Source organism: Lissotriton vulgaris, chromosome 12 (genome assembly GCF_964263255.1).
Source record: "Lissotriton vulgaris chromosome 12, aLisVul1.2, whole genome shotgun sequence".
In the NCBI taxonomy this organism is placed as follows: Eukaryota; Metazoa; Chordata; class Amphibia; order Caudata; family Salamandridae; genus Lissotriton; species Lissotriton vulgaris.
Genome location: NC_141700.1, coordinates 747,803,087 through 748,086,617, shown reverse-complemented (window position 1 = coordinate 748,086,617; position 283,531 = coordinate 747,803,087). Strand labels below are relative to the sequence as shown.

At 42.6% G+C, this 283,531-nt stretch overlaps 2 protein-coding genes across 2 annotated transcripts; one reads left to right on the top strand and one right to left on the bottom strand.

The window, feature by feature from the left end:
* Window positions 1-28,156: 28,156 nt before the first annotated feature.
* On the bottom strand, window positions 28,157-79,445 carry LOC147678562 (vomeronasal type-2 receptor 26-like). The gene is made up of 4 exons (XM_086946600.1): window positions 79,188-79,445; window positions 34,381-34,605; window positions 29,142-29,265; window positions 28,157-29,049 (listed from the first exon to the last, which is right to left on the bottom strand). Exons 1-4 carry the CDS (start codon window positions 79,443-79,445, stop codon window positions 28,157-28,159), a joined length of 1,500 nt encoding a protein of 499 aa, XP_086802726.1.
* A 49,232-nt stretch (window positions 79,446-128,677) lies between these two features.
* LOC147678561 (extracellular calcium-sensing receptor-like) lies at window positions 128,678-254,871 on the top strand. The gene is made up of 7 exons (XM_086945693.1): window positions 128,678-128,713; window positions 149,258-149,577; window positions 179,460-179,751; window positions 180,316-181,146; window positions 181,649-181,879; window positions 237,036-237,159; window positions 253,970-254,871. Exons 1-7 carry the CDS (start codon window positions 128,678-128,680, stop codon window positions 254,869-254,871), a joined length of 2,736 nt encoding a protein of 911 aa, XP_086801819.1.
* The last annotated feature ends 28,660 nt before the right edge of the window (window positions 254,872-283,531 follow it).

The following is a 283,531-nucleotide window of genomic DNA, read 5'->3' as shown; positions in this document are numbered from 1 at the left end:
CATCCGATAACCCACCTGCTCACACATTTACTAGGAAGAATATAAAAAGCCATTTAGACTATATAATGATCTCAATTGAGTTTTGGTCAATGGCCCTTTACTTTGAAGTTGAAACAAGAGTAGAGAGTGACCATTACCCACTATGCTTGTCATTGTCAGCCCACCTTTTTAACCCTGCTACCCTATCAAGAAGGGAAATTGGCAGTGGAAACATAGATCCAATTGTAAGTAACAACAGGAGAGCTTTAAAATGGCCTTCGATAGAGAATAATCCAGCGGCTATTAAACAGTTCTATGAAGCTTTAGTAGACAGTGCCACCCCGTATGTAGATTGTCCTGTACTAGAAATTCCTATTATGGAGATTCACCACAATCTAGTTAAGGACTTGGGACCTATACCAAGTAAAATCCCGAAGGGAGCTAATAACGCTATTAGGGCGGCGGCTGAGTTAAAAAAAACATGGTATAACAAAGCTTGCCATACTGTAAAAAATGAGCTTATTATGGCTTATAAAACCAAAACATAGTGGCCCTAAGGGAAAAAAGGTTAGAGTACAAACAAATGTTAACCTCAGCAAAGAAAGAGTGGGAGGCGAATATTTTGGATGAATTACTAGTAGCAGCGAAAAAGGATCAAGTTGGCTTTTGGCGACTAATCTCAAAGGGCAATAAAAAAGGTAGATGTAGTAAGGACCTTTTTTTAGATCCCGAAACTTGGGTAGCACATTTTTCCAATCTCTACTCTTCTTCTCTAAATGATATTGATTATTGCCGGATGAGATATGAAAGCACTACAAATGCCGAACCTCTAGTTTTTAGCTTGCAGGAAACTCTCAGGAAAGGCGCTTGGCCCTGATAAAATACCGGGTGATCTGTTGAAGCAAGATAAAGGTGTGTGGGGCCCTTACAATAACTTGTTGTGTAACTTTCTTGCATCAGGTGCACCTTTACCCGAAACTTGGAAAGGGGCAGAGATCACGACTATTTTTAAGAAGGGCGATCGACATAACCCATCAAATTATCGACTAATTAGTCTCATCGATGTTCTCCAAAAGGTATATGCTAGGCAAATTTTAAATAGAATGATTGAATGGATCGAGGAACATAACATTTTATCACAGTACCAGGCAGGTTTTAGAGTGAAGACTGGCACGGTTGACCAGATTTTTAGATTCCTCTGTGTAGCTTGGAAATATATAACATTCAGGAAGGGGCATTTGTATATAGCCTTTGTGGATCTAAAAGCAGCTTTCGACCTTGTCCCTAGAAATCTCCTGTGGAAGTCCTTAAAGGACCAAGGGTTCTTGGGGGAAATTCTTCTACAGACTATAAGATTACACGAAGATGATTGGGCAAAGGTCAGATGGGGTCCACGAGGTGAATTAACTGAACCAACTGAGCCACCGACGACATCAGGTTCCTGCTCGACAACGGAGAAACTGCAGCCCTCATTCTCCTGGACCTCTCAGAAGCCTTTGACACCGCATGCCACCGCACCCTGATACAGCGCCTCAGCAACACCGGAATCCAAGGAGCGGCCCTGGAGTGGACCATCTCGTTCCTTGACGGAAGAACTTAGAGAGTCCGCCTCCCCCCGTTCCGCTCCTCAGCCACCGAAGTCATCTGCGGCATTCCGCAAGGATCCTCACTCAGCCCCACCCTCTTCAACGTCTACATGAGCCCTCTCGCAGCCATCGCACGCCAGAACAACCTCAATATCATCTCCTACGCCAACGACACCCAGCTGATCCTCTCCCTCACCAACGACCCCGCCTACGCCTCCGCCAAAGCCAACCTCCAGGAGGGAATGAAAGATGTCGCCGAATGGATGAAGATCAGCCGTCTGAAACTGAACTCAGACAAGACGGAAGTCCTCATCCTCGTACTGTCTCCCTCCGCCTGGGACGACTCCTGGTGGCCCGCTGCCCTGGGCACCGCACCCAAGCCAACTGACCACGCACGCAACCTGGGCTTCATCCTGGACTCCTCCCTCACGATGACCAAGCAAGTCAACGCCGTCTCGACATCCTGCTTCAACACCCTGCGCATGCTCCGAAAGATCTTCCGATGGATCCCCACAGAGACCAGAAAGACGATCACCCAAGCCCTTATCACCAGCTGTCTGGACTACGAGAACACCCTCTACGCCGGAACCAAAGCCAAACTCCAGAAAAGACTCCAGCGCATCCAGAACGCCTCAGCACGACTCATCCTGGACATCCCTCGCCACAGCCACATCTCTGCACACCTGAAGGACCTGCACTGGCTCCCCGTCAACAAGAGGATCACTTTCAGACTCCTCACCCACACACACAAGGCTCTCCACGACACGGGCCCGAAGTACCTCAACAGCCGACTCACATTCTACACATCCAGCCGCCAGCTCCGTTCCGCCAGCCTCGCCCTCGCCTCCGTCCCACGAATCCGCAAATCCACCGTCGGAGGGAGATCCTTTTCCTACCTGGCAGCCAAGACATGAAACTCCCTCCCCACCCACTTATGGCTGACCCTGGACCATCTCTCCTTCAGGAAACAACTCAAGACCTGGCTGTTCGAGCAGTAGCGACCCCCCCCCCCCCCCCTCAGCGCCTTGAGACCCTAACGGGTGAGTAGCGCGCTATACAAATTCTTTGATTGATTGATTGATTGAACCAATCGAGGAAAGGAGGGGCGTAAGGCAGGGGTGCATTTTTTGCACCAACTTTATTTTCTTTATATGTTAGAGACATCCCTGATCATCTGTTGGGATGCGATCATGACTCTCCTAGGTTAGGGGGTTACCTGTGCCGGCACTCCTCTTTGCCGATGATACGATTTTAATCTCCCAAACACCGAAGGGGTTACAAAATGTAATAACTCCTTCGGAGAATATTGTAAAGCCAAGGGGTTAGAATTACACCCCAGAAAAACAAAATATATGTCAATTAACCCACATAAAACCTTCAGGAAAAATGTACCTGTGGATAACCAGATAATTGAGTTTGTGCATGATTTCAATTATTTGGGTATTACCTTGGATGCCCCAACTAAAGAGAAGCAGAACTATACTCCTCCAGAATACATTTCCATTAATAAGGAAAATCGAAAGTAGTACATCCACAGCAAATACACCAGCTCTTGAAGTGTATAAATATAAAGCACAGTCGGCTTCATTGTATGGGGCAGAGCTGTGGGGCCCGTTGTAAATGAAACATTCAAGCTGGGTGAAAATAAGTTTCTTAGGAAAATATTAAGATTGCCCACACAGACACCATTGATTCCTGTACTGATGGATTTAAATTTTAAACGGATGGACGACCAGGCTAACCTTAGACCGTTGTTGTTCCGGGTTCGCCTATGGAGTACAGAAGAGCTTATCCACTACAGGGAAGGTTTTAAGAACATTTGGGGTTAAATGAAGGAGTGGGGCTGCCTTGGCTAAAACATATTCATGATTAGTTTTTTAAATTGGGATTAAGGCATTACTGGTATGAGCCGTTCGATCTGACATTGGCCTCAAAAAAGCTTTGAAAGTAAAATTATTGGTCTTTTATACATGATTCCATGTCCCATTCTTCTAGGGCCGGGTCTTTTACCATACGATTCCTTAAAACGAAAATAGATTGGAATTTTGAGGCCTTAATAAATGAAATACAGCCACAATTGGCTAAGTCTCAATATAGCTCAAATATTGCTATGGTATCCTACAAATAAAGTCAAATACAGCGAAATGGGCGTTGGGCAATGATAAGGAGGATAGATGTGCTTTGTGTGATCAAGGTGTAATGGAGAGCGAGGCACATCTGATGTTCTTTTGTCCGGCCTGTGCGCATTGTTGGAAGAAATGGATAAATCCTATTTGCAGTCTGCTTGGTACTAGATCCTGCCTTGAAGCAGAAAGACTATTACGCTCTGATACCAGGCAGTCCGTGGTTTTTAGTGTTAGTCGATATTTGTTTGGCGTGAGCCTGATAAGAAAACGGGTAGGTCTGAAACTCTAGGTTAAAAAAACGAATGGGGAGACATTTGAATTTGGCACGTGCACTTACTGGGATAATATAAATATAAATATATATTTATTTGTATACTATGCAAAAAATCTGTTTATGAGAATTCTTGTTCTAAAAATGTATTTTATTGGTATTATTTTCATGTATAGATACTCCCTTTTTTTTAGAGTGGTTGGAAAGTGCTGTTCCTCAAATCTGTTTTTATTAACACTTTTAATTATTTAATATTTAGGTAACTTGTAATACCGCAAGACCATCGTAAAGTTGGTCGGTTTTTGATCTAGGTTTGCTTCAAAATGAATATTGCAGTATTGTGTTTTCATTTTTATGGATGTACTGTGGGATAATTGTATTACTTTAAGTAATCTTTTATGGGTATTTTAACCGAAATAAAGAATATATGAAAATCAAAATGTCTCTGTTTTTGCAGGTTTAGTGCCTCTGTGCACTTTCTCACTGCTGTTCAGTGTTAAAGTGCAAGTGCTCCTTTTGTAAATTGTGTTATGGATTGGTGTTTCTATGATTATCATATTACGATTTACTGGTAAGTCCCTAGTAAAGTGCACGGAGAGTGCCAGGGCCTATAAATCAAATGCTGCTGGTAGGCCTTCAGCGCTGATTGTGCCACCCGAATGGAGCAGCCTTTCAAAGGGTTCTCAGACCTGCCACTGCAGTATTTGTGTGCAGTTTCTGCCCTGTCGACTTGGCAAGTGTACCCACTTGCCAAGCACTAACCTTTCATTTTATTACAGATGAGTCACCCCTAAGGTAGGCCAAAGGTACCCTTGTGGGCAGGGTGCAGTGTATCTGAAAGGTAGGACATCTAGTAATGTGTGGGACATGTCCTGATAGTGAAATACATTACAATTCGCTTTTTTACTGTTGAAAGGCTATCTGTTCCATAGGATAGAATGGGGAATACTTTGTAAGTATTTCACAAGTATATATTCCCATTGGGACAAGATAGAGAAATAGAGTTTAGTATGCCTGAACTCAGAATGTAGAAATGCATCTTTTAGTAAAGATGATTTTTATTTTCTGTGTTTGAAAATACCACTTTTAGAAAGTAGGTATTTTCTTGCTTAACCAACAGGGGCACCTCTGCTAGGTTGTGACTTGACTGTCAAGCTGTGGAGTGACAGGGGTGGGGATGTGCATTCTCTTCAGACAGCCATGGGGGGTGGTCGAAGTGTATCCTGCCTTTCCTGGATGAGTCAGGGCTGGGATGAATAGACCTGGGCTGCATTTAGAGTAGTGGGAGGTGAGTTCCATCCACCTGAACGGGCCTGGTCTGCCTTGGACAAAGATGTTTCCACTTCCTTCTGGGAAGCTGGACCAGATAGGACCAAATTGGTTTGGATTGAGCACAGACACTCTCTGCCCGAGAGAACAAAAAGAAAAATAGGTATAAATATTGGGGCCAGGCCAAAGAACCTTAAAATTTGCTTGGATCAGGGAACCTGCAGAGGAGAAGAACTGTAAGAACTGTAAGGAGGAGTACTGCCTCTTTGCTGTGCTGTTGATTAATTCCCGTTAGTTGCTAAGAACAACAAACAAACAACAGTACAAAAATGTTTGAACGACATGAGCCTTGACTGCTTCAAACCTAAACATTCACTAAATCCTAAGTCAGTTGGATTCACCCTGTACACCCACTTCATCCTCAAGGAACACGTTGCCAAAAAACAGAGATGGTATGGTACGAGCTCGCTCTTCTAATGAAAGCTAACCATTTCTTCAAGAAAACAACTTCAGAAATGCTCCTCAAACCCTTGTACTTTTGGTAACATCCTCCTTTATGGCCCTCCAGGCTCCGCACTTGTATCCCTTAGGGGCAGCCTAATCGCCACAACATGTCTCATCCAGGTCCTGAAGATATTTGATTACATCACCCCCATCCTAAGGAAAGTTCATTTCTTCCCCTTGCCGGCCCACACCGTCTTCAATACCACATGCATAATTTGCAAAATCATTACAAGCAGCAGCCCTGCTTATCTTGCAGACAAGTGTTCTTTCTCTGGTGGTTCTCAGCACACCCGTAACCAGGACACCATTAGACTGCAGATTATGAAGTGCATAAAACCAAAAAACAAGACACAAAGCCTTTTGCATCTTTGCACCCAGGAACTGAAACAACTATCTTGTATCTATCAGGACTGCCCCAAAGTAGCTTCCATTCGAGAAAGAGTTAAGACTCACTTCTATGAGAAACCTCTCCATCGCAACGTATCCGTCTTCCATATCCCGGCTACCTCCCCTACCGCTTGTTGCCTTTTTGCTTGTTTTTGGCCACGTACAGTGTTCTGTTGCCTTTTGGCTAAGTTTGAACAATAGAAATACCATACACATACATTCATACATACATACATAAGTTTTGTATCTAATTGAGTGGGACATTCTCTTAAAGATGCTCATTCTTTCCATGTCTGATTACAACCAATTTTTTTCATAATTTTACAGCATGATATTGCATTAGTTAATGTAGAGCGCATGGCTGTCCCGGAAAATAAAATGTCTTCTACCGGAAAAGAAATAAATCACATGCAAACAGTATAATCTCATGTGCAATGCTGAAGTCTAATCCTAAATGCATTCACACATCTCCAATCACCTTCTTCACATCTCCCTCTACAGCACTTTGTTTCCCTGTCTAGTCTTGTTCCTGCTTTGTCCTCCTATTTAAATGACATATATTTACCTATTCATCAAATTCCATTAGTGATCATCTTTTAGTTCTTTACAACAAAACCCCCTACACAAACCCATATGATGGGCCAAGAGCCCTTAGGTTATCTCTAAGCCAGAAAATAGTACCTCTCAATCCTGTAGCAGTAGTAAAACCGTCAATGAGCTAAGACAACAAATATGAAATTTAGCAAATTGGGGTGGGATGAGTTGGGCTGGGGATAGCTGCAAGTGTGGATGGGGCCAAGTCAAAGACACCCAGCAGCTGCTAGGTAAGTAAGTAAGTAAGTAATTTTACTTAGCATAGTTAATGAAAACCATTGCAATACAAAGCAGAATACAAGAAGATTTTTTTAAAAGACAACATACTTGATAAAACCAATAAAACACAATCACAGTTTCTCGATTCATTTTAGACACAAAATGTCATCCTGTTAGATTAGTCTTTTGAAATTTGATTCAGTTTTGTTTTATGATATATTGTTTCTTTCCCGGTGCCTTCATTTTTCTCTTTAAGTCAGCCATGACGATAGATGCTGTTTTGTTTTATCAGGCTGTATCGAAACCTTTAGGGATTCGTTTTTGGCATCTTCTTTTCCACTGCCTTCATAAATTTCACAAAACTGCAGTTCAGCTGGGGGTCCTGAGAAGCAAAGCAGGCAAGAACTGTATTCCTTCGTGTCCGTATCCTTCGTTAATTAAAGTGATGTTTCAGCAGATATTTCCGTTCATCCAGCAGTTTCTCGCAGGAGCATAGCAAATGCAGCATGTCCTCTTGCACTAGGCCGCATAACCGACAGAGGGAGCCTGCTTTGTCTTTTAGGCATTGTGGAAAGTTTTGAGTGCAAGGAAGCAGGCCCAGCCTATACTTTAAGAAACACATTTTGACAGATTTGGCATAACCCAAACCAAAGTAGCTCTGTGGTGCTTTTGTTGAGTAAGAGTTCAGGGTCATCCAGCCATGCATTCTTTTTGAAAGGGCTGCCTTATCTTGAACCCACGATAGTTGTTTGATAGATTTCTTGACCAGATTTTTAAATGTTGTGTGATTTGCTGAGGTGTCCCAAAGCTGCTTTAATCCCGTATTTACCAGGCTGCTCGTAAGGTACGTAGCTGCTGTTGAGGATGGATGTTGCTCTAACTCCGTCCATAGGTGCTCGTTTAGAGTTCCTTAGATTTCCTCACTTTGTCCCAGGCAGAAATATAGGCCCCCTGTCTTGCCAGGAGCTGTTGTTTATATGCCGATCTCTAGCCTGATTTGTGCTGGTGAAGTTCGCTTGCTCAGGCTAAAAATGATTCTGTGTGCAGCTATGATTGTATTGTCAAGGATCTTAGCGTCTCTGCCTCTATGTACCTCGCTCCCGTAGGTAATTGTTGGCAGAAGTTTTGCACGATTTACTTGTGCCAGAGGTAAAAGAGTGGGTCCAGAGAGTTTGCTGTTTAATGTTTTTAAAGAGATTGCCAAAGCAAGCCCTTTTCCTCTGATGCTCGTTCTCTGAGCGATAAACTGCCCACTGTTATCAATCTTTACTCCTAGATATTTGTACATCAGCGTATCTTCAATTTGTGTGTTGTTCCAGAACCACGATATAGATTTTCTTTTGTTCTTACTGATGGTCATCGACTGAGTTTTCTCCAGATTTATTGTCAGTTCGTTTACTTTTGAATAACTGTGTGTTGTATTCACAAGATATTGAAGCACTACCTTTGTGTGGCTTATTTTTATTTTATTTTTATTTTATTTTATATTCTTCTATAGCGCCTGAATAGACCCCCAAAGGGGTATCTCCGCGCTTTGCCAGTGAGAATATAGCCTCAGATGGTTAGTGGTCAGATGAAATGGTACATATTAACAGGGGGGGATCAGTTACTGGAAAATAGATATGTTTTTAAGATCTTTCGGAAGGTCAGATGACTGGTGAGTGATCTCATCTCGAGGGGTAAAGAATTCCAGAGCTTAGGTCCTAGATGGGCTAGTGCTCGCCCTCCTTGTCTGGACTTTTTTATTCTAGGCACCTGCAGAAGCTGCTGGTTGCCTGAGCGCAGGGTTCGCCCAGGGGCATATGGCTGGAAGATTTTGGCTAGATATTTTGGACCTTCGCCTATCGCACTTTTGTGAATAGTGCACAAGGTCTTAAACTGCACTCGTTTCTTTACTGGTAACCAGTGGAGCCTAGTCAGCAGCGGGAGAGAGGGAGACCTGGGGGGAGCATTGAGGATTGCCCTAGCTGCCGTGTTTTGGATCACCTGTAATTTTTTATACTGCCCTTCATTTGCTCCTAGTAGAAGGCCGTTACAGTAATCCACTCTGCTGATGACTAATGCCTGCACAAGTGTTTTCCTGTGGCAGTCTGGCAGATAGGGAAACACTCTCCTTAGCATCCCAATGGCCCGAAAGCAGGTACTAGCCACCTGATTTACGTGGTCCTTGAAAGGGAGTGTCTGATCTAGTAACACTCCAAGATTTTTTACCGTGCTTTTAGGGCTGGGGACAGGACCTAATTCTAAGGGCCACCATTCAGGTGACCAGTGTGCTGCTGCTTGTCCAAACAGCATGACCTCCGTTTTCCCTATGTTGCATTGGAGACAATTTGATGACATCCATGCAGATATTGCTCTCATGCCCTCTGCAAAAGATATTTTTATTGCAGGTGTCAGATCTTTAAAGGGAAAGAGAAGTTGGGTGTCGTCGGCGTACGACACCGGAGTAAACCCAAATGATCTTGCTAGGTTGGCTAAGGGAGCCACATACACGTTAAATAGTGTCGGGCTTAAGCAGGAGCCCTGTGGCACTCCCTTGTTGAGCTCCCTATAGATAGATTTGTGGGAGCCCAGCCTAACCTCTTGGGAGCGGCCAGACAGAAAGCTTTCCATCCATGACAGAGCCACTCCTTCCAGTCCTACGTCCTTTAATCGCTGAAGAAGCACCTTGTGAGACACCGTATCAAAAGCGGCGGAGAGGTCTATACTATATCGTCTGCATATAGAAGACAGGGTAGTTGGAGCCGTCCTAATTTGGGAGCGTGGGAATTGCAGCTGTTTAGGATCGGTACAAGGTCACCTAAAAACAGGTTGAAGAGAGTGACGGGCCAAGACGCAGCCCGGTTTGAGGCCCTTGTTGTTCTGTATACGCCTTGACAGAACTGATCCATCCCCCACCTTTATCTGTACCCTGGTCTCTGTTTGAAGGTTGATCAGCAGATCCAGCAGAGGTCTCGGTATCCCCCAGCCATTCAGTATCAACCATAAAATATTCCGATTTATGTGATCAAAGGCAGCCTTATAGTCTATGAAACAAAAGTGGATGGGCATTTTGTTTGATTCTGCCTTATCTATGAGCATACCCATAGTTAAAAATATTGGTCATTGTGCCTACTGATTTGGCAAAGCCTGTCTGGTTGACCGGAATTAGGGATTTCTATGTGGCCCATGCCAACAATTCCTCCAGAATTAAGCATGCAAAATACTTTGCCTCATTATCGATTAGGACCACCAATCGATAGTTTTGAGGGGAAGCCTTGTCCCCTGCCTTGAAAATTGGAGAGATGATAGAGCCCTTCCAGGAGCCTGGCAGAATGTTGTAATGTCTTATCTCAAAAAAAGGGGTTCAAAAGCTGCTGCCCAGCCGTTCACGTCTTGTTTGTAGAGGATTGGCGGGATTCCATTTGGTCCTGGAGCTCCTTCTCTTCTTCCTTTCATGATTTGGCGCTTAATAGTGCTATATAAATTCGACAAAACATCATTTGAAGTTGATTTCTGACCATCTTGGATGCTAATTTGCATTTGGGGTGATTGTGCTTTGAATTTTTTAAGAGTATCCATCTCACGGTCTGGTATTAACGCCTTGGTGTTTCCAGCGGCCTGATTAAAATGGGTTCCAAGATAACTTGCCCATGTACCTTCTGTGATATTGGATGAAACCCCGTTGTGCATAGGTCTTATGAGGGAGTTTATGGTTTTCCAAAACCTTGCCCCCATCGTTCCGTTTGGTATCAGAGTGAAGTCTTGCCCACAAGTTGTCCTCCCTGGATATATTGGCTTCCCATTTTAATTTTTTCAATATTTCTTTTAGTTTCCGTAAGTGGTCATCATTCACTATATCCATGGGTTTCTGCTGAAGTTCTCTCATCGTGCGGTAAATTGATGTTTTTATGCCTCTAGTTTTTACTTCATACTCTCGAGTAAATTTTCTTGTACTGCCGCAGCCTGGTTTTGCGTGTGACTTAGGTCTTGTAGCGTGGATAGGCATGGTTTTTGTAAATTGTTCCCATTTAGCAACTTCACTTGATCCAGTGCGAGCCCCAAAGTGCTGTTTTGCCTTTTCTATTAGCGTTTCATCGGTTGATGCAGAGTATTTGATTTTTTTTAAATTAACGGTATGGACCGACTCTTTTGGTCCGTTGGATAGCTCGAATTTAGGCTTCATGGTTTCTAGAGTGATTTCTTGAGGGCAGCTGCAAGGTGGAATACTATCACACACATATGCACATGCATACACACACTCTGTATCTCTCATTTATTAACACTACCAATTCAACACCCATCACTTCCCTATACAAATAGCACACCTCAGCTGTCTGCAAAACATTAATCTCCTATGTGAGCATAATAGCTCTACACCTGCACAAAACATAAACATATAAAACAAACTCAACACAACCATTAAAACACATATCTGGGTTCAATCCAGATTTTTCTGCAGGGCTGTATGTCCTAGCCTTCCACCTTGGCAGGGCACTGCAAGTGGGAACATAGGTCGACCCTTCCAGGCTAGCCACTCTCAGTTCTTGAGGACAAACATAAGGGATGTGTTAATTTCCATGCTTTTGTGTTTCCTCTGGCAGCACACCCGGGTCACAGACATCTTGACTCCCAGATAGCCTACTCTGTGAGGGGTATCCCTTGGATTCTTCTTGAAAAATTGCAAATTTCTCCTTGTAGTGGTCATGTGAGCTCCTTTCTGGTCTATTACTATAAAAGAGCTGTCTTGTTTGACTCAAAACCAAAGGGGATGATGGGTGGAGTGTTGAACATTGCAAGCACTCACCCCCAGTCAACATATCTGGGTTTAATCCATCATCAATCTTTAGCTCACTCCGCCATACCAGTTCAGACATGGCCATATGTAAATCAGTCTGACCCTGTGCCTCATGGGAACAGTCCAGCCCGACCTGCCAAGCCATGTCTTCCTGGACAGGAAACAAGCATCCTGGGACCGGTTTCTGGCTAATCAGCCGTCATCAGCCCGGCTAGCTTGAATCCAGTGGCAAAGTGAGCAAGGGACCCACGTCCAAGGCACACTACTAATCGGATGTTAAGGCAGCGGCGGTTTGTGTCTAAGGGCGCCGGGACTCCGCCCTCTTTACATTAAAAGTAAACTTTCAACCATTGCAATGCTAAATCTACTTTAATTTAAAAAAGAAATACACATTTGGAAGTTGCTAGAATTGGGAACACTGTCTGCCTCACTCACCACATTATTGCTGTAATTGATAACGACACACACACGTGATTCACAGTGATTACATTGCTCCTACATTGCCGTGCTGATAATCTCTCAGCCCTGAGGCCTGTGAGGTCCTCAGCTCGGCAAAGGCTGAGGGTCAAGGCCTATTCTCTGCCCCCTGATGCCCTGAGCATTTCGGGTGCAAGCCCTGTAAAGCTAACTTTCCATGTCAATCAGGGAGTGGATAACATTGTAACCCCACCCTTTCCCAGCATGTCACAGGGTGGGGTGGGACCACCCTGTGAGGAGTTGGGAAAGGGTGTGATAGACTGATTCCAGGCAGGAAGGCAATCAAATTAATCTGCGCAAACTCGACTTGTGTGGTGAGAGAGACTGCTTCCCTTATAGTTGGAGGCCATTTTAGCTCCAGTGTGTGTCTCAGTGTTTAGACACATGATTTACTGCAGTCTGCTAACAGTGCCGGCAGCGTCCTTGTACACAGCACTGCAGGTTGGTGTGGTGACTGACTCGGAAAGGTAACGCAGGTAGAGCCAAGGGTGGTCTACTGTTATTTTTCTCTTTGGACCTCAAAGGCTCTTATAAACAACTGGACACAGGTAGTCAGAACTGCCTTGCAGTAGAATTCGCTGGGTCTAACACACTTAAGCTGTTATTTATAAATGTTTATAATACTGCTGAAACAGATAATAATTTTGATCTGTTAGACCAATTTATTAACAGTTATAGTAGAAAGTCAAATTCTTTTGAGATTTTGTTTATGGGGGACCTAAATATTCACCCCTGTAGGAGCCAGTGTGGGAGTGAGGATTATGAGGGCCCTCAGTTCTCTGCATTATCCCACTTTGAACACACTAAAGAAGGGGAAAATCTGGAATGCTTCCTAGCTAACTGGAATCTTTATGAATCAAGTTGCGGGCAGGGTGAAATTAGGATCCCCACTTTTAAGGGTAAGGACAGGGGTACAATTATTGATTATGTTTTTGTTACATCTCATTTGTTACGCTTTGTGTTATACTATAATGTGGAGGTTTCAATCTTTAGCGACCACAATCCTGTGCTATTGGAGTTGGCAACCGGAGAATCACTGGCATTTAGGGACTCACAACATAGAGTTCAAAATGATGTTGCCACCAGAGATCAGGGGAGAAGATTAAAATGGACGAAAGTAGTACCTGATATCTTTATAGCGGACATGATGGTTGCAACCAGGGCAGAGATAACAATATGTTCAAACAATGAGGCAGATGGAAGTGACATTGTTAATGCCTATAATGTGATCTGTTTGCACGTAAAAGACAACCTAATTACCAAGGGGAAATCTAAAACTGGGCCAGGTGAGAGGTGGTTCAATAAAAAATGCTCAGATGCACATGTGGCCCTACTTAAAGCACTTAAAGCTACCCCTAGGGATAAGGACTTAGTAACTAAATGCAGACGGGCATATAAGTTGTTGATGAACGAAAGAAAGCGGGAATTAAGGGATGAAGCATGGCAGAAACTGTTGACACCGGATGTTCTGAGAGATAGCAGTAAATTTTGGGCCACAGTCAACCAACCTGTCTTCGCAAACTCGGATAATGGCCCCATGGACTGTAACATCACAGATGAGGCCTGGATTGCACATTTTGAGGAGATTTATAGTCTGCCCCTAAACTGCCAAAATTCTGAGGTTCCATTCCCTGAAAACACCCTTTCAAGGTTGACCTTTGAAACCGCGGAGGTGACGAAGGCCATAGAGGAAATGTCCAAAAATAAGGCACCTGGACCAGACGGAGTTCCAGCTGACCTATTTAAAGCTGCCCCAAGTTTGTGGTCTAAAATTTTAGTAAACGTTTTTAATTCTATTACAAAAGATAGTATCCCACAATCATGGTTAACGTCAACCATCATCCCGGTTTATAAAAAAGGATCTAGGCAGGACCCCTCCTGCTACAGACCAATTTCTTTGATAGATTCCTCTGTTAAGGTTCTCGGAAGGGTGATCCTGCATAGATTAAATGATTGGCTGACGGAAAAAGGGATCCTTTCCAATATGCAATATGGTTTTAGGTCAAATAGAGGAACCATTGACCAATGCTTAAATCTGCATTTATTGGTTAGCAAGTATACTGCGGCTAAAGAGGGCAATCTATATTTGGGTTTTATGGACCTATCCTCTGCATTCGACCTAGTTTAATAGGTCGAAGCTCTGGATGGGTCTTCTTGAGCTAGGTCTGGACCCTCCCCTAGTGCACTTTATGGCAAATCTCCATACAAACTTATCTGCCAAAGTAAGAGTGAGTATGGATGGACGATGTACAAGGCCATTTAGTTCCAAAAGAGGGGTAAGACAGGGGTGCATCTTGGCACCTCTGTTGTTTACACTCTATATTAATGCCCTGGAGGCTGAGCTGGGGGAGGTCTCTCAGGATATTCCGCGTATAGGGGAGCAGGTAATACCAGTTCTCCTGTATGCGGATGATGCCGTACTTATGGCCCGCACCGGGGTGAGCCTCCAAAAACTGTTGAACGCCTTTGGCACCTTTATGAGTATCCTTGATCTCAAGGTCAATGCAAAAAAATCTCAGGTTTTAATCGCAGGGAAGGGCAGAAATAAGGGGAAATTAAAAAATTTCTATTGTAATAATGAAGTGGTTTGTAGGGTGTCTTCCTTTCCCTATTTGGGGGTACTGTTCGATGAAAAGGGCACCTGGGCTCCACAAAATACAAGTCGTAGTATGCTTTTTTGTAGAAGTGTTTCGGGCCTTATGAGCTTTGCTAAAAAACTGGGAGGCAGACCGGTTGAAGCCATCATTAAGGTCTACAAAGCTAAATGTTTGGCAGTGGCCTCCTATGGATGCCAAATATGGGGTTGCACCGTACCCAAAAAAATACAACTAGTAGAAAATAAATTTCTGAGGGGGCTTCTTTCAGTCCCCCAGTCTACGCCCACATTTACAACACATACGGAAGTGGGGATCGGATATATCTCAGACCATATCCAAATAGCACCCCTTCTGTATTGGCTAAAAATCTGGCTTAATAAAGAAATTACTTTAAACCACTCCATTATTAAAGACTGCCTTCATCTAGAGAGGGCTGATAAAATTGTATGGCTGAATTATATCAAAAATGGTCTGCTAAAAATAGGTCGCTCAGACATGTACTATTCTCCCGAATTAATAACCAAAAAGGATATTTTGCCAACAAAAAAGGCCCTAGAGGACCTTTTTAAATTAGATCGGGAGGAGACGGAGCTGAGAAAGCCTCTTGTTAGACAAAATTATGGACTGGTTAGCTGCCCAGGACCGGAACCATATTTAATAGTGGTGAATAATCGACACCACAGATTTCTTCTGACAAGATTCCGCCTAAACCTGATTCATTACTCCTTAGGAGTATTCCGCACTTGGTGCGCACCTGACAAGGCGGACCCCTGCACTTGTGATTGCTTCTCATTACAAGACACACTCCATTTTGTCATGTTTTGCACTCACTATGAAGTATGTAGACGGAAATATCTGTTACCACTCCTGAAGAAGGCGGGCTTTATTCAGGTGAGGCCCGCTCTAATATACCTAATGCAATTGGGTAACCCTTATATTATGTTCTGTGTGGCCAGTTTTTTGACGGCAGCCACTCGCATAAGGAAAAATACTATCAGCCTTCCGCAGATCCAAAGCTGTTTTGAGTAATGTTTCTCTTGTGTAAATACGTATTCCATTTTACTAAGGCAGTAGTACTGACAGTTTTTAAATGGTATATATTTTCTTTTTTAAAAACTTTTAATATTTGAAATTTCTCTTTTTAATATGTATTGTATTTTTTAACATTGATGGAAAAAATGTACTGTATTGAAATTTGTTAGATTGTAACTTTTTGTATAATTGTACCTTGTCTTTTATGATATTAATTTTATCGAATAAAGAATATTTGACTGACTGACTCGTGGATGTCTTATGTGGCTTTGAATGAGTCAGCAGAGTAAGGTAACAAAATTTGCCCAGACCCAATTTGTTTTGTTGTAATTGGGTTGTTTCATGCCAAGGTCTACTGTTTGGTCATCTGTAAGATCCCAGAGGGCAGCTGCAATGGTGGCAGGGCTGGTGTAAAACAGCCCAGTTTGAGACTGCATGGGGCAGCAAGATGTACCCAGACCAGGAGACTAACAGATAGGCTGGCCTGGTTAACTGTTGATGCGCAGACACGGAGAAGGGGGCACGCCTCATCTGGGCCCTGCTGCCCGGGATTTTGAAGAGCCCTGCCTATATATATCCTGGCATTGTGGGCTGTCATGGAATGTTTTTGCTGTGCAAAGTAAAGTTTTACTTTCTGAATATTGTATTGCTTTGCTTTAAATACATGCGTCAACTGGAGCATGAATGATTATGACTTTGTCACCACACAGCAACATTGTGTAGCATAGCAGAGATTTTCTTTCTTACCAACAGGAATGTTCCAACAGGGTTAGCTTCTTTTCAACCACAACAAATTTGCCCCGCGGCATCAAGAATATAGTCATGCAGAGGAATTATAATAAAATATTCCTTGCTGTTACTAAGTACATCTTAATATTATTCTGTGTTAAAAAGATATCCTTTAAGATAAATAGTAGAAGCTATTTACTATTTGCCAAGCAGCTTTCAAAATAGGAGAGAAACTTCCCTATTTACCTGATCGCTGGCAAAATAATAGAGATTCTGCACTATGCAACTGGCAGCCGTGCAGAGAGCAGAAAAACGTCATTATGTACTAGGTCGCTGGCTAAGTAGTAAAGATTCTGCACTGCTTGACCAACAGCCTTGCAGATAGCAGAAACACTTCACTATTTACTTGGCCCCAGCTAAATAGTAGAGATTCTGCAAAGTTTGGCTTGTGGCTGTGTAAATAGCAGAAAAACATCACTATCTACCCCGCCTCTGACTAAATACTAGAGATCCTGCACAGTTTAGTCATTAGCCCTGTAGATAGCAGAAAAAACTGCACTATGTACCTAGCTTCTGGCTGAATAGTAGAGATTCTGCACAGTTTAGCTGAAGACTGAGCCAATAGTGGAAAGTCATCACTGTTTACCTGGCGGCTGTCTAAATAGTAGAGATTCTGCACTGTTCAGCTAGTCAAGCTCTTAGCGGAAAAACAGCTTCCAGTGGCGTAACGAAAGTCGTAGGGGCCCCCTGCAAAGGTGCACAGAGGGGCCCGCTCTAGATTTATTCCGGAGCTCTCTGGCATGAGTACAGTGCTAAGGGGGCCCCCTGCAGCCCCTGGGCCCCCTGCACTGCGGGGGATGCGGGGACCTGTGTTACGCCCCTGCCGGGCGCTGAATAAATAGTAGAGATTCTGCAATGTTTGGCAAGCAGCCATGCAAATAACAGGGAAACTTCACTATTTACCTTGTCACTAGTTAACGTCACTCATTACCTATCTGCTGGCAAAACAGCAGACCTGTGTAGTTAGGCCAGCAGGCATGTAAATAGCAAATAAACGTAACTATTTATGTCGCTGCTGGTAAAATAGCAGACATTTAAATGTTTTTGACCAGTAGCTTAGCAATTGGAAAAAATTTCAATATTTATCTGCCAGCTGGTTATATAGCAGAAATTATGTACTGTATTGTCAGTGGCCTTGAAAATACCTTTAAAATAAACTTAATTATTCACCTGGTGGCTGGCTTACTAGAAGCAGGATGCACAACTTGGTCAGGATCCATGCAAATAGTAGAGGAACATCACTGTTTATCCAGCTTTCGTTGAATTAGCTTACATTTTGTTTTATTATGCCTTATTCAAATTTCAACTGGTACTGACACCAGGTAGAACTAAAAATAAGGAGTAATAGCAATTGGCATCCATCTCCTTATGAAAGTTAGGGTCCTACTGTATTATTTCATTCGCTAGAAGTGGTTGAAAAATCCGCACATAAGTTTTGCAAATGGAATAGTATTTTACAAACCTGCATATGTACTGTTCAGTTGGTTTACAAAATACTGAATTGCAGAGGGTTGGAGAATGACATACCTAATTATGATTCATAAGGCAGGTGCCAATTTGCGACCCTCTGGGATTGGCTGTAATCACGGAGAGGATGGCCTTCAATAGGACAGCACACCATCATCTCTATGACTGCATTCCAAAATGTAAAACCGCTTGGTTTTCCTTTTTTAATTTTGCTGCAGAGTTGCGGTGGATTCCCAAATCTACAGCAACATTTTAAAAAAAAGATATGCAGTCTCACGCCCGTCTTTTTTTAAAGCACCCGGGTGGGCCAAATCCCAGAGGCATGAAGGAGGTGGGCTCATGGGGCCCCCCTCTTAGGCTTATCAGAAGCGCCGGGGACACCACCTCCCTGGGGACCACTGTATTTTGTTTTAATGCAGGTGAGGCCCTATGGTCTCCCACACTTCCTCGGGGATCGCCACCTCCCTGGAGAACACTATTTTTTTTAATGTGGGGGAGGCCCTATGGCCACCACCTCTGACCCGTGGACCGCCACCTCCCCTGGGTAAAAACACTAATTCATTTAAAACAAATTGCAGGGGAGGCCCTATAGCCCTCCCACGCAGCCCCACGGACCACCACCACTCTGGGGCTACCTTCACATTGGGGAGGGGGCCCATTCTAGGATACTTGCAGGTCTCTCAGGACCATCACCCCCAGTGATGGCTCCAGTAATGTCGAAGGGTGCCCACCACCAGGACATTGCAGTTTGCTATGGTATGGTGGAAGGATTTTTGCTTTACAAATCATTGTTTTCAGGTGTTTTAGTCTGATTTGTTCAATTGAACTGAACCGGAAATAATAATTGCAGAAAGCATTGATTTGCTGCTGAAAATGACGTGCTCCTATAAACTGGATCCCCTAAGTAATCCTATATCTGGCCTTGGTATGTTCCCATAGCTTTGTAAGTAAGAGTAAGTATACAGCTTCATAAGAGTGAACAGCTTTAACTACTCTTACAAAGGTTCTAATCATCTTCATCATAAGACACCTCTATAGGTAAACATAAAGGAATGGGAGCATTTGAGATGTCATCAGTGATGTCATAAGTAATCTCACTGACCATATCATGAGTGATGTAATATGCGAGGCCATAAGCAGTGCATTGTATGGTTGGAAGTTAAAGTTAGCTCAGGTAACTATGAGGGGGTTGGGAGCAAATCACTTCACCTTCCAGGAAAGTTCACCACTTAGTATTATGGTAAATGCAGGTCATGGTAAATGCTTACTTGAAACTTTACTGGAATATTTAACCCAAGTTGGAGCAGGTTAGTGCTGTAAATCTCTAGACACATGTTTCTGGATATCTTACATCATCAGTAGAAATACAAATGAATTTAAATCAGGGGTTACAGAGAAGGCTGCCACAATCCTCTCAGGTCTCAGTACCTCTCACTGGCGTGCAGGTGCATCACCAAAAGCTCATCAGCTCAATGACTCATGGGAGTCTTTTCAAAATAAAGGAGGTTGGGAGCACACCCCTTCACCTCCCAACACAGTTCACCCATTAGCATTATGGTAAATGCAGTTCATGGTAAATGCTCTCTAATACTTTTGCTCTCTACTGATGAAGGGCTCAACCCAGAAACACATGTCTTGAGATATACACCAATGTCTGCACTAATGTTGGTGAAAAATTCCAGCTAACTATGAAGTAAGCATGAACTATGTACCGTATTTACCAGGATGCAAAGGGGCGAACTGTGCTGGGATGTGTGGCAGTTTGCTCCCAACCCCCATTCTGGTTACAAGGCTCCCTTGAGCCAGCAAGCTGATGTTGGAGATACACATGTGTGCCTGTGAGTGGTATTGTGACCTGAGAGGAACTTGGCAGCATTTCCAGCAACCCCAGAAGATTTATGTGTGCTCTCTAATACTGCTGCTCTCTACTGATAAAGGGCTGAACCCAGAAACACGTGTCTAGAGATATACAGCAACATCTGCACCAACGTTGGTGAAAAACTCCAGCTAATTTAGAATTAAGCATGAACTGTGTACTGCATATACCAGGATGCAAAGGGGCGAACTGTGCTGGGATTTTAGGCAGTGTGCTCCCAACCCCCATTCTGTTTAAAAGGCTCCCTTGAGCCAGCAAGCTGATGAGCTTTGGAGATGCACCTGTGTGCCTGTGAGTGGTACTGTGACCTGAGAGGAACTTGGCAGCATTTCCAAAAACCCCAGATGATTTTTTTTTTGCTCTCTAATACTGCTGCTCCCTACTGAAGAAGGGCTGAACCCAGAAACACGTGTCTAGAGATATACAGCAACATCTGCACCAACTTTGGTGAAAACCTACAGCTAAATTGTATGTAAGCACTAATTTTGTACTGCATTTGCCAGGATGCAAAGGGGCGAACTGTGGTGGGATGTGAAGCAGTGTGCTCCCAACTCCCTTTCTGTTCAAAAGTCTCCCTTAACCCAACAAGCTGACAAGCTTTGGAGATACACCTGTTTGCCTGTGAGTGGTACTGTGACATGAGAGGAATTTGGCAGCATTTCCAGCAACCCCAGATGATTTTTCTGTTGCTTTCTACTACTGCTTCTCTCTACTGAAGAAGGGCTGAACCCAGAAACACGTGTCTAGGGATATACAGCAACGTCTGCATCATTTTGGGGAAAACCTACAGCTAAATTTCAAGTAAGCACTTATTTTGTACAGCATTTACCAGGATGCAAAGGGGCGAACTGTACTGGGATGTGAGGCAGTGTGCTCCCAAACCCCTCTCTACATTGCCAGGAACTGCTGTCATAGCAGTTCCTGTCAATGGACCAAATGTTAGAAAAGACAGTAGAGGCAAAAAGGATGCCCGTCACCAAACTTTAAAAAGAAAATAGTTTTTCAAAAGCAGATCCCCAAAGTGAGAGTTTGTTTTTGAAAAACAAAAAAAGAAAGGGTACCACATGCTGGGAGTTTCTTCCCAAGGTGACATGTTCATAATTTTTTTCCTGCCTCTTAAGCCAGGCTTAAAGTAGACAGTATAAAGTCCTTCCTTTAACTGGCCCTACTCTGTTGGGCCATCAGTGGATGTATTCCATTGAGGAGCTGCAAGCAAAGGAATGGGACCATAATAAATTAAACTGAATGCCATTGAAATATAAGTGAATTTTGCCAGGAAATCATAGAAAGACAGATAGAAAATAAATTCACATAGATTTCTATTTAATGAATTTATTACAATTATTGTAAGGAATAAGACAATAAACAAACAGAGACATTTTTCTACCTCCATTATTGTGACCTACGGATAGATCATTTCACAGTTCCACTTTTATAATAATTTTCAAGACAGGGGATGTGAATCCACTACTGCTGTTTCAGAACTTATTTGGGGCGATTCCTTTTCAAATATAATTTTATGTAGATCAGACAAACCCTTTGTGTAAGTTGATGGCTCTCACAGCAGTAACAATAGCGCGTGGTCCAAGCAGACGTATCCAAAATAGGGAGACAATGAAACATGCAATCTCAGCACCTGGGTTGGCATCAGCCTTCCTGAGCAGTCATCAGGCACATATAAAATGGCAGCTCTTCTTAGAAACTTAGAAACCTATAACAAAAGAACCCTAAAACCTACCTCTTAATCGTACCATCTATACTATGAAGTCACTTAGGAAGAACTAATCAGCAGCCTTTCTCTAAAAGGGACCCCACACAACTTCTTTGGGTATCCTTTTCTCCATTCACTTTCATTTTAGTTCTGGGTCTTCAACCTCCATCCACAGGGATGCAGTTAATGTATGGCCACTGTATAGTGAAGCTGTATCTACTCTCCATCATGCCATGCAAAATGTATCCCATAGGTACATGCACCTATCCTATCATTATAGAAGGAGTTTTACTAATATGCACTTGCTACACATCCACCATGCATACACACACATGTAATATCAGTGCAAACACCTGGAAGTCACATAGAATCCCTCTTTGGGCCATCAGAGATTAACTATATAGAGCCTCCATTACTCCCTCTCTTGCTCATCAGAGCTTTCTTATGTTCCTGAGCTCCCAAGTCCTGTTTGCTATAGCTAGTTGACCCCTTTGTTAGCCATGAACTATTTTTCGTAACTTCAGCCAATGAGTTTCTCAAACCCTTTCTGCTATCCTTCACAGACAACACTCATGTTTACCCATCCACCTTTTAACTCCTCTGCCAAGTTTCAGTCCCTCTACCCTCAGATCTCCCCTTAAAACCTTATGCCAGTATCAGAGAGCGTCTTCTGTCAATCAGTGGTCAGAGTGTAACAGTTCCGGCTTTAAATTCACTTTGCATGCTCTGATTTTTCAGCAAATACTTGCCAGTTCTATATGTGGGCTTAAGAGGTGAGTGCTGCTAGGGGTTGGCAGCATAAAAAGAATGATTAAGAACTAATTGCAAAAGGGGTGGACTAGACTCACTTTTGTGTCCTCCTGCTCTCGGTCTTCTTCCTTCTCTTCCAGGTCCTTTTGTACCCATAGGCACTGGTCCTTAAACCAGTCCTATTCCAAGTCGTCATTGTCTTGGCTGCTTTGGCCTTCCTGATTCTCATCATTGCCCTAGTCTAATCAGTTCTGGAGATAGTGGTCCTGGTTTCTTGAATCTGATAGTCCTTCCTGACCCTACTCATCATTGCATTAGCCTTTCCTGGACCTCATGATCCTAGAGCTTTCTGATCCTCACTCTGATCCTGCTAGTCTGCTGGGTCTCTGTCAACCTAGCCCTCTTGTCCTGGGACTCATAGGGCTGTAGGGTTGGCACTCCTACTACTCTTGGTTTGGGCCATCCTGATTCTTCTTTTCCTTGTCGTGGTCCACCTGGGACTGCGTTCACTGGTCCTGGTCCTGCCTATTAGGCTCTCTTGGGCTGGGCCTGGTCTAGTCCCATTGGACCTTGTGGCTCTGGTTTGCCTGATCCTCGCCAGCCTGGTCCAAATACCCCCTTTTCTATTCTTCCTGCTCTACTTGGAACTTCAATTCCTGGTCCCTTGGTTCTGGCCTCGCTGGCCTTCCTGGGCCTGTTACTGCTTATTCTGATCCATATAGTTCACCTAATCCTTCTACATCTGGTCCATGGTCTTAATCGCCCTAGTCTACCTGCTCCTGACCTGACTAGTTCTCTGTGTCCTCCTTCAGCATGTCATGATTGATACACTTGGCCCTAATCATCATGCTCATTGGTCCCTTGGACTAATATTGCCCCTTTGCCCTGATCCTCCTTGTTCAGGTCATTCTGTTCTTGGCCACCCAGCTTTGTCATCATGGCTCCTGTCATCCTGGCCTTCCTTGTCCTGGTATTCCTTTTTTCCTTGTCCTGGTAAGCCAGTCCAGATACTCCTGGGTCTCGGTGATTTGAGCTTTCTTTTTTCCTTGGCTGAGGTTCGACTGGCCCTCCTTGCCCTGGTCCTCTTAGCTCTTGTTGTGCTAACTCTGGTTGCCTGGCCATCTTCTCATGATTCTTCAGGAATTATTGTCCTGGTCATCCTCACACTCACTTTGGTTTGCCTAGCAATGGTATTTCTATTCTAGGTCCTCAAAGTCCGAGTTCTCTTCATAGTTTTATGCCCACTATACTTGAACTGCTTGGTTCTGGTCCTCCTGACTGCCCTGGTCCTTTCAGCCCCCCCTTTTTGCTCTTCCTTTTCTTTCCTGAGTCTTTTGACTGTCATCCATTTGACCTGCTCTTAATAATCCTTCTTACTCTGCTCATATGATGCCTGGTACTTCAGTTCCTGGTCCTGCGATTCCCCTTGTTGTACCTGGCTTTGTGTGTCCTGCCACTGTTACGCCTTCCCCTCTTAGCTCTTGTCTTCCTAGTTTGGATCACCCTTGTCTGCCTAGCTCTGTGCCTTGTCCTCATGGCTCTTCTGCCAGTGCATGCAATGATCTGTGTTCTCTTGGTCCTGGTTCTCTTTGTATGTGTCCTTCTGAGCCTCATCATTTTGGTCCTGGTCCTCCAGGGCATCTAGATTCAGTTTCCTTAGTGTTCATAGGCTCTAACTGTTCTGGTCCTCCTGATCTTTGCCACCCTGAGCTTGCTACATCCAGGATCTGTGGTTCTAGTCTTTCTGCTTCATATTGTACTCTGGACCCCGGACCTGTTTCCATGGTCCACCTGGCACTCATTGGTCAGTTCCAAATCCTCTTAGTGATCATCCTTCTAATTCTAGTCCTACTAATATTCTTGGTACTGGTCCCTCATCTTTCTTGCTTAATCTGGTCCTTTGGTCCTTTTGACCATAGTCCTATTGTTCCCAATATTCCTAGTCTTCTAGGATCTGGTCCTGATCCTCCTGATCTTTGTTCTAATGCTTCTACACAAAATTGATCATGGACCACCTTACTGTGGTCATCTTGGTACTGGCCATCCTGTTCCTCATCTACCTGGCCATCAATTTCCTAGCCCTGTGGCATGGACCTCCAGGGCGTGGACACCATGTTCCTCATCTCCCTGGTCCTAATCCTCATTTTCCTCCTCACCCTCATCCTCCTGGTACTAAAGGTCTTGACCCTCCTTGACCTGGTCATCCTGATATCATAGTTATTTGCTTTATGGTGCTCTATGGACATTTCCTTCTGGTTTCCTATGTCCCTGGTCTCACCTCCCTGGAATACCTGGCCATAGCAGGCCATTCTTGTTCTTCATAGTCCTTGTCCTTCTCAAGATTACGTGTCAATTGGTCCTGATCTTCTTGGCCTTGTCCTTATATTTGGTTTAATCTGAGCTTAGTTCTCATAGACCCGGACCACCAATCATCCTAACCTTGGTCTCCATTGTCCTTGTCATACTGGTCATTCTTGTCCTATTGTGTGTGTTTGCACAAACCTTGCCTTTTGACCTTCCTGTCTCTTCTTGTTTCCCCCAGTCTATGTTCCTTTCTGGTCCTCTTGACCCTAGTTACTGTGGGATAGTTTCTCTCACCCTGACCCTCCTAACCCTGGTACCACAGTTCTTGTGCATATGACCTCTTGTGTCCTGCTCCTCTTAGTCTTTGTCCTGTTGGTTTGGGTGATCATCGTTCTCCAGGATCATTTCCATGGCCTTTTCCTAGGTTTATCTGTTCATGTGGTTTTCCTGGTCCTAGACCTTCTGTTCCTGGTTCTCCTGGTTCAAGTCATCCTAGGCTTAGTTTAGTACTGTTTGGTCCTCATGTATCAGCTCTTCTGGTTCCAATGACCTGGGTTTCCCTACCCCTTTGAGCCTCCCAGTCCGCCGGCCCCATCCTAGCCCTACTAGTTCTCTTGGTTTTCTTGTTCTACCTTGTTATTGTCAATTTGACCATGATCCCCTCTTTTCTGGTCCTCTTAGTATTTGTCCACCTAGGGCTGATGTTTCTCATCCCAAGAGCACTGGTTCTCGAATTTCTCATGTTGCGGATCACCCAGGTACACATAGTCCTTGTCAGGCTGGTTTAGGATTACCCTGAGACAGAACCTAATGGACCTTCTGAGCCTGTCCCACTGGGCCAAGACGTCCTGCTCCTTGGTATTGTTGTTCTAATCTAGGGTAAATATTTTGATAAAATCTTCAAATTTCACAAATTATGTGGAAATGCAGTTATTATTACTATGCAATAAAGGCTTCTGCCACAGAATTGCCTAAATCCTCTGACCCTCACTATCACCCATTTTTATTGACAGTCTCTTCAGGAAAGGCAAACAAAACCTAAACATTCTAACACCAGCCAGTGATCATTGCTAGGTACTCTTTGAAGAAAATAGTTTTTCAAGCTTACGGCTACAAAATAAATATGTAATATGAAAATACACAAAGGCCTTCACACTGGTTCTTGATTGATAATGACACCTAAGCCCCTCAATGGTAATATATATATGGCGCATTCTGGGAAATTGAGGAATACGGACTACAGAATCATTAAGCAGTCCTCCTTTAAATCTGGTCACCTGACATCAGTGATTGCTCACCAATGATTAAGGCTGCTATGAAGCAGAAACGCGTCTGGATGAAATACTGCCAATTGTTGTTCATTAAAGCACTTTGATCCTAGAAGTTGGGCCTCAGCTGTTTTCATGTTTGCTGTTGGAAATTCAGCAGGACGCTCTGTTTCTATGGTCCTGAGGCTGCCCGGAGTGTTGAAGGATGTACGTATTTCAGAGGTGAGCAAGGATGCAAGAGGGGTATTCACACCGCCTATTGCTGACTTCGGAGAGACGCGCTTTTTAAATAATTTTTTTTGTGTGGCAGCAAATAGGCAAAGCACGTCAGAAGAACATTAGTATATTGAAATGATAAACTGTAAACATGTGCACTGCAATTCTACAAATGATTGACATTTCCTTCCATGGTGCATTCTGGGAAATTGAGGAATACGGACTAAAGAATCATTAACTTCTTCGGTGCTCAGGACGGCCCCAGCCGGCCAACATCACGGTGGGCGTGTGCTAAGGTCGGCCGGGGACCGTCCGAATCCCGCCCACTCATTAATTGTCCTGAACAGTGGGAGAATTTGCGCAGCACCGAATGGGTTAAGCAATCAAGCTTTAAATCTGGTCACCTAACATCAGTGATTGCTCACCAATGGTTAAGGATGATATAAAGCTGAAACACGTCTGGATAGCTATATTTTTTATAATCCTAATATCTCAAAAGCTACTGAACAGATTTACATCAAATCACAAAAAGTACAATCTGCCTCCTGCCGAACTTTGTGCAATTCCATAGCCTTGCCTATAGAATTCTACAGAAAATTCAGGGGGATTTTGTGGTTTGTGAGCCCCTTTTTTATCTTTTTTTCATGGATCACCCTAAAACCTTCCATGCACAAACTAGTGAAAACGTAGCACCTTGTTAGAAGGTTTGTTGGAGATTTGTCAAACAGTGCCAAAATTATTAGCAACACAACAAATGCTTTTCATATGGAACAGCTGCCCTAACGATAACTACCCAGTGGTGATGCAATTGAGTTGTTCTGGCGACTTTCACAAACCATTGGACCACAGGCTGAGTAGTTTATACATGTCACATGAACCTCATGCTGGCAAAGTAGGGCTCTATTACATAATTTAACTTGTAATGTACTTTTTATATTGCATGATTTATTCATTGATTTTAGCACTATTTAGAAAGATTTAGAATATGTGATCTTTTTAATATTCATTCTTTACCTGAGACTGCAGATATTTCAATGAAAAATGTGGCCATTTGCGTGGTATAATGTGCAAATATTTAAAATGTGTTTAATTCAACAAAGTGTGTTATTAAGACTCAAATTTTAAATACGAAGCACCTTGCTGAAAGCGTTAACAATGTTTATTGCCACATACTCAGGTGGATTAATTGATAGATGCTTGCATCATGGACCGGTCTACATTGGGAAAGTGTGTGAGAGGTGCTGATTAATGGCCAAAGAGCACTAGTATCATTGTGAAAAAGTTTTTTTCACCACTGAAAGAAAAACGAAATGTTGTGTTTAATTGTTTTTATCTGTTTAAAGTAGCTAATTATCTTGAAAATCAGTTTAGCACTGATTTGCAGGAAATAATTCACAGCTAGACCTCTTTTCTGTCAAGTACCACAGTTGAAACCCCTGGCAAGCAGTTACTATGAAGGTTTACCCATGTATACGAGCTGTAGGAACTCGACAGGATGAGTGAACAAGTGATAACATTTATATACCTTGAACTATGGGCCAAGCCGCCTCGTTGTGGCATTTGAATACAAAGCAGAAAAACAAATCGAAAAGACAACAAAAAAGGTAAATTTATGTAACAAACACGGGGACACAGAAACAAACAGGTATTTTATTTCACCTCATTAAAAGGACCCAACTGAATTTCGGGCTCTCAGTTTTGCTTTAATGTTCTGGGTTGGTAGAAAAACACAATTTTGAAACCAAGACCCTATGCCAAATAACCAAAGAAGAAAGTGAACCAAGGTGAAAGCTCTCAACTTTCCTGATGCTTGTCTTGCCCATGCCACCTCACATAAATTCAAAGCTTCATTTTTGGCCCATAAGTATTTTAAAATGATTCCTTTAAAAACGAAATTAATAAGCAATGTAAACACTTTCCTCTTATATCCCCTTAGCTTTATAGTTCGTCCTGCCCCTTACCCCATCAGGCGACTTTTTGTGTTCCTCTCAGATCTAAACAAGATGATATAACATTTGGGAAAAAATATACAGGAAACTAAGGAAGTACTAGAAGACAAGATGGCAAAAATCTCCATGGCAACCATGTATTTGCCCTTGGTACTAAGGTAGGCAGGAATAAATGACAGCCAGACACTGAGGAAGGCGAGCATGCTGAAGGTGATGAACTGAGCTTCGTTGAAGCTGTCGGGCAGTTTTCTGGCCAGGAAGGCGACTATGAAGCTGAACGATGCCAGAAACCCCAGATATCCCAGCATGCACCAAAATGCAATGGTAGATCCCTCGTTACATTGCAATAGGATAATTCCAGGATGAATTTTAATGTCATATTCTGAAAATGGGGGAACCACAGCCAACCAGAAGACACAGAGCACAATCTGGATTAGTGTACCAACACTGATGACCGTATAAGACAGTTGAGGCCCAACCCATCTCCTGAGGTCACTGTTGGGTTTGGTGGCATTGAAAGCGACGACCACCATGATGGTTCTGGCCAAGATGCAAGAGACACAAAGAGCAAATGTGATGCCAAAGGCAGCCTGACGAAGGAGACATTTTTCTGATATTGGATAACCAATAAATGCCAAAGAACAAAGAAAGCACAAAGTGAGTGACAGAAGCAGAACATAACTGAGTTTAGAATTGCTTGCTTTGATGATGGGGGTATTCCTATAATGAATGAAGAGCGCTAGAATGACAATGGGTATCACTGATAATGAAATGCTGGATGTTGCTAGGACAGCACCAAAAGGTTCCTCATAAGCCAGAAAATCTGTTATCTTTGGGATACATATGTTCAGTTTATCGTTGGGCCACTGATCCCAGGGACAGGCAAAGCATTCATTAGAATCTGAAAGACAAAAATACAAGAATTACAAAAGAGCTTTCTCCTAATAACAGGAAGAGCACAGATGAAATGCACTGCTGTGCTGGCTCTCTTACCTGTTAGGTTAGAAATTTCACCAGTGAGGCATTGGACACACTGAAAGCAACACGTGGGCTTTCCTCGTATGATGGCTTTTCTGAAACCATTGGGGCAACTGGGACTGCATACAGAGATAGGAATCTGGGGAGAGAGTGAGAGAGAGAGAGAGAAAACCTATGGGATTAGATCCATTATGAATACTTAATGGTCGGTGAACAAATATTAATATTGCAAATTGAAAAATGATAACTGGTGATAACTTCTAGGCGTTACACTGGGGCAAAAATGGAAACTATAGTAGTGATCTGCACTTCTGATGGTGAGATGAGTTGCCAGAATTGTCAAAACAACAAAGATATCAGCACATTCCAACTAATTTAGTCGTTCCTCAGCTAGACTTGGGTTGACTCCATTCAATAAGTATGAAAATACATTAACTCCTAGGCCAGGAAACGAAGATAGATGTCATGGCAGGATGCAATGTCTGCATCTTCAAGAACTAAGGAATGGATGCTTAGGAGTGAAATTTGAATTGGCCTTCATGTTTTGTCTGTTGACTCTTATGCTGCTTGAACAACGTCAATAGCATAAAGTGGTATGCTAAAGTAACACAAATGCCAGCTATGTACGTCTGGGAGTCCATCAAAACTATCTTTGTTTCACCACCCACTTTAGTTACAGGTTGTGGTGCCCTAATCACTGATGTAGGGCACAGTTGAACTGCTGCATTACCACAAATATAGTGCATGTGTCATGTTACAGTATTGTTTGTGGTAGAACCATTTCTGCCACATATATCAAAGCAATACATCCATGCCTCTGACCGTATTTCTGTATAATTGTCAGTTCTATTTGGCACGTTGCCATATTTGCAGAATTCGTTAATTGAAAAGCAGAATCTGTGCCACATTATTACCAAAATTGCAAAAATATTGTCAAATGGCTTAATAACAGATGAAATGTTATTTGAAATGGATACCATGATGTACAAAATCCCACTGGAGGGGGGAATGAAATGCCGGTTGGTATGCACATGGCAATGTAATTTTAGAGGCCACTGAAAAATGCAAGTAATCAAACTATAAAGTACGATAGTTTGGTGGTTTAAAATTCTGTTATTTGCTAAAGAAACTACATGTACCAAAATGCCTAGGTTTTTAGAGGCAGGAAATCATGTCATTATAATAAAAAATTATATATATATATGTCGGGTAAACGCTTTGCTAACTATCCGTGATATATATATATATATATATATATATATATATATATATATATGTATGTGTGTATGTGTTTGTGTGTATACATATTTTATTTGTCAGAATGTTTGAATTGGGAAAAGTTAATCTGAGATTTCCAAAGTTAAACATGTTCTCTACTGTTGCTTACAGAGAAGTAGGAATAGTGGTTGTGACCCCACCAAAGTCTGACAATTTTCTACTGTTGCTTATGTAGGAATGGGAATAGAAAACCTGACCATCCCCCCCAAGGTCCAACGCTTTTCATACTGTTGCTCTGGCTGCAGCAGAAACTGTGAATCTGACTCCTCTAAAGCCTAAAGCTTTCTCAACTGGATCTTGGTTGGTAGTGGGAATAGCAAATCTGAGTCGTCCAAAGTCCAACACTGCCCCTACTGTTGCTTACTTCAGAGTGAGTATAGTAAAAATACCCCCAAACAGCCCAACTCTTGCCTAAAGCCTTCAAACTCCAACACTTTTGCCACTATTTCACAGCTTGGATTGAGGATAGTAAAAACCAGCCCCTCCAAAGTCAAGTATGTTTCATAGTGTTGATTACATTGGAGTGGGAATAGTAAATCTAATCCCTTCAAGATCCAACATTTTCTCTACTGTTCCTCGCTTTGGAGTGAGAATAGTAACGCTGCCCCCCAAAGTCCACACGTTCCAGACTGATGCTCGCATTGTTATGGGAAAAGTAATTTGGACGTAATCAAAGTCCACACTTTCACATCCAATTCTGATTTTTCATTTTAACTGAATTGTTTAACACATATTTAATATGTGTATATTTTAATTTAACTTCAAAAGTTATTTTAATGTAAATTGTTTATTATATACTTTCTGTAGTAAAATATTTATATTATTATTTTTTAAAATCTTGTTTTACATACTTTTGATGTTTTAATATGTTTGTCATTATAATGAATTATTATCAGTATGAATTCTTAATATTTATGCTTAAATATTAATTGTATGTGTTTCCTTATTATGTACATTTTTGCAATCATTTTAATGAATAGTTTTTGCTTTTCATTAATATTATGTTGGTTTATAGGTTTTTGATATTATGGGCATATTTTGTTAACACTGTAATATTATTGTACAAAATATATATTTAACAATGCTATAATGTATAATAGTTCAAACTTGATATACATAACAATTGTATGACAATTCTTTTGTTGTCACTATTTTTACTTCTCATATAAAGTATACAAAGTTAATATTCCTTTTGTTGAAATGTTTAGGTTGATATTTTTGTTGCTTATATTTATGTCAACCATATTTTATCATACAACTGTATAAAATGCACACCAGCTCAATGTATTTTCCATACAGTTTCTAAAATCAAGGAGAGAACGTTCGGGGTGCAGCACATGCAGCCATGGTACACTTCTAGATTTGCCATTTCTTCAAGACATTTTCTATTCAAACATGACTCCTGTGATAAAAATCCATGTCATCAGTTCAATTGTATACAATGGAATACACATAGCACAAGCTGTGATTACTCTTACATAAAAGAAGCACTTGCATATGTGTGGATCTCCGATGTCACACTACATTGATCATCTGAAATGGCAAGAAGCCAGAAGATTTAGAGGATGAACTGGAGCTCAGCCGAATCCAGAAGTTTGAAGTGATGAAAGAGCCAAATTACAACACTAGCCTCTGGCCCTAATTTCCGCAAAGAATCTAAGTGCCATTTACTATAATACAATGAAGTTACATTTTTAAAGTGTCTTAAGTGTGTGCAGGACATTAAAGTACATTTACTAAAAATATTCACAAAATGTTTTATTGAGCCTTGTCAACTATTGTTCCCCATTGCAATGAGGGCCATACTACCAATCTGGGCAGAAACTAATTTCTATGAGGCCCACACCCATTATCTCATTATGCAGTATACTGCATTGATTAATGGGAGGAGATCCTATAGGTCAAATTAGGGGGGATTGTTTGCCCAGAAAAAAATGTCTAGCATTACAAATAAATTTCAGTGGCACAAATTTCTTCATGTTATTCCCCCTTATACTCGAGTGCATACACACTTGATATTGCTCAATTATACTTCGACCAGAAATTACCGGTGTCACATGACTTGTGATGGAGCACTTCTCTTTATTTGCACAAAAAGTTTGAATGACTCGCTCTGAGACTTAAAATTGAGCCTTTTGTTCCACTCATTGTAAATAATGTTGCCGTATGGTGGGTGATGATAGGTGAGACCAGCACCACCTAGACAATTTTTTAATAAGGCGAGTTTCCTTTTGGGAGAACAGCCATCTTCCTCTACCACATCTACATAGGCTAAAAAGGTTGGGTACCAAAGATCCCATTCCACTTTGGGATCACCAGCAGAGGGTAAGAAATGTGCTGGTGAAATAATGTTATTGGACATTTTTAAAATAGTACCAAGAAAGTAATAAAAAGAAGAAAATAAAAATAATAGTCACAGTTGTTTGGTTGAATCAGTTGTCAATAACGTAGTTGTTCCATAACAGCATTGAAGAAAGTCTGGAAGCAGAGGAGAGTAGAACAATTTCTCTGTGATTAGAGATGCACCATACGATTTCCTTGTAATAGGATGCAACCTGGATTTAAATCAAGGAACAAAATAGGCTAGAGTACATGAATAACTGTGGCAATTATGAATATAAATAGGTTAAATCACATAAATAACTGTGGCGCTAGAGAGAACTTGAAGCGGGACTCGGATCGGAAACTGTTGTCATGGTGATCCAAGATGGTTGCTGGAACGCAGCGCTGTGCGTGAGAAGACGCTGCCAAGTGACGTAGGCACACGCAGGAGCGGAGTGCGCGAAGGAATGACGCGTCGAATCCAAGAGCGTAGTGAGGAGCTTCTGGCAGCAGATAGAGCGCACGCGAACAGAAGGTAAGGCAAAAGTCTTGTGTGCTTTTTTTAAAAGATGCCTTCTCTCAGCGAAGTCACAGGGAAAGCAGGAACGCCACAAAAACACCAGCTGGGCAGGAGTTTCACACGGAGGGAAACGGAGCACACATAGAGTGAAATTCAACAAGTGGTGGGCGAGCGACAACACTAGAATTCCCAAGTGTAAGGGAAAAATGCACAACAACACAGGAAAACGGCCGCGGGTGCAATCAAGGCACGTAGGATAGAAAATACTGCCGCTGGTGTTATGATTTAACACATATAGAATTTAAAAGTACCTTAAATGAATCCACACTGCAAACGGTGAACGCTGTCTCCGAACTGGATTTTTTCTTTAAAAAAAATTGTAGGAGGAAAATAGACGGGTCCTGTTTAAGCTTCAGGCTTAGTATCCCATCCTCGTCGCCAGATTATGTAGTAATTAGGAAGAGACTTGTAGGTAGTTGAATCCAGTTTAATCTCAGGAGACAGCTTACACAACCACCACGAACAGATGTACAGCTGTAACTGAACCTAGTAGAACATTACTCTCCCAAGGATCCCTAAGAATCCCCAGGCAGAAAGAACCAAAACAATTCTAAATGGAACATGGGAAAGGAGGAAAGAGATACATGGGGAATAAAGCATGAAATGGAATACTACAAGCAGCAGGACATAAATGATACATACTGAATTCCATGGTGTCTAGTGTATTAATGTGTATGTCATCTCTCTGATTTGTGCTCATAAGTTCATGCTGTATCCCAGTGTAGGGAGTTCCATGTTCACATGCATGGGAAGTATGCTAACCATTTTCCATGGCATATGGAGGATGATGGATAGGGTAGTATGTGTAATTATTTCAATGTGCCTCTAATGTACACAAGACAGTGTACTAGACAGATATCTACCATGCAGATTAAGCACTTTCTGAACTTCTATACTAAAGATGTTATAGTCTTGTTTAATTTTATGTATTTTGATGGTCTAAAGTTGACAGATCCTTTGTCCAATCCAAAATAACCATTTGTGTATGACATGCACATCCTTTCACATATCTGGTTTTGAATAGGTACTTAAAACAAATGTGATAACTTGCAATCTGAAAGGTGCGCCCCCTACCTCTGTGATGCCTGCTGCCCATTGGATGCTGCTGGCATTGATGATGAGGGTCTTCCCTGCAGGGGCACTGGAGTCGAAGCTGCCCACCTTCGCAAACCTGATGATGGACTCAGGATCCCGCTGCCAGTTCACAATGTCATAACGTGCTGTGGGGTTGCCATATTCATCAAAGAATGTCTCAGTGGTGTCCCTCCGCAACTGTACCTTCTTGATGTAGTGAAGGAGCTAGAGACAGAGAGATGTTGGAGAACATTTAGGGTACTTTATGCACTAATTGTTGTGCAAAAGTGCCTTTAATTTTGCATAGTCATCCCTTATTGGGTAATGTTGCTAGTTTTTTTTTTTAACTTTGTGCACTTGGGTACTTCTGTCAAAACACTTGTGTATGTGCTCTAGTCCTTAATACATGGTATAGTGGGCTAATGCCCAAAGGGCATATTTAAACATGCGCAGCTTGCCCCAAACTTGTGTTCCACACCCCTCTTTCCTTCCATAAATATTATAACACTGACTTGTGTTGTACACACTGCCATTGGACCCCTAACATTTCAATTTGAAATAAATCTACCACTTATACCCAAAATATTTGGTCAGTTTCGGGAGAGATCTTAGCAGTTCTTCTGAATGTCCGCTCTTTTCAGAAGCATTAAATGCATATTTTGAGCTACTAGATGATGAAAAACCTGATTTTCAATTTTTAACAGAAATGTGGCTCACATAATTTTCAAATCCCACCTCAGCCATAGCCATTCCTTTGGGATATAAAATCCTTAGGAAGGTCCGCCTTAAGGACAGAGGCAGAGGGGTGGCTATAATCTATAATACTTAGTACGATTGTGTTCCTATCTCCCTGGGGGTAGTTGATGGAGCCGAAAGCCTGGGCTTTTGTTAGACTCTGTCTTCTCAGCAGTCTGTGGAAGGGGTTTTGATTTACACACCCCCTGGTCATGCAAGCCCTATCCCGCGATCACTAAATAACATCCTGGCTCCTTGGTCCTTTAAATATGCTAAATGTTTAGTGCTTCATGATTTCAAACTCCATATGGACACACCTTTAAACTCAGAGGGATCCTCCTTCATGGATATTCTGTCCTCCCTTGATCTTGCCCAACAGATGTTCAAACTCACTCTGCAGGCCGGACATATCTTAAACCAAATCTTCTCTAATGTAAAGACTGTGCCGTTTGAACCTTTACCATTAGTTTGGTCTGATCACCATCTAATTTGGTTAAAAAAAATCTATTCGCAATCAGCTTCCCTCCGAAGAAATTAGGACCATGACTAGAGTTCGACACGGTATCATATGCCGACGATACCCAGATCCTAATCACTCTTGGCCCTAATCCCATAGACACTAAACACAGATTTCAACAGTGGATGATGTCAGTTAAAGAATGGATGACAAATAACTACCTCATGCTAAATGCCGGAAAAACTGAAATCATCTTATTTGGTATGGCAAACAAAATCTGGACAGATGAATGGTGGCCCACGTCTCTAGGTTCTTGGCCGGCACCAAAAAACACCATTAGAAACCTAGGTATAACCATCGACCATAAACTGTCCATGGCCTGCCATATAAATAAAACAGTGCATACAAGCATTGGACTGATGCGCAGCCTTAGAAAGGTCTTCAAATGGATACCGCAGGCATCACGCACACCCCTTGTCCAGGGGCTCATAATCAGTCGCTTGGATTATGGTAATTCATTAATTGGCGGATGTTAATGAAAGCTCCTTAACCAAGCTTCAGACTCTTCAGAATGCGGCGGCCAGGCTGACCCTTGATCTTCCACCCCGCACTACTTCAGCCCCATGCCTGAAAAAACTACACTGACTGCCAATCAGAAAACATATTAAATTTAAAGTCTGCTGCCTGATCCACAAATCTTTGTATGGACAAGGTCCACAGTACCTGATGCAAAAGCTCCAAGGTTATTGTCCAGGAAGAACTCTTAGATCATCCAATACACATCTTTTAAAAATCCCTAAGGTCCGTACAGTCAGAAATGGAGACAGAAGTTTCTCTAAAATCGGCCCGCCACTTGGAACACACTTCCTCTATCCATCAGATGTGATCCGAATCATAAATCATTTAGGAAAAACCTGAAAACTTGGCTATTCTGACCAAGATGTTCCACACCTCTCTTCCTCCTCTCTATCTGATCTCTCTGCAGCGCTATGAGACCTACAGGTGATTTATGCGCTATACAAAACCAATTACATACATACATACATACATACATGGAGTCTTGTGTAAAGTTCTTCTGTTAGACCTTTGCAAAGTCTTGGAAGAAAATCCACCCTCTTTGTCTGGGGATCCTGAATTAGATGCCAAGTGCATGGATAATTGGATTTCTAACAACATTAATGACCTACCTCCACTCTATCCACTACAATCCCTCAAGTCTAAACAGTTACAGGCACATGCATCAAAGCATTTTGCGATCGCAAACGGTGCAAATCGCAAAAATCGTCCGTTTGCGATCGCAAAAATTGCATTTGGAATGCATGAAACAAGAAGCCCCTCGCAATTTAAGAAATAGCTAAATTTGCGATTTCTTAAATTGCGATTGCATTTAAGGAATCGCAATTTGCGATTCCTTAAATGCAATGCAAGAAAGTAAAAAGATTTGTGATTTTGCAATTAAGAATCGCAATTTACCATCACATGTAAGGTGATGGTAAATTGTTATTTTCTTGAAAAAAGCATCAAAGTGCATTTTTCAAAGTCCCATGTTACGCACACATATGCCCCTAGGGCATGTATGTGCGTAACATGGGTGCACATATCAATTTCAGGGGTGCAACAGGGTGTCCTTTGGACACCCCTGCACCCTTGAAATCGCATTCTCCATCTGCGAATCGCTAATTGCGATTCGCAAAATGAGAATGTTTTCCCATTCATTCCTATGGGCCTCCAGGCCCATAGGAATGAATGAAGAGGGATTCCTTAATTGCGACTCACAATTTGCGAGTCGCAATTAAGGAATGTTTAGAAATCGCAAATTTTTCAGCGATTTCTACATGCATAGGCATTTGCAATTTCTTAATTGTGATTCCTTAAAAATCGCAATTAAGAAATCGCAAATGACTACAATGATGCATGTACCTGTTAGTCCCTTGGTTTAATGAGAATCCTAGGATTTGTAAAAAAAACATAGTAAACACCTTGAGAGGAAACGGCGGAAAAACTATAACATGGCTGACAAATGCACCTATAGGGCTGCTCTAAAAGACTATTACTGTCAGGTCAATTCAGTGAAAAAATCTTTCTTTGAGAGGAAAATTGAAGAATCAGATAAAAAATGTAAAGACATTTTAAAAGTTGCTAAACCATTTCTGAATTCAGATGCTGCTACCAGATGCCAACAATCTTCTGCTGACTGGTGTGACCAGTTGGCAGTGTACTTTCATGATAAAATAACCACTATCCAAGCAAGCCTCTTGAGAATTACCAGGCTGCTGATATTTCCTGTGAGGTGCCTTACTCCAACATGATCACCACTGCGTCACTCACTTTTTAACCTTTTCCGACCATTTCTATGCATGAATCCTTCATGGTCATCTAATGTCTTAAGTCAGGATCCCGGTATGATACTTGCACACCCAGCTTACTTGCCAAAGTGGCTCAGGCAATTAACCCCATTGTTAATAGTGTTTTGAATGCATCATTGTATTTTAGAATGGTGCCTACCAGATGGAAGCATGCCAACATTTTACCTCTACATAAAAAGCCCATGGCTGATCCCAAAGCACAAGCCAATTACAGGCTGATTTCCCTTCATGCAGCATGTTAATTCTCATATTTCAGGTTACCTCAAAAGCAACAATCTTTTTCATTCTAGTCAATTGGGTTTCAGAGCCAACTGTAGAAGGGAAACAACTTTGTTAGAAGTGGATTATTACATTAAAAGCATGCTAGATAAGGGGCGCAAGGCCGCCTGTTCTTGTTGGAGTTATCGTGAGCTTCAATATGGTCCCCCATGAAAGATTGTTAGCTCAACTACAAACTATTGGTATTGGAGGGTTGGTCTGGAAGTGTTGACAGAAGTCAAGAAGTGTGGATTTCCCCATTTTCTTCCCCACTCTGTGAGTTGGCAGTTACAGTACCGGAGGGCTCAGCACTAGGCCTCTCCTTATTTAATGCCTATCTTACACCTCTGGTCATCCTAGATGATGCACTGGTGCCAAAAGTAATATCATCTGCTGATTAGGGGTGGGCGGAAATTCCGTTCCGCTTACGGAATTTACGAAATGTTGGCAATTCAGCGTTCCGCACAGCCCGCGTAATTGCTGAAAGTTTTGCGAATCGCAACGGAACGGAATTTGTGGGTGAGTACAGTAGAGGTGTTTCACAAAACGGTGGCATCTTCTTGGATAAATAGTGACGCTGGGCAGGATTCATTGTGCTCCTGTCGCAAAAATTTAAACTCAACAGAAAACACTTACAGATATAAATAAAGCTGCTGCTGAGATCGTGCTCTGAGTGACCTTTTATAACGAGGAGGCATTTTATGGTGCCCTAAAGTCACCCGCTGCTGCATATCTCGCTGTAGCCTCAACTCCTTCCCGTCGGCTCTGGTGCACGAAGACCCACTCAGTTCCAGTGTCACCAAGTCCGTCCTCTGCTCAGCTGCAAGTGTGATGTGCAGAAATCTCACTCAGACGCACTCTCACCGCACCATGGAGCTATTCTGACGAGAAGTTGCTGTGCCCTGAAGTTCTCAAAAGTGAAACTTTCAGCTACCCTGAAGCCCTTCTGAGCTGCACTCTCATTCTGGCATGTGCCCTGAAGCCACTGAGCTGCTCTCTCACCGCACTGTGAAGCCTTTCAAAACAGCACTTAATCTACCCTGGAGAGGCTCTGCTCAGCTACACCTCTCGCCCATGAGGCTTTCTCAGCTGCCCTCTCAGTGTGACCCAATCCTGCTCACCTGCACTTGTGATGATGTCTTATTAAGCAGCACTTCTTCAATGCCCTGAACTCCTGCTCAGCTGCACTGTCATCGTGCTGATGTCTTGCCTCAGCTGCACGTGTCGTTACCTTAAATCATTCTGGGATGCAGTGTCAGCTTTCCCTTAGGTCCTGCTCAGCTGCACTCGAAGTGCCCTGAAGCCAGTTTGACCTGCATGCTCAGGGTGCCCCGAAAACCTGTGACCTGCCCGGGTAAAGCTCTTCAGGGTACAGTTCCATTTTTACACTGCCAGGAGGCCCCCGAGGCTCCAGGGCACCGCACCTGGTCACTGCCCTGGAATTCTCTTAGGAGCGAATTCCTTAGATACGCCAAAAGAAGCCGGTGCTGCCGGGCACACCTTGCGCACCTGTGCCATGTGCTTGCAGGCACTCTATGGCTGAGGCTGGCAGTCCCACCAGGAGTTCATTCTCATCCGGGACAGCATGCCGCAGGGGATCCCCGTATCCCAGGCCATCTACATTGCCATTGAGGTACTCATCGCCATGGTGTATGTGCTGGGCAATGTGCTGGTCATCTGGGCAGGGACTGTGAACCAAGCCCGTCGTGACACCACTTTTTGCTTTATCGTGTCACTGGCTGTGGCGGACATCGCCGTGGGAGAGCTGGTTATCCCTCTGGCCATCATCATCAACTTCGGCCTCCAGACGGGCTTCTACAGCTGCCTGATGGTGGCCTGCATCTGCCTCATCCTCACCCAGAACTCCATCCTGGCCCTGCTGGCCATTGCCGTGGATCGGTACCTGTGAGTCAAGATCCCCACCAGGTGAGCCGAACGCCCTGCCATTGAGCCCGGGAGTGGGGCGGGAGCACGGGGTGCAGTGAGGTAAAACAGGGCCCAGGAGACAGAGAGCACTAGATAGAACTTGGGAGCGGAGACAAATATTCTGGTCCTTTATGCAGCTGCAGTGTAGGAAAGGCACTATACATTTACACAACGAGGTAGCACTTACTGATCAGCCAGTAGAAAGTATTCCAGTTGAGTAGAGGTATTACACAAAATGGAGGCATCTTCTTGAATAAAAATGCAAGGCAGGATTCATTCTGGCAAGATGCTCCTCCTGTCACCAATTTTGGAAAAGGTGATGGACAGAGTTTCTGAATGATGTAGAATACTCCTACCCAGTCAAGAGATCAGGGCTTGATCCATCACCGTTTTTTAGCTCACTGCACCATCCCAGCTCAGAACCTGGCTATATGCAAATTAGTCTGTTCCTGTCCCAGTGCATGATGGGAACAGGGCAAACCAAACTACCAAGCCAATTCTTATACTGGGAAGGAGACAAGCTACCGGGGACCGGTTTCTGGCATTTCAGCCGTCATCGGCCCGGCTTGCTTGAATCCTGATGGTGCAATGAGCTAGGGACTCACGTCTGAGTATACCCTCCCACACTTAGTGTGGATAAAATCAATTTTGGAAAAGGTGATGGACAGAGTTTCTGAATGATGCAGAATACTCCTACCCAGTGAAGAGATCAGGGCTTGATCCATCACCGTTTTTTAGCTCACTGCACCATCCCAGCTCAGAACCTGGCTATATGCAAATTAGTCTGTTCCTGTCCCAGTGCATGATGGGAACAGGGCAAACCAAACTACCAAGCCAATTCTTATACTGGGAAGGAGACAAGCTACCGGGGACCGGTTTCTGGCATTTCAGCCGTCATCGGCCCGGCTTGCTTGAATCCTGATGGTGCAATGAGCTAGGGACTCACGTCTGAGTATACCCTCCCACACTTAGTGTGGATAAAATCAATTTTGGAAAAGGTGATGGAAAGAGTTTCTGAATGATGCAGAATACTCCTACCCAGTCAAGAGATCAGGGCTTGATCCATCACCGTTTTTTAGCTCACTGCACCATCCCAGCTCAGAACCTGGCTATATGCAAATTAGTCTGTTCCTGTCCCAGTGCATGATGGGAACAGGGCAAACCAAACTACCAAGCCAATTCTTATACTGGGAAGGAGACAAGCTACCGGGGACCGGTTTCTGGCATTTCAGCCTCAACGGGCAGAACAAGAAATTACACGAGCACGTGAAATTCCGCGTGTTCGTGAAGATTTTTTTGCAGTTTCGCAGAATTATGCATAGGGCAACACTGTAAATTCTGCCCACCCCTAATGCTGATGACACTCAGTTGCTTTTTACTTGTGAAAAAGTGGCAGAATTTGATCGAGAAGTTATTAAAGCCTGCCTCACCAATGTGTTCAAATTTTTGTCTACCAACCAATTAAATTGCAATGCTGACAAAACCAAGATTGTGTTTTTGACTCCACCCCACTTGATTTTGGAGGACTTGTTGGCCCCAGGGCATTTCTCCCCCAGGCACTCATCAGACGTCGGTAAAAACTTGAGAGTTTAAATTGACAGTGCCTTGTCCTTTCAACCTGAAATTCAGGCTCTTGTTTTAGGCTGCAACACGCTCTGAAAATCTTTTTACCTCTACTATCTCTTGAAACTAAGAAAATGTATTAAAGAGATATATAACCCAGTGCTTATGCTCTTCACCTCTGTGCCCTGATTCATAAATGTGACACCAGCACTGCTCATTATCAGGCCCTGCTATCTGTAGCCTGAAGACATTAATGTAAAATAAACACAGTCTTCATTTAACTTTCAAAGAAAACAGTGACCTAGTGCTTTTTCAAAAGTTAACTTAAGTCTGTGCAGTACTCTGAAGGTGTCAACAAGCTACTGGTAGCTCATGATCAGCTGGTTGGAGGCACCTGCTTTATACCAATGGCAGTGAAAGTTATATGTCACCTGTGGTTTGCAGCGTATATTGTGCCACATTGTCAAATGAACTTTCTCCTGTCCCCAATGCCACTTCACATGCTCTCTCTCCCCTCATACCCCAGCACCTCAGTCTCCAAGAACTACCGGCCCTACAACTCTGATTTCACCCTCCTCCACCAGTTGCATGCTCTGTTTCAACAAATATTCCATCCTTTTTTCTTAAAAATGCATCCTTAACATTACCCGCTTTCTAGCCAAACATACTTTGGAAGTGCGGAATCCATTTGTTTCAAATACCCCAGACTTGCTATTTCCAAAACAAACCTCTGCCATGGACATAACAATTGTGATCTCTCCTGCCTACAACATAACCACACAGGATAGAAATCCTAACTTTGGAGGTGGAGAGGCTATATTTTACCTCTCAACCATCAATTGTTCCATTATCTCTTCAGAGTTCACTGACTGAAATGAGTTCCTCACTTTCAAAATTTGGTCTCCCAATTCCCTGGCCTTTGGAAAACTTTGGTGTATCATCCCCCCATACTCAGTAATCACTTTGGTTTCAGGTTTGTGAGGATCATTATACCTCTTGCTCTGACTTTTCAATAATTTGTGATCCCTCGGGAAGTCAGTTTTTATGTGGAAGATACTTCTGACCCTGAGTCAATCAATGTCTTAAACGTCGTAAAAGTATTAGGTCTCTCCCAACACATTGAAACAGTCTCAAATATCGCAGGCCACGTACTTGTCCATCTTTACCAACTTGTGTCATCCACATTAGGGGAGAGAGGCCCCTATCCATATATGAAAAACTTTAACACCTGACGTGAAAATGCTCAAATACCATTGCACTATTAATAACAAAATCCCCACAATGACATACCCCCACTCTGGTTTGTATACAGAAAAGAACTCAGCCTAAATGCAATTGCAAACTAACTAGGTGGGTGTAGCGGGTCAATAAACTCGAGGGCTAGACCAGGTCTGTGTAATGAGAGCTTTATTTTACTGTACACCTTGCTCCTTTGGGAAGTCAGTCTTTCAATGGGGATTTGGGCATAATGACTTTTTTTCCACGACTCGTATGGGGTCCCGGGATCTCTGCACCTTCCTCTTCAGGTAATGTTCAGGATTCCCCAGGTCCGATAATCCATGATATTTGTCATAAAAAGAAAGAGGGGAGAGGATATAAGTGTGATGAACGAAAGAGAAAAGAGGGAGGGAATTGAGGGTTCACCCAACCAATGATCTAGTGAGTTTGGAGGTAACAGTGATGTATGGTTGGACTTTGATGGTGAAAGAGAACACTTCCTTCAATTGAACAATGATTTAGAAGATGTGTCATGTGGGGGAAATTGTGCAGCTGATGAGGCACCAGTTTCCTCAGACACTTCTACTGCTAATATTAATGGTCAAGGAGGTAGTCTTTGTGTATCCTGTGGGTTGGATAATCCTGCTGATAGCTAAGACCATACTAGTAGATTTGGTGGATCCATATTCAAGCCAAAGATGTATGATAACTATATTATAGATGAATAGTTCTAAATGTGTATACTTCTTTTGTTTTATTGTATATCTGAGTGATGCTGTTTCAAGAAAAACAAGAAGAATATATGGGAAACTTTTCTGAATGGGATCTATTAAAAAGGGTTACGGATGTGACAACTGTAAGATAGTGGTAACATTGCACCATTTGCGGAGATGATAACAAGATGTCTACTAAAGGAAATATTTATTGTGTGTTCATAAGGAGGTTTGATAGGAAACAGATTAAGTCCAAACTCTGTTCCTTGTTGCTATATCAGGCACCTTTTGCTGTACACATAATATATGGGGAATAATTTGCCTTTGTGTGGTATGCTTATATTTTTTTCATATTGGTTTTATTACTATTATGAGTGTATACTATATCAAAGTGTAAAAATGAGTGATTTGAACTAAAGAGATAATTGTTTAAAAATAGAAAGGCAAACTTCATCTATTACACATAGGGGCCGATTCCGATCCTGGAAAAAAATTGTCCGTACGATTGTCTTCCGGAGCCATCGCCGTACGATTCGTATCCGTCCGTCTGAGTCGCGTAGTACGATCCGTATTCCGTCAATCCATCCGAATTGCAAGGCTGAAACAGTGATTCGTACGTATTGCAAGGCTGAAACAGTGAACCGTACGACTCGTACACATGGCGCACGACCCGACGAGTAGGATCCGGACTGGGGTATGAGGACGCGATTTGTACGGTCCCTGTCAGGTAAGGGCGATTCGTACAGAAAAGCACACAATCACTTACACACCGTACGGTGCCTACACCCCATGATCGCAGGGGTACGGTGCGTACCCCTGCAATCTTGGGGTGTACGCACCGTACCCCGCGATCGCAGGGTGTACGCACTGTACGCCCAGCGAACATGGGGTACGGTGCGTACACCCCAAGATCACGGGGTACGGTGCGTACACCCCATGATCGCAGGGGTACGCACCGTACCCGGGGGGGGCCGTTCCGTACCTGTTTCGGGGCGTACTCTGTTTTTATGGCTGTTTACAGCTCCTGTAGAAAAAGGGTCGTACGGTGCGTACCTGACATGAATCGTACTTGCCGGGTCGGAAAAAGCAGCCGCGAACCATACAGATGTCGCGTACAGTGGGTTCCGAGGGAGAATCGTGCGGTGATTTGAGTTGTGCGGTCTTTGTACGATTTGTACGGAGTCCTGCTCCTGGTACAAATCGTACTTCGTCGTGCGTACGGGGGACCTCGCAGGGTACGATTCGTACGGGAAAAACGCTCCGAACGGCTATTCGGAGCGTTTTTTCCCGAATCGGAATCAACCTCATAGTTTTCTGCATATCATTATGGAACAAGTAAATCTAATTCATCGGAAAGATTGCATAATGCCTAATGAAGTCAAGAGAGTTTTGATTTCTCTTTTATATTGATACTTACTGCTGGTCTTGTCCCTCTCTGCATAGTAAAATTTGTATACATCCAATTGGCACATTTAATTTACTACAGGTACATATGACATGTGAATTAAATCCTACTATTGACTTTGCAGCACTTATTGTGCTACTCTCTTAGGTAGCCTTTTTGTAAATTTCTACGTTCTGCTATTGCAGTCTGTGTGTGCTGTTTAAACTGCCATTTTGGCGTGACAAAATAACTCTTTGGCCATGCCTAAACCTTCCTTTTGAATACATCTAAGCCACTCCTAGGGTAGGCCCTAAACAGCCAATTGAGCAGGGTACGGTGCATTTAAAAAGCTAGACATGTACTTTTAAGTTTTACATGTCCTGGTAGAGAAACACTTTCAAATGTGTTTTTTACTTTCATAAGACCTACACATACATTGGGTTAAGTTTTTACATTTAATAACTGAACACTTATTTTGGGAGCAGGTGGAATTATCATGTTTGGTATCCTAAGAATTGTAATTTAAAAACATCTTTAAAGGTAAGTCATATCTTAATTCATAATTTAGAAAATATCACTTTCAGAAAGTTAGCATTTTCATGGGAAGGACTGCCCTGCTGCCAGAGTACTACCCTGAGGGTTAAGTCCTGCCCTATTGTCTGAGCAGGAAGATTGGACCTGCACCCTTCATCCAAGGCTTAAGTGACTCCAACAGTCAGCTGACTGACCTCTTTTTCTGTTGACATTTCTAAGGTAACTCCCTCATATATATCTATCAATCCAGCTGCTGCCAGCCACTCTTATAATCTTAAAGGAACAGTAATAATATGTCCCTCATCAGCAATCACCTTTGTTTACGCATATATACTGCTGTAATAGCCAGCTTCATAATGCAAGTGCTGTGAACTAATTTCTTGGCCCTTTGGGTTCACTGCTCAGTCATTACAACATTGCCCGACTCCTAGCACCTCAATAAAGAAAAGGATGGGGCTTTCTGCAGAACACAAGTCCCTGCCAAAGGAAGCCCTTTGAATCCCAGGACCAAAAATGTGCTGTTGCTTCTTTCCCATCCATTCACTGTTACTCCGATGAGGTGCTTGGGGGCTTGCCAGCATTAACAACCTCACCCTGGGTTTATAGATTAGCTGGTGTGCATCCTGATTGCCGGTGCTGCATAGAAGAGGCAATACCACAAATGTCTAATTTTAAAGGCACAAACTTTTCTCCCCATTAACAAAAAGCCTGCACTCCAATCCTTCAGGAATTTCCATTTTATCCATAGACAGCACTTGCAACTAGGATCGCATTTCGGCTGATCATACAGCCTTTGACATCCTAAAGAGTATGCCATTTCACTTCACATTTAAACCCTCACAACAGGTGATGCTACTTGCATAAACATAAACAAATTACTTTCATTTTACTGTTTCTCTTGAAATTTCACAATGCTTCAGTTTAGCAGTCACTTGTTGAAATAAAATTGAGTACAATTATCAGCGCAATGAACAGTTCCTGCAGTGTATATATCCTCGGTGTGAAGATGGTTATTACCAATTTAATCATAACATGAGCACTGCACATTTCATTCTTTGAATAATTGTAATACTATCACATTCTGTGCAGCCCTTCACACCTGGCTGCTTCCCAAAACTGGCAGGTCTTGTGTTGTCTCTTCGATTCCACATGTTTTAAAGAAAACTCTGACTCTCTGTCTGATAGTCTGACTGCTGCCAGCCACCTTTAATAATCTAAAAGGAACTGTGAGGAATATATCACATCTGCACTCACTGTGAACAGTTCTTACAATTTAAATATCCACAGTGGAAAGATAATTGCTTCCAGTTTAATCGTTTAACGCAAGTGCTGCACATTTCATAATTGGTCTTCATAATATTACAATCTGTTCAGCCCTTCACACATGGCTGCTTCCGGAAGCTGTTACAACAAACAATTGATGGACGGAATGCTGACAATGCAAACATTCTCCCCCAGTAAAAAGATCTGGGTTAAATCCATCATTCTTTTGCCCAGTATGCCACCCCAGTTTGGACCCCGCATATGCTAATCAGTCTTGACCCTGTGCCCCATGGGAACAGTCCTGACCGAACTGCCAGGCCAGGTTCTCCTTGGACCGGAAACAAGCCTCCTGGGACCGGTTTCAGGATATGTCACCATTCTTCAGCCAGGCTAGCTTGAATCCAGGGGCACAGTGAGCAAGGGACCCACGTCTGGGCATACCCATCCCACTTAGGGCGAAAAGTGTTGCAACAAACAAATGATGGACAGAATGCTGACAATGCAAACATTCTCCTCCAGTTTGGACCACGCCATATGCAAATCAGTCTTGACCCTGTGCCCCATGGGAACAGTCCAGACCAAACTGCCAGGCCACTTCAAGGTAACTCCCCACACTATATCTATTAATCCGACGGCTGCCAGACATTTTTATGATCATAAAGCAACAGTAACAACAAGATACATATTATTACTGTTCTTTTAAGATAATAAGAGTGGCTGGCAGCAGTCAGATTAATAGATATAGAGTGGGGCGTTACCTTGACAATTAGTATAATCAGTGGCGGCACCTCCACCAAGGCAGAGGAGCATCGCCCCACTGTTTTCAACAGTGGAAATAAAGGAAATATAAAAAGATAATACCCTGTTGTTATAATTTTATTTGTTCCTTCTGTGGGCATCTTTTTCGGGTGGGGCAGGTCTACTCTCAGAGCAGGAGGTAGGAGGGGTGGGTATACTGTAAGTGTGCAATGGCTTAGTAGCCAACCCTCTTGGGCCAGCGAGACAGACATGCATACTTTGGATGCATTACAGCCTGGGTGGAGAACATGCCCAGGCTCCCATTCCATGGCTGAGCACCGAACCACGGTGCTCAAACCAATCACAATGGCACTTAAAAGCATTGTGATTGGTCAGTGGAGCCTGGATGTGCTTTCTGTTCCTGGCTGGGAAGACGGAGAAGAGAGGCAGTGACGACAGAGAGACGCGGCGAAGAGGTATGTTTTCGTTTTTCCTTATTTTTGACAACCCTCTCCAGGGAGACTCATATTAATATACAGAGACTAGAATATGTCAAAATGTTTTTATCTAAACTAGGTTACTTGGAATATTATAGTGACCCGCACACTATGTGCAATCTGTCCAGGAAAGAACTCAAAGCTCATAGTGTGCACCTTTTGACTGACATTAGAACCATAACTGAAATGAAAAAATCATCGGCCCAAGCACATCGCATTACTTTGGTGATCTCAACTATACACCCAAATAGCCTGCTAAATACTGAGGATTTTTACAGATTTCTGCTAACACGTTTTAGACTGAACATTTCACATAGATCCTTAAGTTTCCCTGAACAAAATGACTGGTCGAGAGTTTTAATAAATGTCTGTGCGATGATGTCTCTGTACAGTTGACCATACATATATTGCTTTTTTGTAAACTTTATTGTATCGCAAGAAGGAGATGGATTATTCCTCTACTAAAAAACACTTCGACGGAGACAATGTCGCCCCGCTTTTCTGGTACTTTAACTCTTAGAAAATTAAATTACCATTGTTTCTGTTACTGCTTTTTAAAAAAAAAATTACACCGTACCACGGAGGCTATATTTAAAACCATGCATCAAGCAACTGAACTTTGCACAAATCAAACCAGCACTTTACTACCTTCAACTTTTAAGCTGTGATTGTACTTTATTTGAATGCAGCTTTTTAAAATTAGCACTTAAATTCAGGAAAAGCATGGAGGGGTAATTGTGTTGCTGATAGATGTATTTTTAATTAATATAACTTATATCTTTTAATGTATATTCTGCTTGTGACTTTTTATTAGATGCTGCTTTTAACAATGTTTGGATTTTATGTGTTAATGTATGTTTATGAAATGCACTTTTATGGTTGTTACTACGAATAACTGAATAAAGTTATTTGACTTGACTTGGTACTTTAACTCTTAGAAAATTAAATTACCATCGTTTCTGTTACTGCTTTTTAAAAAAACATTTTTAAATGTCATAAAACCATCATGATGTGATTTTGACAATATTGTATTTGTTTATTTTTTTATTGGTGTTTTAACTGTTTGGGATATGCACTGTGCCTTTATGGTTAACTTTTATAGTTACTGAATAAAGAACTTTTGATTTATTGATTGATTGATATACAGAGACAAAAATAGACAATATTATTGCTCTATTTGTGGTAGGGTAGGCTAGCTGTTAGGCTTAGTTATCAGAGGGTAGTGCTAAGCAGTTGTTCTAGTCACAGAGGCAATAAATGAGATATACTCTCAAGAATAAATCGGAGTCCAGTTTACAAAAATAACACAAATTAATATGTTATTTTTCAGATCAAGAACTTTGTTCTACAATAAGCACTTTAAAGATATCAATTTTCAAAGTTTACAAAATGAATGACTTCTCTGCGCAATTACACACCATTGAAGTCAATGGGAGAATATAGAAAAGTGCATATAAAATCAAACATTTGGATTTCAAGGGTCACCTTCGGGATTTAGGTAAGTAGCAAGGGTAAGACCAATGTTCCACTAGCAGATATTCTGCAGCATCCCAGATTCGTCCGGGAGCAGGGTGCTGAATTTGTTAGTAGCTGGTGTGCTTTGAAGAAGGGGACCACTTGAAAATGCACTGCACAAAGAGACTTAAATTAAGTCCAAGGGGTCCCACTTGAGGGAGCATGTTGCAAGGGGCCTCAGGACCATGGAAGAATAGCTGGACCATCATTACCAAGGCCGGCGGGCCAGGTGCAGAGCAGATAGGTCAGCTGGGCGGTACGCGTCAATATGTCCTTGCTGTCAGGAGGAGGCAGCTTGGACACTCACAAAGTGGGTCTCATGAGTTTTAATATCCCTCAACAGTTGCTTGCTTCATGGGTAGTTGGATTCTGGATTGGACTCTTCGTCTCTGTGAAGTCTGCAGAGGGTTCGGTACCCCAGGTATTGATGCAGCATGGCTCCAGTAGACCCTGGTATCTCCACATTTGGAGGGGAGACAGGTTTGATTCTCTGGAGCTCATGTATCACTTTAGATTTTGGTGCTGCATTGCAGTTGTTACGGAGCAGCAAGTTGGTAAAACCAGATTCCGCTGTTCAGTGCAAACAGCTGCAGGTGAGTAGTGCCTTGACTAAAAGGAAATTATTTTGTGTTATGTAGAAGACTGGAGGAGCTCTGGGGTGCTTGGAGGCCTCATAATTGCAGGACAAGACAGCACAGCCTGATTGTCGAGTCCTTAAGGCAACAGAAAGGGTTTAGCACCATTTGTTTGCAGCAGGGCTTCAGTCCTCGGGTCAGCAGCTCTTTTGTGTCCTTTTCTTCTCTGTGTCATCTAATCTAAGTTTAAGCTCCATGAATTCCTTCTAAATACTACATTTAGGAGTGCTAAATGGGATGACAGGTAGTAGCCAATGGGCTACCTACCTCTATGGTGTCTACATACTCTACTCTTTGAAGCTTTCTGCCATGGAAGTCCATTCTGCTCTAGAAGAAGTGTGAAGCACCTCCGCCCAAAGCAGGTTTTTCCCTGGCCTCTGAGAGCACTGTCTCTCACCCCATGAGATCCGAAACATGTCTGGTGGTGGCAGGCTGGCTAAGACTAGTCAAATACCATACCTGTGCTTGGTAGCTTTTCTGGGAACCCACTAGAGGGTCTCCTGTGCATTTATAAATAAATCCAACACTGGAATCAATGAGGATTTATTAAGACAAGATGGTTGGTACCAAATATTTTAAGGTACTGTGAAACCATAATGTAGCAAGGAAACCTGTAATGCAAGTATCCAGCCCATGTACTCTCTATGGCTTGCCTGTGCATTTACAATATCCATGAATGGACTTGATATTGTAGGGTCATACCTGCTCATGCAAATATGTCAACAGATGGGATCTAATGCACCCTGCTTAGGGCTGTAAGGTCTGCAGTAGAGGTGACTTACCTAAACCTCATGCAGGTTAGGTGGGCATTCTCATTTTTCTCTGCACCAAGACATGCAGCTTGCAATTGCAGTTTTCTTGGTCTTGGTGAAACATCTCTGGGGTGGTACACTTTGTGCTACAACCCCAGAGGATTCTCTTCAGTACCAATGCCCTAGGTACCAGGGACACCATTTACTAGGGACTTACAAGAGTTGCTAATGTTGTGCCAATCGAAGTTACAGTTTTAGGAAAGAGCTCTGGCACTGGGAACCTGGTTGGAAGGGACACAGTGCACTTTGAATTCAAAATCACATCATACACCAGGCAAAAAGTGGGGGCTAACCATGTCAAAAGAGGCACTTACCTACATGACCCCCCCCGCAGCAAATGAGAATGAGGCTAACCTTTACCTAGAGAATCTCTATCTTCTAAGTGAAAGAACCTAGAAAGGACATCTGCATTGGCATGGTCAGTCCCAGGTCTGTGTTCCACTGTAAAGTCTATTCCATGTAGAGATTTGGACCACCTTAACGGTTTGGGATTTTCAATTTACATTTGGATTAGCCATCTGAAGGGTCTGTGGTCAGTTTGGACAAGGAAGTGAGAACCAAACAAGTATGGTATCAGCTTCTTCAGGGACCAGACCACAGCAAGGGCTTCCCTCTCAATGCCACTCTATTGCTGCTCTCTGGGGAGAAGCCTCCTGCTATTGAAAGCAACAAGTTGGTCAGGGTCATCATCATCATTGGTCTGGGATTGGACCACTCCTATCCCATGTTCAGTGGTATCTATAAGCACTATGAACTGCTTTGTATAATCTGAATCTTTTAGAATGGGTGCTGATCACATTGCTTCCTTCAGGGTGTCAAAAGCCTTTTGACAACTAACTACCCAGTTAAACCTTTTAGGCCTTTTCGTGGTGGTCGGTCTGTGAGGGGGAACACAATGGACTCATTTCCCTTCGCATGCCTAATGTAGTACCCAGTCAAGCCAAGGAATGCCCTGACTTGAGTCTGGGTGAATGGAGCTACCCAATCCACAATAGTCTGGATTGTGGGTTGCCCAAGTAAACTACTATGCCCTGCCCTTTCTGGCACTTGCTTGCATTGATAGTGAGGCCTGCATTATGCAGAGCCTTCAGGACCTCTCCAAGGTGTATCAGGTGATCCTGCCTGGTGGAACTAAAGACTGCAATGTTATCAAGATTTGCCGCTCTAAAGGACTCCAGCCCAGCAAGGACTTTATCCATCAGCCTTGGAAGGTGGCAGGGGCATTCCTTAGTCAAATGGGCATTCCATCATACACCAGGCAAAAAGGGGGGCTAACCATGTCAAAAGAGACACTTTCCTTCATTCATATATATATATATATATATATATATATATATATATATATATATATATATATATATATATATATATATATATATATATATATATATATATATATCCGCAATACCTCGCAGATCAGCTTCGCTTCAGCGCGAAATCACGAGCGTGGAACCAGTTTGTAGTAGCATTATTTTTTTTCCCTTTTCAAAAAGTCAAGGCGCGTTTCGGCCGTCCCAGCGGCCTTGATCACAACGTATATATATATATGATCAAGGCCTCGTTGGAGGCTGAAACCTGCTTTGCACAGAATCTGGGTCTGCTTTTCCATCCTTTGTGTGGTTGGCATGGCGAGAATCATATATATATTACCTACTGGCGGTCGCCAGTAGGTATATATAGTTAGGACCTAGTTTCCATAGGAAATTTGCAACATTCTATTGGGAATAACTTTGGCGTCGGTTAATGAATGTACGCGAATTTCTCAAAGAATATGACCCTTTACGCTCCACTCCTTCCCTGAAAGTCTCGGGGGGATTCGTCAAGCGGGGGGCAGAGAAAAAAAGGAGGTCCCAAAACGTGTTTTCCCCCATGCAATTTTCCATAGGACGATTAGACACGGCTACAGCCCGAACCGTTGAACGGAATTACACCAAACTTGGCAGAATGGTAGGGAATGGTACGCAGTACCCGTTTTTGTTTAAATGGTGTAAATCCATCCAGTAGTTTTTTTGAAAATCGAATTAGAAAAATATATATATCTATAGGCGTGGCACCGTGCGCGCACCCGTGCACACACCGTGCGAGCACCGTGTGAGCACCCCGCGAGCACCCCGTGATTTTTTTGAAAATCAAATTAGAAAAATATATATATCTATAGGCGTGGCACCGTGCGCGCACCCGTGCGCGCACCCGTGCACACACCGTGCGAGCACCGTGTGAGCACCCCGTGATTTTTTTTTTAAAAAACAAACATTTTTTGGGGTCTTGGGGGTCCTTGTGGGACCCCCTGAGCAGGCTTAGAGGGTCAGGGTGCTTCTATCCTGCCCCCTTTTTGAGTTCTACACGTTTGTTTTTCTGCTTTCCTGTGCCTCAGTCTACCGAGGCACAAGATGGCTGCCAACAATTTCTGTTTTGGAGTGTTGACAGACAGTGTCAGCCAATCAGCATGCCTTCCCGAGAAAGCTGCATGCTCATTGGCTTTCAACACTTCAAACCAGGAAGTGCTGGCAGCCATCTTGTGCTCAGTAGTCGGAGGCACAAGAAAGCAGAAAAACAAACATGCAAAAGACAAAAAGTGGCACAGGGTAGAAATACCCTGACCCCCTAGGCCTGCCCAGGTGGTCCCACAAGAACCTGCAAGGCCCAATTTTTTTTTGTTAAAACCCCGTTTTTTTATTTTTTCAAATTACCCCCGGGGGGACAAAATCGCGGGGGCATAGTGATAAAGAAGTGTGGGGGGGCCCCAATCCCCCCTACACTGCCCCGGGGACCGCCGCCCCCCAGGGAAAAGCAACGCAGCCCCCTGGCGCATAATGGAGGCTCATGGAGGGCTAGTTGGCCCCCAGGGACCCCAGTGTGCAAGGGAACTTAATCCCCCAATTTAGAACACTCTACAGGGCACGTTGACACAGTTTAAGTTGGGGAATTAATTCCTTTTCAATCCAGAGGTCCCTTAGAGGGAACTAGTCCAACAGGTATCTCCAGTAAGCGCCATGGAGCTGCGCTGCACAGTGTTGTAAAAAGGGGGCGTGCCCTCTGAACACCTGCCTGCAAAAATGTAGTAAATCAGTATAAAAAAAATAACAATTAATACATTTAAAAATTGTCATTTAAAAACCTTCGAAATTCAATGTAAAAACCATAGGTTTCAGGCCTGATATAGTTAGGAATTAGCATTTAAAAAACCTTGCAAATTCACTGAAAAAACCATAGGTTTCAGGCCTTATATAGTTAGGAATTAGCATTTAAAAAACCTTTCAAATTCACTGAAAAAACCATAGGTTTCAGGCCTTATAAAATTAGGAATACGCATTTAAAAAACCTTTGAAATTCACTCAAAAAACTATATGTTTTAGGGGTGTTATAGTTAGCTGGACATTTCACTCATACAAAACCATTGAAATTGCTCCTATATAGTTAGTTGTACTAACTATATTTCGCGCACCCGCAATCCACTGCTGATGATGTCACATATTACATCATTCATGACATGGTCAGTGACATCACTGATGACATCTCAAATGACATCACTGAAGACAACACTGATCAAAAACAAAAAACAAAAAATTATATATATATATATATACCACACACAAATGTTATTGGAAATGGCTGAGTGGTGTCTGACAAACAACATCTTCATTTTTGACAGACTCCATTATAAACAACTCCAGGGATCAGCCATGGGTACTTGCTTCTCCCCCAGCTATGCGAATCTGCACATGGGCTGGTGGGAGGAGCAGGTTCTGAGAGTTCAGCATAAAGATACCATGCAAAACAATGTGGTAATGTACAAAAGGTACATTGATGACATTTTTATCTTATGGCAGGGCAGTGTCGAAGAAGCAGAAAGATTTGTGTTGGCTCTTAATGAAAATGTTTTGAACCTAAAATTTACATGTAACACTAATGATGCCAATATCCAATTCCTTGACTTAGAATTGTATGTACAAGATAACAAAATACAGACACGTACATATAGAAAGCCTACCGCAGGAAATGCCCTTCTGCACTCACACAGCTTCCACCCCACACCACTTAAACAATCGATTCCCTATGCTGAGTGCCTTAGAATGACACGTAATTGTAGTACGGATGAAGGACTATCCAATGCCAAACAAGAGTTGTTTGAAAGACTCAGGAAGAGAGGGTATACTAGCAGTAGTTGCAAAAGAGCCAAGGAAAAATGTAAAGGAAAAAACAGGAAAGATCTGATTTTCCCAGTGACTACAACTAAAAACACAACAGATTCCAACAGTAATGACCCTCCCAGATTAATAACGGGCTACAACAGATATCATAGTAACCTACGAAAAAGCCTGAGAAGACACTGGCCCTTAGTCCGAGGAGACTCAAGCATAGGTGAATTGGTGGGCACTAGTCCTTTAATAACATTCAGAAAGGCAAAATCTATGAGAGAAGAATTGGTCTGCAATGCGCCAACACTTAAAAAGACCAAAAACTGGTTAGATTCCCAAAGGGGCTTCAAAAAGTGTTCAAAATGTAAAGCCTGCACCTATGGTCTGAACACTATGAAAGTCCAAGTCCCTTTCAGGATTAAACCTTACATTCTGAGGGATGCATTCACTTGCAAGACTGATTTCGCAGTATATGTGCTAGCATGTTCTTGCGGTAAAAGATATGTAGGCTCCACCATTCATCCAGCTCACGTACGGATCCTACAGCATTTGCGAGCAATTTCTAATAATGATCCTACGTACCCCGTAGCGAGACACATTCATGAAACCCACAATGGCAATGCTAAAAATATTAAATATTTTGTGATTGATAGCATTTCCAAAAACGTGAGGGGAGGCAATCGCCCATTGGCGCTGTGCCGACTAGAGTCAAGGTACATCATACTACTGAACTCAAAGATCCCTTTCGGCCTGAATGCGGACAAAGCCTTAAGTGTCCACCTATAATAAGGAGATGAGAATGCACCCACTGCGTTTCCTTTCCCCTGAGTACCATTCGATTAACATCTGTAGTTCATCTACCACACGCTTCACGGGGTACACATGGGCACCTAAGAGCACTTTTCAGACATAAGATTATGTCTGAACACACAGCACTTATCACCGTTATTTAATTTTTACACCTTATTGCACAATTAGATACTATTTGCGCTGTATATCCCGTAATCATTAACTCTACCGAGAGTATGACTATTCATATGCTTATGTCCTAGTAGGTATACGTGGTAACATAACACAAAGTTAACTCTGTTATGCCATACTCTGTATAACGTAGAGATTCACATGATGTCCATTTACCTACGTTAGTTTGTGCGACTGCCACACACGACTAGGCAAGCCGTCAAGCCCACTTGGGCAGCACCACAATAACTCCAAACGCGAGCAAGCGCGAGTTACATTGTTAGGCAGTCAAACACAAGAACTGCCTTCTGGGTCTGCGGCGAGAATACGAAAGCAGCAATTTCAGTCATTTAAACACAAACATTGGCAGACGCGCAGTAGTACTTACATACTGATATTTTTTGGTCTACGGCATAACGTGGCTCACGGAAAATGATCCGGTCTGTCTCCACACATAAACGCCGACATGGTTGACACGCCGACATGTTTGGGACACATGGGAGACTGGGAGGCACAGGCAAACCAGATGGCCTACCAAGAGAGGACCCTATATAGGGCACATCTATGGCAAGCACTCGGGGTAAACAGCGGCAATAAGTGCTAACTTATAATTTATACACTGGAATGGCAGCAAATGTTTTTAAGTTACCTTTTTTGTCAGCTGTGAATATAAACATGCTACTTGATGAAAAGGTTGTCAATATCGTTTGTAACACTTGTTTAGGTGATTTAAGCATTTTAAAATCTGTTTGCAAAAATATTTCTGTAATGAATACTCGTAAAAATGGTAAAAACGGAGAAAAGACTCTTTTAAACATGCAAGTTTACCACAATGTAACCATGGTAACATCTGGATTTAACCTGTGTGTTAATTGTCAGACACGCCCATAGCTCTTCAGTATAAATGTATGAACCCATTTTGAATGCAGATGTAGTGAACAAGGCGGCAACGCCAAAACGCGTCTAAGCAGATACTGATTGAATAAATCGAGTTTGGATTCAGATTCATGGTGTCAGCGCCTTCTTCTTATCGGATATGTTTGGCAAGACTTGATATATATATATATATATATATATATATATATATATATATATATATATATATATATATATATATATATATATATATATATATATATATATATATATATATATATATATATATATATACCTTTCCACTGTCCTTGTATTACGACCGGGACTCTTTCGGCGTCGGTGCAATCCAGGACACAAGGTCGCCCTGCACATTCGTCCCCACCTCGCACTTCTCCAGTACGTGATGCACTCTCCACAATAATTACCGCCAGCCAGAGATATAGCTTGGAAGACTTTATTTCACATCAAGCTAAACTTTCAAAACCCAACGCGTTTCTGCGACACAATCGCCTTGGTCACGGGTAATTGTTTGTTTGTCAAGCCGACATTAAATAAAGATAGAAAAAGTGCTCAAACAATGTGTAGTGTATAAACATCAACATTGGACTATACAACACAGTAGTATATGTCGGCCATCTTTGCATGGTAAATGTGGAATATTGTGTATAACGTTTTTTGCACACAATCAAAGATCCTTCTCTTTGAGCATTATCTTATTCCACCATTATTATTTACAACCTTAATACGTTTCATATTCCTTCAAATTACGGTGAATATTATCGTTATTAAAGTCTGGATATAAACATTCAATATCATGTTTATATATAATCAGAAAGACCTTTTTACAAAAACAGTAGTATTCAATCCCCAGTGGGTACTTTCACCAAAAGGTGAACATTGAATAACCTGTTAGAGTTTAATTTAACCACAAAAGGCACCTAGAGGATAGTGTCCAGTCCCAAGTGGGTAATTATACACAATAGTTCATAAATGGAACCGAAAGAGACCAAAAACATTTTTTCATCAATATCTATAGATCTCAAAAATTCATTCTCAAATGGGTAAACAGTTTAGAAGATTGAATTTGTAATCATTGTCTCTGTTTGTTCATTATGGACAAATGGATCTGACTTCTAGGAGTATTTACTGAATACCATAGCTTCCTGACACATTTTGCTGTTCTTGTGTCCGCATCTGAAAGAAAATCGAAACGTACATTGGTGGCTCATCCTATGTTGTAAGATTCCCAGTTGACGATATTTATTCAGTGAATTAAAAAATAAAAATTAAAATTATAGGAAGCAAAACGAAGGAAGCAAAGAGACATACAATTAAACTACGTCACTCTACATTGCAATCCCCTGCATAAGTTTGACAGTAATGACATTTTCTTGGCCACATGGTTACATCACTCTCCACACAGATTTGCTACATATTCAATTCATTGCTCTCCCAGGAACCAGTTCATCTCCTCTTCGGAGTTCAACCCTCCAGGAATCTTAGTATCGAGCTCCAAGATGAGCTTAGATTCCATTTGTCGCAACTTGCGGATTCTATCCCCACCCCTGCTGGACTGGGGGACCCTGTCAATCACAAAGAAGCGTAATAAGTTGCGATCGCCATTATGCAACTCCTCAAAATGACGGGCTATTGGAGACAATTTGTCTTTATTGGCAATCGCACGCATGTGCTCCAATATTCTTTTCTTTGCCGGGAACATTGTGCTCCCAACATACTTCTTTTCACAGGGAATGTGAATAAAAGCATGTTTTCATCCCAACTGATATTGTCCATAATACGGAGAAAATCCTGTGTATCTCTCACGTATGACGGTAAATCTTTCACAATGGGAGCAAGATACCAGTCTATGAAACGAGATGTATTTTCCAAAAGACTCCCAAGTGAAGATACAATTGGGCGCCCTGGTGGTCTTTTGGCGTGCTTGTGGATCTTGGGGAGGTGATAAAAAGTGGGCAGGATCGGTGATTCACAATGTAGAAAAGCGAACTCATCAGCATTGAGCATGCCTTCCTCCTTCCATTCGATTAGCATTCCATGGAAGTCACTGATACTCTTTACATACTCTGTTCTTTGAATGATGATGCAGCACTCTTTGTCTTTCAATTGTCTGTGTGCTTCTTGTTCGTAATGTTCTTTATTGAAGATCACAATATTGCTGCCATTGTCAGAGGGCTTTCTTTCGATGGTTTTGTCCTCCTTCAATGACCTTATTGCTTGCCACTCTTATCTCGTGATGTTAGATGATTTCAAGTCCATTTTATCTCTTGATATTTTTTCCAAGTCCGCCAATACCGCTTTGTTGAAGACGTCTATAGCATCATAGGGTGCCATGGGTAGCTTTTTTGATTTTTTCTTCATATTACTTGGGTCTCGTGTTTGTGATATAGATACATCGCCACCTTTTATGTTATTGGATTCGCTTTCTAAAATCTCTTGAGTTGGGGTCAATAAGAGATTTGCCAAGATGCTAGGATGTTCTTCTGTAGTTTCTTCTATTTCATTGTCAGTGTTAATTTCCACCGCCACCTTCTGTGGATGAAGAAGAAAGATTGTTTTGAATTTAAGCTTTCTGATGTATCTAAATAGATCGATTCTTGTATCCACCAGATTGAATTCACTCTCAGGGCAAAAGCTTAAACCTTTTTTGAGGACGCTTAATTCCTCCACTGTCAGTTCTCTTTTCGACAGGTTGATGACATTATTTTCTTCAGTTGTTATTGTTTTTTCTTTTTGTTGCGATTTGAGGTACTCCGGGTCACTCTTGGTGAGGCAGTTAGTTGCATATCTCCTATTACCCCTTTTGCCCCGCCTTGTCCTCCTTTTTGGCTTGGTTGTTGGGGGGTTCCTTCTTTATTGTGGCCTCTGGCGTGTTTCCTTTATAACTTGGAATTTGTCCAAAAAAGGTGTTGCGCTTCTGTTCTCTTTTGTTTCAGGAGCACTATTTTGTTCACCTTCAGATAATTCAGATTCTTCTGTATCCGTATTGTTTGTGCTTTTTGCAACTTGTGCCAATCGTTTTCTGGTAGCATCAAACTTACGAGCGAAAGCCGATTTTCTGCCCGATAGATAGTCTTGCTCGTCTCTTTGGAATTTAGTTTGCTTGCGCTTACGAATACCCAGTTCATATTCCTTGATTCTTTTATTCCTAGCGCTCCTCAGATCTTCGATAGCCTTTAGTTCATGTTCTTTTGAGATTAGGTCTTCCACAAGTGTGATTTCTTTTTTGCATTTTTCGTGGTCACTCCATGCATATTTGATTAACATGCGTACCATTCCTTTCGAAGATTCGGCAGTATATTCCGCCCAGTCCTTTATTAGAGTGGGATCCGGATTTTCATAGGATGGGATCGTAAAGATTCGAAGCCTCCTAGGCACACTATCACATTCTAAATACCGCTGTAGAGAGGTGGCTTCCCACCATTTTCGAACCACTCTCTCTGATAGTATTTCTAATTTCAGAAATAGTGTTTTTAAATTGTCACACACTGTTGGTATTGTGTCCGCTTTGGGTGTTCGATCTGTGGCAGACCTAAACATAAAAAAATAAATATATATATATATATATATATATATATTATATTATATATATATATATATATATATATATATATATATATATTATATTATATATATATATATATATATATATATATATAATATAATATTACCTACTGGCAGTCGCCAGTAGGTATATATAGTTAGGATTTTTTTGAATAGGGATTTCTGAAAATTCTATGTTGAATAACTTTGGCGTTGATGGACAGAGTTGGCTGAAATTTTCAGGAAAATGGCACATTTTGTTTCTGAGCGTCCCCTATAAGTTTGGGGGGGTTTCGTCAAGCGGGGCCGAGAAAAAAGGGGGGTCCCAAAACGTGTTTTTAACATTGAGTTTTCCATAGGGCGGTTGGACTCACTTTTAGCTCGAACGGCTGAATGGATTTCCACAAAACTTGGCAAAATTGTAGGGACTGGTAGCCCGATGTGCCTTTGCTATGTCTCAAGATATATGCTCCAGTGGTTTTTACGAAAATTAACTTTGAAAAATATATATTGGGCTACATTGGGCTATATATATGTTAGAGCCCAAATGTAGCCCAATGTAGCCCAAAGATGGCCACCAGAGACAAAAAAAAACAAATGTAGCCCAAATATCAGCCAGATGTAGCCCAACTATGGCCCAGTGACAGAATGTCCCAGAGTGTTCTAAAGAACAACTAGAGCGCTAACAGTCTTACTTATGACAAAAGTATGGCACACCTGAAGTCATCTTGATTGGAATAAAGTGTTAACACTTAAAACATTTAATTTGTAAAGGAACAAAATGAGGGGTTTCATTTTGCCATAGAAATGTTATATATTACCTACTGGCGGTCGCCAGTAGGTATCTACAGTTAGGACTTTTTTGATTAGGGATTTCTGAAAATTCTATGTTGAATAACTTTGGCGTTGATGGACGGAATTGGCTGAAATTTTCAGGAAAATGGCACATTTTGTTTCTGAGCGTCCCCTGAAAGTTTGGGGGGGTGTTTCGTCAAGCGGGGGCCGAGAAAAAAGGGGGGTCCCAAAACGTGTTTTTAACATTGAGTTTTCCATAGGGCGGTTGGACTCACTTTTAGCTCGAACGGCTGAATGGATTTCTATGAAACTTGGCAAAATTGTAGAGACTGTTTGCCCGATGTGCCTTTGCTAGGTCTCAAGATATGTGCTCCAGTGGATTTTGAGAAATTAACTTTCAAAAAAATATATATATCTGTGACAGCGTCCCGGTTAGCGCCCCGGTTCGCGTACCAGACGCGTAACGGAACTTCGCGAGGAGAAGCGGATTGGCTCCCCGGTGACTCTCAACATTCTAAACAGTCCAGAGCGGCCGCCATCTTGTTTCTCGGTAGGATCGAGAGACAAGAGGTGGAAATAAACGAAGGGGGAAATGAATGAAAGGGGCAAGGTAGACCCCTCCTGACCCCCTAGGATTGATGTGGGGGCTATTAAAGGGCCCGCGGGGCAAAAAAATAAAATATTTTTTTTTCGATTTTTCGCGGTGGAAGCGCTACCCGGTACGCGAACCGGGTAGCTCACCAGTAGCGTAACGGGAGTCCGCCATCTTGTGTTTCAGAAGAATTTAGTCACAAGATGGAGGATAAACAATGTTGGGAATGGGTATAAGGGGGCACGGGAGACATATCCTGACCCCCTAGGTTTTCTGAGGGTGGCTGAGGAGGCCCATATATGTAAAAAAAAACACCTTTTTTTTTTCAAATTTTCGCACGGTTAGCACCAGGTCCGCGCCCGGGTAGCATTCCGGAAAGCGTAACAAGGGGAAAACCAAGGGAAAAAGTAAAATAATATTTTAGAGTGCTTTGAGGTAGGGTAGCTCTGAATAGAGCTGTTGTGTTGTGTGGGTGATGTAAGTACCAACATGTAGGTACCAATGAAGAGTCTAAAATTCAATGTACACCGTCTCCTCTGTAGCTATTTTGTATGTTCTAATATGGGTTATTTAAATGTAAATGTGTGGAAAAGCACTTCAAGCTTTAAAGCAATTGTATTTTTGAACTGATTGTTCTTTCCTCCTAGTCCTCCTCTTTGTTTTTTTTCCCCACACTCTTCTTCAGCATGATAGTTGATAAATTCATTCCCTTAAAAAATTTATATACATAAAAAAATTATATTAAATACATATACAATATATTTTTCCTTTAAAAGAAGAATACATTTGACAGCTTTTGATATTTGCTATTAAAAAACCATTGAAATTCACTGAAAAAACCATAGGTTATAGACCATATATAGTTAGGAATTAGCATTTACAAAACCTTGAAAATTCACTGAAAAAACCATAGGTTATAGACCATATATAGTTAGGAATTAGCATTTACAAAACCTTATTTTACTCACACAAAACCATTGAAATTCGCATATATAGTTAGTTGCACTAACTATATATCGCGCACCCGCAATCCACTGCTGATCATGTCACATATTACATCATTCATGACATGGTCAGTGACATCACTGATGACATCTCAAATGACATCACTGATGACAACATCCAGTGACTGTATGTTTCTGTAAAGTTAAAATATGTCTTACATATTGAAAAATGAGTGGATGTATAAGTGTCTGGATGAAGGATTTAGTAGGTGCATGACTGACTGTATGAGTGAGTGATTATATGTGTCTCACTGAGTGCATGGGTTAGTGACTTAACTGTCTTAATTTGTGCATCATTATGTCTGTTGTTCTGTAAACTGCTGCATGTGTTGATCAGTAGCTATATGAGTAACTATATGGGTTATTGATTGGTTACCCAAGTATTTGTATGGGAGACTGAGTGTGTGTGTGGGTGGCTGGGAGGTGTATGACTCTGTGCATAGATGTGTGAGCAGTTGATTCACTAGATGTATGGGTTCAAAGGTGCATGTGGAAACAGCTGTATGGGCGGTTGACTGTGTGCATGAGTGTATTGGTGAGTGAATGGATATCTCAAGGCTACATGTCAAAGTAAGTACATATGTAAAACACAGTACATGTGAGAGTTGACATATATAAATAACTGTGCATAAGAGCCAGTGAATGTGTGAGTGGCTGTATGGATCATTGTGAACTTGTATCAGGGATTGTATAAGAGAGTAAATATGTGTTAGTATATGTTTGAATAAGTAAGGTGTGTATAACTATATAGTTGAGGAAATGGAGGTGTGATTGTTTCTTTGCATGACTGACTAGGTGTGTGAGTAACTCCATGGATGAGTGACAGTCTGTGAGTGTCTGTTTACACTGAGTGTATCTAAGGTTATATTAGAGTCTGAAGAGGTTCATCGTATTATCACATGAATGATGTCATCAGTGATGTGATCAGTAATGTCAAATGAGATGTCATCAGTGATGTCATCAGTGATGTAATTTGAGATGTCATCAGTGATGTCATCAGTGATGTCATTTGAGATGTCATCAGTGATGTCATTTGAGATGTCATCAGTGATGTCATCAGTGATGTCCCTGACCATGTCATGAATGATGTAATATGTGACATGATCAGCAGTGGATTGCGGGTGCGCGATATATAGTTAGTGCAACCAACTATATATGCGAATTTCAATGGTTTTGTGTGAGTAAAATAAGGTTTTGTAAATGCTAATTCCTAACTATATATGGTCTATAACCTATGGTTTTTTCAGTGAATTTTCAAGGTTTTGTAAATGCTAATTCCTAACTATATATGGTCTATAACCTATGGTTTTTTCAGTGAATATATATATATATGAAGGAAAGTGTGTATATATACTACCCTAATGGTGTTAACAATTATGACCTAAGTACAACCCAATCCCCATTTGGACGACCAGCTGAAGCATCATTAGCTTCGGGAATGATCACTAGCCAGCTACCATCTAATAATAATATCAAGCTGGTTTCTTGGAACATTGCGGGTCTACAAAAAAATATGGAAAACCCTGATTGGAACAATCTGATTGATACGTTTGAGATCTGTATGTTCCAGGAAACTTGGAGCTTGATCCCCCTGTACAAAAATGGATATTCTACCTTCTTTGCCCCAGCAATTAGCGCAGGGAGAACAGTGTGGATTAGTGTGGCCCTGAACTGGTCACTCAGGGTGAATAACCAACACACTGGTGACATTTTGCATATCTCCATAAAAGACAATAAGAATGGGAGTTCGCTGGAATTGTTCAATGTGTATGCCAGAGGTACCCCAGGAGGCCAAATTTCACCCATTATATCATCACTTGAGGCAGCACTAGCAGGACTTACCCCCTTGTCTAGTGTTATTATAGGGGGTGATTTCAACTGTACCTATGAACCTTTAAGTGAAGAAGATCTACTGGGCTGTAATGAAGAGGATTCGAGGCAGTGTATACCGACCCTTACTCTTGCCCCAATTAGGAAATGGACTCCCAGAGTGATCCAACTAAACTTGTTAACTTTAGAACATAACTTACGCGCTCTGAATGGCAGGTCTACCTCTGATCCAAATGGTGCAATGACTTACAACAGACTGAGCTGCCCCTCTCGCATTGATTATATTTTACTGGACACTAGATCTTGGAGCAGTCTAGTAGATATGGAAATCAGCCAGACGCAGGACAGTGACCATAACCCGCTTTGTATGAAAATAAGATGGGGAAGTGGGAAGGTCTTATCTAAAGGCCCTTTATTACTTACAAAGGAGGTAGTTCCATCCAACTGTAACCGTAAATTAAAATGGAACAGGGTGAAGTGCCAAGAAGATAAGCTAACTAGTATTAAAGAACTAGTTGAAATTTAGACCAATAAGCTTTCATCCTTGATTTCTTTGCAAGGCACTGGAAAATGCTCCATATTTACAGATTCCTATAAAACCCTAATAGAGAAAATCGGCTCACATTTCATCATTAAGGATATCAAAGGGTATAGGAAGACCCCTAACATTAATATCAAAACGGGGTCATTATGGTTTACACCAGAATGCAGGAGTAAGAGAAGGGCAATATCAACCTGCATCAGACGTAAGGATGCGCCAGCAGTCAGGGCAGCCAGGAAGGAACATACCATCTGTATTAGACGGGCTAAGAAGGAGTGGGAGGAAGAGCATTGGCAACAACTTAAAAAGGCTGCCTGCCTGAAAGACTCGACCCTGTTCTGGAAATTGATCCACAAACTTGAGAGAAGAGGAGCTGAGCCCCTCCCAAACCACATAACTGCTGAACAATGGCACTCCCATTTCTCTAAACTATATTGTGAAGAGATAGGCCCTGGACAAACCTTCTGGTCATCAATTGATGTAATTACCACTGAGCACGTATCTGTTGATCCCTTTGAACCATGCGAAGTTTACCAGGCTATTACAAGTATAGTTCCTTCTAAAGCACCAGGCCCGGATGGTCTACTCCTATTGATCCTAAGCTATGGACTGACCTTATCGCCCTGCTAATGAATTTAATTCTCTGTGGATATCCTGTCCCAGATTCTTGGAAGGGCGCGGAAGTGGTCACCATATATAAGAAAGGCAATAGGGAGGACCCTGCCAACTACAGACCGATTAGTTTAATCGACGTTGTTCAGAAAGTAGTTGGCAGGGTCATTGTCAACAGAATAGGCATCTGGCTTGAGGAAGGGAACGTGTTGTCTCATTTCCAGGCAGGCTTCTGCCAAAACGTGGGAACAATGGATCAGGTCTTCAGGTTCTGTGCTATATATTGGAAGTCTGTTATCATCATGAAGGGAACCTTATATCTGGCTTTCATAGACCTGAAGAGCGCCTTCGATCTGGTCCCCCGCGATAGGCTGTGGAGGGTGCTGCTGGACATGGGGTTCCCCCTGTATCTTCTGGAGTTTATTGCCAAACTCCATCAGGACAACTACGCTAGAATTAGATGGGGGAACCAGGGACAACTCACTGAGAGGGTGCCTGTGAACAGGGGGGTGCGCCAGGGCTGTGTGATGGCCCCAACATTGTTCTCTCTCTTTATAAATGGGGTGGTGGACCATTTGAGGGAGGACGATGCTGATGCCCCAGTCCTGGCAGGGGAAAATACACCTACCCCCCTCTTCGCAGATGACACCCTCCTGATGTCTAAAACCCCGTCTGGTCTCCAGAAACTGATAAACAGATTCACTCTGTTTTGTGATGAACACGGCCTGATAATTAACACTTCTAAAACAAAACTGATGGTAATGCCTCCTTCCACAAAAGCTAAAAGAAGTAATATCAGTCTTAATAGGTCACCGCTAGAGGTAGTGGAGGAATTTGACTACCTGGGAGTAAGGATTAACAGCAAAATGAAATGGGACTCCCATGTCGCCAAAATGCTCCTAAACCTAAAAAGAACATCTGGAGCTATTCTAAGGAACCAGCGTTTGTCTATCAGCAGGCCTATAGCTCCAGCTCTTGCTGTTTATGACGGAAAAGTATTGGCTTCTGCAATATATGGCTCTGGGGAAGTGAGAAAGTGGATGATCTAATCAGAGCCAAGAACAAGTTTGTAAGAGATTTAGTTTCCCTCCCCACTTCGACCCCATTGAAGCCACTTTTCCTTGACATGGGCAAACGTTCGATTTCGGATATAGTCTGCCTCCGCCCTTTGCTATTCTGGGTGCGCCTGAGAAGGACACCAGAATTGGCAAATTATGCTTTGGTGCTGGATGAACTGATCTCCTTGAATGGTACTAATAAAATACAGTGTCTTACTAAATTGAGGAAGCTGGTTATGGATTTGGGGCTGGCTGAATTCTGGTCCTCACAGTCTCCACCCCCTAAGGGCGCTGTTAAGAAAATCTATTGGGAGTGGGTTCTTGCTGAGGACCTCAAGAGCACAAAGTAGGGAGTCCTAACTACCAAATTCTTGGAATACAAGCCCATGAGGAAGTTGGAACCATTTCTGGACTTTATTCAAGTCCCAAAAGATAGATCTCTTTTTCTGGAAATGAGGTATGGGACACTTCCTCTTAACACATTTATGGAGGGCTTGAAAGGAACACGAGATTTTCTCCCTACTTGCCCAAATTGTCCTTGTGTGCCCGAATCCCTACCCCACTTCTTGTTTGCCTGCAATGCATACCACAGCCCAAGAACAAGATGGCTTAAACCAGTATGCAGGGAATTGGGAGTCAGGGACTCTAGAGTTGCCCTACGTATTCTTTCTTCAGACACAACATCTCTGTTTATTGTTTGTGGGGTTGCAAAATACTTATCAAGTGCTTGGTTGATTCGCAGCAGGCTGATAGATTCAAACAAAGTTGTAAATTTGCCTGTTTAGAAATCCCATATGTACTATATGCACTTTATCTCCTGCTACCAGGGTTTTTATACAGTAAATATTGTGTATATAGGTTTTCTATTAACGATTTTAAAGTTTTTAGACTGGACAGATTTTTAAAAAAAATATTTGTATGTCTTTTTATGTGTGGTATGTTTACGTACTTTTATGATATGCAAATATCGAATAAAGTAAAGAAATAAATAAATAAATATTACCTACTGGCAGCAACCAGTAGGTAGTTATATTTAGAATGTAGGTTCCATAGGAAAAACGTTTTTTGATTTGCCTTTATATTTGGCGTTGTTCGATGAATCTTCACAAAATTTTCCCCCAAAAAGTGCACAGCTGGTACCAGTTCTCCATGGAAAGTTTAAAGGTGATCGGTCAAGCAGGCAGAGAAAAAGGGAGGTTATTAAAAGTGCATTTTCCAAGTTAATTCCCATAGGGATTTTAGAAATTACTACAGCTCAAATCGAATTAAATTACACAAAATTTGAAGAAAGTTAGATCTTGGTCCAAAAAGTGTGCTTTTGAGGATTTGGTGTAAATCCATTCAGTACTTTTTGAGATATTCAAGAAAATCCAAATATCTATATCTAGGGACTCGACCCCTCTGCGAATCCTCATGATCTCATGCAAAGATCTTATTGGCGGCCAACACTCCAACCAGTAAGTGTTGGCAGCCATCTTGAGACTGAGACTCAGCCTAGTCCCAAAGAAAAATGTAAAAAAAGAGAAGTGGGCAGTGTAGGAATTCCTTGATGCCTTAGCCCTGGTGTTCGGTTCCCTTAGGGACTCTGCCAGGGCCAAAACGTATTTTGTTAAACTTTTTACAGCAAAAACCACAACAAATTTGTGTAAAAGTAGGAAGGCACATGGGCCTCCACCATGGGCTCTTATGAGTGGTGGGGACCACCTCTTCCCGGAGACTTGAAATCTGATATGGAAGGGGGCCATGTGGAACTCCTCCTGTGGCTCTTTAGAGGCCCGGGGACCACCACCTCCCTGTTGTCAGCAATTAAAATAGAATTGGGAGGGGGTCTGCGTGCCCCCCCACCTGGAGCCAATTATGGCCCTGTGGACCGCTACCCCCAAGGGCTGGTTTCTGCTATCTCCATAGGTCCCCACACTCAGGAGATAGCGGTTTGCTTTCACTTGGTGGGAGCTTTCACATTTCTGGCCAAGCAACAGCAAACTGTATCTCTGCTCCCAGTTGACAGGAGGATGAATACTGCTCCTGATCGCTGGGAGAGGACTTTTCATCGGTTTTCCTGCCTGTTGTTAAGCAGGCATGAAAACAGATGAAAGGATTGCTCCTACATGCAGGGGGAAGAATTGTTGTTGCTCCCTACATGTGTGAGCAATGCTGGCTCCTGCTGGAGGCGGGGAGCCATCAGGGACCACTTGGGCATTGAAGCTCCTCCCCGTGGTCCTCAAAGTTGCACACTGGGTATACTGGGTAGGCTCCAGGGCACCCAGCATAAAGTATCTGAGCCCTCGGGGATGGGGTCGTTGGGAACAAAGTCAGCTGAGGGAGCAGGGCTGCGCAGTCCCCGTCCAACTTTAAGTTTTGGCCTGGCCCTGGGGGATGGTGTCCCTGGGTCTAACATCAGCCCGGGAAAAGGGGCGCACTGCCCCCCACTCTCATTAGGTTTGGGCCAGGCTGTTCTGGCCCTAATGTTCATTTCACTCAAATTCAACCTCAACGGGAGGCACTTACAAATATAAACATAGCAAGTGCCCCAGTTGAAGCTCCACTTCTTGGGCTTTGAAAAGGTAAATATTCCATGTTAAAAACAATATGAAATCCTTAATGGAGGTGAATGCATCATTGATCTATTTGAGAGTAATCTTATGTGTGGTGACCGTGAAGAGTGTTTTTTTTTCTTGTCATCTCCTGGTGAGAGCGGAGTCCATGGTTCTCCCTTTAAATGACTACCAGTATTCAAATGAGCAGAATTTGAGGAATTTTCCAGCAAACAAAGAAGCACTTGCTTCAGATAGCCAAGAGGAAGCACCCTTGTTTGGTCAAGATTCACCTCTTTGTAGTTTTGTTGTCTTCTTGTTAGGAGGAATCATATAATCACAGATTTCTAGAAGAAGATGCACAAGGAAAAGTTGCATTGCTAGAATGCACAAAAGGTTGAGGGAGGCTTTTCCTTGTGGTCCATTATACAGCTGTAGTGTGGAATATGCACTAGACATTTATCCAATGAGGTAGCACTTAATAATTAACCAGTAGAATGTACTCCAGTTGGATAGACAGTTTGTGCAAAGCTGTGAACTCTTGTTGGTAAAGCAGCAGGAGAGGTCCCGTTCTGGCTCAGTCACTCAAACAGCTACTGATATACCAATACAGACACTCAGACACTAACTCACACACCCATTCTGCCACGATCAAATTTACTTTCAGACCCAAACAATCACTCACACACTAACTCACCTATACAGCCTCTCACACATCCACTCAAACACCCACAAACCACTCATATATCCACTCACCAACCCATACAGCCATTGATACACCCACACACAGAGCCACATAACTACTCACATACCCACTTACCGACCTATACAGGCACTCACACACCCACTCTCAAAGGTTACAGTTTAAAGTTAGGAAATAACATTTTTTATAACCTTGGAACATTCAGTAAAAAATCCAAAGGTTACAGAGTTTGTTGTAGTTAGGAAATAACATTTAGAAAAACATAGAAATGTGCTTAAAAAACAAAGGGTACAGGGGCGTTATAGTTAGGTTCAGGTTTCTCCTGAAGAAAAACCAGTGAAATTCAGCAGTTATAGTTACCTGCACTAACTATAAATTATGTCTCCACAATGCACTGCTTATGACCTTACATATTACATCACTCATGACATGGTCAGTGACACCACTGATGACATCACTGATGACATCTAAAATTAAATCGACCTGTCTATGGGGCCTGTGTGCCCCCTCTCCCTTCTAACCTACGGGCAGTCCATTTGGGATGGGTCCCAGGGGCAGAAATTGGCCGAGGAGGAGGGCCACATGCCCTCTTCCCAATTATTTATGAGGCCTGGCCCTTGGGGATGGGCTGAAAAAGGGAGCAGTGTCTCGGCACTGCCTGACTGCTGGATGCAATTTACTTCCTGAAAATGGCTGGACGGCTGATCCAAAGACCTTGAACACTCAACCTCACCATAGGTTAAGCAACTCTCAAGCTACGATGTATAGAAATCCATTTCTTACAATTGTACTCCAGATGACAATTGTAAGACCGCATGCGCGCTAGCGGGTTTTCCCGCTGCGCGCTGAAGATTCGAAATTCGCGGGTTACGTGACAAAGCCAGCTCGTCATGCGCGCAGCGCAGGTAACGCCCATGATGAGCTGGCTTTGTCATCCGCATCGAAGGGGTTAAGGCGCTATTTGCCCACATTGGCCTGTAATGCCTTTTTATCTAATTCTGCCATGAGAAAGCCTGTGATAAGGCTAAACACGTTGACTGCACTTGTTTGCATATTCTTAATAAGAACACAAATAAAAGACAAATATAAACAAGCAAACCTAGTCTTGTCTCCATTGCTTCTTGTACAAACTTTCTTTGGATACACTCTGTTTTGTTGCCTCTCAGTTTTGCTGAAATATCTCTAATGTTTTGCCAATTGGAACCTGGTCTTTAGAGGTGGGCAACTAGTGCCTGGAGCACAATGATTACCTCAGGTGGGGTTAGCTGCTAGAATATGTATAAGAAAGGGTATGTCTTTTTTCCTAAAAATCACCATTCTCCAAGCTTTCAGAAACAAATAGAGGTGAATAACAAAAATATATAATTTATACCACCTTTTGTGCTACCAACCTACTTCCAGTTTGTGTATTTGTACACCTCTGAATTGGGATTACCCATGCTATCATGTGATTCAGAAGGCATTTTGCAAAAAGACTTCTTTATTGCAAACTGTCGCATATTTGAAAGCCACAAATGTAGAGAAATCAAATTGGTAATAACAAATGTTCCACTATTTTGTGTTCCTACAAGTCTTCCAATAAAAACAGTACCTCTCTTGTATGGCTGGGCAAACCCAGGCCTTTTTGAAACATAGACACCAGGGCAGGCATTTCTGAAACATAGACACCAGGGCTGTCTGGGGTTTTGTGACTTGAGTGGCTCTCACCAGATTTTCCTACCCAGGAGCCTTTGCAAACTTCAACTTTGGCTTAAAACACACATTTTCCTCATATTTCCGGGAAGGAAAGTCCTGGCATATGTGGGGAGCCACAAATATTTACCCAATGTTTCCCCACGTCTTATGATAAAAATGTTGCTTCATATCTATTGGTGGCCCTAGTGTCAGTGACAGAGAAGGGCCCAAACCACAACATGGACAGATCAAATTGTCCTTTCAAAACGAACACTTTTTTACAATTTGAGTAGCAGTAGATATTGGGACCTCACTTAGCAAGCACCTAGGGAAACCTACCATTCCCCCACATTTCTGAAAACCAAATGCCCAGGGGAGTCTAGGTTGGGGTGACTTGAGTAGCTCTCACCAGGTTTTCCTACCCAGAAGCCCTCGCAAACCTAAAAATGTGTCAGTCAAAATATCTTTATTCGGCTTATTTAAAAACCATACAAAGAGACAAGGAATAAAATACACTTCATGTATGAATTTCCATAATAACACACCATTTCTTTACATTGCTGTAAGAGAAAGTTCTGGACTCTTCAGGGAGCCATAAACTTCCTACTACCCAGCTTTCTTCCATGTCTCCCAAAACAAATGGTACTTCACTTGTGTGGGTGACCCTAATATCCGTGACAGGAAACGCCCAATGCGCAATATGATCAAATCTAATTTGTCATTTAAAAACTGACCTATTTTTCCAAATTGAGTAGCTGTGGATTTTGGGCTTTAATTCAGCAGGCACATAGGGAAAACTACCAAACCAACACATTTCTGACAGCTAGACACTCAGAGGAGTCTAGGGTGTGGTGACGTTTGTGGCTCTCATCATATTCTCCTACCCAGAAGTAGTTTGCAAACCTCCAGCGTTGGCTAAACAAACACATTTTTCTCACATGTTATGAGGGAATGTTCTAGATTCAAATTTCCTTTTACTAGGCGTTCCCCCACAGCTCAAGATAAAAATGGTGCCTAACTTGTGTGGGTCAGTCTAGCCTCTACAATATGATAAAGGCCCAAAATGCAACATTTTCTGTCTAACAAATTACCTGATTAGGCAATGGGGATAGCTGTGTTAACTGGGCCCAGGCTCAGCTGCCACATAAGCAAACTAGCAAACCCAGAGATTTCTGAAAACTAAACACCCAGGGAAGTCCAAGGTGGTGTGCCTTGCCTGGATCCCAAAACATTTTCTCACCCACAATTGCCTACAAACCTCAAACTTTGCATAAGACCACAAATGTAATGTTGCCTTTCTACTAGGTAAACTTATGGAATCAACACGGATCCCGCAAATACCACCCATGGTTCAGTCACTTGTCCCAATAAAAATGCCACCCCGCTTGTGTGGCTGGACCTAGTGCCCACATCAGGAATGGATCAAACCAAAGGCAATCGGAGTCCCACTGCGGGGACTCCCATTGACCCTTGGAAAAAAGAATCCCTCTGGAGCAGGCACCAGAGGGTCCTTTTAAATCCCCCCATGTTGCCCAATGGCTGACAGATGAACCAGGGAGGTAATGCAGGCATCTGCGGTGGCCGGCGCCTGCACTGAAAGGGTTAATCTGTCATGGCTCATAGCTCAGCTGCCCAGCTGTATAGAGATTTAGTCAGTTCAAGAAAATGTGTGGTCTGGTTGTATGTCAAAAATATTGTTTGACATAAATAGTGTGCCTAAATATTATTTACAAAAATACCACTTCTTTAGGTGTAGATTTTCTACTAACTCCAATGGGTAGATATTTTTGTTTACAATAATTGGGAGATAATATTTTTGGCATACGATATTTAGCCCCTTCGGTGCTCATGAGGGCTCCATGCAGTCATGAGTCATGGTAGGCATGTGCTCATGACGGGTGGAGCAGTCATGCTGCTGCCGCTCCTCCCAGGTGGCACTAATTTGCCCGCCTGTGCAGGTGAATTGATGAGTGGGTGGGGTTGTGATGCCATCATGAGCACACCCCACCCGTGCGGCATGACAGCGTGGAGCCGGCATGAGCACTGAAGCGCCACGCACACCCCTTAGCTCCCCCCCCGCACCGCAGCAGAATACGCTGCGCAGGGAAGGGGTTAGGCTACCACTGCTTGTGGTCCGTTCTAAACCCAACCTGCCCCATGTGCTCCTGAGGAGTTGCTCCTTGTGTCTCTCATGACACCCTGAGGTTAGTTAGCCACCACAATACCCATTTGTACTCACACTAACTTTGAGACAAGTCCACTTGCCTTACAAGTATTCTTAAGACTTTCACTGTTGCTGCTTTGGTGTTTGTTCTAGTAATTTAGATAATTGTGAACCTTAAGGATCTCGTACCATAAAAATAAGAAAACATTGAAATTAATCCATAATGATTGTAAGATTGTGTTTTATCTCCATGTTTACATCATTGCTCCAAGCTATTGTGAAGAGTAGCGCTTTAGCTGTATTTTACATTCGATCTTTGTCTCCCCCTTCCAGGTATGTTATGGCTTGGTGAACAGTACAGAACAATAGAGGTTTGCAAACATAGAAGCGTGCATGTACAGTACATCTTGTTTTGTATTTGCCTCTTGCATAATAAGGGCATTGTGTTATGTATTTGCTCTAACTGCTGCCAGGTAAAGCCACATTTGATTATCATTCGCTCGGTGAGAGGCCTTACTCATCGTACAATGATGAGTGTGATATCGGTGTATTGTCTGTTCCATTGTGTAGTGTGATTTGCTTTCCTTCAGATATTGCTCACACTGTAAACATACATTATATGTCATAGTTATTAATAAGGTGTGTGTAATCATAACCCTTTGCTGCTATCCATAGTGTATTCAAATTGTGATAACCATTTTACACTATATGTAGACTCACTCAACTCCTCCTTGGAGTACACACTAGACTGGTCACCCATATCTACCCAGAGAATTAGGTTTTTTATTGACAACCAGTTTCAGCTGTGGACTAGGGGCCATATGTATCAAGCCTTTTGTGAATCGCAAAGGCCGAAATTCGCAGAATTTCGGCCTTTGCGAATCGCAAACGGCCTTTTTGCATGTTTTAGGATGTATGAAACATTCACAAAATAAGGAATAGCAAAGTTTTGTGATTCCTTATTTTGCCATAGCATTTAAGGAATCGCAATTTTGCGATTCCTTAAATGCTATGTATGTAGCATTTTAGTGTTGCGAATTATGGTTAAGAATTTGCAAATTCCCGCCAACTTGTAGTTGATGGTAACCTGCGAATTCTTCAAAAAATGCACAATTTGGCATTTTTGAAGGTGGCATGTGATGCACACACATGCCCATAGGGCATGTATGTGCACCGTATGCACACACATGTACATTTAAGGGGTGAACAGGGTGTCTTTGAGACACCCCTGCACCCTTGAAATAAATCTCAAATTGCGATTAGCGAATTGCGAATTCGCAATTTGAGAATTATTTCGCAATCATTCCTATGGGCCTCCTGGCCCATAGGAATGCATTGGGAATGATTCCTCAATTGGGAATTCGCAAAATGCAAACTCGCAAATAAGAAAGATTAAGGAATCGCTAAATAATAGCGATTTTCTTCATACATACCATTTTGCGATTCCTAAATAGAGATCTAAGATCCTCAGATTGAGGACTTTAGGGTTTTAATATATCCATTATTTGTGTTTCCCATTTAGCTTGAGGAGCAAAATACTCACAGCGCACCAAAGTTTACAAAAGGAAGGATAGTTTCTATATGATAACTCATACCATCAAATCATTTAGCAAACATGTTATCCCTTTTGATCAACACTCATTTTTGGAGTTGCTGGGCGTTAGATTTGCTATAGGGTTGCTTGTCATTTTAAGCCATTCTCATTTACAGAGAGGTTGACTTAGGTGCCAATGGAAGGAATGCGCAAAACCTCTACGTTTTTCCTCTAAAACGTTTATGATTTTTTTAAAAACAAAACACGTTTTTAAAACTTGGCGATGGTTGACGAGTTTTATAGAAAAAAAATCTTGCAAAATTGGAATTTGGGGGGATAAACTGTCAGCAAAATGCCTCTTTAAATTACTTATGTTGTGGAAAGTGTCTGGAAAAGAAAATTCTTCCTTAAAATGTTTTCTCGTATTTGAGGTTGTTAATCAAAGGTCCTAAACGAGCCCTCCAGTTAATGATGACAGCCTACGTCTCAAAACCTCAGCCGACATCATCAAACAAAGCAGCATCCCAGAATATCTATCTTTGGTTATTAATGCAAATGCAGGACTAGAAAAATGGATTGCCCCTTGAAATGGTACTTAGCTTTGCAGAAATATGCAACTTTTGTGTACTTAATGGCTCATGGTGAGGTTGAAATGAGAATAAAAACTACAACCTTTAGGAAAATGTTTTAGAATTGTTTACAGTGCGAGAAAAAAAGACAATCCCCTCAGAACAAGAGTTAAGAGCAATTTGAAGCACTGTATTTTCTTTAGTTTCTCCTGCAACCTTTATGTGTCTCAATTAAATGCACTTTAATAAGATATGTTGCTAATTGGCTTTCAGTTCATTTTGTAGGTCTGTGTGGCGATTTTGAGTGTTTGTGCCTGAAATATTTTATGCTTTCTGGGATTTCCAATCTGATGCCAAATGCATAAAAGCTTGATAAAGTAAATAAATCTAGTGTGTAACGTTAACATAATTTGGTTCTTTCTCCCATGTATGTAATTCACCTCAGATTGCCTAATCCCAGCATCGAAAGGTCAATCAGATCGCCTTTTTTGGAGAGTTTCATTTCTGTACCAATATGTGCACTACGGGACACAGCGAAGTAACTCACACTAAAGACATGTTGCATGCTACTTTATAGTCATATGGGTTACCAGGGATAGAAAATGCCACCAAGGCTGTCTGCACTATGGTGTATCTTAGTGCTTGCCAATTTGAGCTCGCATGTTTGGGCTACAGACAGTTGTCCCTTTCCTAGCTTAACTTTCACACTGTGAATGTTGAAAATTCGTCAGAAAGGTCATTTACCTGCCATGGGTGGAAAGCTGAGATATTTGCACAAGTCTCTTGATGAGAAGACACTCCAGCTTTCAAGCAGTTCCTCAGATCATCCAGCGCTACTGCGGTGGCATAAACAGCATTGTAGATGTTGGAAGTGATTCTAAAGTCCATGATACTGTTGAGCGGCAGTCTGTCCAGTTTTTCAGCTCCAGTGCATTTCTTGGTTTTGTTGTCCCTGGTCAGGGGATTTTCCCAGTCCAGCCACTGACAACTAAAAGCGCCTTCCCAGAACCTTCTCACAAAAGTATCCTCTGGAGATGTTGAAGGGTGGATGCTTGTGAAATATTCTTGAAAGCGCACCATCTCACCACTGTGAAATGCAAAACCAATGGTGCTGGATAGGATTTCAGAGTATTTCTCAAAAGGGATGATGAAAGAGGTTGACCAGCCTTCGCTGGCAATCCACGTTTTCCCAGTTACATTCTGTCTCACCATCTCATCCAGAAGAGGTGGCAGGTAAGCGACAGAAGAAATTACGACAATGGCTGTAGCTGTTGAGCTTTTGATAACTTGAGCGATATGAAGGGCATTCTTGTCTGCTCGGCTTAGGAGAATGTTCTCGTTGAAGGCTAAACAAGCCCCAGCCTTGATAAGCTCTCGCTGAACTACTTGACTGCACTGCTGTCCATAATCATCATCGGAGGCCAGAATTCCTACCCAAGTCCATCCAAAGTGTATCACTAATTGGCCCAGCCCAAGAGATTGGAAGTCATCACTGGGGACAGTACGGAAAAAGGACGGGAACAGGTTTCGGTCTCCCAGGAGTGGACTTGTTGCAGCATAGCTTATCTTTTGTGAAATAAAAACATACACTTGTTAATCAAAAGGCAGTATTGCTTGGAATTGTATGTTCAAATGGTGAGTTGCATTCTCTGTGGTCACAGTGCCTTTCTCCAAATTTGGCTTTGGATTCGTGTCAAATTTTTTGCTCAACTTATTGTTGCAGCATTCATACATAAGTTACTTTAAATAGACGTAGGTAACACTATATTGAGATTTTAAAAAAATGCAAAAGCATGTAAAATCTATCATCTGAATGATTACAAATTAAACAATCATATTCTTTTAAATTACTGATTGTATGGAACATTCAATGAAAACTAAAGATACCCATTGCTCAAAAAAATGTAAGCAGTGGACAACCCTGTCTGGAGACTTTGGGGAAAGCAGTCTGGAGAGATACACTATTATGAACTTGTATTCTGGGAGTGGCATCTGTGTGTTAGCCAATGTTAATTAGACAAAGAATAATGAAATAGCAGTGGCTAAAGCTTGTCCACTAACCCTGAGTCAATGCAGTCAAGGGACTTTTTTGGCATCCAGAATGATGATCAAGAGGAATGTATTTGTCCTCTTTGCTGTTTCAAATATAGTGTCCTCCCTCCTGATGATATTACAGGTGTGGCAGTCTCTAAAAGTTCAGACTGTTCTGGGTAGTTAAAAATAAGTTATGAATTTGAGTGGGAGCATTTATTTTGATGTCGGTGTCATCGTTCATTAAGAAAGTGGGATTGCTGCAGGCCCAGGACACCAGTCCTTGACTGTTGTACTCATTAAGGTAACTAAATACTCAGACACTGAGCTCGTGACCCAATAAGTGTGCAAAAAATACTCAATCACCTTTATCCCAGCAAATGCCATAATATTCGAGGAGCTGTTTGGCCGTGTAGCTTTATCGCTGCTAAACACTTGGATGGCTGAAATAACTCTCTCCTCTTTAGTCAAGCACTCTGGGGTGTCTCTCTTGTCTTCGGACAGTTTTATCAGGTGTATTCTAATCAGACACACCTGCTGCACAGAATGATTCTTCTACTTTGCCCTAAACAGTAAATCGAACACTTGAACACTTGAGGAAGACGAAGGCCCCCCCCCCCCCCTCTCTCTTCTTTTTCTTCCTCACCCTCTCTCTCTAAGGGAAAGAGACAACAAATGTACTATGAACAACTGCCTATGTATATGTATATTCAACTTTTATTTTTCAATACAAATCTTTTAAATCAAAAAAAAAATAACATGTCATGTCAGCAGTACTTTGTCTAGAGTAAACAGACTACCATCAGCTGGTATCCCTTGTTCAGGTCCCTTAAAGACTTCATGGACACATTCTCTGACCTCTATATGCCCTATATTTCATACCTGACAGTCTCCTCAAAACTGCTATAGGGCATCAGACAAACAACTTTAGTAGCCCCTGCTGCACTTTAATTGAAACACCCCATCTTCCTCCATTAGTTTGATCCTGTCTGACTTACCTCTCAGTCTCACCTTACCTGGGGGTATCTATATAGGCCCAGGATGAGCGCAAGCACAATGGAGCGTGTGGATCCAGAGTCGCCTATGACGGCGGCTGGGGGTGAAGCTCTGTTACATCGGTAGTTGGGCGTGGACACCTCTTGTCCTGAAAGCATCTGCAGAGTCCCCTGGAGGGAGCGCTGAAACATTCTGCAGGAGTCGTAGATCTCAAATCCCAGGGTGATGTTGGGCAAAAGTGTTGGGTTGTTGTTAATTTCTTCAATTGCGAACACCATGGCCTGGACCCACTGGTAATTCTGCAACGTAAACCTGGAATTTACAGAGTCAATCACAAGTCAGACATAGGCTACATGCAAATATAATATGCTCTGTAAAAAATATTTGTTATTTTTTATATAATTTTTTACTGCTATTTATACATGTATTGTATGGGCTGGTGTGTCTGATTATTTAATTAGCCATGCTTGTTTTTACAGAAAACCTTTTTATTCTGTACTGGTATGATTTTCTTTAAAAATCGAATAAAAGTTTATTGACTCGACAAAAGTGTGTTTATTGCATTTTATTAAAGGTTAGCCAATGAGACATTCCCAGAGAAAGGGGCATCTATTCCTAATGAACTGGGTTCGTTAATGGAGCACTGCGTCCAAATATTAGTGAATAAGTTAGCGATGATGGTGGATATTTCCAAACCAGAGCTGTGTTCACAAGGATTCCTCATCTTTCTGTAAAATGCATGGATCAAGAAGCATTTGGTAAACAGCATCAGAGCAAATATCTTCAAAATATAAAGGCACTTCTACAGTTTTACTTGCAAATCAGAGGTTAGAAATACCCATTCACAAGAGACTTTTTGTGTATGTTTTACCCAAGAGGAAGCATAGGTAGTGTTGAGTAAGGACCCCGAGACTGAACATCCCCCAAATAATTCTTCACTTAAGATTTCTGTAGTCAACTGTTCACAAGTCTGAAGGGGTGAAATTAAAATGCAACTGTTTTATAGCAATATTATAAAAGATTACTATAGGTAACATTTTTATAAAAGGAAGGCAGCCCTTGTAAAGAGAATTTTGGGGCCCCAAAGAGTCCTGCTTTTTAACTGTGACACTTAATAAGTGCTTATCTCCCCAACGTCCGGACTTTCATCATACCCATGAGGAACTTGGGCAAGCCTGCGGTGCTGGGGAAGAGGCCCTGGGGAAGAGGACTCTGGATTTATTTCCCGCCAGCCAAATCAGCATTGAAAGTGACTGAGAAGTGTAACACTCTACTTAGAAGGCCACGTTCACTGCGGCACCGAGCCCCTGCCAGTGAACTCAGGCAGTTTGCTGAACTTACTCAAACTTCTGGAAAGGATCTGGAAGGGTGACCAAACCTTCACTGGATCATAAACTCTCTTGTTGGCTGGTCCCGTCCGTTCCTGCAGAGAGTGGTCTCTGGGGAGAAGGTGTGTGAGGATCAAGCAGACAGGAGCACTCTCATCTCCTGGAGTGAAGGCTCAGAGAGCTACTGCGCCTGCTGGAGTCATCCAGGCCTCCCCACATGCTGCTGCCCATGTCACTGAGGAGTGCACTCGGGGATAGAGTGTATGTTTCTCCACGAAGCAATGCCCTCTTTGCGTGTGAAACTAAGCGACCACTGATTCCACACAGTACTGTGCCATCTGCCCTTGAGGCATCTCAGCCGAAGCCTGAGGCTGCGACCTAGTGAAAAAGCAAAACAAATGCTCCAAGGGAGAGTCCAAGGTGAGCCCTGGAAAAGCGAGGACTGGCCATCCACCTGGTGCCATTCTTTCAAATTTCAAATTCTTGCTTGTTGTTTCCAAGTTCATAGGCCTGTTACTCTGCAGCACCCCATGATGATTCCTGGAGTCCCAGGTCCTAGAATGCCCTTTGCTCTCACGCCCAGGTTGTTTCTGCCCCCTGTACCATCTCAGGCTCCTCCTGGGTGATTCTTTCTTCTGCCCTGTGTGCAACCTTCTGAGTCCTTTGCTGGTTCCATTGCCCACACATTGCTCCATTCCTCACCACTTCAGTAGGGCTTGCTTGACCTAACGCCTGAACTATCTCTTGACCCTGGATCTTGGAGGCTGCGCGTTCTTTCTTGGGCTGTGGACCCGCCTTCTCTTTCCACCCCTCGATTGCTTATGATGACTTTCCCACTGCTCCTGATGCCAAACTGTACAACCTACTTCAGAGGTATCCCAAATTCAGGAATTCTCTTTTACTGGCGCTTGACGCCACACGTAGAGAGAACGTCCTATTTCTTTGTTGCAAGCGTGCTTTCTCCATTTAGTTTTTCCAAAATGACAATCATTTAGTTGCAGCCCGACTAGTGCCTCTCTCTACAGGAACATTATCCCTGGCAGTGAGGCACTTACCCATCACCAGAGAGGAGAACCCTTCACGGATGACCCAGGAGACCTTATTCTGTACATTCTTTCCTCAAGGGTCAGAGTGCTTATCAATGCTGAGCCCAGGCTATTTTCACGAGAACAGCAAGTGGAGTCCCGTTTGCCGCCCCAACCCCTAGAAACCTGCAAGTCCCACTGCAGCGAGCAGCTGTGACGTGGTCCTGCATTCTCCGCCAAGTGGCGAGTCAGTGGTGGTTTATAAAGTGCTGTCTCTATCGGCAGACACACGCTATAGGATATCGGTATTAACAGCTACTCTAGAAACAACACATTTGTTGAACTAGGGCGCACCGCCTCGGTCTGCACCCGGTGGGTTGCGGTGCAGAACTGGGACCGTCCGCCCTATGCCTAAGGTCGCCTGATTGCTATAATTATAGGACAAAGGATACTCCTTAAAGGAGGCATTTTCACACCAACACATGCACCGGAATCTGCCAGCAGTTATACAAGTTTGCTGATAATAATCAGATTTTTCAACAAAATGTTAAATGCTACGCGGGTATGGCCACTGGCCACCAATATCAAAACCATACCACTTACAACAGAGTAGTGAATACTGGAAACCTACTCTGACACCTTTCTTGCAAGAGGGTCCGACATGTATGTGAACAGCGGCCATGAAGTACTTGACGAAAAGTACCATTTCAAGAAGGACTATTTAATTCAGAGAAATAAAGCAGTCAATCAAAGGGGGTATACATTGCTTTGGTGAATATCGGTGTGCCACGCCACACACGTAGGCAGTGTGGCATGGCGCACTCCTTCATGGACACAATACCATGCGTCAAGTACTTGCGATCCTCAAATCTCTCTCTTTGTGTAAATTCTCGCGAGAGGAGTTTGCTTACGTCTGGCACGTGGCCGGCACCGGCTTCACGCGGAAGGTGACCTCTTTCTGCAGCGCTGAAGCGTAGACCCACATGATCCCTCCGATCAAGATGTCACCATCTTTCGAGAATCCGCCCATATTGTCCCTAGTGAGCTGGCGCCCTGGCACCGTGTCCTGGGCAAGAATCACTGGCATCAAGCAACAGAAGAGCAGGCGCGCGGCAGCCCCCTTGTGCGCGCGTGCTTTTGACGCCTTACTGCCAGTAGCGCGGACACCCGATTCTTTCATTGCACCTGCGACCGCTGGTGGGCGCGCGAGGGGCGTCAGAGGCGGGCGCCCCTGCTTTTATATCCTGATGTGGCCCGTGTCTGACCTTACTCTGGAAATGGATGGAGAAGCAAAGCTGTGAATACGCAAGTTGACAGGGCTGCACAGCACTGAGTACGACAAATGTTCAAATCAACCATAATAACGCCCAGTTGTTCTGTTGTAAAAGATTCAGGGCGTCAGAGCACTCGGATGTGACTGGCTAATGTCTCTGTACGTGTCTGCCTCGTGCCTTTTATATTACGGGAGAGGGATGGGAGAGGGTGCAGAGGGTGGGTCTAATTGCGTTTATTCCCCTGCTAAATGGAAATTACTCAGGCAGCTAGAGACATTCGGCGAACACAGCACGCAGCAATTGACGCTTTATTTTAAGCAAGAAACCGCCATGCAGAACTTGTTTTAAGGTGGTCTATTTCTTCTGTAGTAGTGAAGTAGTGTATTCTACCAGCAGTCACACTAGGCCTGACTGTAAGGTTGACAGAATCCCGGTCTGTACGATCACAAGTGGGTCTGTCTTTGCGCATCTTTTTTCCTGAGCTTAAGATAACTTGAACCGATTTTACTGGACCAGAAGAAGGGCGATACAATGACGAGGCTTTGGTTGCACATAAACACACATGTTATTTGCAGAGAAAACGTGCATTTAAGCTTAGATTGACCATAGCTAATGCAGGCCTGCATTTTAACATGGTCTGCCATCCGCCCCGCCTTTATCTCTTCTGAGATAAAAATCTATGCCCCTGCAAGGGAATTGCGATAATCCTCCCAACACCTGTTGACTGTTCCCCGGTTTCGCCGAAAAAAATGGGGAGGTTCCAAATTCTCTACCATTGCCCCCATCTTCTGGAATTCACTCCCGCTTCACCTCAGGTCCCTCACCCAATATTCTCTGTTTCGAAAAGCATTAAAAACCTTTCTTTTTTCACAGGCCTTCCCCCAATGATTTTCTTCCTGTCCCCTGGTCCCCCCTGCTAATTGAGGCTCAGTGAACCACAGCGCCATGAAACCGCCAGGTGTACGTGCGCTTTAGAAGTGATTTAAACTCAAACTCAAACTCAATCTTGCTTTATGACATGTGAACATTTTATTTCAAGGTGAAACTGGAGTTCTCACTGTCAAATGTGTAGTGCCCTAGCACAAGTCAGCATTCTGGTGCTGAGCATGTATCTACACTTAACACCCACCCACCACTGATGTCACTGGTCAGGTGATACAGGATTAATAAAAGAGACCGAGCCCACGTGCTCTGGGCCAGTTGCACCATACCTCCAGTGTGTCCTGTGTCTGCGTGTGACTGAGAGCGAGCATGAGGGCCTAGGGCCCATCCACATCCAGACTTTACAAAATGCAATGTTCTTTTGGTTTTTTTTCCCATGTGAAGAAATGTCTTCTTTTCTTTATGATAATCATGGAATGTTTAAATGAGTGGCACGTCCTTGAAGACACCTGCTGAGTACAGGCTGGTCTCTGTATCTCATTCTTTTAGAGATAATATTTCTTGAAAGGATGCTAAGAGAAGTTGTATTGTGAGTAGTACAGAGTACCTATCAAGCACATATTTGTATCATCTTGCTTTTTAAACTAATAGGATAGTTTCTTGAGAACCACGTGTAAGTCTGTGAAATGTTCGAATTGTGTGCTTTACAGTATGCAGAGCTGTATTGAGTAGATTTAGAGTTAAAATAGAACAAACTAACTTTCCTTTGCCTTTCCCCTTGAGGCATCTCCATGAGTGTGCATCCTCTGATATATAAGCTCTTGATTTCTTTTTTTAGATACTCAATTTTATTGGATTTTTTACAAAATGTACACTGTCATCACATGAACTTGTAGCATCTTTGCCGCATAAGTCGTTTTTAACGGTTTCTTTTACATTACAATATGTCATAGACAATCCTCCATATCTAGGCCTTTCTGGTACACCCTTAGCCCGACAGACCCAGCCCTTTTCCCCAAACCTTCTTATGCTTATCCGGACAACCCCGGGCTTCATATACTGGATGTTACTTGTGCAGCGCACCAGTCCAATCCCTTACGCCATTGGAGATCGTAGGTGGACAGGGGTTCTTCCATGTAGCGGCAATGTCTCTCTTTGCTACCATACTGGCCACCCCCAGGAAGGCCTCGTCTACCCTTGTTCCTCCCATGCCCTCCATCACCCCCAGGAGTAAGGCTCAGGGCGTAAGGGGGACCTCCCACCCCAGTACCTCAGTCAATTTCTCAACCATTCGTCCCAGTATCTTGCTATCAAATTTCATGACCATGCCAAATGATAAAAGTCTGTGGTTGTATCTGCGCAGTGCAGGCAGTCGGGACTCTGTACGTGCCCAGCTTGATGAAGCTACTGGGAGTGAGGGATGCACATTGAAGATAGTGAAACTGGATTAGGCACCATCTCCCTGAGATGGTAATTACTCGGGGCCATAAGGGCATCCCACCAATCTTCGTCTATCAGGTGAAGGACTGGGTTTTTCTAAGACCCAGCGGTGCCAGGGGACAACACCTGAAACCTTCGTGGGTAACCTGTTCCGGCGTACAAATGACAGAGACACGGGACACTTCCTTCGGCGTCAAAGATTCGAGGTTTATTTACTGCAGGGAACACAGAAGTCACAGGAAGTACAGCGTGTGTATGTTCGAGGAGACTGCTTCAAATTGCTACTGTAGGTCGCTCCTTTTATACACATTTCTGTCATACGTTAACATGGTACACAAAGGTTTACAACTTGGCTCCCAACATTATCCCCGAGAGGGGTCGCTTTGATGTATTCAGGGTCCGGAACATAAGTACGGAAACATTTGGTGGTTCCCAACTGTAAAAACCCATCTTCCCACCATTAGTACATTCCAATCAGCAATAAACAGATCGAAGAAGGAACAAGGACAGGTGCAGAGGAAGACGGGACAGTGGGGAGATAGGAAAGGGTGTAAAAGGGGGTGGCCTCGGGAAACACGAGCTACAGGCATCAAAGGGACGCGCCTAATGAGATGCACGGCTAAGACAATAGACCGGCACGGCAAGATGAGCCTCGAGCGGGGCCATCTGCCTTACAGTATCATTCCCCTCATCATAAAGACACTTTCAAAGGAACATGTGTCTTCCGCAAGAGTCTTGAGAATCCCAGGGTCGCGAAGCGGACAGCGTCCGTTCGCTGGCTACTTGAGGGCAAGAGACAAAATGGATGCCGTATCTAAGATGGAACCCGTGGGCTCGGATGAAGAAACCCACGAAATGAACGGTTTAGGTTAGCACAGCGAAACTGCGCACACTTACTAAACTCGTCATTTGCGGTTCATAGATACCAAACTCGACCATGTTCGTACGAGTCGAAAACACCACTTACAATTGTCACGGAACCTCAGACGCTCCTTTTGCCCTCATGTAGGCAAGCACTAGTCGGAATCATATTCGATATTCATCAGACCGTCTAGATGTTGCTGCAACATAATTCTATCCAACTGAGCAGCTTTGGTAACAGGCGGCTGTCTTATACACGTCGTAGCACAGAGGCCACATAAGGCAGGTCCACACTGCACACAAAGGCAGCACGTGAACAGAAACGCTGCAACAACTCCGATGATCATCAGAATCTTCCGATTTAGAAAAGGGGGTGGTGATGAACAGAGTGTCTGAGTTAAACAGACCACTCTTACCCAGTCCAAAGATCAGGGCTTGATCCATCACCGTTATTTATCTCACTGCCCCATCCCAGCTCAGAACCTGGCTATATGCAAATCAGTCTGTCCCTGGCCCAGTGCATCATGGGAACAGGGCAGACTAAACTACCAAGCCAATTCTTCACCAGAAAGGAAACAAGCTACCGGGGACCGGTTTCTGGCATTTCAGCCTTCTTCGGCCCGGCTTGCTTGAATCCTGATGGAGCAGTGAGAAAGGGACTCATGTCTGAGTATACCCTGCCACACCTATAGTGGCCAAAAACGATTTAGAAAAGGGGGTGGTGATGAACAGAGTGTCTGAGTTAAACAGACCACTCTTACCCAGTCCAAAGATCAGGGCTTGATCCATCACCGTTATTTATCTCACTGCCCCATCCCAGCTCAGAACCTGGCTATATGCAAATCAGTCTGTCCCTGGCCCAGTGCATCATGGGAACAGGGCAGACTAAACTACCAAGCCAATTCTTCACCAGAAAGGAAACAAGCTACCGGGGACCGGTTTCTGGCATTCCAGCCTTCTTCGGCCCGGCTTGCTTGAATCCTGATGGAGCAGTGAGAAAGGGACTCATGTCTGAGTATACCCTGCCACACCTATAGTGGCCAAAAACGATTTAGAAAAGGGGGTGGTGATGAACAGAGTGTCTGAGTTAAACAGACCACTCTTACCCAGTCCAAAGATCAGGGCTTGATCCATCACCGTTATTTATCTCACTGCCCCATCCCAGCTCAGAACCTGGCTATATGCAAATCAGTCTGTCCCTGGCCCAGTGCATCATGGGAACAGGGCAGACTAAACTACCAAGCCAATTCTTCACCAGAAAGGAAACTAGCTACCGGGGACCGGTTTCTGGCATTTCAGCCTTCTTCGGCCCGGCTTGCTTGAATCCTGATGGAGCAGTGAGAAAGGGACTCATGTCTGAGTATACCCTGCCACACCTATAGTGGCCAAAAACGATTTAGAAAAGGGGGTGGTGATGAACAGAGTGTCTGAGTTAAACAGACCACTCTTACCCAGTCCAAAGATCAGGGCTTGATCCATCACCGTTATTTATCTCACTGCCCCATCCCAGCTCAGAACCTGGCTATATGCAAATCAGTCTGTCCCTGGCCCAGTGCATCATGGGAACAGGGCAGACTAAACTACCAAGCCAATTCTTCACCAGAAAGGAAACAAGCTACCGGGGACCGGTTTCTGGCATTTCAGCCTTCTTCGGCCCGGCTTGCTTGAATCCTGATGGAGCAGTGAGAAAGGGACTCATGTCTGAGTATACCCTGCCACACCTATAGTGGCCAAAAACGATTTAGAAAAGGGGGTGGTGATGAACAGAGTGTCTGAGTTAAACAGACCACTCTTACTCAGAATCTTCCAACCCCAAGTCGACATCAGGCCCCAAAACCACCCAAGTAGCGTCCAATCCCCTACGTCCACGTGTATGGACTCAGAGATCTTATGCAACTTTGAGATGGCTTGATAGACAGTCGGAGCGTTATCTGGAATGAAAATACAGCAGCTCAAATGGATCACCTTACATACTCCACCTCGATCTGCTAAAACAACATCTAAAACCATACGGTTTTGTAACGTCATGAGTCTATCCGCCTGAAGTTCTGTGGTGATATTACCAAGGGCACTGGCAGTGATATTAGCTGTCGATTCCACCACTCGAGTCAATTGTCCCAGGTTCCTACTATTAACCATAGGTCCCCAAAACGGAAAGAAACCCTTGAAAAAGTCTCCTGCCTCTTGACCGGCAGTGTCCTCTTCGCTAATCACGCCTCTCACAACTCTAGTCTTGTGATAATCTGCATCAACAGTGAACGTCGGGGGCAATAGATTTGCGATATAACATGAGCCCACAAAGTCAGAAGGCAACCATGTATATGCACGATCATGGCAGACAAAGTATGTACCCTTGGCAGCCAGAAACACAGGGGAAGAGAGCATCGGCAGAACATAAAACTCGGAGCAAGCACTCTCTCCAAGACGAACTCTTGCTCTTCGACCACGACCCATTAAGCAAAGATTACCAAGGTGGGGTACGACCCATATCGGGGGCGAGCTTCTAAGCTGTTTTTCACTCACGAGCGCACTATACTCAACCTTACTCAGGACCCTATAGGCTTGTACCTCTTCCTCTGGGATGAGCGACGGGTCATAGATATCCCTATCTAAATCCTCTATCGCGGTAGCCAAAGGCTTGTGGTACGAGCCAGGACCGGAGTAGGAAGAACGTGGCTCTCGATTGGGGTAGGAATCTAGTGCACTTCGAAACATTGTTTGAAATGCTCGAGCTGAACCCTGGGAACTATAAGGAAGGACCAGATACGGAATTCCCTTATCCGTTGTATGTGGCATTAACCCACACACCCAACAATTAGTAGTGTTAACCACTAACTGGTGCTGATGAAGGAGCTGAATAAAGGAATTATTTCGGAATTCTGCACGTCTAGCCTGTTCGTGTTCGGGTAAGATATGGAAGGAATGAGGGGATACAGTGGAGGTACGTTTAGGTTCAGAAGTAGGAGTAGGTATGGCAGAAGGTAAGAAGTACGACATCATGTAGTACACCCCACCCGCCAATAACAAGGAAACAATTAGAAACAGGAGGAACACCTTAAACATAAAGCATTTGGTACAGGTAATTTGTTGCAGTTTGAATCTTTGCGCCTGAGCTTTTTCCAAATCCACGATTTTTGAGAACGCCATCCCCTAAAACCGTCCGCAACGTTTCTTGACGCACTTCGTTCTGTGTAGTAGTAGTCAATCCCTAGGAGTTCCTAGGAACCGATGGCCTTCGACCTAGTGTCAAGACCTACTAACCAGAAGGAAGTACATGCACGGCCCTACGGTTCACCTGGATGTAAGGTATTTTATATACAAGTATGTACAAAAGTCTCTCAGCTGTGGAAGCAAAAACGCATGTGGAAAAAACTCAATATTTACAAAAATCACAACAGTACGTGTGTTTAGACTGATCGTGGCAAAGGGGGTAACGTAGATGTCAAAAGGATAGAAACAAATCTTTTATTAGTCTTTAGGATTGGATCGCAAAAAGTATCGCCTCTTTCCAGGACGTGTCTGTTCGTCAAACAAGGGACCCGATGAGGGAACAGAGTTCTGTCGATCAGTCGATTGTTCCGATCTTGAGTCGTGTAATGATGAGCGTTCAACAATGTCTTTCTGCTGCACTGAGGATTCTCCAACAGGCTGTGTGTCGCTAAAAGGTACAAAGGTCTGCAGTCCTTCGGTTTCAGATGAAGCAATGCCCTTCCTCACCCACGAGTCCGCCGGTAAAGGTATAGGTACCTTTTTGGTGTGGGTGGCATGCACCCAGTTTTTGCGTCCCTCCAAGCGGACAGCAGTTCTCGTGGCAAGGAGGACCTGGAAGGGTCCAGTGAAGCGAGGTTCCAGATTCTCCTTGCGAGCGAAGTTTCTGGTAACCACCCAGTCTCCCGGTTGGAGCTGGTGGCCTGGACCCTCCGTCTGCGTCGGCAATGCTTCAAAAACCTGTTGATGAATTAACCTCAGTTTAGCAGTCAGATCATGAAGATAATCAATCAACATTGGGTACTCAAGATTAGAAAACACACTTGGTCTAGGGACCCCCCAAACATTCGCAGGACGACCGAACACTATTTCATAGGGGCTAAGCCCTACTCGGGAGTGTACAGTCGCCCTTGTTGACAACAAAGCTAAAGGCAAAGCGTCAGGCCAAGAAAGACCAGTCGTGGCCTGAATCTTCGCTAGTTTGAGTTTAAGGGTACCATTATACCCTTCAACCAAACCTGCTGACTGGGGATGATTGGCACTATGGAACTTCTGAGTAATTCCAAGGCCCTTACACACACTCTTCATTACACTTCCTACAAACTCACTTCCGTTATCTGACCATACAGTTTGCGGCATTCCATACAGAGGAAAGTATTCCTTCAGTAGGATTTTCGCAGTGGACATAGCAGTGTTGTCTTTAAAAGGGTAGGCTTCAATCCATCGGGAGAATGCGCAAACCACAACTAAAACGTACTTCAGGTTATTGCATCGCTCCATATGGATGAAGTCTAGCTGGATCACTTCAAAGGGACATGAAGGGGGTGCAAAATGACCAGCGGGTGTAGGGGTTCCCTTACCAGGGTTGTACATCATACATATCATACAATTCTTCACCAATCTTTCAGCACACTTCGTAATACCATCATTCTTCCACACGGGGGACAACAACTTACAAATACCTTTCACACTAATATGTTCTAACCCATGTGCCATTGTCACGACAGCTGGCACATATGCGTCTGGCAGCATCCACCTCTTGTGCTCCGACAAATCAATCCAACAACCATTCACATCCAACTTTCCCGTACTTTCTTTCCACTTCGCCTTTTCAGTCTCGGTGGCCTCATTCTGTATCGCTTTCACACTCTCGATGGTATTCTCACACATACTTGTTTCTGTAGGCCACCTTACCGAACTCGTCACATACATTCTAGTGCTAAGGTTCCAGGCAGTCTCCTTAGCAGTCTCATCCGCAAATGCATTACCACGACCAACGTCATCCGCCACCTTACGATGCGCACTACATTTAACAATCGCTACCTGCTTAGGCAAAGTAAGTGCATCCAAAAGGTCATTCACAAGTTGTCCATGCTGAATCTTCGTACCATGCGACGTCATAAAACCTCTCTCTCGCCACAATCGTCCAAAGCTATGCGCAACGCCAAATGCGTATTGACTATCAGTAAACACATTCACCCGTTTCCCTTTCGACAACACACACGCTCTAGTCAGAGCTATCAGCTCCGCAGCCTGAGCAGAATTCTGATTCAATCTCGCAGCTTCCACAACAGTGTTCAAAGTTACCACAGCATACGCAGTCGTGACATCACCATTCGGTAATTTAAAACATGAACCATCCACATACAAAGTCCCATCGGGATCATCCAAAGGAGTGTTTTTAAGGTCCACGCGACCTTTCGTTTCTTCCTCAGTCCTTAAATAACAGTCATGAGCTGTTACTTCGTCTGACTCTGTACTAATTGGCAATAAAGTCGCCGGGTTTAGGACATTACAGCGTTTTACCTGGATGTGACTTGCCAAAAGCGTCAACTCGTACCAAGACAACCTTGCACTCGTCAAGTGCTAAGTTTTCGTACGATTTAAGAGAGTGTCAACTGCATGCGGAACCATCACCGTAAGCATATTATCCATGACCAATCCTGCTGATTGTCGGATGGACACCGCAGCTGCCGCTGTTGCTCTCAAACAACTCGGCAATGCTCTAGCTACCGGGTCCAAGGTCGAGGAAAAATATGCACATGGACGTTGCTTGCCACCAAAAGGTTGCGTCAAGACACTCAACGCACAACCTTCTCTCTCGTGCACGTATAATGTGAACGGCTTACTGTAGTCAGGGGTACCTAACACAGGGGCCGAACACAACGCGTCACGTAACTCAGAAAAACTTTTCTGACATTCTTCCGTCCATGGTAAAGGAGTTGGAACGTCCTTACACGTAAGAGCCACCAATGGTTTCGCTAACAGTGAAAAATTTGGGATCCACTGTCTGCAGTATGACGTGATGCCCAAAAAGGCACGTACATCTCTCTGAGTTGTTGGCACAGTCATCCGGGCAATCGCAGCAATTCTCTCTGGGGTCAACCTTCTTCCCTCCTTTGACAATAAGTGACCTAGATAGGTTACTTCTTGACAACAATATTGAAGTTTAGAAGGAGACACCTTGTGATGTAAATCACAGAGATGTTGCAATAACGATACCGTAGCAATTTTACAAATGTCCTGAGTGTCTGCAGCAACCAATAAGTCGTCAACATATTGGATCAAGGCTGCACCAGCCGGCAACATAAACGCATCTAGTTGGCCCTTCAAGGCTTGACTGTATATCGATGGACTTTCACAGTAGCCCTGAGGAGCATGCTTGAACCGGAAGCTGCGTCCACCAAGAGAGAAACCGAAAAGGTCTCTACTTTCCTCAGCAATCGGAATACTGAAGAACGCATTCTTCAGATCGATCACCGAAAACCAAGATGCCGATGCTGGAATTAGAGTCAGTAGCGCCGTGATGTCGGGCACAACAGGGAACTGAGGAATCACAATTTTATTTACCTCCCGTAAATCGATAACAAAATGATAGACAGGTGGTTTCGAAGGATCAGTACGTTTCAGAATAGGCAACACAGGACTGTTGCGCACGTTTCCCCGAGTCTCCTCAATAACGTCTTTCTCAATCAAATCATAGATGATCGCCAACAATGCTCGTTCACCATCAAGAGAGATACGATACTGGGGAATACGTGGCAACCGCACATTAGATTTCAAATGGATTTCACATTAGATTTCAAAGTCTCCTCGGCCTCCCTTCATCCTTTTGGTTTTAGCGCCGGGAAACCTACGGGTAGCTGAGCGCTCTACAAATTTAATTATAATAATTATAATAATAATGGACAACATAAGGGGAGATGTCAAGCAGGCCCACGTCATTGGGACCTGTTGCCCACAAAGATGCAGGAAGAGAACTCAATTCCGGTGGAAGCTTATCGAGAGACAAGTACATTGGAGAGATAACTCTCTCACCCAAAGTAAGCTTCACTCCCGCAGGAGAACAATACAAAGTCGCATACAGACGTTTTAGCAAATCCAGGCCCAAAAGATTTTTACCACAACCAGTGGTTAGAATCAACGGAGCTTTGAGCTCACGAGGCCCAATTGTAAGAGACAAAGGGCGTGAAACTGGTTTGCTAATAGGGGCGCCAGAGAATCCAACGGAAACATTTGTTAAGCCAGACAAAGGTGCGCCAGGGAGTTTCGAATGCATGATGGAACTTTTCGCTGCACCAGTGTCCAACAGAAAAGGCTCAACGATGCCCGAGGTGGCATCTGCGACGTAAGGCCCTCTCTGATCAACCGGAACTGATACCACTCCCTCTCCATGTCTAAGGCTGTCCTAGTAATTACCGTCGTCAGTTCCCTGATCGACGTAATAATCATCTACATTGTACTGAGCAGATCGCCCTTGCGACGATCCACGCTGATCAAAACAATTGTTGGAGTCAGAAGTGTTAGTGGAACGATCGTTCTGAACACCGCGACCCCTACCACGTGATGTCTGTTGAGAACCACCACGACCTCCTCTAGATGTGTTACCACCATAACGCTCATTCAGAACGGGACAGTTGAATTTTATATGACCCTCCTGTCTACAATAGGCACACTGATTGTACCCTAACGACGATCTTTGTGAGGAGGAATCATTTCGTGGTTGTGACCTATTTGATTGAGACTGCGATCTATTACGTTGCTGTGAATCATTCTGATTCGAACGCGGAGGATATGCCTGTTGCAACAACACTTTAGTTTTGAGTTCTTTCGTCTTTTTGTCAACACGATCATTCTCCTCTTTCTCCCTATTCTCATAATATTGGGCCGTAGCCAATATCTGAGCAGAAGTAGAAACAGCCCACGCACTTTCGGAATTTTTTAATTTGTTGCTCAAATCAGGCAATAAATTGGAAACAAATTTGTCCACAAACAACCTCTGACCACCTTCGGTACCCATATCTTGACCGCTGTGATCGATGAAAGCCTCCTCGAATCTCGTGAAGAAATCCGAGACACTCTCATCCTTCTTCAGTTTGTCCCAATTTACCCTCATAGCTGGCATAAGCGTTTTCATTAGGGTAATTATTCTCTGAGGGAGAGCAGCAATCAACTGGTCAGGTTTTGCACCACCAACTTGCAAACCATCAGCTGCTATAAGCGCAGCCCAATCGCCGCCTAATTCGTTCGCATGATTTTCCTGACGAATCTTAGCCCATACCGGTTGCGGTACGACATTGCCAAACAGCATATCGATATCGGCAAGATTCATTATCGTAGCATCTACGAGCTGCGACAATTCCTTATAGTACCCTTCAGGATTTTTGCGAGGGTCAGGCAAAGATTGCTTAACCTGTAACACTTCTGATCGTTTCCATGGGAGGTGTATCCACACTCTCTGGAAATGTGGCAGGATCGGCGGAGCAGCGCCAGGGTTTCCTGGCATCCACACTGGAGGAACCTCCCGCATGGGGAACTGACCAGGTACATCTAACGGTCCCTCAATGTCCTCTACAAACAACGCTCGAGGCATCATAGAAGGACGAAGGGACAGTAATTGCTCGACTGCACGTCGAACATTGGTACCTATGATCATTCCGCTTGAGAACTGAAGCTGTAGATTAGTCAAGGCAGTCATTACATCATCGGATGCGTCAGCCGATATTAGGTCACGTAAAGCCTTGCACATTTCTTCAAAAACAAATCTTTGTGTCGGTATATTGAATTGCTCAAACGTTTTCAATACCGCACGTGGAGCATTCCTAGCAGGACATCTCACCCAACCCATAGCCATATTACAAAATGAGTCGCGCTCCCTACCACCAGGAAGCTGACTACGTCTTTGAGGACCGTCCGTACCAGCGGACTCAAGAATAGGACCAAGAGAAGTAAAGAAGTTAGCAGCTACAGAAGGAGTACGACGTCGAACAGACGGAGACAAAGAATAGCCCAGAGGGGTAACAAGAGAAGTACCAGGAACAGAAGGAACGGCAGGGGAAACCAGAACAGTAGAGGCAGCGGGAGCAGGAGTATGAGGAAGTACAAGTGGAGGAGCAGTAGGGACAAAAGCAGGTAGAGGAGCAGGGACAGCGGGAAGTGCAGGGACAGGAGCTGGTTGAGGAACAGGTACAGGAGGAACCACAGGAACTGTGGTATCCTGTGCGTACGGAGGTGGTGACTTCATGAGATAAGACATTAAGGGGTCCTCGATACCTTCCTCCTTTTTGCCCGTATCCGCCGGTAAAGCAGGATAGCACTTATCGACAGACATACGTTGTAATCTATCAAAGACTTCCTTTTCCTTTTCCTCCTTATCTCGCTGAAACTGCTCTGCTTTCTTTACAATGGTAGCAACGCCGTCTCTCTGACTACGTTTTAACAGTCTGATTTCTCTCTGTTTGACTTCTTTACGCCACAACCGAAAGGCATCAAACATGGCCGGCCTTGACTTTTTCTTAAACAATTTAGTCTCGAGGTTATCTAAGATCGGGGTCTCGAAACTGCCATGAGGTGGCCAACTAAGGACACCATCTTTTTTGGTATAGCGGATCCAATATTCATTAAAAGTAATCGGACCTAGTCCGTGCTTGCTGTAGAGCTCATATGTTGGAGTTCCAACCGGAGGTATCGGACATGAGTCCTCCAGTCGGGAATCCGTACCACAACGGCGTAAACAACTGAACAAAGTACTACAACTAGGCATCTTGCACACTAGCTGAGTTTCACAAACTTCAAGGGTTACGGGATTTACCAAGTCCCAGCAATGAACAAAACCCTCGGTTTTTGGCGTCTGCAGGCGTCAAATATTACAACAAAGAACCAAGTACTAAGAACCACAAATGCAATGGAACCATGCAACAACTAAGCAGCCACAACTAAGGACTCTGGGAGCGACCCACAAATACTTAACTCAAAGATCGATGGCGTCACCAGGAAGGCCCGTCAATCATCTCGCTGTACAAAGGTCTACGCCAGGCGCCAAAACAGGTCTACAGTCAGGGCAGCAGTCCGTCGCAGCCGTCAGGAGGCGGGAATCTTCGCGGGAAAAGTCGTCGGGCCACTTATTTCGACAACAGGATCGATGAAGCGGGGTGCACCTTCCCTCGGAGATTTCACACGAAGTTCCTCACGATCGTCGGGCTTGGACCGGTACCACTGATGTAGCTCCACGTTGGGCGCCAACTGAAGGACTGGGTTTTTCTAAGACCCAGCGGTGCCAGGGGACAACACCTGAAACCTTCGTGGGTAACCTGTTCCGGCGTACAAATGACAGAGACACAGGACACTTCCTTCGGCATCAAAGATTCGAGGTTTATTTACTGCAGGGAACACAGAAGTCACAGGAAGTACAGCGTGTGTATGTTCGAGGAGACTGCTTCAAATTGCTACTGTAGGTCGCTCCTTTTATACACATTTCTGTCATACGTTAACATGGTACACAAAGGTTTACAACTTGGTTCCCAACATTATCCCCGAGAGGGGTCGCTTTGATGTATTCAGGGTCCGGAACATAAGTACGGAAACATTTGGTGGTTCCCAACTGTAAAAACCCATCTTCCCACCATTAGTACATTCCAATCAGCAATAAACAGATCGAAGAAGGAACAAGGACAGGTGCAGAGGAAGACGGGACAGTGGGGAGATCGGAAAGGGTGTAAAAGGGGGTGGCCTCGGGAAACACGAGCTACAGGCATCAAAGGGACGCGCCTAATGAGATGCACGGCTAAGACAATAGACCGGCACGGCAAGATGAGCCTCGAGCGGGGCCATCTGCCTTACAGTATCATTCCCCTCATCATAAAGACACTTTCAAAGGAACATGTGTCTTCCGCAAGAGTCTTGAGAATCCCAGGGTCGCGAAGCGGACAGCGTCCGTTCGCTGGCTACTTGAGGGCAAGAGACAAAATGGATGCCGTATCTAAGATGGAACCCGTGGGCTCGGATGAAGAAACCCACGAAACAAACGAACGGTTTAGGTTAGCACAGCGAAACTGCGCACACTTACTAAACTCGTCATTTGCGGTTCATAGATACCAAACTCGACCATATTCGTACGAGTCGAAAACACCACTTACAATTGTCACGGAACCTCACAGGGGGTCGGTAATCAGACATAATATCGAAAAAATAATATCGACAAGACATAATATCGAACTTTTTATATCGAAGGTGGATAATATCGAAATCTAAAAATATCGATTACAAAAATATCGTAATCAGTAAGTATAATAATATATCGAAAGTAAGTATATCGAGAATCAAAATACCGACTATAAAAAATATCGTTTATAGTAAAAAAAAAAAGAAATAATAATGTAGGAAAAAAGTAATGAGAATTTTAATAAGTAATATCAAAAAATGTTAAAAAAATTATTAAATATAAAAATAGTCATTAAAATAATTATAAAAATAACATATATAGTTTTCGGAGTGGGTTATTGGGTTTATAGGGGATAAGGGTGAGGAGTGTTTTAAAATATATGAAAAAAAAATACCAAATATTTTACAAATATGTAAATTATTTTAATATTTATTGGTTAGAAATTAAATACAAATATTATTTAATTATTTAAAAATTATTAATAATAAATAATATTTTAAAAAATAATATTTAATAAAATAACATATTTATTATTAGGAGCAGGTTATTGGGTTTATAGGGGATAAGGGTGGGGAGTGTTTTTAAATATATGTAAAAAATAAAAAAAAATATTTATATAATTTTGATATTTGTTGGTTAGAAATTAAATAAAAATATTATTCATTGATTAAAAAAAAGATTAATAAATAATATATTAAAAAATAATATTTAATACAATTACATAACTATTATTAGGAGCGGGTTATTGGGTTTATAGGGGATAAGGGTGGGGAGTGTTTTAAATATATGTAAAAAATTAAAAATAATTTAAAAAATATTTAAATTATTTTAATATTTATTGGTTATAAATTTTATAAAATTATTATTTATTGATTAAAATAACATTATTAATAAATAATATTTTAAAACATAATATTTAATAAAATACTTCAATTTAATGTAGATTGGAGTTGGAATAGTAATTAATAATTATTTAGTGTCCAGCACCTACTCCAATTTAATGTAGACTGGAGTTGGAATAGTAATTAATAATTAATTAGTGTCCAGCACCTACTTCAATTTAATGTAGACTGGAGTTGGAATAGTAATTAATAATTAATTAGTGTCCAGCACCTACTTCAATTTAATGTAGACTGGAGTTGGAATAGTAATTAATAATTAATTAGTGTCCATCACCTACTTCAATCTAATGTAGACTGGAGTTGGAATAGTAATTAATAATTAATTAGTGTCCAGCACCTACTTCAATTTAATGTAGACTGGAGTTGGAATAGTAATTAATAATTATTTAGTGACCAGCATCTACTTCAATTTAAAGTAGACTGGAGTTGGAATAGTAATTAATAATTAATTAGTGTCCAGCACCTACTTCAATTTAATGTAGACTGGAGTTGGAATAGTAAATTATATTAAATTAGTGTCCAGCACCTACTTCAATTTAATGTAGACTGGAGTTGGAATAGTAATTAATAATAAATTAGTGTCCAGCACCTACTTCAATTTAATGTAGACTGGAGTTGGAATAGTAATTAATAATTAATTAGTGTCCAGCACCTACTTATATTTAATGTAGCCTGGAGTTGGAATAGTAATTATTAATTAATTAGTGTCCAGAACCTACTTCAATTTAATGTAGACTGGAGTTGGAATAGTAATTAATAATTAATTAGTGTCCATCACCTACTTCAATTTAATGTAGACTTAAGTTGGAATAGTAATTAATAATTAATTAGTGTCAATCACCTACTTATATTTAATGTAGACTGGAGTTGGAATAGTAATTAATAATTAATTAGTGTCCAGCACCTACTTTAATTTAAAGTAGACTGGAGTTGGAATAGTAATTAATAATTAATTAGTGTCCAGCACCTACTTCAATTTAATTTAGACTGGAGTTGGAATAGTAATTAATAATTAATTAGTGTCCAGCACCTACTTCAATTTAATGTACACTGGAGTTGGAATAGTAATTAATAATTAATTAGTGTCCAGCACCTACTTCAATTTAATGTAGACTGGAGTTGGAATAGTAATTAATAATAAATTAGTGTCCAGCACCTACTTTAATTTAATGTAGACTGGAGTTGGAATAGAAATTAATAATAAATTAGTGTCCATCACCTACTTCAATTTAATGTAGACTGGAGTTGGAATAGTAATTAATAATTAATTAGTGTCCAGCACCTACTTCAATTTAATGTAGACTGGAGTTGGAATAGTAATTAATAATTATTAGTGTCCAGCACCTACTTCAATTTAATGTAGATTGGAGTTGGAATAGTAATTAATAATTAATTAGGGTCCAGCACCTACTTCAATTTAATGTAGACTGGAGTTGGAATAGTAATTAATAATTAATTAGTGTCCAGCGCCTACTTCAATTTAATGTAGACTGGAGTTGGAATAGTAATTAATAATTAATTAGTGTCTAGCACCTACTTCAATTTAATGTAGACTGGAGTTGGAATAGTAATTAATAATTAATTAGCGTCCAGCACCTACTTCAATTTAATGTAGACTGGAGTTGGAATAGTAAATAATAATTATTTAGTGTCCAGCACCTACTTCAATTCAATGTAGACTGGAGTTGGAATAGTAATTTAAATCCCACTAGAAGTGACAAATGCAAAAACAACAGTTGATGGACAGAATGCAGAACAATGTCATACATTCACCCCAGTACAGAGATCTGGGCCTAAATCCATTGTTCTTTTGCAGTCAACACTACCCCAGTTCAGACATGGCCATGTGCAAATCAGCCTTGACCCTGTGCCTCATGGGAACAGTCCAGCCTGAACTGCCAAGCCATGTCTTTCCTTGATCGTAATCAAGCATCCTAGGACCGGTTTCTGGCTATCAGCCGTCTTCAGCCAGGATAGCTTGACTCCAGTGGTGTGGAGAGCATGGGACTCATGTCTGAGCATACCCATCCCACTTGGGGCAACAAATGCAAAAACATCAGTTGATGGACAGACTGCAGAACAATGTCATACATTCATGCAGGTACAGAGATCTGGGCCTAAATCCACCGTTTTTTTGCACTCCACACCACCCCAGTTCAGACATGGCCATATGCAAATCCGCCTTGACCCTGTGCCTCATGGGAACAATTGTTGTTTGCCTGAGGTGCAGAGGCAGGGAGCTCCAGGTCTTCTCAGCGAGGTAGGAGAAGGATCTTTCTCCAGCCATGGTCTTGCGGATCCATGGGATGGTGACCAGGGCCAGTTGGGCGGAGCAGAGATGTCTGGTGGGAGTGTGGAAGGAGATGCAGTGGTTGAGGTATGCCAACCTGTCATTGTGGAGGGCTTTGTAAGCATGCGTCAGGAGCGTGAAGATGATTCTTTTGTTGACAGGTAGCCTGTATATGTCTCTCAGGGGAAAAGTGATGTGGCTGTGGTATGGGATGTTCAGGATGAGCCTGGTGGAGGCATTCTGGAGGTTTTGCAGTTTTTTTTATGGGTGGTGGTGGTTTTGAGTAGGATGCTGTAGTCGAGTCTACTGTTGAAAAGCTCATGGATGACCATTTTCCTGGACTCTGCAGAGATCCACTTAAAGATCTTATGAAGTAGTGGTATCATTAGGATGAAACAATGTTGATTTGGGGGGTTCGTTGGCAGTGAGGATTCCAGAAGGTTGCTGAGGTTTGTTGCATGGTCTGTGGGTGTGGGGAGTGTTTCGAGTGCTGCGAGCCCAGGATGACAAGTAGGGTTTTAGATAAAGGATCATGAGCTTGACTCTCACCTTTGCAATGTCACGGCCGCGCTTTTGCTGACTCCATCCTTTGTGGCCGGAAGAGGAAGAGGTGGGCAACAAGTAGATGCTTTTTAAGCACACTAGTAGAGTTAACATGATAGAAATACTATTGTTGGGATCTGTCTTTGAGAAAAGGAATCATTTATAAAATTAATAGAATAAATCTAAATATTTAAAAAAATCAATAATTAACTCATGAGATTTGCAAAATGAAATTAAATTAATTAAATTGTGGTTATCAAAAGGAATATGACGATCAAAAGAATTCCTTAAGTATTCTCCATGTTGTCTATTTTTGTATTTATTTGTAGCCCATAAGGTTCTGAGATTATTATAAGGAGGCGTTTGGTTGCTGTGCGTATTGCGTATTGTATTGTGTATTGTATCGTATTATGTGTGAATTTGAGTTTATTGTGGGACTTGTTGTGTTGAAAGCGATCCCCTAGGGTTCTGGTGTGTAGTGAGTTTTCAGTTCAGTTCAATTTAAGTTCTTCAATTGTAATGAAGTCAGGAATTTCTGAGTTTAGCATATCTTTACTGTGTTGTTTTTTAGAAGGCAGAGATAACCCCTCTTTTTACACACAGTATCTAGAACTGCGATGTTAGTGTCTTGAGTTTAGTTTACAGATTTTTCAATTTATGATCGAGAGCAAAGGTTTGTTGTAATTTAATCCTTGGTCGTATGTCTTCAGATGATACACCCACAGTTGTTCCTTCTCAAAAAGGATAAGTTCTGCATTTTTGCCTTTCATGCCTAAAGTTTTAAAGTTAACACAGGGGATGACTTCGGTAGTATGTTTAAAATTTAAAAAATTGTTATGCATTCTGGTGGTGGATTTCCGCATTTAATGGTACGGCGGTGTTTGCAAATTCTTTTTATAGCTTCGCAGCAGGTCATTCTGATATATTTTAAACTGCACGGACAGGTGATCACGTAAATGACATGGGTAGTGTTGCAATTTGTGTGTTGTCTCAGAGTCCATTCGAAATTTTTGGTTAGCTGTAGACTCTTAGTTGTTTTTGTGAGTGTACATAAAGAGCAGGATGTGCATGGATAATGGCCGGTGATGGGTGTCATGTTCCATGAGTTTAATACTGTCCCACTTGGGGCCCTTTTAAATGGTGGTCTAGTGTGAAGTAGTAGAATGTTTTTGGTTCTTTTATTGGCAAATCTGGGTTTTGGCTATTTGAGGGTTCCAAATGTCAAGATAGGACAATGCTTGTTGTTTTTTTTTCACTATGTTGGTGGCTGTGCTGTATGTTGTTACGCAGGTCAGCACATCTGGGTTCTTCTCTCTGCTTTTGCTTTCCAAGAGGTTACCCCAGTTTTGGTTCCTGTCTGTTTTTTGGCATTTTCAGATCATTTTGTCAGGGCAATCTCTTTTTTTAACTTATTGCTCAGATCTTTGGCTTATTCTTTTCAGTCCTTTATCTTGTCGCAGTTCCGTCATGTGTAATAATTGGTGTATGGAAAGTTTTCTCTCAGAGGACCGGGTGGAAAAAATTGAATGATAGTAGACTGTTTTTTGCGGTTGGTTTCTAGAACGTTTTGGTATGGATGTTATTGTTCTCTACGTAGATGGTGATGTTGAAGAAGTCCAGTTTCTTCTCATTTGATGTGTAGGTGAACTTCAGAAATTCATCTCATGTGTTTATCCATTCATGAAATTCTGGAAGAGTGTCTGGTGTTCCTTTCCAAATCATCAGCATGTCGTCTATATAACGTTTCCAGAGTAGGATGTTAGTTCTGAATGGATTGGTGTAGTTTAGCATGTGTTTTTCTTTGAAAGTGCTGGCAAAGAGGCCTACTAGGCTAAGGGTGAAAGTGCTTCCCATTGTTGGCCATATGTTTGTATATATGTATTTTGCCTTCGTATTCAAAAAAGTTCTCTGTTAAGGCTAAATGGCAACATTTCAAGATGAAATGTCTTGGGGTGTTTTGTGGCCATTGTTGTTTGAAAAGGACATCTTCAATGGTTTGTAAGGTAGCTTCCTGGGGTAGGCTCATGTAGAGACTTGTCAAGTCCCACCATGCATGTAGTCCCTCCTTGGTAAATTTGACCCTTTAGCTAATTCAGAAGATCTCAAGTATCATTTAGATATGTCGGCGTGTTTGAACCAATGGTCCCGGGTAATGGTCCATGAACTGAGAAAGGGGTTCTAGTATAGAGCCTATTACGGAGACGATAGGGCATCCTGGAGGTGGTATCTTAAGAAGTTTGCTTCATTTTTTGATATCCAGAAATTTGTTTTGGCATCCTCTACCATTATTTCTATGGTTTGTTTCAGTCTCAGTGTTGGGTTTCGAGTGAGAATGTTATAGTACCTTTCATCAGATAGGAGGTCTGAACATTGTATGTGGTAGTTTTCAATTGCAGCAGGAGAATTCCTCTTCCTTTGTCGGCTTGTTTCATTAGCAATTCAGTCTTGTTTTCTTAGTTCATCAGGGGGTCGTTGTTCCTTTTTAGTCATGTTCATGTATGGTTATTTGTTCTTTCTTTCAGAGATTCTACCAGTATTGAATTGTTCGGTGGACAAAAGGTAGATTTTTTTCTTAGGTATGTGTGTCCATCTTTGGTGTGGTTATCTTTGTCTTTGAAAAAGCCTTTCCTTTATTTTGCAGCAGGACTCCGCTATTTTGTAGTGGAGTTTGAATTGGTCAAATGATGGACTGAGTACAAACCCTAGTCCTTTATTAAGAACTCAGTTGGTCAGTGGTGAGTGCAAGATTTTTTAGGTTTACTATTAACGATTTGTTGTACTGGGTCCTGGTCTTTTGACATACTCTGTGTTGGAACTTGTCAGTCTGGTTTGTTCCAGCTCACTCCTTTCCTTCCTCCCCAGCCCTGGTTCGGGCCTCTTCCTAAAAAAAGTAGTCTTGTCTGGAAAGTGGGGGAACGTGGTGCTTGGTGCATAAAAGGGTTCATCCATCCTGTAAATTGTGGTGCGAATGGTTGGAACCTTGGTGGCTGATGTTCTCGAAAATGTGGTGTTCTTCAGTTTGTTTGCCAATTTTGTGTAGGGCATTTGTATTGTCCTCTCTTACAGCGTTGGTATTGTGCTTCATCGCTGCTCCATTCAGTGTTACCTGAGGAATTACAGACTGAAGATGCATTGTCGCTAGGTATCTCTGATGTGATGTAATCCTCCTTGATGTAAGGGTACATTTTCTCTTGAGAGAATTGTTTTAGGTCTTTCCCTAATTTTTGTATCTTGCTTTGTGTAATATAGTCCTTCATTTCCATGTTGATTTCATCCTGTCTTTTTTGAAGACTGAGATGTGTACTGTTGTATTTAATTTGGCATCACTGACTTGTATCTCTCGTGTACTTCCAGGATATGGCTGCCCAGTGTTTTCTAAATATGAGATCTTGTAGGAAAATCCTGGGGTCATTGTGAACCCACAGACCTTTTGGTGCATGCTCGGAGATAATCCATAGCTATGAGGCCATATATAGCGGTTTGACTTGTTTTTTCTTACTCTTTAAGATCTTCCCATTCGTTAGTTTGACCTAGAGGCTGGGTGATTTTGCTTTCTTGTAATAGAGACATACCTGAGAGGATTGCATTGATCTCTTCTTCTGTGGAGCTAAGTCCTTGGTTACCCTCCATGCTGATAGCCGTATCCTTAGTGCTGTTTGTGTTTATAAACGTGCAGAGGGAGACGTGTCCTTGATGGTTGATGTGGTGACTATATTCCAGTAAAAAAGTATTCTGAAATATAAGAATGCGTCAGTCTAGTAACTATAGTCCAGCAGAAATGAATTCCAGAGTTTGTAGGTGTAGTTTACCCCATGTGGCGATATTTTCTCTTTTCATAAGGGTACTGGAAATTTCCTAAGGCTCCCACAGCTGTTCATCAATAATGGAAACCGAATGGATCTCTGCTTCTCCCTCCCTCTTTTGAATCAATGGAAAGACAGAAGGCCCACAAAAAGTCCCTCCCATTACCTAATTCTGCAATCCCCTTCACACTGGTAATTTCTACTGACTATGAACCAGAATGAATAACCCACAAAGCTGCCACTGCTAACTCTGGAAACTGGTGTGAGCAAGAACTCATACTATGAGGCACAAAATTATTTGAAAGAGGAAGCCTTACAACCAGGGCAGAAGTCATTTTGCACTGCCCGTTCATGAAAAGAGAAAAAGGAAAGAGCCAATGAAGATGAACACAGGACTCAGAGGGGAGGAGACGGAAAGAGTGACAGACAAAAACACCAAGCAATGATGGACCTAGGGGGAAAGCAGGGTGAGGTGGGGGTTAGCGTCAAGCAGTGCAGCGGGAGAGGGCTAGGGTTGGGGAACGGAACAGGCATCCTAGGAAAACTATCTCTAACATTTGATCTTGGTCTTTGAATGCATAGCAAATGTCACCAGATAAGTACAAGATTTACAGGCCTGGTTACAGAAACAGCACTCAGAGACAGTGAAAACATGAGTGCTCATGTGAAGAGCTGAACTTCAGATAAAAAAGTAGTTCCTAAAACAGTTGATAAAATGGGAGCAGTGTATGGATATCAGTAATTGGTCCATGCTCTTGGTGTTATGTTATGCTATGTTATGGGGGTATTTGTATAGCGACGGATACTCCGAAGAGTTTCCCGGCGCTGATGCACCCAAAAAAGCCCCACTGAGAGAAAAAGAAGAGAAAGGACTGCACTGAAAAACTGCGATTATTGATTGAACAACCAGGTTTTTAATTGGCACCTGAAATTAAGAAGCTCCTGCTCTTGTCTAAGACTGAGAGGAAGGGAATTCCATAATTTCCCCACTACCACCTGAAAGGATCTACCGCCCTTTCTGACCAGAGAAAAATGTTGTATCACCAGCAGATGTTTTGTCGATAATCTCAACGTCGTTGCCGGAAAATAAGGTATGACCCTCTGTCGAATGTACTGTGCCCCACTATTATGTAGGGCCTTAAAGGCCAGCACAAGGGCCTTAAAGAATATCCTATTTTTCATTGGGAGCCAGTGGAGAGTTTTCATATGGCTCGTCATGGGTGTTATAGATCCTACCAGCATAATAGCTCTCGGGCTGCATGTTGGACAACCTGAAGACGGTTTAGTAGGTAATTAGGGATTCCCAAATACAAAACATTTGCATAGTCCAGCCTAGATAAAATGAGGGCTTGGACCACGGTTTGCCTATGGGACTGAGGGAGCAAAGGAAGGAAATTTCGTATAATCTTCAGTAGTCCGAAACACGTACATACCACAGATTGCACCTGCGCTTTCATGGACAAAGATGGGAGGGAGGGATAAACACAGGAAGAGATATGACTCATGCATGCCATTGACAAATGGGGAGAAAGAATAGAAGAGCGTTGATAGAGCCAGCAAATGAGAAGCCTTTGGGAGGGCTGAAGCCAACAAAGTATATGCAACATGTTTCTTCAAGATAGCTCATGCACTATCTAGCTGAGACCTAAAAGGGAACTAAGGCTGTCAGCCCACTATAAGGAATCAGACTTAAATAGTATGCTGGCAGATTATCAGGCCCTCATTGCTTGCCACAGTTTCATATTACTGAATATTTAGGGAATTATTGCAATACCCTGGAAAACGGTTAGTTGATTAACAGAGATATTAAAATAGTCTGTGCTAGTTTCAACACCAGTGTTGTATAGATGGAAAATAAATTCTACCCATTGAGTTTCAGTTACCGAGGCCCCTACTTGAGGGAGATAATAAAAGTTCACTTTTTACTAATCGCCAGAAGAATTTGCAGTTATTTTTTGAATTTGCGTAATATTCCAGTTGTATTAATGAAAAGTCGTCTTTTTATTGCCCAGAAAGGGTTGGCACATATTCTGCAGAGCTTAAATTCCAAACTCACATTTTTATCCCCACCTTTACCGGCTCTACAATATGGTTACATTATGGTCTGAGAGCTTCTGTATTTCTTTACACACCTTTTTCTACCTTTCCTACAGGGAGCCACCATTCCTGACACATCCTCAAGAGTTTACCTCATGATTCACTTTCAGGAGAGGCATTGCTCTCTCAGTCAGCTTGTCATACCACTCAATAACGATCTGGGCCTTATCAGATGGATTAGTTTCAGTTTTGGTCTTAAAGACTTTTTGCAGAGTTTAATCAGTAATCAAGACACTCATTCTATGATTATAGTTTAAGCATAGATCGAGCTTCGCCTCTGAGCTTTTAAAATGCTTTCCTCTAAGTGCAATATCCAGAATCAGATGTTCAATTACTCTTTTGTCAATCACCTCAAAATTATCAACAGACCCAAAGGTTGTGGATTACTTGATTGGAATGCCTGAGCTCTCTGCCCTGTTATAACGTGGTGGCCACATGCCTGACAATCTTTAAATGCCCGTTTAGCTGAATCAAATTATGTTGTATTAGGGTTACTAAAATCTGGTTGCCTCCAACAGATCAATGTTCAATCGATATGTGCAGCATTTGGTATCTCATATCTTCTCATTTTCTCTTCTAAGAAGCCATTCAAGCAACATTTTTAAATTGAATTCACCAGCTGTTATAAACAGGGCTGAAGGAAAGCGACAGCGCAGATTCAATCAATCAATCATGACATTTGTATAGCGCGCTACTAACCCGGAAGAGTCTCAAGGTGCTGGGGGGGTGGAATATGATACTGCATGAACAGCCTGGTCTTGAGTTGCTTCCTGAAGAAAAGATGGTCCTGGGTCAGTCGAAGGTGGATGGGGAGGGAGTTCCAGGTCTTGGCTGCCAGGTAGGAGAAGGATCTTCCTCCGGCGGTGGCTCTACGGATGCGTGGTACGGCGGCGAGGTCGAGGTTGGTTGATCGTAGCTGGCGGATGGGTGTGTAGAAGGTCAGGCGGTCGTTGAGGTACTTGGGGCCCAGGTCGTGGAGAGCCTTGTGTGCGTGGGTGAGGAGCCTGAACGTGATTCTCTTGCTGACGGGGAGCCAGTGCAGGTCTCTCAGGTGGCCGGAGATGTGGTTGTGTTGGGGGATGTCCAGGATGAGTCGTGCGGAGGCGTGCTGGATGCGTTGGAGTCTTTTCTGTAGTTTGGCTGTGGTTCCGGCGTAGAGGGTGTTCCCGTAGTATAGTCGGCTGGTGACGAGTGCCTGGGTGACTGTCTTCCTGGTCTCGGTGGGGATCCAGCGGAAGATCTTACGGAGCATGCGCAGGGTGCTGAAGCACGACGAGGAGACGGCGTTGACTTGTCTGGGCATCGAGAGGGAGGAGTCCAGGATGAAGCCCAGGTTGCGTGCGTGGTCCGTTGGCTTTGGGGGTGGTGCCCAGGGCAGGGGGCCACCAGGAATCGTCCCAGGCAGAGGGCGATGGTCCTAGGATGAGGACTTCCGTCTTTTCTGAGTTAAGTTTCAGGCGGCTGTTTTTCATCCATTCGGCGACGTCTTTCATCCCTTCGTGTAGGCTGGTTCTGGCGGTGGCGGGGTCGTTGGTGAGGGAGAGGATCAGCTGCGTGTCATCGGCGTAGGAGATGATGTTGAGGTTGTGTTGGCGTGCAATGGCTGCGAGAGGGCTCATGTAGACGTTGAAGAGGGTTGGGCTGAGTGATGATCCTTGTGCTACGCCGCAGGTGACTTCGGTGGCCGCGGATCTGAACGGGGGGAGACGGACTCTCTGGGTTCTTCCGGCGAGGAGTGAGATGATCCACTCCAGTGCGTTCTCTTGGATTCCGATGTTGCTGAGGCGCTGTACTAGGGTGCGGTGGAAGACAATATTGAACGCTGCAGAGAGGTCCAGGAGGATGAGGGCTGCTGTTTCCCGGTTGTCGAGCAGGGATCTGATGTCATCGGTGGCTGCGATCAGGGCGGTCTCGGTGCTGTGTTTGGCTCGGAAGCCGGACTGCGAGGGGTCAAGGGATCCATTCGTTTCAAGGAAGGCGGCGAGCTGTCTGTTCACGGTCTTCTCGATGACTTTGGCAGGAAAAGGGAGGAGCGAGATGGGGCGGAAGTTCTTGAGGTCGGTGGGGCCCGCTGTTGGTTTCTTCAGGAGGGTGCTGAGCTCGGCGTGCTTCCAGCTCTCCGGGAAGGTGGTGGTGTGGAAGGAGGTGTTGATGATGTCCCGTAGATAGGGTGCGATGATGGAGTCGGCCTTGTTGAAGATGTGGTGGGGGCAAGGGTCGGTAGGTGATCCGGAGTGGATGGTGTTCATTGTGCGGGTGGTGTCTTCGGTGCTGACCGGGGTCCAGTTGCAGAGGGTGGTGGTGGAGGGCGTTGGTTCGATGGTTGGTTGCGTGGTTGGTGCGCCGAAGCTGTTGTGTATGTCGGCGATCATGCGGTGGAAGAACGAGGCGAGTGAGTCACAGAGGTCTTGCAAAGGAGTGATGTTGTTGTTTCCAATGCTGGGGTTGGAGAGCTCTTTGACGATGCTGAAGAGTTCCTTGCTGTCGTGGGCGTTGTTGTCCAGTCGTTCTTTGAATGCTGTCTTCTTGGTGGTGCAGATCAGCTGGTGGTGCTTGCGGGTGGCGTGCTTGAGGGCGGTCACGTTGTCTGTGGTCTGGTCGTGGCGCCAGGCTTTCTCGAGGGTGCGGCAAATCTTCTTAGAGTCCTTGAGTTCGTCGGTGAACCAGGGGGTTTTCTTGCTGCCGGGTCTGTTGGGAGGGTTCTTTAGTGGTGCGAGGTCGTCGGCGCAGGCGGTCAGCCACTGTGTGGGGTTGCTGGCTGCTTCATTGGGGTCCGTTGTGCTGGAGGGCGGGTTCTGGCAGAGGGAGGGGGTGAGCTGCTCGGCGGTGATCTTGCTCCAGCTCCGGCGAGGCGCCAGTTGTGGGTGGTGGAGGGTCGGGTTTCTCCTGAAGCTGAAGTGGACGCAGCTGTGATCGGTCTAGTGAAGTCCGGTGGAGTGGCTGAAGGAGATGTGATAACAACTTTAAATTTGGTGTGCCAGTGGTGACTGGCCTGGCAGAGACAGGACCTCCACCACCACAGCCTTACATGGCCCCCTACCAAAACTAAAATCAGGGACTGTGACTCTTCTCTCACATGGGGTGCACCCACACTGAGTACTTGTCTTAAATTACTGGTTGAGTTCATATATGGCACGTTCATTGCATCCACTTTGGGTTTACACTTGCAGGATGTTTTTTTACCAAAACAATTGCATGTTCCCGAATATTGCGTTTTTAAAAATGTTGCATCTGATTCACTATATACCTTCATGAAAAGCTTTTGTTGGGTCTGAAGCAGACCACTATTATTGCATTATATTCCAGTGCAGTGCCAGTCTCTATGGTTGGTTTGTGCTTTGAAAGGGCATTTCTAACACTGAATAATCGCTTTGAACTGTACATGCACTAATCCCATGCAGGATGCATTCCCTGATGGATTCAAGTAATCAAGTCTATCTGCAATTAGCACTTAGATAAGTGATTCACCAAATGAAGGCAGATGGTTACTACTTCTTGCCTGCCCCCTCCCTGCACTATGAGAGCTGAGGATATATTAAGGCAACCTCGATTCATTCCCTTGTTAGTGGCCACAATGACACCTCAACGAAACTAAAGAAAAAACATTGCACCAGGCCTCTTTGTTGTTAATTCTGTTTCTCTGTGTTGTTAGACATTGCTGATTTTTTTAAAGGAATATAAGGTCATTTCATTTCTTAACTGCAGGTCTATATTGCATAATTAAGCCAGTTTCTGTGATTTAGGAAAGAGTAGAGTAACAGGCCTGTCCATCACCCTGTCGACATCCAGCATTACAGAGCAGATGCTAGTGTGACTCAATTTTACTAAGGATCTGGATAAAAAGAAATTATATATGCTATTCCATTAGGAATCCTGCTTAAATTCATCTGACTCAAGCTGCCATGTGGCTTAATGTCTTGATTTTAGCAGTGAAAATGTGACTCCACAAATCTATTTCTGATTTCGCCAGGTGACATTGAGAAATTGTGAAAAAAATATATATTTTTTCATGTGGCACAGACATATTATCTGCCCAAACAGAGAGGCCTATAGTTAGCAGGCCATTGTAATCTGTGCTTTTACTGGAATTTTTCCTTTCTGAATTTAGAGTTTTATCGCTGGCTAGGGATCCACCCTTCTCTGCTTTAATGGTCAAAGTCTATTCTCAACAATGGAGAGAAGGGAGCAGAGAGAAGACCCCAACCTCTTCATCCATTTGAAAGTTCTTCTCTACCTGCTGATGCATTGCATGATTGACATGTGTGGCACTCAGATAATGGAGTCAGGGTGTCACCTTCCAGCTCATGGGGTGACCGGTCTCTTCAGTGACGGAGATGTCATTCTTGGTGGAATCTTCCCATTTTACCCTGACGCAGAATTTGAGAAGATCACTTTCACAGTAGAACCTGCTCCAATCAACTGCCGGAGGTATGTAAAATAATGTGATGATTTGCTTTACTGGAGTCTTAGGAAATCTATATATGTGCCTCCTAGGCAAAAAGATCTATGGAAGTAATTGAGCAGCATTTTATTTCAAATATATTGATCACCGGTGAGTCCATTGTGTTTTATCACTTACATCCATCTTTTTAAAACTTTCACAAAAATGGTTATCCTCTTAATTTGTTGCTTACTTTTTTACCTTTTACACATTATTGTCCTTTTTATGACTACAGTGATCTGACAGACTGCCGTAGCCACGGTGGTGATGCGGGTACCGGCGCACTGCTGTCAGACCGCCCATTACTACTTGGGCAGTCAGACCTCATTGGCACTACTGCAACTTCTAGGGATCAGACATCCCTGGCGGTGTTGTGGCAGTCTTGAGGTCGCAATATGCTTGGCGGGCAGCTGCAGCCCTGCCTAGCATATTACGAGCTTCCTCTCCACCATGCAATTCGAAGTTAGGACTGCCGAACCCTCCTTGTAAATAAGGCCTAATAAGCACGTTCCATTGCAGTCTTGGGTGTTTCCCACACCACACTAACCGCTTTAGTTAGGACTGCAGCTGCTTAAAAGAATATGTTCCCGGGTGGAACGGAATATTCCTAAACAAGTAAAGCAGTTGAGGCAGTATCATCATTTTAATCAGTGAGACTCTCCCCGCCATGGACAGGGGGAGTGCTTTCCAATGCAAAACATTGTCTGTTATACGCACCATATTGGTCCCATAATTAAGACGCATCAGTCCATCCCTATCTCTTGTTATGCGGATGCCCAAATACTTCAATTCGTGCTCGCACCATTCCATCGGATAATCCTATGGGAAACAAGTCGTCGCATCAGTGAGGGGGAATATACAAGACTTACCCCAGTTTATCTGGACCCCCGAGAGCTTCCCGAACACTATGAATTCCCTCAGGATGGGATTTAAGTTTTGTTGTGGGTCACATATATAGAGCGTGATATCATCGGCATACTGAGAGACCATTATCTGCATCATATTACATCGTAACACTCTATCCCGATGATGCTGTCTCAGTTTTGCCGCCAGCGGCTCAACTGCTATTGCAAAAAGTAAGGGCGATAAGGGGCAGCCCTGCCAATTGCCCCTTGTGACTGAGAAACTCTGGGAGACTCTTCCGTTAATGATCACCTTGTCCACTGGTGAACAGTAGAGCAATCGTATCCATGAAAGAAAAAGAGGGGGAACCCCATGAGCGTCATTACTCCAAAGACGTAGTACCACTCTATTGAATGAAAAGCCTTTGTGGCGTCTAAGAAGACAGCTGCCAAAGGCAATTCCGATGATACATTATTCAATACTGTAAGAAGGGTCCTCAAGTTATGGGACGTCGCCCTGCCAGGGACAAAACCCAACAGATCCGGTAGAATTACATTTTCCATGAGTAGACAGAGACGAGTGTCAATGAGCTTAGCGAGTATTTTTACATCGCAATTCAGTAGCGACAGGGGTCTGTAGGAATCACTCTTCTGTGGTGGTTTCCCCGGCTTTAAAAGGGATGCAATAAGGGCCTCTCTCATAGAGGGAGGAAGGTGCCCCACTTCCAACGCATCTTCATAGACTTCCCGTAATATGGGGGCCATCAGATCTATGTAGGTTTTATAAAACTCTATGGGGATGCCATCTGTTACTGTGGCTTTCCCAGATTGCATATGCATGATTGCCTCCCTTACCTCATCAAGTTCAAAGGAAGCACAGAGAAATTGCTGCTGCACATCACTCAGCCACCCCAGGGTCACATCCCCCAAATAAGCATCTAAGTCTAGTGTATCCGCCCGTGTCGTAGTGTAGAGTGTTGTATAGTGTGCAATTCTTTGTTTTGAAAAAAATAAAGAAATTACTGCCTTATCTTCCTCCCTCAGCTGGGAAGACTATGGTCTCCACCTTAGTCTTCTCAAAAATAGATTATGGGAACGCTCTCTTTCTTCACACCCAGAAGCGTGTCATAACTAAGCTGCAATCCATTCAGAATGCGGCTGCCAGGATTCTTTTAAACATTCCTCGCCGCAAATCTACTACTCATGGCATTCGTCAGCTCCACTGGCTGAGAGTTGAGAGCCGTAAAAAATTTAAGGCCCTCTGTATTGCATATAAGGCAGTACATGGCATAGGACCCAGGTTCCTGACTGAAGCCTTTCAGCTTTATGTCCCCAGAAGGCAATTAAGATCGGCTAACATCAGTCTCCTCTCTGTGCCATGTACAAGAACGGCCACTTGGGGAGACAGGCGTTTTCTTGTAGCCACACCAAAACTTTGGAATCTTTTGCCACTTGCCATCAAAACTGCCCCGAATCTGATGAGCTTTCGCAGGCTCTTAAAAACATGGTTGTTTAACCAGTAAGAGGATAGCTGAATTTAGTAGCTCCACAGCGCCGAGACACCTCAGGGTATTTGTTGCGCTATAAAAGTTGCGTAAATAAATAAATAAATAAATATAGTGTGCAATGAAAGTATTCAGCATGCTCGCAGTATCTCTGTACACAATTCCATCCAATCCCCCCAGCTCCAGGACAACATTGGAACCTCGCACCCCCCCCTATTGATTCTGCCAATGCACTGCCCGGTCTCTCCCCCTCTCCATAACGGCGGGCCACCCAATACTTCCCTCTAAAGTGTGATTCCCTATGCGCCGCATCCATATACTCTGTAAGCTTTTCCCTGATCTTCGATTGTGTAATACCATCTGGTGTTGTGGAAATTGTCGCCTCTAGTGTTTTAAGTTTGGTCTCAAGTTTACGTAGCGGGTTCATAATGTCCTTGAGCATGCCAACCCCTTTCGCAATACAAAACCCCCTCAGTGTGACCTTGAACGCTTCCCAGACCGTTTCCACGCTGTCAACAGAGTCTTTGTTACGCACAAAAAAATCCTGTACCTCCTCTCGGAGCTCCTCTTGGAATACTATGTCTAATAGGATATTAGGTTGCAACCTCCAACTACCTCTCGGCGGACTATAGTCTGCCGCAGACAGGGAGAGCCTGACAGGCGCATGATCGGAATAGGTACGAGCCAAATGCTGCCCCTGTGAGATTGTCGGGCCGAGCTCCTCAAAAAGGAATATATAATCTAGGCGCGTCCAGGATGTCGCCTGCGCGGTGAAGTGAGTACCTTCCAGTCTATTGGGATGCACATATCTCCAGGCATCTATCAAGTGGTACTCAGTAAGTGTGGCATCGAGAAAGCCATCAACAGCCAACTCGCCACATTCATTGAAGAACACAACATCCTCGACTCCTCCTAATCCGGTTTCAGAAAAAAACACAGTACGGAAACCGCCCTCCTCGACACAACAGACGACATCCGCACCTTACTGGACAAAGGAGAAACAGTAGCCCTCATCCTCCTCGACCTATCAGCGGCGTTCGACACAGTCTCCCACCGCACCCTAATACGCAGACACTACGATGCAGGAATCCAGGACAAGGCCCTCAACTGGATCTGCTCCTTCCTCTCCTGCAGGACGCAGCGGGTCAGACTCCCCCCTTTCCTCCCGGACCCCACACCTACCACCTGCTGAGTCCCCCAGGGCTCCTCCCTCAGCCCGACGCTCTTCAATGTCTACATGGCTCCACTTGCCCCCATCGTCAGAACCTACGGACTCAACATCGTGTCATATGCAGACGACATATCTGTATTGTGGAGTGAGTGCACAACCTGTGTATGACACTGTTCGTTCCTTTTTGGGTGCTCCGTGGGTGGCAGCCAACGTCCCTGGGCGCCTGATAGACAAAATAGCACGTTGTGTCTCTAGTGAAGCACTAGAGACATCCCCTTGGGCACTCCTTTATCTCCTCCCTTGTAGTCAGAGGATTCCACACATTTTGTATTTCCTTACTTTGATATTTTATTGGATATTTTCAGTATTTTATATTGAATTCATTCATTCATTAGTTTCTCATTATTTCAACATCAGTGACAAATAATTCTTAATGTTCCAATGCATTTCGGGCGGTATCACCACGCCCTTCATCAGGGAATCAATACTATAGAAAAAACAAAAAATATGAAAAAACGTCACTAACTAAATAAATGTGATGGGTCTTGTCAAAACAGAGCATAATTATTAAAAAAGCATAACTGTGCATTCCTACATAAGAGAATGAAACGTCTACATTTAGGTACAGCTTAGTAAAAAACTATAGTCCTTATCTAAGTAGCATGCATACACTCACGTGTCACTGTTCTTCTCTTAGGAGGGTATGTCTGAAAAAATATGGTAAAATGACGGGTATGAGCTTAATGTTCTAACTGCGCTATTTTAAAATCTCAATACAGTCATGACCGATAGTTCTTAGGACACACTGACCTCGTTATCACAATCTCAGCGTTTAGTTCAGCAAACTCTTCGACTCCATTATCAAACGGTTGTCAAGGATACGAACAAGCTGAAATACTATTAGATGCTGCTCCGCTCACGTGACACGGAGCGTCATCTCAAACGCGGAGCTCAATGTCGGCTCGGGAACATCCTCTAAACTATGCTTAAACGTGAAGATCATGCTTAAGTCCTAGTTAGTGCTGTGTGTGATTCAATAGTCATTAAACTTACCCATATTAGACATAGATCGAAAAAAATCATAAGTATCCCTACTGGGATTCGAACCTCTATACCCAGCAAAACAAATCTAATCTAACCTCGATCGCGGTGTGCTATCGTGGATCACGATTACAGTGAAAGAAAAAGACAGAAAAGTGGTGAAGAGGTAGATATGCACTGAATAATCAGTCAGTAAGCAGTAAACTATAACAAAATGAACATCATAGTATATATTATCACAGGTGTCCTGTCCCGGGTGAGGAAGAGCATGCATACAATGATGCACGTTCAATTAGAGGTAACATGACAGTTCGCTCCGTTCATTGAGCCCATTCGGGCTTTGCGTGCACAGTTTATGTATCCAAAAATTCTCTCGCTGTAGTAGGTGTTTAGTGTTGTCTCTTCCTTCTATTTTTTCTGCTACTTCCAACACCATGTATTGTAATTGCGAGATGTTATGTTTTGCCTCAGTGAAGTGTGCAGCTACGGTGGATTTTACGCTTTTGAGCCTGATGTTCGATTTATGTTCCGTCAGTCGTGTTCTTATGCTTCTTTCCGTTTTTCCCACATATAGTTTTCCGCACGGACATTTCAGTGCGTAAATGACATTTTTGGTATTGCATGTAGCATTGACATTGACTTTGATATTGTATCCCTTCATCGGATGATTAATGGTGTTGCCTTTAATGATATGAGGATTTCCCCCATGTTTTGATATTCGCACACACAAGAGCTCAAAACATGGGGGAAATCCTCAAGCAGCGCAAACCCCAAACCAAATCATTCAAAGGAACTAAACCTTGTCTAAGTTGTGGAAGCTGCAACAATATCATTAAAGGCAACACCATATGTGGGAAAAACGGAAAGAAGCATAAGAACACGACTGACGGAACATAAATCGAACATCAGGCTCAAAAGCGTAAAATCCACCGTAGCTGCACACTTCACTGAGGCAAAACATAACATCTCGCAATTACAATACATGGTGTTGGAAGTAGCAGAAAAAATAGAAGGAAGAGACAACACTAAACACCTACTACAACGAGAGAATTTTTGGATACATAAACTGTGCACGCAAAGCCCGAATGGGCTCAATGAACGGAGCGAACTGTCATGTTACCTCTAATTGAACGTGCATCATTGTATGCATGCTCTTCCTCACCCGGGACAGGACACCTGTGATAATATATACTATGATGTTCATTTTGTTATAGTTTACTGCTTACTGACTGATTATTCAGTGCATATCTACCTCTTCACCACTTTTCTGTCTTTTTCTTTCACTGTAATCGTGATCCACGATAGCACACCGCGATCGAGGTTAGATTAGATTTGTTTTGCTGGGTATAGAGGTTCGAATCCCAGTAGGGATACTTATGATTTTTTTCGATCTATGTCTAATATGGGTAAGTTTAATGACTATTGAATCACACACAGCACTAACTAGGACTTAAGCATGGTCTTCACGTTTAAGCATAGTTTAGAGGATGTTCCCGAGCCGACATTGAGCTCCGCGTTTGAGATGACGCTCCGTGTCACGTGAGCGGAGCAGCATCTAATAGTATTTCAGCTTGTTCGTATCCTTGACAACCGTTTGATAATGGAGTCGAAGAGTTTGCTGAACTAAACGCTGAGATTGTGATAACGAGGTCAGTGTGTCCTAAGAACTATCGGTCATGACTGTATTGAGATTTTAAAATAGCGCAGTTAGAACATTAAGCTTATACCCGTCATTTTACCATATTTTTTCAGACATACCCTCCTAAGAGAAGAACAGTGACACGTGAGTGTATGCATGCTACTTAGATAAGGACTATAGTTTTTTACTAAGCTGTACCTAAATGTAGACGTTTCATTCTCTTATGTAGGAATGCACAGTTATGCTTTTTTAATAATTATGCTCTGTTTTGACAAGACCCATCACATTTATTTAGTTAGTGACGTTTTTTCATATTTTTTGTTTTTTCTATAGTATTGATTCCCTGATGAAGGGCGTGGTGATACCGCCCGAAATGCATTGGAACATTAAGAATTATTTGTCACTGATGTTGAAATAATGAGAAACTAATGAATGAATGAATTCAATATAAAATACTGAAAATATCCAATAAAATATCAAAGTAAGGAAATACAAAATGTGTGGAATCCTCTGACTACAAGGGAGGAGATAAAGGAGTGCCCAAGGGGATGTCTCTAGTGCTTCACTAGAGACACAACGTGCTATATGCAGACGACACCCAGCTCATCCTCTCCCTATCCAACGAGCCCAACACCGCCAGACGCACCTTTCGAGAAGGCATGGAAGCCGTCGCCAAATGGATAAAAAACAGCTGCCTACAACTAAACACCAACAAAACAGAAGTACTCATCATGGGCCCAAACCCCGATGCCTGGAGCGACACCTGGTGGCCCACCGCCCTTAGAAACCCGCCAACCCCCACAGACCACGCACGCAACCTGGGAATCATCCTGGACTCCGAGCTCAAAATGGACCGTCAGATCAACTCTGTCTCATCTTCCTGCTTCCACACACTCCGCCTCCTTCGTAAGACCTTCAAATGGATACCCCTCAAACACCGAAAGACAGACTGGTCCTCAACCTGCCAAAACACTGCCACATCTCCCAGCACCTGCGCACACTCCACTGGCTCCCCGTTGAGTCGAGAATCACCTTTAAGATGCTCACCCACGCACAGAAGGCCCTCCACGGCACCGGACCAGCATACCTGAACAGCCGACTCAAATTCCACGCACCCCAAAGGACCCTACGATCAGCCCAGCTTTCCTACGCTGTGGTCCCCCACACCAGAAAGACCAGATCGGGAGGCCGCTCCTTCTCCTTCTTCGCGGCCAAAGCATGGAAAGCCCTTCCGCTCCACCTCAGACAGACAACATCGCTCCCCATCTTCGCAAGAAACCTCAAAACCTGGCTCTTCGACAGACCTCCTCCTTGATGGAATGGAACCTGCACCCCCCCCCATCCACCCCACCCCTAGCGCCTTGAGACCCTTACGGGTGAGTAGTCGCGCTTTAACAATCTCCTGATTGATTGATTGATTGATTGCATGTAGTACCGCACGTGCCTTGGTGTAGTGCTGGGGGGCGGGTGAGATCTGTCAATGTTTGACGCGCGAGAGATGTTAAAATCTCCTCCCCATATAATGTGGTTGGAACCAATGTCTAACTCTTCGCCCACAAGTCCGTATAAAGCTGCGGATCATCTGTATTCGGCCCATAACAGCAAGCTAGAGTGACTGAATCTGGTCCCAATCTAACCCCGGCTAGGTAGTACCTCCCTTGTGTATCCCAAGCGGCTACAGATAGCGTGAATGGTGTGCGCTTTTTTATAAGGATAGCTACGCCTCTCGCATACGAAGAATAAGAGGAGAAGATTCTGTGCTCTGCCCATTTGCATGCAAATGTACTGGAGTGTTATAGGGTAAGGTGCGTCTTCTGCAACATTGCTACATGCACCTGATGTCTATCAAGATATGCTAATATCTGGTGCTTTTTATGTGGATCTCCCAGCCCCCGTACATTCCACATGATAACATTCAGCCTATCAACGTCAGTAGGAGTCACGAGCTCGGAAAGGTACCATCCATGCAGTTATAGGCTCAGTATCGCAGGTCAGACCCCAGTATAGCTCCTGGCGGACCCTCGGCTCTAGTACTGACTGGGAAACAGCGAACCCACTCAACACGCTGACTACTCCCCGCAACATACAATCCTTTATGTTAATGACCATGTGCATCTTACAACTTGTCCTCCTCCCTCCCTCCCCCCACCACCCACTGAAGCAGCCCCTACTTGCCAGAAATTGTCACCCGCCCCCCTCCCAACCAAAAAGAAAAACAACCAAAGAGAAAAATTAGGTCCATCATGCGTTTGCCCCGCAGTGGTCAGTAACCAGCATCCAATCCTCATGTTCACTAACTCACAAGAATATATATGTAACAACGAAAGAGTGACTATTAGTGCAACCAAAGATTGAACTAAACAGCAAAAGGCAAACAAATGCAGTATTTGTAAAAGAACCCTCACTCACCGACCTGGTCGGTGACATGCTTCATCATAGGGTTCCACCAGAGAAGCCTAATGCCTCCCTGGTGTGTTCTACGCCTGGTTTACAGCGGAGCAGGATGTTCAAAAGCGTGTGTGCAAAGGTGATGAAAGTGAAAAAGTGAGTTTAAAAGGTACTAGCCTATCAACTATTTTATTACAGGTTGACCAAAGACCATTAAAATAAAGTGAAACAATCCCGTCATTAGGAGTCCTCATCCACGTCCTCCAATAGGCCTGCCACGGCGCTTCCTGTTCTCCATTTCTACGCTGGGTACTTTATATGTGTTTGAGGAACTCTTCCACCTACTGTGGTTAGGTGAAAAACCGTTGTTTCTCCTGATGTGTGACTCTGAGGCGCGCTGGATAGAACAGAGCATAATCAATTTTGGCCGCCCTCAGCTTGACGTCCATAAATTTCCGCCGCTCTTCGTGGACCACCGGGGTAAAATCAGGGTATATAGAGAAGTTATTCCCATCAAATGTTAGGTGTTGCTTGCTCCTTGCTATGCGTAATGTCACATCTCGGTCCCTGTAATTAAACAGCCAAGCTATTATTGGTCGCGGTATGGTGCCAGGGGGAGGCCGCGGCCCCAAGGAGCGATGGGCCTGTTCCACTATAAATTCCGCCCCTATCGAGGTCAATAACAGTTGCTCTACGTACTCCTCCATCCTGCCAGTTTTGGTTGATTCCATAATGCCAATTATGCGTATGTTATTGCACCTACTGCACACTTCCAAGTCCTCATTTTTAGCAGCAATCAGTCTTAGGAGCTTGTCCATGAGGGCGATTTGCTCTGTAGCCCTGGCAGTCATATCCTCGCTGTCAGCTATGCGTTGTTCGGCTTCTTTTAGACGGCTGTCGTGCCCTTCCAGTTTGTGTGCTATGGCATCCATTCTTGAAGACATCTTGTCAACTTTGTCTGCAACAGTAGCGAATCCATGGCGCACTTCCTGCAGGATGCTTTGAAATTCTGTCGCCTGGTCTGCCTTCCCTCGCTGTGCCTCATCTCCTTTTTCATCCTCTCGAGTCTCCTACGTACCACGTGGGCCTCTTTTTGCCGTTTCGAAGTTTAGTTTAGGCTGCATGGTGTCTGGTTTGCCCATCACTGCTCGGTAACGCGCATGTCCCCAGTGACTGCGCAGCTAGAAATATATAACAGTGGAGGATCTCTGCAGTTCTTTAAGCGTTGTGGGCAATTACACCAGCTATTACCTCATGGGAGGTAACCAAGACACTACTGTGGAGCTCAGCTGTCCGCTAATTTCGAATGGCGATGCTCGTAGGTCCCAAATATGTGAGCTTCCAACAATCTGCAGGCCCCAGTTTTAAATTGCTAACACCAGTATTACCTGTTACAGAAAGGCACGTCTATTGGGGGGTTTCTAGCCAGTGTCGCAAAGGAGTGCGTGCCCATTGCAATACCCGTTCACTGCTCTTCTGCAACACTCCCTGGCAGTGCAGCTAAATATGGTCAGCTCAGTTACATTGGCCCTGGCCACTCCCTCGCAGGATTCTCCACCCCCACGTCAGGCCACAAAGCACCCCTCGACTTTCGTAGGCAGCCAGGGGCTCCCTATTTCCTCCACATGTACCACTGCGTGGATTGCAAGAAGTGCCCCGCTGTGCAATCGCCTCTCCCCTGGACGCACTGGCAATAGTGATGGCACCCTGAGATGTGAGGCTATGGACCGATGCACCGAGGGCTCGGTCTCGTTCTGCAGTAGGGCAGCGGGGTGGCGGGGAGCAAAGGATGGTTCCACAGGTGTATCCACGGGGCCGCTATATCAGGGGGGCCCTCCACCGATCTCAGTATAATGGGTGCCGCCACAGAGAACCAGCCATTGTGCACGGACGCCCCAGCCCCAATATGGGCCTGCTTCCCGCACTTACTGCCTTGAGGGGGGGACACAGCTGTGTCGCAGGCAGGATCCGCTCTCTCCAGTCATTCAAGGGGCGTAAAGAGTGTCCTCAGGCCACACATCCAACACACGACAGCAGGGGGCCCGTCGCCGAAGCTGGCACAATGGCGGACACCACAGAGAGCAGGCCACGACCTGCACCGGTGCCTCGTCCTTGTTATGAATCTGCGAGCAGCTCGCCAGTCTCTAGTCCCCCTGTTCGCGCGGCAGCCACCACATGAAATACGTCACTCCCCACGGACGTCACGCCTCCGGCACAGGTCTGGAGATATCTCAGCAGTTTCTAATGTCCACTCGCCACAGGTTATGCTACTCTTCCACTGTCGTCCGGGGGGGTCGTCACGCCGAAGGCACGTTCCACTCACTGCAGTCGCCCGGAGGGGACAAGTCTCTGGGCCTATCCGCCTTGTGGCCAGCATTGGACTCGCGTAAGCCACTGCGCTGGTCTTGTCGCCCAGTAGCTCCACACTCCACACTCCTCCTCGGCAAATCCTCTCAGCGCCACAGTAAGAGCAAGGCACAGACTTAAAGGCTGAAACTCTCACCAGAGCTTCGGTGAGCAGGATGAATAACGGATTAATGAGCCAGGCTGCAGGAGCCTCACAGAGGTGCGGACATGCTGCTCAAGCGCCACTAAGCGCCCCCGGTATCATAGGAAGTGTGCTTTATTTTTTGATATCCAGAAATTTGTTTGGCATTCCTCTACCATTATTTATATAGTCTGTTTCAGTCTCAGTGTTGGGTCTTGAGTGAGAATGGTATAGTACCTTTCATCAGCTAGGACGTCTGAACATTGTGTATGGTAGTTTTCAATTGTCAGTAGGACAATTCCTCCTCCTTTGTCGGCTGGTTTTTATTATGAAGCAACCTTCCTTGTTGTCTTAGTTGAACTGGGGCTTGTTGTTCATTTTTAGTCCTGGTAATGTATGGTTTATTGTTCTTTCTTTCAGAGATTCTACCAGTATTGAGTTGTTCGGTGGGCAAAAGGTGGATTTTTTCTTAGGTATGTGTGTCCATCTGTGGTGTGGTTATCTTTGTCTCTGAAAAAAGCCTTTCCTTTAGTTTGTGGCAGAACTCTGCTAGTTTGTAGTGGAGTTTGAATTGGTGAAATGATGGAGTGGGTACAATCCTAGTCCTTTATTAAGAAATCTCTGTTGGTCAGTGGTGAGTGTAAGATTTGTGAGTTTTACTATTAACGAATTGTTGTGTTGGGTCCTGGTCTTTTGAGAAACTCTGTGTTACATTGTTCCAGCTCACTCCTTTCATTCCTTCCTTAAAAAGGCAGTCATGTTGTCTGGAAAGTGGGGGGAGGTGGTGCTTGTTGCATTTGATGGTTCACCCATCCTCTAAATAGTGGTGCGAATGGTTGGAACCTTGGTGATTGATGTTCCCCAAAATGTGGTGTTCTCCAGTTTGTTTGCCATCTTTGTGTAGGGTGTTTGTTTTGTCCTCTATTATAGCGTTGGTATTGTACTTCATCGCTGCTCCATTCAGTGTTGTCTAAGGATTTACAGACTGAAGATTCATTGTCGCTAGGTACCTCTGATGCAATGTAATCCTCCTTGATGTAAGGGTACATTTTCTCTTGAGAGAATAGTTTTAGGTCTTTCCCTAATTTTTGCATCTTTTTTTGTGTCCTTCATTTCATTATTGATTTCATCCAGTCTTTTTTTGAAGAGTGAGATGTGTACTGTTGTATTTAATTTGGCATCACTGACTTGCATTTAAATAGTCAGTGCCTTTGATAACCTGGTAGCAGTTTTTATGATTAGTAGTCTCTCGTGCACTTCCAGGATCTGACTGCCCAGTCTTTTCTAAATATGAGATCTTGTAGGAAAATCCTGGAGTCATTGTGAACTCACAGACCTTTTGGTGCTGCTCGGAGATCATCCATCATTATGATAAAAGCTCACAATTCTGGTTTAGTAGAAAGAGCAGGTTTATTGATCCAACCATCAACAGTAGTCCTCAGCAACTGACACAGTATAGGAAAGTCAACAATCCATCAATGATGTAGAACAGGCAGTGTTCCATTAAAGAGACAGTAACCATAACACATCCCCTTACAAATATAAAAGAAAAGATGAATAAAATCACGAACAACAAGAAATTACAACAAAAGGAAAATAGCTAAAACGGACGAATGAAAACTACAGACAAGAGACTGTACCAGGAAACTAATACAGTGTATAATCCTTAAATTTCCTGGGAACTTGTCTTGTCCTAGGAGTCACTCTTGAATTATCAAGAGCACTATCTAGACCTTGGCTAGGAGAAGTGCAGGAATGGCTGGAATTATCAATAGGCACAGAACCACTATTAGAGTGACTATTAAACTTGGAAAACTTGGTTAATCTAGACATGTTCCAAGTGCAACCATTGTCTAAAGTCACAACATTTTTCCTAATAGCAGTAATGATGAAAGGACCACTGAAATTGGAAGTACCCTTGTGCCCAAACTTTGGCTTCTTCACAGGGACACAATCACCAACATTCCATTTCCTATATTTGACAGCCATCCTTTCATCATAATGTTGTTTATACTTCAGTTGATACTCAACCAACGCATCTCTCCTTCTTAATTCACTCTCAACACTATCATCACAAACTTTCTCCAGAAGCCAAGCTGGAGTGAGTTTGGAATTAGCTAATCTCCCCCTCAATGCCTCAAAAGAAGACTTTTGCATGATAGCATTGGGAACAGTGCGATGCGCCCACCAGGTCTCCCTCAACACACTACTGAAAGAAACTTTAGATTGTAAAGCCCTCTGCGCACAACTTTTGACAACCCTATTCATTCGCTCACTAAGTCCATTCGCCTGAGGCGAATAAAGAGCTTTTTCTGGTGAACAATACCAAGATCTTTAAGAAAACAGTCCATTTCATTGAAGGTAAATTGTACCCCATTGTCAGTAAGAAGATATTTAGGCACACCCTCTGAGACAAACCCATCCTTAAGAAACTCAATGATAGCCCTGGAATTCACCATTCCCATACATTTCGAGATCACCCACTTTGAAGTGTAGTCTACCAGAAGTACTACAAACCTCTCGTGTGAAGGCATGAGCTCAAAAGGAGCGGCTATATCCAACCCCACCTTTGTCCAAACTGTGGTAGGAACATCTACCGGAGAAAGAGGAGCATGACTAGTAGTATGTGATTTGTCATTGGCAGCACACAAATGGCAATCTTCCACAACAGCTTCTACCATACGATCCATACTGGGCCACCAGTATCTCTCTCTGATGCGAGCCTTGGTAAGGTTCCTCCCAAGATGGCCTTCATGAGCCAGATGGACAACTTTATCACGTAAATCATTTGGAGGCACAAGTCTTTCACCTCTTAACAAATTACCCTGACAAAATGTCAAGTCATTCCTGACAGTCCAATAGGGCTTCAACTCATTATCCAGTTGATCATATCTAGGCCACCCTACTCTAATGATATCTCTCAAAGACCTAAAAACAATGTCATTATCAATACTACTTGACCACTCATCTCTGGACAAGGAAGATTCCAGCACCCAATTTATGCACTCAATATTACCAGAAAGGCAATCCCTATCAATCGGCAACCTTGATAAACAGTCTGCAGGCTTGTTGTTCTGACCAGGAATATACTGTACCGAAAAATTAAATTCTTGTAGTCCTTCGCTCCACCTCTTCAATCTAGGTGTCATATGATCAGTTTGATGACAAGAAAATATCTGGACAAGAGGCCGATGGTCTGATCTCACAATAAACGGAATGCCCCATAAAAAGAACTTAAAATGGTGTATTGACCAAAATCCAGCCAATGCCTCTCTTTCAATGCAAGAGTAATTCAATTCTGCATCCTTCAAAGCTCTCGATGCAAAAGCTACCACAACCTCTTCTCCATTCACGATTTGAGAAAGAACAGCCCCAACCCCTTTAAGACTGGCATCAGTGGTGACAATGGTTTTCAATTTGGCATAAAAATGACCCAGTGTGGGCATTTTGCCAATTTCACTCTTTATCAATTGAAATGCATGCTCACAATCACTAGACCAAGTGAAACGTACCCCCTTTTTCACAAGGGATCTTTTTGGCTCAAGAATGCTAGCAAAACCTTTGACAAATTTGGAATAAAATTCCACCATGCCCGAGAAAGACTTGGCCTGATCCTTATCCTCAGGAGCTGGTGCTTTAACAATACTCTCAGCCAATTCCAGTTTGGGTTGTATTCCTTTTCCAGAGATTACATGTCCAAGGTAAGTAACTTAATCTAAACCAATTCTGCATTTCTCTTTTTTAACAGTGAGTCCCCTGTCAGAAAGTCTACTTAACAATGATCTCAAAACAGTATCATGTTCCCTGGCATCCACACCATACATCAAAATATCATCTTGAAAGAACATTACATTACGTAGATCTCCAAGAACCATCTTCACAACCCTTTGAAAGCAGGCAGCAACCAAAGGGCATTCTCAAGAACCGTTAAGCACCAAGGGGTGTGACAAAGGATGTTAAATGTCTAGATTCTTGATGTACAACAATTTGGTGGTACGCAGAAGAGAGATCAAGAACACTAAATATGTCCGCACCCTTCAAAATACTAATAGATTCAGAAATATTTGGTAAAGGTTGTCGATCAACCCAAATGCACTCATTTAATCCACGTAAATCCACACACATTCTTACAGCTTTTCCACCATCCTTAGGTGCCAAAACTATAGGACTTAACCATTCTGAAGACTCAATTTCTTCAATCACACCTAATTTTAGCAGTTTCTCAATCTCCAATCTCAAAGGCCCAACCATCATATTCGGGACTTTCCGAACCTTGTGTACACACGGTTTAGCAGATTTCTTAAGGATGATTTTGTGTTCAAATCCCTTTATAAACATCCCAATGTGTCAGAAAAACCTTTAGGGAATTCACAAAAAATGCTATTAGAATCAGACAGTGTTAATTTCATGGGAAAGAGGAGAAGGAACCAAGTCTTCCATAAAAATGACTTGATTATGAGGATATTTGGTACAAGGATTAAGAATGATACCAAAATCATGTTGATGTCTCCACCCAAGAAGATAGTCTCCTCTCACAGCCACATAAACCTTCCCAGTGATCACTTTACCTCTAAATGAGACTTTTGCAACTGTGTATCCCAAGATATCAATCCTTGAACGACCATAACTCAAAGGAGCAATATCTGGAGGCAACAGTGGAATATTTTCTAAACTAACCACTTCGTCCCAAATTTTGTTACCAATTAACGTGTAAGGAGATCCTGAATCAGCCATAAGTTTAAACATATACTTATCAATACCTATATCACAAAAAGGCATTATAATTTTTTCAGAATCCACATTTTCTTCAATTACATTTGAAACCACTACAGTGCGAACAATGTCAGAAACATTTTCATTAGCCTCTTTCTTCTTATTAGATTTGCAAACACAGGCATAGTGACCTTTACCCCCACAATTGTTACAGATACTATCCCTTGCAAAACAGTATGGTTAATTAGAAGTGTGAGAAAAACTACAACATCTGAAACAACGCAACCTTTGATTAGGGAATGAGCGTAGTTGGCGAAAATCACGTTCTTTGGACAAAGAAGTCTCTCTATTAAACACAGGGTGAGTATCTTGAGAACTTTTCTGAGATGAGTTCTTTTGAGGCAATTTGTTTCTCGTATTAGTTGAAATTTTCGCAATAGAATCATGGGATTCTTCAAGAAATTCATCATCTTGTAGTCTATGCACAATATCTTCACTTTTCTTTTTAACTTCGGTAGAAGTGTGATTAGTTTCTTCTTTATTTTTTCTAATTTCTTTAACCCAAGTAGAAGTATTCTCCATACCTTCTACAATGGCCATAGCCTCTTTCAGAGTAGGATTCTTAGATAAAAGTTTTTCTTGAACTCTAGCACTATTGGTACATCTTACAAGCTGATCTCTCACTAGCGATTCAGCTAAATCCCCAAAATCACACGTGCGTGCAAGAGTTTTTAAAACAGCTACAAATGTACCCACACGCTCAACAGGACCCTGTACTCGAGTGAAAAATCTGTGACGTTCTAAAGTAACATTAATTCTAGGACCAAAATAACTTTCCAACATGGACATAGACATTTCAAAAATATCAGAAGGTTCACCATCAGCACCACCTACAGGTATAGTGTCCATACTATCATATGTGTGTCTACCTTCAACCCCCAGATTATGTAACAAAATTGCCTGTTTTCTAGCAGCTGAAAACTTTTCCCCACCAATTGCTACAAGATAAGAATCAAAAAGATTCCGCCATCTCTTCCATGGAAGAATAAGTTCTCCCTCTTCAGAAAGGAAAGGGGGAGGTTGAGACATACTGGAAGTAGTGGCCATCGTGTGGTTAAATATTCAATACCAAAAAAAATAAAAAAAAATAAAAGAGTTGATGTTACTGACTAATAAAACATATTTCTTCAACACAAGAAAAATAATAAAGCAAATCTGCTAAGAATGTGTAATCTACTTTCATGTCTTAAACCTTCAGGTGACACGATTATTGACTAATAAGTCCAATCACTCGACTTTACTTTTAAGTCAATGTGCTGTCGTGCACATCGACGATTTTAAAGTAAATTGACCAACAAAATAACTTACTATCAAAGGATCATAAAGAATGAATGTGCTGTCGTGCACATTGACGTTGAAATCAAGTAAATTAATGTGCAGAAACTATCGTTGCTGTGCGCATCAGCGTGGTTGCCAAGGTTACTGAAATGCGCTACCGAGCGCATCGGTGTGAGGAAATATACAAAAGAATAAAAATGGCAGCTGCGTGGTGAAGCTATACGTTTAAGGCGTCAAGGTCAAAGTTCAGTAGTACGTTTGTTCGTGCGTACGTTCTGGTGTCACGTCTTGGAGTCGAAGCTGGAGTTCTGAAGCTGACGAGAGGGAAAGTGAGCGCGCAGACACACGCGATGTCGGAACTGGTTCCAAATCCGACGAAAGAGAAGGTGAGCGTGCAGATACACGCGATGTCACCTGCTGCCGTAGTCGCTGATGTAACTCTGTTTGAGCAAAAACAAATCCTGATTGTAACTGCCCAGAGATAAATAAGCCAAGAGAAAGTAAATTAGTTCATGGAAGTCCGTTCATGGCTATTGGCACCGCAGACAATACAGCAGCATAATCCATAAACACAGCAAAAGATGATAAAAGGTCAATTTTAAACAATTTAAACGATTCAAATCAGGTGAAAAATGGTAGAAAATCCAAATAAAGTAGAAATGAGACTGGATTTCGAAATTTGAGAAGAAAAAAATGAAATCCAGGGTTTAAAGCCAATATTAGTCCAATGAGAGGGTTATTCGATATGTAGGTTTCTTTAAACCTAGTCCAAAGTCCAAAGTCCAAATCCGAGTCTTAGTCCAAATCCAAATGATGTTCCAATTGAAGGGGAGTTGATGGTTGTAGATGCTTGTCCCCAATCAAGCCTTCACCTCATCGCCAGTGATAAAAGCTCACAATTCTGGTTTAGTAGAAAGAGCAGGTTTATTGATCCAACCATCAACAGTAATCCTCAGCAACTGACACAGTATAGGAAAGTCAACACTCCATCAATGATGTAGAACAGGCAGTGTTCCATTAAAGAGACAGTAACCATAACACATTATGAGGCCATATATAGCGTTTTTGACTTGTTTTTTTTACTCTCGGTGAGATCTTCTCATTCGTTAGTTTGACCTAGAGTCTAGGTGAATTTGTATTCTGTAATAGAGACGGAAATGAGAGGATTTGGTTGATATCTTCATCTGTGTAGCTAAGTCCTTGGTTACCCTCCATGCTGATAGCCGCATCCTTAGTGCTGTTTGTGTTTATAAACGTGCAGAGGTATGTGTGTCCTTGATGGTTGATGTGGTGACTAGTAAAATGTGTTCTGAAATATAAGAATGTGTTGATCTAGTAACTATAGTACAGCAGAAATTAATTCCAGAGATTATAGGTGTATCTTACCGAAAGTGGCAATACATTCTCTTTCCATAAGGGTACTGGAAATTTTCTGACACTCCCACAGCTGTTCTTCATTATTGGAAGATGAATGGATCTCTGCTTCTCCCTCCTTGCTTTAAATCAATGGAAAGACAGAAGACCCACAGAAAGTCCACCCCTTTACCTAATTCTGCAATCCCCTTCACACTGGTAATTTGTACTGACTATGAACCAGAATGAATAACCCACAAAGCTGCCACTGCTAACTCTGGAAACTGGTGTGAGCAAGAACTCATACTATGAGGCACAAACTTATTTGAAAGAGGAAGCCTTACAACCAGGGCAGACGTCATTTTGCACTGCCCGTTCATGAAAAGAGAAAATGGAAAGAGCCAATGAAGATGAACACAGGACTCAGAGGGGAGGAGACGGAAAGAGCGACAGACAATAACACCAATCAATGATGGACCTAGGGGGCAAGCAGGATGAGGGTGGGGGTTAGCATCAAGCAGTGCAGCAGGAGAGGGTTAGGGATGGGGTACAGAACAGGCATCCTCAGAAAACCGTGTCTAACATTTGATCTTGGTCTTTGAATGCATAGCAAATGTCACCAGATAAGTACAAGATTTACAGGTCTATTTACAGAAACAGCACTCGGAGACAGTGAAAACATGAGTGCTCATGTGAAGACCTGAACTTCAGATAAAAAAGTAGTTCCTAAAACAGTTGATAAAATGGGAGCAGTGTATGGATATCAGTAATTTGTCCATGCTCTTGGTGGGAGGCCTAAACACAGGAAGAGACATGACTCATGCATGCCATGGATAAATGGGGAGAAAGAATAGGAGAGCGATGATGGAGCTAGCAAATGGGAATCCTTTGGGAGGACTGAAGCCCAGAAAGTATATACAACATGTCTCTTCGAGACAGCACATGCGCTTTCTAACTGAGACCTAAAAAGGATCTAAGGCTGTCGTCCATTATAAGGAATCAGCCTTAAATAGTATGCTGTCAGATTATCAGGCCCTCATTGCTTGCGACAGTTTCATATTACCGAATATTTAGGAAATTATTGCAATACCCTAGAAAAAGGTTAATAGATTAACAGAGATCTCAAAACAGTCTGTGCTAGTTTAGACACCAGTGTTGTATAGATGCAAAATAAATTCTACCCATTGAGTTTCAGTTACTGAGGCCTCTACTTGAGGGAGATATTAAGATTTCACTGTTTGCTAATCACCAGAAGGGTTTGCAGTTATTTTAAGAAATTGTTTTGTGCATAATATTCTAGTTGTATTAATGAAATGTTGTCCTTGTATTGCCCAGCAACGTTTGCCACTTATTCTGCAGAGCTTTAATTTCCAAACTCACATTTTTATCCCCACCTTTACCTGATCTACATTATGGTCTAGGAACTTCTGTAGTTCTTTACACACCTTTTCCCACCTTTCCTTCAGGGAGTCACCATTCCTGACACATCCTCAAGAGTTTACCTCATGATTCACTTTCAGGAGAGGCATTGCTCTCTCAGTCAGCTTGTCATACCACTCAATAACGATCTGGGCCTTATCAAGCAGATTATTTTGGGTCTTAAAGCCTTTTTGCAGAGTTTAATCCGTAATCAAGACACCCATTCTATGATTATAGTTTAAGCATAGATCGAGCTTCGCCTCTGAGCTTTTAAAATGCTTTTCTCTAAGTGCAATATCCAGAATCAGATGTTCAATTACTCTTTTGTCAATCACCTGAAAATTATCAACAGACCCAAAGGTTGTGGATTACTTGATTGGAATGCGTGAGCTCGCTGCCCTGTTATAACGTGGTGGCCACATGCCTGACAATCTTTAAATGCCCATTTAGATGAATCAAATTATGTTGTATCAGGGTTACTAAAATCTGGTTGCTTCCAACAGATCAAATTTCAATCGATATGTGCAGCATTTGGTATCTCATATCTTCTCATTTTCTATGCTAAGAAGCAATTCAAGAAACTTTTTAAAATTGAATTCACCAGCTGTTATAAACAGGGCTGAAGAAAAGCGACAGCGCAGATTAGATACCAACTTTAAATTTGGAGTGCCAGTGGTGACTGGCCTGGCAGAGACAGGACCTCCACCACCACAGCCTTACATGGCCCCCTACCAAAACTAAAATCAGGGACTGTGACTCTTCTCTCACATGGGGTGCACCCACAGTGAGTACTTGCACTGCATACCTTTGCAGTGCGGTTTGCAGTGCGGTTTGTGCCAAACGGAATTGTTTCACTACAGAACAGGGACTGGGGTTGACTCGCAAACCCCCCCAGAGGATTTGGCAGGCAAGCAGACAGGCAACTTCTCGCATTTCCCGCTTCGCGGAAAACGCTCGCAGGTATCACCACCAGGGATAGAATTTTGGGAAAGGACTACTGGCCCCAAGAGACATTGCGGAGCAGTGACACCCACCCGCCACGCCCAGCACAGAGCTCCAGGTGAACAAAATCATCACCGGACCCGCGCATCGTGGGAAACCTTTGCTGTGCGGTTTGCAGTGCGGTTTGTGCCAAACAGAATTGTTTCACTACAGAACAGGGACTGGGGTTGACTCGCAAACCCCCCCAGAGGATTTGGCAGGCAAGCAGACAGGCAACTTCTCGCGTTTCCTGCTTCGCGGGAAACGCTTGCAGGTATCAACACCAGGGGCAGAACTTTGGGAAAGGACTACTGGCCCCAAGAGACATTGTGGAGCAGTGACACCCACCCGCCACGCCCAGTACAGAGCTCCAGGTGAACAAAATCACCACCGGACCCGCGCATCGCGGGACGCGCGCGGGCGGTCGCTGGGCGAACCCCGGGCAAAGGGCGGGCCCTCAGAGGCCGAAGGAGGCTGAGCTGGGCCCTCTCATTTTCATCTTCCGGCTGGTAAACTGACGCTTAGGACGCACAGAGACTTCTATCATACGCTTTGAAGTAAGATGACCCTAGCATAACTATCACTCTGTTTTCTTGTCACAAAGGCCCGGCTTGACATTGGTCTTGTTCAATCACTGCTATTGCCAGTTTAGTATTGGTAGTCTAGTTGGTCCTCCTACTAATTAACTTTGTGTTAGTATAATGCCAGCTACTCAAAAAGAAGCAACGCCTCCCCTGGGAGGAACTAAGCGAGGTCCACTCGATAACTATATTTTCAGGATTGGTAATGATGTCGATAGGGAGACAATGCTCGCAGAACGCCAGGCCGCAAGACGCCGCTCAGTGGAGCTCATGAAGAACAAACGTTCGTCTATAGGCGCGCCGATGCAGGCTGTCTCCCCAGTTCCTAATCCTATCTGCGAAAAAGAGGGTTTAGTTGTATCCCCGTAGATAGCATTCTACTAATCTTTAAGGATAGATCTCCTACCTTGCCAGTAATCAGCTCGCCTACACTATATGTTTCAATACTCTCTGTTAAATCAACTCGTGAGGTGGAAATATTGTTAGACACTACACCACCAAGAAATAAAACCAAACAAAAGGCAAAAAAGACTAATAAATCAACCCCTATACCGGGTCCACCTCCGAAAAAAAGACGAAAAAGAGGAAGCGCCCAGAATAAAAATAAAAACAAAATCATTAACATTAGCTCTGGGAATAATAAAGGCACAGTGGATGACCCATTATTAGCTTCTGTAGTAGTCACACCACCGCATATACCACCAAAAGATGCGTCTTCCACCGACCTAATGAGTAATATGGAACATTTATTTAAATCTCTCATACTACCAATAGCAGAAAGGCTGAAAAGAATAGGTTTACAATTGGGAATTTTAGAGCAAGTCATGAGGGAAATTAAAGAGGCCACAAAAGATCTAAAAAAGCCCATCCCTGCTCCTTTGAAATCGTTCCCAGCCCTAAATAACACAGATAAGGATGCAACTAAAATTGTGAATCTATCCAAAACAAAAGTTGTAAAATCAGCTCCCCCCAAATCAGTAGTAACTAACATAACTACAAAGAAGATAGACAAGGAGGGCTTGGCAACTGTGAAATCGAATCCTCCCCTGGGCGCTCCAAAAGTAAAAGAGCTCACGGCGGAGATTCCATCGCAATAGCTCACTGTGGAGTTGCCGCCGGAAGCGGTCCCATTTGTGGAGGTATTAACTGGAGTACCATCTTTGGCCGAGGGGACTAATGAAGCCGAATACCAACTAAGGAATAAAGTAATATACTGGCTAAAACAGAACCGTCCTCTCCCTCCAAATTTAAATGGGAAAATTTTGTATGTCAGACGCCTTCCCTGGATAGGACATAGGAAAAAAGATATAAAGGGAGACATAATAATAATAAATTTCAAAGACAAAAGGGCAGTTGGTCACATTATTAATTGGATCCCGAAAATGTTAGCAACACAATAAACACATGTGACCTTACATATTTTTACCCTAGAATTTCAACGGCCCCAGTATCCAATGTCCAATCATTGTTTCAGACCACTGTAAACTACATAGAATACCCATTTCAAAACCAGAAGGGTTGGTTAGGACATCTACCTATAGATTTGGAAGGTTATCCTAGGCCTCTAGCACATAAAGCTCGACCATTGCTCCAGCCCATTGGCAATTATAGAGATCCGCTGATCCAAAGACAGACTGATTGGTTTAGGCAACCGACGCTGAATCTGGAGGAATACCCTAGGTATCCGTTCTATCAACATCCCAAGTACCCAATCCCACTTTACAATCGTTATGCTGCATTGTCAGATATGGAGGGAATCGATTGACTTGATCGAAAGATGACAGTGGAAAATAGTTTTGAAAATAGTTTTGTTAGCCCACAAAAGGTTCTCCCCATGATTATTGATCATCAATTCTCAAATGACATTATGTCTACTCAGTGCCTTAAGCAACCCTGTTTGAAAGACATAGCGATTGTCCCTACCACTACGATTGTAGGTCAAAATTACCCTTCCCTAGTTTCTAAATCTAAACAGAATTGCCTCTCCGGAACTGACAATATACTAAAACCACTTATGGGGGGCATAAAGGGTCAGAGACTAAACATCGTATTTCTGTTTTATTTTGGAATGTGGCAGGGCAGCGGGCAAAAGTGACTAATGACAAGTGGATAGACTTTATCCCAAATTTTGACATTCTAGCATTTCAGGAGACGTGGGCATGTGAAGTGATACATATGGAGGGATATAAGACCTATTTCTCGCCTGCCAAACCTTCCATCTCGGGCAGAGCAAAAGGGGGCCTAACAACTTACGTCTCTAACCTCCTTAATACGACCAAAGTTGTATCTATTAAATTAGACCTACATTTCCAGATCCTCTGGATTTGCCTTAATAACAAGGAAAACTTTCTTGTGGTCAATTTTTATAACAATCTCCCAGATCTTGATGCAGTAAATGTGGGAACACTGATTCGATCCACTCAACTAACTTGTATAAGAAAGACTGACAAGGATGTGGCAATCATTTGGGGGGGGGGGATTTCAATCTGGTTCCATGTATTTCTGAGGGTAAAGGTACCTGTGGTATAACAGATGAAGCTAGTAATTCAATCACACACTTTAGGCACTGTACATTAGGCAACCTCCTTAATTAAATGTTGTTTGATCTTGATTTAGTAATAGCAAACAACATTAACAAGGAGGATTCGCTACTTGCTCCAACATTTCATGGGAGGGGACATCAATCAGTTATAGATTATATTCTGGTCTCTAACGGTGCTATGTCGGCAGAAGCAATGTTCACTCTGCATAAAATCCCATTGAGTGATCACACTCCAATCAGCATCTCCATGCCATTGTCCCAAAACTCAAGGAGTGGATATAGCTCGATTTTAACGCAAAACAACTTGGCCTTAAGTAGAACAAATGGCTACGCTTTGAAGTGGGGAGAAATAGACCCGCCAGAAATAACAAAGCAGGTGGTAATAAGGGCCTTCCCACACTTTATAAAATGTCTTAGTATGGATGTATCTGACCAAGAAATTATTATTAACTTCGAGGCAACTCTTAAAATAATAAAAGAGGCCCTTTGGATTGAAATTAAACAAAAACCTAGGCAGAAAAAAGGGTGGTTCAATCACGCATGTACGGTGGCTTACTCCAATTTAAAAAGTGCCCTTAGAAAGTCGGCTAGGATTCCCCAAGAGATCTACCCAGCTCTTACCCTATCAACCTGCAGTTTACAATGCTAGAAGTTGCACAGGCCTTGAAAGCTAGTAAAAGTAGGAAGGCGCCTGGTCCTGATGGCGTGCCAATCCATCTGTTCAAAGCCCAAATGGATTTATGGACCCCCCTTCTCACAAGAGTCCTGAATGCAACTTGTAATGCTGGTTTATTGGAATCCTGGTCACGTTCCGTACTAGTTCCCATATTTAAAAAAGGGGACAGGGGGTCTGTTTCCTGCTACCGCCCAATCTCGCTTTTAGACTCCCTTGGCAAAGTGGCAGGTCGAGTCATTTTAGAACTGCTGCAAGATTGGGCGGAGGAAGGAAGAATCATCTCAGACCTACAATATGGGTTTCGTCAAGGTCTAGGGACCATTGAGCAGGCCCTAAATCTCTCCCTCCTAATTGATAAATATGTTTCTATCAAAGGCGGAGATCTGTACATGGTCTATGTGGATTTATCATCTGCGTTTGATTGTGTCTCCCATTCTAAACTCTGGTCCTTGTTGATCGATATGGGGGCACCATCAAACGAAGTGAAGTTCCTGAGAGAACTCTATTCCAATGCCACAGCCAAAGTCCACAATGGAATAGGAGGTGAGCTGACGGAGGACTTCCCTATAGAAATAGGGGTGAGGCAGGGATGCATCCTGGCTCCCTTTCTTTTTACTTTGTATACCAACGGGCTGGAAAGTGAGATGTTGAAGGATTCCCAAGACCTTCCAATGGTGGAAAATCGCCCAATCCCCGCATTACTTTATGCGGACGATACAGTAATTCTAGCCCGCACCCCAATCGAATGGTAACAGAACCTGGACAGGTACTCAAGGTTTATGGCAGGTCTGGATTTAAAAATAAATATCAGTAAAACCTTTGTTATGAGGGTGGGTTTTAGTCGCAAAAGAAAAATGAGGGGGATTTACCTCAATAAGGAAAAAATAGCGACCACTGATAAATATTCTTATCTAGGCATAACAATTGACCATAAACTTTCATGGACACACGCAAATTGCTTTTCTTAAGAACCACAGCAGCCCTAACTCATTTTGCCAGAAAGCTGGGAAAGAGAGCGCCCTTGGAAATGATAAAGATTTACAAAGCCAAATGTCTTTCTGTGGCTCTGTATGGGGCGGGTCTTTGGGGTTTCGTCACACTTGATAGCATTCAGTGGGTAGAAAATACTTTTCTCAGATATTTACTAGGAGTACCTGGTAGCTCGGGTACTCTTGCCTGCCACATGAGCTAGGTCTCTCATATATTACGGACCTAGCAAGAATCGAACCACTGTTACTGTGGCATAGGATTTGGACCTCAGAAAAGGTAATCTTTACCCAGCTCATTCTTTCCCATTGCTTGAAAATGGATGACGCAAATAACTCAAGGTGGCTGCGATATGTAGCGAGATTTTTCCATGATTTGGGTTGGGACCAATATTATTCTAATCCCTCCGTAATTCATGAGGTACCGAGAAAGGTTCTAAAAAAGAAATGTTTGGCTCATTTAGAGGCTTTGAGATTAACGAGTGAGATTACGAAACCCTCTGTTACTCACGCCTTGCTTATACAAACGGAACCTTTAATACAACCATACCTCACTTAGAACACCACGAGTTATGAACGACATCTGTTGGTAAGGTTCAGAATGAACTCCTTCTATAGATTGGTCTCATTTCCTACTAGAAACAACTGGGCAAAAGCACTTCCTCCTTGTCCTTGTGATGGTCATTCATTACAATCCACTCCCCATATCTTATTTTTTGGTACATTTTATCATAACCTTAGGAAAAAATGGCTCATACCCATACTAAGGAGTATTGGTCTTAAACAATATCGTCCAGCATTGCTGTTCTTACAATTGTTACAGGGTGAGCGGTTGGTTTTCCTAGTGGCAAACTTCCTTAAATGTGTTGTTTGCCATCGTTTGACCATTGAGCGCTCACTACAAAATATTGAAACCTGATTTTTAAAGATATAATAAGTAATGCTTAGACATTTAAATTCAACTTGCAGGTTGCCAATCGAATAACATTTTAGCTTGTAAATATTGTACTTTTTAAATGCATTATAAACGGTTAAATGATTGTATTTATTTATGAAAATATGTATGTTTTGTAATGTATGCTTTTATGATTTGCAACCAAAATCAAAATAAAGCAATATTGAATTGAATTGAGTACTTGTCTTAAATTCTTGGTTGAGTTCATATATGGCACGTTCATTGCATCCACTTTGGGTTTACACTTGCAGTGAAGGACCGGGTTTTAAAACCGAGCGGTGTCAGGGAGAACGCCCGATGCCTTCGAGTTCCCCTGCCTTGGCAAACAGAGACACGGGATACTTCTTGATGAAGTCAAAGACCAAAGTTTATTGGCTGCAATCAGGAACAGAGATCTACGAAGCACACACGGGTGGTTCGCTAGAGACTGCACAAATTCAATGAGCGGAGCATGGTCTTTTATGCCAAAAATCAAGCCTTAGGCAACATTCAAAATTAGCATTGGGTTCATACAAATTGACCATTGACAGTGTGACAATTTAAAAGTAGCGTATGACAATCCCACTTTCCGTTGTCCAGCCCACCAGAATTGACCAAGCAAAATCCAACATTCCTGTTCGAACGGGCCGGGCAAACCCATATAAAACTCTCAACCCAAATCAGTGATTATGTCTTAAAGGAAGGAACAGAAACAGATTGGAAACAAGATAAAAAGGTGGGAGCAGTGTACCCTAAACTCGGGCATGTCCTGCCCTTTGATCTTTATCTGACCAGCTGCTTAACAAGGAACTGGCTCAGCGAGGTCAGCCTCGGGCAAGGAGTCAGTTCGGCCAGGTCATTCAGAAGTCAGCTAAGGCATGCGTGTCTCAAGGACTCGTTCGGCCGCAGTCATCGGCCTATGTGAGGGCAACCACTCAAAATGGCTGCCGTACACAAAATGGAACCCGAGGGTTCGAACGAAATCCCCAAATACGTAGTGTTCTCATAGATCAATTCATGCGAAAACACTCGTACAGGCTACACTCACCATTTGCGGTCTGCTGACACCAAAATCATTTATTTTCGACGACCTTTATTGAACGGGTTCGGAACCACCAAACCAGACCCACAAACTCACGGAACTACAGACCCTCCTTTTGCCCTTACATAGGCAACAGACCCAAACCCATGTCAATCTGATTCCGGATCTATATTCATCAGATCATCTATGTGTTGCTGTAGCATCATCCTATTACTTAGTCCCTCTCCCTGGACAGGTCTCTTTGCACATGCAGAAGAACAGAGGCCACAAAAAGCAGGAGCACACTGTACACAGAGACAGAACAGGAAAAGGATAGCTAAGACCATCCCAATGACCATCGGAATCTTCCAACCCCAAGTGGATATCATTCCCCATAACCATCCCATCAACGACCAATCTCCTTTGTCCAAATGGACAGAATCGGAGATCTTATGTAGCTTGGAAATGGCCTGGAAAACTGACGGAGCGTTGTCTGGAATGAAAACGCAGCAGCTCGATTGAATCAGTTTACAAACTCCACCTCGATCTGCTAGTAGGACATCAAGGGCAACTCTATTTTGGAGTGTCATAAGTCTATCCGACTGGAGCTCAGAAGTCACGTTACTTAGGGCACCAGCAGTTTCGACTATGGTGGACTCAACCACTCTCGTCAACTGGCGAATATTCCTGCTGTTAGTCATCGGTCCCCAGAACGGCAGAAAATACTTAAAGAAATCTCCCAACTCTTGCCCTGCAGTGTCTTCTTGGCTAAAGACACCTCTAGCAACTTTCATCTTATGGTAATCTGCTGCAGCTGTAAAAGTGGGAGGCAACAGGAAAGAAACAAAACATGTGCCCGAAAAATCAGGGGGCAACCATGTATACACTTTGTCATAGCAAACAAAGTAGGTACCCTTAGCAGCTAAAAATGCTGGGGAAGACTGAGAGGTAAATACGTAAGTATCAGTACAAACCCTCTTTCCTAACTGAGCTCTCGGATTCTTGCCATTACCCTGCAGACAATAGGGACCCTGATGGGGCACTATCTAAATTGGTGGAGAACTCTTCGCTCGCTGGTTAACACTCAGACTAACTCCATATCCAGTAATGTCCCAACCACTATAGAGTTGCTTCTCATCTATCGGAATAGTTTCAACGGCATTAGTCCCTTTAACCATGTCGACTATGCCTCTTGCAACAGGACTATTCTTCGGGTTGTCCTTCGGTGAACGTAGGGGATAAACACTATGGGCATAAATAAACATCGTTCTGTAAGCCCAAATCGAACCATTCAAACTAAAAGGCAAAACTAAAAACGGAATACCCTTATCAGTCGTATGGGGCATTAGACCACAGATCCAACAGTTTGTCGTGTTCATCACTAACTGGTGTTGGTGCAAAAGTTGAATAAAGGAATTATTAGCAAATTCCAATCGTCTAACTACCTCATGTTCAGGCAAAGGGTGAAAAGAATGAGAAGAAATAGTAGGTGGAGGTGTAGGTTGCACAGTGGGAACAAACGTTACTTTAAAAGAGAATGTCACATAACTGATTATGAATGTCATCAAACTCAATAGCAAAAATACACACTGTATTAGAAAACATTTCTTTGAGATCAATTTACATATCTTCTTTCTAAAAATCATTGTCCGTGCAGGTCTCTCCAACTCGAAGAAATCCATCCTAAACTAAATATGCTGCTCGCGATGGTAGGGTGTTCTATGCTAAGGAATGCCTCTGTCAACCCAGGGCAACTCCCTTTGGCCAACCAGAACCCTCGACCTAGTGTCTCAGGCTTGCACTCCAAAGACTTTCGGCAACCGCGACCCTACAGCTGAACCCGGATGGCGGTTCGAAAAAGAAAAATGAGTAGATCCTCGGTGGAGAGTTAACCTGCAAACAACAAAAAATCATAAAAAACGTTATTTACTTTCTATTTGTCCATGACTCTCGGTCGCAAATTATAGCGGCTTCTTCCAGGCAATTCTTGATCTTTAAACAACAAATCAGGCTCAGTAGTGTTCAATCGATTCGAAGGTGGCACAGCTTCTTGTAAAAGATCGTCACTTTGTCTCTCAGAGTTCGTACCAATCAAACGAGCATCGCTGAATGGCAAAAATCGTGGAACAGTTTCTGTTTCAGAGTCTGGAAGTCCTTCCTGGACCCACTTCTCGTACGGTAAGGGCAAAGGTGCTCGCTTACAGTGTACACCGTGGATCCAGTTTTTCTTGCCTTGTACTCGAATTGCAGAACATGTAGACAGGAGTACTTGGAAGGGTCCTGTCCAGCGGGGCTGATCGTTCTTGTTCCGCTGGAAATTCTTGATGAAGACCCACGAACCAGGTTCAATAGCGTGGCCTGGATCTTCTGAAGCTTGTGGTAAGCTTTCATGCACCTGTTGGTGTAAGACACGCAATTTAGTCGTCAGTTCGCGCAAATAGTCAAGCAACACAGGGTACTCAATCTCACTAAATCTAGTTGGCCTTGGCACACCCCAAATATTAGCTGGGCAACCAAAGACAACTTCATAAGGGCTCAGACCCATTCTCGAATGTACAGTCATTCTTGTGGACAAGAGCGCTAAAGGCAAAGCGTCTGGCCACTGTAGACCAGTGCTCGCTTGGATTTTGGCTAATTTAAGCTTTAAAGTGCCATTATAGCACTCGACTAAACCAGCTGATTGGGGGTGATTTGCAGCGTGGAACTTCTGCCGAATACCTAGTCCCGCACACACTCTCTTCATGACTTGACCCACAAATTCACTCCCATTGTCACTCCAGATAATTCTCGGCATTCCAAATCTCGGGAAAAACTCTTTTATCAGAACTTTCGCTGTGGAAAAGGCAGTATTGTCCGAGAGGGGGTAAGCTTCAACCCATCTAGAAAAGGAGCAAACAACCACTAAAACATATTTCAAGTTGTTGCATCTCTCCATATGGATAAAATCTAGCTGCAAAGCCTCGAACGGATACGTAGGAGGAGCAAAATGACCAGCTGGTATTGGAGTTCCTTTACCAGGATTATACATCAAGCACACCATACAGTTTTTAACCAAGTTCTCTGCACATTTTGGAATTCCCGCATTCTGCCAAACCGGAGCCAACAACTTACAAATCCCTTTCACGCTGATATGTGCCATTCCATGAGCCATTGTAATAATTGGAAGCACATACGTGTTAGGCAACAACCATCTTTGATGCTCAGACAAATCAGTCCAGCAACCGTCCGAATCCAATCTACCCTTGCTTTCTCTCCATTCATTCAACTCTTTCTCTGTAGCTTCAGCTTGAATGAATTTCACACTCTCAATCATATCTTCACACATACTCTTCTCTGGTACCCATCTCGCCGGACCCGCAACATACATTCGGCTCATCACATTTCTCGCAGTTTCTTTCGCAACTTCATCTGCAAATCCAATTCCGCGACCAACATCATCTGTAACTTTTTTATGGGCACTGCATTTCACGATCGCTACTTGTAATGGCAAAGTAAGTGATTCAATAAGTTCATTCACCAACTGTCCATGCTGGATCTTCGTTCCATGCGAAGTCAAGAACCCACGTTCATGCCACAAACGTCCAAAGCTATGAGTCATGCCAAAGGCATATTGGCTATCAGTATACACATTCACTCGTTTTCCTTTCACCAACACACATGCTCTCGTTAATGCAATCAGCTGTGCTGCTTGTGCTGAATTATGTGGAATACGTGCAGCTTCAACAATCGTATGCAAAGTCATAACAGCATATGCGGCAGTCGTATCACCATTCAGCAACTTAAAACACGAACCATCAACTCACAAAGTACCATCACACTCAGCAAGAGGAGTGTCTCTAATGTCTACTCTCCCTTTCGTTTCTTCTTCAGGTCTCAGAAAACAGTCATGGTGTTCTTCACTATCATCTGTCTCAACTGAAATTGGCAACAACGTGGCTGGATTCAATGTGTTGCATCGTTTAATGTGCACATGATTCGCTAACAACGTCAACTCGTAACCCGACAACCGAGCACTAGTTAAATGCTGTGTCTTCGTACGGTTCAACAAGGTATCCACTGCATGTGGAACCATAACCACTAACGTGTTGTCATAAGTAAACCAGCAGACTGTCGAATTGAAACAGCCGCTGCCGCTGTGGCTCTCAAGCAACTCGGCAACGCTCTAGCTACCGGATCTAGTCCACGAAAAGTACGCACATGGGCGTTGCTTATCGCCAAACTGCTGAGTCAAAACAGACAATGCACATCCCTCTCTCTCGTGGACATACAATGTGAAAGGCTTACTGTAGTCGGGAGTACCCAACACAGGAGCCGAACACAACGCATTGCGTAATTCAGAAAAGCTCTTTTGACAGTCGTCAGTCCAAGGAATCGGATTTGGAGTATCCTTAACAGAAAGAGCTATCAAAGGTTTCGCTAACAAAGAAAAATTAGGAATCCACTGTCTACAGTACGATGTAATACCCAAAAACGCACGTACTTCCCTGTGTCGTAGGCACACTCATTTTCGCAATAGCTTGAATTCTCTCTGGGGTCAATTTCCTTCCCTCCTTCGATAAGAGGTGACCTAAGTAGGTTACTTCTTGTCGACAATATTGCAACTTGGAGAGAGAAACTTTGTGATGACAATCAGACAAGTGGCATAGTAACGACAAAGTGGCTTCCCTACAAATCTCTTCAGTATCAGCAGCCAATAGCAAATCATCAACGTATTAAATAAGGGCTGCACCACCAGGTAAAAACAACAGATCAAGTTGTGTTTTCAAAGCTTGACTATAGATCGATGGACTCTCGTAATAGCCTTGAGGAGCGCGCTTGAAGCGGAAACTGCATCCTCCTAAAGAGAATCCAAAGATGTCCCTACTCTCTATGGCAATCGGGATGCTGAAGAAAGCATTCTTCAAGTCGATCACCGAAAACCATGTGGCTGTAGCCGGAATCAGAGTCAACAAGGCAGTGATATCAGGCACAACAGGAAATTGTGGAACAACAATCTTGTTCACTTCGCGAAGATCGATGACAAACCTATATACAGGAGGCTGTGAAGAATCAGTTATTTTCAAAACAGGCAAAACAGGACTACTGCACACATTACCTCTAGTTTCCTCAATGACACCCTTGTCGATCAGATCATAAATAATCGCTAAAAGTGCACGCTCACCATCACTCGAGATACGATACTGTGGAATGCGCGGCAACTTAGCATTCGCCTTCAGTGTCACAACATATGGGGGAATTTCCAGTAGGCCTACATCATTCGGACAAGTAGCTCACAATGAATCTGGTAAAGAAGACAATTCAGATGGAAGACTATCTTTAGATATATACGTCGGAGAGATCACTCTCTCACCCAAAGTAAGATGAACTCCTGACGGAGAACAATACAATGTCGCATACAATCTCTTCAATAAATCCAAACCCAACAGATTCTCATTACAACCTGTAGTCAAAAGAAGGGGTGCTTCGATCTTACACGGTCCAACAGAAAGAGACAATGGAGCAGAAATCGGATTCGTAACGGGGGCGCCAGAAAAACGTACAGACACATTATCAAAGCCAGACAAAGGTGCGGCAGGGAGTTTAGAGTGCATAATAGAACTCTTTGTAGCACCAGTATCTAGCAGAAAAGGTTCTGACACACCTGATGCAATCACTTCAACATAGGGTCCACTCCGATCTACTGGAACTGAAACAACTCCCTCTCTTCGTCCATGGCTGTCCTAACAATCATTACCATTTACTTCGTCACCTTCAACATAGTAATCATCCATGTAGTACTGTGCTGTCCTACCAGACGAACCTTGCTGCTGATCAAAACTATTCATCGAGTTCTGTGGAGGCAAAGGACGTACGTTCTGTCCGCGACCACTACCTCTAGGCACTTGTTGAGCACCTCGACCTCGTACACCAGAAACACCATTTGTGCGCTGTAACAGAACCGGACAACTATTCTTAAAATGACCCTCTTCTTTGCAATATGCACACTGATTAGGCCCATACGGGAAACGCTGTTGAGAAGACTCGTTTCTTTGCGAGTTTCTCGAATATTGCTGAGGTGGCTGATAATCGCGCTGACTATTAGTACGGGGTGGATAAGCTTGTTGTAGAACAACTTTAGTCTTCAATTCCTTAGTCTTCTTATCCGCTTTCTCTAACTCATCTTTGTGCCTATTTTCATAGTACTGGGCCGTAGCTAAAATCTGTGCTGACGTGGAAACAGCCCAAGCACTCTCGGAATCCTTCAACGTAGTTCACAGCTCGGGAAGCAAATTATGCACGAATCTGTCAACGAACAATCTCTGGCCACCCTCGGTAGCCATATCCTGACCACTGTGATCTACAAAAGTTTCTTCAAACTGCGTGAAGAAATCAGACACAGTCTCATCTTTCTTCTGCTTACATGCAGACAACTTGTCCCAATTAACACGCACTTCTGCCATCAAAGTCTTCATGAAATTAATAATCCTGCCAGGGAGTTGAGCAATTAGTTCTTCAGGCTTAGCACCTCCAACTAGTCTATCATTCGCAGCAACAATGTTAACCCATGTATCACCCAATTCATTATCATGATCCATATGTCGAATCACATTCCAGATAGGCTGTGGAACAGCATTGCCAAACAACATGTCTATGTCTGCTAAAGTCATGACGCACGAACCCACAGTTTGAGTGAGCTCTTTATAATATCCCGCCGGATTTTTGCGCGGATCAGGTAAAGTCTGCTTAATCGCTAGAATTTCAACACGCTTCCAAGGAACGTACCCATACACGCTGAAATTGCGCAGGCGCAGCTACAATATTCAATGCAGCATTAGCCTGTACTGCTTCCTTCCATACCGGAGGAACCTCACGCATCGGATACTGACGCGCTTTTCTCCTAACCGACGAATCAGGCTCAAACAACCGCTCTGAAGGAGCATTATTACTAAACGACAACAACGTCGCAATTGCTCTCTCAATGTCGAGAAGACTCGCAATCGTCCCTTTCGCAAACTCGGAACACACTCGATATAATTCTTCAGGCACTTTACCCACTTCGTCCATCCATTGTTCATGGAGGAACACACACATCATTTCAAAAACGTACCGTTGCTTTGGTGCTTTCCATTGCCGGAAAACATTCATAATACCCTCAAGATCATACTGAGAAGTGTACGTAACCCATCTACGTGCCATGTGATCAAAAACTACGCGCTCATCTGTGTCAGGCAATTGACTACGCGATTGTCTTTCCTCATTAACTGGAGACATACCCAATTGTCCCAACAAAGGAGTCAGAAAACCAGAAAAAGCAGCAGTAATTCGCTGCCTAGTAGGAGGAGAAGATGGAAGAATAAGGGAAGAGGGAACAATAGTAGAAGAATCCAGAGTCGGAGCAGAAGGAGTATTAGAAACAGGCGTAGGAGTAACAGACAAAGGGGAAGGCAAAGTTGGCGGCCCCTGAGGAGGCTGCGCCAAAGGAACAGTAGCCAACGGAAAAGGAGCTGGCTGTGGAGGAATTACGGGTGGCACAACAATCGGATGATGCACAGCCACAACTGGTGGCGGTGGTGCCGTAGCACTCTGTGCATAAGGGGGTGGCGAACTCAATAGATGCGACATCAAAGGATCTTTCGCAAGATCTTTCTTTTCATCCTGCTTATTAGGCGGCAAAACTGGGTAGCATCTATCTACCGCTAACTTCTTCGCTCTAAGCATCTGTTCGCTCTCTCGCTCTTCCTCATTATCCCTAAACGCAACAGCAGCTTGTACCATTGACATACCTCGTTCTCGTTTATTCCTCTTCGCTAATTTCATTTCTTTCTGTTTGGCTTCTTTACGCCATGTGCGGAAAGAGTCAAACATTTCCGGCCGGGCTTTCTTCTTGAACAGCTTCGCTTCGAGATTATCTAAAATCTCAGTTTCAAAGCTACCGTAATGGGGCCTCTGTAGGGCACCGTCTTTTCTCGTATACTTTACCCAGATCTCATTATAGCTAATAGGACCTATACCATGCTTCACGTACAATTCATATGTAGGAGTTCCAATGGGAGGAACCGGACACGAATCCTCTAACTGGGAATCCTTAGAACAACCACAACCAAATATCTTTCCAAGTCTGCTAAGACCAGGCATCTTGCTCACTAGTCTAGCTTCAAACATCAAGGGAAATCTCAAAACGATAGCCTCGCGAATACACGAGTCCCTTGGCTTTGGGGCCCGCAGGTACCAAATCAAAGCGATCCACTAAAGGGATACCAAAAACAAACTAAGGACTAGGAGACGCTCCACTCATACTTAACTGAAATGTCGATGGCGTCACCAGAAGACCCGTCAATCGTCTCGCTCTACAAACGTCTAAGGCTCCAAGACAGGGCGACAGTCAGGGCAGCAGTCCTTTGTAGTCGTCGGAAAGTGGGAAACCTCACAGCAAAGACTTTCGGACCACGCCGACATACAGGGGTCGATGAAGTGGTAGGCCTTCCTCCAGAATTTTCACACGAAGCTCCTCACGATCTTCGGGCTTGGACCGGTACCGCTGAAGTCGCCCTACGTTGGGCGCCAACTGAAGGACCGGGTTTTAAAACCCAGCGGCGTCAGGGAGGACGCCTGATGCCTTCGAGTTCCCCTGCCTTGGCAAACAGAGACACCGGATACTTCTTGATGACGTAAAAGACCAAAGTTTATTGGCTGCAACCAGGAACAGAGATCTACGAAGCACACACGGGTGGTTCGCTAGAGACTGCACAAATTCAATGAGTGGAGCATGGTCTTTTATGCCAAAAATCAAGCCTCAGGCAACATTCAAAATTAGCATTGGGTTCATACAAATTGACCAATGACATTGTGACAATTTAAAAGTAGCGTATGACGACAATCCCACTTTCCGTTGTCCAGCCCACCAGAAATGACCAAGCAAAATCCAACATTCCTGTTCGAACGGGCCGGGCAAACCCATCATAAAACTCTCAACCCAAATCAGTGATTATGTCGTAAAGGAAGGAACAGAAACAGATTGGAAACAAGATAAAAAGGTGGGAGCAGTGTACTATAAACTCGGGCATGTCCTGCTCTTTGATCTTTATCTGACCAGCTACTTAACAAGGAACTGGCTCAGCGAGGTCAGCCTCGGGCAAGGAGTCAGTTCGGCCAGGTCATTCAGAAGTCAGCTAAGGCATACGTGTCTCAAGGACTCGTTAGGCCGCAGTCATCGGCCTATGTGAGGGCAACCACTCAAAATGGCTGCCGTACACAAAATGGAACCAGAGGGTTCGAATGAAATTCCCAAATACGTAGTGTTCTCATAGATAGATTCATGCGAAAACACTCGTACACGCTACACTCGCCATTTGCGGTCTGCTGACACCAAAATCGTCTATTTCCGACGACCTTTATTGAATGGGTTTGGAACCACCGAACCAGACCCACAAACCCACGGAACTACAGCAGGATGTTTTTTTTTAACAAACAACTGCATATTCCCGAATATTGCATTTTTAAAAATATTGCATCTGATTCACTGTATACCTTCATGAAAAGCTTATGTTGGGTCTGCAGCAGACAACTATTATTGCATTATGTTCCAGTGCAGTGCCAGTCTCTATGTTTGGTTTGTGCTTTGAAAGGGCCTTTCTCACACTGAATACTCGCTTTGAACTGTACAATAAGCTGTCTGACCCATTCCAAATTCTCAAGGACATGATACATCTGGTCACAAATATAGATAGAAAACATGCACTAATCCCATGCAGGGTGCATTCCCTGATGGATTCAAGTCATCAAGTCTATCTGCAATTAACACTTAGATAAGTGATTCACCAAATGAAGGCAGATGGTTACTACTTCTAGCCTGCCACCTCCCTGCACTATGAGAGCTGAGGATATATTAAGGCAACCTCGCTTCATTCCCTTGTTAGTGGCCACAATGTCACCTCAACAAAACTGAAGAAAAACATTACAGCAGGCCTCTTTGTTGTTAATTCTATTTCTCTGTGTTGTTAGACATTGCTGATTTTTTTAAGGAATATAAGGTCATTTCATTTCTTAACTGCCAGGTCCATATTGCATAATTAAGCCAGTTTCTGTGATTTAGGAAAGAGTAGAATAACAGGCCTGTCCATCACCCTGTCCACATCCAGCATTACAGAGCAGATGCTAGTGTGACACAATTTTACTAAGGAGCTGGATAAAAAGAAATTATATCTGCTATTACATTAGGAATCCTGCTTAAATTCATCTGACTCAAGCGGCCATGTGGCTTAATGTCTTGATTTCAGCAGTGAAAACGTGACTCCCAAACTCTACTTCAGATTTCGCCAGGTGACATTGAGAAATTGTGAAACAAATATTTTTTTTTTCATGTGACACAGACATATTATCTGCCCAAACAGAGAGGCCTATAGTTACCATGCCATTGTAATCTGTGCTTTTACTGGAATTGTTCCTTTCTGAATTTAGAGAGTTTTATCTCTGGCTAGGGATCCACCCTTCTCTGCTTTAATGGTCAAAGTCTATCCTCAACAATGGAGAGGGGAGCAGGGAGAAGACCCCAACCTCTCCATCCCTTTGAAATTTCTACTCTACCTGCTGATGCATTGCATGATTGCCACGTGCAATGCCCAGATAGTGCGGTCAGGGTGTCGCCTTCCAGCCCATGGGGTGACCGGTCTCCTCAGTGACGGAGATGTCATTCTTGGTGGTATCTTCCCATTTTATGATGACGCAGAATTTGAGAAGATCACTTTCACAGTAGAACCTGCTCCAATTAACTGCCGGAGGTAAGTAAAATAATGTGATGATTTGCTTTATTGGAGACTTAGGAAATCGATATATGTGCCTCCTAGGCAAATAGATCTATGGAAGTAATTAAAAGCAGCATTTTATTTCAAATATATTGATCACCGCTGAGTCTTTTGTGTTTTGTCACTTACATCCATCTTTTTAAAACTTTCACAAATATGGTTATCCTCTTAATTTTTTGCTTACTTTTTTTCCCATTTACACATTATTGTCCTTTTTATGACTACAGAGATCTGACAGACTGCCGTAGCCACGGTGGTGATGCGGGTACCGGCGCACTGCTGTCGGACCGCCCATGACTACTTGGGCAGGCAGACCTCATTGGCACTACTGCAACTTCTAGGGATCAGAGATCCCTAGCGGTGTTGTGGCAGTCTTGAGGCCACAATATGCTTGGCAGGGAGCTGCAGCCCTGCCTAGCATATTACGAGCTTCCTCTACACCATGGTTTTCATAGCAGGGAGCCCGCCATGAGAACTGTGGCAGAGAGGAAGCAATGGGGGCCCTAAGGGGCTCCCTGTCACCTCTGGGCCAGGGGGTCCAAGAAGGGGGACACATGGTGTGTGCCTCTGTCGGCATGCACACCCATTTCCTGCATGGCAAGAATTTGCTTTGCCATTCCGATTCCGGTACCTTATTTATACGCACTGCCGTGGGAACGCCAAAGGACCACCAGTCTGAGGCTTAAAAAGATGTAATCTAATGGGGGGCTTCTTATGTCTTTCACGGTCCTGGAGCGGGGCAGTGGCATAGTGGCCCCGCTCCAGAACCACCAAAGTCATAATAAGACCCTTAATTTTAATATCCTTTATGACTATCTGATTGCTCCCGTTCCAAAATAAGGCAATCTATAGTCCCATCCCTGCTTCTTCAGATTGTTTTCTCCTGTGTAGATCCATCTTAAATTAATTCACACCACTGCTGGAGTTAGCACATTCAGATAGAGCCCAGCGTGGAGGTAAAATGTTGACTTAACAAGTATCCAGACAACATTTCCATAGAGATGCAGTTATGACTGGTGGAAATCGTGTTACCACACGGTTGTCGTTATTTTATTGCTCAACATTATGAATGTAGTAATGGCTCATGGAAACGGTATTTTTGCTGAAGTCTACTCGCATCAAATTTATAGCATCTTCTAACATAAATCCTTTGGGAATTTAACCGTGCATGCCTCTTTAAGTGGACACAGGGCAGAGTGTTACTTCTTTGCTTATTTTAATGTCGTGTCAGAGAATAATATATCCAGTATTTGCAGTCTCGGCATCTAAGGACAGTTTCACCCGTTCATGTCCTACATTTCGATATGTATGTGTAGCGAATGCGAGAAATATTACTTATCACCAAGAAACATCATCGGTTGGTTTTCGAGCCGGCAATCAGCCTAAAAAAAAGACCAGTTTTGTGGGTTCTCACAAAAGTGTCAAATGTTTTTACATTTATTTCAGAGACATGCCGCTAGTGCCAATTAATCTTGGCTTAAGTGAGTAAACTGGATATAATGGAATGCCCTTTTATTTTGTTGGATTGGAGGGTGAACAATTTTCCCTACAGGGAGAACAAGCATTTGTAATACAATAGGTCTCGCATTATTAAAGTTTGAGCTATTGGCATTGCTAATAATAATGCAACACCCTAGAAACCAATACACCCAAAGTATCCATTCCCACTCAAAAGAAAAAGCCGACACAACTGCCAGCCATAAGAAGAAACTACAAACATGCAAAGCTTTGGGACTCAGGATTCTTATTGTTTAAGAAATTTTTATTAGGCATTAAAAAGTAATACAATAGACATGTCATGAAAAGTTAGAAAAAAGTACATATGAATATAATATTAAATGAGCCCAGAGGAGTTTTATGAGGAAAAGGGGGAGAAAGAAGGAGAGAAAGAAAAGAAGGAAAGAGAAAGAAAGAAGAAAACAAAAGAGAAGGAAAGAGTAGAGGGGAGAGAGAAGAGAAAAAGAAGGTAACCGGTGGAATCATGTGGGAAGAATAGCACGTGGTAAGGGAGAGGGATTAGAGGAAAGATATGAAGTGAACGGAAGCCATAACAGATCGGATTTAATTTTTAGAGGTACAGAGGTGTAGGAAGCAATAGAAATTCTGTGTTCATCACAAATGTAGTTCCACCATGTGTGGACAGACAATTTAGAATAATCTTTCCAACACGATAAAATAACTTTAAGTGCAAGAGCAATAAATAGGTCCAATAATTTAGCAGAAGAGGGTGTAACAATATCAATATCATCAGATAAGGAACCTAAAAATATGTGTAAAAAAGATAATGGGGAAGAGAGAGATAACATTTTCATGCAAATATTCCAAACATTAGTCCAAAAAGATAAAACAGGGGAACAATCGTATAGTTGGTGTTTTAGAGTGCCTGGAACGTTGGAACAAGACCAACATAAAGGAGAAGAGGCATGAGAAAATTTATGATTTCTAACCGGGGTAAGAACAACTCTATGATATATAAAGAGTAAGGATTGGGTAATGCGTGCAGCAATGGAAACTTTAAAAATCTTGGACCATAACCGATCCCACAATGCAGTATCGAGGGAGACATCAAGATCAGTCTCCCAAGCAGTCTCTACATTAGATTTGGAGCGACCAGAGGTATTGGATAATAAAATAGAATATACAAGAGCAGCTTTAGGGAGTTGGTTAGAAAATAAAGGATAAAGTGGAGTGACAGGAGTGAAGGAAGAGAAAGACTCGGAAGAAGAAAACAGGGAAGACAAGTGAGATTGAATAGCAGATGTTATAATAGTATATTCAGAGAGAAATGTTGAAGGTAAATGAAACATGTTTTGCAATACTGGAAAGGAAATAAGAGAGGAGTCAAGAAAAAATTGATGTACAAACAGTATATCCTTTTCCTTCCAGTGTTTGAAATAGAACGATTTTCCTTTATATCTAAGAAATTTGTTGTACCAAACCACAGAGGATAAAAAACATTGAAGAGGGGAAAGGGTAGAGGAAAAACAGTTTGTAATAGAGATTGGGAATATTTCAAAATGGGATATTTGGATAAAAAGGTACAATTTGACATAAAGGTGATATGTTGAAAGGAGAAATCTTTCAGAAGGGAGCGTTCCAGGAGAACCCACTTAGGGACAGGAGTATCAATGAAGTCATACGCCAAGGAGAAGGATTGTTTGATCAAAAAGGCAGAGTGGTATGAGTTAAAGTCAGGGAATCGAACACCACCTTCATTTTTAGGTCGGAGCAACTTATGCAAACCTATGCAGGGATGTTTATTATTCCACAGGAATTTTGTACATAGAGAATTAATACGAGAAAAATAGGATTTGGGAATTTTGAAAGGGAGCATAGAAACTGTTTACAAAACATGTGGGGTGATCATCATTTTGATGGTGTCCAGTCTGCCCCACCAGGATAGAAATATGGGGGACCAAATTTGAAGAAGAGATTGAATTTTGCTAGTCAGTGAATCAAAGGTTAATTTAAGGGTATCCTTTAGAGAAGGAGAAAACCATATACCAAGGTACTTAATTTTAGATGGACACCATGCAAAATCAGTGTTATTAAACATGTATTGAAAACATATTGAGTTAAGGGGGAGGACTTCCGTTTTAGATAGATTAAGCTTATAACCTGATATGGAGAAATACAACTGAACTTCATTTAGAAAAGGTGGGAGGGAGGATTCTGGATTAGAATGAGGACATCATCAGCATGCGATATAAAAGTTGGACCAAAACCAAACCATTGGAGGGTACGGAACATAAATTGCCAATTAATACGATCGAAGGCTTTCTCAGCATCTAGGGAAAGGGCTGCCAAGGGGACTTTGACATTCTTACTATGAGCAATGACATTAGAAAAAAGGCGAGCATTATCAGCAGCAAGCCTGCCCTTAACAAAACCCACTTGATCTGTGTTGATTAAGCGAGGGATAATGGAATCAAGGTGGGAGGCAAGGATTTTAGCAAAAATCTTACAATCATAATTAATCAAGGATATGGGGCGGTAGTTTTTGCAATGTGAGTGATCCTTGTCAGGTTTGGGGATAATGACAATAAGAGCATCCAAAAAGGACCCAGAGGCCTTAGCATCAGAAATAAAAGAATTAATTAATTGAAGGAGTTTAGGGGCAAAAAAGGAATGGAAGGAGGAATAAAACTTGACAGGCAGACCGTCGGGGCCAGGGGCTTTTGATTTTTTGAGAGAGTGGATGGCTGTAGTAATTTCCTGGAGAGTAATTTCACGTTCCAAGTGAGAGAAGTCCACCGGAGGGGAAGGAGGGGAAGGGAGACCTTCAAAAAATGTCGTTAAGTTTGCATCAGAGGGGTGTGTATCATCGGAGTATAGGGCTTGGTAATAGTTGTGAAATACTTCAGCAATGTCTTCATCAGAGGTAACCAGTTTATTAAGAGAATCAATAAAGATTGGACCAACAGCTTTGCGTTCTGACTTTTTTTTTCAAATAATTGGCCAGCATTTTCCCTGCTTTGTTCTGGCCACCATGGAATTTAGATTTTATTTTAAGGAGGGTGTGACAAGCTTCATTAGTGATAATTTTGTTAAGGTCTGTTTTGGCGAGAATCAAGTCCTGAAGGGCAGAGGAGGATTTAGAAGTAAAATATATGTGTTCAAGGTTTTTAATCCGTTTAAGCTGATCTTCATACTTTTGTCTATTAAGCCTCTTTTTTGTAGAAACATATGAAATCGTAAAAGCTCGAAAAGAAGCTTTAAAAGCATCCCAGGTGATGGGAATTGAGGTGTCTGAGGGCTTATTAAAAGAAAAGTATTTATTTAAACACTCGGTACATTTTTTCATGAAAGTGGCATCAGATAAAAGAAAAGAGTTAAATTTCCAATGACTAAATTTAGAGGAGGTAAGGAAAAGATCTAGGGTAGTGTAAACAGGAGCATGGTCGGAGATAAAAATAAAGCCAATAACAGATTTTTTAATGGAGGTTAGAAGAGACTTACTAATCATAATATAATCAATTCTCGAGCTGTGTGATGAACATTAGAAAAAAAAGTATATTCCAATAAATCAGGATTACACATTTTCCAGGAATCATATAAAGGACGCGAGGCAATAGCAGATTGAAAACTCTTATGAGATTTGTCAGGCTGAAATTTACTAGAGGACAATCGGTCTGAAAAAGGGTCTAACCATTGGTTAAAATCGCCAGCCACAATAAAATCAGGGCAATCTATGGATGCAATGAGAACTTTGATATCTTTCCAAAATTTTGGGTCTGGGCGAACAGGGCCATATATGTTCAGCAAAACCATCGTTTTGTTATGTATAACAACCTTAGCCATTGCCCAACGTCCTTCATCGTCATTTTGAGAGGAAATAATCTGAACATTCAAAGCTTTGTGAAACAATATAGCAACCCCTCCCTTTTTGTGAACAGCAGGTGAAAACACAACCTGACCCACCCAATGTCTCTTAAGCTTAAGGGATTCAACATCCGAGCAATGTGTTTCTTGAAGGAAAACAACCTGTGAATTAAATTTGGTTAAGTGAGACAATACCTTCTGACGCTTGACAGGATGACCAAGACCTCGCACATTCCAAGAGACAACATTACACATGTTGGGAGGAGGGGAGGATGGGCGACAAATGGAAGCGACACATGGTAAGGAGATCACTACAAAAGGGAAGACAAAAAATACCAGTTAGACAGTGGATTCTGAAGAAGCTCACAATAACAGAACCAACAAGAGTCAAAAAACGAGGAAGCAATAATTGTAAGAATAGAGGTAAAAGTAGAGACCACTTAGGAAAAAGATGGCACAGAGAAAGAAAGAAGAGAGAAAAAGAAGAAAGATAGGTAAGGACAGAAGACAGATCAAGGCACAAAGGCCTTATCAGAGAAGGAAAGAGTAACCAAGACATCTGAGGCCAAGATGCGCCAGAGAAAGAACTCAGCCCATGAGCAACCACGAAACAGGACGTATACAAAAAGGAAACACACAAGGATGTGAGGACAAAACCTCTAGGAGTAGATCCAGAATAAAGGAGAAAAAGCAAAAGAGGTGAGGAAGAATCGAAGAACAGCAGTTAGCAACGGAAAGAAAAGAAAAACACTAATGAGCAGTGTCCATATTGGACGGAGAGACACTCAGAAGATATTCGTGAAGTTTTTGCGGATCATCATAGGATCTGGTGCGGCCATTATGCGTGATCTTGCAGAAACAGGGATGCAGTATTCCATATTGAATGTTCAGTTGTCGCATTAAAGGTCGAAGATTCAAGAACTCCTTTCGTCGTGCATTCGTGGCCGAGGAAAGATCCTGTGAGATAAAAATGTTATGACCAGACCACTGGAGACAACGTTTGATCCTGGCAGCTTTCAGGACAGACATTAATTCTGTGAATTCGAGGAACAGCAGAATGATGCCACGTGGTTTGGAGGAGTTGGAATTAATACGACCAAGCCGATGGGCCCTCTGGATATTAAGAGGTTGGGAAGCTGGTTGAAGATCCAAAAGTTCCTGAAGAAATTTACGAATAAAGGAGACCATATCAGGGCCCTCCAAATTTTCCGGAACACCATAAACGCGTAGGTTATTCCTACGGTTACGATTTTCCAAATCCTCAGTGTGGAGTTTGAGTTTGAGGATCTCCTGTTCCAACAATGGGATTTTAGTTGAGACATCATGAATATCGCTCACACGCTGCTCCAAATTCAAAACTTTGCCCTCCAGAACAACCCAGCGCTCTTCAATCTGTTGAAGTTTTGCATTAGTAGCGGACATAAAAGGTTGTAGACCACGCACCTCTTCAAGAATGGAATCCAAAACAGGATTAGAAGAAGATGCAATAGGAGAAGGCGGGTCATTCTTAAGCCTCTTAGGTTTGGTTCCAGTTTGTGACACTTTAGGAGAGATGGAATTATTTGCCATAATGATGGACGCTTGACAATTTGCCGTATGCAGGTAGGTACCAACAGAGAACAGCAGGGTCCAATGAACTGGCTCAGAGATGCTTAGGCAGTAAGAGGGACATACAGAGCGTGGCTTAAAATGAAGGAACCTAAAGGAGGGGCCAAAAAACGCACTACTCTTGAGTGCTGATACCCTCACTGGGTGAAAAGCAAGAGAAAACCAGCAATATTGTGTGATAAAAACAACAGCATAAATAGAGAGCATCAATGAAAGCCAGCACAAGTATAAAACAGTAGTTCATAAAGGCAAAGTCACTTCGAAGATGGTGTCGCCAAATGAAGAAAATAGAGGCACACTGGAGAGTAAGCCTAGTAACTCCTAAAATGGCGGCCGTGGTTTCTCCACACAAGAAGGAAAAAAACATGTCCAATTTAAAAAACAGAGCGCTAGGAAGACACAGGAGGCAAAGGACGTGAGCTCAATCAAAAAGAAAATAAGAGCCAAGAAATTCAGATACAAGGTCTCAAAAGCAGGCACAGGAGAGACCCTTAAAAAGACATGCAGCATTGCATATGTACTGGTCTTAAAATGGCGGCCATATCTCGTCAGAGAAAATGTAAGGACAGCAAAAATCAGAGGCAAAATGCATTGGGCACCCAGCAAGGTTTAAAACGCTGCTAAAATGATGAGGCCACGCTATAATAATCAGTCAGAATTATCAGCATTAATGCAGGAAGAAGCGCAGCGTGAAAAACAGGTGCAGGGAGGCATTCGCGGTAAACAGGAATCAAAATGGCGGCCACCCGAGTTGAAGAGAGAGTTCAGATTACCGGATCAAATATCTGCCTTTCCACCGCTGGGAGACACCGCACAGTTGCATCCTCATAGTCTGTACGCCTTCCAACGCCACTGCCGTCGAGAAAAGCAGTTCGAGAAACGGCTGGAAAGGACCTCACGGCATCCGCGTTTTCGTCCGAAGCGGAGCTCACGGGAAGTCCGTCCTCTGCTGCTGGCGCGCAAGCCACGCCCCCGGGACTCAGGATTCTTAATGGCAGGACAAGTAGGGGGTCACTGAGAAAACACACATACAGCTCTCATTTTGGTAATATATAGCAGAGTACGGAAATGATTTAAGATATGGTAGCATTCCGCTAGTCTGTCCATCACATTTTTAGTTCCTTACTGCTCCGGTGGAGTATTTCAAAGGAAAATATTTCCACTGTAACAGCAGGAACACATGCGTAAGAAAGCAATGCTGGATCAGCTACCATATCATGTGGTTCGCTTGTCATTATTTTTGTTTCTCTGTATCATCATTTTGCGCACAATATGGGTGGAGACCATGGAACACTTTTAATAGCGAGGAATAGCTGGCTTCACATGGTGCTCCTGATCTGGGAAAAAATCTGCATTTGAAATCCCATCTTAAATAGGGCTGGTCTTCTGAACTACTGATCTGGTAGCTCGGTAGTGTCCGCAGGTAACACATTTCTAAAGGCAGAGCCAGCAGAAGCTCCCGCAATAGGAAACCTAATAGTTCAACCCACTGTAAATAAGGCGTGGAAACAGCAGTTCTAGTCTTGGTGCCTTCAGATGAAGAGGAAAGGTACAGATGATGAAATGTGAGTAAATTGACGAGAATACGCCAACTGCTCCATGGTGGTTGCTTATGTGAGGCTCTCCTTTGCTTTTGTGTCTGGGTGTTTTTCAGGTGGCACCGGCCTGTTGTCATGGTTTTATACATTGACACATGCATGGGGAGGGTCTTGTAGGTTTGCCTTGGAGCTTGCCCTTATCGTAAGAGTGAAGTGAGGGACCCCACAGAATGTTTTAATGTGATGAGGTATGTGTGATGCTCCACTGTCTTATTGTTTCTTTGAGACATTGTGGCAGTGCCATGAAATAGACCGGCCCTGTTCAGGTCACAATTCGTGGCATCCTTCACACTGCTGCGTGGTTTGAGCTTTTAAAAGTGTTTTGTATTTTTTTGCTTACGTGCCTTTCCAATGACGCCTCGGGTGGGATCCCATACATTGCACCAACGCTAGTGCAATTTTGAACTGACAATTTGGGGGTGCATATGAAAAACTCGCATATTGGTGCAGTTTTGTGCTGACTTGTGCAGCAGATTAACGTGTTAAATAAAAAGAAATTTACACTAACTAACCAGAGCAAACATGTCCAAACGACGGTGCCCGGCTGCTCCAGCACCAGTGTAATGTAGATAACATAGCGCCTGGGGTCTAGCTTCTGTGCGCCAACCATAACACCCCTTGTGGTGATGAGCTTCACGGACTCCGCATTATGTGGGAGGCGCGAGGGCATCCCGAAGATGTCACAGATCAAGCATACAGACGTGGAGTTGAAATTGTGCTCGAGAGTGCCTTTCAGCGCTGTTTCTAGGCGGTTCGAGAGGTGAGAGGGGGGCTTCATCAGTGAGCCGAGTCTCTGCTGAGAGACAGATGTGGTCTTGCATTTCAGGAGGCGAGGAGATTTTCCAACAGGTGCTTGTGTCAGAAAGGTCGGGTGGGCTGGGACAGAGTCAGTCATGGGCAGCCACCAAGCTGGCTCAAGAGTAAAGTGCTCCATCTGGCATTTGAGCCTGGCTTGCACTTCACATGCTTCGATCCCAGCAGGGTGGGCTCAACCCTTTTCACTCATTAGGTAAATAAACCGGGTGATATCAATGCCTGTTATTTACAGTGCTATAATGAAAGTGCCATATTGAGCCAGCAAACACTTAACCCCTTCGGTGCTCATGACGGAGCGGTTCCGTCATGAGCGCCGGTTGCGCTGTGCTTATGACGGAACCGTTCTGTCATGGCCCCGCCCGCTCAATAGAACCTTCAGCACAGCGCAAAAAATCGTGCCGCGCTGAAGGAGGTAAAAAAACAGGTTCTTTTGCATTTCTTTAGTCGCACAAGAGCACAGAACTGCAAGAGCAGGCACCGTCACGTGCACCGTGGCTTGCGAGGGCTGGCACTGTACAGAAACAGAGTGGTGAAAAGACATGCCTGCGGGGGCCGGGCGTGCCCACCTACCGGAGGGTACCGCGGCCCGCGGGCTCTGTGCGAGTCTGTGTAAACCCCGTGCCTGCCCAGAGCCTGGCAAGCTGCGAACAATGTGGGATGCGCCCCTATATGTGCAATCGTAACAAGTTGCCCCTGTTTATGTTGGATTTAAAAGAAGCTGCCTCACGCTTCCCTCCCGCGCGAGGCCAGGTGGGAAGGCGCTATCCTTAATCCTTCCCGCCATCATGTGTGTTAGAGGATGGTTTCCATCGCAGTGGGGGGTGGGGGAGTCCATGTCAGGTTTTCAAGGTGACCTCACGTGACCTAAACAAGTAACTGTCATTCATTTATTGCATTTAAATATATCTCGTCGGTATCCTGCACATCCTGCATGGATCCAGCTGTCCTGGACTTTCGTTGGACACCCTGCGCCATAGAGATCTGTTTGATGTGAGGCTCACCAGTGTTTGTTAATGTTGTTGTAACTTGTAAACCTTACACGCTTTTTCCAATCGCAGAGGCATGACATCGGGCAACACGCCTGCATCTTCACCGTACACTCCATCGCCGTCGTTTTACCCTGAGCACAACGCTTTTCACTGTTTAACAAACTACACAACTTTCAGCATTCATGCTGACATATTTCTTGTGGGTTTTTTTTTACATTTTATTTCATGAACTCCGCTTTTCTCAAGAAAGTTATTTCCTTTTATTTTTAATAAACTGTTAAGACTGCTAATAAATCACTTCCTATGTATGGGACAGGACACACATATTTATCTTAATGAACAGCAAGTAAAGTAAAGGTGATCGAGATGGAAAGACAATAGTTGTTGTATGACTTAAACAGAAGCCCATGCCCCCACGCCTGCTGCTGAAATATTAGAAAAGCACCGAAAATGTGCAGCACTAAAGAGGCGCGTGTTTTACGAAATACGCAAATCACAGGGAATGAACTTCTCGTCAATAAAAACGCCAATTCACCCCTCGTAGTCTTCCTGCGGTGAGTCTCCAGAAGGTGCTCAAGTGATAGAATAAGGGTTTTGGCGGTAGGTTGGCATTAGTTTATTGAGGGTGGTGCCTGGGGGTGTGCTCTGGTGGCACAGTTACATTCTAGTCCTTGGCCCTAAAACATAAGTTCGAACTCCATCTTTCCACTTCAACAAGTTTTGTGATCCTGAGCAAATCACTTTATTTCTATGTACCCCAACTTACTTCTCTGCTAAAAAAAATAGTTTGAATAGTGACATTTAATGGTATTTATTTTGTTTAACCTAACCATTGGAGTAGCAGAAGCATAAATTCGTACATTTTTAGACAATGTGATGTCACAGTCTGCCCATAGTGTGCAGATGTTTGTCAATTTGGCTCAGTAGTTTGTGGGCAGGGCCTTAGCACCTTGAAAGCACTGAACTATGATGAAGGGATGCCCCCTGATAGCTGCACACATGCTTAATTTTATTACTCCTGGGTCTGCCAGGTACTGGCACATCCCAGCCCTCCAACCCACCACTGCTCGGGGGACCTCTAAAAAGACGTCGAAGGCTTCTGTCATCGTCCCACTATAAGCACGGCCCTCCTCCTTCCAAAAATACCAAAAACCAGTGGTGCGCACGCACCACAGAAGAGTGGGGGCGAGGGAGCCTGTTGTCTGTGCTGCGCTGATGCGCGTGCTAGACAGCGATGGGAATGGGTGGAGCAAAGGTGGGACATGTGCCCGCTTTTCGCAATTGCGTGCCTTATTTTTATAAAACAAACACGCTAAAGCCAATGCCAGCCGGCAAAAGCCTAATCACATGCACGAGCGTGTGGTCAGCTTTCAGAACCCTGTACAAGAGGTCTTGCACTGCGTGAGCAACGCTGCACACTGCAACACTAAGCACGAGACCTAAAAAGCAAACAAAAGTTGATCTGTATTTTCATCTTTAATGTGGCCGATATTCTGCAGGTAGAAAATCAACAATATTCAGATTAAAATGTTGTCTCCGGCTTGGGCTGAAAATCTGGCACCAGCAGCAGGACTGGGTCACATTTGATTGACAGGACACAGCCAGGCCAGGGCTCTGCACCTCTGGTTTCCCTCATACAGTGGTGTGAATAACCAACAAGCAGCACCCTGTTAACTGGAGGCATGCTGCTTAATCAGATGCAATACAGCACACTTGATATATGGTACTCCATGTGCATGTCTTCCATACCCTTGAGCATGGCCAAGTTAATTTCTCATTCTTTCATTTTCTGATGTGAGGAGCAGGGCTATATTGTGAGATATTTTGTTTGTTCAGCCAAGGAAAGTCAGTAATTTTCACCATGTGACTAAAGTTCTCTAATGTGGTACATTTACATGTGTATTTTGGGGAACTGCTGAGAAGCATTTTTGAGCCATGCTCCTGGTGCTACGCTCAATTGCATTAAATCTGGTCTTTGAGACCGCCATGCTGAAAGCCTGATTTTTTATGGTGACACTAGAGCCATGAGGCGATATTTCCAGTAGCTGATGAGAAGCATGTGACCACAAAACATGGCCTTTAAGTAAAATCCTGGCTTCTCCACTAGGCCAAATAGTGATCTTGAACAGACCAATTTGTTTTCTAATTGTGGTACGTATGCTGCATTTCAGAGCATGATATTTTAATAAATATTCTTAACTTCCTTCATGTCACTTGTTTATCTTATTGTGGACAAGTACGAGTGAGAGAGCGAAAGGGTGTGTCCTGTTACCGTGATCCCTGAGAGGGTCGAGAGTGTTGGGTTCTGGAGGTGGAAATTCACTTGTTTCTCTGGTATGGTTTGGAGGGCAAGTGAGGCACTATAGATAGTCGAACTCAGGATCATAGTTACTGAGGTGGTATGGTGTCCCTACATGCTGATGTTCTATGGTCCCAAGCATAGTTCTGTTTCCGAGCAGAATCCCTACAACAGTTAGTTTAATTAATTTCACCATGTAACATGTAAAGTTGATGGAATGGTTTAGGGCACATTTTGAATGAGCCATTCATCATCCATGTTTCCCATTGGGCTAATTCTAAAACATTTGTAGATGTAGCAAACATAAGTATACATTTCTCATGAATGTTATTGTCATATAGTAGGAATTGTTTCTCTTTGTGGTTTAATGCAAGCTCCGGTGGTATTTCTATATCTCTGAATGTTTTAGGAGCAGGTGGGGTTTTGCTGGTGGCCTTTTTAGGTCTGGTTAAAAGGCGGTATAAGGCGGGTATGGAAGGCAACTGTTTTGTTATATGTTCTGTTACATGGGTTAATATATTTAAAGGATTTGTGCTGAAAGTACCTGGGAGCTAGTGCTTTCCACTGTAATGTTTTCTAATACTTCTCTTAATTCTACTGTTACATTGGGTGAGAGGATATGTTCCTTAATATCAATTACTACAGTTTGTCTAATAGTTGCCCTCCCATAAAAAGCATTAGACTAATATTTGATACATTTCAAATCCATATGCAGAGAAGAAGCTTTTTCTTGATTGTACGAGTATCCCATGTAAAACAGTAAAAGTTTGCCTTTTGTGAGGTTATAAATGTTGTGCCTTCTGTCATTATGTCTAGATGCACTGTAATTAAATAAATATAAAAAATAGTTATTAATAAGTGTTTAAAATAATTACAGTTTAATATACATACTTAAAGTTTCTTCTGCAATCTTCTTGAAACAGGTGCTTTTTTCTGTTGGAAGGGAAAAGGTAGAATTATTTATAATGCATGTATTTTTATGTTTAAGGATGCTTAGGTTAATATGAGTTGCAACTGGTGCTGTTTTATTGCTTTTAAAGTCGTTTTGTAGATACACTTCCTCTTTAGTTGTTTTTGCTGTGTGCTCCTTGATAAAGTTTCTTTGAAGAAGGAATCATCTGTAAAAACAATAAACGGTAACAAGTGTGTTAGTAATTGTTCATTAGGAATTGTTCATTAAATGTAAAGTTATTTTATTATTTGTTTTAAATGTGAATTGTACTTACTTGGAGAAGTTACAGCATTGGTGTATATGTTGAAGGCGTGCTTCTCTGTGGCAGGGAAAATCCAGCAGAGTTTACTCAGCCTCAAGTTTTTGGAATTTTTTAGGTAGTTTTTAAGTGAAATTACTGTGGCTTTGATAATGTATATTTAATTGGTAAAGCTATTTTATTGGTTATACTTTTGTGTAGTTTCATAGTATTGGTTGGTTTAGCATCCTTTTAATTATTTTGTCACACCACTGGAGTCAAGCTATCCAGGCTGATGAAGGCTGATAGCCAGAAACCGGTCCTTGGATTCTTGATTCCGGTCTGGGAAAGACATGGCTTGGTAGTTCGGACTGGACTGTTCCCATGAGGCACAGGGTCAAGGCTGATTTGCATATAGCCAGTGTCAAACCCAGGGTGGTGTGGAGTGCAAGAAAACGATGGATTTAGGCCCAGATACTTGTACTGGGGTGAATGTATGACATTGTTCTACATTCTGTCCATCAACTGTGTTTTTTGCGTTATTCTTGACTTAACCATCATTTGCATAGGAGGTGGATTGAATGGTTTAGTGCACACTTGCCTATTACAAATTATCGCTTCATTTGCAATATTATCGCGTTCTATCGCAGGATTTTACATCGCCTGTGAGCTAAGCATTGCTTAAATGCTGCTAACACAGCAATGTATTCCAGTGATAGACAGCGATAATGAAAAATGCGCTCGGCGCATTTAGCGATAATTATCGCTTGTCCTTGTTAATATGCCCCTGTGTGTTTTATACGCAATTCCCTGTTAATATCGCCATGTTGTGATGGCTTGTTAATACACCGCTAACATGGCGATAGTTTTCAGGGTTGGGCGGCGTTAACAAAAATGACGATAACCTGCGTTGGCGAAAGTTATTGCTTGTCTTTCAGAATATCCCCTTTAGAGTTCTGCCGTCTCTATGTTTGGCACGGTAAGTTGGTCACATTTTCTGACTGCAGAGGACTTGCTGATAGATATGGATGGGTCTTTAAACATATTCTTCAGAGGAAGAGAAACAAGTGGCAGGGTTCATGTGTGAGTTGTACAAAGCTTCTAATAAGAGCAGGTTGTCTGCTTTTGATGCTTGCTAGGGTACTATATAAAAGCCTTTCCAATACTCAGTGAGGTAGTCAATATAATGGCAATAGCAATGAAGAGTTTTTTCCCTGATGAAACCAGAGGACTGAGGCAGTTAGTACTGCGACTTCAGTTGGTATCAAATTGAAGGTCAAATATATCTTATTTAGGCTCATATATCCATAAAACATGGTACACTAATACAAAATAAAGCATAAAAATGTAATATATTAGAGTTATAGAAAATGTTCACCAATTAGTATAAAGTTCATCATGATAGAGAAAAACTCAAGTCCTCTACCACTCTAGTGGCAACAACACCTCATCATAAAAAACATGGGAACTAGACTACTAGGCAATACTGACAATGGAACTAAAAACATCAATCCATCCAATGAGAAATTGTCAAATATTTGAATTTTAGTAGTGTATACATGTGATAACTTGCAAATGCAAAGGTGATGTGTGTATGACTCCTTTACAACCCAACACTGGCACTTTAAATATCATAAAACAAATTTCATTCAAATGAGAGATAAACTATGTTCGCCTTAGAACAGATACAAAACAAAAGAGTTGATAGTCAGCTTCCACTATGAATGTTCAGCAGGGTCTTAATCAATCAATCAATCAAAGCATTTGTATAGCGCACTACTCACCCGGAGGGTCTCAAGGCACTAGGGGAGGGGGGGTCCGCTACTGCTCGAACAGCCAGGTCTTGAGCTGCTTCCTGAAGGCGAGGTGGTCCCGGGTCAGTGAAAAACCTAAAAATCCTCATACTCCTTCTCAGGGGTCTTACCAATAAGTAGTCCATTCAAAAGCAGCAAAGAAATCAACAGAGAATCTGAAATCTGAAAAGACATCTTTATTACAATTAATTGTGAGGCTACGTCGCCCAGTCACACCTAAAGCAACTGGATGAGGCAGTCTCCATGAATGGTCTCTGCACAGACCTTTTATACCATTTTTTATGCCCTAGGCAAACATTCCTTATTTTACAGTGTATCATACAAATATTTTTACTACAAAGAAAAAGCAGAGTCATGATGACAGCCCACATTTCAGTTTGTCCAGTTCATGATAGATTACCCAGCCAGGCCCAGAACTTCCATCAGATATCGATGAACCCCTAATAAAAACGGGCACCTCCTCCTTGTAAAACTAGCCATAAAGAAGAAATAGAGACAGGTGTGTGTATGATAAAGCGTGGTTTGTACGAGGTGAATGGTTTATGACATGTTGTGCCTAGATGCTAATCTCGCTCGGCCAATGGGTTGGGGACTGCCCGAACAGGTTTGGCTGGAGGCAGTGGAGGCAGGAACAGGAACAGATGGAAGTAAGATAGGCACGTTTGTGTGTAGTAAATCTTTACAATGTCCTGTGCTCTGATCTATAATCTTGATCAGCAAAAGGGCAGGAACTGGCTTGGCAAGGTTAGCCTCAAGCAACAGGGTCAGCTTTCGTCAGGTCATGTAGAAGTCAGCACAAACCCATGCTAAGGTTATGTCCTTAAATACTTGTTCTCCCATGGTGGGAGCCTACTGTAAGGGCAATGCACAAAATGGCTGCTATTCACAAGATGGAACCCAAGGGTTAAAACAGAACCTTCAAATACACAGTGAATCCATTGGTGTAACATGATGAAAACACTCATGCATACCGCATTAGTCATTTGCGGTTCGCTGATACCAAATTCATAACAGAATCATGATATTTAAAACACAGGTTCAGAATTTTCAGAACCACATCAGGCGGAGGTGGGTCGGGAGGGAGTTCCAAGACTTGGCGGCGAGGTAGGAGAAGGATCTTCCCCCTGTGGTGGCTCTTCGGATGCGGAGGACGGTGGCGAGGGCGTGGCCGGTTGATCGAAGCTGGCGTTTGGGAGCGTAGAAGTTGAGGCGGCTGTTGAGGTATCCTGGGCCTTGGTTGTGCAGGGCTTTGTGTGCGTGGGTGAGGAGACGGAAGGTGATTCTCTTTTAGACCGGGAGCCAGTGCAGGTCTCTCAGGTGTCCGGAGATGTGGTTGCGACGGGGGATGTCCAGGATGAGTCGTGCTGAGGCGTTCTGGATCCGCTGGAGTCTCTTCTGGAGTTTGGCGGTGGTTCCGGCGTAGAGGGAGTTGCCGTAGTCCAGTCGGCTGGTGACGAGGGCCTGGCTGACCATCTTCCTTGCCTCGGTGGGGATCCACCGGAAGATCTTGCGTAGCATGCGTAGGATGTTGAAGCACGACGAGGAGACGGCGTTGACTTGTCTGGTCATGGAGAGGGAGGAGTCCAGGATGAAGCCCAGGTTGCGTGCGTGGTCTGTTGGTTTGGGTGCGCTGCCTAAGGCGGGGGGCCAACAGGAGTCATCCCAGGCGGAGGGTGAGGATCCCAGGATGAGGACTTCCGTCTTGTCCGCGTTCAGTTTCAGGCGGCTGTTCTTCATCCATTCAGCTACCTCTTTCATCCCTTCATGTAGGTTGGCTCTGGCGGTGGCGGGGTCGTTGGTGAGGGAGAGGATCAGCTGGGTGTCGTCGGTGTAGGAGATGATGTTGAGGTTGTGCTGGCGTGCGATGGCTGCGAGGGTACTCATGTAGACGTTGAAGAAGGTTGGGCTGAGCGAGGAGCCTTGAGGAACGCCGCAGATCACTTCGGAGGCTTCTGATCTGAACGGGGGGAGGCGGACTCTCTGTGTCCTTCTGGCGAGGAAGGAGATGATCCACTCCAGTGCCTGCATTCCGACGTTGCTGAGGCGCTGTACTAGGGTACGGTGGCAGACAGTGTCGAAGGCCGCGGAGAGGTCTAGGAGGATGAGGGCCGCTGTTTCTCCGTTGTCGAGCAGGGCTCGGATGTCATCGGTTGCTGCGATCAGGGCGGTCTCGATGCTGTGGTTGGCCCGGAAGCCAGACTGCGAGAGGTCGAGGGATCCATTCGTCTCGAGGAAGGCGGCCAGCTGCTTGTTGACGGTCTTCTCGATGACTTTTGCGGGAAACGGGAGCAGCGAGATGGGTCGGTAGTTCTTGAGGTCGGTGGGGTCGTCTGATGGCTTCTTTAGTAGGGCGCTGAGTTCGGCGTGCTTCCAGCTCTCCGGGAAGGTAGCGGTGTCGAAGGAGGTGTTGATGATGTCCCGCAGGTGAGGTGCGATGACAGCGTCGGCCTTGTTGAAGACGTGGTGAGGGCAAGGGTCGGTCGGAGATCCGGAGTGGATGGAGTTCATCGAGCGGATGGTGTCTTCGGTGCTGATCGGGGTCCAGGCGTGGAGGGTGGTGGTGGGGGGCAGTGGTTCGGTCGTGGCGTGCGTCGGTTGAGTGCTGAAGCTGTTGTGTATGTCCGCGATCTTGTTGTGGAAGTAGGAGGCGAGGAAACAGTGGGTCATTTATTTCTATGTAGATAGAGCCCACTCCAAGGGCAAAATCCCAAAAGAACATTTGATACACATCATCTTGGCTTGAGGGTTTTTTGCTTATGAATGTTTACCTGAATAGAAGGACCACATTTGTTTTCCAGGTGGGCATTTAACTCTTAGGCCCAAATTTACTAAAATTCATTCAATTCAGCAAGATAACTTGATGTGCTGTGCTGCGTGACAGAGAAGAAATATGCTATATCTACTATGATATGATGCATTTCTGCTCTATCCCTGTGCTGGTCCACTATATGCTGCCTAATGCCAATGCAGGCCCCCTTGCACGTGGTGCAAGAGTGCCTGCAATACAGGCATGATTGTTTTTGTGCAGGATGGAACACGCTCCTCCTCAAACACAATCTTCAGAGGCATTATCCTATTTGTATGTGTGCTGCAGAATGCAACAGGCATAGAAAAGGAAGTAACAAGAAGACATAAACATGTTTTTCCTCCTTATATCCCTGTTGAGGAAGCGTATTGTTTTGAAGCATTCTCAGGTTTTCTAGTCAGAGTGGTGGTTGGAACTCTCTGGATTTTCCTCTGTGAAAATATGTGGAGTTCCAAAAATACTTTGCAAGATTCTACAGAGTTCTGCCAATTGATGGAAATAGGCATGTTGTGCTGCTCGCTCAGTATAGCGCCAGGAGCGCAATACCTGCCGATAAAACTGGACAAATGGCACCACGTGGCATGCTGGAGACCACAGCTACTTGGGTTGGTTTTACTGCCACTCAAGTAGATTTTCTACTAAAGCAGCAGTGTTCTGACCATGAATGGTGTAACCGGGCCACATTGGAAAAAAGTCTCACCTGAAGCCTACTTGTGACTGAAAATCATGCAAGAGGATGTAGCATCTTGCTTGTGTTTAGCAACTTACCATTTTGGCGTGTGTGAAGGAAAAATTCTGACTTGCAGAAATTGGCAGGATTTGGCAGTATCTCCATGTTACATAAGCCATTTCAGGCAGCAGAATGGAATATTTCACCCACCCCCTAGGTACTAGTCTTAGTAAATCTGGGAATGCATCAGAAACCCCGGGTGGATGCATGGGAACAGCCACGCTCCAGCAATGGAACGCCTTCCCCATGCAGAATAATGCAAAGCAATGACTTAGCAGGTGTGTGTAAAGCCCAAATTAGTCAAAATGCCATACATGTGCTTCATTCCAGACAGCTACATCCTGCCTGCACCGAGGCCAAGATAGACGTTGTGCCTTGACTGGTGTGTCAATGTCTGCCTAGGACTTTGAAGCTGTGTAGCGGAGCTCCCATGCTGACTCCGTAATACAGTGAGTGAGCTGGAGGCTTGCACGACTTGCTAATATAGGTATGCAGCCTCCCTCTGGTTCAATTGGACCATGTGTTGGGGTAGGACTATCCTCTTTTCAATACCATTTTGTCAGTACAAGGGTCAGTCAACAGAAGCACAGGGCCTAAGAGAAGCTGACCACATTTCTACAGAAGTGCTTGAAGGCAAAGGATCAGTCGACAGAGATGGAAATTATCGACTTGGGTCTATCTTTGCCTGAAAAAGACCCTAAATGGCTAGAGTAATTGAAAGAGGACCGTCCTTCCATCCTGCCAAGTCTGGCATAGACAAATAAAGAGGACTACTCTATTTCTATGCCTTGGAAACAGAAACATAGACACAGAAATAAGACTACTCTATCTCTGAACCCAGAAATCGGAAAGTAACCAAAAATTGAAGGGGAATAACATAGACTTCAAACAGGGTCCATTCAGTGCAATAAGAAGGCTAGTTGCTGTTATCACAAGAATGATCATGCATCAAGTTTATCCATCATCCTCCACTTCTGACAAACATGGATGCCTTGAAGGTTTTCCTCTATGTGCTCGGATGGCCCTGGATCACCAATCTAGTGAACAACACAAGAAATCACCAATCAGGTGCTGAACACAAGATGGCCACTCTGTAATAAACCAATGTGAACAACAAGGACCCCCTGTTCAAATACTGGGTTTGTAATACAGGGAAATGGACAATGTGTAAAGAGAATAACGCACTTGATGATATAACTAGGGAACAGACCAATATGTAAAGCACAAAAATCAATTAAAAATTTAACAAGTTCAATTTATTGATGAAATTACATTATCAAATTTAAAAAAAACATAATCATTACAATGTTACTATAAAAATACACAAAATTATGTATGAAGGGAATATTCGTGACACAATTATACAAGAAAATACATAAAAAGACATAGGTGGCAAACAATACAATTTATCGACGCGCGTTTCGGCGTTAACAGAACGCCTTCATCAGGAGCCACATTCAATCTGTAAAACATGTTTTAAAAAGAGTTAGAAACAACTCTAGATCAAAAAAATCATAACAACCAAACAATTGTTTAAAACATCTCATTGTGCTTACATACCAAGGAAATCCCTACAAGAAGCAGTTACCATATGTAGCTGCAACTGATACAAACTAGTTAATGTATATTTGAGCAGTAATTCGACCCCACAATATGATTAAAAAAAGGGGGGGGGGCCGGGAAGGGGGGGCGGGATTTTGCAAGGTCTAAATGACATCAGACTATCTGTCGTTTATCAACTAACAGGTCTAGATTGTATGCGATGTACCATTATTAAGGTTTTTCCATCCGTAAGATGGTAATAGTTTAGACATAACCTTTTCTCTGTCTTCTTACCTAGTGAACACGAAATGGGTGTTCTCTATTGGTTCTGGATAAAATCCGACATCTGTTTTATTAGCGGTACTCTGAGTCACCTGGTTAAAAAGTTTTGGTCTGAAAAAGATATATTAATTAACCATATGTACCCCTGTGATCAAAAAGTTTTTTTGGGGGGGATTTTAAGTCAATTTACTGCACTTCTAGATACAAGCGTATTATTATAATTTCAGTGCTTATTTTGTAAAGGATCATTTAACAGGTAGTTCTTCTATTCAGTCTCTCATTGTACATGGTTTCCTCTGGGAATTTACGGAAAGAATGAACACCCCTATTTCGCGTTTTCAGAGAAGAGGGAGGTATCAAAGATCTCTCCTACATTAGGCAAATAGTCATACATAACACCTAAATATCTGGGATGGCACATGCTTACCATATATGTTCAAAAGTGTGTCGGTGTCGAAGCGATCACCACCCAGAATTCTTCTGTAATACCGGTATGGTTACAACGTGCTGAAGATAAAGGGCATATACCATTACTATCGAGCGAGTCAATGATGGTAAATAGCTTCGAAGCAACATCACGTATTGCTTACCAAAAACGCTGGAAAGGCGAGCCGTGGCTTCAACCTGTCAAGAGCCAAATAGGTCACAATCTGTGGTATTTTTATAGCGTCTCGCAGCCGTTGGTATCTATGTGTCGGTTCCTAAACGGGTTGTAGAACGTAAACAATTATTGTACTACAAAATATTGCTCATGTAACTAATCTAGCGGCTAAATTGTGTACTGCCCATTAGCTAGCTTACCCGGGATAAAATGAGTGCAAGCCGTCACTTCAACCTGTAAGACGCCAGGGAAGTATCCGTCTCTTTAGATCGTTAGCGGCGTCTCACAGCCGTTGGTTTACACGTGTTTCTACCTGAGACGAATTTAAAACCGGACTCAATTATTCAAATTTACGGTGCCGGCACTTCAAGCTAGGCAATAGCAAGGCGGCGAGGCATATCCAAGCAAATTGCTTACCGAAAAAGATAGGGTTCGGTCCGTGACTTCAACCTGCGGGCGCCGCGCCAAAGGTCTCGATCGGCGTCCCGCAGCCGTTGGAAAAGGATGGTTGACCAGCCGGGTGGGCGGTCCCGCTTTAAATACCCGGATATGAATCTAGCCACAGTTCTTAAAGGGCAAGTGACCGTTGCTTTGACGTGCTCGGGACTACCGGTGGCGATGTATACATGTAGGTCATGACTGCTTAGTGGTCATGTGCCAACCAAAGAGAAGGTTAACAGTTAATATAATCCCATGAACATTGATCAATAAGCTCAACGATCAATGGGAGTCAAACTACCTTATTATTCATTTCAGGATAGTGCGTGTGAGCACGGTGTGGGGAATTTGTTAGCCACTTAGGGTCAGCTATGTGGAGTCTGAGAACTGAATTTCGAAAGAAAATAGGGCATTAAAAAATGGCATTCTCCCACGGAATCTCATTGTTTAAACCCTTCTTATAAGTATTCAGAACAAATATCCAAAAAACTTCGCGTTTCTTTCGAATAGCACATCCACCTTTGTTGTCAGCAAGTTTGATTTTTTCTAGTACTCTCCACTGGATGTCGTCTGGTTTGTGCTGAGCCTCTAAAAAATGTTTGACAAGAGGTGCATTAAGTTTCTTAGTGTGGATAGCAGATCTGTGCTCTGTAAGGCGTGTTTGAATTGATCTGCATGTTTCTCCTACATAGCCCATACCACACGGGCATTTAATGAAATAGACCACATTCGCGGTCTTACAATTCCACAAATCGGTCGCTTTATAGGTGGAACCATTATGTGTAAATGATTCCCCTGAAATGATGGTTTTGCAAGATTTGCAAGAGGAGCAAGGCACCGTGCCCCTGACGGGCAGGTTCGTCAATATTGCTCTCTGAACATGGGGGACGTTGGGCAGCTTATGGTTAAATTTGGAATGGACAATTTTATCCTTTAGGTTCCGGTTTCTCCTGTGGGCAAATAAGGGTTTCGCCAAAACAGATGCGGAGGATGGATTGCAGTTAAGGATATGCCAATTTCCGTTGACTATCTGTCTTATGCGCTCGTTCATCGTCGAGTGAGTGGTCACACAAACGATACGGTCCTTGGCTTGTTTTTCTTTGGGAACTAGTAAGGCGTCACGGTCGAAGTACCTTGCGCGTTTGTAGGAGTCTCTTATTAATCTGTGGGGGTAACCCCGATCTAAGAATTTCCTGCGCATAATTGCAGATTGCCTGTCGTAGTCTACTAGATTTGTACAGTTCCTGCGAACCCTAAGGAACTGTGAGAAAGGAATACTCTCTCGTTGGCATTTGGGATGGAAACTGCTGAAATGCAGGAGAGTATTCCGAGCAGTTTCCTTTACAAATAGATCTACCTCCAATGTTTGGTCTTTGGCTCTGATAAGAAGATCTAGAAATTCCACCTGGTGTTCATCGTAATGGGCTGTGAATCTCAAATTTGCATTAGTAAGGTTGATCCATTCTAAGAACTCAAGGAGCGTATCTTTCCCATTGGTCCAGATAAAAAAGATGTCATCGATATATCTGGACCAATGGGAAATTGACTCGCAAAACGGGGCTATTTCGTTGTATATGAAGGTCTCTTCAAAATAAGACATATATATGTTGGCTATAGAAGGAGCGACTGACGCTCCCATGCTGACACCTCTGAGTTGGCGATAGATGTTGTTGCCAAATTCGAATACATTCTCAGTGAGAACTATGAAAAGGCAATCTATAAGAAACTGTTTAGGACAAACAATGTTCTGACTGTCTATGAACCAATCTGTCGCTCTGATTGCTTCATCTAATGGTATGTTACTGTAAAGGGATTCGATATCCATCGTTACAAGTATATCTCTCCCTATTGTGAAATTTAAATTTTCTACAGTATTAATCATATGACAGGTGTCTTTGATATATGATTTAATTTTGGGAATATGGGGTCTTAAAAAATGATCGACAAACTTGGAAAGTGGTTCTGTCGGGGTACCAATTGTTGATACTATCGGTCTATATGGAGGGTTTTTTAAGTCCTTGTGTATTTTAGGAAGACCGTAAATACATGCAGTTTTCATTTTATTGGCATTCAAAAATTCATATTCTTTTTTATTTATGTCACCATTAGAGAGGGCATTGTCCGTTAGAGTGCCAATCTTTTTAATGATAGTACTGGTTGGATTGCGGTTCATCTGTAAGTAGGTGGAGCTATCACTTAACATTTTTAACATGTTCACTTCATAGTCATTGGAGTCAAGGACAACGATACCTCCTCCCTTGTCTGCTCCTTTGATCGTAAGGTCCCTATTATTCATCAAGTCTTTTAATGCTAGTGATTGTTGGTGATTTAAATTATATTTAGGCTTTGGAATAAATTCCAAAGATTTTTCTAATTTTTTCATAACCACTAGCTCGAAAGCCGCTACTTCAGGACCCAGCTGTTCTAAACCCGGGGTGAAGGTAGAGGCAAGTGAGATTTCATTTTTCTCTTGGGTAGTCAGATTATCTACACTATTCTCTTTATCTTGAAAAAACTTTTTTAGTCTAACTTTCCTAAAAAGGGAAATTATATCCCTGTGGAGTTCAAAAGTGTTCACAAAGGAATGGGGTACAAATGAAAGCCCTTTTGATAGTAGAGCTTCACTTGAATCATCAAGTTTATTAGAAGACAGATTGAAAATTGGAATTATATTCCCTGACCCCAATACTGTCTGTTCCGAGTCTCTCTGATGAATTGGGGTTCTTGCTGCTGATGTTGTTGGTGTTGTTGATGCTGCTGGTGTTGCAAATGTTGCTGATGCTGTATTTGATGTGTGTTGATTTGTCTGGAAATTCCCTCTCGATTGTCCCTGGTTTTGAAATCTCACCCTAGGGCGACCGCGTCGAGGCCCCCTGTTTGATAAAAAAGGGCGTCTTTGGGGCCTAGAGTTGGGATATGAGAACCCACCATCTGACTCGTAGTATGCATTACTCTGGCCTTCACCTTCTGAGTCTGATGAGTCAGTAAAATTATTTATTCTCTGTTGGGCGTTGCCTGACTCATTGGTATAATGGTTCTGTTGGTAGAAGTCAGTATGGAGATAGGGATAAGCAACTTCTTCCGAATAAAATCTTTTATCTTTGTTAAGTTTGTCTGTTTTCCGCTTATTCAGGTAATTGCTAAATGATTCTAAATCTTTGTTATATTCTTCTATTTTCTTAATAGCATCATCTACTCCTGTGAGCTGTTTCAATTTTTCTTCTAGTTCGTCTATCTCCTTCTTTATTTCTAGGGCCAGTTCCTTTGAGGTGCTGAACACAAGATGGCCACTCTGTAATAAAGTCATTGGTGGGGGATCACTATGCTGTGCAAGAAGTGCAAATTATGTGAAAATCAATCCCTAACTTGGAAAGAAAACTTGGATATGCTTTGGGATAGATGCAAACTGGCCTGCTTCCCAGCCTCTTCCGGGCAAGACCAACCAACGACTCCTGACTTCCCCATAGACAAGGACAGAGTCCAGTTTATTGATGATGACATTCAGACCACAGTTAATGATCCTATGGGCTCGTCAGTGTGTAATTTCACATGTTGTGAGCAGACCAATCATAGAGTTAGGAGGTAACTTTTGGGCAGTATCCAGATCTGCTTCACCCCTCTTCTTCCAGTGATTAGGACTGACTTGGTAGCATGGTTGTAGTGTTTATGACGCTTGTGATTTCGTTCATCCTGAGAGTGATGGGAATTTGGAACTTGACACTTGGTTTGCTTTTGTGTATAATTGCTCCTTTTGACCTAGTCAATTGCAGTTATTCACAAGAGACAGTCACAGAAACAACCCCCTGCTTTTGGAATTTTGGCCTGCTTTCAGGCATTGACTGTTTCCAAAAGTAAATTCAAGGTTGATACTTACTTTCCAATCTTTATTTCGGCCATTGGCCATAAAAGATGAACAATAAAACATATACAATCACAGTAAAATCAACATGTATAATCAATCAATACACTCTTAAACAGTATAAAACCTTGGGATTACATATTGCTAAAATGCCTTAAGAACTATGAATCTTAAAATTAAGAGGGAGCCTGCATCTTCAAAATACGGGTGCGAGTGTGCCAGACATTAGCTAAAAATTTGGCTAGTGCAAACACAGTTGGGCCTGTAGCATCAGTTTTTAAAATTCTATACATTGGGGCATACTCCCTGCAACCCAAGTTTCTAATCAGTGGGAGGAGCCAATATTTCCTCGCAACCTTGTAAACTGGGCAAAAGAGGACCACGTGTAAATCAGTTTCCTCTGCGGCATCACAGGCCGGACACTGCTTAGTGGTGGGGGGTGATGACCAGGAACTGGTAAAAGATCGAAGGGGCAGTGTGCCATATCTCCATTGGAGAAACAGCTTCCTGGCCAGCACAGGGGAAATGGCATCTAAAACCCCCTCAAACCTGTACAAGTCCTTACTTTGTGCGAATACAGAGGATAGTGACCCTTCACCCTGGCTATCTAGGGCCCTAGCTAATTTTTGTTCGTGATATGCATTGGCCAGGGATCTCTTAGAAATGTTTGGTGCGGCATTAGCAGGATCTGTCCATAGGTCAGAGGACCCCATTGTCATACAGGTATTTTGGATGTATTTTATCCAGGGGATCCCAAGCGCTTTCGGGTGGGTCAATAGCTCCTTCAATTCCGCCATATAGGCGGAAAGATCATCGCTACTCCACAGCCTTCGCCAGAAAGCTATGGGTCTCAAACCTATTTCGTCGGCTATTGGTCGCAGACCAAGATCCAGCCTCAGGGGGAGGAGCGGGGTGCTGGACGGAAGTGCGACTATCTGTCTGATGAAATTATTCTCCGTTGAGGACAGACTACGACAGGATGTATGTCCCCACAGTTCCGCCCCATACATAGTTGCGCCCCTGGCCTGTACCTTGTAGATCTGGATAAGCGACCCCAGCGGACGGTATGAGGAGCCATTCATCATCCGAGCAATGCCCCCTGTAGTTTGTACCAATTTAAGGTTCGCCCTGCTCTGGTGTGATCCCCAAGACATAGTTTCATTGAGAGTCACACCGAGGTATTCAAAGGTGGAAACTCTCTCGAGCCGTGCGGCTCCCAATAGCGGGTTCGGCCGCAATTTTTGGCTTGGGTTCAAATCCATAAATTTAGTTTTAGCCGCGTTAATTTCTAACCCCCTGTCAGTGCAGAAGGCCACAAATGAATCGAGGATCCTCTGTATCCCCATTGGGGTTTTAGACAGCAGCAGGGTGTCATCTGCAAACATAATTGCAGGCACCCTGCTGCCGTTCAGCTTGGGGGCGTCGGTGTAGTCGATGGCATTTAGGTGGGCGATTATCCCGTTGACGAAGAGGCAGAACAGGGTTGGTGCCAGCACACAACCCTGTCTTACCCCTCGATCAACGGGGAATCTATCCGTAAGTACCCCGGACCTCCCGCACCTCACTCGAGCATAGTTGTTATGGTGTAATCTCTGTAAGATTAACAGGATGTCCGGGGGGACGCCCATCTCTGCCAGAACGCTCCAGAGTTTCCCTCTGGGCACCAGGTCGAAGGCGGCCCGTAGATCCACAAAAATTGTGTAAAGACTGCCGCCCTCGAATATTGCTGCCCTCCAATAGATGATGTTCAATAGAAAAACCTGGTCCACTGTAGAAACTCCCTTTCTGAATCCCGCCTGGTAGGGGCTAAGGACACCCACCTCTTCTGCCCAGTCCTGGAGCCGATTCAACAGTACCCTGCCAAACAGTTTCTGTGCCACATCAATTAAACTGATGGGTCTGTAGTTGGCTGGGAGGAGAGGCGAGCCCTTTTTGAATATGGGCACCACCTCCGCCCCCAGCCAAGTACTAGGGATTTCCATGCCGCTGAGAACTCCGTTGAACAGAGCGGCAAGATAGGGGGCCCAAACAATGGGCTCCTGTTTAAACAGGTCCCCTGGTAGGCCATCCAATCCTGGCGCCTTTCCCGAGGTGAGTCCTGTTATTGCAGCAGTGACCTCGCCCAGAGTTATTGGATCCCCCTCATAGTCTGGCCAACCAACCCCAGTCCCAGTGATAGATTCTCCCGGCTCAGAGCTGTAGAGAGACTGGAAATGTGCCTGCCACACCCCTGGTGCCATGTTTGGCTCGATTGCCGAATGGAGATTTTCCGACCCCCCGCTCACTATCCTCCAAAACAATCGATGCTCTTTTATCGCTAGGGCCTTAGTAAGCTCTTCCCATTGATTTTCCTCCCATTCAGCTTTAGCGTGGGCAACAAGTTTTTTATAGGCCCGTCTACTTTCTCTTAGCTTATCCCCCCCTAGACCCTCCTTGATAGATCTAAGGAGCTCCCCTTTTGCCCTTCTGCAGGCTGTGTTGTACCATGAGGATTTGCATGGCCGCCCCCTACTTGAATTCCGTGCGTTACTAAAGAGGTTAGGGGCCACAACTTTTATGAGGTCCTCATGTGCCTGATATCATTTGGCCTGAGAGTCTTTATTGTCCACCCCGGTATCTAAATCTCCCACAGTTTCCAAAATGGGGATTATCCCGTCATAAAGCCTCAGAAGTTTCTCCTTACTTGTGACCAGGTGTTCCCACCTGATTCTTCTCCTGTTGTTTTCCAGGAGGAGTTCAGGTTTGCTCCCCTCCGGAGACATTGTAGGAGTCTGAAGGCCAGGGTGGATGAGATCAAGCTCAAGTGCATTATGGTCACTATCTAACCTTTCCATTACCCTAAAGTCCCGGATGGTTGGCCACTTCGCTATTTGGACCAAGACATAATCCAAGCGAGACTCTCTTCCCACTCTATTATAGGTGGTTCTGCTGGGTATGTCAGATCTCATTCGCCCATTACAGGCTCTAATTCCAAGCTTTAGGGTAAGGGCTGTGATCTGTAATGCAAGGGGAGTCCACGCCTTCGGGGGGGAGCTTCTACCGGGGGCACTGACCATCTAGCCTCTTCCTCCATTGGGAACCCCTCTAGAAGACCTGGCAGTGGCTCAAAGTGGGAATTTAAATCCCCTTCCACCACATAGGGTAAGTCACTTGGTAGTTCAGATAAGTAGTTCGTGAGTTCATCTATGGTAGGTGATTCCTTGGCAATTCCAACTGGCCTGGAATAGATGTTGATTAAGACAAGTTTTGCTTGGTTTGGCCAGGATAGTAAAACCACAAGGATATCGTCGGAGGTGGCCGGTAACCGTGTTGCCTCGCAGCCTAGGTGAGATGCAACCCAAGTTGTGAGCCCGCCTGATGGGCGACCTTTGCCCTCCCACCTGACTGGGATAAAGAATGACTGGTAACCTTGGTGCCCATAGTCTTCTCTTGGCCAGGTTTCCTGAAACATGCAAACGTCTCCAGTCTCGATGTAGTTTACCCAGTCTTGATCGGCCAGTTTATTAGCTAGTCCGGCAACATTCCACCAGATTAATCTCAGGTATTCGGAGGTGTCAATTGCCGTGCCAGAAGAGTGGGTGAAGATGAATTATAATTGCTCCTTTTGACCTAGTCAATTGCAGTTATTCACAAGAGACAGTCACAGAAACAACCCCCTGCTTTTGGAATTTTGGCCTGCTTTCAGGCATTGACTGTTTCCAAAAGTAAATTCAAGGTTGATACACTTTGGTGACAATATGATCCCCGGACTACATAGCACATATCTCAATACTGGGCAAAATTTCTCTGGACAGGCGGAGGGAGGCAAGAGCCTCCTCTGCACAGGCTGCCTGATGGGCCATCACCTCAATCTAAATGATAACTCTAATGGTAATGTTGGTTTTACCTAAATAGGACACTGTATATTGCATGTAAATTTACAAATGGTACAAAATATTTTCTAATGCATTTGTTTATGTTTCAGAGCTCCTTCCCAAAACTACCAGTGGCTGCAAGCCATGATGTTTGCTGTTGAAGAGATTAACTATAACAACAATCTATTACCAAATATTACACTCGGCTTCCAGATCTATGATTCCTGCAGAGTAATGCAGCGATCCCTCCTGGGAACGTTATGGATGCTAACAGGGCAGGAAAACCCAGTTATTAACTTCTGCTGCCAGAGGGAGCTGCCTTTGATGGGTATCATTGGTGATGCAGGGTCATCAAGCTCCATTGTTATGGCCCGGATATTAGGGCTTTACAAATTTCCTCAGGTAAGGAAGAGTTCAATAATCTTCAATTAACCAATACTGAAGCACAGAAATAGATTATCAGAGACTTTACACGGTTACTGTATCCCAACACTAAATAAATGGTTAAATCAATATCTCCTCTTTCTAATACCAAATACACCTCAACAAGTCTTCGGATCATTTAGTTTTGTAGATGTACATTCTTTATAAAAGATTCCAAGTATCTGTAGTCAATGGGGAACAATGCAAAGAAGCAATAATTTAACCGAGAGAGATTGGAATGCTGTTACAGAAGTTTAATTGATGGAAATGGATGAAAAATACAATATTACTCATGGATTCAAAGTCATGAGCATTTGGCAAGAATGGCAATTTATTTTGATTCCCATAACAAATCTTGTAAATTGGACTATTAAAAAATAATTTAAAAAAATGCATCTACACACTGTGATATCCCCAGATACCTCTATAACTTGCTCTAAAAGACATAGATGGCCATCTCAATATTTATCTACTTAATGATAAAAATAATTCTTTTCACATTTGTTTTTAAGATATCTCTTCCTTTAATTGTCATTTTTGCAGATCAGTTATGTTTCAACAAGTCCACTCCTCAGCAACAGAAACCAGTTCCCTTCTTTTTTCCGGACCATTTCCAATGATGATTTACAGGCCCAGGGCCTGGCCCAGTTACTGTTCCATTTTGGTTGGACCTGGGTTGGTATTTTGGTTGAGGACAATGACTATGGACAACAAGGGTACCATTTATTAAAGCCGGAGTTGGCTAAAGCTGGTGTTTGTATTGCCTATACCGAGACTATCATCCTGAGTAGAGCAGATAGGAATGCCTTTCACATCATTCAAGTGATCAACAGCTCAACAGCCAACGCCATTGTCATCTTCTCAAGTGATGCTGGACTTATTCCTTTAATAGACCAGATGATACTACAAAATGTAAGTGGCAAAGTACTCATTGCTAGTGAGGGTTGGGCTACATCTGCTACCTTAGCCTTAGGAAAGTACAATGACTTCCTGAGTGGCACCCTTGGGATTGCAACACACAGTGGAGAGATACCAGGATTCAAAGAGCATCTCGACTCCATTAATCCTTTCACATCACCAGACAACTTATTTTTGCCACAGTTCTGGGAAGATGTTTTCAACTGCAAATGGCCACTTCAGAAAAACTCCACAGCCTTCTGGGATACCAAATCAAAACTGTGCACTGGACTTGAGAAGATAGGGAGCCTTCAACTTGACTTTAATGATGGGACCAACTTAAGAAGTAGCTATAATGTCTATAATTCAGTTTATGCCAGTGCTTGGGGTTTCCACAATCTGATTTTTTGCAAGACTAACAAAGACTCAAATTCCAAGAAGGCATGTGCAGATATCAATAACTACCAACCGTGGCAGGTATATTGAACACTGAACCCCCTCAAATCAATGACTTTCAGGAGGTGGGAGCATGGTAAAGAAGTTACCAGTCACTCAAGTTAGTTTGCTTAGTCTTTGTAAGAGTTTTAGATATTTTGTGGACTGCATGGCCACCTAAATAAAATAAAACACAGAAATCAAAGTAACAATGCGGCATGTAGAACTGAATGCTATTCTAACAGGAAGTCATACTTATAATAGAAAAGACATAATTCCAATAATATTTTAAGAAGTGCTAATCAAGGGCAATTAGGAGTCGCAGCCAGAAGCATAATATATTTTAATTGACTTTTATTATCCTGTAATTCAGGCATGCCCAAATATTTTGCCTCTCAGTACCTCAATTGCATTATGTTGTAAAGTTTTTGAGTGGCCTGCTTTACAGACAGCATAATGTAACAAATTAGGTCACCATAGGGATATGTATATGAACACCTGATTAACTGAGAATAATTCTCTTTCTTCTTTCTTGTCGTTGTAGCTTTATCACTTTGTAAAAAATGTGCATTTTCAAAGTAAATCTGGTGAAGAAATATTCTTCAATCAAAATGGAGAAGTCCCTTTTGTCCGTTATGATATCGTGAACTGGCAGCAAGATCAGGAGAGAGGCCTGAGGCAAATGACAGTGGGCAGCTACGACTCCAATGCCGCTCATGGTCAGAACATCAAGGTCAATGCCAGTGCCATCCTGTGGGTATCAAGGGCCAATCAGGTATGTGCCTATGCTATGGGTTCTATATTAAAGATGGTCCTAAGCAGAAAAATGTATATTCATGTTTGTATCCCATATTCTCTGTGCTCATGGTTTAACCAGTTGTGTCAATATTACTGCACCTTTGTGGTCATTATCTACCTATAGAGTTAGCAGAGTGTGGGAATGTACAGAAGAAGTTAAATCTCTCACTATCTCTATCTCTGTGCAAACTAAACGAGAACCCCCAACTCTATAAAGAGTTGTAGTATATAGTGACGAGGAAAGTCATCCACCTGTTGGTGCAGTAGTTTCCAACAGAGCACATGGTGACTGAAGGTTAACTCACCTGGTTGGTGGGTGTGCCCCAAAAGGAAACAGATCGTTTGTTAGTTATTCATTCATTTGTGTTCTTTATGTAATGAAAACCAGAATTGAATGGCTAGTTTTACACACTCAGAACAAAGGTACAATAACTCAAATTGTATAAGAGTAGGTTATAACCACCTAAGAATAATTACTGGAATATAAGTATATGTATGCACATTCACAGTATTATAGCAATGGAAGTGATTCTGCATTTCACCAAATAAGTTCTGTATTAAGAAACACATTTTAAACATTTTGGAACCTTTTTCTGAGTCACTACTATATTAAACATCTTCACATTTCTCCTGATAGGTGTGGTACACTTTTAGACCCCATTTGCAAGTCAATTTTATATTAGCATGTGTTATCAGTTTGGAAATAAAACTAATTTTTAAACTTATTCAGTGTTTGCCAATCTGCACAAGACACATTCTTTTACCTGATTCATCAAATAATAGTTAAATATTTGATAGTATGGTTCAGGTGTTGCGTGCTTATCTAGGATCCTGATCGATACTGTGACCTTATGCCCCTATTTGGCTATAAATCCATTTATTCCCTATATTGGCATAACCGTTCAAGTGCAATATTTAGTAACTCATCTCTGGCCTCACACGAACAGAGCCACATTCCAGAATAGCTTTCTCTGCCACTTCCTTTGCAACCAATTAGTGCAATGACAGAGCAGAAGTCACTATCTGAGATTCCTAGATTAACACTCTGAGTTCTTCAACAAGATAAAAACTCAGCAAACCTGGAAATCCTCGCTTGCTGTGTTTTGATTAGTAACAGAACTCTAATGAGCACTGATAGACGATCACTTCCTAGTGACATCTTATTGACGTCTTATGTCCAGCAAACTTACGTCAAACAAGGCACCTTTCAGGTATAAATACTTCCAACATGGCCTTAAGCAAGTCCCCTGTTGCCCGTCGCCTGAAGCTGCTGTTATGCTGAATATATCATAGCTGCTATCGCTACTGCTATCGCTGCTAACTAGCGAACGATGGTGTGGTGAACTTAGGAGCTGAACAGCCGTTCCCCTGCAAGAGCCCAGCAGATGCAAGCTGCCCGCGGACGCTGTCCCCCCTCCTTCTCCTCCTCGACGCGCTGAGAAGAGACGCTGCCTTTCTCCTGCCGAGAAATCCAGCTCCAGCGTTTCTGGTCTACCCTTGCGGGTGACTGGGATATCGAGCCCTGAGGGAGATACCAGACCTCCATCATTCTATTCCAGAGGTATGGTGTTGACTAAACCCTTGAGAGAGAATTCTTGAAGCAAACCTTGGCAAAACCAACTTAACTTAAAGCTACTTACTTACTCCCCTCCCAAGTATTAGGCTTAGGTCAGGTACACTGGGGTAGGCATAGTTAGAAGCACCAGTTGAGTATTTTAGCCTAATGTATATATTCATGTATATATGGTTTATAACTTTTAAACCATTGTATGTCTAAGAAACCATATCAATGCTTTTACAGTATTATTTCGCAATACTTATCTTACTGTACGTACTTTTTATAATAACAAGTCTTGCAATTGTGGCAATTCATTTCTCTTGTACGAGAAGAAAGACTGTTCAATAAATGTTAACCTTTTATTGACAAACGCCCGTCTCTCTGTTCTCTACATATTGTGAAAGTAAACTGCACCAACCTGACTGAGTAAAAAACCTGTCTATTGTTTCACACGACCCTAGAGATTGACTCTTGATCTGAGGTGCAAAGTTGTCATGTTGCACGGTTGTTGGAAAACTGAATCCCTTCTTGTTTGTGCCAGGGAAGCTGATCACTTCCTATTTCAGAGAAGAAAGTTTCCAGTGACCTCTGAGCTAGTTGGTAACAAACCCAATTAAGTTTAGCATAGTCAGTAGAGGCCTGGAAGATCCGCACTTCTACAACGATACTACTGTTTATGTTATTCCAATGCGCAGGGCCTATTGGGAAAATAGGAACTACGCTACATGGCGCCCAACGTTTGGTAAGGCGATAAACTAACGCAAGACGTTAGAGTAACTCAGTCGTGCATATTTCACACAGACCCCTTTCTCCCGTAAATACTCCAATAGACGTCTGGAGTGGGTGAAAGGTTAAAATCCGCCCTAACTCAGTAGGAAGAGATTCCTCTGTAAAGCTCTGGTTTATTCAACGTTGAAGGATACAGTGTTCCAAAATATTGTGCACCTAATCTTTGTCTTCTTGGAGACCTACTCTGCAAAGCCTGCATTTATACAATGCCAGGAGAAAACGGAACCACTGGGGGCGCAGCAGATGCGACTCAGCAGGGTCCCGAAGACACAGACCCGGATGCAATTATCATCCCGGTCCACTTAAGAAAATCTATAACGTTAAAACTTATAGAAAATGGACTGACACCACAAGGTGGTACAGTCATTTTCGTGATAGAGGCTCACGAATATCGGCAGACAGAGGTATTCTATTCATGGATAAATTTTCCAGCTGCAAACGCTAGAACAAAAGAGTTTCACTATTACAAAATAGAGAAACCTCCGGAAGAGTACGCTCCTTTCGAGGAGACTGAAATCCCACTAAAATTCCAAGAGCACCTGCTCTGGTTTAATGGCGCCCTAAAACATAATGATCATATTACCAGGCTCGGTCCACTAGGTAGACCAGGAGCAACGTGGCTGGTTCTAGCCAGCTACACATCACACCCGGACATTGCAAAAATGTCAAAAGAAGAGCTGTTAGTACATCTAAAAACATTAATAAAAATACATAGGCAATTAGTCCAATATGTAATGCGGACTGCAACAGTCCAGCCAGCTGTTAATGTACCACAGCTGACCCCTCATCAGGGGAACACTAATAAAATTACACCACAGAACATACAGTCATGTCTTGGTAAAACACCCGTAAAATGGGAACAAATTCCTTTCTGGTTAGCACAGAAAATCACTCAAATAGAGGCAGTATTTCCTGATACTACCCCTATAGAGAAAAACAGAATCTTGACCATCTGCCTTCCTATGGGAATCGCACCACACGTGGAGGACTGTGACACTTGGGGTACAGTCTTTGCTTCCATTTACACAAAAACACACGGTGTTCCGTCTATGGCGGTAATACCAGAAGTGCTAAAACAGATTCAAAATGAATACGGTCCAGAGCCCGCTTTAACTCTTGGTATGAAATTACTGAAAGACTTTAAGCAGGTCTCGGCTATATTATTAGCCAATATAAAAGGAGAAGCAGCATCTGTGGCGATCCGCCAGAAGTTGAAGGAAACAGATATAACAGAGCAGCCAGTTGAGTTTGCCAGAATCATAGAGAAATGCTATGAAGAATTAGGTAGAGACAGCTTGGGTGGGAAAACAGTAAAGCCCTAACTGCTCGAAAATCCTTGAAAAATTATTTATTAAAAATAATTCAAATACTCCTAAAAAGAGCTGGGATGGAAAAAATACAATCCACTCCCAAGGAAAAAGTTTTCCAGTCCAGAGGAAGGTCTCCTCGACGGAGGGAAAGAACTCCGACTCGAGAACACCAGTCTCCCCAGAGGGAGCCATCTGAGAAAAGATATAACCTTAGAAATAGGGATAATTTGAAAAAACCTGATAGATATCAAAGTATTGATACACGTCCCTCTCGATCTTTTTCGCAGAAATCGGAAAGAAGAGGACGGTCAGACCCAGGAGAGCACACCAAGTCCAAAGACAAGGAACCTGCTCAGAGTAAAAAATCTCAATTTCCAAAAAAGAAGGTAGCCAGTATTAGAGTAATCAACCATGCCGAGAATACTGAGGACACAGTTGAAAAACGGGGAGTGGGCATTGACAATGTTGGACAGTGCAGCAGAAATCAGTATAGCCCGCAAGATCCTGATGAGTCATCTGGAGACAGTGGACACGAATGAATACATTCAGGTTGAAACTGCCGACACCAGACGTAGCGAACCCCATAAGATATATGAAATAACATTGCGTATAGAGGGTGATAAGACTAGGAAAATAAGGGGTCTATTTTGGGATAAACTCTCAAAAGGCTATGATATTCTGTTAGCTGAAAAAGATTGGCCCCCAGAGTTTGTCAGGGAGTGCCCTCGTGGCGAAGAAGTGATTATGCCTGCCTTCTCGAATCACATTCCGATTCACAAAAAATATACATATGCAAGGAAATGGGCAGTAGCCCAAGCACCGGCATTATATAAAAATCATGTAGGATGGGATGAGGACTCTCCTCCCCACAAAATACAATTAAAAAGTGAACTAACTGCCCAACGGCAGTATCCCATTAAGCAAGAAGCTAAAAAACAGGTCAGGGAGATCTTAGATCAACTTGAATACCAGGGGGTGATTGAAACATGCACCTCTCAAATGAACAATCCTTTGTTTCCTGTCTCCAAGCCAGACAATTCATATCGTCTAGTTTTGGACTACAGACATCTTAATGCATGTTGTAAAACCTTTGCAGTACAAAACTCGCATAGTGCAGCCCTAATGAATAACATAGTTAGAAAAAATATAAAACGACATTAGACATATCTAATGGTTTCTTTTGTCAAAACATTGCACCAGAAAGCAGATATTTGACCGCTTTCTCAGCATTTGGGTCGCAGAAAAATTCTGTCGACTCCCACAGGGGTTCAAGAACAGCCCAGGATTATTCTCAACTAGAGTAACAGAGTTACTACAAATCTATGATGATGAGGCATTATCTTACGTAGATGATATCTATCTCACAGACGACGACTTGGATACTCACTTGAAAAGAGTGAACACCATTATACTTGGGTTCGCAGCAGAGGGTTACAAATTCAACTTTAAAAAGTCTCGAATTGCCCATCTGACAGTACTATTTTTAGGGTACGAATTATCAAGTGAAGGAAAAAGCCTAGCGGACAACTTCTTAGAGAAGTGCGCTGTACTCCAAGCTCCAAAAACGCTGAAGAATTTACAATCCATACTAGGTTTTCTGAATTGCGGAAGAACTTACATTCTAAATTACGCAGAGAGGGTTAAACCTCTTTACGAACTAATTAAACCTGATTTGAAACAAATCAATTGGACTCAAAAACACACAGAAATTTTGAGATCACTGCAAACAGACATGTTAGCTAAAACAAAATTAGATACACGTGACAACACACGCGGTCTTGTAATCCGAGTCATGCCAGGAAGATGCGGATTCACGTACCTGACCTCTAATGAGGGAGAAAAGGTACCAATTTCAATTAAATCTCACTTGTACACACAAGCAGAAAAAGCATTCAGTCTCACAGAAAGAACTGTGAAAGCAGTGCAAATTGCATTAGCAAATGAACGAGAACTAGCACACGGCAAAAGGATTAATATCCTCACAGCGGAATCCGCCTTCGAGGCGCTATTCAGCCCAGTAAACCTGCCTACAGTATCACTGGATCCGAAATGGATACAGTGTGTAGATTCTCTAGGAGCGGAAGATGTGAGATACTATTTCGCTCCGCAATTTGAAGAACTGAATGATTTAGAATATGAAGAAGAATATCCTCTGCCAATCGAACTTCTGCCTCTCCCACAATACGCCTGTATAATCTATACAGATAGGTTTGTACAGCATTTCAACGTAGAGAGCAAATCCTACGATGCAGCCTGTGCGATTGTTAAAGGTCGTTGGCTGTGCGGTAAATTCAGACCGAAAGTAACAAAAACTGAATCATTGAGAAACTGTTCGGCTCGGAGAGCTGAAATCAGATGTTTGAAGATGGCGCTCAAAAATGCAGAACGTGAATTCCCGACACTTATCGTGTGCGATTCTCATTTTTGCGTCAACTCTTACAATAATAAACTGCAGAGTTGGATTGAAAACGATTACAAAGATGACACAGGTGCCACAATAAAGCATAAATTGCTCTGGAAACAGGTAGCTCTTTTACAGAAAGAACTACAAAAGACTCGTGTGATACACGCACAGAGTCTTCAACGTGATGGCGTTCACGTTGCAGGGAATTCATTGGCTAATACAGCCATAGCGGAAGCAACTAAACCGGCTTCCGTAGCCACAAAAAATCGTACAGAAAAATACATAGACGGGGAAACCATGCTGGCAGTAAAAACGACCGTAAAAGGCGACTGTGCAGCACTGCCCGTGAACTATCCACTCAATTATGCATACGTAATCGATGCAAACTCCGTTCTTTTTGCTCGAATCCCTGGAGTGGGTGATAGGGTAATTCCAAACATGAACAGGAGAATATTATTAATAGCAGACGCACACATGGGTGAAGGTCCAAGGCACATTCAGATGAGGGAATCTCTGACTGAATTGCAATCAGTATACTGGTGGCCGGGGATGAGCGTGCAACATCAGATATATGTAAAGAACTGTCCGGACTGTGATAGGGATCGCAGTAATGAACCGGTCCTGCCTGTTGCACAGTTACCATTTATAGAAAGCGTAATGATGTCCGCAAGCCATTCAGCGTCCTATTAATCAGTTAAGACTAAACACACTTAAAAAATGAGGCCCCAGCGCTCGGCTGACGCTAGAACGGTTATAAAAGATCTGCGAGTCTTTATCGGCACATACGCAATTACCACGTTCCATTCTGACCAGGGTCCTGCTTTCAGCTCTCGAGCTTATAAGGAGGCCATGGCCAGCATGGGAATTGGGTTGCGGTATTCTTGTCCGTCGCACCCCGAAGGGAATAGTGTGGTTGAAAGAAAAAACCGGGACATAAAGCGATCTATAACAGCGAAGGTATTAGGTTCAGGCGCTGGGTGGGTCAAACATTTAATAAGTGTCCAGTCCAGTCTTAACAATTTGCCAAGAAAATCTCTAAAAGGTTTCAGCCCATACGAACTATTGTTCGGAATTAGAATGACAATTCAGGACTTAGATAGTCAGGTATCGGTGGTACAAGATAAGAAAACAGACTTTGACATCAAAAATCGTTTGGCTGTTTTACAGGAACTGAATGAAACAAGAAAATCCTTAGCAACATAAAGTTAAAACAACAGCCAGATACCACTGATGAGGCACCACAAGCAACAGCCCCAGCAAGGCCTGTCTGGATTCCAAAGATTGGGGATCTAGTCAGAGAAAAAATCGCGGTGAAGAAGGAATTTGGGCCTTCTTACAGAAAAGCAGTACCTGTCTTGGCAGTCACCGGAACAAGATCAGTAGTACTACCGCCCCTTGCTGGTAAAAAGGAGAACAGAGTCGTGTCAATCGACCTGGTAAAACCACAACCATGTGGCCTATAATCAACAGTAGGCCCAGTGGACTCCCAAGAAACAACAGAATACCCAAACTTGCAACAATCCAAGAGGTTCAAACTGAAAGACTAATCACATTCGATCAGCCTGCAGTGCACAGAGAAGGACTATGCAATAATGCCATGGAACTCGTGCCTCTTGAGACACAGATTGAAACAGTTCGTCAAGAAACACCAGTCTACAATAATGTGGCATCAGAAAATGCTACAGAGAGACAGATTGAAAGAACAATCCCAACAATCGACAGAACTGCCTCTGGTTATTTCATCAACTTCGACAACTTCTCTGAAGATCAAAACGACCCCGAAGTGATGCCAGAAACAAAAAAGTATTCTAAAGAAAATACAACAGGACTCCTTCAACAAATCAAAGAATTATATCTGGATTCACCGTTGATTGAGCATTGGATTATTTCAGGGGTATTTATTCTCCTACTATGCCTAATTTTAGTTTTAATTTTAGGAAAGTTTATTACAATTGAATGGACACAGCAAGTCAGAACATCAACCTAGTCCTGAAACCACACAGATCATCCCACATGAAGAAAAGAGAACTGTCAACAGTAAATGTCACAGCCATTCCAAAACCTGGTGGGGTAGTATGGGAGAAAACTGACTATGAGATCTATGGTCCGGTCGAGATCCTGAAGTATCCTCATCAACTGAAGGTTTCCTTAAGTGACTTTGTAAAACCTAGTACATTCTCTGATGATTGGGACTTTAACAGTATTAATGACATGATGTCTGATTTAGTAATGTCAGCTAGATTTACAGAACATGATTATTTACAAGGTTCATCTAGTTATGAGCAGACATTCTGCTACACACATTATGGCGATCATTATTTGCAGAAATCTGCACAGCCTAGAAATGTTTTTAAGTATAATCAATGGGAACATTGTTCTACACCACCTAAAAGCAGTTCTAAAGCATTCTTTGAGAAATTCAAATACTTCTCAGGGTTTAACACCAGTGATGCAGAAACGTTTTATTACAAACTGTTGGATAAAACAGGAATGAAAACGTGGAAAAAGTGGTTAATCTGGCCTACTGACACAAACAGCTGTCAAGATAGATTCCTGAACAAAACACAGGGGTTAAAAATGACCAGACAAGACCCTAGATACTACCAGACACAACATCCAGGGATAGTAACAACATACAGTTTAGGGAAACTCTGCCTTGAATGGCTAGGAACATCCACACTGGCTGAAATTAAGCAACACTTGTCTTTACTAAAAGATGGTGCAGATTTGCGCGATTTCATTCTTGGACCACGCAAACAGCGTCAAAAGCGTTTCATAGCGGCCAGCATCTATGCTGCGTACAACGAGGCTTGGAAAGTCACACAAATTGAAACAGCAGAAAAAATACGAGAAATTGATCGTATTAATTTGGAAAAATCACTTTCTGTAGTGGACAATGGGTTAATGACTCTGTCCTCCAGGATATATTCGTTGGACAATATTGTATCTTCTGCCTTTGACAAAATAGACAGAGACTTGCTAATGTTATAGCATGGCCAATCTCAATTACGTTCTATTGTACAATTAGGCTGGACGCTGCAAAATCTTCGTTCAGGCTATGTGCCTTGGCGTTTAATCAACACAACGTCATTATTTTCCATTTTTTAACCTTACTGATAAACAAATCAGTTTGGCACAGAAAGGAGCAGACTATACAATCCTGAGCATCGAAAAACTTGAGAGATTACCATTGACAATGTCAGAGAGTCTGTCATTGAATGGATAATACACGGAATTATCACTATTCCGATAACAACTTTCCGATTTAAAAAGTGCCTTGAATACATACCTACTGGCCAGTATGAACGATTGGGTAAAGGATATGTAAAATCAGAATGGAAATTACCATACACACATTCATGCTACAGTGACAGCGACAAAAATGTATTTCTTAGTGGTGAAAATTGTAAACATTCACTAAGCGGTATACTTTTGTGCTAGGGTATTAATTTACACGGAGCCTGAGAAGGTAATTCTAACAACCTTTCATGCCACCAGCTAGTCACACCTGCAACTCAGATAGAGCCCTTCTTTATGCAACTTGCTAACAGGAGTTACATTCTTATAACGGATCACAGATGTTGTGTCCTTGTGCCAGGGAAATGTTATCTAGTAAGCGTAACATCCATGGTCAAATGCTGTATGCAAGCATTGTTCCCGAGCGGGCCTGTAGACACAGAGACTCCCATTTGGCCTCGTCTGAATCTCTATTCTAAACGAATTGATACTTTAAGCAAAATGAAGTCTGTGCTTTTGCAGACAACAGTGCCCATAACGTCATCAAAAGAGACGTATGATCTTCTAGTTGCAAGGACAGCTACGGAGGTTCATGACCTTTTATCAACAAATTGCCCCGTGCATTTCGTAGAAATGTTGAGCCAACTCCTTAACATGTCTAGTGCCACAGGCATCCCAGGCATATTTAAGACGATTTTTACGGGACTACTAACACCATTTCAAGCAATTCTGGGAATCGTTCCAAATTTTGTCCACTCTGTTTTTGGCCGCATACCCCTATTTTTGGGACTTGTAGCAGGGATTTTATTTTTGACCCTCCTGCTTCGTTATGGCAGGCCACAGCTCAGACATGACTCCTTTGGGAATGGAAGAGACAATCCTAGCAATTCGCTACCGGGACAGAATAACTAGAGTCCTTGGATTGGCCAGGCTGAGAGATCTAAACATGACCTGGTTCCTTTCATTCAGACCTATATGGCAGAACTGTATCTTACCGGTACTACGATGTATGCTATGCGGAGATGAGTGCGTGTTGGACATCTGTCTTTCACTTCCATCAGCAGTACCAATGGACGTCGATACTTTGCTCAGTCCGATAACGGCTCACGCATTGTGTTGTCCCCAGCGGCTACCAATCCTGATGACGGCATTCGTTGAGACTCCTGTGCTACGACTAGGTGGTAACAGTGGAGCGAGTGACAAAAGCAACATCACCCAGGTATGACCTTCTGTGAGCATTGCTGATCCCGACTATGACGATAGCAATCATTCTCACACTTGCCAAGTTACAGCACTATTGAATTTGGTCGAACTGTCACCTGATTTTGTAGACTAATTCTTTGAGAGCCTGTCTGATATGATGTTCTCACCCGAACAGAAATAATAACTTTGGAGAAGCTTTCCGACACACAGCGTCCCCATGAACTCTGAATTCGGCCTTCAGTTGTGATCAACAAAAACTGCTAAAAGCGTTGGAACTCTAATTTCCCCGTTCAAGCAATAATTCTTTTGAATTGAACACTTTTTAATATTCCCCCATTTTTGGCACGAAAAATTCTTTGCTTAAGGTAAAAACTATTCATAGAGAACAGAAGCTTCAAACTTCTATTTCTAAACACATCTAGAGACATAATAACTTTACACCAGCCTCTAGCACATTTTACTGCAATGCATTTATATGTGATGATTTATCTTGCCCTTCTTCTGTTTCAGAGATATTTCATGTGTAATTCTTTTTGCATAATCATTCATTGATTTCATATGCTATAATTTTTGAATGATTTCTATGCTTCAAAAACGTACAGTACCTAAATTTTCACGTATTACAAATACGCCTATTTCAAATGCATATATGTATTTTGGGGTGGGCAATGTTACACATGCATCTTATTGCTCTAGTTTTAGTAATTTGATGGACATGAATTCGTGGAGTGGGTGTTGCGTGCTTATCTAGGATCCTGATCGATACTGTGACTTTATGCCCCTATTCGGCTATAAATCCATTTATTCCCTATATTGGCATAACCGTTCAAGTGCAATATTCAGTAACTCGTCTCTGGCCTCACACGAACAGAGCCACATTCCAGAATAGCTTTCTCTGCCACTTCCTTTGCAACCAATTAGTGCAATGACAGAGCAGAAGTCACTATCTGAGATTCCTAGATTAACACTCTGAGTTCTTCAACAAGATAAAAACTCAGCAAACCTGGAAATCCCCGCTTGCTGTATTTTGATTAGTAACAGAACTCTAATGAGCACTGATAGACGATCACTTCCTAGTGACATCTTATTGACGTCTTATGTCCAGCAAACTTACGTCAAACAAGGCACCTTTCAGGTATAAATACTACCAACATGGCCTTAAGCAAGTCCCCTGTTGCCCGTCGCCTGAAGCTGCTGTTATGCTGAAGATATCATAGCTGCTATCGCTACTGCTATCGCTGCTAACTAGCGAACAATGGTGTGGTGAACTTAGGAGCTGAACAGCCGTCCCCCTGCAAGAGCCCAGCAGATGCAAGCTGCCCGCGGACGCTGTCCCCCCTCCTTCTCCTCCTCGACGCGCTGAGAAGAGACGCTGCCTTTCTCCTGCCGAGAAATCCAGCTCCAGCGTTTCTGGTCTACCCTTGCGGGTGACTGGGATATCGAGCCCTGAGGGAGATACCAGACCTCCATCATTCTATTCCAGAGGTATGGTGTTGACTAAACCCTTGAGAGAGAACTCTTGAAGCAAACCTTGGCAAAACCAACTTAACTTAAAGCTACTTACTTACTCCCCTCCCAAGTATTAGGCTTAGGTCAGGTACACTGGGGTAGGCGTAGTTAGAAGCACCAGTTGAGTATTTTAGCCTAATGTATATATTAATGTATATATGTTTTATTACTTTTAAACCATTGTATGGCTAAGAAACCATATCAATGCTTTTACAGTATTATTTCGCAATACTTATCTTACTGTACATACTTTTTATAATAACAAGTCTTGCAATTGTGGCAATTCATTTCTCTTGTACGAGAAGAAAGACTGTTCAATAAATGTTAACCTTTTATTGACAAACGCCCGTCTCTCTGTTCTCTACATATTGTGAAAGTAAACTGCACCAACCTGACTGAGTAAAATAACTGTCTATTGTTTCACACGACCCTAGAGATTGACTCTTGATCTGAGGAGCAAAGTTGTCATGTTGCACGGTTGTTGGAAAACTGAATCCCTTCTTGTCTGTGCCAGGGAAGCTGATCACTTCCTATTTCAGAGAAGAAAGTTTCCAGTGACCTCTGAGCTAGTTGGTAACAAACCCAATTAAGTTTAGCATAGTCAGTAGAGGCCTGGAAGATCCGCACTTCTACTTCGATACTACTGTTTATGTTATTCCAATGCGCAGGGCCTATTGGGAAAAAAGGAGCTACGCTACACAGGCAGGACATCAGGGCTAAATAAGTGTACAGGGGTCAAAATAAATATTATAAGCCAGGCATACATCTTTACTAATGGTCACAGCATGAACTGTGCACAGAGGACAATTTTGCCACCCACATCCTCAAGCATTGTGGTGCACTGCATAGTATTAGCAAGGTGAGCTGTTCTGAGGACTGTCACACAATAAACAGTGTTACCAAGGCTTATTCATCTGTTAACCTTCCTACTAACCTCCTAACCCCTTGCATGCTGCCATCGGCCGTTGGCCAACGGGAGCACTACCTCGCTAGTGCTGCCATCGGCCAACGGCCGATGCAGCCCCGCCCATTTTGCAGAAGTGCCGCACTGCCGCGAAATCGCGGCCGCGGCAAAGGGATTAACAACAAGGCAATAACAATCTAGATATTTGAGGCCAATGGTCTGTACATGTTCAATGTAAATCGATACGTTAAATGAAGACAGTAACTCTCACAAGCATCAATCTGATAATATCCACTCAATGCTGCTAGCCATTTTTATGCAGAAGAGAGTATCCACCAAAGAAGGACAATGGCTAAGACCCAGTCCACCTCTTACCATTGATGTGCGATTTTAACACAATGTCAATATTATCCACAGCTTTTGCACAATGCTACTCTGTCACATGATAGCAACCACAACTCTAAACCAACGGCCTAATTATGAGGTTGACTGTATGACCACCTGACAGCTGTAGCCTCTAGAAGACTGCAGTGCCTGCAATGTCGCTGCAGTAGTCTTGCGGTGGCAGTCAATTGTTTTCCATATATTGCGATGCCTGTGTGAGCATTTTGACTGCACATGTGTAGAATGCACACACGTGCATGATACATGTGGAAAATTACTACCTACTCATTGCCGGAGTCTGGCCCATATGTGGGCAGACCAGGCAATGGATATAGGATACAAAAAGGACTTACCAGTATATCGCCGGAAACAGGGTCATATTCTTTGGGTGAAGATGCTACTGTGAAGGGGGGACATGAAGAAAGGGATCCACATCGAAATCTGATGGGAAAAACAGGAAAGGGGTAAGTATGTACCCCAAATCCTTCCTTTCGGCTGACTTGAAGACATCGGTCCCACCGCCGCGTCGGAAAGCAAACTTGTAGTACGGACGGTGGTCTGCAGGAGGCTGGTGGTGTTGGCTGGTCTCTGGCAGTCTTTGCAAAATCAATCCGACAATCTCATAATACAGCAGTTGGACCGCCGACCTAGTGGGTGTCAGGCCGCAACCGAGGGTACAGCAGTTCCCAGACCACTGGATTTCTTTTTAAAGTAACATATTTAAAATATATAACAATTCTGAAATATTTTGAAAAAATTGTTTTCAAAAAATTTAAATACGTAGAGTGAGAAATAAATATATATATGTGTAAGTGCGTGTGTGTGGTATGTGAATATTACCAACTGGCACTTGCCAGTAAGTAGTAAGAGTTAGGACCTAGTTTCCATAGGAAAAGCATTTTTAACTTCTTATAACTTTGGCTCAGTTTGATGAATAATTATGACATTTAAAAAAAAAGTGGCACAGTATGTTCAGTTTTATGAAAAAAGTTATGGAGTGATCGGTCAAGTGGGGGCCGATAATAGGGGGGTCAAAAAATTTGCATTTTCCATGCAATTCTCTAGACGGATTCCAAACATGACTACAGCCTGAACTGCTGGATGTTACTACACCAAATTTGGCTGAGAGGTAGCTCTTGGTCCAGAAATAGCCCCTTTAGTGATTTGGTGCAAATCAATTCAGTAGTTTTGGACTTATCAAAGTTACAACGAAATTTTATTTCTAGGGACGCGGATCCCCCACAGTGGATCCACAGAGTCCCGCATCACCAGCAATACCGTGATTGGCTGATCACAACCTGTATGAATAGTCAAAGGAACTTAAAATGTTTTTGTTTTCTGGCAAATGATCAAAGGGGTCAGGGTAGTGGTACCCAGACTCCAATAATGTGTTAGAGGAGTATGAGAGGGACCTATGTTGGGTCCAAAATTAAGTTATATAATTTTCTTTCCACTTTGGGAATCCAAAGCTCCCCTGTATGACTCAGCGTGACCACACATGTAAATTTGTGATGGATCTATGAATCTTGATGCAATTTGAAAACAAAAACTTTCAGACCCAATCAGACAGACAGGTACTCACACACCCATTTACAGTTCCAAACAGGCAGTCACACTCCTACTTACAGACATAATCAGGCATTTACATGCCCATTCACAGAGCCATGCAGGCAATCACAGACCCACATAGGGACTCACATCTCCACTCAAAGACCTTGCAGGCATTTGCAAACCCACTCACTAGGCCATGCAGGCACTCACAGACTCACCCACAGACCCACAAAGGCACTCACAGCTACTCTCAGACCTATGCAGGCACTGACACACTTACTCACAGACCTATGCAGTCACTCACAGACCCACTCACATAGCTACATAAGCACTCACGCACACACTCACAGATCCATACAGGCACTCATACATTCACTCTCAAACCTTTGCAGTCACTCATAGACCCACTCACAGATCCATGCAGCTATTCGTGTACCTACTGATAGACCCATACAATCACCCACACACCCACTCATAGACCCACACAGAAACTCGTATACCTACCTACTCACAGATCCACTCTGGCACTCACAGATCCACACAGCCAATCACACACACACACTCACAGACCCATGCAGGCACTGAGATAAATATTTACAGACCAACACTGGCACTCACAGATCCATGCAGGTACTCACACACCCATTCATAGTTGAATACAGGCACTCAAAGCCCCACTCAAGTCCCACATAGGCACTCACATACCCACTTATACACCCACATGGAACCGCGCACACTCACACATGCACTCTCACACCCACCCAGAAATCCATGCAGGGCCTAACAGATCTACTCACAAAACTACTCACATACCCATAGAGGTACTGACAAACCCACTCATAGATCTATGCAGGTGCTCACATACCCATTCACAGACATATGCATCCACTTACACAACCACTAATAGACCCACAGATGCACTCTCATACCAACCCACAGATCAACACAGGCACGCATACACCCACTCACATCTCTAGGCTGCACTTTCACACCCACACATGAACTCACAGACCCACACATCCACTCCCACACCCACTCACAGACCTATGCAGGCACTCAGTCAGCCAGTCAAAATATCTTTATTCAATTTAGTTAAAAATCATACAAAGAAATAAAAACATTTCATACATTATAAAATATATACAGTGCAATTATTTGCAAATCATTTACAACATGGAAATCAGAGCATACGTGGGATTAATAAAAAATAATTCATTTGATAAAACACCAGGGTCTCATATCTTAGTTAATACATTTTTACAAGGGTCATTGATCTAATGAATATGTTTTTTAATTCTAGTTGCAGCCACCAAGAAGTTAGCCATACAAAAAGTAATACGTGGGTTATTCAATAATTGTAAGTAGAGCAGGGCTGGTCTCACTTGGGTGAAACCAGCCTCCTGCAAAACCGGTACCAGGTATTTTTTTCTTGGCTCTAAATAAAAACCACAAAACATAACAAAGTGCATGGTGTCTTGAGTGGAGAAATGATCACAATTACAGGGGGGGGGGGCTAGTTCAGGTTTTTCCCATGTTTTAAAATTCCCCAAATAAAAGTGTAACAAATTAAACCTGAACTTAGTTAAAAGGAACCTATGGAATGGAATAGTGACGAAACCAAGGTAAGGTGCTAAAGCAAATGAATTAACAAGTAAATAGTGTCTCCTCACCGCTGGCTTTGCTAGTTCCCTTTCCTCACGACGTGCTCTTGCCCTCCCCATGAATTGCTTTTTAACAATATCAATATCCTGGATCTTAATGTCTTTTGGGGAGGTAAAAAGCTCTGGTCGTCCTATATCTGCAAATGCCTTCATCAGATAGGCCAGCCATGGAATTCTTTTAAAGTGGTCTAGTGCCAAAACATCCTCCATGATCTTATGGTTGAGTGGCAGATCTTCATTAAGCCAAGTCTTCAAGCAGAATATTAGGGGTGCCATGTTTAGCCCATCGGTGAGAAAGTCTAAACCCACCTCCATATGAATGGAATAAGTTGGTGTAGACTGAGGAACAGACAGTAGTGTCCTTATGAATCTGTTCTCAGTTTTCTGGATTGGCTCCAAATTTACATAACCCCAAAGGGGTGAACTATATGAGGCCAGGGCAACTGGTTTGCTTTTATAGATTTTCAGAAGCGCTTCTATGGGCCTAGCGCCTAACCTGCCCGCAAAACCCATGAGGGCTGCCGATGACCTAGTGACCATCAACCTCTTTGCCCTCACTTGGGGGCCCCCAAGATCCCTTTTGATCAAAAATAACCCCCAGGTAGGGAAAAGCGGAGACTCTAGAAACCACCTCGTCCTTGCACTCAAATGTGTTGGTTTTTCTCTTGCTGCTTTGTCGACCCACGACCATGGTATGTGACTTATTAATGTTGATTTTTAGGTCTAACTGGTCCATAAATGTGCAAAAAGCGTTTAACAAGCGTTGCAGGCAGACGCCAGTGCGTGCTATCAGCACGGCGTCGTCCGCGTACAGGAGCGCAGGGATCTTATCAGCTCCTGCACGCAGGACGTCTCCCTCCACCTCCTCCAAGTAGGCACCCAGTCCGTTAATATAAATGGTGAAAAGCAGGGGGGCTAATATACAGCCCTGGCTTACCCCCAGCATGGACTTGAGGGATGTGCACCTTCCCTCATTGGTTACCCGTACCACGGCAAAAAGCTCTTGGTGCAAAGAAGCCATGAATTTGAGCAATGCTCTATCTATCCCCAGCCTTAGCAGAGTCAGCCATAACTTAGACCTGTTGACCAGGTCGAAGGCCGAGGAGAGGTCCATAAATGCCAAAAACAAGGACCCCTCCTTGGCCATTATGTATTTAGCGATCAACAGGTGTAAGTTAGAGCACTGCTCGATCGTTCCCTTTTTCTGTATAAACCCATACTGGATCTCCGCCAGCCCTCCACAACTCTCTACATTATCCCTTAATTTGGACAAAAGGACTCTACCTAGGATCTTTACTGTAGAGTCCAAAAGGGATATGGGCCTATAGCACCCAGGGTCGTCCCGCTGGCCCTTCTTAAAAATGGGGACGATGTTAGAGATGGCCCAAGAGGAGGGTGTGGGGTTGCCATTGGCGGCAGTGAAAACATTGGCCACTCATAGAGACACTTATATACCCACCCAGGTACTCACACATCTATTTACAGACCCATGCATCCATTTGCACACCCACTTATAGGGCCATACAGCTACTCACACACCCACAGAGCTATTCCCACACTAACATACCCACTCAGAGCCATATAGAATTTCATACACCCACTTGCACGGCCACAAACCACCTATACAGCCATTCATAGACCCACTCACAGATCCACTCACGTACCCACTCACTGACCCACACAGACACTCAGATGCCAACTCAGGCACTCACACACCCACTCATAGAAACTCACACATCCACTCACAGACCCCCACAGACACCCACATATCCACTTGCAGAACCACACAGATACTCACACACTCACTCATAGACACATACATGCATTTCCACTCTCAGTGATAGACCCACACAGGGACTCACACACCGACTCAGAAACCCACACAGACACTCACAGACCCATGCAGGCACCCACGTACCACCCAAAGACCTATACAGAATCTCACATACCAAGTTATACACCCACACATGTTCTCATAGACCCACTCACAGACCTATAGTGCCACTAACATTCCACTCAGAAAACCACACAGCAGAGCAGGGAAACAGATGAATTGCTTTCAGGCGCAGGGAGCTGCATGTTTAGCAGCTCCTTGTGTCTGAAAGAAATACTGGATCCAGCAGGAGGCAGGGAGCCAGCATGGACCGTGAGGGCCTTGAGGCTCCCCCATGGACTCAATGCAAACTGGGTGCAAATTAGCCTGGGAAAGGGGGAGCCATGTCCTAATTCCCTAATAAACATTTTACAAAAAGGCCAGTCCCAGGGGAAGTAACTGGAGGCCCTGCCCTCTTTCTCAATCATTCTGCCTTTTTGCACACTACTATGTCCACCTATGTTCAGCACTCTGCAAACGCACTTGCTGCCATACTGCATTATGGGTATGAAATCCGCTTGGTTGTTGGGGGCCCTTGGGTGCCAAAAGTCTCTCCTGTTAACTCCAGTAAGTCCCATACAACAGGATTGCTAAGAGTTGGTCAGAGGCTCCACCCCTTTTCCCACCACTCTGTAAATGCACCTCCTGGTGCACTATTGGTTGGGGAATGAAGTCCACTTGGATACTGTGGGCCTTTGGGGCCCAAGAACCCTATAGGAAGTTAGCTCTGTACATACTATACCAAGATGAGGTATAGTATGCACGTCTTTCAGTGGGTCCTCAAAGGTATGGCTGAGGTTAAAGTAGATAACACCTTTCTCTTAAGTAAGTGGTAGCTTGGCTGAACAGTTTGATTATCAGAGGGTAGTGTTAAGCATTTATTGTACACACTCAGGCAATAAATGACACACACTCAAAGACTGAATCCAGGCCAATTGGTTGTACAAAAAGTTGTTACTTTGTTATTTTATTACTAGAACCAAGAATCACTTAGTGCAGGTACATTTTACAGTTGTAAAAGTAGTAATACTTTTCAAGAATGCAGTAAGGTTTTGTAAATACAGTCATATACTTTTCAGTATTAAGAATGCTCTCTGTAGACGTCAATCAAATATAGTTGTATGTTTTTGCAGTGATAAGGTTAGACAGTTCAATGCAATAGATAGAACTTACAATGCAATCCTATGGAGGAAAACAATGTTAAACAGTTGGCAAGTAAGTACTCAACTTACTTACTCAGGCTTTGGGGGTTTAGGACAACAAAAGGACAAGGTTCAGGAGCAGGTAGGTACTGCACCACCAGTTGCACTGGGGAGGCAGGTGCAGCGGTCACTGGGCCCAATGTTATCCTATAGCGCCAGGGGGGCACCTCGAAGAGGCAAAGTTTGCAGGTAGGTACTCACGGGCTTAGGGTATATGCCCCAGGGGTTGAAGTATTAAAAGAAACAAGGGGTCCTGGCGGAGACAATTACCATTTCAAGAAAATGATTTTATTACACAAGAATGAACTCAATATATACATTTAAGGTTTTGAAAGATATTTTTACCGAAGCTATTCGAACAGGTACTCAAAGGTAGGTGCAAAAGGGCAAGTGTTTGATAGAGTTCTCGTGATTAGATGAAGATTAAGAGGAAGGTAGGAGTACAAAGAATAAATATGTACAATAAATTGATTTAAAGTCCATAACTCTGGAAGTTGTCTGAGAATTTTAGACACTTTATATAATCCGTAGTTTAGAAAATGATGACTACAATTCATGTTGTATCAACATTGATTCTTTTCCAATACAGGTTAGTATGGTAGGAAATGTCGACATTTTGACACTAGGTAAAGGTGGAGGCCTATTACTCCTTAGAAAGGGGTCTTCATCGGGCTGGAGATGGGAGCAAACTACAAGGTAGGTTAAAAGGAACAGTGACTTACTGGATAAACAATTGCAATCTAGTGGCTGAGTCAGCTTTGAGCAACACCAACTAACATTACTAATTTTACAAATTAGGTGGCTCAAGCGAACAAGGGAAAAACGGCCACTCACGTCCCCAAAAATCCTCTGTAGAAAACAAAGAATACAACAAGATAAATGTTGTCTCCGAGCACAGATCAACAGTTATCAATAATTTCAGAGAAAAAAGAAGAACCAAATCAAAATCTTTCTCTTTCATGGTTCTTTAAACAGTTTGTTTTTATTTTATTTTTTATTTTTTCATTCTCTTCAAATATCAGAAGATCACCATTTCAATTTTCATAATTCATTCAGTTCACACAGAATGTAGCCAATAAAACCAAAACAATGCCAACACGTGTTTCGTCACGTGAAACAATCACCCGATGACTTCTTCAGGGCATAAGGGAATTTCCTTCACAGGCACACCTTTGTCATTCCAAGGTGTTATCTATTACTCATGTAGTACTATATCATCAGGTTCAATTATTCTGCATATGTGGTAATCTATATCCTTCATCAATACGCTCAATCACTCATTCTGACTCCACAGATTAAGAATTTGAAAGGGAATAATAAAATTATATCTGGGAGAGTACTCCCTTCAACATCAGTTCGGGTTCCGAGATCATAATTACCTTATGATACATTATGATCTTGGAACCCGAACTGATGTTGAAGGGAGTATTCTCCCAGATATAATTTTATTATTCCCTTTCAAATTCTTAATCTGTGGAGTCAGAATGAGTGATTGAGCGTATTGATGAAGGATATAGATTACCACATATGCAGAATAATTGAACCTGATGATATAGTACTACATGAGTAATAGATAACACCTTGGAATGACAAAGGTGTGCCTGTGAAGGAAATTCCCTTATGCCCTGAAGAAGTCATCGGGTGATTGTTTCACGTGACGAAACACGTGTTGGCATTGTTTTGGTTTTATTGGCTACATTCTGTGTGAACTGAATGAATTAATTATTCTGTTTGAAATTCTTGATCTGTGGAGTCAGAATGAGTGATTGAGCGTATTGATGAAGGATATAGATTACCTTATATGCAGAATAATTGAACCTGGTGATGTAGTACTACATGAGTAATAGATAACACCTTGGAATGACAATGGTGTGCCTGTGAAGGAAATTCCCTTATGCCCTGAAGAAGTCATCGGGTGATTGTTTCCCATGACGAAACACGTGTTGGCATTGTTTCTGTTTTATTGGCTACATTCTGTGTGAACTGAATGAATTATGAAAATTGAAATGGCGATCTTCTGATATTTGAAGAGAAAGAAAAAAGAAAATAAAAAGGAACTGTTTAAACAACCGTGAAAGAGAAAGGTTTTGATTTGGTTCTTCTTTTTTCTCTGAAATTATATATATAAGCAGAGCAAAAGAAAAACACATGGAGTTCAGTTTCCTCTGTATTAATACAAGCTGGAGACCCTAAACAATTGGTATCTGCCAGTTTGTTGGAAAATGAAGGCAGGGCGAGTGACCCATGCCGAAATTGAACACATAATTTCCTAATAATGGCTTTCTGTTGTCTAGGAAAAGCTCCAAATTGTAATAATCTTTGATTCTCATGAAAGTTATTGTTAGAGAACTTAGTACTGAGCTCTCCTGTAGGTGAGTAAGTTTTCCTTTTCTATAGTTCCTTCCTTGTTATTGTAGGACATGATACTGCAGGGTCACTCCACATATTCGTTCTTCCTATACTATTGAGTGTGTCCCTGATGTATGTGAGCCACACTATTTTGCTATTGCCTCTTTTAGCTCAGATCTATATGCTACCAATTCCAGTATCACCAATATACGTTGCCAGAAGATTACTGGTCTAAGACCTATTTCCTCTGTGATCAGTCTTACATCAAGATCGAAGACGAGTGGGGTACTAAGAGGGAGTCCAACTAGCTGCCTGATGAAACTATTCTTATTCTTGATTATGTTGTTTGTAAGACTATGCCCCTGGAGTACAGCCCCATACATAGTAGCATCCCTAGTTTGCACTTTATAAATCTCATAAATCGGACCAACAAAATTATAAAAAGAGTTCCTATATAATTTGGCCAGCCCCCCTGTTGCCTGTGCTAACTTAAGGCTCGTTTTGTCTATTTGTGTTGCCCATTCCAATTTTTCCGTTAGGGAGACCCCTAGGTATTCAAACACAGATACCCTCTTAAGTGGTGTGCCATTCATACAAGGATTAGGGCGTGTAATGCTTACCGGGTTGAACAGCATATATTTGGACTTCTGGGTGTTGATCTCCAGTCCTCTATTGTTACAAAAAGCACCAAAGCTAGCAAGGATCCTCTGTATGCCCATTGGTGACTGGGAGAGCAGGACAGCATCATCAGCTCACATAATTGCCAATATTTTGTTTTATGCTAACTTTGGGGTATGAATGTCCTTCTCTTCATTCAATATGTCAAATAGTGCAATGATATATAGACAAAACAAGGTGGGGGCTAGCACACATCCCTGTCTGACTCCTCTGTTTACTACGAGAGGCCTGGTGAGTTTGCCATGTTTCCTGTATCTAATTTGGGCATAATTACCTTCATGCAATCTCCTGATCATGTGGCAGATATATGTAGGGACCCCAATACCACCTAATACAGACCGAAGCTTGTCCCTGGGTAACAGGTCGAATGTAGTTTTTAAATTGACTATTATTAAAATGAGACTGCCTCTCTCTAAGGTCACTGTTTTCCAGTGCAAAAGCTGGAGCCTACACTTTTTATCAATAGCAGAGGTGTTTTTCCTGAATGCAGCTTGAAAAGGAATCAGGATGTTGTGATCCCCATCCAGTCCTGGAGGCGTGCGAATAGTACCTGGGCAAAGGCTTTCTGCCTTACATCGATTAAGCTAATAGGTCTGTAATTAGCAGGTATAAGTGGAGAACACTTCTGATAGACCAGGAGTATTTCAGCTTCAGCCCAGGCTATGGGGATAGATATTCCCTGCTGTACTGCATTAAATAAAGACCACAAATATGGCCCCCAAAGATCAATGGATCTGAGCAGAAGAGACCCCCCAGTATTTTGTCTAGCCCTGGTACCTTTTGAGGGCTCTTTTGCTTATAGCACTTAGTATTTCAGTCAGGGTTATCTCTGGGGTCTCCCTGGGTGCATTCTGCTGTGGGTATTTGATTGTGCTTATGGTAGTTCCCTCAGCCTCAGAGGTGGTATATAAGGCTTGGTAATGTGCTTTATAGGTTTCTGTGGCAATGTTGTGTGCATGAGCCTGTTTACCTTTTCTGCAGCCTGTGTTAACTATATTCCAAAAGGCCTTCAGACCATTAACTGATAGGTCCATTCTCAGATAATCCCATTTGCCCAACTCCCAAGTTTATTTTGCTAGAGCAATGATTTGCCTATATTGGTCCCACTTTTATTTAATTTGTAGTCTATCTTCAGATGTAATGGCCTCTGTCAGTACTGATTTGGCCTCCTGACATTTACCATCAAACCAGGATTGTGGAGGCTTTCTTTTGCCACTGGAATGTACTTCTGGAAAAAATAAATTGGCCAATTTTAAATTCCGTGCTTTATGGGGCTCTACAGCCCCTAATAAGGAGGTGATAATACCTTTTTCTGTTATAAAATTATTCACATCCCCTGCCGACAAGGTGATAGCCTTGTATAGGGAAGCCATCCTACCAGGCGATTATTGCATTACCATCCAACATATTCTTCTCCTGTTGTAGGTGAGTATTAATCTTTCATCTAGGGATGTTTTTGTTACAGGACCATTTCGAGGAACCGGTAACTCCAACTCCAGTAACAATGCATTGTGGTTGCTGTCGTGTCGAGGCAGGACAACAAAGTCAACAACCCTATGCCACATCATGCCACATTCTACCAGCATGTAGTCTGTCATGGAAGAGTTACCACCTATGTTGAAGGTATGCTTCCCCAGAGAGTCAGATTTTGTAAATCCATTACAGGTCCTTAATGAATGGTTTAGAGTGAATGATTTGATCTGGAGGGCCAATGGGCTCCATGCCCTAATTGGTGGAATATTTGGCTCGGGACTATCCCATAGAATATCTTCTTCACAAACAGCTCCACCATTGGGTTTGCCCCGGGGCTCAAATTGGCAATTAAAGTTGCCTCCTATCACCATAATGGTGCTGTTCGTTATAGCAGACATAAGAGAGGCCAGTTGGTCAAAGGTCGCAGATTCTTGTCCAGTGATTACTGTTCTAGAATAGACATTGAACAATGGTATTTTAAACTTAGAGGTAAAGGTAAGTGGGATGCACAGGATATCATTGGTGGAGAACTCGATGTGCTTAACAGTGCATCCCTGGTGTGTACCTACCCATATACAAAGACCACTGGGCGATCTGCCCTTCCTCCTGGTGGTAGCACCCATTGCGAAGTTTGAAAATCACATCCGCAATATAGCCTCCCTAGCCTAGTTTTCCTGGAACAAACATATATCATGTTGGTCTATAAAACACCCCCAATTAGATGAGTCCAATTTATTATTTAGGCCTGCGACGTTCCAGGATAGTATCCTCAGCGTGGTCGGTACTACATGTTTCTCTAGGTTTGCTGGGAGGATATTAATGTTGCTTGACAATGTCGCCCTCTGAGGGTCACAAGGCTTCCTCCCCCTGACCTTGTTTGGGCACCACTATAGTGAAAAAGGTTAACTTGAGGACTTAGGCCTTCTTGCACTTCAATACTATTGCCCTGGTCTGAGATCATAAGGGTTTTAATCGGTGAGCCGAGTTGGCTGTTGTTACAGGGGTGATTCTTTACCATTGACTCTTCCCTGTTTTCCCCTTGTCCCTTTCTTTTTTGTTTGATTCCGTTTGTTTCTCTGTACTTTCTTCATCCCATGGATAATCTTTAGGTTACACGGCCACATGTTAGGGTTTACCCTCTCCCTGGGACTCCATTCAAGAGTTTTTACCTGATCTGACTCATGTGGTTCTGTTAGTCAATCTATCTCTTCCAATACCCTGTACCTATTGGATTGGAATAAACCAGGCCACTTGTCATATCACCACGATTACCACTAAAGGTGTTGGTGGTGAGGGTATGAGTTTGAGCACATGGTGTGTCTTGCCTGGGAACAGACATTGCATTAAGGTTGGCTGTCTGGCAACGAGCATCAATTCCCCCTGCTATTGCCATAGGGGACCTTTTGTTACAACTTTCAGCCTGTCTTTCGCAAAGTTCCACCAGCTTATCTTGGCGTGCTACCAAGGGGGTAATTTCTTCCTTTACAATAGATCTATTCTGTTCCTTTAAGATTTACCGCCAATGCAGGATGTTCAGTGTCCACTCGTGTGCTGTCAGTATGACCAGAGTCTAAGTTGTCGGGACAAGAGGTATTGTTGGAAGTTCCATTGTTATACTTCTTTCGTTTGGCCACCGCTTGAATAATGTTTTAATATTTATCGTTCTTGAAGGTGCCTGGGATCTCACTCCCTTCTGTGGATAAACTTTGTGTATGGCTCCAACATCTGTATGTACTTCCTGTGGGATTGAAAATGAGTTGGACTGTGTAACGACAGCAGCTGGATGGGAGACCAAACCTGTCGGTGAGCAACGGGGGTCTGGGGTTAGGGACAATTGTCTTTCAGTGATTTAAATTTCGGTTGCCACTACACCTATAGCCTCATACCATTATGATTGAAGTGGGTGGCAGAGATGAGGTTACTGGCTGGACCTGCGCCTGTGGCTTATCATGACAGGCCCACTTTCCCATAGTTGCTTGGTGTTGACAAAAAGCCAAAGGGACCCAGACCACCTCATTACTAGGCAGCAGGAATGCGACTGGAGTGGAAAGGGAGGGTTTCAAGTGTAAAGTCTCAAGTGCAATACTAAATTAAAAGCCACAAAAGATGCTTCTTTGACCAGAGTCTTTGCCCGCCACTACAGGAATCAATCAATCATGTCATTTGTAAAGTGCACTACTCAAACGTGAGGGTCTCAAGACGCTGGAGTGGGGAATGCTGCTACAGCTTGATAAGCCAGGTCTTGAGGAGTTTTCTGAAGGTCAGCATTTCTTGGGTCTGCCGTAGGTGGATGGGGTGGGTGTTCCAGGTCTTGGTGGTGAGGTGGGAGAACGATCTGCCACCAGAGGTTGCTCTTCAGAAGCAGGGGACTGTGGCGAGGGCGAGGTCGGCAGAGCAGAGCTGGCGGGTGGGGGTGTAGAAGCTGAGTCGTCTGTTGAGGTACATTGGTCCGGTGTTGTGAAGTGCCTTGTGTGTGTGGGTGAGGAGCTTGAAGGTTATCCTCTTGTTGACCTGGAGCCAGTGCAAGCCTTCCAGGTGGGGTGTGATGTGGCTGCGGCGAGGGATGTCGAGGATCAGGCTTGCAGAGGCGTTATGGATGCGTTGGAACCGTCTCAGGAGTTTGGCCGAGGCCCCTGCATAGAGGGCATTTCTGTAGTCCAACCTTCTGCTGACAAGGGCCTTGGTGACCATTCTTCTGGTTTCAGTGGGGATCCACTTGTAGATCCTGCGGAGCATGCGGAGGGTGTTGAAGCAGGAGGAGGAGACGGCGTTGACCTGTTTCATGGAGAGGGTGGAGTCGAGGATGAGGCCTAGGTTGCGTGCGTGGTCGGTGGGTGTTGGAGCAGTTCCCAGTGCAGTCGGCCACCAGGAGTCATCCCAGGCCAAAGGGGTGGATCCGAGGATGAGGACCTCTGTCTTGTCCAAGTTCAGCTTCAGTCGGCTGTTCCTCATTCATTCAGCGACGGACTTCATTCCTTGGTTTTGGCGGTGTGGGGGTCCTTGGTGGAGGAAAGGATCAGCTGGGCATCATCGGCATGGGAGATGATGTTGAAGTCATGCCGACGGGCGACGTGGGCGAGCGGCACCATGTAGATGTTAAACAGAGTTGAGCTGAGGGATGAGCCCTGTGGTACGCCGCAGATGATCTCGGTGGCTTCAGGGCAGAAGGGGGAAGGCGGACGCTCTGCATTCTGCTGGAGAGTAAGGAGGTGGTCCAGTCCAGGGCCTTCTCTTGGATACCGGCGTTGTGGAGGCGTGTTCATAGTGTGTGGTGGCAGACCATGTCGAAGGCAGCTGACAGGTCCAGGAGGATGAGGCCCCCCATTTCTCTGTTGTCCAGCAGGGATGTCATCGGTGCCGGCGATGAGGGCAGTCTCTATGCTGTGGTTGCTGGGGAACACGGACTGGGAAGGGTCCAGGATGTTGTTCTCTTCAAGGTAGCGGGTCAGTTGTTCATTGACGGTCTTCTCGATGACCTTTGCCGGGAACGGGAGCAGGGAGATGGGCCTGAAGTTCTTGAGGTCCTTGGGGTCCACCTTGGGTTTCTTGAGTAAGGCGTTGACATTGGTGTGATTCCAGCTCTCCGGGAAGGTTGCTGTCTCGTAGGAGGTGTTGATGTCTTTCCAGATATGGGGTGCAATGGATGTGCAGGCTTTGTTGAAGATGTGGTGTGGGCATGAGTCTGATGGAGATCCGTAGTGGATGGTGTTCATGATCTTGATGGTGTCGTCGTCATTGATATTGTTCCAGCAAAGCAGGCGGTTGGTGCGGATGGTGGTCGTGGGGGCAGAGGTCTCAATGGTTGTCGGGCAGTCATGGCATTAAAGCTGTCGTGGATGTCTGCGATCTTGTGGTGGAAGGAGGTGGCCAGTGAGTCACACAGGTCTTGTGAGTGTGGGACGTCGTTGGTGTTGGAGAGTTCCTTCATGATGTTGAAAAGCTCTTTGCTGTTGGGCGCGTTGTTGTCTAGGTGGTTTTTGAAGGAGGCCCTTTTGGCGGATCTGATGAGGTGATGCTGTCTGCGGGTGACGTTCTTCTGGGCTGCATGGCTGTCCAGTGTTCGTTCACAGAGACAGATCTTCTCCAGCTTTTGGCAGGTTTGCTTGGAGGCCCGGAGGTCTTCATTGAACCAGCTGGCTTTCTTATTGGTGTGACTGTTGGAGGGTTTCTTGATCGGGGCGAGGGTGTTGGCGCAGTCGTTGTTCCACTGTCTGAGGTTGCGGACCGCGGTGTTGGGGTCGGTGGGGTCGGCAGGTGGGCTCTGGGCGAGGGTGGTAGTTAGCTGGATTTGGTGACTTTGCTCCAGCAGTGGCAAGGTATCTGTTGGGTGCTGTGGTGCATGGTGGGTTTCCTGAAGGTGAAGTGGATGCAGCGATGGTCGGTCCAGTGGAGTTCGGTGGTGTGGTTGAAGGAGACGTGGGGGTTTGCGGAGAAGATGGGGTCAAGCGTGTGACCGCTGCAGTGGGTGGGTGTTGTGACGTGTAGTCTGAGTCCGAGGTTGGCTAGTTTGTCGGTCAGGGTGGTGGAGTTGGTGTTGTTGTTGTTTTCGAGGTGGAAGTTCAAGTCACCGAGGAGGATGTAGTCCGTGGAGGCGATGGCATGTGTGCTGACGAAGTCGGCGATGGAGTCACTGAACTGTGGTCGGGGTCCTTGGGGTCTGTAGATGAGGGTACCGCTGAGGGTGGTGTTGAGGTCGGTGTGGATCTGGAAGTGCAGGTGTTTAGCAGGGATGTATGACGTTACATCGCAAACTTTTACAACGCACACCGTTACAACGCAATTTTTACAACGCAGATACATTTACAACTAATGCCTTTACAACGTAAGTATAGGTAAGTATATTATTTTATTAAAAAATGTAATTTAATAAAATTTAATTAATTAAATAAATAAAATTATTTTTTAATAATTAATTTGTACATATATATATATTAAAAAATAGTTTATTATTAAAAGAACTATTATTATTAAAGAACTATTATTAATAAATAATAAAATTATTCAAATTCATTTTTTAAATTATTTAATTTTTTTTATTTCAAAACTGAACCCTAAAAATACCCCTGTACCCCAAAACCCAAACCCAACCCTGAACCCTAAAAATACCCCTGTACCCCAAAACCCAAACCCAGCCCTGAACCCTAAAAATACCCCTGTACCCCAAAACCCAAACCCAGCCCTGAACCCTAAAAATACCCCTGTACCCCAAAATCCAAACCCAACCCTGAACCCTAAAAATACCCCTGTACCCCAAAACCCAAACCCAACCCTGAACCCTAAAAATACCCCTGTACCCCAAAACCCAAACCCAGCCCTGAACCCTAAAAATACCCCTGTACCCCAAAACCCAAACCCAGCCCTGAACCCTAAAAATACCCCTGTACCCCAAAACCAAAACCCAACCCTGAACCCTAAAAATACCCCTGTACCCCAAAACCCAAACTCAACCCTGAACCCTAAAAATACCCCGGTACCCCAAAATCCAAACCCAACCCTGAACCCTAAAAATACCCCTGTACCCCAAAACCCAAACCCAACCCTGAACCCTAAAAATACCCCTGTACCCCAAAACCCAAACCCAACCCTGAACCCTAAAAATACCCCTCTACCCCAAAACCCAAACCCAGCCCTGAACCCTAAAAATACCCCTGTACCCCAAAATCCAAACCCAACCCTGAACCCTAAAAATACCCCTGTACCCCAAAACCCAAACCCAACCCTGAACCCTAAAAATACCCCTGTACCCCAAAATCCAAACCTAACCCTGAACCCTAAAAATACACTGATACCCCAAAATCCAAACCCAACCCTGAACCCTAAAAATACCCTTGTACCCCATAACCCAAACTATATATATAAAATTACTTTAATTTATTTTATTTATTTTTAATATTTTTGTAATTAAAAAAAAGGTAAAATAAAATAATATACTTACCTATACTTACGTTGTAATGGCATGCGTTGTAATAGCATCTGCTATGTAATGTCATGCGTTGTAAAGCCATGCGTTGTAAAGGATCCTGCGTTGTAATGGTGTGCGTTGTAACGGTGTACGTTGTAATAGTTGCGTTGTAACGGTTGTTTCCCGTTTAGCAGTGCTGAGGGTGTGGTCAGTATTGGTCGAGACTCTGAGAGTGATCCTGTGGACGATGGTGATTCCTCCTCCTGCTTCATTGGTGCAGGCCATCCGGGTGATCTTAGCATTCTGGGAGGCAATGGCTATGTTGGGTGCCGAGGTGGGGTTCAGCCAGGTCTCCGTTAGGAAGGCTACATCTGGGGAGGTTGAGTTGAGTAGGTCCCAGAGTTCAACGGCGTGTTTGCGGGTGGAGGGGGTGTCGAAAAGGATTCATCTGAGGTATTTGCGTTCTTTCCTGGTTGGCAGCATGGTGGGGCGATGCTTATGAAGCTGCAGTTCTGGCAGGTGAAAGGTCCGTGGGTGCGATTCGGGGCGGCCAGGAAGCAGGTGTGTGATCGTCTGGTGTTGAGTGAGGGAGGGTTCTTGCATCGTAGCAGTGTCGGGATTTGTGGCATTTGCGGGGTCTTGCCTTAGGTGCGCCAGTGGTGCGGCCACGGGCGGCCTTCATATGAGGGGATGTGGGAGGGAGGAGCAGCTGGGAGGCGGGAGCGGGCGGCAAATGGGATTGCAGGGGGGCGAGGCAGCGGGGACGCGGCAGCAGGAAGTAACGGGCGGGGGCCGTGGAAGAACTGGGTACAGGAAGGAAAAACAAGTTTAGGCAAGAAAACATGTCCGGGCATAGAGGAATAAAAACAAGTCTTGGCAAGAAAGCAAGTACAGGCACAGAGGAATACAAATAAATATGGGCACGAAAGCAAGTACAGGCACAGAGGAATAAAAACAAGTCTGGGCAAGAAAGCAAGTTAGGCACAGGGGAATAAAAACGAGGCTGGGCAAGAAAGCAAGTTAGGCACAACGAAAAATACAAAATTATGCAAAAACAGTGCAGGCAGAGCCGTTCAGCAGCGTGGGGAGCGACCTGCCTGCGAGCAGGGTCGGAGGAACAGCAGAGCAGGTTCCTTGGTGACCATGAAGTGTTTTTTGCCAATGAAAGGGACATGGCCCAGCCCAGCCTTGGCCAGCCGTGGACAGGAGCAGGTGGGCTCACACATGGTGCGTCCCATGCTGCGGGAGTCTCCCTGGTGCTTGGTAGCATTGGGAGGAGCTGGCTCCACCTCCCAATGCTGAGTGCTTCTGGGGGAACGAGTTCCAAAACAGAGACAATGGAAAGCGCATTGCGGGCTGAGTCTTTCTGGTTCAAGTGTCCTCAGTAATCTACCAGTAAACCAAGCAGCATTCCAATTACATGGTTAACTGTTCATAGACAGTACAAGGGGCCCATGCTAGTTCCCTCAGGGGGCTCCGTGTACTCTGCCGGGCCCCCAGTAGGGCTTGCACCCCAGGATTTGCAGGATACCGAGGCAGAGCAGCGAAGCTCACCAAGTCAGGACCACCACAGTACAGGCAGCAACAGCGATTAGGTCCCCCGCCAGGCTACACTGTCTTTCACTGGCTCCAGAGCGCCAGATACCCACTACCTCCATGCGCCCGCTCCGTCCAAGCAGCACTGCCCTTCCGGCCACCAGTGTTGACCACTAGCCCGCTGGCCACAAGTCCCGGGAATAGTCTGCACCACAGGCTGCCACCCCAGGAAGCTCACTGGTGTGCTAATTTACACACACAATCACTAATACACCCACACAACCACTTATATATGCATTAACACGTCCATTCAAGTACTCACATATTCGTTCACTCACCAATACAGCAATTCACGCAGACACATACTCTCCAATACTGTCACTCACAAACCAACTCACATAAACAATTTCCTACTGTAAAAGCCACTTACTTACCCATACAGCACACTTACAAACCATTTTCACTCATGCAGCCTTTCAGACACTCACTTACTCACCCAATCACTCATCCACACACCCAAACATCCAGTCTCTCACCAATACAGCCAATCACACAGCCACACACTCACCAACAAAGCTACTCACACACCCACACACCCACTTATACACCCATACAGCCATGAACCATATAGCCTCTCACACACCAACTCATACATAGATACATACAACCACACATATATATCATGAAAATAGTATCCCTCATTAATAGTACACCTTGTATATTAATTAAACGTCTGTAGTAGCTTTGTATATATTTTTAACACTCATACCTTCTTAGAAAACATTTACACTCACAGGATGATGTCATCAGTGATGTCATGTGAGATCTCATCAGTGATGTCATCAGTGATGTCACTGACCATGTCATGAGTGAGGTAACATTTAAGGTCATAAGCAATGCTTGTTTGGGCATAAGTTATAGTTAGCTCAGGTAACTATAACTGCTGAATGTCTTTGGTTTTGTATGATGGAAATCTGAGCCTAACTATGAAGTCCCTGTAGCCTTTGCTTTTTTCAGTGTACAAAGATATACATAGCGTTGTTTCGTTTCGTCTTGGGAATTCCTTTCCTTTGAAAAAAAACGGGCACGGACCACAGCGTTGTGCAGAAGTATTTTTTATTCCTCCAGGACCTCTACAGCAATGACGCGGTTCAGCCCGCCTCGGGCCTTAATCACAAGGGATCTATTCTTCAATTTCAAACTTTATTGCAACGTAGTATGGCATGATGCATTATTTTTGTACATATAAAAGCAGATTGCTCTTTATGAAATAATCGGCACAAGGAGGAAAGTTGGATCAATAGATTAAATTGACCAGCGTGTTAATATTGCAACAACATTCAATATTAATAAAAGAGGATTATCTCTAATTCCAGACCTGTTGCCAGTATACTGAGAAGGGACTATGCCGTTAAAGGCCAACAAGGTTGTCATACCGCTTTGCTTTAAAACTGTCTTAAACATGGTTTATATACAAAAAATGAGAAAAAATGCTTACGAAAGTTTAAAAGTCATGAAAGTGATAAAAATGGTGTAAGAATGACACATTGTCCACTAATCAAGCGCTATAAATTGCATATTACAAAATGTCTGTCATGTTAACCAAATTATTATAGTGTAGTTCCTATATTCCCAATAGGCTCTGTGCATTTGAATAATATATCCTATAGATTAGACGTAGGACTGAGGTCAACTAGGTCTCTATCGAATATACTAAACTTAATAGTGAGTGCCAGCTAGCTCAGAGGTCACTAGAAACTTTCTCGAATTCACAAGAAGGGATTTGTTTCTGACAATCGCATAAACATGACAACTTTGTTTCCCAAGAATAAGAAATATATCCCTCAGAGTCGCGGAAACAATAGATAAGTATTTCACTCAGTCAATTGTGCATGCTTCGTTTCAACAGAGTTTCTAGAGAAATAGAGAGAAAAGCGTTTTCAGTAAAAGGGTTTATTGAACAGTCTTCTTTCTCGTACAAGAGAAGTGAACTGCTACAATCATTAAGCCGACTGCCAAGTATTATGCGTACAGCGAGAATAGTATTATAGAAGAATAGTGTAAAAGAATTGTATGGTTTCTAAGGGATCACTGAAATTATATCTACTACCAAAATATCGAGTTCCCAAAATATCGATGACAAAATATTGAGGGACATAATATCGACTTTCTATCTTCACTAAGGTAAGTACAAAAATATCGACTTTAAAATATCGAGTGTTAAAAATATAGACTGTCAAAATATCGATTTTTTAATGTCTTTAAAATAAGTTTAAACTATTATAATATTACATATATTTAATATAAACATTGTTAAAATTATTAAATAAATGTAACATTATTACATAATTAATGTAAATTTAGAAATTAATAATAATAATACATATATATATATAAATACATGTTATTAATAAAACATATAGAATATTTTTACCGTGGCATAGCAAAAGGTTTAAATTTAATGTAACCACTCCAGTGGGTGCTACATTACAGAGATCGTTGGATAGCGTAGGGGAAAAAATTACTATTCCCACTCCAGTGGGTGCTACAGTAGAGAAAGCGTACGCCTGTACCCCAAAAACCCAAAACTGACCCTGAACCCTAAAAATATCCCTGTACCCCAAAAACCCAAAACTGACCCTGAACCCTAAAAATACCCCTTTACCAAAAAACCCAAAACTGACCCTGAACCCTAAAAATACCCCTTTACCCAAAAACTGAAAACTGACCCTGAACCCTAAAAATACCCCTTTACCCAAAAGCTGAAAACTGACCCTGAACCCTAAAAATACCCCTTTACCCAAAAACTGAAAACTGACCCTGAACCCTAAAAATACCCCTTTACACAAAAACTGAAAACTGACCCTGAACCCTAAAAATACCCCTTTACCCAAGAACTGAAAACTAACCCTGAACCCTAAAAATACCCCTTTACCCAAAAACTGAAAACTGACCCTGAACCCTATAAACACACAACCCGCTACAGAAAATAAATTAAAAACAATTAATTATTTATCAATTATTTATTTTAAATTAATTACCAATTATATTTTAAATATTTACCAATTATTATTTAATTAACAATTAGATTAAATTTACATAATTAATTAATTATAATTAAATTGCTTCCCACCCTATTCCCCTATAAACACACAACCCGCTACAGAAAATAAATTACTAAAAATTAATCATTTATCAATTAATCATTTTTAATTAATTAACTATTATATTTTAATTAATTACCAATTATTATTTAAGTAACAATTACATTAAATTTTCATAATTAATTATTTATAATTAAATTACTTCCCACCCTATTCCCCTATAAACCCACAACCCGCTACAGATTTATATTACTCAAATATTATTAAATATTAATAACTTACCTTATTTTCGATATTTTTGTTGTCTATATTTTTTCTAGTCTATATTATGTCTAGTCTATATTTTTGATTCGATATTTTGGCTATTCTAGTCGATATTAGTCGATATTTTTGTTGTCTATATTTTGTCTAGTCTATATTTTGTCCAGTCTATATTTTTTACTCGATATTTTGTCCAATCGATATTTTGGACTCGATATTATGTCTGTTTACTGTTTCTAAGCCATATAAAAATACATACATAAATAACATTGACTAAAAATACTCAACTGGTGCTTCTAAATACGCCTACCCCAATGTATCTAACCTAAGTCTATTACACGGGAAGAAGTAAGTATTGTGTAGCTTAGGTTTAGTTGTTTTTGCTAAGAATCTACCATAGCTTTCTCTAGGCTCTAATCAGCTCCATACCTTAGTTAGAATGAAGGAGGTCGGGTATCTTAGTCTCAGGACTTGATTTCCCAACAACCAGAAAATGGGAGCTTGGAAACACTTGAGCTGGATTCTTGGCGAGAGAAAGGCAGCTTCTTGATCAGTGCGCCAGCTGGAGGGTCGGCTTCCTTCGGCACTTGCTGCAGCGAGCTGCGTCGGGCAAGAAGATAGTCGAACTGCTCCGAACCACCGTAGTTTGCCATAGCAAGTGAAGGTATATTTATACCTTGAAAGTGTTTAGGAATGCCATAGATTGACGTAAAGTCAGGCATATGAATGTCAGGAAAGAACCCCTAGGGAACAGTTGTTCTTTGCAAAGTACATGAGTTCTTGGACAAATCAATATTCAAGGAAGGGGAAGTTCCCTACCTGCTTAAGCCGATTTTCCAAGAAATCGTTGTGACGTTTGGTACGGGTGGAAGTAGCCTTGCCTGTATTTGGGTCGCATGGGCTATGCCTAAATAAGGGATTGATTTCTATGCCTATATGAGGACAATGTGAATTGTACCTATATAAGAGCATGAATTGGGAAAATTCACTTGGAGCTCTAAACGCCACACAACACCCACTCCACTTTCTTATGTACGACATTACTAAGTTCTAAACACATTAAAACATATCTAAACATGATGTGTTAATACCCACCCAAAATACATAAAAAATGCATTGGTTCTGGTTGTACACGAAAAGCATTAGTGCTGTACGCATTTAAAGTCATGTTTTATTCAAAGCATATAGTTTGACATTTTGAAATGGTAACCAAATGAATCACGAAAATACATTTATGAAATGGCTCTTAATTACAGAAAAAAAAGTCGAGACCATTCCATGGCAGATTATAAAACTGTTTGAATGTGGACAAGGTCAAATATTGTCTCTTGGAAGTTTTTCAAAGAATTCTAGTTCTCTATGAACAGTTCTACTATGAGCAGATTACTTTGTGCCAAAAAAATAAAAAATATTAATTTCGAAAAATAAAAGCTTGATCATAGAAAAAAGAAAGTTCCAAAGTTAGAAACTAGTTTTGAAAAAAATGAAGGTTGAATTCGCAGTCTCTCAGAACACTGTGTGCCAGTTCAAAAGTCAGTGTTATTGGTTGGAGAAAACAACAAATCTTCTAAGTCTGAAAATAATTTGTCTACAAATGTAGGTGAAAGTTGGATTACCTCGTTAAGAAGATTAATTGCACAAATACGTGAATCATCGCCGTCAGCATTGATCGCGTTAGCAACGTTCAAATTGGATACCTATGTCCTGCTTTCCTCTCGTACCTCACTATCAGCATTTTGAATCTGTGAGATCTCAATGAATGCCGTCATCAGAATTGGTAGCCGATGGGGACAACACTGCGCATGGGCCTTTACCGGGTCCAGCAAAGCATCAACATCCGTTGGCATGACTGATGGGAGTGTGAGACAGATGTCTAACACATATTCTTCTCCACATAACAGGCTTCGTAGAACAGGTAAAATGCAATCTTGCCAGATTGGTCTGAATGACATAAACCATGTGGTATTTAGTTCTCTAAAATGAGTTAATCCCAAAATTTGAACTATGCGCTCACGACACTTCATCGCCAGAAGAGTACTATTTTCCATGGATATCGCTGGTGATTTGGCTTGCCATATCAGAGCGAAAGTAGCAAAAATAGTATACCTTCTGCGAGTCCCAAAACGAGAGGCAGTCCGCCAAATAAAGAGTGCATGAAATTTGGAAAAAATCCTAGGACTGCTTCAAAAGGTGCTAGCAGTCCTGAAAAAAATCTTAAATACATGTACAATACCACTCTTATCAGACATGTTTAAGATACGACCTAACATTTCTGAGAAATGTACAGGGCAGTTTGCAGTTAATAGGGCATGTATCTCTGCAGAAGTCCTTGCAACTTGCAGATCATAGGTTTCTTTGGCCGAGATCAATGGCACAGTTTTTTGTAAAAGAATGGCTTTCATTCTGCTCAAAGTATCAATTCGTATAGAAGAGATGTTCAGTGAAGGCCAAAGTGGCGACTCGCAGTCTGTCTTGGTTTTTGGAAACAATACTTGCATACAGCAAGTGACCCTGGCTGACACAGTTAGGAGATAAGCTAAACCTGGCACATGCCACAGCCGCTGTGATCATTCAACATAATGTAACTTCCGTTAGAAAGTTGCCTAAAAATTGGACCAATCACTGCAGCTGGTGAATCTTGCAGATTGCAGGATAAATTATTAGAGGAACCATCGCAGGCCCCAATTAAGTTTATACCCTGACACAGGAGAGAATCTCTTAGTGCGTTTTCACAATTATTACCACTAAGAAACACTTCTTTCCCCCTACTCCAACATCTGTGTGTGTAAGGTAATTCTCAGGATGTCTTTATGTGTTCTTTATCCAAATTTTCATATAGGCCTGCTGGTATATGTTTTAAGCAATACTGAAAATGGAAAATTGTAACAGGCAGAGTGATTGTACTGTGTATTATCCATTCAATGGCTGCTTTTTCAGCAACTGTAAATGGCAATCTTTCCAGGTTTTCAATGCTCAGCACCGTATAGTCTGCTCCCCTCTGTGCCAATTTGATTTGTTCATCTGTGGGATTAAAATCAGAAAACAGTGACGTTGTTTTGATTAAATGCCAAGGCACATAACCTGAATGAAGGTTTTGTAACGTCCAGCCTAATAGCATTATAGAACGCAATTACGACTGACCATGTTGCAACATGACCAAGAGCTGTTCCATTATGTCTATAGCAGAGGATACTATGCTGTCCAAAGAATATATCCTGGATGACAGAGTTGTTAACCCATTGTCAACTACAGAGAGAGATTCCTCTAAAATAATATGATCAATTTCTCGTATTCATTCTGTAGTCTTTGCTTGCGTAATCTTGCATGCATCATTATATAGGGCATAGATACCGGCGTATATAAAACATTTATGACACGGTTTTTTAGGTCCTTGTATGAAGTCCCTTAGGTCAGTGCCATCTTTAAGTAAAGATAAGTGTGGTTTTACTTCCTTCAGTGTAGACTTGTGTAGATACTCAAGGCATAGTTTCCCTACACTGTATGATGTTACTATCCCTGGATGCTGTCTTTGAAATTATCTTGGATCTGGCCAAGTGTTAGACCTGGCACCATTGGCACGTGTTTCATCTGAGAAACAATAATCTCCGACTCTTCAGGGCTGGAAACAATACAAAGGAACTCACTCAGAACTAGAACACATATTACTAAGTTGCAACACAGAATGGAAATCAAAAAACCGTGACATAACACAGCACGGGTGGAAACCAATGGGCATTCGAAAATATCACTGGCTCTGTGACGGACCTGAGAAGCAGGCCTACCTGACAAAAAACCCATTGTAAATCACATTAGGAAAATTAAGTGGTGCAACAAGGTGTCAAATGTACACTCCAAGTTGGTTGTGTACTGAAAAATTACACCATGAACCATACAACAAACTAATAGTGTGGAAGATTGTGAGATATTGTGTCACCAAAAGGGATCCCAGAGGAGTGGGGATTAAGGAAAAGAGAAAAACCTGGTGCTCATCACGCGGTAGACACATACCTCAGGTCACAATGGACAGTGTGTATAATCTAAAGTTGATAAGAAAAATACAAAATGTAGGAAGGGTGGAGAAAAGAAATGTATAAACAAAAAATCAATAAACGAGTGATGTTAACAGAGGCAGAAGTCAGATGAGATACATCTGACCTGAGTCTAAATATGAGGCGTTGATGGACATGGTGTAATAACTCACCCCTGAACCGAAATAATTCCAACCTGGTTGGGTTCAAAGCAAATTCAATGGAGAGTGATTAATAATCATCAGGCAAATTCAAACAGCTGGAAAAGAAGGGGAGGAGAATAATAATAAATGACTGGCCAAGGAAGTAATTATTTTATTAATAAATGGAAGAAGGCAGGGTAGGAGACCTGGGTTCAGTCAAATGAAAAATGCAGGCACCAGGAGTGTAAAATGCACCCATCACTACACAATATGTATACGAATGATTCCAGTACCAAAAATATGACCTACCCGTGGGGGTCCAAAGTCACAAAGCATTCAAATAGGAATGCAGTGCGTAGTTCCAGAGTGGGTGGAGAGAAAACCCTGATAGCAATAAGAGAAGACAAACAAGTATTTGTCTGCCTTATGTTTGTAACTAGATTCTAGTCTTACTCGTTCAAGCCTGCAGCCGCCCGCCCCATCGGCTTAATATTATACACACTACTATTCTTTTTCAGGCTACGATGGACACGCACACGTGTTAGCCCATACCGGACTGAATTATTCTCCGGTCTTTACGTAAGTGCACTCCTCTGCTTACAGCCACAGAGCACTGCCACAGTGTGTTTATGTCCAATTTTGACATGGTGTTTGCTTTGATTTTGCACTCAGGTTTCTTTTGATTGAAATATTCTGCCCTGACGACCCCGTATTGGCTTTGTAGACGTACACTGACATATTGATGGTGAGGCCAATGGTATTGTTATTACCAGCCCTAGACGTCACATGCCATTTCCGCATATTGGGTTTAACTGACTGTACTCTCTCTTTGTTTTTGTTTTTTATGAACAGACCTTATCGTACTCTCCAATTATCCTGCCTATATAAATGCCTATTGACATTTGCCTTCACTATCTTGGCGAGCCCCATGCTGTTTCTCCTATCCTTGAATTTTCAATACATTTTTAAATACTTTTTTGTCTTCTCTTATGGCTATCGGGGTTTTCTCTCCACCCACTCTGGAACTACACTCTGAATTCCTATTTGAATGCTTTGTCACTTTGGACCCCCACGGGTAGGTCATATTCTTGGTACTGGCATCAATCGTATTAATGTTGTGTAGTGATGGGTGCGTTTTAGACTCCTGGTGGCTGCTTTTTTCATATGATTGAACCCAGGTCTCCTACCCCGCCTTCTTCCATTCTGTGTTGCACCTTAGTAATATGTGTACTATTTCTGAGTGAGTTCCTTTGTATTGTTTCCAGCCCTGAAGAGTCAGAGATTATTGTTTCTCAGACGAAACACGTGTCGGCTGGTTGTTCTCTGCGCCAACACACATTAGAAGAACAGAGGAAATCACAAATGGATTGTGTTTTGTTGTTGTCTCGTATACTAATACATGTTGTATTACATTGATTGTATGTGTGCACAGGACTGTTGAAATTGTTAAATGTGGTTGGTCTACAATCACAAGTAAGGGGTTTATAGGGTCACCCCTTTCCTGTCAGCACCATTAGGATTTAGAACTGTGTCGGACTGAATACTGTAAACCTTGCAGAGCACCATCCACTCCTCTATACTAAAACCCTAGCTCCTCGCACCATGCTATTTCATTGTAGACAGGCCTTTCTTGACAAACTGTTATTTGGGTCTCAAGAGGTACAAGTTCCATGGCTTTATTGCATAGTCCTTCTTTTCGCACTGCAGATTCTTCAAAGGTGATGAGTTTCTTAGTTTGAACCTCTTGGATAGTAGCCAGATTCGGGCGTCTGCTACATCTTTGGAGTCCACTTGGCCTACTACTTATGATCGGCCACATGATGTGGTTTGACCAGGTCGATGGACACGAACCTGTTCTCCTTTTTACCAGCAAGGGGTGGCAGTAAGACTGTTCCTGATCCATGGATGGTTATGACAGGTACTGGTTGTCTGTAAGAGGGCCCGAATTCCTTCTTGTCCACGATCTTTTCTCTGACTAGATCCCCAAGCTTTGGAATCCAGACAGGTCTTGCTGGGACGGATAGTTTCTCTTCCGTGGTTGTTGGCTTCAGGAGTACGTTACTTTGTCTGGATCTTATTTCATTTAAGTCCTGCAAAACAGTCAAATGATCTTCGATATGAAAGGGTTTTTGTTCTACCACTGAAGTGTGACAATCGAGGTCCGGCACAATCATTCTAGTTCCAAAAAGGATTACATATGGAGTGATACCCCCTAGAGAACTTCTTGGCAGATTATTAAGACGACATTGGACACTTCTTAGATGTTTGACGCACCCATCGCCAGAGCCTAATACCCTAGCTGTTATAGATTGCTTTAAGTCCCATTTTTTTCTCTCCACTACCGAATTTCCCTCAGGATGGAATGGACTAGAATACCGCAATGCAATGTCCATATTGACCATGGCCTCTTTGTAAGCTCAAGAGCTAAACGCAGGACCCTGGTCAGAATATAGCGTGCCGACTGCGTATCTGCCGATAAAGACTCACAAATCTTTTGTAACAGTTCGGGCGTCAGCCGAGTGCTGAGGCCACATCTAAATTAATCTTGTCTTAATATTTATGGGATTGCATCTGCCATAGGGATGTCTGCGTGTAGAAAGTCTAATGCTGTCTCACAATGGTGTCTGTACTGGGCTGGCTACACTGTAGTCAGGTATCTGGCGGCAGTCTGCTATGATGGTCACTTGGCTACTAGATTCAAGCTAACCTGGATGATGAGGAGTGATGCCCCATAACCAGTCCCAGGATTCTTGTTTCTGGTTCAGGGAGGACTTGACTTTGCAGTTCGGGGAGGACATTTCCCATGAGGAACGGGGTCAAGACTAATTTGAATATGGCTGGGTCCAAACTGGGGTGGGGTGGTGAGCAGAAGAACAATGGATTAAACCCAGATCTTTGCAACTTGGGGTGAATTTTGCATTATTCAGCATTCTGCCCATCATTTGTTCCTTTTGCTTCCATTCCTCTTAGGCAGAGTTCTTATAAGATGAATTCTTTACCTTGTTGACGGAGCACGGCACCTCGTTTTGTGAAGGTAAGACACGGGAGGAGTTTGATCGCTGTTCTCAAATTGTCTTACTCGAGTCAAACTCTGCTCTAATTTTCCATTGCAGCCTTTATCTTGTATCGCAGCAACCTCCCACAGTTTAATAATACACATTTCAAACTAGTTGTGGGACCCCTGATAACTCAGCTACAGCTTCCAACTTCATACTTATATCTCGAAAGTTACAATATGGTGTATGTGTGTTTTCATTGGACAGATGCCTTGTTTATTCATGAGGCTGTACCACTCCACATGGGACCTTCTTCTTGCCTTTTCAACCCTGAGTCTGAGCTTACTATGCTCGGTTTGATGGCCTGTTCTACTGCAGTCTATTTCTATACACAAATATCCTAGCCACTACTGCAGATTATCTGAACGTTTGGTCCAACCTATTTATACTTTACAGGATCTTTTTCGATTGGCTGCCAGGGGTTTTCTCCTTTTGAAGCAGGTCAGAACATTCTGTACACGTTTCAACGTATCTGCCCCTTTTCTGAATTGACTGGCCTAGAATCAAGTCCATATTTATCCCTCTAGCCGCATTGCTGTGAGTCAAATATTAAAGTTGCTAGTTCATCGTAATAACTATATCCAGCTGGAGGGTGAAAAACATTCTTCTATTATCTTATTTACTATTTGTATTTAGATTAGCTCACCTCTCCCTTCCCTCCCTTTCTTTTATAGCCTCTGTAGAAGAGTCCCAAGCTCATGTTTGGGCTGCCTGAGTCCTATAATCATTCCAAGATTATTCTTGCCCTAAGGCCTGGTTGCTGATGGGGACAGTATGGTCTCAGTGAGAGACTACAGGTATTTGCCCATATCCTCTGTTGCTTTATTCACACATGATTATCTTAATTTATTTTCTTATCTTTAATAGATGCCATATCACACTGGGGCACTTCTTTAACATCAGTGCTTGAAGCATTTTTCTGCTCTTATTTGTATATAGTATTCATTGTTTTTATATCCACTCAATTGGGTATCTTACTTGTATTTAATGCACTTTGGGGTTTTTCAAGGACTTTCGGTGCTTTCTTCTTGGTGTTGAAGGACTCTGAAGGCTCGTTGTCAGTATGTTCTTCTTCCCTTAATCCTCTTGTCTCTGTATTGAGCTTTTATTTGTACGTTGGAACTATATATATTTCAGACCCTGTTTTTGAAACTGATGTGAGTTATCTGCATCATCAATTGTTCAGAATGGATGGCCTATGCAACTACATATGCATTCCATATAGTGCCAGATGAAAGTTGCATACATTCATCGAAGTGTGTTCTGTGTTACCGAAACGCACGTTGGAGCAATCTTATTGGATTATTTGTTTTTCCTGTGTGTATATATTATTTTGATTTATGATCTAAACTAAAAAATAAGGAAAACTTTGAGTCTCATGTAAGTTTTTCACGGTTGTCAAAGAAAATATTGGGCAAGCGATAACATAATAGAAATGTTATGATTTTAATGTCTGAAATGCATGTTTTTTTTCTGCCAGTATGAGTGGGTGTGAGTGCCTTGGATTCTTCTGAGGATCTTTTTAGTTTCTGAACGTGTAGTGAGTTTACATTATTCCTGTATATATATTTTGGTTTATATGATTTTGTGATATTGATAAATGCAAAATGTCACATTAATACATATTATGTAAATAAACTATAAGTAGACTTGGTCTGATCTATGGTCCTTCCAACCTTAGGATTTATTTCTTTTTTGAATTATGTGGAGAAGGTAGTGCTTTGTTTGTTTGTAAAGGTTTTCTTCCACTGGGTTTCTCTCCTTATTTAGTTTTCATGGGCCTCTCCATTGTCCTGAGCTTTTCTTTATTCTCAGGTACTATTACCAAAAACCCTTTAGGTGTTGATTCCTTGATGAATTTGTTAATGGATAAAAATGCAAGTTTCAAGAATAGGATTTCTACCATGTTGAGGAGTGAGTCAATGATTTGTGAAGGCAGAACTTCTTAAATGGGTCTGGAAGGTAGCTTGTCAGATCAACATTAGAATTTTTGTTAAAGTACTCTGCAAGTCTGCACCTTCTATCAAAGGTGTTTAGGTCTTTTGTCATGTTGGCCATATTATGGTCATTAGGTACAGGACAGAAAAAGAGGTCTTTGCTCAAGAGTTTCAATTCCCCTGTTGATATGAGCCCCTCAGTTAAGTCAATAACTGGGTCTAATGTCTGGAAGGGTTGTTGTTGGCTGATGCAATGCAATCTTGTTTATCTTTTAAACCCTCTGTTTTTTGTGCCATTTACTCACAGGACTTACACTGACAAGGACATTTCCAAAAATAGAATGTTTTATGAAGTGGTGAGTTGGAAGAAGAGGTATATGAAATCTTAAAAAGTTCTCTTTTTTGGTTTTGTAGATTTAATTTCATAAGCATTCCTGGCTGGCAGTCATCATTTTTTACTTCTGCAATCCTCTGAAGTATGTGTGCCATTTCAGAGTCACTTTTTGTTTTCTTTATAAGTTCTAGTTCTTTTGAAAGCTTGGTTTTAAGCATCTGCATTTTTTGAATGGTTACTTTAAGAGATGCAATAAAATATTCTGTGAAACACACCATTCACAGTTAGTTACTTCAAAAAGTTGCTTAAACTTTATCTCTAACACCATGGGAAAGATTTTATAGATTTGTAAATATACTATTGTATATTGCCATTAGGGGTGTGAGGCAAACTCTGCTCTGCCGGGTATAATTTGCAAAGTTTAAACCACTCCATGCTCTGCTTGGAGGGTGGAGTTTCCTTACATAACTCCACCAACTGCAGGCGGAGTGTAGTTTTCTCGCTATTCCCCCTAGCTGCTGTGCTGGGGGAGCAAACTGTGCTGAAAAGTTGGGAATCCCACAGGAGTCGGCACTCAAGCATCCCAGAGGCCTGTGCAGGCAGCCAGAGCTGATGTGTGAGATTCATTGATGCATCCAACTGCCATTTCATCACCAAGGCTCCCTTCACATCTTTTTTCTCTGTCTCCTTTGTCCCTCAGCATTTATTGCATCCAGAAGCCCCTGCCTAGTGCCTAATCCACCCTAGCACTCGATTTGCTGATGCGATCGCTCCGATGGGCTATAAACCTTTGGGTTGGTTTTTGGCAGCCCTGCACTAGCAGCCATTGTTCACCCAATACCTGCTCTTTTCTCTTGCACTTGCTGTGTCTTCCATCCACCTGTATGCAGACAACACATACAACAAACTGCAGAACACCACCCACCTGCTCTTGAACAACCAGCATGGATGATACTACCCAGCATGGCACTGGAGGAGGCTAACTTAAGGAGTCACCCCAGTGCCATAACTTTCCATTTCTCCTTTTTGGTTTTCCGCTCAGGCACACCGTTTCATGTTTAATAGCTGGCTTTGTGCAACAGGATCCCTGCTGCTGTTGTGTGCAAGCTCCTCTCTTTTCATGTTCAGCAGTAGAGTAGACTGGATCAGTGCACCTTATTTCTTCCTCCAGAGTATTTACAGGTAAAGTTTGAGACGCTTATACGAGGAGTGACCCATATATAATGTGTCTCAAACTGAGGCTTGGAGTGCTGGAAGTCTGCTTCTAGTCAGGGAAAAGATGCTGAATTTTAATTTGCTGCGACATGCATCAGAAACAGGCCCAGACGCAAGGGGGATCTCGGGCAGTTTGCCTGGATCACACGATTCAACAGAAATAGCATTGATAAAGAGGCTGATGATTGTGGGTCAAAGGTAGCACTTCATCATAATATATATTTCACGGTAAGGGTGCGTGTGAGGTGGTTGGAGTAAAAGGCAGGGCTGCACAGGTTAGCGCTCTATTGCCTTCTGAGCTGTATAAGGGTTAACATCTTTTGGCCCAATATCTGCTACACTGCCTCTACAAAATAGTGAGCCTGCATATATCTTGCTCTGGAAATCTTGCTATCATTTTCAAAGAAAAGGAGCCCAGAGCATCAATCGTTGGTAGCGCCAAAGCCTTACTCAACCTGTCTGTGGAACTCCATGGAGTTTTTCGACAGCTCCATGGAATTCTGCGGAGTGCAACTCCACGAGCTCCACCCAGGCCTAATTGGTACTTACTGATTTTCGCCTGGATGAACAGTGCATATCTAGGATGTAGATTTGTTCTTGACATAGTGATTGCTACTGGCTTGAGTGTCAGAACCAAGCTCGCTTTAACCTGTTGGCCACAGTGCAAATTCCGCTGCGGTGCGAGCAAATTAATGAGTGGGTGGGGTTCGGACGGCCCCGGCCATCCACCGCACACGCCCACTGTGACCGTGTCACTGTGTGGCCATCCGACACATGGAATGGGTTACGAAGAAAAACTAAGTTATATATTTGGCCCCGGATATTTTTCAGTGACATCGCGATTACACGTGAAGACACGAGGCAAGAGGAATGCTGTGATTGTCTGGCTACAACTTGAACAGAATGTTGCAGCTGCTATTTTATCAATTGGGGAATAGTTCCCGGGCCTGAGAATTTCTGTGAAAGCTGACATAATGGATCTATGTGGAGGTACTCTGACCCTATGTTTGAGAAAACGGGGTGTTAGTGACACAAGATATGTGTTCAAAATATATTTTGTAATCACACGCGATATTTGCAACAACACATCGATCATCAGCACGGCCCCCCTGAACCGTTGTGGGGAAGTTGTGACTATCGACGCGTATATATATATATATATATATATATATATATATATATATATATATATATATATATATATATATATATATATATATATATATATGCACACTTGCCATCAGCTTTACTTACACACTTACACACCCATTGCTATACAATCTTGCACCCAGTGACTCACCCATTCAGAAACTCATACACTCACTGACAGTTGCACTGTGCGATTCACACACCCACTTACAGACATAGCCAGAGTCACACACTAACTCACAGAACCACTTAGAGACGTATGCACACAGATACATGCACTGGCTCACAAACTCACTGAGACAGAAAGACTTACTCAGACATTGATGCAACAACTAAGAGACAAACTGATAGAGTGATGCACCCACTGACAGACACATTGAGAGAGTGAGACACTGATTCACAGACCCAGTCAGACACTGATGCAGCAATTCTCATACTAACTCAGAGACTGCCACACCCAGTGAGAGACCCACTCAGAGACTCATGGTGGTACTTATAGACCCACTGAGAGACTGATGCACTCACTTAGAGACCTACTCAGAGAGTTAGACACTGACTCAGATATGCACTCAGACACTGATGCACCCTCTCACAGACTCACTCAGACAGTGGCACACTCATTCAGAAACCCACTAAGACACTAATGCACCTACTCTGAGATTCTCTAAGTTACTGAGGCAACCACTCATAGACTGACTCAAACACTGATGAGTCCACTCAGCGACCTACTATGACAGTGATGCACTGACTCAGAGATACACTGATAGACTGTTGCACAGACTCACAGTCCCACTAAGACACTCATGCACTCTCTCAAAGAACAACTCATAGACTCATGCATGCACCCTTTAAACAGAGCCACTCATGCATCCACTCACATATCTTCTTAGTCATACACTCACTTAAGTGTTCATGCTCACCTATTGAAATTGTTATTAATCTACTCATTTACCCAGTCAGACACATGCATCTACTTCCAGACCCTGTCAGAGATTGAGACACAGATTCACAGACACTGATGCACCCATTCACTGACCAACTCAGAGAGTCATGTACTCAGTGACACCCTCACTCAAAGACAGAAATGCACACTGACAGACTTACTAGTAGAGTCACACACCCAGTCAGACAGTCATGCAGCAACTCTCGGAACCACTCAAACATTCACACACCCATTCTCAGGCCTAATGAGAAACTGATGCATCCACTCACAGATTCACTCAGAGTCTTATGCACTCACTCAGACACTCAGTCATATTCTCATGCACTCACTGAAAACCTAATACAGACACTTACACACTCATTAACTGCCCCATTGCTATTGTCACACACTTACTCACAGAATCACTCATATACTGATACACTCACTATGAGACATACTAAGAGACTCATGCGTGTTTCTACAGACCCTGTCGGAGACTAAGACACCCACTGACAGACCCACTGAGATACTGACGCTCCCACTGATAGGCCCCCTCAGAGACTGGCACACCCACTGAAAGACAGATTAGTCTTATGAAAGAGTCAATGAGACTCATATAGTCAAACCCAGACCCATTCAGAGACTCATATTCTCACTGACAGACCCAGTCACACACTTATACATAGACTCAAAGTTCCTACTCAGACCCTCATGCAACCATTAAAAACCCCTATAAGAGTCTGATTATCCCACCCACAGTCCCACTCAGGTACTTTTGCATCCACTCACAGACCCACTAATGTATCGACCTCACAGACCCTCAAGCACCCAGTCAGAAACTTAGTGACAGTTATGTACCCAGTTACAGAACTCACTTAAACACTCATTCATGCTGTCAGAGAGGAACACATAGACTTATACATGTTTTTTTGGTTATTCATAAAGTGATGTATGCAGTGTGATAATTAGAATCAAGTATATGGTTAAAAACAATTAGTGTGCTAGTGGTTATTGAGTGTCTGCTTTGTTTTGTGTTTTTGCAGCATATTTGTGATCATCACTACTGACATAACAGATTTTAAAACTGCTTTGTTTGACAAATCAATGCAAAAAGAGAAGTTAAATCAATATTTTACTACACACCTAGAGACAAACTTTATCTAAAATATGTCTTTATATGTCTTTTATACTTTGTGAAAAAACACACTCTTCATGACTACTGACATCATCGTGACTACCGAAATCTCTGCAAAAATTGTACAAACAGTTTCCTTAAAAAATCATTACACGTAACCAACTTTTAAGATCATATTACTAAAGAATGAGTGTCGAAGATCTATTTAAATATGTCTATACATGTGTTTCACACTTTTGCAAGAACATGCGCCCTTCACAATTAGTGACATCATCCTGGTGCCTGGCCTCATTGTGAACATGAAAAAGACCAGGTAAAACTGTTTTCTTGAAAAATCATTACATTAATACAACTTTTAAGAGCATATTACTAAACAAATAGTGTCAAATAGTGATTAAAATATGTCTATATATGTGCTTCAGGGTTTTGCAAAAACACACCCTCCTTGCTGTGCTGCAGCAGCGATTGTGAAGAAGTTGTGATGATAAAGAAATTGGGAAGTGAGTTGTGCAATCGGAGGAAGAACATTACACAGTCTGTCATATTCAGGGTGAACTGTGTGATGTCCTTTTTTTGCCCTTCATCCTCATCCTGGCTTGTGAAGGACAAAAAAAAAATTTCAATAACAAACTCTCACTTTGGAAGTTTGTTTTTGAACAACAAAACATTTGTTAAAAGTTTGGTTGATGGCAATCAAAACCGACCTACCAATGTAAACCTCTGCCTAACCCCAGGTAACAATGGTACAGAGATTTGTGTTGAAAAATGTGTACTAATTCAAAGCAGTACAAAATTATATTGATGTTAAGAGGATAACAATACAATTCCCAAACCAATTTGGGAAAAAACAAGAAATTATGAATGATAAACTTAACACCAAAGTGATTAAAATGGCTTATGGAAAGAAGAGACATGGATTTTAAAACGTTAAAGGAAAATGTATGAAATATACCTGTATATAAAAATGGAGATGAAAACGTCACTGTAGAGATCTTACTAAATACAAAGTCAGCTCAGGCTAAACATTACTTTACCTACACAGTTAATACAGCTTTTGGCAATATTTCACTGCGAGAATATATTTTGCTGTGATACATAGGGTTAAATAATTGATAACTGGCCTTACAAAAGGTTAATGATTGTCGTGATGTGGTTGACTGTGTGAATATAAAGACTATAGTGATAATTCTGATGCTTCTTATTGTTGTTTATTTTAAAGCTTCATATACCTTAACTTTATATTCTGTCAATCTTGAAAATATTTTGTCAGTTCATTCTTTCAATGTATGCAGCTACTGCTATCTGATTGTTCCTGATTGCCAGTTGGTATTAGCTATTGTCAGCAAAAGAGGATTTACTTCTCTCAAAAACATATTAAATAGAAATTATCTCCAAATTTGAACCTCAGAAATGAGCACAACAGCATTTATATTTACTTTTGATTGTAATACAATGAGCCTCTGTGCTTTGTGTTAATGGTAAAATATGAGTGTTAGAAATTGGGTTTCTGGTTGGCAGAGGTAGGCACCCTGTACAACCAGGAACCACAATCCTAGTTTTTTTTTATTTGGGAAAAAACCAGCAATATCAATTTCTTCTTAAAATACATAATTCATATTACTGGTTCTTACATATTATTCCTAATACGTATTATTGAATAAACTTAATTAGAACATCACACAGTTAATAATTCATGATAATGAGTGTTCTAAATAACTAAAAAATATTTAAATACTTAGTCATAATGCATTTTCAAATGTCAAATAATCCTAAATATTTATTCATAATATGTCTCAATATATATCTTTGGCCACACTATAAATATTGAAATTTTGGATTATTAAAATATTATACACAGCAGCTCTTTACTCTAAACCCGACGCCCTCTGCCAGCTAGACCAAATTTTGCCAAACGCTTAATAGCACCTACTCTCCTTTCTTAGAGAAACTCATGGTGATACACTTTATCCGTCTTATTACGCCAATGATTCATAGTTGGTATTTTAATGAAAGATGCTATAAAACAAAGCTAATTCAATTCGGTAGACATTATCATCATCAACATCATCATAAAACTTTATTCAGTTTTACACTATGAAAACCATAAAAGTCACAATATATACACAACTTGTAAAAAGTGGTACATTTAAAAAAGTTTACAATTCATGATCATAAAACAAAAAATGTTGCGGAGAAAATGTGGCGTGTACAATGAGTACGTTTCAATACATGAAAAAGAAGACACCAAGAGACATGCCTTAAAGCTACGAGTACCACCTCCCCTTGAAATAACTAATATTCCAAGCAGGCCCTGGTTCTCACCAAAGATTTCAAATAGCCTACAATGAAGATTATACAGTCTGGTCTCAACAACTGCAAATACAAACTTGCTGGGCGAACTTGGTTAAAGTTAAGCCTCTTTAGTAGGGGGAGTAAAAAGTGTCTCCGAGGTACTTCATAATATTTACAGAGGAACATAGAGTGTAGGAGATCCTGAGGACACAGATTGTCGCAGCCACATGGTACTAACACCTGTCCTCTGCCACACCCTTTCAGAACGGCAATTAGGAGATGAAAACAATCAAGGCAAAACCTAGGCAATAAAAGCGCTCATAGGTGGACAATGTTCCCAAAAGGTATGGCTCGGTGAGCGGATGAGCTTTTAGAGTCAAAAACTTTTCAGACGCTAGGTTTACATAATTCCTGTTCATCTATTTCTAGCTTCCTTGTACAAATAAATGCTTTCATTAGCAGTTCCACATCCTTTTTTATTATGGTTAAAGGTTTTAAAAAGAGTTCCGGGCGACTCAACTCTGTAAAGCGACCTTAAACATACTTCAGCCATGGAATTCTGGAGATATGTTCCAGAGACATACAATCCGTTAGAATCTGCTGAGTAAGCTTTAGTTCTTTGTTTGGCCAACACTTAAGCCAAAACTTTAGAGGACGCAAAGCCACAGTATCACATAAAAAAGGGGCCCCCAGTACTTCATGAGGTATCAGGTTCGATAGAATGGTTGGCATTCCCAGCAAGCGCTTAAAAAAGTTATTATCTATCACCTGCAGCACATCTGCTGTGGTGTACCCCCAGACTTCGCTGCCATAGCATGCAGTTGACACACCCTTGTCCTAATAAATGTTCAGCATGGCAGCAACTGGACGCTTGCCCATTTCAGCACCAACGCTGAAAATAGGGGTAGTTATTCAGGTAAGCTCCCCCTTTTTTCTGAGAATAAGAGTCCCCCACATCAGGCAATCATCAAACATGACCTCCACTGAACCTACAGAGAAGGAATACTTTTTTGTGGGACTAGCCCCTACCTGCAAGATATAGGATTTAGCATTATTGATCGCTAAATCACGGAACCCCATAAAGTTCAGGAAAGCATCCAATAAAGATTGAAGTCCTCGCTATCAGGACGGAGTCATCCGCATATAGGAGGACTGGGAGACCCAGGTGACCCACTTGCGGAAAATCAACCCCCGCGGATACCAGCGCTCCTTCAAGATCATTAATGTATAAATTAAACAGGAAGGGTGCCAAAATACCACCCTGCCTTACCCCTCTTTCAATATTAAATTCCCTAGAAACCCTGAGATCCTGTGCATATCTAATGTTTGCCTTAGTGTCCCTATGTAGATCCATCAGAAAGTCCACGATAGGGGGCTCCACCCCCATGGCCCGCATGGACTGCAAAAGTTTGACCCGGTTTACACAATCAAACGCGGACGATGTCCATGAAGGCCATGTAGATCGTGCTTGGGCAGGCCATAGTGTATTTGCCAAGGGTCAAGTAAAGTTTTATACGTTGGGCCACCGTGGACCTCCCTGCACGGAACCTATATTGGGTATCAGCAATGATATTGCGCTCCTCTGCCCATAAAGATAATCCTTGCAGTAGTACCCCTCCCACCACTTTAGCTACAGAGTCAATGAGAGAGATAGGCTGGTAACAGTGCGTACTATTTCGGTCCCCCTTCTTGAACACTGGCACAATGGTAGAGATGGCCCAGGATTCAGGGCTACTGTCCCTGGTGGCTGCATTAAATACAGCCACCAGGATCAGAGCCCAGAAGGGTAGATCTGATTTGTAGAGGTCCGGCGGAATTCCGTCCGGTCCGGGTCGGACATATTTGTGATCTTTGGGTCACCACTGGGGTGGGTATTAAAATATCCCAACACCATCATGGGGTGTAAGTAGATAGTCAAATTATGAGCACCTGCTGGGATGCCAAAAAGGGCTCCCATTGGATCTGGTGGAATCATTCATCCTAGTCATAGTAGTTCACCGCACACACTAAATGATCCTGTGCTCACCCTCTGGTAGCTCGGCACAGAGATGTCAAGCATAACTTAAGAGGCAATATATAAAGTATTTGTGCAACCCTTCAAACAATAACACATTGAAAACACCAGAAAAGATTCCGCACTAGGTAAGAAACGTATGAGAAATTCTTATGAGTAGGTCAAGACAAAAGTACAAAAATTAAATAAGTAGAACTGGAATTAGGAATTTTTAAATAACAAACTGAAATGTAGCGCTTAAAAGCATGATTATATATCAGCATGACTGCAGTGGAGCACGGATCATATACAGGGACTAGCCTTGGCCTACTGCAAAGTAACTTGTTTGCATCAATGTTGAAGATGAGATAAAAGGAGCAAAGAGGTGATGCGTCGTCAGGAATGTGTATATGAAGGCAGCGCAAAGTTGAAGATGTATCAGAAATGGAGTCAATGCTCCCTACAGTTGGCAATGTGATGATCCTCACAAGAGCAGCAATGCATCATAGAGATTTGCCTGTTCTGTGTGGCACAATGGTGTTGATGCATGGATTTTCACTGGAGCAGCACTTAAAATCCACTTCCATGGGCCTAGTACTGGATTAGTACCAATTGGCAGGGCGAGACTCACAGATGGCATAGTCCACGTGCTGTAGCAGGTGAGATCAATTTTATGTCCCTGAAACTTCAATCAGGGGGCAAGCCCTGGAGTCCATCTGGTTCTGGATTCAAGTGATAGGGGGTCCAGCCTTTCTCACCCAGGCAAGGAGGCAGCAGGTCAGCCCAGCAAACAAACACCACTTCCAGAGCAGCAATACAGCAGAGTGGCAGCCTTTCAGTATCAGAGCAGTCCTTTTTTTGTACTTGTATATAGCGCAAACTTGACCCGAAGGTATTAGAGCGCTTTACATGAGCATCCGTTGCATTACACAAGGACACATTCATTTTTGTTAGGCACAGGAAGATTAAGTGATTTGCCCAGAATCACAAGATATTGACCATATTTGCTAATACTCGAATCCGGTTCTTCCAAATTTGAGATCGGTCACCCTAGCCTTTTGGCTACATCCTCTTCCTGGTAGAGAATCCACAGGTCCAGAAATGTACTGAAGTGGTAGGGTCAGAAGTGTATTCCTTATACATAGTGGTGCCTTTGAAGTGGGGGAAACTTCAAAGGGCAACTTTGAAAGGCACAGGGCTAAAAGCTGAAAAATTACCTCTTTCTAAAAGTTGCATTTTTAAAACATAGTAATGGTAAATTTGACTTTAACAGTAAAGAGGATTTATCATTCCCATTAAGAGGTATTAAATATGATAGTTCTACTCCCGCTCAATCAGTAATGTCAGCTTATTAAGTTCAATAAGGGAACCCCCAATGTTATCCTTTGAGGGGGGTAAATCTCACAGTAGTGAAAAATAAATGTGGGTGTTTTCACCACAAGAACATTCAAAACATAAAAGTTAATATCCTACATTTTGATTACACAGCACCCTGCCCTGTGGGCTAACCTACGGCCTACCTAAGAAGTGACGTATACGTAACAGCGGATTAGGACTTGGGGGTTATAAATGCCAAGTCGACATGGCAGTATAGACTGCACACAGAGGCTCTGCAGTGGCTGGCCTGAGACATGTTTAAAAGGGCTACTTGAGTGGGTGCATGTCCACTAGCAGCATTTAATTTACAGGTCATGGGCACAGTTAGTGCTCTCTACCTAGGACTTAAAGATAAATTAGATATTCCAATTATGGATGTCAGTTAAACCCTGTTTAGGCAAGTGAGCGCATGCACTATAGCACAGGTTAGCAGTAGTAAAGAGCAACAAAAAGAATTCATCCAATTTGTAGGAAAGGTGGCCAAACATTTGGGGGAGACCACCCTACATTTAAAGTTCTAGCAATGAGTAATTGATGGCCTCCTTGGCAGATGGGATGCCAAGTGCATATTTGGTAAATTTTGTTTATTACAATGAAAATGTTTGTGCACTCTCTTTTCCTATTGCTGTGTTCTACTCACGATATCTTTGATTATCTATTGCAGGTCCCTATTTCTGTGTGCAGTCAAAGCTGTCTTCCTGGTTTCAGGAAATCAGTGATAGAAGGAGAGCCAGTCTGCTGTTTCCAGTGCATTAGGTGCCCTCAGGGAGAAATATCAAATACAACTGGTGAGTGGCTATGTTGGGAATTCAGTGCACCATCCAAGATAAATATCTTGGCAGATGGTACATGACCAATCTACCTAATGAGAGGTTTAGCCCACTTACTGTTGCAATACACACACAGCAAAAGGTACATTGATGCTGCAGCATTTACCTGTATGTTTTACTTAATGCTATTGCCTGGAGGAGTCAGTTTATTGATATTTGATATTGTAGAGCAATGAAAGCAGCACACCTCATACTATCCTTTACCTACCACACTGCATTGAACCAAAATACACTATTAACCTTTCCCCTTAGAACTACACCCTACAGGGAACAATCCACAACCTAGCAGCTGATACTAGGGAGACTAGGCTAGTATACTGCATGGAACCCTAAGAACACTAATCCACTGCAAGTTCATCGCCTTATAAAAATACTAAGCAGCCAAACTGAACTGTAGGTTTCAGGGCACTGCCCAGGTCACAGTATTGCATTTTAAGACTGACCCCCTGCACTACCTTCTAGGTGTTGTTATTTACCCACTGTAACCTATGAAATGTAAAACACAACACCACATCATAGAAAGAATAGCACAACATATTGCAGTGCACTTAAGGGCCACCTACACCCCATAATGTGTATTGTCATAATGACTCTGACCCATGAGGGAGCGTCCTATGAACTCAGTGTTCTGAATCAAAAGGTCACTAACCCACCTTACTGCACTACATTGTAAAGATATTGCTCCTCCATATTGTACTGAACCATAGAGTCCCAAAACCTCTACACTTCAATCTTTTCTATGGATGCTAAACAGGCATAATATACTGAAAGGATATGGATCCAAAACAGCAGACTTTATCTTAGATATATTAACACAGCAAATTGCAATGCATCAAGAGGACACTAACCCACTATGCTGCACTGCATCTGAGCAACACACTGTCTCCTACCGGACAATAAACTACAACAGGTGTGAAATTAGCAAAATACACTAAACTAGAGGATAATGATGCGCCAGTCACAATTCTCAAAGCGGAGAATCTTTACATAAAAAGATAGGACAGCCCTATTGTTTATGGGCAGTCTCTGACATGAGTGTGGAGACTCCAAAGTCATACACATATTACTCATAAAATACTTTTGTGAATAGTAAAAGTCATACATTTACACAAAAGTGTAAGTTAACCTTAGTGACTAGGGCCCTGAATGATTATCCATATTTCACCACATCCTAAGAAAAATCATCTAAACCCACCTCACTGAGTTATGATAATGCTAACAAACTAAACTGCTCTGAGCCCTAGAAGAATAGCCCTTAACAATGCACTGCATCAGATTTGGATTAAGGTAATACAATGAAACTCAGCCTCCCTAACATATGTTTCCCATCCCCAAATCACACAAGACTTCTTCTGGGATTGTTTCACAGCACTTTAATTCAAACATATTTTGTCAATATTCTCTGGTTTCAAGTTTCTAAAAGGGTAGTTTTTCATTGTCTCTGCCTCTGTCGTCAGGTCCTCAGTGGGTCAAGACCACTCTTTATAGAACTACATTTTCAGGGATACTCACCTTTGTATCACCTTAGATTTTCCAACAGGCTTTTTATGAAACTCCCTGCTCAATCCAATTCAGTCTTCAACCAATTGTTACCTTTTCCTCAGACACCTCAAACCTTCATTGTTTATGTTGGATAACACTTGTCTTTTTCCTCTCTGGGCAAAGCATCTAAGCATGGATATAAAAGTTTGATTGATGAGTGCTGTATATCACTAGTTCATTCATCCTATGAGCATGAGCCCAGCCCACTGCACTGCATTGCATTAAAATGGCCAATTACACTAGAGGTAGGCAGTACATTTTGCCCCACCTGCAGAGTTTGCAGAGTTTTGCCCACCCTGTATTATGATTGTAACGCAGAGTCCTGGCAAAACTCCATCAACAGCTGTGTGGAAGTCTTTTTCTCGCACCTGTCTTGCCAAATTTAAGTTGGTGAGAGAAGGCAAGAATTTGTGTCCCCTAGCGTGATTTTTGGGCACTAGCACAGCACATGGCAAGATTTTCTCAACTCAGGCATTCGCGACTGCTCGCAGTGAGAAAGCTGCTACTCGAGTAGAAAATCTACTTGAAAAGTAGCAAAGAAGCAGCATCCTCAGGCATGCTGGTTGTGCTGATTTTGCACCACAGAACAAGAGCTAAAAAGCAGTGTGATGTGCCGATTCTGCCCGTTCATGGAAATCCACAGAATCTCATTGAGTCTTTATGTAACTCAGCAGAATTCCACAAAGTTTTCATGTAACTCACCAGTTCTGTCCACCTCAAATTGCACACAACACTGCACCACATTAAACCAACCACATTTGACTGTTTTCTCTGCTATGGAACCTAATTATACCCCCTAACTGTATTTTCTCTAACACTTCACTCTGCACTAAACCATAGCCAAACTGACCAATCAAATTGGACTGTGCTGTACAGACAATATTCTTTGACATTGGACTGCATAACATCCCTCTGCACTCTTCCTATGACATATAACTCTCCACATTGCTCTGCATCCTAGGAAAGCTAACCCACCCCATCAAACTGCATAATATAGACCTTCACCTATCCCAATTTGATGCACCCAATGCTTACTAAACCTTCACACTGCTCTGCCTTCTAGGAATAGTAATTAAACAGTTTTTATAGCCCTTTAGAGGCACTATTCAAGCACAATGCACTACATCCAATGACCCTACACCCTTCATACCCCATTGCATTCAAGTGAGACTTTACCACAAGAACACTAGCTCACTACATTGGGCTACATGTTAAGGAACATCACTGTCCAACTGCCAATACTGACCAAACTGCACTAAATCACAGGGACACTAAACTATGTCTGGCAGAAATCTAAATTACAACAGAATACTTTGCTTCATACTTCTTCTACATATGCCCTTATGCACCTTTGTGTACTTATGCACAATTCACAGTAAAAATTTACCACACACATGAAATTCATTGTACATTTTTGCTGCAAACTCACAGGAACAACAGAATGTGAGCAGCTAGTGTTGTTGGTGCTTTTCTTTAAATGTGTCCGTGTACCAGAAATTATTATTATTATTATTATTATTGAGTTTTATGTAGCGCGTGGTTACCCTTGGGCATCCCAGCGCTCATCCAGAAAAACACACCATAGCAGAGAAAGAGTTAGGCAGGGAACAGATGGGTTTTTAGGAGTTTGCGAAATCGTAAGGTGCCAGTTTCAGAGCGCAGGGCAAGCGGAAGGGAATTCCACAATGCTGCCACATTAACGGAAAATCTTCTACCGCCAGTCCTGGCCTTTCTTACTCTCGCGACTTGTAAAAGATGTTGGTGGTCTGAGCGAAGGGCGCGGGGGGCCTTGTAAGATTGAACCATACCCCGTAGGATAGGTGGCCCTTTCCCCTGCAAGACTTTATGGGCCATGCAGAGTGCTTTAAACTTCACCCTCTCTCTAACAGGGAGCCAATGAAGCGCCTTCAGCATGGGACGGGCTGATTGCCGCCTGGGATGGTCCGTCAAAAGCCTTGCAGCAGCGTTTTGTACTTGCTGCAATTTGTTTAAAGTTGATTCTGGAGCCCCCAGAAACAGCGCATTGCTGTAGTCCAGCCGTGAAATGATGAGCCCCTGGATTAGTAACCTCCTAGTGGCCATCGGGTGGAGGGGTAGGATCTTCCGGGCTGACCGGAGCAGGCCGAAACACACGCCTGCGGTCTTTTTAGCGTGTGACTTGAAGGAGAGGTCCTGCTCCAGCCACACCCCCAAGCTCTTAATCTCCTGTTTTGGGGTGGGTGGCGCTCCCAGACAGCTAGGCCGACTACTTGGGGACAAGGAGGGAGGGGAGTTCCCCAGCATCATCAGTTCGGTTTTTGAACCGTTGAGTTTAAGTGCTGAGTTGCACATCCAGGTGAAGATCTTGGCTAAGCATGTGTGCAGCAAGTCGGGTTGGTTCGCCGACTGGGGGAGCCCTACCACCAACTGGGTATCATCAGCATAGCTGATGATCTTAATACCCAGTGGCAGTACCACACTCTCCAGTGGGGCCATATAAATGTTGAACAATGTGGGGCTCAACGATGAGCCCTGTGGCACACCACACTGGAGAGGGACCGATGTTGACTTCTTGTGGCCTTCCCAGACCTCGAACGTCCAGGGCAGTGTTCGTCCCCTGGCCAGGGCGAAAGCCTGTTTGGGATTCACCCAGAAGGGAGTTGGATTCCAGAAAACCCGAAAGGCGCCTATTCACAAGTTTCTCCGCCACCTTGCTAAGGCCAGGGAGCAGGGAAATAGGCCTAAAGTTAGCAAGGTCGGCGGGATCCAGGCTGGGCTTCTAGCAGCCTGGTACAAGAATATCTGCCCACTGCACCGCAATCCAGCTCAGTCTAAAGTGGCTTCCCATAAAGCACAGGTTGTGTGTTGACACAGGAAGCTTCTTGCTTTAAAATGTAGTGTGCAATGATAGGTTTGAATTGCACACAATTGTGCAAACTTTTATGTAATTGTTTGAAATATTTTGCATATTTACATAAATGTAAAGCAAGTGAATTTCACACTCCCCTACCTTAAACCACAATAATGCACTCAGAACATACTGGCTCACTGTAACAAACCCTGGGAAATTTATCCAGCAGCCTGGCACAAGAATATCTGTCCACTGCACCGCAATCCAGCTCAGTCTAAAGTGGCTTCCCACAAAGCACAGGTTCTGTGTTGAAGGTGGTCTACATAGCACAGAGGTACTAAATGATGGGACAGCAAAGAACTGAGCACACATTCTGACATGCCTTTGGAGAGTCCCATTCTCTCCGGAGTTTAGACTCTCTCCATCTGAAATGCCTCTATAAAAAAATTTAAATTCTCTGAAACAGATATTCTTAAGAAATGCTTCAACAATGTGGAACTTTATGCCTCAGGAAATAAAAAAAACAAATTCCTCAAATTACACCTTTAAAATATAACTGAATGTTCTACTCTTCAAGAGGAACACTCAAGTTTAACTGGAAACATTTACTAAAATTCAAGGATCAGCTTGACTTGGATGACAGAAAATCAATGTTTACTTCAGGCATACAAGAATTAAATAAAATATTATGTAGGAGGTAAAAAAAAGCAGAACATTAACATTGTTTGTTCCAATTGTTTGCCTGCCCTGCACCTAACGCTTTACTCAATCAAATTGGCCTAGTTGCTCCCAGAGAGTGGTTGCAGTCTTTGTTTGTGCCTTCTTAAAGAGGGCATGCGTGGTCCCTTGTGTTTCTTTGGGCACATGGAAGAGACTTCTACCACAGGTGGATCATGCAGAGCGGCAAAGAGGTTTATAGGACCCCACTCAGCTTCATTTAAGGTGCAGCTGCTGCAAGAGTAGATTCAGTAATCTGGCTCACCTTAATACCTTTATGCTAATAATGCATTTCCTTCATTTTTGACATTTATAAAGCAGTCTTAACAGATAGTGCTATGAGTACTTTTATAGCAACATTTTCACACAGTATTATATAAGGGATTGGATATAGTCACACAGAAAAGGATGGGATAGAACAGAACAGGACAAGATCAGAAAAAACAGGATAGATCAAGGATAGGGTAGGAAAGGACTGTAGAGTAAAGGATACCATAGGATGGGATCCCTTGGGATAAGATAGGATAGGTTAGTATAGGATCGGACTAGAAATCATAAGATACAATAGGATAGGGTAGGATAGGATAGGATGGAGTAGGATAGAGCTGGAAAGAATAGGATAAGATAGGACTGGAGAGCATAGAATACCATAGGAGGGGATAGAATAGTATGGGATAGAGTAGAGTAGGGTAGGATAGGATAGGATAGGATAAGATAGGAAAGGGCTGGAGAAGATAGGATAAGAAATTAGGTATAACTAGGTGATGCAGATTTACAAAAACAACTATGTGTCACTGCATCAAACAGCTGGGACACAGATGATAAACTGATGTACACACCCAGAGGAAAAAAAGTGTGAACAAACAGTTATTGTAGAAGTTCATCTTTTTAAAAGAACTGATGTACCCATAGTCAGCTGTAATCCATCTCTCATATGAAGCCCAGAAACGTTGTTTCTATTTAAACCCTTTGGACAAAAAATAATAAAAGCAAAAAGGACATTAATATTGGATACACATTTTATCTGCTAATCAGGAAACACGAAGTTAGCTCAGACAATAATTATGCAGGTGCTCCAGAAATAAATGACTTAGAGAATCAGCTTGCCATTTACACTATTAGGTGATTAATCAGTCCTTGAAAACAGCAGGGTTAAGGGATAAAAAGAATAACCAGATATGCCATTGTGTTCTATGCTTTCTGGGAGAATTCGATTGTGAGACACAAATATGGCCTCAAGATAATTTTTGGGTGAGAAATTAAACATCTAACGGCGGAAGGATACCATCCACCTAAACAGAGTAGATTTTTTTTCTCCATATTTAATTGACTAGTATTTAATTTAAAATATCAGTAACCACTCTGGTAAGAGTGGGCTGCAGGTAAATGTGGAGGATGGTGCAGGAGAGGCCACCATATATCAAAACAGTCAGCTCTGTTAGGATAAGTAGTATGTAATTTGAGCTTGCATACACCAATAAATAGAATTTTGGAATCAATCGCTCTATTTTTGACTGTCAGTGAATGATTCTGAGCAAATTATAGATAGTGATCTTCTCATACCCCTGTTCCCAATGGAGCTGAGGACAAATGATATTAAGGATACTATTAAGACTAGATGAATACATATAAAGTGGTCAAACTATATCCTTTAGATATTGAAGCAATGTATTCTTTAATCAATAAATGCCATAAAATAACTTAACGAGAACCCACGGAAAATGACAACTTTAATAAAACCCCTAGGGAGACTCCAAGGTCGGAGGTGGGTTGGAAGAGAATCTTAGTATAATTGACAAGGACCAAAATATAAATTGCTTGCCACAATTACAGATGAAAGACAGGAAATTAGTTCAGCTATCAATAAGCAATAATGCAATCTAAAGTAGCTAATGATGTGTTCCTATTTTTTCAAAATAAGAAACAAACCAAAATATTATGCAGATTAAAAAAAGGAAATGGAAAATCTGAAAATACCAGAGCAGTGAGCCATGATTCCTCACTTGAAAACAACATTGAGGAGCAAGTTACTTATGATCTTCACTTTACACCATTCAATATAGAAAAAGGTGCACAGTGAATGACAAAGTAAACTATGGGAAAAGGCTCACCAGTGCAAATTAAGCTCTTTGAGTATTAGAAAGTATGTAAAGGTCACTATATCAAATAATACCCTCCAACATATTTGGTTTCAATTATCAGTATGCCACTGACTAATCAGCCTCAAGTTACGGTGGGTGCACATACGGATGTAACACCTGGTGATCAGGAATTTACTTTAAGTTCAGAAAGGGGAAGACAGTTGTATCATTATCAAATCAATGGATGGGTTCCACAGCTGGTGGATATCGTTGCAGACTGGGATTCTGAGTCACACTTGAACAAGTCACATTTTGTTAACTATCTTCAGCTCCCTTTCAAGGCTTTCAAAAATGACATCACAGGATGTAGCCCTGGTTCTCTTCCTCTAGAAAGAGAACAGTCAGCAAATTGGCCAACTGCATTAGTCGACTTTCAATCAACATGATCGCACAAGTCAACACCATCAATGTATCATTCTTCCACGCTCTGACGATGATGAGTAAAATCATTTTCAAGTTAAACTACCAGAACACCTTCTATGCCAGGATCAGCTAGCAACTTATTTATGGACTACAAACGATCCAGAGCTCTGCAGCCAGACTCATCCTCAACCTCTCACAAAGAAGGCACATCAGACCACACCTCAGGGAGCTCAACTGGCTCCCAATACACAAATGCACTTATTTCAAACACCACACACACACATTCAAAGCACTACCCGAGGAAGGCCCACTCTACCTGAACAGTACTTCACTTAAGAGACGATCTTAGGCAAACCAGCTATAATGTCCATGAAAATTGCTGACAAAAGTCTCATAGTGCGCACCCAACAGTCAATATATATATATGGATAATACCTATATTCAGGGGGATTCAATGGTTTTAAGCTCAGACCATATAGCTAACATCAATAGTGATGTTACAATGGATGAAAGAGAGACTAGTCTACCCAAACATTAACAGGCCCACCTCAACAAATATACTGATTAGAACTGGATTGCTGCAGCCATAAATTCACTCATTCAGGTCACAAAACCTCCACACTAGAGGTCCTGATGACCGTGTCACTCAAATTATTCCTTGGAACATAACCAGATTGAATAGAAAATATCAGGAAAGAAAATATCACAATTATAGCTTTGCGGGAAACATGGGAGACTGAGGATGTGGTAATAAATGAGTATCTAGCTTATAATTTGAAAGTGGTAAAGGGTAAACATGGTAGACCATTAGATGGATTAAAGCTCTTAGTGGCCATAAACATTATTATAAGACTGTGAGATTAAACAAAAATCAGATTTTATTTTCATAGTAATATCCGATGCAAAATCCCATTATGGACAAAATAAGAATTCTTACTCTACAGATCTAATAATAGAAAACAAATATTTTCCGCCAAATAAATCCAATGAGGAATGATTAAAAATCCTGTTATGTTTAATAGAAGTATTGTCTTCAAATACAAAACTCATTGTTGGGAGATTTTAAAGCACAAATCCTAAGATCGGGATGTGTGGATAAGCTTCAAAAGGAGTACGAGAAAAGTTTGCCAGGACAGATTATATTTGTTATTGTTACAGATTGTAACGGTGAGTAAAATCCTATATTCCTAGAAAACCTAAAGTTTACAACAATAAATGGTAGGACTAAAGGCGATCAACCGTCAAGAAAACCCCATAACTGAAGATCATATTTTCTTACCGATTATACTGTAATCTCTCCTGTAGACTTATACTCAGTAAGATGATGTGAAATTCGGGATTGTATAGGAAGTGATCATGGGCTTGTGAAGGTATCATCATTAGATAATTTAGTGAAAAAAAATGATACATGGCAGAAAAGCCATCAAACTCAGGTATCACATTTAAAAATATATATATATTCAAATTTATGTACAACCTTTTGATTTTTTATTTTTCAATGAGTCTACAATCCATATTGGAGGAATATGGAAAATGGATAAGCATTGTCAGATACATTGCATCTACATCCATTAATAAAGTAAATATTAGGTCAAAGGTTGCTGAAAGAGAAAGCCAGAGTTAAGGTGGATAAGATTATAAAGGATGCTTTTGAAGAATGACCCTTTCAATAGGATGGAATTAATAAAAACAACACAGAAAGGACTTTAGAAACAAACTTAAACGGATGTACAGGCAGGAGGAAAAAAAGATATAGACTGACGCGATCCTTTCTCTCCGACAAGGTTAATTTAAGTCTTTTTAGAATAATGTCAGAAAACTTTGGGGACTGGAAGAAATATAAATGTCACATGTTACAGATGAGAGATGGTTTCACTATATATTCATGCTTTATGGCAAGAAAAATAACAACAATCATAGGAACCAATTGTTGACCCCTTAGGTCTAGATTCTGTAAATGTGTAAAGTGGACCTCAATGTTTTAATACTAACAGTGAAGGAAACTAAGGTACTCATTAGAAACTGAAACAATCTTGTGCTGAAAGTCCAGATGGCTTATGCACTGACATATTAAAACTGGACCCAAAATTATGGGCTAAAATCCTAATCCCAGTTTTTGCATCAGTAAGTAGTGGACACAAAGTATTAGAGTCTTGGAAAGGCAATATAAAGGTCCCATTTGACAAAGGATCTTACATGCATTCCCAATACATTATTACATTACTTTATTGGATTTAACTAGCAAAATAAATGCTAATCATTGGTTGGAAGCCTTAGAAGAAAGTGTTGAAAAGGAGGAGGTCTATCCTAAAACTCAAGTGGGTTTTAGGATAGGTCAATCAACTCTGATAGATGTTTTTCTTTAAAATGATTGACTGAGGAAGATGCTGTTAAAAGACTGAAAGCCCTTCATGAGCATGCATTTATTTTTCAATGATGGTTGACACAATAATCCCAGCCCAATAATTCAACTTCATGAAAGAGCAAGAATTGAGCTAGAAAGAAATGGATCCCTGACCGAATAGGCTAAGACAAGGGTGTATTTTAGTTCCACTCATCTTCTCCATATATATAGCTGATGTACCAACAATTTTAGGGATAACCCGTTGTTTTGACCTCAAACTGGGTGTCTACTTCTTCAATATTTTATGCTGATACCACAATTTTAATTGATCTAATACCATTTGGCCTTCATAGACAACTACATGTTTTTGCAGAGTATTGTTATACTAATGATTTGATCTTAAATGTCTCTAAAACAAAAACAATGGTATTTTTACACAATTCCAAACAGAAAACAAATCAGAGTGATGATTCAATGGAGACTAACAAGAAGCTCCAAAAGAGTATAGGTATTCAGGTCTCCTTTAAACATCAAATCCCATATTTATTGGAAGAAATTAAGAGAAACTGTAGATGCAGGGATGTTTAAAAGGATGGACATTATAGTAGGCCACAAGTTTGTCTAAGTTCTCAAGGAGACCTAGAATTTAGAAATAACCAACCTGTTGCTTTATGGGTGGGAGGTCATGCCTGTAAACACTATAATATGACGCCAAGGACTCATTCCAACATACTATGCTCTTCATCAAGGAGTGTATGACTCATAATTATCTCCAGTTAAATTCCGATAAAACAGAGATAATTATTTCAAACAACAGTATAGAACAGTGGACACCAGCACACTGGCCGGGGCATTGGGTATCCCCCCATACTCAATAATTCAGTAAAAAGCCTTGGAATCAAGGGAAATGCTAATCTTTCCATGCAGGACCAGATCCGTCTGGTTTCATCTACTTGTATGTACCAACTGAGGACATTCAAGAAAATTAGGAAATTCTTTCTCCAAGGAGGATAGCATAGATTTTCTGCTCGCACTAATAATGTCCCGTCTGGATTACGCCAATTCCATATATTTAGGACTCCCTGCCAGCCAAACATCATAGGTTACAGCTCATTCAAAATCAAGCAGCTAGGCCGGTCTTCCAGCAACTGAGACATTGCCACACCAAACCATTAATGAGGCAGCTACATTGGCTTCCTGTGATACAGCGGTCTATGTTCAAGACCTGTTGTATGATTTTTAATGCACTACACGAATCAGGACCCAAGTTCATATCCGCCAAGATCTCAAGATACTTGCCTACACGGAATCTTAGATCAGCGACAATGAACATGTTGACTATTCTAAGATTTAAACGAAAGAGAATGGGTGGCTCGCGTTTCTCTGTACTAGGCCCCACACTATGGAATTCCCTTCCAATTAAAATCAGACTAAAGTTAGAGTATTTCAGCTTCAAATGGTTCTTCACCAAAGTTCACTGTTAGAGTCTGAAAACAGCAAATTTCTCCTCTTAGCGCCATGAGACCGTTGGTATACAAACGCTTTACAAGTTTCATAAATATAAACATATATCCCAGATAATAGAAATGAATACCTGGGAAATTGCTTGGGACACAGAGAGGATTGCTAAATGATGCATTAAGGCTATTGCTGAATTTAACAAACATTAATTGAACTATTGGTTTTTCCCTTCAACTCAGCAGAAGGCTCATTGAGCCACCTAATCAATCAACATCTACGATCCGCCTAGTCTTCACCATGAGTGGGGACCTACGTAAAATCATAAACGTTTATGAAAGAGCAAAACTATTACTTTAATCGAAAGTGCTGTATCTCATATGTCTCATTGTAAAAAATTGATAAAACATCTGGTTAAAGAAGGATCTATTAAAACATGACTTAGAAGACTTCACAAAAAACCTCAACTGTTACATCTGATGCTCACAGGTTATAGAGCTGTTCAACAGTCCTATTTAAAAGTAAGAACATAATACTATATATGAAGGCGTATGTTGATTGAGACCTGTACTTGCATTTACTTAATAGAAGAAGAGCAAGGAATTGAAAATCTTGACTTGTTTTTTCGTCCATCAGTCAAACTAGCGCACTGACATTTTCTCATCTGCTTGTATATTTCACAATGTTAGCATCTAACAAAAATCTGTTACTGCCTGTGGATAGCAAATTACAGATATGTTGTCAGATATGTTGTCAGCAGGAATTAAATATAGTTCTAATAAAATGTGAAAATAAATAATGATGTTAACATTTGGGGAAATCTTTGGAATTAGTGATAGATTGCATGGAATAACTGATATAGGAAAATACTATCAATATTCAACTTAACTAGGTGTGGATTGGACAAGGAGGAAGATGGCGGTGAAGCTCAGCAGCTCCGTCCTTAGTAGATGCTTTTTTCCACTGCAGTGGTTGTGGAATTGGCATCTTAGATGCTTGAACAATAAAAGTGATCTTTGGAGCCCCTGCAGCATGGTTTTAAGTTGATTTGATAACTCATAATGATAGGGCAGAAAAGAAATGTGGAACTCTTGCTAACTCCAAAGGTAGTTTCCTGAAAAAAGATAGTGTCATGACCAACCTGTGCTGGCTTGTGTGAGTTACTTTTCCAACTTAACACTTTCAGATCTCCTAATTTCTGAGCGCTCACATGAAGCAGCTAACATTTGTGAAACATTCTGTCCATGTGGCACAAATCAAATCTGGGATGGTAACGAAAAGGATCCAAATACTCCGAACTGAGCCTCACCCAAGATTGCACCACCTCATGCTGAATATACTGGGTTCATTCCAACCGTACAGCCTACATGCTAAATATACTAACTATAGTTATCAAAGAAGAAGTTATCCATATAGTCCACTTTCTCACATGTGATTTCTGTGGTCAGTGAATCCTTGCACATTTTAAGGTGAGACTAAGTGACGCTGTCTGGTGCGGGAAAGAGGGTTGTCAATGGGATCCAATGCGGTCCCCCAACTGCTGCCTAGACTTACTGATCTAGATTCAGAAAATGTACTAGCCTGTGCCATTAGGATACTGGTGTGGGAGGGGCCCCCAGGGACCTCCGCCTGATAGTCTGAGTTTGCATTCACTTGCTGAGTGGAATCCATTATTTTGAAAGAAAAGACCGACCCAGCAAACCATCGGTGTCCGAGGGGAATGCTTTGCCCTTACAGATGCAGTATCATTGTGGGTTCTAAGTGATGGTGTGCCTTAGAGAAGACTTGATTTATTTACTCCTGTAGTAACTTGGCAGCTGCTGGATATAGCTAACAGAACCTCTCCACCTGCTCCGGATTACTGATCTATTATAATCAATGGCAGGCAAGGAAACTAAATGAAACTTCAAATTTCCTAAGGCAGATCCTCTTAGCCCTGATTCACCAATCAAGGAAAAATGGATATTAACACAACTATGGATATGATCTTAAAGACATAAGCAGAGGTTCATGAGCTAATCAGATCCACCAAAGGTAATTCAGGCATGATGCACAATGATTAGGCTGGATATAAAATCGATTAGCAGCAAAATTACAACATTAGAAGATCGAATCAGCTCCTTTTACGATTCTAAAGCAGTTTCAAAGAAGACTATTGCAAATGTAAAGGGCAAGACAGAAATTCTACAGAGAAGCATTTCCAATATGGAGGACCGCAGCAAAAAAGGGAACCTCTGTATCTTTGATCTACCAGACAGATCCGAGGACAAAACTGGTTCCTGTTCAGCTTTCATAGAAACATGACTTCCTAAAATAACAGGAATCCTCTTTATGAAAATACCTAGAATTTGAAAGAGTCCCAGCTTTTAAATCTCCTCACAAGGAAAGTTTTTGGACTATTTAAGGTAAAACTGAGTGCTATCTCTCAATACTACTCGAAACCCACAGTTGAAGTCAGAAAAGGCTTCTTAGCTCTATGCCTGAGACTGAAAAACAAAAACATAAATGTTTTCTTTTCTTGCAAGGTTAACTTTAAAATTATTGTGGAAGGCTTTACCCATATCTTCATAGATTATAAACAGTTAACAAAATTTTTAGATAAAAAAGATGACGCTGAAATGGACACCTTATCATCACGAAAGACGGCAACAAGAACTCGAAACATTGATTTATCTTACTATGACATGGAAACTTTTAAAGCCTATTTCTTTTTCACTTAATAGTTCCCAAGTTGGGAGGCTTAGGCCTCTGGGAAGTTATACCCATTGTCAATAATACCACTGTCATTAGTGCATTAGTCTTTTATGATTTTGCTCACACTGCCTCACTTTTCCGTCGTGGGCTACCTTCTACCCACCAATCAGTGCATGCACTATAAGGATCCTAACTATTTACCTATATTTTTTCACTAACAGTCCTTCAATCTTAAGTCACTTCCTTACTCACTATCCCTGATGAGCTGCCTTTTGTTTATCCATGCTTGTCCCTTTGGAGATTCAACCTACACCTCACTGATGTCTAGCACCATAATAACATGGTTACTACATACTCTGGCATCTTTTCACACATAGATTGCCAGAGGAGACTCTTATGGCATGATGTTGCTCCTATTATTTGGTCACTGGTTAGCTATAATGTGGACACTCTTTCTCACCTGTTCACATAGTTAATATTTGACGCACATCTTAACGCTAACCACCTTTGTTATGGGTATTCCTCCACATTTGGGCAAGTGGGGCTGAGGGTAGGTTGGGTTCCTTATGGCATTAGTGTTTTAATATTGTTTGAGTTTTTATTATATAATCAGTGCTTAGTACTAGGAGTTCATTCTGACATAATTGTTTCTTGTAATGCTCTTACTGCTGCCAGATAAGCATTACACCTCAGTTTCCTGGTATCAGTCCCAAAGTCAAACATATTCTCAGACTCCACAATGAGAGTTTGTCCTTACGATGTGGAATGAATATAGCTGTATCAACCCTAGCATTGTAATATGTCCAATAGGCATAATGGCCTAAATATAGTTCCTCTGAACATGCAGGGTTTGAATCACCCTGTGAAAAGAAGGAAAGTGCAGGCTATCCATGTAAACTACATGATGAAAACATTTCATTAAATGAATGCAAGCTAGCTCAGCAATTGGTTCTCTCCCTTTAATATAATGGGTCTTCTGATGTTGGATGCTCACCAGCAGTGGCCAAAAAAATGGTTTCATACCCTTAATTTTGCAAGCATCAAAGCAATACACACTCTCGTCAGCTATTGACTCTGACAGAAGATGGATTATATCCAATCTGCCCAAAAATATGATGGAATTTCATGTGGCCAATATATATGCCCACACTGGCGATGACCCATACTTCTGGTCCAAACTAACACAGAATCTCTAGAAGATCCATGATAATTCACCACTTATACTACCAGGCATATTCAACCTCATGCTAGACCCTGCTATTGATAGAAAGGCTCTTTCAGTAAATATCATCGCTACAAATCTTGTAAAACTTGAGAAATATCTGTACTAAACTGAACTTAAAAGACACTTGAGGTTACAACATCCTGACTCTAAAGAATATGCATTTTTCTTGAGTCCTCACAACCCTCTTCACATTTTGATTATATTATGATCTCATGGAGCTACACTCACAACATTGATCAAACATCAATTCAACATAGATTAGACTGTGACCACTAATGCATAAATCCCTCCATCTCTTGCTGGCTTTGAGGTCAAACCTAAAACCTCTCTTTGGAGACTGAACAAAGAAATACTTGCAATACTGGGAAATGTAAAAACAATAAGAGAGGCAGTAAAAAACTTTCATTGACAACCCCAAATCTGACTATTACCCATTGACTAGATGGGAGTGTATTATTCCCTTGATCAGAGGCATTCTAATACAAATTAGATCTAGGATGAATTGAGAAATGAATTCGAAAGTGCAATCATTAGGAATAGAAATTAAATCATTAGAAATTCTGCATATCTGCGCAAAAGACAGCTCACTACTTTCCACCCTCACATAAAAAAATACAATTATAATAGAATCTTACATACCAGAGCAGGAATTTGTATTAACAAAAAAAATACATTGTATCACCTCAGTTAAATGCAACTACAACTGCATACAAACAAATCCTCACAAAATAGCAGATATGTTTATGGATTTTCATGAGACCCTCTATGCTCCGAATGTAAATGTAACTGACTATGAGTGTGGAAAATTCTTTGATAAAAGGATCCTTCCCTCTCTTAGTGAAGACTATAATCTCGCTATTAATTCCCCTATCATCACACAGATATATCTGATGCTATCAAGTCTTTTAAGGCCTGTACAGCGCCCGGACCTGAGGGTTTCTATGCACTATTTTATATCACATACAGTGATCACATTTGTGACCTTCTGGTTCAGCTCTACACTCATTTTACATAGTCCTGGAAGGTGAGTGGTACTCCTGCTGAAGCCATCCTGACAGTTATCTCTAAAAATGGAAAATACCCCCTCGTAATCAAAAAATCTGGACATATATCTCTAATAAATTTAGATTTCAGAATATACGCACACATATTAGCCAACAGACTACAGCAAGATATCTTTAAATTAATTAAACTATCACAGACAGGATTTCTTTCCAGATAGGATGCCTTTACAGGGATAATACTAGATTACTCTGTCATATAATAGATAACGCCTGTGCTCTTACCTCTCCCACTGTTCCTATTAAGCTGGATTTCCACAAAAAACCTGCTCTATATCTTAGGGATAAAACATTTTGAACATCCCCCGCCTCCCTCAATGGTGAGGATACTTCTGATACATTATACAAATCTATTTAGAACTTAAGGTAATATAATTTTTTTCTCTATTCCAGACTCTACAGATTGCAGCAAGTGCCCATGGGATCAATGGCCAAATGCCAGACAGGACCTATGCATCCTTAAGGACACAGATTTTCTTTCTTACGAAGATGTTTTAGGATTTAGCCTGGCAGCAATCGGCATTTTTCTCTCTTTAATACCTACTGTCATTCTGGGTCTCTTTTTGTATTCCCGAAGCACCCCCATTGTAAAGGCAAACAATCGCTCACTGAGCTACCTTCTCCTTTTGTCCATTAGCCTGTGCTTTCTATGCTCGCTTGCTTTCATTGGATATCCCACATCAATGACATGCCTCGTCCGCCAATCATCATTTGGTATCATATTTGCTCTTTGTGTCTCCTGTGTCTTAGCCAAAACAATCATGGTTGTCATCGCCTTCAATGCAACAAAGCCCGGCAGTAATTTAAGGAGATGGGCTACACCTAAATTGTCATTTGCTGTTGTCAGCATCTGTACGCTTAATCAGGTGCTTCTCTGTATGTCTTGGCTAGCTCTTTCACCTCCTTATCTAGTATATAATATTCAGATTCAGCCTGGATTGATAATAGTCGAATGCAATGAGGGGGCTTCCATTGCTTTCTGGTGCATGCTGGGATATCTTGGACTTCTAGCAACCATTAGTTTTGTAGTTGCATTCCTGGCTAGGAAACTGCCTGACAGCTTCAACGAGACTAAGTTCATCACCTTCAGCATGCTGGCCTTTCTCAGTGTCTGGATCTCATTTATTCCAGCCTATCTCAGCACCAAGGGCAAATACATGGTGGCCATGGAGGTCTTCGCCATTTTAACTTCAAGCTCTGCATTAGTGTCTTGCATATTTTTTCCGAAGTGTTATATAATCCTGTTGAGACCAGAGATGAACTCAAAAGAGCACTTGATGGGCCGGAAACTATAACACATCCATATTTTTAGGTGAGGCCCATGAATTTTAACATTGTGACTTTGTGGCAATATTATTTATATATTACGTAAATGAGTCTATGAGAGCTTATATTTCATTTGCTAATATCTTTACAGGTTTTGCATGATTAAGGTGCTGTATCTTATTCCACTGAAATGATATCATAACAATATAGAAAATAAAACGTAAATTACTTTTGCTGATTTATGTCACCTGGGATCAAATTAAAAGATACACTTTTAAGAGATGCGTGTAAGTTCTTGTTAATATTCTTCAATAAAGAAACAGACAAAGTAATATCCTTTTGTCAATTTCTTTAAGGAAATCAAAAGAGTGTGAATAATGTCTTCCAAAGAGATTATAAGGAAACAAATGCTTATTAAAGACATGTAACAATTATGGACACTGCCCATTACCTGTTCTTTTGTACCCACTTTAAAGACATTAGGAAAAAGTTCATTATCCCCCTGTTAAAGGGGAGAGGGTTTAGGCAGGTTAAACCAGCTTTATTATACCTTCAGATGTTAACTGATATCTGGGAAATTTATAATGTGGCCACATTTTTTACCATTGCAGTGAGACTGGGTAAAAAGATTAATTGGATATAAAATACCCTTCACTAATATTGCCTATTGTATAACTGAACCTGGTTTTTTATTCTGTAATATATTTATTATTGCTTGCCTCTTTTTTACTGTTAAATGTAACTTTTTTAATGATGTATTGTGACCTCTGGACCATTTTTTATGTGTGTCTTGTACTTTTATGGTTTTGAAAATTGAACCGAATAAAGTATTTCTTGACTTGACTTGACTTAACATGTAACAATATATTGTTCTATTTCTTTATGTGAAAAAAAACCTGCGGCCAGATTCATATTTATTCAAGTTTTGATAGTTCTTAGTAATAATTGTTCCCTTCAGATACAATAAGACCAATTCACAAATGTGGAAATATTGTCAGAGTTACATGTTATCCTATTCTTCCTTGCAGTCACACCTAAGAAGTCTAACAGCACAATTCTTGAGAAACGTGGCATATCTACACCAGCAGGTGTACTGCTTTTAAGATGTGCTAATGTATGACTTTCAGGAATTCACAAATTCTTCCTGAAGCACACATGGAAAAGTATTGACAGGCACGGGATTCCAGGTGCTCCTCTGGAATAGTTTAGTTTGCTACTGCAAATGTATTTATGCATGAGTTATTGTACATGTTTTCCGCATGGATACATGTAATTACTTGTTTGAAAAGACACCAATGTATTTCTCATTTGTTTCACCATGAGGAAAGTATTTTCTCCATGAAGAAAAAAAACATCCTTTGCTCAATCACCAATTTTGGGGGTGTTCCATTCCCCTCCACACCATCGAACATCAGATTTACAAACATGGTTGACTTCACAAATATGCCTTTTATAAGTTCACTGTGTACACCTGTCAGTCTTAACCAGCTGGATAAGGTTTGCCCTATGACTCTGAGCAATGCACTGGTCTATTCTACATGCTGATTGGAAAAAAGCATAAATCCTTGGAACAAGTCATATTTAAAGCTTTAAAATGCAAAACAGTTCAATGGAGCAGCCATCGAAAAATAAAGGGCCAGATTTATTAACATTTAACGCAAGAGAAATTTCTGCACTGTGTCAAATAGAGAGAACAGAAATGTGCCATCTTTAACAAGATATGGTTCAATTCTTCTCCCTCCTAGCACTGGCACACTGTGCCTAGCAACAATGCAGGCACCCTTGTTCCATGGTGCAAGAGTGCCTGTATCATGGACAGTGCAAGAGTGGCCATGTTATGGGAAGTTTTGTTTTTGTGTAGGAAGTGATACCTTTCCACACAAAAACAATCCTGTAGCTTTTCCCTTTTTCTATGTGTGCTACAGAAGAGGAAATAAGGAGGAAAAATAAAGATATCTCTCCTCATTACACCTTTCTGTGGTGGGTGCAAAATCTTCGAGCAACACCCGGTTTACATCCTTTGGAAATCTGGGATAGCATCAAATTCCATGGGTTGATGCATAGTAATGCCCATGCTTCACACATGAAATGCCCACCACAATGGAATGAAATTCAGTGCAGCACAAAAAACGGTTACAAAGATATGAAGGGTGGAGAAAATGGCCCCTTGCATAGCTTTGCCAGTCCCATTTAAAGACCCCTGTTGCCTTGCAACATCTTGTGACACATAAGGACAACACAAGTCCTTAGTAAATCTGTCCCTGAATAACTAAACACTGTATATCTGAACTACATAAAGAACTTTAAAATAGTAATTAGTGGAACACTTTCTTAAGCATGTTGAAGGCAAATAGAAAAGTACTGATGAGTTATAAGACAATCAATTTAAACTATAGATAACAGCAGCTAAGCTTAAGAACTCAAGACTGGACTGGGATGTTACAAGAAACAATATGAGAAGTTAAAAAGAGAACAGTAAAGTCAAGATGTAAACATATATTAAATTGATATACATTATCTGTTATCATAAACATCTTTTTACTAGTTTTTATTTTAGTTAAATAAACTTTTTTCTTACCCATATATCTTAATATAAGAATACTACACATTTTGGGAGGGAAAATTAAATAGGTTAACCTCATAAGTAATTAGTGATAATATTTTAATGCTAAATATGAATGTAAATTAATGTAATATATTTATCTTACTTTTCATAGGGCACACATGTTTAGGGGGCGAAGAATACCAACCCCCCCCCCCCCCCACACACACACACACACACACATTATGGCCCTCCTCCTGCAGCACAATGCACTCAACCTATGCTTGAAATTAGGAAAAAAGAGCAGACCAAGTCCATTCATGCACTGGGAGTATCTCATCTCTTAACCAGCAGACATCTCTTATGAGATAAACATAAAGAGTAAAAAGTGTCTAGCACAAGACCTACGATGAATCCATGGGACATACAAACTGGCCTGTTAGAACCAACGATAATGATAAAGGCAGCAGATGGTAAGACCAAAGAACATACATTGCCAGAGACCCTGCAAGCCTTCTTAGATTAACTAGACAGTGAGGCACTGGAGAACATGGTTACCTCTAGCACCACTACTTAAAGAGGTCAAATGACACATGCCCGTGCCACTGACAAAAACAACATGTATCAGACAAGAAAACACAGACATCACAAAGATGCTCTGACAGTGCTAGGATGAATAATATCATTGAGAAGTGCTCAAAAGACAGATACAAGTCAAGATCTTGGATGAAGGGTTGCCAATAGAATCTCCCCAAGCCATGTAATATAATTGAAAATCAGTACTGTAATGCTATCTTTATTTCCAGGCACTGATGTTTGCTTAATGCAATACTATTCACGCAAAATGTATCCTTAAATCCAGTAAATACTGATTCCTTAATGCCAATTCCTTATGGCCTTGCATTTAAGGAATCGGTAATACTGATTGCTTAAATGCAATGTAGATAGCACTTAAAACAGTGCACCTCAGCCTTAAGGAATCACTATTTACCACCAACTCCAGGTTGGTGGTAAATAGCGATTTCCTTTCAAAAAGAACTTTTTTGATTTTTGAAGTATGCTTTGTGACACACATCCATGTCCTTAGGGCATGCATTTGTGACACATGTGCACACATGCACATTTCAGGGGTGTAACAGGCACCCTTGAAATACATCCGGTATTACCCATTCGGTAATACCGAATCGGTAATACAGAATGTCTTCACATTCATTCCTATGGCCTCCAAGCCCATAGGAATAATTGGGTAGATATTCGTTATTACCGAATCTCAATTACCGATTCGGTAATAACAAATATTAAGAATTCAGTATTTTTTACCGAATTCTTACCTACATCTGAAATACTGATTCCTAAATACTGAATCGGTAAAATCCGGTATTTAGGAATCGGTATTTCCCAGTTACCTACATCTAGCCCCTAGCTCCTGTTAACTATTTATTCCCCCTTTGAAATGGTCTGCCAAATGCAAATACACAGCAAAGACAACACACATTGCAACAAGATGCTAATAATGAGAGCCCCAACATCTTTTCCTCTGTTTTCACCCTTTTGATGCTAGGCCCTCTGTAGCACTTTTGTTGTATTCTGTCCCACCAAATGTCTTGTTGCTTCACTGCTATGGTGGGCATCTGTTAGACCTGTCATCCTTAGGGTGGTCTTCCCCCAACATTTTGCCTGCTTACTTACACTTTTTGCTGTATCTTTTTGTTGGTCTTAGGACTCTGAGCACTTTACCACTGCTGACCTTTGCTTCTCCCATAAATATGGTGACATTGGTATATACCTGAATGGCATATTTAGTTTACTTATAAGTTCCTTGTAAAGTGGCATAACATATATCCAGGGCCTGTAACATAAATGCTACTAGTGGACCTGCAGCACTGGTTGTGCCATCCATACAAGCAGAGACGGAGCATCTGTTAGGGTGTTGGGTCGTTGCCCCACTTATATTTTGCCCCCGGCCCCCGGTTAAATGTTAGTAAACTCCTAAACACTTCAAGGTTTTTGTATTCTGCCTTAGGCCAGTTGCAGTATATAGGAATGAGGTGGGTCCATTGAGAAGCCAATGTGGACCTGAAGAGATGCACTTAACAATATTACTGACAGGCACCATCAGAAGGGCCCAAGTGCGCATTTCTGTTTGGACTGCTGCCTTTTTCTGGTCAGCCCGCCATGCACACTAGAGGCCACTCAGAGTCTCTTACCCCGGTGCATACTGGAGCCTGGGGTGACTCATAGCCTCAGTCCCCAGGCTTAGTAATGAAAAATGAGGTTGTCTGCCCAAGCCAATCCAGGTGCTGCTGTAACAGCAGGAGCAGCATTGGGATTGGCTTAGAGATGCAGTAGTCATTACGTGTGGCCTGTGGCACAATGTGTGAGACTTCGTGGGGTGGGAGGAAGCTGTCGCTCTCGCTCTTCCATTTTTGTGCAGTGCCAGCACAAAGAGAGACAGGCCACAGCATTCATAGCTAGCATGGCAGAGGCAAGCATTGATTATAAAAGAGCTACCTGCTGCCGCACTTTAGGTTTCATAATACATGTAAATACTCTTAACTAGGGGTGGGTCAAGAATTCCAATATGCTGGCGGAGTTGCCGGCTCCGCGTCATGTTCCGCAATACTCCACAAAGTGCCATGGAGCAGAGTTGTTACTCTTGCACGGCTCACCAATGTTAAGTTGGCAAGAGCTCGCAAGAAAAAAGTGAACGCTACACTTCTTCCCAGCAAGATTTCTCATTGCATGCAGTTGCAACATGTCAGGGCAGCTTGCATTGAGAAATCTGCCCCTCACGTTCAGGAAGCTGCCGCTCGAGTAGAATGTTTACTCATACAGGAGAAAGCGGCGGCCCTCTCCAGCATGACATGGAGTGCCATTTGCGCTGATTTTATAGTGTGGGACAAACTCCTGGAGCATAAAATCAGTGTGAGCAGTGCAACTTAATAGACTCTGCTGCTGGAAGAACTCCATGGAGTGCGGTGGAGTTTTGGTGGCACTTCACAGATTTCCACTGAGAAGAACTCCCAAAACACCACCCAGGTATGCTCTAAACATGGTAGGTCTGGCAGATGGCTGCACATAAGCATGAAGGAAAGTGTGAGAATAGGTGCATTCACCCAACACCTACACATTTTTTAGGCCCTATTGGTTTGAATACATAACCGGTATTCCCTATAATAGCGTCCTGGACAGACGAAGATTAGCACCCTTGCTGCTGTTAGTGAATACATTATGTGTTCACAGTTCGGCTCCTGGCAATATCACAGCAGTGACTGCCCTATCTCAGAACCAATAATTCTCGTACCTCTCCTTCACAGTGCTCAACAGAAAGGTATTAAGCCTGTTGCTTAAAGCCGAGCATGATGATTGTGATTGATTAGGTGATTGCTTTTCTAGCAAAATCTCTGAAATCTGAGCACATAATGTCACCAAACAACAGGAAATACTATTTACACTCAGGGAAGACAGAAATGTTCTGCACATGTTGTTATATTCTTGGGTTAGGCCCATGTAGTGAAACAGCTTATTTTTTACATTGTCCTAACAAATAACATTTCCAAGCTTTTGCCTTTTGCATACATTTAGGTGCACAACAATGTTGTATTAGTTTCTCTGAAAAAAAACTTGTTTTACATCTAGCTTTGCACAACATCATCACAACGCCCTAAACATCATGTGCAAGGTCTCGTTCCTTACTACGTACAGATGGCAGCACTATTTTCATCCATGTGGTGAAAGGGCTTTCTACATATCCACAGCATCAATAATGTATGCGTAAATCACAAGCCTGCTTTCTATTATAAACGATGAGCATCCCAATATATTAGTAGAGGAGGTACTTCCACTGACACTGAGGGTCCTTGCATGTTGAGAAATCACCATGCAGTGGTCTGACATCTCGCGAGAGGTGTCCAGTTTGTGACCAAGATGCGGTCCTATACTCTATCCCATAAAGAAATGGCATTGGATCGTCCCTTGGGGGGATTCTTGGCTCTACACCTACATGCACTCTAGTACACGCAGAGTAGAGTTCACATAGTAGGAGAATGTCAGACTACTGCCTTGTTTATAAGCCTGCATATATACAATTGTTTAGCACCATAATAGCACTATATCCACCATTTACGCTCTTGGTGCTTGTAATCCCGTTTATCTGCTTCTGGCTACTAATCATTCCTGCACACGTATTTTATGCAAGAATAGCATTGGTTCAATGATTATTATTGAAAATGTCCCACTGTGTATTCTCTGTATATTTTTCTGGGAATAAGGGAGTATGAGTGACTGAGTGAATTGTTCTGTACTGTTTCCACAATTCTGAGGAATCAGGGTTGTCATGTTCAGTGGTTGCCAGAAACCCTTCGCTCCCTGGTAGGTTAGGGGGCACTGTGAGCTACCCGGCCTATAAGCCAACATATCCTGCTTGTGTGTCTAGAATCAGTCTTGACACCAAGCCCTTAGTTTACATTGTCTAAATAATTTGCAGATTCTAAAAATTGGTAGGACCCTTTGAGAATTACATACATGGAACAGAGTTCCTAAAGACACAAGATGTGCTTACTAAAAACAACATTTATTGTTATATGTATTTTTGCATGCCAGTCAATGTCAGTCAAAAAGTATGTTCATTTAGACCATAGGTTTTAAACAACATAAAAACAAATCACACTAAACAAAAATTCTAAAATCATTACAAAGTCTTCAACAACACTGCTGTAATAGTCTGGTTTCCGTCTGCTTCCTTTCAAATTTACACAATACTCCATATATAAGTCAAAGACACACCTATTGAATAAACATAATTATTCTAAAAACGATAAAAATCTTATTCTAAAATGAATCTTTTTACAGCCTTCATATACTTCACAAAGGCTATTGCTACTTCACGGTTTGGCATATCTATAAGTAGTTCGATCACTTGGGTAGGCAAAGCAACAACATATTTTACTAAAATGTGACGTAAGAACCGTTTCCACAATGCTAGAAATTTTGGACAGTCCATTATAGTATGCCAATTATTACATGTTGTGCCCAACCTAGATCGGCATTTACCATCAGATCGCATGATTTTAGTTTTTATTCTCCCATTAGTCAAACAAGGATTAATGCCTATTATCAAACTTAGAACTTCTGCTCTAAGCCATTGATTAGGTAATGTGTCCAGATAGTTCACCCTTTGTCCGTCTAATAGAAGAGTCTGCTGATCAATACTCATGTTTAGGTTTTCACAGATAGAGAGCAGTTTCTTACTGACTTCTTTAGCCCATTTAAGGTTACTCTGCTGGGACTCATTCTTACACCATTGTGACACTTTCATGGCTTCTCCTGTAAACCTTTTTTTAGCAGAATCTTAAAAGGGCCCTTTGCACCTGTACATTCCATGAAGTCATACCCAGCTCCAATCTAATTCCCTGGATCAATGAGAAGCCCGGTAATGACATTAGCGGTTTTATGCATTTCCCTTCCTCAATATCCCAACTGAGTTTACCACTTAAGCAGAAAACTTCTGCTCCGTATAGTAATTGCGCGGGGTATCATAGCATTATATGCTTTTAATAATGGTCTATGAGACATGTCCCAATAGATATGGTTACATCTTTTGAGCCCACACACTGATGTAAGGGCTTTGGCTTTCTGGGCCTCCAGATGTGTGTGCCACTTTAAAGACTTGTCAAATCAGTCACCAAGATATTTATACTCGTTCACGTTTTCCAATTTGGTTGGGCCCAAGTACCAATTAAACCTCTGGTCTCTCTTTCCAAAACAAAGAATTTTGGTTTTGCCCATATTTACAGTTAAATGCTTGTCCGCACAGTATTCACTAAAAGCATTTAACTTCATCTGTAGGCCCATCTCTGCCTGGTCAAGAATGACTAACTCATTGGCATACAGTAGGCAGGAAAGTTGTTTCCCATTCATTTTTGGGCTAGCACTTCTGTCTACCACCAAGGGAGTTGGCAAATCATTTAAGAATATGGCGAAGAGTAGAGGGGCCAATACACAGTCCTGTGTTAGGCCATTATTAATCGCTATTTTCAGTGTCAAGGCCCTTGCCGTATCCTTAATGACTTGGTCCCAGTTCTGACTATTCCTGGATTACAGTCAGGAGCCCTTCTTAGATATCATATTTTCTCAAGGTCTCCCAAAGGCATCTCCTGTCGACCAGGTCAAATGCTGCACGGAAGTCTACAAAGAGCAACACAACTTTCCTCGCTTCTCCAGAGACTTCGGCGCCACCGCCCATAGGGCGAAACAATGGTCAACTGTAGAATATCCCTCCTTAAAGCCTCCTTGTTCCACAGACATGATCGACTGCTATTGCACCCACTCCTTCAAACTGACCAGGATTATTTTGGCGTAAACATTTTCACCGACATCCAGCAGATTGATCAATATGTAATTCATTTGGGCTTTCCTATCTCCTTTCTATGGATTGGCCTAATTACTGCCCCCTCCACTTTTTTGAGATTTGACCAGAGTCCAATATGGCTAAGAACATGTACGGTAGGAATTCCGCCCACCAATTTAACTGTGTCTTTATTATAATGGCAGGGAGGTTGTCGGTTCCTACTGCACTGGTCAATGTAAACTTGCTTATAGTGCCTTTTACCTTTTCTGCTGTAAAGAGAGTTTTTAAGTCTTCGATGACCCCTCCCCAGAGTTTTGTATTGCTTACTACTGGGACCCTTCACTTGTCCCATACAGTTCGCCTAGATACTCTTACCAAGCTGATTCTTCCACCACGCAGCTTGAGGCCCCAAAGGAATGTCCCGATGCTTCCTTTATCAGCTTCCAGAACTTTCATATATTTTTTGTTTCAATTGTTTCCAGCAAGTTAGCTCAACAGGTCTCTTTAAAACCTCTTTTGATTCCTAACTAACGTTTTATATTCTTTTCTCAATTTAATCAAGTGTAACAGTCTTCCAAGGTCATACCTAATCCATAGGCTTCTTTCTTCTTTCCACATTATTCTTTTTGTATTCATTCATTCCCAGTTGAACCAGCTTGAGTGTCTTCCTTGTGTTGTTTGCTTATCATTTGGGCAAACTTTCTTACTTTTTAATTCTACTCTAAGGCATTGTACGACTTGTTCTATCGTTTACTCAAACCGGTCCTTTTTCTGATCCCTTACGTTTTCCCATATTCAATTTCTGTTGGAAGTTGGCCAATTTTTCAACGTATCCCTCTGTCAATCTTGTTGTCAGGCGTTTGGGGTACTCCATTTGTTGGCGAAGTACTATTTCACTTTGGCTTATTGACCCCCTGGATAGTCCAAAGTACAGGGCGTTACGATCGCTGCATTCGCTCTGGGTTACCTGGAACCCTTTTACTAAAGCAAAATTTCATGCATGGATAAACACATAATCAATGGGGCTAAGTTGTGTGCCTATCCTGTAGAACTGTTTAGTCAAGCGGTTGGTTCCCACACTACAATTTAAACAAAACAACCCCTTTAACCCCAAATATTTCCCTAGCATCACATCTTGTGTAAAAGTGTACAGTTGGGGAAGACAGCTTGCACTATATTATATGAGCCCAATATTTCTTTAAACCAGGGGACTTGTTTTTTTGGGTTCAATTTATGATTAAAATTTCTCATTACAATAATCAGATCATTCTCGCATTTTTCACACAATATGTCCAGATCTTCCTTGAAATGCCAAAGTTCCTCCTCATACTCCTCATTGGAGCCCCATTGAATGTAAATATTCACAATTACCAAGTGTTCACACTTCCTTTCTATGACCAGTAGGGATACCTTACAAACCAACAAGCATTTCCATAATACCTTTATTGACATCACCTTTTTCGCAATCCTGGTTGAGGTTATTGTGTTTTTATCTAGGAACCTATATCGATATTCCTATTTTATGCCTTTACACGGGTATAATCCATAATATCCCTATAACGGCATAGGAGTTATATCCATATCTAGCAGTAGCCCGCGCAGTCATATTAAGCAAGGCTACTTCCCCGGACTCCTAGAAGGCACAACGAGTTCTCTAAACGCATCAAACCTCCAGCAACCTGGGAAATCCCCGTTTGCCTTTGTTTTGATTTGTAATAGAACTCCTGCGAGCACTGTAAGAACGGCCAGTTCTTGGTGGCATCTTTATTGACGTCTTATGTCCACCCTTACGTCAAACCCGGCACCTTTCAGGTATAAATATACCAACGTTGCCTTAAGCAAACACACAGTTGTGGTTTTGGAGCAGAGCAGTATCAACTTGCCCGAGAGCCCAGCTAATGCGAGAGCCCACGGACGCTGCCCCTCCTCTTTGACGCGCTGAGAAAGACGCTGTCTTTTTCTCCAGCGGAGAAAATCCATCTCCGGCATTCCCAGCCTACCCTCACGGGTTGCTGGGATATTGAGTCCTGACAAAGAGATACCAGACCTCCTGCTTTCTAAATACCAAGGTACGGAGCTGACTAAACCCTTAAAGAGAATTCTTGATTCAGATCCTTGGCAAAAAAAACTTAACTTAAACTGCTACTTCCTTACTCCTTCCCCCGTATTAGGCTTAGGTCAGGTACACCGGGGTAGGCTTAGTTAGAAGCACCAGTTGAGTACGTTAGCCAATGTAAATATGTATGTATAGATTTTATCCATTTTAAGTATCTTATGGCTAAGAAACCATATCAATGCTTTTACAGTATTATTTTATAATACTCTTTTTACTGTACGCACTTTACTTTACATTAAGTATTACAATTGTGGCAATTCATTTCTCTTGCATGAGAAGGAAGACTGCTCAATAAATTATGCCTTTTTATTGAAAACGCCCGTCTCTCTCATCTCTGCACTCTGGTGAAACTTAGTACGCACAATTGACTGAGTGAAATAACTGTCTATTGTTTTCACATGACTCTAGAGATACACTCTTATTCTGGGAGAGCAAAGTTGTCATGTTATATGGTTGTCAGAAGCTAATCCCTTCTTGTCTATTCAGGGAGGTTAAACTCCTCCTCGTTTATTCGAGAAAGTTTCTAGTGACCTCTGAGCTAGCTGGCGAAACTTAAGTCTAATATAGTCAGTAGAGACCTAGTTGACCTCAGTCCTACGTCTACACTACTGAATATATTATTCCAATGCGCAGAGCCTATTGGGAATATAGGAACTACACTACATGGTGCCCAACGTTTGGTAAGACGATAAAACTAACGCAAGATGCTAGAGTAACTCAGTCGTGCTTTTTCACACAGACCCCTTTTTTCCCATAAATACTCCAATAGACGTCTGGAGTGGGTGAAAGGTTAAGATCCGCCGGAACTTAGTAGGAAAAGATTCCTATGTATAGTTCTTGGTTTATTCAACATTGAAGGATACGGTGTTCCAAAATATTGTGCACCTAATCTTTGTTTCCTTGAAACTTGATCTGCAAACAAAAACTTTCTATCAGTAAAATGGTGGAAAATGAAAATGAAGCAGAGACAACTAGAATAGCAGCTCAACTCATAGAGGAAGACACGAGTCTCCTACAGACGGACCCGAATGTTAGTCAACGTAAGAAGAGCCTTAACTCTTAAACGTATAAAAAATGGACTAACATCACGAGGTGGTACAGTCATATTCGTGGTAGAGGCCCATGAATATCGGCAGACAGAGGTATTCTACACATGGATAAACTTTCCAGCATCAAACGCTGACACACACGACTTCCACTATTACAAAATAGAGGAACCTCCGGAGGAATACACTCCTTTCAAGGATGTTGAAATCCCATTAAATTACCAAGAGCACCTGCTCTGGTTTAAAGGCGCCCTAAAACATAATGATCACATCACAAGGCTTGGTCCACTAGGGATCCCAGGAGCAACGTGGCCGGTTCTAGCCAGCTACACACCTCATACAGACATCGAAAAAATGTTGGTTCCTGAACTTTTAGCCCAGCTGAAAGTACTAATTAAAATACATAGACAATTAGTCCAATATGTAATGCGGACTGCAACAGTCCAACCAGCCTTTAACATTCCACAGCCAACCCCTCACCAGGGGAACACAAACAAAATAACACCACAGAACCTACAATCATGTCTTGGTAAAGTACCAATAAAACGGGAACAAATCCCATTTTGGTTAGCACAAAAAATAACTCAAGTGGAGGCAGTATTCCCCAATACTACTCCAATTGAGAAACACAGAATTCTGACTATCTGTCTCCCAATGGGGATCGCACCGCATGTGGAGGACTGTGACTCTTGGGGCACAGTCTGTGCTTATATTTACACAAAAACACATGGTGTTCCGTCTATGGCGGTAATACCAGACGTGTTAAAACAGATTCAAAATTAATACTGTCCGGAACCTGCTTTAACTCTGGGTATGAAATTACTGAAATACTTCAAACAGGTTACGGCTATATTATTAGCCAACATAAAAGGAGAAGCAGCAACTGTGGCTATCCGCCAGAAATTAAAAGAAACAGATATGACAGACCAACCAATTGAACTTGCCAGAATCCTAGAAAAATGCTATGAAGAACTGGGTAGAGATAGTTTGGGTGGAAAACCAATGAACCCCCAACTAATTGAAAATCCTGAAAAGGTATTTATAAAAAATAATCAAAACACTCCAAAAAAGAGCTGGGATGGAAACAAACAATCCACTCCCAAGGGAAAAAAATTCCAGTCCAGAGGAAGGTCTCCTCAGCGCAGAGAGCGATCTCTAGGCCGAGAAGACAAGTCTCCCCAAAGGGAACCCTCTGAAAAAAGATATAACCTTAGAAATAGGGACAATCTGAAGAAACCTGATAGATATCAAGATATTGATACACGTCCTTCTCGATCTTTTCAGACTTCCTCGCAGAAATCGGAAAGAAGAGGACGTTCAGAACACAGGGAAGAGCACGTCAAGTCCAAAGACAAGGAACCTGCTCAAAGTAAAAAATTACAATTTCCAAAAAAGAAGGTAGCCAGTATTAAAGTAATCAAACATGCCGAGGATACTGAGGACACAGCTGAAAAACGGAGAGTGGGCACAGACAATGCTAGACAGCGGAGCAGAAGTGAACATAGCTCACAAGACCCTGATGAATCTTCTGGAGACAGTGGACACGAATGAATACATTCAAGTGGAAACTGCAGACACACGAGTTAGTGTGCCCCACAAACTATATGAAATAACATTACGTATTGAGGGAGATAAAACCAGGAGAGTAAAAAGTCTATTTTGGGAAAAACTTTCAAAAGGCTATGACATTCTGTTAGCTGAGAAAGATTGGCCAACAGAGTTTGTCAGGGAGTGCCCTCATGGCGAAGAAATGATTATGCCTGCCTTTTCTGATCATATCAATATCCATAAAAAATACATATATGCAAGAAAATGGGCAGTGGCCCAAGCACCTGCATTATATAAAAATCATATAGGATGGGATGAGGACTCTCCCCATCACAAAATCCAGTTAAAATGTCAACCGACTGCACAGAGGCAGTACCCAATTAAGCAAGAAGCTAAAAAGCAAGTCAGGGAGATTTTAAATCAGCTTGAATACCAGGGGATGATTGAAACATGCACCTCTCAAATGAACAATCCTTTGTTTCCTGTCTCCAAGCCAGACGATACATATCGTCTAGTCTTGGACTACAGACATCTAAACTCATGTTGCAAAACATTTGCAGTACAAAACTCACACAGTGCAGCACTAATGAATAACATCGTGAGCAAAAAATACAAAACTACGTTAGATATTTCTAATGGATTCTTTTGTCAAAATATTGCACCGGAAAGCAGGTATTTGACCGCTTTCTCAATAATGGGGCCACAGAAAAATTTCTGTTGTCTCCCACAGGGAAGCAAGAATAGCCCAGGATTATTCTCAGCAAGGGTAACAGAGTTACTACAAATGTATGATGATGAGGCACTATCCTATGTAGATGACATTTATCTCACAGATGACGGCCTGGATACTCACTTGAAACAGGTGAACACCATAATACTTGGGTTCGCAGCAGACGGTTACAAATTCAACTTTAAAAAGTCACGAATTGCCCATCTCACTGTCCTGTTTTTAGGATATGAATTATCAAGTGAAGGCAAAAGCCTAGCAGACAACTTCCTAGAGAAGTGTGCGGTACTCCAGGCACCAAAAACGCTGAGGAACTTACAATCAATACTAGGTTTTCTGAATTTCGGAAGAACTTACATTCTAAATTATTCAGAGAGGGTAAAACCTCTCTATGAGTTAATAAAAGCTGATTTTAAACCAATCAATTGGACTCAGAAACACTCAGAAATGTTGAGATCTTTGCAAACAGACATGTTAGCTAAAGCAAAATTGGAAACTCGCGACAATACACGCAACTGTCAGGATCCCTTTTGCAACTGTCTTATGTGCCCTGTTTTCTTGCCTGCACCATACCACTGATAGTTTCCCATGCCACTGATAGTTTCACTGTATGTGTATTATAGAGTCGTAGTATTTTGTTCTGTGCTGTGCCAATGCTTTTGTGCTGTACCAATGCTTCTTTGAGCTGTGTCAGTGCCTGTTTGGGCCTTTCTCCTCTTTTCTTCGTGCCTAAAAGCAATGGAGAATTGCGCACCTGCATTGACTATAGAGCTCTCAATAACATCACTATCAAAAATAGATACCCTTTACCTTTGATCCCGGTACTTCTTGATCAAGTGCGCTCAGCCACAATTTTTACGAAACTCGACTTGCGAGGCGCCTACCATTTGGTACGTATCAGACCAGGCGATGAGTGGAAAACAGCTTTCCGAACTCGCTTTGGCTTGTTTGAGTATTGCGTAATGCCTTTTGGCTTATGCAATGCTCCGGCTGCCTTTCAATTTTTCATCAATGATGTCCTACGAGACTTCTTAGATAGGTTCGTCATAGCTTACATTGACGACCTTCTAATTTTTTCAGCTTCAACAGAAGAACACATACAACACGTCAAGATAATATTGAACACCTTAAGAACCCATGGTTTGTTCTGTAAATTGTCTAAATGTGAGTTCCATACTACTAAGGTTGAATTCCTTGGGTTTATTCTCTCTCCATCAGGGATCACTATGGCTCCAAGGAAAATCCAGGCAATCCTGGATTGGCCCATTCCAACTTCGGTGAAAGATATCCAACGCTTTTTAGGCTTTGCTAACTTTTACCGACGTTTTATCAAGGATTTTTCAACCCTGGCCACACCCTTAACCCAGCTACTAAGGAAGAATGTTAAATTCATTTGGACCTCCGACACAGACTCTTCTTTTCAAACTCTTAAAAAAACCTTCACTCAAGCTCCAGTTCTACGACATCCAGACTCAGATATGCCTTTTATCGTAGAAGCCGATGCTTCTGTCTTCGCCATTGGGGCTATTTTATCTCAAAAAGATCAAAACACCAATGAACTGCATCCTGTAGCCTTTTTATCTAGAAAATATTTGCCTGCAGAAACCAGAAGATGCGGATTCACGTACCTGACCTCTAATGAGGGAGAAACGGTACCAATAGCTTACAAAACACATTTGTATACACAAGCAGAAAAAACATTCAGTATTTCAAGAAATACTGTGAATGCGGTTCAGACTGCTCTAACAAGAGAAAGAGCCCTAGCTCAAGGCAAAAGAATAACTGTTTATACAGCAGAATCAGCCTTTGAGGCGTTATTCAGCCCGGTTAATCTTCAAACTGTGGTGCTAGATCCAAAATGGATAAAATGGGAAAATTCTCTTGCTGCAGAAGACGTAAAGTACTATTTTGACCCGACCATGAAACAATTGAAAGATTTGAAATTTGAAGAAGAATATCCTCTGCCAATCGAAATTCTACCTCTCCAACAGTACTCTTGTATAATCTATATAGACAGATTTGTACAACATTATGATGTGGATAATAAATCCTACAATGCGGCATGCGCGATTGTTAAAGGTCGCTGGCTCTGTGGTAAATTCAGACCAAAAGTAACAAAAACTGAATCTACAAGAAACTGTTCAGCTCAGCGAGCTGAAATCAAATCTTTAAAGATGGCGCTTGAAAATGCAGATCGTGAATTCCCGACACTAATAGTGTGCGATTCGCATTTCTGCGTAAAATCTTATAATAATGTAATGTAATGTAATGTATGTAATGTATGTAATGTATTGCAGAACTGGGTTCAAAACCTCTACAAAGATGACACAGGTGCCACAATCAAGCATAAAATGCTTTGGGAACAGGTAGTTCTTTTGCAAAAAGAACTACGGAAGACTCACGTGATACATGCACTGAGTCATCAACGTGATGGCGTTCACGTTGCAGGGAATTAATTGGCTAATACAGCCAAAGCAGAAGCAGCTCAACCGGCTTCCGTAGCCACAAAAAAGCGTTCAGAAAAATACATTGACGGGGAAACCATGTTTGCAGTAAAAATGTTTACAAAAGGCAACTGTGCAGCGCTACCCGTGAACTATCCACTCAATTATACATAAATCATTGATGGGAACTCCGTTCCTTTTTGCTCGAATCCCTGGAGTGGGGGATAGAGTAATTCCAAACACGAACAGGAGAATCTTCCTAATAGCAGATCCACATATGGGATTGGGTCCGAGGCACCAAGGGATCAAAGAATCACTGAGAGAATTACAATCAGAATACTGGTGGCCGGGAATGAGCGTGCAACATCATAAGTTTGCAATGAACTGCCAAGACTGCAGCAGAGATCGCAGTGGTGAACTGCCATGCCCCTTGGTTTAGTTAACATAGGTCTATCTACACGTAAAATCCAGGATTCCATTAATCTCATTTTTAGACTAATATTCACTTAAAAAATGTGGTCCCAGCGCTCGGCTGATGCCAGAACTGTTATAAAAGATTTGCGAGCCTTTATCGACATATACGCAATTGACATGCTACATTCTGACCAAGGTCCTGCTTTTAGCTCTCAAGCTGATAAGGAGGCCATGACCAGCATGGGCATCGCATTGCGGTACTCTTGTCCCTTCCATCCTGAGGGATATGGGATTGTGGAAAGAAAAAACCTAACGGCAAAGGTATTAGATTGGGGTGATGGGTGGGTCAAACATTTAACATTTAACAAGTGTCCAACGTAGTCTTAACAATCTGCCAAAAAATTCTCTAAAAGGTTTCAGTCCGTACAAACTATTGTTCGGTGTTAAAATGCACATTCAGGACTTAGATAGTCAAATCTCAGTGGTAGAAAACAAATGCTTTGATATCAAAGATTGTTTGGCTGTTTTACAGGACTTAAATGAAACAAGAAAAGCCCTGAGCAACATAAAGTTAAAACAACAGCCGACAGCCACTGAAGATACACCACCTGTCCCAGCAAGGCCTGTCTGGATTCCAAAGATTGGAGATCTGGTCAGAGAAAAGATCACAGTGAAGAAGGAATTTGGGCCTTCTTACCGAAAAGCAGTACCTGTCTTAGCTGTCAACAGAACAAGATCTGCCGTACTACCGCCCCTTGCTGGTAAAAAGGAGAACCGAGTTGTATCCATCGACCTGGTAAAACCACAATTATGTGGCCTATATTAAATAGTAGGCCCAGTGGTCTCCCAAGAAGTAGCAGAATACCAAAATTTGCTACAATCCAAGAGGTTCAAACTGAGAGACTAATCACATTTGATAAACCTGCAGTGAGAGAAAAAGGACTATGCAATAACGCAATGGAACTTGTGCCTCTTGAAACCCAAATCACAACAGTTCGTCATGAAACACCTGTCTACGACGATGTAGCCTCAGACTATGCTAATGAAAGAAGAGGTGATAAAGCAAATGAAAATTCGGAAGCAATTCCACCAATAGACAGAACTGCATCTGGCTACTTCATCAACTTTGATAACTTTTCGGAAGATCCAAGCGAGCATGAAGAAACACCAGCATCAAAAAGTTTTAAAGACAAAGTAACTGAACTCGTTGATCAACTTAAAGAATCTTACCTGGATGTCCCTTTGGTCGAATTTTGGCTTATAGTAGGCGTACTTATACTACTTCTTTGTCTAATATTAGTTCTAATTTTGGCAAAATGTATTACAGTACAATAGACACAGCAAGCCAGAACATCAACTTGGTCCTGAAACCACAGAAATCATCTCACATCGAGAAACGTGAACTTTCATCAGTAAATGTCAAAGCCATTACAATACCCGGCGGGGTAGCTTGGGACAAAACAGATTACGGCATATATGGCCCGGTTGAACTCTTAAAGTATCCACATCAGTTCAAGGTTTCATTAAATGACTTTGTAAAACCAAGTACATTCTCTGATGATTGGGACTTTGAAAATATAAATAATATGATGTCTGATTTAGCAATGTCAGCAAAGTTTACAGAACATGATTACTTACAAGGTTCATCGAATTATGAACAGATGTATTGCTACAACCACTATGCACATCACTACTTGCATAAGTCTGCACAACCTAGAAATGTTTTTAACTTTAATCAATGGGAAAATTGTGCAACTCCACCAAAAAGCAGTTCAATGACATTTTATGTGAAATTTCCATACTTCTCTGGGTTTAACACAAGTGATGCAGAAACGTTTTATTTTAGACTGTCAGAAAAAAACAGGTTTAAAAACAATGTTGACAAATACTAAATTAATATATTCAGAAACATTTTATGAAAAAATGATTATATTTGGTTTTGATTTTTGGAAAAACAACATTGAAACGAAAACAATCTGGGGCTCAAAAGATTGGCAAGTGCAAGGTTTAGAAGCATTATTTAGAGCCTGCATGATCCCAGAACAAATTATATTCCTGAATGACACCATTCAACAAACAACCTGTCTTGGCCTAGCCAAAATTAAAGACTTGAATAAACAGTCTATTCCTAAACCCGTATCTGACAGTAATAGCACTACAGATATTGAGATAGACGTATCCCATATTTTACACCAAAGCAGAACACATCCTGATTGGAAAAAATGGTTGATCTGGCCCACAGACACTAATATCTGTGAAGATAGATTCCGGAACAAAAAAGAGGGATTTAAAATGAACAGGCCAAACCCTAGCTACTCCCAGAGACAACATCCAGGGATAGTTACAACATACAGTGTAGGGAAACTATGCCTTTAGTGGCTAGAGAAATCCACACTGGCTGAAATGAAGCAACACTTGACTTTACTTAAAGACGGTGCTGACTTGCGTGATTTTTAATGGGACCACGCAAACAGCGTCAAAAACGTTTCATAGTGGCCAGTATATACGCTGCATACAACGAAGCTTGGAAAATAATGCTAATTGAAACTGCAGAGAAAATACGAGAAATTGATCGTATTAATTTGGAAAAATCACTTTCTGTTGTGGACAATGGGCTAATGACTCTGTCCTCCAGGATATATTCACTGGACAGTATTGTATCATCTGCTATCGATATAATAGATCAGGACTTACTAGTGTTACAACACAGTCAGTCCCAATTACGTTCTATTGTACAGCTTGGCTGGACGTTGCAAAATGCGCGTTCAGGCTATGTGCCTTGGCGTTTAATCAACACAAAGTCATTGTTCTCTATCTTTAACCTTACTGATAAACAAATCAGTTTGGCACAGAAAGGAGCAGACTATACGATTCTGAGCATTGAAAAACTTGAGAGATTTACATTGACAATGTCAGAAAGACCTGTCATTGAAAGGATAATACACGGAATAATCACAATTCCGATAACAACTTTCCAATTTAAAAATTGCCAAGAGTATATACCAGCAGGCCAGTATGAAAGGTTGGGTAAAGGGTACATTAAGTCATCATGGAAATTACCATATACACACACATGTTACATTAACAAAAACCAGAATGTATTTCTTAGTGGTAACAATTGTAAACAATCACTGAGCGGTATACTTCTGTGCCAAGGTATTACCTTGCATGGGGCCTCTGAGGGGACTTCAAATAACCTTTCATGCCACCAGCACAGCACTTTGCGGGACTGTTGACACCCTTCGAAGCAGTCCTGGGCATCTTTCCCAATTTCGTCCATTCTGTCTTTGGCGGTCTACCTCTACTTTTGGGACTCGTGGCAGGAATTCTATTTTTAATACTTCTGCTCCGATATGGCAAGCCAGGTTGCAGACAAGACTCCAGCATCGATGGAAGAAAGGATCCTAGCCATACGCTATCGGGACCGCATAGCTAGAGCTAAGAGATCTAAATATGACCTGGTTTCTTTCATTCAGACCAATCTGGCAAAATTGCATCTTACCTGTGCTTCGATGTATGCTATGCGGAGAAGAATGCGTGTTGGACACCTGTCTTACACTACGATCAGCAAAACCAATGGATATCGATACTTTGCTAAGTCCTGTAACGGCTCATGCATCGTGTTGTCCCCAGCGGTTACCAATCCTGATGACGGCATTCGTTGAGACTTCATCACTACGATTAGGTGGGAGTGAAGTACGAGATGAGAGCAACATCACCCAGGTACGACCTTCTGTGAGCATTGCGGATCCAAACATCGATGATAGCAATCATGCAGAAAACTGCACTGTTTCGGCATTTTCAAACTTAGTCGAACTTTCACCTGAAGCTGTAGACTGCTTTTTTGCACATCTGTCTGAAATGATATTCTCCCCTGAACAGAGAGAATCATTTTGAAAAACGACGAGCACACGGCATTCCTCTGAACTCTGAATTTGGCCTTCGATTTTGATAACAAAAGCTACTAAACACGTTTGGAATTTTTTTTCACCTTTTCCCCTGAAAACGTTCAAACTTCCAAAATATTTACCTTTTTTTTGGCACGCATAATCTGCTAAAAGTAGAACTATTCTTAAAGAACAGAGCTTCTATTTATGGTCTAGCGAAAGCTTGATCATCAGTTGGGTATCGTCAGCGTAGTTGACAATATCCACCCCGAAAGCTTCAACTATATGAGCCAGGGGTTCCATATAAAGGTTGAACAGGGTAGGGCTTAAGCTGGAGCCCTGTGGAACCCCATGGTTCAGCTTCCGGGGGGAAGATTTGAAAGGGGAACAGTGCATCTGGAAACTTCTGTTTACCAGGAAAGATTTTATCCAGGCATGAGCAGATCCCTCCACACCCATGTCGGAGAGCGAGACAGCAGCGTTGTGTGCAGCACGGTGTCAAATGCTGCACTGAGGTCTAATAAAACCAACGCTGCTGTCTGTCCTTCGTCCACCATATGACCGAGGCACTCAGTGGAATAGAGGATGGCTGACTCTGTCGAGTAGCCGGCTCTGAACCCCAATTGAGTAGGGTGGAGGAGGGATTCCTCCTCCAGATATTTCTTGAGTTGCCCGTTTACCACTTTTTCCACTATTTTTGCACAAAAGGGAAGAAGGGAGATGGGACAAAGATTTTGAAGATGGGAAACGCGGACATTGGGTTTTTTTTTCAAATGAATAACCTGGACTGTTTTCCATGCATCAAGCACATGGCATTCTTGGAAAGAGAGAGTAACGATATGAGTAATCTGATCGATCATACTCTCCAAGACTCCCTTGCAGTGATTGGGGGGACACACGTCACAAGGGGAGCCAGACTGTATGCTATTAGCAATGTTCAGCAGTTCCTGTCTCTCAGGTACTTTAAAACATGGACAAGAGATCTGATGGCATTCCCATCGCTTTCAGTGTGGAACATAGCCTCCCTCTGGAGATCAAGTAGAAAGCTAACTTTACATCCATGAAAACCATGCACAGATGTTCTTTATTGATAACAATTTCCCATAATATTAATGGGACCAAAGTACTTGACCCATGGTACTCGTGGATGCCCCAAATCCAGCTTGTAAATTAGGCAAAATTTGCTTTTCATCCATCCATGACTGAATTTCCCCAACAGTTGTTCACTAAAGATTGCTTGGGCATTACCAATCAGGCTTATTAGTGGGGTTGCACTTATCCCCTTTTTTTAAAAATGGGTAATTATTTCTGCACCCTTCCAAGTCTTGGGTATCTCTGCCCCCTCAGACATGGCATTCAACATTGCATTTATTAAATACCCCCTCACAGTTGGTTCCGAACAATGCAAATCCCTTGGTATTCTGTCTCGGCAAGGGTTTTTGACCTGATTTAATAGCTGCTAATGTTTCTGAATGCAACTGTGTGGCATCCCCTCTTTTACAGGACTCTTACCTTCAGCTATGTCTTCAATTGAGTATATGCTTTGTAAAGAGCTGTTCCCAACTATGGGCTTCAATATGGAAATCCTCCTCACTTGCAATGAAGGGTGCCCCTTTAGCTAGCAAATGCCAGAAAAATCTACCATCTTTCATTTTGGCATCTTACAGTTGTATCAACCGACTCCGGGCCCTTTGTACGTTTGCTCTGTATCCTGATAGTTCTAAAAAAAATAGCTCCTGAAAAGACTCAAGTAAATTATAACAGTCACTGATTGGTCAGATTCCCCCAGTAAGTTTAAGCCTGTAATGACCTTGAAAATGCGAGGACCAGTATCCTCTTGCCAGACTCTTTAAATGGCCACTTTATTCTCCTGCCACTGTTAGAGGAGACAATTGGCGGGCCTCATGAACCAGGGAGCGAGATGTCACTTAAAAAGATAGGGCATCTCAACTCTAATCCCAGGGCATTATGGTCACTGTCCATCCTATCAGTGACCGTCATGTCCTGTAAAATGGGCCATAGAAGTGGCCCTCTTATAAGTGAAATCAGTTCCTCTATCTGAGATTTTGCACCCATTACAAGAACGACCTCCCTTCGATAGTGTGAGAGATGCAATCTTGAGTGTCACCCTCAAACATTTCTTTAATTAAGATTTCATAACTTAGGTATGCCCCTCTCCCCCTTGAATGATCTAGGGGGTCAAATGCTGTTTTGAAGTTTCCGCTGGTATACATTGGCTTCCTTTATAAGGAGTCTCCAAGAATTCCCCCTTGCATTTACAGTTTCAGATTGTTCATGTGGACTAGAAAAACAATTATAAATATTCAAGAGTCTCACTGCCAGGGACATTTAATGCTAGTTATATCCAGGCCAAAAGTACCTTTGGATTGGAACGGAGCTTTTTTATCTTGCACAATAATTAGGTTTTGAGCCATATCGAAAGGTCCTCTGAAGGCCACCCCAACGCGGTTCATTCCACCTCGATTTTAAAATTTACAAATCCTGTTCTAAATACAAATTGAAGTGCCCACGTCTCTTTGAGAACACATATATGAAAGTTATCAAGGTACATTCCCAGCTCAGGGTCAGCGATTTTAGGTCTTACTCCAGCTACCTTCCAGCAAAGCAATTTGATTAGTGATCTATTCCCTATCTGCTGTGTAGGAATTAATGTTGAAGGTGTTATTACATCTCCTTCATTAATCAGGCCCATATGTGCCTGTGCAGTAGTGATCGGGTGCCTGTCTGAAGATGCATTCATTTTGTTTCTAAGTAATTAAGGGTGCAATACCCTCAATTGCTTTTTTCAACCTCCTGCTATGGTTATATTTGTAGATACTCTAGGTTCTTAATGTAGGGGGACAAGTTAGTGCTTTACTCTTATCCCAGACCCACAACTCTTCTGAAGTCAGTCAATTTCAGCGAGAATCGCAACTTGTTGTCTCTGGTTAAGGTCTGATAATCCCTTGTGAAGCCTTCTCTCTTTGTAGCCGATCTCATTTCAGTGGGTGTGCAAGCACTATGTTTATGGTTTTCCAAAGGGGGGACTAAGCGTGAATTGTATTAAGGAGCCCTTAGGTGGGGAGGGCTGCAGATCTTGCTGACTAGCCCCTGGGCGTACTCTTCTTTACTTAGTCTATGGCTATATACTCAAACGTCCCATCCTGCATGGAGCAGCATTTCACCCTACTAGATCTGATCTAATTAATGAGAAGCTGTGTCTGTTTTTTTATGTGTTTGTTTGTTTAAATCTGTTCATATTTTTATAATCGCTTTTCAAACCTTAACATAGTACAAAGATTGACATGTCCATGCAATTTACAATAACTGATCAATTACTTGAATTGTACAGTAACAGAGAGGTGTTAAATGTTAACTTAATAAAACAACTCGCAGTATGTTCATATTATTGCGTGCGTCGGTAGCTGAGAAGACGTGTTTGTTGTTCCTTATCCAGTGGATAATCTTGATTTTTTAATGATTCACTACCTTCTCTTCTTCCTGCTTGGAACCTAGGGACATTGGTCATATATATCCTTCTAGTCGGGTTCCTCAATGGACCACTCCTTGGTGGGGAATCACCACTCCTTATTTGCCAGGATCCTGGCTCCCTTGGCCCTCCAGCCTGCTTAACCACTTGCTGGGTATCGATATGTGATACTTCTGCCTTCTACATTCCCTCCTCCCATTACTGAGACCCTTTGTGGGGAGTTATTTAATATGCTTTCGCCAGGCTAAGGGGCTCTGCGATATTGATTACCTCCCCGCAATATATTCTATGTTAGAGCTCCATCCTTATCTCCAGCGCACTTCCTTGATAGCCACTTATCATTCTGCAGGTTCACGCTTGCTCCCATATCCCCACAGTCCTTACTCATACCACTATTACAGATTCTGGCTTTTCTACAACTTAGCTCCATCTTTAAGCTCTCAACTTTCTCAATCATCAAGAAAACTTGTTGTTTCAAGTTCTGCATTTCACCCCCCCCATTTGTAGTATTAAGCATCTGAAAACACCCACCCTTCTCGCCGACCTTCAAGTTAGTGGATGGTAACATTTCATGGGCTGCATCATCTCTTTGGCCCTTAATCCTGGCCCCGGTCAATGGGTCACATTGGTAGGCACATGTTCACTGTTGTGTTGTTCCTCATATCTCTCCTCCACCCCAAGGGCTGTGTCATCATTCTGGGTCCCTCTTCCATCAGACTCCTGGTCTGGATTGTCTGTCACAACTCTATTTATCATAATTCTATTGTGGTTTAAGGCTTGGGTGACCAGATTTTTAAAGTAAAAAACCGGGACATTTCACAAAAATAGAAGAAGGACTACAATTTTACTTCAAGCGATGAGAGTGCTCCCCAGCAGAGAATTACAGAATAGGCAGTAAGAACATACATAAAATGCAATTTTTAAGCCCAGTAGATTACCTGTTAATTAAATTGCTTTCTTAAAACAACTGCTGACTATCCGTGCTTTGTAGAACATAAAAAATACATCTCCCACCGTTTTCAGTCGACCCTCTCCAAAAACGGAGACATAAGCTAGATTTCTTGAAATTTGCTGGGACAGCAGGTTAAAAACAGGGACCGTCCTGGCAAAACGGGGACACCTGGTCATCCTATTTAAGGCTTTAGTCATACGGCCTTTTTAACGTATTCCTGCGATCTTTGATTCAGGGTGCAGGAGGGCCAACCTCTCCCCTTTGAGGATTGTTTCGTCCTCCTCAATGAGGTTGTCTATTGTCTCAATTTTGCAGTTTTTGATAGCATGTTGGACAATCCTTCTACTGTTGGCGTTCTCTCTGAGGTTTCTGAGGGCCTTCCTTTTCCCCATGATTTATGACTACTACTTGGGTAAAAGGGCATCAAAAGGGAAACAAGTCAAGAAGTAGTCCAGAGGGCTAAAATCAGAACAGTTCTTTTATGACGGTCAGTGTGCAGTATAGGAGTAGAGACAGACCAAAGTCGGCTTACCGCAAAGAAGATCAACTTCCAGACATAGATGTGACCTGCCCCACCTCTTCCTGGCACTGACGGATGCAGGGCTGCCGTATTCGATACCTGTGCCAAGGAGAATGTTCCCTGAACCTCATGCCAGGGTCTGAGTTTAACTTCAGTGGCATGGAGAGCACAGGACCCATGGCTGGGCATACCTGTCCAACTGGGGTGGCATAGTGGGCAACAGACGGATGGATTTAACCCAAATCTCTTAACTGGGGGAGAATGTCTGAATCATTCAGCATTCCATTCATCATTTGTTACAGATACACTTTTCGCCCTAAGTGGTATGGATATTCCCAGAAGTAGGTCCCTTGCTCACCGTGCTTCTGGATTCAAGCTAGCCTGGCTGTGTAGGGTGACATACCCTGAAACTGGTCCCAGGATGCTTGTTCCCGGTCCTGGGAGGACCTGCCTTGGCAGTTCGGTCTGGACTGTTCCCATGAGGCACAGGGTAAAACTGATTTGCATATGGCTGGGTCCAAAATGGGGTGGTGTAGTGGGCAAAAGAACAATGGATTTACCAAGATCTCTTGACTGGGGGAGAATGTCTGAATCATTCAGAATTCCATCCATCATTTGGTGTAGATACACATTTTGCCCTCAGTGGGACGGGTATGCCCTGACGTGGGTCCCTTGCTCACTGTGCCACTGGATTCAAGCTAGCCTGGCTGATGAAGGGTAACATACCCTGAAACCGTTCCCGGATGCTTGTTTCCAGTCCAGGGAAGACCTGGCTTGGCAGTTCGGTCTGGACTGTTCCCATGAGGCACAGGGTCAAAACTGATTTGACTGGGGGAGAATGTCTGATTCATTGATTAGTCCACCCATCACTTGTTGCAGATATGACTTGTAATGTCGACAGCCAAAATGACCACCCTCCCCCTACCCCCCAGATACCTCTGTGGGTCTTTGTGTCTTTAGTGCTGTTAGTCAACCAATCTTCTATTCAAATGTGGCTGATATTAACAAATTAAGTATCACGTCCATGTCTTTGTTGCCTGCTTCAGGAAACATTTCAGAAGCACCTGTCTGCCATAGATAACAGCGAATCCAGACACTTTTTGCGTAATTGTTCCAAACAAATTAAAAACACAATGACGCTCAATGACTGATTTCTAAGGCAAAGTAAACCAAATGTAATTGGACATATACTTGTCACGCCTGCCAGTCTTCCGGAAAACGCAAGACGCAATCGGGTCCAATTCAAGATGGCCCGCTACATTGCGCATGCACAAGGAGCCCGAACAGGAGACAAAACCCAATCTGCCCGAGGCTCAGCGCTTCGCGCTCTAGTTGCTCGCTGTTTACTCAGCGTGTCACGTTCGCCTCGCCCCTTCCTGATTCTGTGTTTCCGGTTTTCCTGTTACGGCTGTTTGTTGCAAGAGCCGCTCTCTGTTCCTTTGATTTCGTTGCCTGAAGAGCTTAGCGATTGTCCTCGCTATTTACCTGAAGCTCTTTCTGTCCCCATTCTCACGCCTTAGTTTAGTGGCGTTTTTCTCTGTCCTCCAAGTTTTTTCTCCCATTTCCAATTTGTCAGTGTGGGCTGTGCTCTCCCCATTTCCTTCGGGGTGCTCTAGATTCCGGGCTGTTGCTGGCTCCATCGGGCGGCTTGCCTAGCGGGAGCGCTAGTGTCGGTGCTCAGGGTGCATGGTGGGAGTTGTAGTCCACCTGGCAAATCCTCCTTTTTTGTTCCCTGTCCCATTTGTTTGCCGTTCTCTGGACTCGTTGGATGCTGGCATTCGTCACAGTGCATGGGGCTTGAAGACCTGGTAAAGTGCTTGTAGCACCCTATATTTATATAGTGTACCCTGTGGGAATTCAGCTAATGTTCTTGCCTGTATTTACTGTGTTACAGTTAAAACTATTTCTGTGACCCGATCCTTTCATTATCCTGCCACACAGCTCCGAGATAGCCGTTTTTAGGGTAAGACTGCTGTAGAACTATACCACTTTTCTAGTAGGCATTCCATTGTCCAGGAATATACCATCCTATTCACACCAGGCATTCGTGTGGCTCCCCAGGCATATTGTATACATCTGGGATCCCAGTATAACACCTCATGATACCCTGTGTGTGGCCAGGTAAAGATTATATAGGTGTTTATTATATATGAATGTGTCTTGACTGTTGCTGTATTAAACTGACCATTTATTTCAGGGTCTACTTCCATGTAGAGGGAGAACCGTCCACGAAGTCCAGTATCTCTTCCCCTCCTTTCCTTGTTTTGTTCCCTCCTTTCCCTCCATATCAACCTTGCGTTCTAGTGTCCGATAGCCGCAAGTGGTGTAGGGGGGGAAGTGTTGGGTTCGTCATCGGTTCCTGGCACTCCTGCGGAAACTGCTTCTGAATCCTTACAATACTTTTCTGTTACAGATCTCAGAATGGACTGAAGAGTATTGTTCAATGGTTAGTTTGAGTACAGATAAATATGTAATATGTTTTTATCAAACTTGAAGATTCATAATAGCTATCAATAGTGTAGCAGATGTAGTGCCAACAGGGCCAAAAAGCTTGAGGGCCCCACAGATCCCTAATTTCTGTACTCTACTGCACAACCAGCCTAAGTGGAGTAAGTGGTCTCAAAAGTGTGTGTGTGTGTGTGTGTATATATATA

Excerpts from the sequence above, each read along its gene's own strand:
- LOC147678562 (XM_086946600.1), bottom strand. The coding sequence starts at position 79,445 with ATGGTGTTCGCAATTGAAGAAATTAACAACAACCCAACACTTTTGCCC. Across the intron at positions 29,266-34,380 it reads GGGCAGCAGGCATCACAGAG|ATTCCTATCTCTGTATGCAG; the intron begins GTAGGGGGCGCA and ends CTCTCTCCCCAG. Across the intron at positions 29,050-29,141 it reads TGAAATTTCTAACCTAACAG|ATTCTAATGAATGCTTTGCC; the intron begins GTAAGAGAGCCA and ends TTTGTCTTTCAG.
- LOC147678561 (XM_086945693.1), top strand. The coding sequence starts at position 128,678 with ATGTCGGAACTGGTTCCAAATCCGACGAAAGAGAAG. Across the intron at positions 128,714-149,257 it reads CAAATCCGACGAAAGAGAAG|AGAGTTTTATCTCTGGCTAG; the intron begins GTGAGCGTGCAG and ends TTCTGAATTTAG. Across the intron at positions 149,578-179,459 it reads GCTCCAATTAACTGCCGGAG|AGCTCCTTCCCAAAACTACC; the intron begins GTAAGTAAAATA and ends TTTATGTTTCAG.